Raw genomic sequence first — 288358 nt, 5'->3', positions numbered from 1 at the left:
ATCCAACAGACAACACACCTACACCTACATATATATTCCCACACTTACATCTCCCATGAACTAGAAGTGCATGGCCCATGTAAATACTCTAAAAACTTTGGTTGGTGACTAAAATAGATAGAAGACAATTTTTATTAAAAGCCTATCACAGCCTCACAGGGGAGTGAGGCAGGGGAGTTCCAAGATAGTCAAAAGACTTTGGCTCCAAGAGAGGATAAGATATGTCTTTAATGCAGAAGCGAGTAACATCCTAAATTTATATATAAGTTGCCTAATCACCTACCACACGTGTTGGAAGTGTCATTTTTAAAAAAATGTCTTTTCTGTCTTTAGAAACTAGTTTCCACAGGAGGAGAAAGCAGCCTAAGGTAAAACAGTCTTTCTCTTCCAGCAGAGCAATAAGTGAGTTAAGGTCAAAAGTGCTTATTCAAGTTAAAGTCTCACTTCAAAGAAGTGAATGGCTATGGGGAATTCACAGAGGCAATTTATGGGAAGTTGGAACTCTTTGATAATTTTAACAAATGCAAGTATTATTCCTTTTTAAAATTTTAAACAATTGCACATGGCAGCATAATTCACTAAAGAAAAACACAGTATAATAATATCGATCATAAAACCTGGTGTGGTGGCACACACCTGTAATTCCAGCCACTCAGGATGGGATGATCACAAGTTCCAAACCAGTCTGAATAACTTAGCAAGACACCATCTACAAAAAAAAAAAAAAAAAAAAAAGGAAGGAAAAAAAATAAAATAAAATAAAAAAGGACTGGGGGCTTAGATCAATGGTAGAGTGCCCCTGAGTTCAATCCCCAGTAATGCAAAAAAAAAAAAAAATTGACTTGTATCCATGGAAAACCTGTTTGGGTTTTGGGGGTGAGTTTACAATCACATTGCAATTCTTTCCTTTCCTACTCCTGTATTTTAAACTGAGGAGTGAAGAGAAGGTCTGTCGACATGACCACAGCCATATATTATCCTCTCTCCTATAGAGATGCCACACTAATTCTGTGAGGCAGGATTATGATAGCATCATAAATTCAGAAAAACATGGTGACAAAACTGAGCCTGAAAGATATTATACTAAACAAGATAAGAGACACAGAAAAACAAATGTCATATTTTCACCTATATGTGAAATCTAAAAAAAAAAAAAAAAAAAAAAAAAAAAAAAAAAAAAAATTTTAAAGTCCTAAAAGCAGAGTAGAATGGTACTTACTAGAAGTTCTGAGGTAAGAGGAATGGGAAGATGTTGGTCAAAGGGTACAAAGTTTCTGTTAGAATATATGACAAATATTTGAGGTGACGAATATGTTGAGTTAATCATTTCATGTTTTGTGTGTGCACAAGTACTTATATGATAAAATCAATTGTGTACTTGTATATTGATAACCCATAATGGTATATAAATATCAATTAATAAAAGAATAACTGGGAGGGTGGTGAAAGGCTCATAGAATCCATGGGAAGCTATGGAACCAGGGAAGATGGGCAGCAGGAACCCAATGTTATACCACAGGGACAGTCTTGTTAAGTCATCAACTTTAAATTGCTCAGGATTCAGACCTTGGGTGAAAACATAAATTGACCATACTGGGTCTTAGACTCCGTTTCTACCATGGAAACAAACAAACAACAAAAAAAAAAAAACAAAAACAAAAACAAAAACAAAAACCTGGGAGTCAGGGCACCAACATCTCTAAAGATTCTCACAACAAACTTCTCCAAAATAAGAAATTTTGAATGCTGGGCAGCTAAATGTATATTATAATACTATTAGCTGCAATTTTAAAGGGGTAAATTCAAAGAGGATATTAACTAACAAATGAGCAAGATAGTTGTGATTTTAACTTGGATCTTTCTTTTCTCTCTATACCACTTTCTTAAGGCTCTATTCTTTTAGTATTCCCTTGGATATCTGTGGTCTCCACCAACTTTCTCATCCATTCTCCTGAACCAATGGGGGTAAGAATGCTTGACCAGAGATTTGTAGGAACTGAAAGCCTGCTCCATTTCCCTGACTGTGACTGTGATGAGTCACTGGCTAATAAAACAAAACTGTTTCCAAACTCAACTTAAACACACTACGAGCCAAGTAAGCTTGAAAGAGCAGAAATCACCTCCAATTTACCATAAGAAGGAGCAGCTTCCAGATGTGCCCTCTCATGGAAGCCATGACAAAGTCTGAGATTGGTCACTGGGTCTGTCATTGCAATTGAGTGGATATCTCCTTGAAACCTAGACTTCCAGAGCGAAGTTGATCAATTCATGTGACTCTGAGGAAGTTGACCTCAGGAAGTAAAATTAATAGAAATGCATAAGTGAGATGGAAAACTACCTTAACTTTCAATATCATTTTATATTTTATAAAGCACTTTCATATACATTTCACAAACTTCTTATGGCATGATACATATTACTCCCTTTTTGTGGATGAGAAAATTTGAAGCTCAATTCAAATGATCAGTTTAAGAAGAATGAGCTCTCAAATCTAGGTCTCTTAATTCCAGTGAAAATCTGGACATGTTTAAAGACCAGGCTGCTCTTGTGCAGAGGTCTACATGTCACAGTGGTACCTTATTAGGATGGAACCCAGAGCTGCTTCTGGGTTAGGGGATGAGGCAGGGCACTGCCACTTGCTGAGCACCCCCGAAACCTCCACTTTGTTGCTGGGTGCCGTGGAAGTCGCAGTGAAAGCTGTGTCATACCAGGCAAGGCTGTTTGGCCTTAAGAAACAATTCTCACTGCATGTGCGAGTGCTTGTATAAAGGAAAAGCCATTGGATTTAGACTCAGAAGGGCCAGGTCATGCATGTATGTATCTGGCCCCTACCAGAGTGATTCTTAAAGAGGAGGAGAGGGACAAGCTCTTGGACAACTGGTTTCAAGTCTGCAGAGGCCCAGCTTCTCCTCCTGTCCTGGAAACCTGGGTCTTCAGAGCTACCTCAAGGTTGCCTTGAGCCCAGGTCAACCTGGCAACACCACTTCTCTAGAGCACAAGACTATTGGAGTAATTGCTCTCCTCTAAAAATAGAAAAAAAGAAACCCTGCACCTAATTATAGAAGACAAAGTAGGCCCGAATCTTCATCATGTTGGCTTAGGATCAGACTTCCTCAATAAGACTCCAAAAGCACAAGAAATCAAAGCAAGAATCAATAAATGGGATGGACTCAAACTAAAAAACTTTTTCTCAGCAAAGAATACAATCTAGAATGTAAAGAGAGAGCCTATAGAGTGGGAGAAAATCTTTTCCACATGCACTTCAGATAGAGCACTTATTTCCAAAATTTATAAAGAACGTACAAAACTTTACACCAAAAATACAAAGAACCCAATCAATAAACAGGCCAAGGAACTGGACAGACACTACAGAAGAAGACACACAGGCAATTAATAAATATATGAAAAAGTGTTCAACATCTCTAGTAATTAGAGAAATGCAAATTAAAACAACTCTAAGATTTCATCTTACTCCAATTAGAATGGCTTTTATCAAGAACACAAACAATAATAGATGTTGGCGTGGATGTGGGGAAAAAGGCACTCTTTTACATTGCTGGTGGAGTTGCAAATTGGTGCAGCCACTCTGGAAAGCAGTGTGCAGAATCCTCAGAAAACTTGGAATGGACCCACCTTTTGACTCAGTTATTCCACTCCTCGGTTTATACCCAAAAGACCTAAAATCAGCAAACTACAGTAACACAGCCACATCAATGTTTATAGCAGCTCAGTTCACAATAGCTAGATTGTGGAACCAACCTATATGTCCTTCAACAGATGAATGGATAAAGAAACTCTGGTATATATACACAATGGAATACTACTCAGCCATAAAGAATAATAATATTATGGCATTTGCAAATAAATGGATGGAATTGGAGAATATCATGCTAAGTGAAATAAGCCAAGCCCAAAAAACCTAAGGCCAATTGTTTTCCCTGATAAGTGGAGGATGATATATAATGTGGGTGGGGGTGGGGAATGAGAGAATAATGTGGGAACTTTAGAATATGTAGAAGAAAATGAGAGGGAGGGAGGTATGAAAAATGGTAGATTGAGACAGACATCATTACCCTATGTACATGTATAATTATATGAATGGTATGAATCTATATTGTATACAATCATAGAAACAATTATGTACCCCATTTGTGTACAATGAATCAAAATGTAGTCTGTAAAAAATTAAAAGCCAAAAAAAGAAAAAAAAACAATAAAAATTTGAGACTGGGCTGGGCAGGGATTCCCATGACACTTAAATCAGAATAAGCCATTTTATCAGCTTTCTTAGAACTAATGGGTTTCTTTTTTTAAAGCATCCCTCTGACTATCCAGTTAGATGGCAGTACAACCCACACAGGGCTCTGTGCTGGTGAATGCCATGACACAAAATAAAACACTTCACACCACAAATCCTAGGGGCTGCTGGCACTGGCAAGGGCCGATGGTGCTCACCTCTGTCCAATTCCACATCCGGTGACCTTGCTTTGGTAGTTTGAAATTGGTCATAGTAGGAGTATTCACATCATGGGAACAGGCAAATGCCACAAGTCAGAACTTTCTATTTTCCAGAAAGCCCATTGTAAAACATTTACCAGCACTTTAGGAGGTGGGGCAGCAAAACAAAATAGTTGAACACCTAGGCAGATGAAAGGTCTGTAGACCTGATTTCCTCATTTCTATTCACTTTTTGTTGTACAGGCAGCTGCTGGTTTTGAGTTCTCTACTAAGACCTCTCACATTTTGTAATTATGGAAACATGTAGTATTAGGAAATTTCAACCACTCTGAGACACCCTAAGTGAAAATAATCCTATTTTGTGTTTTAAACTCAGGACCAGAATGTGTTGAGTTTGGGAAGCCAAGGACATGCAACAAAGGTGCCAACTTTTCAGCTAACTTTTCACAGGGTGTGGATCACATCTTTTGTATACATTGCATAATGCCTGGCTTATAGCAAACACTCCAATGTTGGCTAATCTGAAGGCAAGAACAGAACAATGACCATGATTTATTTTACCTGTGGACACTAGAATTGAAGCATGGAGGAAGACTGAGGACATTTTTGTTTGTTCGTGACCCTTAGGAGAATGTAGTATTGAAGTATGAAAGCCTCAGACTTGGAACATAAATGCAGTCAAGTGGGTGTTCATATTCCACTTCTAGACCTTGGACCTGCTTGCCTGTAGAACCTTTTTCTCACGTGGGCAAAGAGCACCCTAGTGGCTCCTGGGAGACATGCAACCAGACTGTTGGAGATGAGGGCTTCAATCTCCTTGTCAAAATATGTCGCTGCTCTCCTGCTGGTGCCTTCTTTGAGGATGCTGTCACCCTGGCCTTTCTATTCTTTGCACTGTGCTGTTGTCCACAGGGCAGTTAGGAAGTGGGACAGAGAACAGGGGAAAGGACCATTCACCTAAGACAATGTCCCTGGGATCCAAATAAGAATGTCTGCATCCAGGCAGGTTATCACAGTGTCTTCAATTTGGTATTCAAATACATCTCTTCTGTGGTTTTCAACAGTATTTCACCTTAGGAATTGACTAATCCATGCTAGCCACTCTTTGAATCATGCAAATATTGAAACTTAATAAACAGATATATTTATTTAAATAACAGGAAGTGTCAAAGATTTTAGAATCTGAAAGATGCATCATGGGTACAGAGTGGGCAAGGGAGAGGCAGTATAATCTAGTTGGGAGTTAATGGGGGGAATTCTTTATTTTACACCAACAAGTTGGAGACTTCACCCTAAATGGATTCTACATAGGAGGAAGGTAGGCGTCAAAAACATCCATGTTCCATTTCTAGCCCAGCCATAGCATGCTGTTGTGGAAGTTAAATAGAAAGGAAACCCTAGTAGTAAAACTAGAAGAAAAAAAATATTATCTAGATGTGCCAAAGTATTCATTTGGAATGTAAAGTTGAAATCCTTGTGGAAGATGTTCAACCTGTGAACCTCAGACCACTAGTGGATTGCAGAGTCCTCAGATCTACCTGTGCACCAACATTATGGAAACTGGAGTGGAAAGGAAGGGAAAAGCAGGACAGGAAGTTGAGAACACCAGGATCTACCCAAGGACCTATCCAAAGACAATGGGAAGCCTTTGAAGCAGAGCAATGACACAAACATCTGGGTTTTGAGATGGTTCTGGTAGCAGGGTGGAAAATAGATTGGAGGGGCCACAGGAGAAGAGCAGTTAACATTACTACTGCAGTAGGTCAAACAGCAGACTATAATGCAATTGAAAGGATTTCATTGTTTTTATAGCTAAATAGCATTCCACTGTTAATATTTACCACCGTTTCTTAATCCGTTCATTCATCTATGGACATCTAGGTTGATTCCCCAGGTTGGCCATTGTAAATAGTGCTACAATAAACATGGAGTGAGACATCTCTTAGTATCCTGATTTCATTTCCTTTCAATATATGCTCAGAAATAAATTGTCCAGGTCATATGGAGGTTCTATTTCTAGTTTTTTGAAGAAATTCCATACTGATTTTTAGCACTGATTTATACTCCCATCAAAGTGGGTAAGAGTTTCTCTCCACATCCTTACCAGCATTGTAATCATTAGTCTTTTTGATAATAGCCATTTTTAACAAGTGTGAGAAACCTCATTTTTCAGAGGGATTTTAATGTTTCAGCACAAATTATTATTTCTGGTGATTTGTTAGTTATGCTGATTTGATCTTTATATACACATGTCAAAACGTCACTTTGTACCCTTTAAATTTGTATGATTATCATATGTCAATTTTTTTTAATAAAAATAAAGGTAGCTAGAAATAGGGGACAAACTGCAGAGAAATGAACACAAAGTGAAGATATTTCAAGATACAAATGCCTGCTCTTGGAGACCAAACAGACATGGGATTTAAAAGGGATGAAGGAATTAAAGATGACTTCCTGGTTTTCAAACACCTGGGTGAAAGATACCATCTACTAAGATCGGGAATACTAGGGGTAGAACAGATTTTAAGGAAATTAAGTGCAGTTTTGGAATATGTTTAATTGGGTGCATCTAAGAGGCCTCAATGAAGAAATGATCAGTATGAATAGATCCAATATAAGTGAAGGTACATGTGAATTTGAAGACCTGGGCAAAGATTAGTACACAATGAGAGAACGACTGGTTAGATGTGGAGGATAACAAAGGAATATGAGGCCCAGAAGATGAGCAGATACTAAGGGAACAGGGTGATATGCCAAAAACCTTCAAAATTAAATAGAGGTACACTTACTGGAAAATGGGACCATTGACTTTTTTTTTTTTAAACCCAGGACTGTCTTCATGGTTATGACCCAAAAATATGCAATGTGAAAAATTCAGATGGTGGCATAATATGTACATTATGGAGTCTGACTAGGAGAAACCAGATGAATATGTTATTGTTCACTGCACTATGCTTTAAAAGCATAAGCACAATTACTTGATCATCATTTTGACATTGGTATGTGGTAGCTTCACTGTTCTCAGAAAACTTTCTAATCACAGAAAGTTCAAGAACAACTTCTAGTGAGGTTCAATGTGATCCCACGCCAAAGAACTGATGTGCAATCTGATTTTGCAACTTCAGGGCCAAGAAGTTTGGATTTGGCCCAGAATTTGTTGGAGTATTTCAGAGTTTTAGGGGTTTTTCTACCAACCTAGTCAAAAGTATTATAATTCACAATTTGTAAAGCAATAAACCAAATCAAAAAAACAATTTGAATATGGAAATAATGTGCAATGCTCTTATCAGCACCCAAGAGCCTTTATGTGAAGACAGAATTATCTCCTTTCTGAAAACTGCTTTTGTAAGTAACGCTGCCACCTAGCAGTCTCCTGGGACATTACACTCTACTAGGTGATGGCTTTGACATTTTACTCAGTCTTTAGGCAAGCACCAATATTTCTGTGAGATTCACTGCATTTGAATTGAATTGGAATGATACTTGAAATATGGCTTTAATTACTTTTTAAAATGACTATTCCACAGGTAGAGTTCTGGAAACCATCGTGTGACAAATAATAGGCTGTTGAAAGCAGCTTGGTCCAGAGGAAAATAATGGCCAAAGTGCAGAGCTCTCATATGCCCCATCTCGTCCAGTGGTGCACATTCAGCATGTGCAGTTCTTTATACCTCAAATCTACTTCAATATAGCTGCTTTAAAATAACTAAAAGTAAGAAAATGATGACCAAAAAATAAAACGTCTCTTTGTAACACTGCAGTACCTTTGTAATAATACGAACCTCTGCAAGTCACTTCTGGGACAGTGAGTAAAAATAGAAAATAGAGTGGGTGATCAGTCTCAGAAGGGAACAGTTCTTTGGCCAGAGGACCAAGCAATCATGAATGTGTACAATGGAGACCTATGTGACATTTTTAATTTGTGTTAGGAATTCAACACACAAACTTAACCATAGGTGCTTCATGAATTTTAAATGTGTTTTTCCACAAAGTTAAAAATGTATCTCTTACTGAGTGTTTGATATTTGTCCAGGGACTGAATAAAGTACCTTCTAAGCACTGAAATGGAACCTACACAACTATTTGAGATGCTGTCACTGACACTAGTCCTGTGGTCTTTGTCACAATAGGAACTGTGATCAGGAAGGCAACAAGTCAAGTATTGGAAGCAGGTACAAGCCCAGACAAAATGACTGCAGGGCCTGAGCTCTCTGCACCAGCTTATAATGCTTTGCTGTTGTGCTGGAAGGTATGTGGAAGGAAGTAGGTATCAGATATTCAGCAGATAAAGCAGAAAGAGAAGAGAGAAAACAGAAACAGAAGAGGGTTGTTTCTGCTTTCCAGTTGAGCTGAGTGGCATAAGAGAAAATGTTCTCAATTTTTTCAGTGATATTTTTTCTTAGTATTTTACAAACTACTTAAGAAGTTTAAGGATTTTTCCCAGCATGGTGGTATATACCTATAATCCCAGCAACTCTGGCGTCTGAGGCAGGAGGATCCCCAAATCAGGTGGGGCTCAAAATTTCAGTGAGATTCCATCTCAAAATAATAAAATGAACAAGACTGGGGATACAGTTCAGAAGTAGAGTGCCCCTGGATTCAATCCCCAGTAACACAAAAACAGGATGTTATAAGGATTTTCTCTTTAATCATTTTAAAACTTTAGCATGGACTTTCTGTTCAACGTGTATTGGTTGCTATTATGGTTGGATATGAGGTATCCCCTAAGAGTTCAGAGATAAAACGATTGGATTGTAAGAGCTGTAACCAAATCAATCTGTCCTAGTGTGAATGAACTGGGTGGTAACTGAAGGCAGGTGGGGCACGGCTGCAGGAGGTAGGACACTGGGGGTGTGCTCTGAAAGAGTTCGTGTTCCCTGTGGTCCCTCCCCGCCTTCCTGATTGTCATGAATTGAGCATCCTCTGTCAGCCCCTTCTGCCCTGTTGTTCTGCCTCACCTCCAGGTCCAGAGCATTGGAGTAGGCCCAGCATGGACTGAACCTCTAAAACCGTGAGCCAAAATAAATAGATCCTTCTCTAAGTTGTCCTTGTCGGGTATTTTGGTCACAGGGATGAAAAGCTGGCTATCATAAACACCTAGACTGGAAGATACTTTGGCTGGCTGTGCCATCTCATTATTTTAGTGACATTTCATTTTTCATTTTCTTGAGAGAGTGCCTTCTTGTTGTCACTGCTCTGCATTTGGGTGTCAGGAAACACATCTGCCCTGTTTACTCTCACCGAGGTATCTGTGCATCAGATTCTGAGGAGTTGACTTAACCAGATGTGTATATGAAGATCACCTGAATATGCAAATGGGTCATAGATACTGGACAGCTTGTGGTCTGCAAGGACCATGCTTCTCAGACTTCAAGGTGCGTTCAGATCACCTGGAAACACCGCTAAATGGCAGGACCTGGGAGTCTGCCTTGTCAACTAGCTTTACTCAATGAAGCTGATGATGCCAGTCTTTGGACCACAGTTCAAGGTCCAAGGTACTAAACTAGTATTTTCCTTGAATCTGTAGAGAAAATCTGATTGTATTCCAAAGCCAAGGAAAAGGACCTTCCCATAATTTTCTCATTTCCCCCGTTTTCATCTGTTTTTGTTCCTAAACAAAGCTATCTATAAAAGCTATTTTTAAAGTAAAGTGCTTACATTTGGTCCTAAATATGTTGGTTCAAGCACTTTTTTCCTTTTTGACTTCGAAGTTTTTGAAATTCATATCTCTATTACAGATAGTATGGAGTTTCCCACTTGAAACTTTTAGAATCATCTGGTTAATAGAGAGCTGGCCAACCACCTGCCACAAAAGCATAAGACTTCTTTAATCAGAATAAGCCAAATACAGAATTCTGGACATTAAAGAGACTAAAAATCAGATTTTAGGATTTCTCTGGAATTAGTTCTTTGGCCTGATGGCCCTAAAACCAGTTAGGAATTTTCTCAATTTGTTCAGAGCTCTTTCAAGTACCTTCGTCCCTATTGTCTTCAGGTCATTATCAGCATCACTCATTTTTGATCTGACAGGGAGTAATTTTTCACTGATAAGAGACACAAATGTAAAGGCACCTACACTTGTATCCCAAGATCAAGTTGCACAAGAGTGACATAAATTAGACATTTCCAGAAACTTACCATTTTGAAAAGAAACATGTTTATTGCCTATCGTCTCAACATAAGTGATCAAAGCAATGTGATTTAGTCCAGGAATACATTAATAGAAGAATAGTGCCTAGGACAAAAGAGGTAATTAACCTCCTCTTCTTTTTACTGGCAAAGCCACACTTAAAGTAGTACAGCATTCAGGGATGTGTGTGTGTGGCTGTAAGTCAGAAAGGGTGATGGTCAGGCAAAAGGAAGGGTAGTCATGATTTATGAAAAACAATGAAAAAGATCATCAGCCTTCAAAAAGATAAACTAAAGTGCTGAAGGTGCATCAGAGAAATAGGAGTAATTATTGTTGAAGTGTGTACATATGAGCTTTCAAAATTCATAAAACCTAAATCTTGATGGATGAACAGATGGGTGGGTAGGTGGATGGGTGGGGGAATAGATGGATAGACAGGCTATCTATTGAGTACATTCCATGTGCCAAAACTGCCAAATACTCACGTTAGGTGATTTCATTCTCCAAACAAGCCTTTAAAATTAGTATTATCACCATGTGAAAACTGATAAGATGAGGGATAGAGAAATTAAGTGACCTGTCCAAAATCTTTGACCCCATACTTTTTGCTTTTAACCTCTGGTTTCTATCCCTGTGCAACAGCTAGAGGAGAGGCGCACTGCTCAGATCCCCACTAAATAACATGCTGGCCACTTGCAAGGAATACATTTAATTGATAGCCTCTCAATGGTAGCCCCCTCCGAACATGTTTCAGCTCCTCATGAGAGACCCTGCTATTCCTGAAGAGGTCTAAACAATGACAGAGCATGGCAGATGTCACAGGGTCTGGACATTTCTGACCATTACAGGACACCTGTAATAGATGGTCTTACCTCTGGAGCTCTCTAGTGAGTTGTCATAGAATTTGTCAAATGAGCGTTGCAATCGGAGACTGGCACTGCCTAATTCTGCCTCCTCCCCTCTTTGATCATCTCAGGAATCATTGTATAAATTTCTTTTACTCCACATCTCGGCATCTATTTCACAGAGAACCCACTGACACACCCTGATTTCAAGTATTTGGAGTGCTCTAAAGAGCATGTAGAATTGTTTCATGTGGTGATAAAAGGCTGAATTAGGACAAAGTGACAGACTACTAGAGAAGCAGCTTTCACATATATGTAAGGAGGAACTCTCTGATGACCAGACTGCCAAACAATGGCACAGGCTGCGTCAAGACTAAATTCTGTATCACTGCAGCCATTCAGGTCAGCTGCACAGCTGCTTGTTGTATGAAGGCGGTGTGGCATTGCACACCCCATACATACCAGGACACCTAGGTCACTAAACATCCTCAATGCTAATTGACCAGCAAAACCAAATTGTTCAGGACGTCACACCAGGAAACCTAACCTCTGATTTTTCAGTGGTTCCAGTGGGTCTGGTGTGATACATCCACACTTGTCCATTCCCAGGGCAGTTCAGTGATACTCTAGACCAGACTGGCCATTGTTCACATCCATTTTGGTTTTTTTAATCAAAGAACTTCTAACAAATGAGTTAAGGCTATGGGATGTTTGTCTCCATATGCCTTGTGGTAGGATCAAAACTAAACTTTACAAATGCTGAGGTTGAACAGTCTATAATGCAAGAATCAGCACCTACTAAGTTATTTTTTATTGGTGCTTTATAATTATACTTAATAGTAGGATTCTTGTAACATGTACACCTGCACATAACATAACTTGGTCCATTTAATTCCTCAGTGCTTCCCTTTCCCTCCCTTCTGCCCTCCCCTGGTCCATTCCTCTACTCTACTTGTCTCCCTTTTATTTTATGAGATTCCCCCATACCCTTCTTTCCATTTTCCTCTAGCTTCCAATGTGAGAGAAAATATATGGCCCTTGACTTTCTGAGTCTTGCCTATTTCACTTAATGCCTTCAAGTTCCACCTAGTGTAGTTCCAACACCACCTTGGTACGTGGTTCTCTCTTTTTTTTTTTTTTTTTTTTTTTTTTTTTGTGGTGCTGGGGATCGAACCCAGGGCCTTGTGCTTGCCAGGCAAGCACTCTACCAACTGAACTATCTCCCCAGCCCGGTACATGGTTCTCAACTCAATAATTTGCCCACTACAGCCAGAAAGAAGCTCTTTCTCAAAGTTCTTGTCTCTTTCCCTTCATTAAGACACAGGCACACCAAGGAGAGAACACACATTGTGCCCTTTCAAGATTTCCATGATGGTCAGATTACATATATCAATAATTACAATAATCATATATCAGAGAGTAGCATGAAGAGCCTGGGAAAGTTTGGCAGAAAAAAAGTCTGTAACATAATCAACAAAGGAATCTGTATATAAGGAAGCATTCATTATAAATAATTACTGAGTACCCACCAGGAATTAGGCTTTCTTGCAGGTGCTGGGGATAAAACAATATGATCGACTGAGTCCCAATGTTATAAAGATTACATTTAAATGCCATCGAGAACTTGACTGACCCTTCACTGAGGGGCAATTGTAGGATCGAAGCTACAATCGCCCACAGTGATCCCAAAGAGCATACCTTAGAGCCTTCGAATTGGTATCTTTTCTTCTCTGACCACCCTTAAAACTCAGGAGCATCCCTGGTGTGTTTAGTCTACATTTTCTGGAAATATTTTATTCTACTAAAAGGATTCTGAAGCAAACTCTTAAAGTTTGCAAAAGGAATTTTTTTTTTTTCTTTAAAAGCAAGCTCAGCAATATTTGGGGATTTTGAAAACTGATGATACAGCTGACCTACTGGAGACAAGGCAGTGGGAGGGTCCCTACTGGTATAAATAAATAGTAGGCTTCTGCTGCAAACCCACAGCTTGGACTCACAGCTGAAGTCTGAACTCCACCTCCAGGCAGGATGAGGCTCATCTCGGCAGCTCTGCTTCTGACGCTGCTGGTCAGCAGCCTCTCTCCAGTCCATGGTGAGAACTTTCACTTATGTTTTCACTATGCTTTGAACAGAAACGGTCTTCAGCCATTTGAGTCTTTTTTTTTTTCCCCCAATTAAAAACTGAGAGAACATCTGACTAAAGGGGAAAACTGCTTAGTTGCTTCTAGATTTATTAAAGTGCCTAATGACTTATCTGTTAGAAACTAGAAGCATTTATATTGTTGATTTTTATTTATAAAAGGACATACTGGAGTTCAGTGTTTGTGTGACTTATATTATTTGTATAGCCCTGGTCTTTGTCAGATAAGCTCCTGCTATCTTAATCCTTTTCTTTTTTTCTGCCTTTCAATGCTAACTTTTCTCACCAAACTCTTTCTAGGGTCTAAATGTTACTGATGCTAACTGGTCTCCTGCATTGAATATTCCCAATTCAATTCCATATGGTTAGCTTTGACACCAACCATTGTAAATACATCAGGGAGAATTCCAAATCTAACTGGGACTTCTATTTCTGTGTGAATAGGTAGCTATCCAGATGAAGTAGTGAGTTTTTATATGACTGAAGGAATGAATGCATATGCAGAAAGAAACACTGCTCAACTTTAATGGACATATTTTTATTTTTAAAATACAGAGGCGTGGGTTTTGCTCCATTTTTATTTTGTTACACATGTTATTTTCACTCATCAAAAATCTTATTTCTCTCCTCCTCCAGGAAGCTTTCCCATCGATCCTGGCAAAGTTAGCTATGACTTAAGTCCTCTGTTCCCAGAATGCTGTAGAGAGCTTAGGTATAAAACCACCTTGTGTGGGTGTTATGTACTTGTTTCCCCACTAACTTGTGAATGCCTGAAGGTTGGGCCCTTTTAAGTGTATGTTAAGCATGGTGGTGGGTACTCTGGATTAAGAGAATTTGATAAATTCTTTTTTTTTGAAAAAGCTTAGCTTTCACTAAAATGCATGATTTACTTGTAAAGATATCTAATACTTTTGTTGTTGAATAAAAATCTTATTTTTATTATTGACTTTGGTAATGATTTGCGATGGAGATAGAAGATGAACATATTAAATAAACAAAAAATCATCTTTTGTGACATCTTGGAGGCAGGGAGGGCGTGGGAGTATAATAAGAGGGAGAACTTTGTTATAGTATGTTATTGCTTCTGCAACTTCATAACTAGATCACATTCTGTTTTTGTGTTGGGAGTAAAAAAATCAGTTGATTTTATACAGCATTAAATATAACTCAGTTGTATGTCCCTACAGTGGCAGTACTCAAATTTTATTATATGGAGGATCACCTGAGTACCAATATAATGCTACCACAAATTAAATGTTGTGTTTTTTAAAAGCTAATCTTATTTTTATGGTTTTGGTGGAAAACATTTGAAAATAAGTCAAGACAGAGGTATATAAACTAAACACATACATGGGTGGAAGCACTGTCCTGAAATTTTTAAATCCTCAAATGCACAGTACGAAAGATTGGTGATTAAGTTATAGGTCTGCATTATGTGTCAAAGGAATTTCAATAGCCAATTCTGTGTTGACAGGTGTTCTGGAGGCCTATAACACAAACTTGAAGTGTAGCTGTGTCCAAGAGACCTCAGACTTTATCCACCCAGCCCAAATTGGTCGGCTTCAAATTGTACCTCCTGGGAATGGTTGTCCAAACAAACAAATCATGTAAGTTATATATATAGACATATATATTATATACATATATTTATATTTATATATAAATATAAAATCCCTTTCTCCTAATTAAAATCAGATCAAATGTTACTATACAACTAGAATCCTAAAAGAGATTTAGTTGAGTGTGGCTAAAAATTCTGAAATAATAAAATTTGGAAATATTTAGGTATTTTGCAGAAGCCCTGAACTAAGTTTTTTATACCCACCCATTTTATTCCTTCAACTACTTCATTCAGGCATGTCTATTACTGTCAACTCCTTTACAGATACAGAAACAGAGGTTTAGTAAAGTTAACTGCCTGCATGAGACACACCATTAAAGAGGGAAGGAGTCAGGACCACAACCACATTCACCCCCATCCAAAGTCTCTTCTTCACATCATCTTGAAGTATGCAGTAGAGATAAGATCATTCTCAGGATCTACCTGACATTTTATTGGTAGCTCTTCCCAAGGAGTTTCTTCAGGTCTTTGGAAGGTTTGTGAGCAGCTACTTTCTGTTTGTCCAGTTTAGTTATGTATACTTTGGGCCTGGAATCAGAGTTGTATCCAACTTGAATAAAAGAAATACAGGCCATCAAAAATGCACCATGGAGCCAGGCATGGTAGCAGACACCTGTAATCCTAGAGGCTTGGGAGACTGAGGCAGGAGGATCACGAGTTCAAAGCAGCCTCAGCAAAAGTGAGGCACTAAGCAACTCAGTGAGACCCTTTCTCTAAATAAAATACAAAATAGGTACAGAGATGTGGCTCGGTGGTCAAATGCCCCTGAGTTCAATTCCCAGTAATGCACAACAAACAAAAAATGCATCTGGAAATTTTTCAACAAAAAGGCTTTCCATTCCTGGTGCAATAGTGCATCCCTATACTATAGTGTATAGTCCCATACACTTGGTGGGCTGAGGCAGAAGGATCACTTGAGCTCAGGAATTTGAGGCCAGCCTAGGCAACATAGAGAAAGCCTGTGTCAAAACAAATAATTAAACAACAACGATAAAACCATTATGCTTTCATTAAAGTCTTCACCAATGAAAGTTTTCATTAAACCACAATTATTGCCCTCAAACTCAAAGATGTGAAATCTAGCCATGATGTATTTGGGGCAGTTCCCCAAGCTGCATGGAAAAATAGAACTCCTTGGTTTTTATTGTATGTCATCAGGCATGACTCAAGTCTCTCACCTTTCAACCAAAGGAAGTAATCACCCTAATTTTCTCTGCTTTAAGCTCAGTCATTTTGAAATGACAAATTTGCATGTCCGCTCATGAAAATCTGCATATCTGAATTTTAACCAGATATAGAAATAAAAATTGTAAATTATTATGAGAAACTCATACCAGTCAGGGGTGAAAATATAAGATGATTAAAAGTCTATTTTCCATCATGAACTCAGAAACCACATTGGAAGATGCTATCTGAGAACCCACCTGTTCCATGACTACTGACTTCCACAAGGTTCTCCTACAACAGTGGAGTTTCAGAGTTAGATGGATGGATCCTTGCTATATACGTTTATAGCTAAGACAATTGACACATCAAGAAGTTGTTTTACTTATTTTCTGTCTCCTGGGAGATCTCATTTTTCCATTACATGTAAAGCCTTTAACTTCGTCTTGTACTTGGTGACTATTCAAATCACGTTCATGGGAAGTAGTAGTTAAAAGTGTAGGCTCTGAAAATCAGATATTCTTCCTTCGAGTTTTGTTTAATCGTGTATTTGCTGTGCAATCTTGAACAAGATTATTTGAATTCTCTAAGCCTCAAAAATATCATCAGGTGAAGAAATAATATAATAATTCCTCGAGCATAATTTGTGGTTTTTGTTTGTTGTTGTTTTTTTGGATAATGGGGATTGAACTTGCAGGCACTCAACCACTGAGCCACATCTAGGCCCTATTTTGTATTTTATTTAGAGACAGGGTCTCACTGAGTTGCTTAGTGCCTCATGTTGCTGAGGCTGGTTTTGAACTCACAATCCTCCTTCCTCAGCCTCCCAAGCCGCTGGGATTGCAGGTGTGCACCACCAGGCTTGGCTAGCATAACGTTTTGTGAGATGAATTGAGATAACCCATGTTACCTGCTAAGCAGGTAATGTGTGGCACATTGTGAGTATATTATTTGATAATGTGAGTCATTAACTGTCATCACTGCTTTTGTCATTGCTTAATTTCTTAGAGCAAGGAAAGCCTAGTTAGCTGGCAAAACATCACTCAGAGCAAGTTGCTCTTTAACCTCACTTATGTTAAATTTTATTAAATTTTTTCAGATAAAAGGTCCTCAAGAGCGTTTTCTATAGCCTATATTGTTCTCCCCCATTCAATGAACAAGCACATTTTAAAGATACTGTGATATCACTTTAGAAGTGAGACAACCTTGGAGTCTATTTGGTCCTTCTCCAATTCAGGTAAAGGTTATCAACAAAACACTAACCTCTGACATGGGAGAGTCTGTCAGCTTTGGATTCAGCTCCACGAGCTCTCACATAGTGGTCTACAAATAGTTGTTTCTGATTCCTCAGGTCTCATGCCACAAATCACCTTTTCAGATCCAAAACCACCCAGCTAAGTGGTTCACCTATGAATAATTATTTTCATACCCAACTCTTCATTATTAAAAATGCATGATTGACTAAAATGTAACAGTCTTATTTTTATTTTTTATTTTCCCCCAGAATCCGGCTGAAGAATAAGTCAGTTGTATGTGTGAAGCCTCAAAGCAAATGGATCCAAAGAGTAATAAGACATTTACGGAAGTAAGTCATACATATCAAGGGTTTTCAGATTCCCATTTGTACTGAAATATCTCCCTTTCCCAGGCAGTCAAAATGAGGATGATTTTAAATTTGAAAAAAAACTTGCTTTTTTCTACTTCTACTTATCAGATAGAATAAACTCATCCCAGCAGTTCAGTAAACTAAATTAAAATCCAGTATGTATGATACTCCTTATTTGATATCTCCAGGGGAAAGCTGTCATTTCTGGTGTGTGTTTCTCTAAGCATGACTTTTTGGGTTTGTTTTTGCTTCACAGAAAAAATATGTTTTCAACTCCACCAGCTCCAGTGATGAAGACGACGGGCTGAGGCCAACATTCCCCCTCAGAATACCTGCATTCCTGGCTTATCCTTGCTCTAGATTTTAGTTTTGTTCTTGGTTGAAATTTTTCCAAAAACAAAAACAATTTCCCTATACAAACGAGTGTGAGACTCGGAAAAATAAACTGCAGAAGCTGATGGGGTAAACGCAAACCTCTTCACACCCAGAACCCTACATACTTTGTGATCTCATTTAGGGAGGAAAGGTTCTTTGAGGATAGTTATTTAGTAATAAATCGCATAGGATTCTTTTGATAATAAAGCTTGTTTAATGGTAATCTGTCCTAGAAGATATGGGAATGAGAATTTAAATTTCAAATATGAAAATGTAGATTGAATTAAGATGGAAATTATGGAATGTGTTTTAATCAGTTTATACCCTAAGAAAAGCAAATTTCCATGAGAGACTCAAAAAACTGCCTATAAAGTCAATACAGCTTCATCTTGACAGACTCAGAGGGCTTCACATAGTAGATACCCTCTAAAACCCAATTTCGGTGCTTGCCTAGCATATGCAAGGCCCTGGGTTTGATCTCCTTAATACCCCAAAAATAAATAAGTAAATAAAACCATTTTGAGGACAATGAGATCCTTCCTCTACTTTTACAAAGAGCCTTTATAGTATCTGTTTTCTCAGAATAAACTAATAACATTGAAATATGCCCAGACTGAAAATTCTAGAATATTCAGGAAAAGCATTTAAAAGAAATTGTGAACAGATATATTCTTTTATACATTGGTCTTGATAATGTTTTTATTCACATCTTTTGCACAGACAAAACCTGTCTCTGGTATCAAATTCTTTAATGTTTCTTTTAATGTTAATCTAACATCCTTCAATAAATATGAGCAAACATTTTTCTTAATTACGTGTAATTCATTCTCTTTTTTATTAGAGCTTTGTAGTTATACATGGTAGTTGGGTTCATCCTGATAAAATCATACATGCATAGAATGTGTGACCCCCACACACCTCCCCTCTCTTGTCCCTCCTATACTCCCTCCCCTCCCCTGTTCTCCTTCCTCTACTCTGCTAGACTTCCTTTCACTTGTCTATTTATTTACATTTGATGGGTTCTTTTTACATAATGGTGAAGTTTCCTGTGGTATATTTACATATGGACATAACATAACTTTTTAAGAATTCATTCTGCTTTACCTCCCCTGTCCCATCCTTTCACTCTGCCTATCTCCTACACTACTGATGGAAGATCTTTGATATCCTCTTCTCTCCTCCTCCTTTCCTTTCTTTTACTCTAGCTTCCACATATGAGAGGAAATATTCAACCTTTGAGTTTCTGAGTCTGTTTTATTTCACTTAGCATGATATTCTACATCTCCATCCATTTACTGGCAAATGCCATAATTTGATTAATTTTTATGACTGAGTAGCACTCCATTGTGTGTGTATACCACAATTTCTTCATCTGTTGATAGGTACCTGCATATATTCCATCATTTGGCTATTGTGAATTGTGCTGCTATAAATATTGAGGTGACTGTACTGCTATAGTATGCTGATTTTAGATCTTTTGGGAAAATATACAGAAGTAAAATAGCTGGGTTATATGTGGTTCCATCCCTAGTTTTTTGAGGAATCTCCATACTGCTTTCCAGAGTGGCTACACTAACTTGCAACCCCACCAGCAATGTATGAGTGTTCCTTTTTCACCACATCCTCGCCAACACCTGTTGTTGCTTGTACTCTTGATAATCGCCATTCTAGTTGGGGTGAGATGGAATCTTAGGGTAGTTTTGATTTGCATCTCTTATTACTAGAGATTTTGAACATTTTTTCATGTATCTGTTTATTGCTTGTAGATATTCTGTGAAGTGTCTGCTCATTTCCTTAGCCCATTTATTGATTGGATTATTTGTATTCTTGGTATAAATTTTGATTTCTTTATAGATTCTGGAGATTAGTGCTCTAAAGTGTGTGTGGCAAAGATTTTCTCTAACTCTGTAGGTTCTCTGATCACATTGTTGATTGTTTTCTTTGCTGAGAAAAAGCTTTTTAGTTTGAATCTATCCCAATTATTGATTCCTTGTGCTTTGGGAGTCATGTTAAGGAAGTCTGGTCCTATGCTGACATGATGAAGATTTGGACCTACTTTTTCTTCTGTTAGGTACAGGGTCTCTGATCTAATTCCAAGGTCCTAGATCCATTTTGAGTTGAGTTTTGTGCAGGGTGAAAGATAGGGTTTAGTTTCATTCTGCTGCATATGGATTTCCAGTTTTGCCAGCACCATTTGTTGAAGAGGCTTATCTTTTCTCTATTGTATGTTTTTGGCACCTTTGTCTAGTATGAGATAACTGTATTTATGTAGGTTTGTCTCTGTGTCCTCTATTCTGTACCATTGATCTACCCGTCTATTTTGGTGCCAATGTGTTTCTTCTTCTAAGAAGTTTCTGTTTAGTTCTATTGCCAATTTATTGATTGGGTTATTTGTAGGGCATTTTTGGTGTTAAGTTTGAGTTCTTTATATATTCTGGATGTTAATCTTCTATCAGGAGTAGCTGGCAAAGATTTTCTCCTATTCTGTAAGCTTTCTCTTCATGCTCTTAATCATTTCCTTGAGCAATTCATTCTTCTTGTTTTTGAGTGAACAAAGCAGATTTTAAAATTTTTATTGGTACTTTTTAGTTATACATGACAGTAGAATTCATTTTGATATAATTGTACAAGCATGATTGAGACATTCTTTAGTTCTTCATAAGGCAAAGTGAGGGTTCATCACTGTAATTTTTTTCTTGGCATATTGCAATATTTTACAGATGATCTAAAATTGTGTCAGCGGGTGAGTGAAGTTACTTAGTGGCAATGCCTGGCCATGACAGCCTCTTTCAAAACCTGACGTGCTAATCGTGATTTCCTCCAGACTTCAAACTCTTCACGATTATATTCTCGCTGTCTGACCATATTCATTCTTAATGTCTCCAGTGTTTCATTTGACAAGGTTTTGCATTGAGTTTGACAAACAGAAGAAGAAACTTAAACTCCTGTCCCTTCCTTCCCACCACTCAGCTCCACAATCTGCTCATACCTCCTGGATTTCCCCAGCCCAGATCCTAAGCTCTCTCTGGTTCCCTCTTTCTTTTTTGATTTATTTTTATTAAATCTCTTAGGAATAAAAAGTACCTATTAATGCCATATTTTCTGTTTCCTATAACTTAACACACTTATTATAAAAAATATCAAAATTGATCAAACTAGTGTTTTTTGGTCTTCAGTGTATAGAGATGAAGTATCATTTTCATGCTTGAATTTGATCTGGGTCCCCTTAGAGAACATAGTAAGACAAGTACTCGGGAACTTCAAGTGAGAGATGTCACCATTTCACATGAGGCAGCTACTATCATCACCCCCACTTCATAGCTGGAGAAGATGGGACACCATGTGGTGAAGGCTCAAGACCTCACAGCTACTAAATGACGAATCCAAATTAGAACCCAGGCAGTGCAGCACCAAGGTCCATCTCTAACCACCACACTGTGCTGACTCATAGGAGGCAGATAGCATCTGTGGGAGTCCACTTCCCTGCTCTAATTCACAGAAGTAGTAAGAGACAAACCAGAATTTGAATCCAGGGTGACCTGAATCCTAAGTGAATGTTCTTAATCATCTCATGAGACTGCTTCAAGTTTTTCCTAATTTACTGTAGCCCATTTGCCCACCCTCCTTTCCTAAGCCAATTAAAACCAGGGACTATTGCACAGTAGAGTGCAAAATATCCATGGTCCCCCATCAACATGTATAGTTCTTTTTTAAAAAAATATTATTTTTATCAGGTGCTGAGAATTGAACCCAGTGCCTCACGTGTGCTAGGTAAGTGCTCTACCACTGAGCCACAACCCCAGCAAATATGTGTAGTTCTTAGTTATCTAGTAGAGAGAGAAGCAGCCATGGGAAGAGCAGGAGCTCCTGCAGCTTCCAACCTCCCTGAGTTGGGGCGTTCTTCTGTGTAGGCCAATTCCAGGAGGATCTGGGTCACTAAGAGTGAGGCAGGAAAGCTGTGGGAAAATATCACAGTACAGTTAAGGATAGCCTGGTTTGGAACAGGAAGCGTACTTGATAGATGCAGGAAAATTTGTTGTACCAGTTAATGGAGCATCTGGGGAAAAGCCTGGAAGAGAAAAACTATGAAACAGGCAGAATTTAGGTAATTATGACTATGTACATCCATACATACACACACACACACACACACACACACACACACACGTACAAACTAATTAAAATACAAAGAAAATAGAGTTGGAGGACAAGTACAAGGTCATCTGACCAAAATGGAATGGTTGACTCTGGGAGGTTGGATGAAGGAGCTAGAAGGCCAAGCTGCACAATGATCTCCTAGCAACAGAATGCAAAAAACCAGAAACAAACCAAGTTGAGCCTCAATTATGCCTCTCACACTAAGCCCACCAGCAGAAACTCAGGAGCAAGAGACTCTGCTTTGCCAATCAAAGGGTGCAGCCCTGACCTCACCTTGAAATGACTTGTCCAGATGTCTGGGCTTCATTCTCTTGTCTTCTGTTTTCCATCAGCTTCCTTTCAACAAGACTTCCCTCCCATGAGATGTGCCACTTTACTCCTCCCAACCTGGGGTAAGAGTTGGTGCATGTTCCAGGATCTTCTGGCTCTGGTATAAAGTTTGGTGGTACTTTTAAACAGAATTAATATGCTACTCTACAAAAGAAACTCAATGGAACTGAAGAAGAGGATCCTAGGAAGTCAGAAGCGTGATATTTGAAAGAGAAATCATACCATTTTGTGACCCTCAAAGACAGGTTTCTCCATGTGTGGTCTCTCTGAAGGCCACATACCCTGGAAACTTGTTAAAATACATATTCTCCAGTCCCTCCCAGACTTATGGAATCAGAAACTCTGAGGAGGTGCTCAGCAATCTGTGTTTAACAAACAATGCTATTTTATCCTATATTTGGAGGACAGGGGTTTTGTCCCTTGTTCCTAGCCCAGAGTTCTTTAAACTCTTAGAATTTTTTGAGTGATAGAAGCATCTTTCATTATTCATAATGAGCCTCTTTCAACCATATCCAAGTTTAGTCTAAAGAGGTGAGTATTGACAAATCCCTGGATAGCTCCAGGTTGGGGGCTGGCAGGCAGAGGAACCAACCATATTTATATTTGGTCAGAACTTTCCACGTCCTTTTTCCCACCACCACTAAGGAAAGGAGGGGGCCTAGAGATTGAATTAAAAATGACCAAAAATTTAATCAGTCATGCCCAAATCAACATTAAAAATCCCAAAACTATGGGGTTCAGAAAGCTTCAGGTTGGTGAAGACATTGAAGTCCTGTGAGAGTGCAGTACCTGGAAAGGGCATGAAGTTCTGTGCCCTCTTCTCCTTCCTTGCCCTATGTATCTCTTCCATTTGGCTGTTCCTGGATTGTTTAATTTTTGATAAACCAATATAGTGAGTAAAAGGATTTCCCGAGTTCTGAGTCATTCTGTCAAGTTACCAGATCTGAGGTGGGTGTTATGGGAACCTCTGAATTTTTATTTAGCTGGGCAGAAATGTGGCTAGGCTGGGCACCCATCTGTAACTGGTATAGAATGTGGGCAGTCTTGTGGACTGAGTCTGTAATCTGTGGGGTCAGATAATTTCAGATTTGAATTATTGGACACCCAGTTGGTATCAGAATCAAAGAGTTAAAGAATTGGTTGGTGTCAATAAACACCTGAGAAAAATTATTTCACAAACACGCCAGGTGATTATGACGCTAAAAAAGTTTGAAAACTATTGTCAACCCTCAGAGTACATTTGAGCCATCTAGGGAGCTTGCTTTTTCTTACATTGGATTCATGAAGTTGTAATTAGTAAAATTCATGCTTTTTAAGGATTCAGTTCAGAGTTGTTTGGAATAGCCCAGCTCCTCCTCTGTTCCTATAGTTTTGCTTTTCCCAACATATTATATCAAAAAATGGCTACTTCCACTTAGCATAATGGTTTTGAGACTCATCTACTATTGACTATATCACTATTTTATTCCTTGTTGCTACTGTTATTCCCATGTGTGAATATATCACAACAGGGATATTCATTCACCAGTTGATAAACATTTGAGTTTTTTCAGTTTGGTACTCCTATGAATAAAACTGCTGTCAACATTTATTGTAAGCCTTTGTGCAAACATATGTTTTTGTTTCTCTCTGGTAAAGAAGAGAAACTTACTCTCTGGTAAATACCTAGAAATAGGATGGCTGGGTCATATGATAGATGTATGTTCAACTTTATAACAAGCTGTTAAACTGTTTTCCAAAACATATTCCTACCAGCAATATGATAATTCCAGTTACTTTAATCTGCCAGTACTCAGTATTGTTTTTTATTTTTAATTTTAGACAATTTAATAGGTGTTAATATCTTGTGGTCTTAACTCATATCTCCCTAATTACTAATGATGGTGAGCAGGTTTTTGTGTGTATATTTGAGATATATGTATCTACATTAGAAATCTACCTTATATGGAATCTTCTTTTTTCATTGAGTTAATGATAAAGTTGTCAAAAAGAAATTGGCCATATATCTATAAGTCTATTTCTGGACTATTACATTTCATTGATTTTTTTTTCTTTTTACAGATTGCATTTTGATTAATTGTACACAAATGGGGTACAACTTTTCATTTCTATGGTTGTACACAATGTAGATTCACACCATTTATGTAATCATACATCTACATAGGGTAATGATGTTTGTCTCAGTTCACTATCTTTCCTTCCCCCGCACCTTCTCCCCACATTTCCCACTACACAATCCAAAGTTCCTGCATTCTTCTCTTACCCCCCCCATTACGTTTCATCATCCACTTATCAGAGAAAACATTCAGTCTTTGATTTGGGGGGATTGGCTTATTTCACTTAGCATGATATTCCCCAATTTCATCCATTTACCTGCAAATGCCATAATTTTATTCTTTATGGCTGAATAATATTCTGTTGTGTATATATGCCACAGTTTCTTTATCCATTCATCTGTTGAAGGGCATCTAGGTTGGTTCTATATCTAGCTATTGTGAATTGAACTTCTGTAAACATTGATGTGGCTGTGTTACTGTAGTATGCTAATTTTAAGACCTTTGGGTATAAACCAAGGAGAGAGATAAGTGGGTCAAAAGGTAGGTCCATTCCAAGTTTTCTGAGGAATCTCCATACTGCTTTCCAGAGTGGCTGCACCAATTTGCAACTCCACCAGCAATGTACAAGTGTGCCTTTCCCGCCCACATCTACGTCAACACTTATTATTGCTTGTGTTCTTGATTCATTGATTTTTTAATGTCTATTTTTATTCCAATACCACATGGTCTTGATTAATATAGACTAATATAAGTCTTAAAATTCTGTAGCAAGAATCTTCAAAGTTTGTACTTTTTCAAAATTGTTTTGGCTCTTCTGAGTCCTTTCCTTTTCATCTAAATTTTAGAATTATCTTGTCAATCCCCTCCCTGCCCCCCAAAAAAAGAAAAAGAAAAAGAAAAAGAAAAAAAAACCACATAGATTTGGATTGCTTTGAATATATAGAATAATTTGGGGAGAATTGACATCTTAATAAAACTGAGTCTTCCAGTTCAAGAACATGGTATATCTTTCTAAATGAGAATTTTCTAATTCCATTCAGCAATGTTTTATAACTGTCCATATTCAGATCTAGCAGTCCCCCAAAAACAAACTATGAGCTGTTCCTTTTGAAGAATATGCATCTATAAGGGAAAGCAAACAGTTGGATTCATTATTTATCATTGATACCATTTGGGAGGCAGTCATATATGTCTTCTAATTTTTTTTTTTTTGGCAGTGCTGGGGATTGAATCCAGGGCCTTGTGCATGTGAGGCAAGCATGCTACCAACTGAGCTATATGCCCAGCCCCTTCTAGCCTAATTTTAATCAGGTGATATGACCCCCTCTCTCATAAAAAAGGAGTGACTTGCTTAAAGTGATTAGATGGAATACCCTCAAAATTTCCCCACCAGTTATTGTACTCAAATATCCTCTCATCCTTATTAATTCCCTCTTGCTAAAGTTGGTACCCTCCCCTTCAAGGCCAATCTGTCCAGTCACTTTAATCACGTCCCTTCTTACCATCTCAGACACCACATACCATCAACTACCCTTTGTTCTCCTTCCTCTCAATTACTTCTATTCCCATACCATTTAAACACAGTCTCTTGCAGCTCAAGAAAGCCTTTACCTGGTGGTTTTCTTACTGCCTCGCCTTCTCCTCCAAATTAGGCTTCCACCACATCACTGGCCCAAAATAACTGTCATAAGGTAAACAAAGGTCACTGTAAAGCAGTATAAATTAGCTATTTCCACCATAAACTGGTTAAGTTCAATGGTTAACAATAAAAGCATGTATATCTTGTCCACACGTCTTTGAGTCAATTGAGGTTCAGCTGACTCACTTGAATTTGATGGGGATTAACTTGGGCTATTTATCTGGTTCATATCTATCCCCATGTGTGTCTCACGTTGGAGGACTCAGATAGTATTCAGCGTATGTCTTTGACATGGCGATGACAGACACCCAGGAGAAGTAAACAGAATCAAGCTATGCCTCTTACCGTCTAGATTCAGAGCTATCAATCTCTTTCACTCACACTCTTCCCAGTTGACAAAAAATACATATCATTATACAGGTCTGGGGATGTGACTCAGTAGTAGAGCTCTTGTCTAGGAGGCCCTGGGTTCTATTCCCAGCATTGCTAAATAAATAAATAGAAAGTAAGCTAGTTATAGGGTACAATGTGCTGTTATAATACATATATATGTGTGTATATATATATATATATATGAAATGATTAAATCAAGTTAATTAAAGTATTCACCTTGCATACTTAACATTTCTTTGTGGTGAGAAACTTTAAAAATCTACTCTTTTGGTAATTTTGAAATATGCATTATTAACTATAGTCACCATGCTTGGCCAAAGCAAGTCATATGGCCAAACCCATATTAGTGTGTTTGGAAGTTTACTTCACCTCTAGTATAACCGTGAGACCATGTGGAAAGGGCATGGGTACAGAGAAGGGTAAAGAATTGGAAACAATAATAAATTTTCAACAGTTGCTCATATCATATAGCTTAATAGTATTCTTCAGAAAAGGAAAAATTCATCCACAGTTAAAGTCTCTCTCCTTGGCTCTTAGGATGGCACACTTCCCCTGGTTTCCTTCTACCTTTCTGACCTCAGACTTACTTTTAGGCTCACCCCTCTTTCTAGCTACTTAATAATAGATAAGATTCCTTGACTCTTCTGTTATCACCACATTCTTTCTTCCCAAGAAAGACCATCTAAGATCACAGTTTTCATTATCATGTAAACGCTTGGTACCTCCCCAGATACTTATCTCCACTTTTCTCCTAAGCTCTCTTCCATTCCATTCAAATGACTCTGCTATATGTCCACTTTGGATTTACAAAGGTACCTCAAACTCAATGTCAAAGACCAAAATCCATGCCCCAATACCTGACTGATCCAATTCCAGTCCTTCCTACGTCAGTAAAAGCTACACAACCTGTCTTATGCAATACAGAAAACTAGAACTCATTTCAAATTTTCTTTTCTATCAGTACCAGCTCCATACACAACCCATAACAAAAGTCTGCTGATCCATTTCTCTAAAGATCCCTAATCTGTCCACAGCTCTCCATCTTTACCATGATCCTATTGCAAGATGCCATCAAATTTCACCTAAAAAGTGTCTATCCTCCTCCATTCCCTCATTCCTCTATTATTCAGTTAGGGTCATCCTCACACAAAACAAATTTGATGTTTTACCTGCTTTACTTGCGAGCTCAATGGTTACTTCCTCAGAGCAGCCTTCTGTGCTTCTCAGACTAGGTCAGTTCTCCTTGTGATGTGCTTTCATCTAATGCTTTCTTTTCCTTGAGAGCACTTTCTTCAGTCACTAATAATACAGTTGTCAGTGTGACTATCAAGCTACCATCTCTCTTAGGTTATTAACTCCATGGAGGCCAGAACTGTGATTTTGCTCACCCTTATGATCTTAGCATCAATTATGGCCTGGCACAGAGTAGGAGTTCAACAAATACATATTGAATAAAAACATGAATGAATGAATGAATTCTTTATAACTGTTTCACTTATTAAGAAAGAACTTGCCACATGTTTGAATTTCCTTATAGGATTGTGAACTTCTTGGAGATAGTGAATCTTGTTTGTGTGTCCCACAGAGTCCCAGGTATTCAGTAAGTAACTCTTGTGCAAAATGAAAAACATCTCGAACAGCATGTAATTTGTTCAGAATATTAAACAATTTTTTTTCACTATATTACCTAGAACACATGACTAGGACACAGGAAGACCTAACCACAACTACCATGATGCACCTGAACATGCCAGTATACTTGTAACACTGATTCTCCAAGTTAAATTCCGATAAAACTATATCATGGCATCAGGGCACCAGGATATGTTACTAGAAAAAGCAAAATCAATATGAATCCATTCTTATCACAAGTTTAAGATAACTAATATTCATTAAATTCTTAAATGCCATATCATTTAGGGTCATAGGAAACAGAAGGCACCCTCAGCTGGGACTTTAAAGAACACAGTGAAGGAACTATTTCAGGGTATGGGCAGGGTTAGTGGGACAATCAAGGAAAGATGAGGCACACACTCTCTGAAGATGAAAGGGCAGGGAATGGTATTATGGAGGGTTGTTTAAAGGCTAGAGTGCTTGACAGGAAGTACAGTCATTGCAGGAACAGCCAGATCCAGAACCAAATGTGAATAGAAAGTGGAGGAAATAAATTCCTCTATCTCTGTTTCCTCCCATCTCCTATCTATTCTGTCTCTCCTCCTCCCATCACTAACCTGACCCATCCAAAAGGCAGATGAAGAAACTAAGGTTCAGAGTCACACAGCCAATGTCAGTTCTGGTATTTGAATCCCAACAGGCATAGTGCAAATATCCAGATCTCATTCTTTATTTTGCAAGTCCAGTGGATGACTGTCCCAAATAAAAATTGTTATGATTTATCCCTAAAAGTTACTGAAGTCTACAGATGTGTATTTTTACCATATATTTCACTATTGAAAGAATTCTACCATCCTTTACCCACAGAGGCAGGCTACAGAGAAGGATACAGATCCCAAATGATGGCTCTTTTGCCTGATTCTTTCAGCTCATCTCTTGGTGGTGTTCCCTGAAGGGCCTTCATCTCTTCCTGACATTACTATGGTCTCAGGACCTTTCCTTCCCTGCCAACACTGAGGCCAGCCCTAGACCAGCCCACAGGGGGCTCTTTGGTAAATCTTACAGGGCTCTGCTGCTCTTTCAAATGGATTATTTAGCTCCCTCTTGTGGCTGATCCAAGAAATACCATGTTCAAATGGAACAAGGTAAAAAGGGACGTGATGTTAACGCTGGGCACAGATTCCCCTCTTCCTTTCCCATTTAGTCAGACCTCTAACAGTGTCTCCCAGGGATTGCAGGCAAATAGATCCTGTGACAATGCCAAAACTCAGGACTGAAGGGTCTTTCCTCTCAAAGGAAGATCCTTCATCAAACAACATTTGGGAGTTAGAAATGCAAAATCTGAATCCAACCCTGCACTTCAGAAGACTCCCAGATGATTTACATGCAACTGACACTGAGAAGCTTTTATTCCCCATATTTTTTCTATCAAATTTCTCCCTCACTGCTCACTGAAAAGATACTACATGCAATCAAGTCCCAGAGTAAACCCTAATTTCCTCTGGTTAAGTCTGCAACCAGGCTCAGGAAAATGAAAAAAGTGGAAGTCAGAAGACCTTGAATCAAAATTTGATCCTGCTATGATTAACTAAAATATAATTAAATTTATAAGTCTCATTATTCTAATTTTTTTCAGATTAAAATAGCATCTACCCCTCAGGGACTAAGAAAAAAAAAATCAGCTTCATGTAATGTGGGTGGGTCCATTACTGGGACTTATAAATCCCAGGAAGTTGGGATTATTCTTCAGTTTCTAAGGTCATTCCACTGGTCTTCTAGAAATGGTCATGTTCCACCCTTTGAGTTTAAGCCACAGTCCTCTACTGGCATCCAGTGGTGAGTGGTATAATGTAGAAACATACACAACTCCACAAACAAGATAATGCAGTAATCCCTAGAACTGAACCAGGAAGATGGAGCCTAAAACCAGTATGTGACTCTGAAAGAGACAAAGAGGAATAGAAGAGATGTGCTTACAAGTTCACCCTCAACTGAATCCTGTAGCAGATATTTAATTGTTCCCAGCAAGATTTATACCAGTTTATTACCAGCTGCCAGGTGCCAAGTTAAAGAAATGTGTGCTGGATTTTCTTTTATGCATCATCTCAAATTAGATGTAAAATAATTACTAAGGGTTCAGGCGAGCTGAGACCCATTATTCAGTAGTAAAATTAACATTTCTAAAGCACTTTATAATAAATGGCAGGTTAGTTCATGCAGCTTCCTCACCCTAATCACGGGCTCCGCTTTGTGTCTTTCCATTTGCTTTATTTGCATATTCTGCCCTTTCTGCCTCCCACCTCTGCAAAATAAAAATGACAGTGAACAAAGAAAGCTACAGACTCTCGTTTTCTATAAAGGAGATATTCCAGGTTCAGTGGTCACTCCCCATCCATCAAGAATGATTGATGTCCCCAATAAGCAATCATGGTGTCCACAAATACAGAGAACATACATTTTGCTTGACATTTTGCCTAACTTTGGAAATTGTAGTGTGTTTAATTGAAACTTGCAGATTTCTTACATGGGAGCAACTTCAAAGAATTCCATTTTGGAAATATCCAGCATGCTATTTTTTTTTTAATTAAAGCACCTTCCCCATATTCTCCCACCTATGATAACCTGCTTTGTAGATATAGTTTTCACTGAAGTTAATAAAAGTCTGAAAACCTCAACTGCAATGAGGGTATAAACTGGGGTTAACAGGAATCACTTTACCACAATTAACCTAACCTGAATTCAAATCCTTGGAGTTATTCTTTTTTCCCTTCTTGTTAAAAACAAAATTCTTTTCAACCTCCTTATTTATGCCCCCTTTTTATTATCGCTCTACTGCTATAGAATTCAAGAAAGGGATTTGGTTTTTTTACTAATGACTTCTGAATGTGTGACCTGCCAATTCCCTGGGCAGCCCTCCTGGTTGCTTGGTAAGGGCGAGTGGGTCTTGTCCACCTCCAGTTGCAGAGCAGCTGTGTGAAAGGCAGGTAGGGGGTTTCCTCGTTCTATAAAGTCCTATAGCTTCTGGAAACTGGTCAGTTCTAAACCCTACTGACTGGTAAGGACCTTGAAGAGTCCTCTAAGTCTCTTTGGTAACGATGAGAAGAATGAGGAAGGTATTTTTTCTAGGAAAAGCTAAAATTCCAGGGAAGATTAAAATTGAGGAAGTCCCCTAACTCTCTTTGGACCCCCTCGATTGTCCACATGCTCTGGCTTTGCACTCTTAAGTTTCTTCAGAACAGAAATTCAAACTCAGTATTTTTCTCTTGCTAATAAGGTCATCCACCTACTTCCAAGTGACAAATTTGTGTAACTTTGGGGAAAATCTTGCCCAAAATCTGGGGTTGGGTTTTTGGTAATGCTCCAGACAACATAAATTAACAATAAAAAAGTTGCTTTGTGTCTGGTCACCTTGGGACAAGCTGTAAGATTGTGACATCTAGTATTTGTTCTCATATCCAACCTATGGAGTTGACGCTATTGCCACCATAGAAGAGCTGTTTCCTGAGGAGTTTCTTGGGCTGAGGGAGGCTCGGTCGTGTCCTTGATGTACATGACGAAAAAGAATTTCACCACATGTCACTAGACGCAGAGATTTATTCAGGAAAGTAAGAAATACACATTCAAGAGAGAACGAGGGATGTGAGAGATGTGATTTGGGAGGAAACTTGGTGAGGGCTGGGTATAGGAAAGTGTGTAGCAATGACATCAGTCTGCTTGTTCTCAAGATCCTTAGACTTACTTGGTCTCCATTATCCAAACCAATAGAGACTGGAAAGTCCCTTAAACTATAGGTTTCCTAAAATACTGTATTCTCTCTTTATTTAACCTTTTTTATTGGTGGGCTAGTTAATGGTGTATGAGGTAGACTTATCAATTTCCCAGAAATTTGGGCATAAGCTGGGAGAAAGACTGGCTTAGAGAATGACAAAACTGCAAAATTATGTGAAACTTTAAGATAATATTTTCCATCAGGCTCAGTGGTGCACACCTGTAATCCCTGCGGCTTGGGAGGCTGAGGCAGGAGGATGGCAGGTTCAAAGCCAGCCTCAGCAATTTAGCAAGGTCCTAAGCCACTTAGCAAGACCCTGTCTCTTAAAAAAAAATTTTTTTTTAAGTGCTGGCAGTGTGACTCAGTTGTTAAGCACCCTTGGGTTCAATCCCTGGTACAAAAAATATATACATTGCATTTCTTTATCCTTCCATATGTCTCCATTCTACCTATTCTTTAATTTTTCTATCCTACTTCAGTATGGTGTGGTACTGCTGTGATAGACAGCTTTGCATTGCTGTTACTAAAATACCTGACTAAAATACTGTGAACAACTTAGAGGAGGGAAAGTTTATTTGGGGCTCTTGGTTTCAGAGGTCTCAGTCCTTAGACGACCAACTCTATTGCTCTGGGCCCAAGGTGAGGCAGCACCTCATGGGGGAAAGGCCCAGCAGGAGAAAGATGTTCATTTCATAGTGTGATCATGAAGCAGAAAGAGAGAAGGAGCCCACAGCAAAGCTACACCTTTCCAGGACAGGCCCCAAGTGACCCAACCTCTTCCAGCCACGCCCCACCTGCCCACCCAGTCAACCCATTCAAATTAGGGTGGACATCTCTCACAATCCAGCATTTTACCTCTGAATATTCCAGCATTAACACAGGAGGTTTTGGCAGGACACCTCTTTTCCAAACTATAACAGGTGCAGTGTGGCATTTTACTAAACACAAAATGACAACTTGAATATTGTACACAGACCACACCGGTTTTTTTAAAGCATTGTTTTTTCCAAAGTCCTGGGCAGCACAGTTGCTCAGGCCAGTAATCCCAGTGACTCAAGAGGCTGAGGCAGGAGAATCACAAGTTCCAGGCCAGTCTCAAAATAAAAAGAGGCCCTTTCTCAAAAAATAAAAGGGCTAAGGATGCAGCTCAGTAATAAAGCATCCCTGGATTCAATCCCCACTTCCCCCCAAAAAAATCCTAGGGCTGGAGATGTGGCTCAGTGGTAGAATCTTTGCCTAGCATCTTCAAGGCCCAGGGTTCTGTCTCCAGCACAACAAAACAAAACAACCGAAGTCTTTATTTTGCAAGTGAAATCTTGGAAGCAGTTTTCCTGTCTGCTTTTCAGTGTTCCAGTACTGGCAAGCTGGGGAGAATGATTTCTAGCAGGATTCCACTTTACCCCGTCTGTTTTTTTAAGACAGAAATACTACATACAAGGAAGTGAACCTAGTAGAAATGTTTGTCACTTTCTAACTATGTAATATTATTAGAAAGGCTTACTTTTGTGAAAACTTCTTAGTGAAAAAGAAATTACACAATTTGAGTCTCAATTCCCTCACCTGGAGATGAAAGGCCGTGATTTAGCTGCTGAGTACCTTCCACTTACCCTCCCACATCCTTTCCTGCCCTGACATTTTCTATCCCAGTAAATTTTGGAATTAAACCAAACTCCAGTCTCATCCTTGATCCCTTTCTGTAACCTTCCTCTTTAAGTCATTCACTGAGAGCGATTTTTCCTACTTCCATAATATCTGTGCAATTCATCCACTTTATTTCCACAACTGCATTTTGCCATGTAATGAGCCCAAAATTAAGGTTAGAGATGAAGGAATAAATCAAATCCATAATCTTATAAAGTGTAAAAGAATCTTTCCTCTCAGAAAAAATGACTTCAGTTTGAAGTGCATAGCTAATTTAACTCTGATTTTAAGCTGAGAAGTGATTTACATAAATTCTAAGTATATCAAAATGTTTATGAAAATTCATCATGCAAAATTCATAATTTTATTATTTAATGTAATTTTCTTAATTATTCAGAAAGACTTGTTAAGGTTGTCATTTTCTCTTGCCAAGTATTTAAAATGTGTAAGAAAAAATGGAAATATATTAAATTAAGATATTCTAGGTAGAGTACAACTGTGAATTTACTAAAAATCATTGAATTATACACTTAAAACAGGTGAACTTTATGGTAAATAAGTTGTATATTTAAAAATCTGTTAAAAATAACAACATGAAATATGATTGCTTTAAGGTATATATTTTTAAAAATAAAAAATGTATATCCTAAACTCTCTAAAAAATTTATTCAATCCAGTTTGTAAATGAACCTGATTATTTAAGGAGTTTTTATTTTTTTATTAGTGCATCATAATTATACATAATAGTAGGACTCATCATACCATATTTGTGCATGCACAGAACATAATTTGCTCAATCTCATTCCCCAGTATTAAGGAAAGTTTTTTGGGGGAGAGGGGGTGCTGGAATTAAAAGTTGATTAAACATCAATTAATACTGATTAACATTTATATAAATATTTCAGTAAGATTTGTAGGTTGATCTTAATGAAAATATAAAATTTGAACATTTCAACTTTCAACATAATTTTAAATCCAAGCAAATTAATAGATCTTTCTGTACTCAGAATTCCTCTTCAGACATTAACTTTACTGGCAATGGTAAAGAGAGTTCTTTTTGTCATAGAGATGCTAATGTTCAGGGAGTTGATCTGGAACATCTTAATATGGGTCTTTTGTCTTTTTAAAATTTTTTTATTTTTACAGACTGCATTTTGATTCATTGTACACAAATGGGGTACAACTTTTCATTTCTATGGTTGTACATGATGCAGAGCCATACCATTCATGTAGTCATATATGTACTTAGGATAATGATGTCTGTCTCATTCCACCATCTTTCATACCCCCGCCCCCTCCCCCCTCTCATTTACCTCTATATAATCCAAAGTTCTTCCATTCTTCTCTTACTCCACACCCCCTCACCCCCATTATGTATCATTATTCACTTATCAGGGAAAACTTTCAGCCTTGGATTTTGGGGGATTGGCTTATTTCACTTAGCATGATATTCTCCAATTCCATCCATTTGCCTGCAAATGCCATAATTTCATTCTTCTTTATGGCTGAATAATATTCCATTGTGTATATATATACCACAGTTTCTTATCCATTCATCTGTTGAAGGGCATCTAGATTGATTCCATATCTAGCTATTGTGAATTGAGCTGCTATAAACATTGATGTGGCTGCGTTTCTGTAGTATGCTGATTTTAAAACCTTTGAGTATAAACCAAGGAGTGGGATAACTGGGTCAAAAGGTGGGTCCATTTCAAGTTTTCTGAGGAGTCTCCATACTGCTTTCCAGAGTTGCTGCACCAATTTGCAACTCCACCAGCAATGTACAAGTGTGCCTTTTTCCCCACATCCACGCCAATACCTAACCTCTATGTCTCACTCTGCACAAAACTCAACTCAAAATGGATCAAGGACTTGGGAATTAGACCAGAGACCCTGCATCAAATAGAAGAAAAAGTAGGCCTGAATCTTCATCATGTTGGCTTAGGACCAGACTTCTTTAACGAGACTCCTAAAGCACAAGAAATCAAAGCAAGAATCAATAAATGGGATGGACTCAAACTAAAAAGCTTTTTCTCAGCAAAGGATACAATCAATAATGTGAAAAGAGAGTCTAGAGAGTGGGAGAAAATCTTTTCCACACATGCTTCAGATAGAGTACTAATCTCCAAAACTTATAAAAACTTACAAAACTTTACACCAAAAATACAAAGAACCCAATCAATAAATGGGCCAAGGAATTGGACAGACACTTTACAGAAGAAGATATACAGGCAATTAAAAAATATATGAAAAAGTGTTCAACATCTCTAGTAATTAGAGAAATGCAAATTAAAACCACCCTGAGATTTCATCTCACTCCAATTAGAATGGTTATTATCAGGAACACAAGCAATAATAGGTGTTGGCGTGGATGTGGGGAAAAGGCACACTTGTACATTGCTGGTGGAGTTGCAGATTGGTGTAGCCACTCTGGAAAGCAGTTTTTTGTCTTTTAATAAAACACATGAGTTGAAAATCCACCAAGTTCTACCGTATTTCAAGTATTTTTATTCCAGTATAACTTCTTTGTGATTAAGGTAGAGAGGAGGCACATAGTATTTCTTAGGGTTCCACCAAAATGCTGAAGGCCAAGTGTGTTTCAGAAACAGAGAAAACGTCTTAGCAACTTGGTTTTCTCCAAACTATGATCTAAACATTACTAAAAACTTGTCATTTGCTCTACATAATAAAGCGGTTTCTTGGCCTCTTCTTTTATGTAGCTGTTACTAGATACATTATATTTCCTAAAACAACTTTTTGTTTTGCTTTGTTTTCAATACTGGGGATTGAACTCAGGGGCACTTAAACACTGAGCCACATCCCCAGCCCTTTTCATTTTTTATTTTGATACAGGGTCTTGCTTAGTTGCTTTAGGGCCTCACCAAATTGCCGAGGCTGGCCTCAAAATTGTAATCCTCTAGCCTCGGTCTCCCTAGTTGCTGGGATTACAGGTAGGCACAACAATGCCTAGCACAGCACAGCTTTTACAAATTGATAAAAATCTAACTATGAAGTAAAGTAACCCTTGAGAAGGATGCTCACAAGTTCTCAGCAACATATTTTCTCTACCCTCATTTGCTGACATTGCTGCTCTGACCATCAATGTTTATATCCTTCCTAATTAATGTGTTTTATTATTTTAAACTCAAAAGAAATAAACAATGAGAACTGAATAAAGGGTTCATCTACTTTACAGATTATCTCTTTGTTTGCCTTAAGAATTTTGGAAGAAATTCAACTTGCTACATTCTGACTCAGAGCCATGCATAACCTCATGGAATAGGGAAAGTTGTAGGACACACTTCAGAGCCAAGTCTTAACAATCTCCTATCGCGTTCCCTCTGCCCGCAGAGAGAGACACGACAAACGTCTGAAGCTTTGGAAGTTTATTGCGTACAGTCTTCCTTTCTTTCCTTCTTATCTATCCCTTTCTCTCGCTTTCTTTCCCTCTCCTGCACTTCACTCTTCTCCCGCTCGGCTCACGCCCGCTTGCACGCCTCTACTCCCAGCTTCTACTCCTACTCTCAGTTTCTTCTCTCTTTTCTTTCTCTTGCTCTCTTTTCCTCCGCTTAACTCTCGCCTGCTCCAGTCGTTCCGCTTCTCCGCTTCTACCCCTACTCTCAGCCTCTTTCTGCTTTTACTTTCTCTTGCTCTTTTTCCCTCTGCTTAACTCTCGCCTGCTCCGGTCGTTCCGCTTCTCCCGCTCGGCTCACGCCTGCCCACACTCTTCTTCCTCCCTTCTACCCCCCTCTCTCAGCTTCTTCTTCTCTGCTTCTTCTGCGACTCTACTCTCAGTTTCTTCCGCTACTCCACTCTCAGTTTCTTCCACTACTCCCCCACCCATCAAGCTTATATACACTTCAACCAATCAGGGGAGAGCACACGAGGTAAACGCGCGGACAGCTGCAGGCATAGAATAGGTACACGAGGGGGGCATGCTCTAATCACATCGTTAACTAGCCAATCATTGGAATTCGCTGGTTGTTTACTGTATAGCTGGCCGCTTTTGGCTCAGCGCCAGGCGTCATCTTGACCGTGCCCAAGGCTGGGGGTCCTGGAAACCCCGACAATCTCCTCTAACTATGTGCTGACCTGAATGTGAAAAATGCATGTTGTCCACATACATGGAAATTCACCATTTGGATTATTTCTATTCCTTTGCCCCCTCACACAACCTTCCCTCAACAGCTGATTGCATGTACCTATTTTTGCCAAAAGCTTGTCCCCAATGCCAATTCAATAATGAGGACACGGTTTTGAGACAAAGGAAAAAGAAGGTTTATTGCTTTGCTAGCAAAGGAGAAACACAGGGGATTCCTGTCCCAGAGGCTGTGATTCTGCCCATCAGCAGGAACCGGGGAGGGGGGAATTTAAAGAGGGGATTCAAAGGCCACATTCTATGTGTTCTCTGTTGGAGTTGTTGTAAGGAAATCCCACAAAACCACGCCGGACACAGGAAATCACATAAGGGAATTTATTAAGCAAAGAGTGTCTCCCTGCAGGGTAAGAGAAAATGAGAGGAAAAGAGAAAGGAAAGGGAAAGGGTGTGCGCTAGAGAGAGTGGAAAGCAAGGAGGAGGAAAAGCAAGTGTGTAGGAGAGAGAAGCAAGAGAGGAAAGATGGCAGTTGAATTCCGCCGGGCTAACAGGGGACCAATAATGGAGAAGGATACTTGCAAGCTGACTGATGAACCAATAGCTAGCTAGGATGTTCACAGATTGACAAGTGGTTGGGAGGCGGGGAAAATGACTGCACCCGAAAGGGCGGGGGAGCAGCTTTATACATTACAGTTGTAATTCACTTGTTAATTTGGGAGAGAGTCATTTCTGAGATCTTCTGATACCATCCCCAGAGTCTTCATTCCTATGGTGGGTGTGTGCTCAAGGACACATAACTCTGCCTAGGATGGGGAAGAAAGGTAATCCTGTTTCCCCTGAGATTAGGGACAGGAGAGATTAGGGAGGAGCAGGGAAAGAGGAAGAAAATAAACATGTCCATTTTAAAAATCAGTTGCAGTGTCAGAGCAGCAAGGGCTACATTCAAAGCATAAAATGAACCACTGTTATACTGGTTGTTAAATGCCAAGGCTCATTGGGAATTTACAGGGGCATTTTTGCTTATCACCAAACCCTGCCTGAAAGACCCACTGAATCTCAGTAGAGCAGGAAAGTAGTCCTTCACTGTTTTTAACCTTTAAACTCTGGGTAGGGGCCCAACTGTTGGCCCTGTCGGCTTTAACTGAATGTGTAGCCTTTTAAACAAATGAAGCAGCAAAGCGAATCTTTACAAACGTTTTCTACTCCCATCCTTTTACCAGTAGACACAGAGTCCAGAAGCAACGAGGGACAGGACCTTATATTGTGATAGATTTGAGCAGAAAAGGAGATCATAGATTATTTGACTTGGAAAGTATCTTAGTAATCATCTAGTCAAACACCCTCACTTTAGAAGTGAAGAGAGTGAGGCTGTGAATCATTACTCATAAAATACACTCCAACTGTTAGCTACCACTGTGATAATTAGTAATTATTACATTTACTACTCCAATACCTGCCTAAAAACTGCATAGCCTCCTGGAAGGCTAATTTTAATTCAGGGTTCTCTAGATACCAACCTGATCCAAGGATGTGCTTGGAAGAACTTTATTCTGGAGGTCATTCAGCCAGCTTAGTGAGGGCTGGGAAGTGATATGGGGTGATGGAGGCTGGGATGGGCCACCTGAACCACCTCAGAAATGAAGCACTCATTCCCCCAGCAGCGAGGCATGGGGCTGGCAGCAGCTGAGGGTCTCTGGAAATTGCCCTCCCAGGTCATACCACCTTCCTGGGAGTAGCCTGTCTTCAAGAAGTGTTTGATGCCAACATGCAAATGTCCTATCCCTCCCTCCCCAACCCCAGTGAAATCAGAACAGCCCTCCCAGTATCAAAGCCAAGCTTCTTGTGGGCTGAGGCCTCTTTTGCCTAATCCTACTTCCTTTCCTTCAACGAGTGTTAATTCTGAAAACATTATCCAGTTTGACTTTCTACTTGCTCATTTCCCTATGGCTATGCTGACCAAGGAATCTGACCTGCAAAGTGTGTAGCGGAAGTTGCCTGAGAAAGCAGACGCTACGAAGGAAATCTGAGCCGAATCACTTGCCAGCAGGTGAAAAGGGAGCTGAACTGCGGCCATGACAGGCTGCATTTAGTGCATGAAAGATTTCAGGCCTAGATTTCTATCGGGAACTAACAGAGATGATACCTAACATTCCAATCCATATAAGTCAATATGTTAAGCCAATATGTTAGGGTATGTTAATACCCTAAGCCAATGGAAACATGCCAAACCACCCATGCTGAAAGATCAGCCAATCGTGTACTTTGCTTTGTTCAAATTTCCTGCTGTACTGTGGAGCTCATAAAAATCCCGCTAAATCAAGACTCGGGGCTCTCAGCCAGTACCTACTGTAAGAAAACCCACGAAAACCACGCCGGACACAGGAAATCACATAAGGGAGTTTATTAAGCAAATAGAGTGTCTCCCTGCAGGGTAAGAGAGAAAATGAGAGGAAAAGAGAAAGAGTGCGCACAAGAAAGAGTGTGAAAAGTGAGGAGGAGAAAGAGAGTTGGGGAGAGAAAGCAAGAGAAAAGATGGCAGAGTAGCTACCCTTAAGCAGTTGAATTCCGCCGGGCTAACAGGGGACCAATAACAGAGAAGGATACTTGCAAGCTGATTGATGAACCCATAGCTAGCTAGGATGTTCACAGACTGACAGTAGTTGGGAGGAGGGGAAAATGGTTGCACTGGAAAGGGCGGGGAGAGCAGCTTTCAGACTGACAAGTTAGGTTGTGATGCAAAGGGCGGGGAGACCAGCTTTGACACCTGCTGCGTCAGTGAATGCTGTGAGTCCGAGCTTGAGCTTGCAATAAAAGCCCTTTTGCTTTTACATTGGAGATGACTCCCTGGTGGTCTTTGGGGATTCATGATCTGGGCACAACACAGGCATCGAGGACATTGCTGATCCTATAAGGAGTATGCACAGCCCCTGGCACCGGTAGTGGTGCGATTGATAATGCTTTCACCTGCCAGGGACTGGCATGGATGGTAAACTGGTGAAAGGAGAGACAGTAGCAGGTGCAATGCTTCAAGCTTTTGGAAATTGAGGCATAATAATTCTAAGAAAAATGGAATTGGATAGGTACGACTTGGAGGCATTAGGGATTTAGGGAAAATATAATAGGAGGCACAAAATGTTTATTCGTTAAAGAATAGGTGTGCCATGGTCAAGTGTGCTGCTGACACCCATTCATATTTTAAAATCCTAATCCCCAAGGTGATCATGTTAGGAGGTGGAGGACTCTGGGAATGATTAGGTCATGAGGGCAGAGCTCTTCTGAATGGGATTATTGCCCTAATAAGAGTCAAGTCATGGTGAGAAGTGGCATCTACAAGGAAGAAACCCTCACAAGACACTGGATGGGCCAGTGCCTCTGTCTTGGACTTCAATGCCTCCAACCTTCACTGCCTCCAGAATAGTGAGAACTGCACTTCTGTTGCTTATAAGTCACCCAGACTATGGTAGATTATTATTGCAGCCTAAATAAGGTGTGAAGTCAGAGTCTCTTTGGAGCACAATAGGAGAAACTCCTCTGGTAAAGAGCTGGGAAATATAAGGACAAGTCCAGGATTTAATCATAACCGTGGCAGAGCTCCAGAGAAGGTTGGACTCTCGTTCAACCCAGGTCTATAATAACTAGTCAGGAACCTGAATGGAAAAAAAAAATGGAACTCTGAAAATTGGGATAAGGTTCAATTATACATCTGGGTTTATGCGCTTGAAAATATTGAATCCATTGACTACTGGGCCCCTGACCCTGCGTAGATAGTACTATTGGAGGCAGTAACCCAGGCCTTGCAAGATAATACGTTCCTGTGAGCTCTTGACCACCTGATCACTGTGGGCCACAATGCAAGCACTGGACCTGCCAAGAGGGTAAGGAGACCATTCCCCCAAGGACCTACAGAACTGTCTCAACAGGTGCCAGCACAGTTGAACAGAGTACATGTGAAAGCTATTTTATTCGTTCTTTTCTTGTGGTACTAGGGATTTAACTCAGAAGAACTTTACCACTGTGCTAAACTCTCAGCCTGTTTTCAAATTTTATTTTGAGGCAAGCCTTGATAAATTGCTGAGGGTCTCACTAATTCACTCCCAGGAGGTCTAGCACCTAGAAGGGTTTGTGCACCCATTTAACCTACCTCTTCATTCTGCACCATAGGGAGGCCCACAATACCCAGCTCCTTCTGTTCCAATAGCCAGGTCCTATAAGGAATATGCACAGTCCCTGCTTGGGGACTACAGGAGTTGGGGTGTTTGGGGGTAAACAAGCTCTTTTTAGGAGGAGTTGGTGGACTTGGAGTTATCACTGTGAAGAGCCTAGAGAGAAGACTCCAGGAGGGTAGAGTGCTCAGTCAAACTGCCAGAGGTATACTATTTGCTGGCCCACTTATTTCCCTGATGCAGTTGGTAGGGTATGCTCACAAATTCTTTCAAGACAGAAACTAGGACTGTGAGTTTTAGCCCTTTATTTGCCCTCATTCCAGGAAATGAAGTTCTGAAAACACTTGTTTGCTCATCTAAAACTATTTTCTTCCTGGGTAGAAAGACACATATGCCCAACCCCTCCATTCCAAAATTGGTGAATTAAGAGCCAAACCAAGGAAAACCTTAGAGTTAGGGCGCCATATATGTGGTTCACACCCTCTCCCCTTGGGGAGAAACTAGCTGTTGGAGATTCCTTCCCTAATGTGTGGTGCAGTGTCCGGGTGGTGTCTGTGCCTGAGTTTGCTTCTGCTTTTCCTGCCTGTCCTATGTGGATATTTTCTTAGTTGCCAGTTGCACAGGAGTCCTTCAACTCACTTATAACTTTCTCTCAGATGGAATTGATCCATGAACAGAAGCATTATCCAGTGTCTCCATGGGTGGAGGGAGAGTCGGGAGCCTCCTATTTTCTGCCATATTACTGCTGTCACTCTCCAAGCTCCTAAATGAAGTAGAAATTCTGCTGTGGCACATAGTGAAAGAAGGGATAGAAAGGAACTTAAAAGGGGCTGGGGTTGTGGCTCAGTGGTAGAGCTCCTGCCTATCATGTGTGAAGCACTGAGTTTGATTCTCAGCACCGCATATAAATAAATAAATAAATAATAAAGGTCCATTGACAACTAAAAAAAAGGGGGGTTCTTAAAAGTAGGCAAGTTAGAGTAGAACTAATACAGGAAAATCCACCACACAATTATGTTCAGTGAGAATGCCTAGAAGATATTCGATTTGTCAAAACTAGGGAATGCTGCTGAGGTAACCCCTAACATCACTGATATGTTCTCTCTATAGATCAGGGTTCTTGGTAGGAGAGGTTGCTAGTACAAAAAGACTGAGCCAGAAGCAAATTTCATGAACCAACTCAGCTCTTTTATTCAGGAATGGGATTACATGCACGGAAATGGACCCACTTTCCTGATGGAAAATGAGCCCCTGTGGATCCACTTTCCTAGTGGAAAATGAGCCACAGGTAAAAGGAGGAGTTTGGGCTTATATAGGTTTTACTGAGAGGTGATTTAGTGAGCTTGTCAGTTAGGGTGTTTAGGAATTTGGGTTTGGGGGTTGGGGGCTGGTGGTCAGCACCTGGAGAGAATTTATCTTGGAAGAGATTAGTGTTTCCTAGAGACTGTCATTCTAGGTTTGATGAAACATTTTTTCCCCACCAGTGGCCAGCATCTGAAAAAGGACTTATCTTGAAAGAGATGAAAGCTATCAATGTATGACTTTCTTCTTCACTCCCTTTTCCCAGGTCACACTATCTTGGGGTTTTTCATTTTCCATATCCAACAGAGGCCATTACAGAACTTTGCTCCTTGGTTTAAAAAAAAATGGAAATGAGGAAGGGATCCAAGATGGAGGACTAGAGGGAGGCTGCATTCCTTGTCGCTCCGTAACTCCGGTTTCAAGCAGAGGATATCTGTTTCTCGGTGAGGCAGTTTTTGCTGCTTATCGATCCCCTGGTGTTTACCCATTTGTCTGCTGTGATCACCTGCAGTCTGCCAGCATATCAACACCTTTTTTGAGTGCAGATTGCTCACTGTCACACGCCTATCATCCACCATTTGCCTGCCTCTTGCCTGTCCATCCCCTGCCTTACACCAATCCATCACCCAACGCACGAGGTTCACCTCCCAATCGTCCAACAACAGTCAGCAAACTGATCGCCAACCGCCAGTGGAGCACCAGCTGCCTGCTGTTGCCTGGAAGTTCACTGTCAAAGTATCTGCAGGTTTGATTACAGGTGGCTACCGCCATTTTGAGAAAACAGCCAGGCCCCATAGGACTCCTGGCTGGACTGACTGAGCCTCGTCTCCAGGATACCTCAGCCCAACTGATCACTCCCTGCCTCTGGGGCCCTCAAATCAACTGACTGCTCCCTGCCACCAGGACCCCCAGATCAACTGACTGCACCCTTTCACTGGGACCCCAGACCGACTGATTGCACCTGGCCTCTAGGACCCCACAACCACACCAAACACACTGGAACTCCAGGACCCCTGCCGGACCAACCACATCCCGTCTCCAGGACCTCCAGCTGACCACGTCCACCCCTGAGCTGCAGCTCCCCATTTGCCAACACATTTGGAAGCCAGAGCGGCCATCTTGGATAATCCTGGAAGCCGGAGCTCCGATCTTTGGGTGGGGCAAATCCCATCATGCAATGCCTGCTGGAAGCTTGAAGCTCATTGTCAGGTACCTCTCATGCATCAGGCTACTGAACTCTGGGAGGTTTCATTAGTATATGACTGTTATATTGTAGATTTTCTTTTTTTCTCCTTATTGAAAAAATTTAAGTTTTTTTTTCTTGCTCTCTTTTCCTTTTGTTTACCTGTTCCCTCAGAGTCTCTTTCTCCCTTTTTTGCATGCTAACATTCAATTTCTTTTGATTACTCTCTCACACTTTCCATTATCTAGAACTTCTGTATATTCTTTTCTTATCCCATTAACAGCCACATTCTACATCCCTCTGCATCCTCTTTGTCCTCCATTTGAAACTGCAGACCTTATTGCAAATCTGTTTGTTTTACTGAAGATAATATTTGAACTCATTCTGTTTATTCTGACAATTTTGTTATTGTCCTCATAGGGGCTATTTGGTCTAGGATTGCACAGTGTCTGAATTGGGCACTGCTAATATTGATCTCCCCTTAAAGAAAGGGTTTTGGAAACCTATAGGGCCACTATAAGCCTATAGGGGGAAATCTGAAATACCCCAGATCTGCACTGCTAGTGGGGAAGATACATGAACAACATGAAAAAACAAGGGAAGAAAATGATCCAAACACTCTAGATTCTATATTAATAGAATCCAACAACAGTATGTTAGAAGAAATGTCAGAAAAGGACTTCAGATTATACATGATTAAGATGATTTGCGAAGCAAAGGATGAGATAAGAGAGCAAATGCAGACAATGAATGATAATACCAATAAGTTGAAAGAGCACCTGCAGGAAGCAAAAGATCATTTCAACAAAGAGATAGAGATTCTCAAAAAAAAAAAAAACAAACAGAAATCCTTGAAATGAAGGAGAGAAAAAAAACAAATTAAAAACTCAATGGAAAGCATCACCAAAAGACTAGACCATTTGGAAGACAGAACCTCAGACAATGAAGACAAAATAGTTAATCTTGAAAATGAAGTTGCGGAAACAGAGAAAATGGTAAGAAATCATGAACAGAATCTCCAAGAAATATGGAACATCATGAAAAGACCAAATTTAAGAATTATTGGGATTGAGGAAGGCACAGAGATACAAACCAAAGGAATGAACAACCTATTCAATGAAATAATATCAGAAAATTTCCCAAGCCTGAAGAATGAAATGGAAAATCAAATATAAGAGGCTTACAGAACACCAAATGCACAGAATCACAACAGATCTACACCAAGGCACATTATAATGAAAATGCCTAACATTCAAAGTAAAGATAGGATTTTGAAGCCTGTGAGAGAAAAGCATCAGATTACATATAGGGGGAAACCAATACGGATAGCAGCAGACTTCCCAACCCAGACTCCAAAAGCTAGAAGGGCCTGGAACAACATATTTCAAGCTCTGAAAGAACATGGTTGCCAACCAAGAATCCTATACCCAGCAAAACTAACCTTCAGATTTGAAGATGAAATAAAATCCTTCCATGATAAACAAAAGTTAAAAGAATTTACAAATAGAAAGTCTGCACTACAGAATGTTCTCAACAAAATATTCCATGAGGAGGAAATGAAAAACAACAATGGAGGTCAGCAAAAGGGGGAACTGCCTTAGAGAAAAATCACTCAAAGGAGAAACCAAGCCGACTTAAAAACCAAAAATAAGCAAAATGACTGGGAATACAAATCATATCTCAATAATAACCCTGAACGTTAATGGCCTAAACTCATCAATCAAAAGACATAGACTGCCAGAATGAATTAAAAAGAAAAACCCAACAATATGCTGCCTGCAAGAGACTCATCTCATAGAAAAAGACATCCACAGACTAAAGGTGAAAGGATGGGAAAAAAACCTACCATGCACATGGACTCAGTAAAAAAGTGGGAGTTTCCATCCTTATATCACATAAAGTGGACTTCAAGCCAAAGTTAGTCAGAAGGGATAAAGAAGGACATTTCAAACTGCTTAAGGGAACCATAAATCAGGAAGACATAACGATAGTAAATATTTATGCCCCAAACAACAGTGTATCCCTGTACATCAAACAAATCCTTTTTAATTTCAGGAATCATATAGACCACAACACAATAATTATGGGTGACTTTAATGCACCACTGTCACCACTAGATAGATCTTCCAAACAAAATCCAACCAAAGAAACCATAACACAATCAATAACACAATAAATAACCTAGACTTAATAGACATATATAGAATATTCCATTCATCAACGAGCGGATTCACTTTCTTCTCAGCAGCACATGGAACCTTCTCAAAAATAGACCATATGTTATGCCACAAAGCAGCCCTTAGGAAATGCAAAAAAACAGAGATACTGCCTTGTGTTCTATCAGATCATAATGGATTGAGAGTAGAAATCAATGACAAAATAAAAAACAGAAATTACTCCAACACCTAGAGACTAAATAATATGCTGTTGAATGAAACATGGATAACAAAAAACATCAGGGAGGAGATAAAAAAATTCTTAGAGGTCAATGAGAACGACGATACAACATATCAAAATCTCTGGAACACTATGAAAGCGGTACTAAGAGGAAAATTCATTGCATGGAGTGCATTCCAGAAAAGAATGAAAAGTCAACAACTAAATGACCTATCATTACAGCTCAAAGCCCTAGAAGAAGAAGAACAGAATAACAGAAAAAGTAGTAGAAGACAGGAAATAGTTAAAAATCAGAGCTGAAATCAATGAAATTGAAAGAAAAGAAACTATTCAAAAAATTGACAAAACAAAAAGTTGGTTCTTTGAGAAAGTAAACAAAATAGACAAACCCTTAGCCACACTAACAAAGAGAAGGAGAGAGAAGACTCAAATTACTAAAATACATGTTGCAAAAGGAAGTATCACTACAGACACCACTGAGATACAGAACATAATGAGAAGCTACTTTGAAAATCTGTATTCCAACAAAATAGAAACTACCAAAGACATTGACAAATTTCTAGAGACATATACTCCTCCCAAACTGAATCAGGAGGACATACACGATTTAAACAGATCAATATCAAGCAATGAAATAGAAGAAGCCATTAAAAATCTACCATCCAAGAAAAGCCCAGGACCAGACAGATTCTCAGCCAAGTTCTACGAGACCTTCAAAGAAGAACACATTCCAATACTTCTCAAAGTATTCCAGGAAATAGAAAAGGAGGGTACCCTACCAAACTCATTCTATGAAGCTAATATCACCCTCATACCCAAACCAGGCAAAGACACATCAAGGAAAGAAAATTTTAGACCAATATCCTTGATGAATATAGATGCAAAGATCCTTAACAAAATATTGGCAAACCATATCCAAAATCATATTAAGGAAGTTGTGCACCATGATCAAGTGGGGTTCATCCCTGGAATTCAAGGATGGTTTAACATTCATAAATCAATAAACGTAATCCATCATGTCAATAGACTTAAGGCATTTGACAAAATACAATACCCCTTCATGCTCAAAACACTAGAAAAAATAGGGATAGTAGGAACATACCTGAACATTGTAAAGGTTATTTATGCTAAGCCCATGGCCAACATCATTCTTAATGGAGAAAAACTGAAACCATTCCCTTTAAAAATGGGAAAAGACAGGGATGTCCTCTTTTACCACTTCTATTCAACATTGTCCTCGAAACTCTAGCCAGAGCAATTAGGCAGACCAAAGAAATTAAAGGGATATGAATAGGAAAAGAGGACCTTAAGCTGTCACTATTTGCTGATGACATGATTCTATATTTAGAGGATCCAAAAACCTCCTTCAGAAAACTTCTAGACCTCATCAATGAATTCAGCAAAATAGCAGGCTATAAAATCAACATGCATAAATCTAAAGCATTTTTATATGTAAGCAACGAAACAGCTGAAAGGGAATGAGGAAAACAACCCCATTTGCAATAGCCTCAAAAAAAATAAAATACTTGGGAATCAATCTAACCAAAGAGGTAAAAGATCTCTACAATGGAAACTACAAAACATTGAAGAAAGAAATGAAGGAAGACCTTAGAAGATGGAAAAATCTCCCATGTTCTTGGACAGGCAGAATTAATATTGTCAAAATGGCCATACTACCAAAAGTGCTATACAGATTCAATGCAAGTCCAATTAAAATCCAAATGATATACCTTACAGAAATAGAGCAAGCATTCATGAAATTCATCTGGAAGAATAAGAAACCCAGAATAGCTAAAGCAATCCTTAGCAGGAAGAATCAAACAGGGGGTATCACAATACCAGAACTTCAACTGTACTACAAAGCAATAGTAACAAAAACAGCATGGTATTGGCACCAGGTAGATCAATGTACAGAAGAGAGGACACAGACACAAACCCAAATAAATACAATTTTCTCAGACTAGACACAGGGGCCAAAAATATGCAATGGAGAAAAGACAGCCTCTTCAACAAATGGTGCTGGGAAAACTGGAAAACCATATGCAACAGAATGAAACTAAACCCCTATCTCTCACCCTACACAAAACTCAACTCAAAATGGATGAAGGACCTCGGAATCAGACCAGAGACTCTGCATCTTATAGAAGAAAAAGTAGGTCCAAACCTTCAACTTGTTGGCTTAGGATCATTCTTCCTTAACAGGACTCCCATAGCACAAGAAATAAAAGCAAGAATCAATAACTGGGATTGATTCAAACTAAAAAGCTTTCTCTCAGCAAAGGAAACTATCAGCAATGCGAAGAGAGAGCCTACAGAGTGGGAGAATATCTTTGCCACTCATACTTCAGATAGAGCACTAATTTCCAGAATATATAAAAAACTCCTAAAACTCTACACGAAGAATACAAATAACCCAATCAACAAATGGGCTAAGGATATGAACAGACACATCACAGAAGAAGATGTACAAGCAATCAACAAACACATAAAAAAAATGTTCACCATCATTAGTAATAAGAGAAATGCAAATCAAAACTGCACTAAGATTCCATATCACCCCAATTAAAATGGTGATTATCAAGAATACAAGCAACAATAGGTGTTGGTGAGGATGTGGGGGAAAAGGCACACTCATACATTGCTGGTGGGGCCATAAAGTAGTGCAGCCACTCTGGAAAGAAGTGTGGAGATTCCTTAGAAAACTTGGAATGGACCTACCATTTGACCCAGCTATCCCACTCCTCGGCCTATACCCAAAGGACTTAAAATCAGCATACTACAGAGATACAGCCACATCAATGTTCATAGCTGCTCAATTCACAATAGCCAGACTGTGGAACCAACCTAGATGCCCTTCAATTGATGAATGGATAAAGAAACTGTGGCATATATATAATGGAATATTACTCAGCTATAAAGAATAATAAAATTATGGCATTTGCAGGCAAATGGATGAAATTGGAGAATATCATGTTAAGTGAGATAAGCCAATCTCAAAAATCCAAAAGATGAATGATCTCACTGATAAGCAGATGATGACACATAATGGGGGCTGGGAGGGGGGCAAGAATGAAGGAAGGAGGGACTGCATAGAGGGAAAAGTGAGGTGGGAGGGGTGGGGGGGAAGGAAAAAATAATGGAATGAATCAAACATCTTTACTCTATGTAAATGTATGATTATGCAAATGGTATGCTGTTACTCCATGTACAAACAGAAACAACATGTATCCCATTTGTTTACAATAAAAATAAATTTTTAAAAAAATTCTATAATTTTTGAGCTGATAACATTCATTTTTTTGATCAGTCCTATTTTTATTCAACTGGATTTTTTTTTAATACCTGTTACATAACAATGGAAATTCACCTATAAACAGCTACAAGGCCTTTGCTTTTGTGTTGTTTATATAGTGTTGTCTATCTATTGTGTGTCTGGAAATCATGTACATGATATCATGACTTACCTCATAAGTCTCCAGATGGTCAAATTAATAAAATGTTAATTCACATTTTTTAAAAAATGGAAATGATATGCTCTGGAAATAATAGAAGTAAGACTGCAGAATTAACTACCCTAAGCAAGGAAAGCAGAGTTACAAAGAGCAACAAGAACGACATGGCAGCCAGGGAGAGAAGCTGAATCATAGGAGCTAGGGTAATGGTTAAGAGAACATATCATCCATGAGGCGAGACAGATGGGCTCTGAGCAGAGGTATTGCTTCAGCTATACTGCTGAAATAATCAAGGATGGATAGACAAGAGACTACTGTCACTGTCAGCCATCCAATAAAAATTGATGATCTCCTGCCCAGTTTTTGGACCTGAGGCTAATTTTGGTACCGAAATCATTGACAAGAAGGTCAGTTCCCCAGGAGAAAATACCCTGCAAAATCAAAGGAAATGCTTCTGAAAATGATTCACCCAGAATCTACTTCAATCATATCTAGAAGCACTAATTAATGAAACTGTGCCCACATAGTTAGAGAACTGTTGCATATAGGGACTGAACTGACAGTGATACCCAGGGCAGTGAAACATCATCAGAGCTCAGATATAGCTCACAGAGAGTCCACCGAGTTCACAGCAGTGCTTATTTTCCCAATCACTAAATGTATATTGAAATGTACAGACTTAGAAGTTGGCAAAATCCCACACTTTCTTGGCCTGTGTGATACGAACTATGATAAAGACCAAGTAGAATCCTCTGAATCTGCTTCCCCTCCCCAAACAGTAAATCAAAAACATGTACTACATAGAGGTGAAAATCCAAATAATCACACCATCCTTAAAGACCTAAAGGATGCAGTGGTGTTAGTCCCCATCATATGTTTATTTATTTCACCAATCTGACCTATCACAGAATGCAGAGGGATCCTGAAAGTAGCCTACTACAAGCTTAACCAAGTATTTGTGCAACATCTATTATGGTTTGGATGTGAGATGATCCCCAAAAACTCACATGTGAGACAATGCAAGAATGTTCAGAGGAGAAACGATTGGGTTGTGAGAGTCCTAACCCAATCAGTGAATGAATCCCCTGATAGGGATTAACTGAGTGATAATTGAAGTGGTAGGGTATGGCTGGAGGAGGTGAGAATTAGGACGTGGCTTTGGGGTATATATTGTACCTAGCAAGTGGAGACCTCTCTCTCTGCTGCCTCTTCATCATGTGAGCTACTTCCCTCTGACACTCTCCTGCCATGATGTTCGGCCTCACCTCCAGCCCCAGGGAATGGAGCTGGTCTTCTATGAACTAAGACCTCTGAAACCATGCACCCTCAACAAAATTTTCCTCCTCTATAGTTGCTCTGGTTGGGTACTTTAGTCACAGCAGTGAAAAAGCTGACTAAAACCACATCTTTTGCCAAGTACAGAATCTGATAGAGCAGATTAACAAATTCTCATCCATATGGTTTACAGTTACAAATCTGATAAGTATATTCTTTTCCAATTCCATCAAAAAGGTATATAGGAAACAATTCACATTCACTCGAGACTGACTATAGTATACTATAAATACTATATTTATAATGTTTCCCTGGGACTAGGCTTACTTTGTTGTCCTCAGACATAATTTGATGTTCCCTTAAAATTTCACAAAGATTCACTAAATTGACATCATGCTAATCTGACTAGATGAGCAACAATTGGCAAGTATGTTCTAGATGCTCCACAGAGATTAAAATAAAAGTTATGAAGATTCAGGAGTCATGATGAAATGACTGTTGATGAAATGATTGCTTTCTGTACTTCCTACTGTGAAGAAGGAAGCACAATGCCTAGTGGGTTTCTAAGTTTTCTGGAGAAAGCATATTTCTGCCTGGAAATACTGTTCTGATCAATACATTTGGTGAATGAAAGAATGTCAGATAAGCATGAGTCTGTTTAACAACAGGCACCAATAACATTGCAGGTTGCTCTGTTTCTTTGTTCATCTGCCCAACAGACCTTGTGGCATTTGAGATTCTGTGGTGGAAAAAGACAATGTGTGGAAGTTTGACAAGCCATAGGAGATTGTAATGTAGATCTTTAAGGTAGGGGATCCAGGCCATGCCATCTCCAGTGGAAAATTGTACTTTAAAAAAGTTTATATAATGCCACATGACCCTGGTTGCAATAGAGTCATAAGTTATCATGTGGCCAAATCTGCCATCATTAGTTAGATCTGTCAGACCCACAGGTTTTAAAATCAAGCAAGCTCAGTAGCAATCCATCATTAAGACAGAAGTTACATGTCCAAGATCAGGGATGAGTACAGCTGGGAGGAAAGAGGACACTGCATGATGGGGTGTCCCAGGCCCCTATGCGATCCACTGGTATTGCACCAATACCTCTCCCTCGATTAACACTCAGTTCACCCTCTGACTTTCCTTTTTTTAAGTTGACCTCTGGGAAAGAGCCCTTCCATAATTCTAGAGGAGCTTCTTCAGAATTTAAATGAAGTGACTTTGAATAGAGCAAGGAATGGACTATAGAGGATGTTTTGTTGTACTGCTCAAATCTCCTCTATGACCAGAAGGTTTATTCCTCCAAAACTGCTGAGAGTATTGAGGGATACTCCTAGTCATTGACCCTTTCCAAAAATTAACACCAGATGGAGAGAGTCACCTCACAAGGTTATTCCTGTTTCTAGAGACAGACCAAATCTGGAAATAACTTGTCAGCTCAGGGTCATTATGGCTTGGCCATTTATCCCAACTGAGACCACTTTGAAGAGCCCTCCGAGCTTCAGATCTTCCTATGAAGTCAGGTCAGCTGATGCTTCCTTTTTTTCTTTTTATTTTTTTAATCATACTTGAGATGAAACCCAGGGCCTTGTTCGTGCCCTGTAAGACTCAACCACTGACCTACATCCCCAGCTTCTATGGTATGAATCTATTGTGGGGGTGGGGAGAGAAGTTAAATTATTTTTTTAAAGATAATAGGAATTGGTTCAAGATGATTATTGAAATAAAGCAGCATAGATTGAAGGCTATTAGGAAGGAAGTGATTTAATGATTCTTTGTTATGTTTCTTCAATATGGAAAGTATGGAACAGCACTGGGAGAGTGGGGGTGGGAGAAAGACATCATGACCGTATTTTATACACTTATAAGCATTTCACTGGTTCTGTCTTCAAGGAGAGATAAAGCTCTTAAGGGAAGGATTAGCATACTCATTTCCGATGTGAAATTTTAGATCTAAGATCACTCCCTAGCAAGGCACTGTGATGGGTGTGACACAGAGAAATATGAAATACCGACTCTGCCATTCAACCTGTCTGTGGTCTTTGCTATTTATTGAAATGCTCTAAACCTCAATTTCCTCAATGATAAAATAGAGTAATTATACTACTTTGTGGGTCTTTTAAAAGGAATGTGAAATCACCTGGCACAACTCCTGGTACACGGCAGTGCCCAATAAATGCATCTCAAAAATGTTTTTGAGATAAAGAAAAGGTGCTATATAAACACAGTGGAGTTTTATTCAGCCATAAAAAAATGAAGTTATGTCATTTACAGGAAAAAATAAAATTATGTCATTTGCAGGAAAATAGATGAAACTAGAGACCATTATGTTAAGCGAAATAAATCTAACTCAGAAGGTCAAGGGATTTATGTTTTCTCTCATATATGCAAGCTGGAGAGGAAAAAGGAAAAGAAAGGTAGAAGTGGATCTCATAGAAATCAAAGGAGATCTGTAGAGGAAAGAGACCAAAGTGTAGGCAGTAAGAAGGGGGGAAAGTGTTGGAGAGAGATACTGACCAACTTATATTGTCCTATTGTATGCATGGATAAATATGCGACAACAAACCCCATCATCCTGTACAACTATAATGCACCAATAAAAATGAGGAAAAATGAATAAATTTTTTAAAAAATTAAAAATATTTGTGAGACAAGTTAATTAGACTTATCTGAAAAATTTAGTAATATTTCAGAAGTCCAAAAGTTGTCATGAAGAAGATCATGATTTTATGTTAGGAGCCAAATTCATGTTATGTGTTTTGATTACAGTGAAATTATTAGAGAAGGCTCTAAAGACTCCAACTTCTGGAGTATTTAAATTTGGTTACTGCAGGATGTTTGAATGGACACAAAGTGACAGCCACAATGGTGATTGATTATGTCACTTGGAATCTGTTTATTATTAGTGTCTTTAAAATGCCTTTTTGGACCAAGGCCACCCTACTCCACTTGATCATTTTATGGCAGTTTGAGATTTAAGAGTATGATCCATTTTTCTAGAGCTGTCTTTTTTTTAACTTTTAAAAAATATTGTATACAGAGTAGGAGAATAAAAAAACACTTAGTACTTAATCCCATTAATTTTTCCTTTTTTTGAATCCTGATGATTCTCATTCATTTTATGCGCTTGCTAAAATGTCGTAATTTGAAAAACAAATTACTAAAGGCTACTTGGGTGAAAGAGTTTCAGGGTCAGTTTTCAGGATTTCCATTCATCTTAAAGCTTCAAATCCTTGCAGCTGTTGGCTATACCACAAAACCCTGAATATCTCATCATCAGATTTGTTTGGAGAAGTTACAAAATGGCCTCATGTTTGAGGATGGAAAAGATAGTCTCCATTGAGGGAAGCCCTGAGGAAGTCAGGTACACCAGACAAAACAGAGCCAGTCATGGAAGGCTCTGAGGGAAAGTAAAGGTCATCTGCAGTGAGAATACACAGGGTAGGACTTGGGTTTTGTGATCTGCTAATTACTGTTTCAAATTAGTTCTCAATCAAAAGTGGGCCAAAGTCATTTCAATTTGTCTATGGTTGAGAAGCAAAATGGTAAAAATAATAGACTAATATTTACTGGCTACCTACTGTGCATTAAGTACTTCACTAGCATTTTTTAAAAATATATATTTTTAGTTGTAGATGGACACAATACCTTTATTTTATTCATTTTTATGTGGTGCTGAGGATCAAACCCAGGACCTCACATGTGCCAGGCAAGCACTCAACCACTGAGCTACAACCCCAGCCCTTTTACCAGCATTTTTCAATCCTTCTTCCTACTCAGTGAAGTTGGTTCTTCTATTATCCCCTTGTCAGATGGGGAAAAGCAAGGCTGCAGAGGTGGTTATCAATCAGGACTCTCTCATAGGGGGGGGAAAAATGAGCCCCTTAAAGGGTTTCAATAAAGTGTTTAATGAAGAATTCCTTTGGACTCCTTTATTCCAGTGTGGGCAATGATAAAAGGAACCAAGAAGGAAACCAGCAAGAACTGGTGCCAGGGGAGAATATTCACTGCCAAAATCATGGCCTAGCAGGGACAGATTGGGGACCAACTTTCTTCCCTCAGATCTCTTGCCAGTTCCTCCTATTTGCTAAAGCATCCAGTGACTAGAGGGAATGATATCCCAGTTGCTGCATTTGGTGGAAATAAGCCTCCTAGGGCACAGAGAAGGGCAAAGAAGGATGGAGAATGATCTGAAAAAACAAATGGAGAATAACCTGTTATGTGACATGTTCATGGTTACTTAATGAGACTGACCCAAAATCTCATACCGTGTGGCCAATGACATGTCTAAGGGAGAATTGTTTCTTTGCTGCTCCCAATATAGCTCCTCACAATGAAATAGAATACCTTACCCAACTGTATCTGTGACAAGTTTGTACTATTAACCCTGAACAGAAATATGAGACCAGAGGTGGACAGAACTAGCAGACTCCAGAGCTCTCTTAGAATAATGGTGAGAAATGGGGCAAACTGGCCTTCTTTATAGGTCATGATTATTATTTTTTTTTTTTTGTACTGGGGATTTAACCCAGGGGCACCTTACCACTGAGCTACATCCCCAGCCCTTTTTATTTTTATTTTATTTTTTTATTTTGAGACAGGGTCTCACTAAGGTGCTTAGTGTCTTGCTACGTTGCTGAGACTGCCCTCAAACTTGTGATCCTCCTGCCTCAGCCCCCTAAGCCACTAGATTACATGCATGCACCACCATACCCAGAATGGATTATAATCTTAAGGGCTAAAGAAACATTCTATATGAAACAAAAAGTATCTCCCTACATTCTCTCAAGGCAGTGATGCTCACTTTCAGTAGATAAGACAGAATTCATTGTATTAGTTTCACCAGCATTCTACTTTAAACATTGATCTCTCTTTTCTCTCTCAACAGGGTATTGAAGGTAAGGAGTACATAGCGCTAGAAGATCCTTCATACCTGGGAGGTATATTGTGATGATAATAACATTAATTTGGAAAGTATATTTCGATGACAGTATTGAAATTAATTTTATTTAAGCAATGACATATAACTTTTTTAGTTTATTTATGTCCATAATTATTAACTCAAGGAACTTTAAAAGTAATCCTGTGGCGTGGACACAGTACATGTTGTGAGCCTCATTTATAAGTGGCCCTTAAATGGCAGAGATGGAGTGAACTCTATTAAATAATAGAAAATGCTATGCTTCTAAAACTCATGAAATATTTGAAACCCATCTATTCTATCTCTCCCAAGTGGCTGCTAGCCTTTAGTTGAATACTCCAATGTTAGGAAACCCCTGTGAAACAGACAATAGAGACATAAAATGAAGACCTGATCTTTTAAAAAAAAATTATTATTTTTAGTTATATATGACAGTAGAATATATTTTGACATCAAACATTCATGGAGTATAACTTCCCATTTTTATGGTTGTACCTGATGTGCAGTTACACTGGTCATGTATTTATATATGAACATAGGAAAGTTATGTCTGATTCATTCTACTTTCTTATTCTCATCCTCTTTCCCTTCCCTTCATTCCCCTTTGTCTAATCCAGTGAACTTCTATTCTTCCTCCCCATCCCATCCCAGATTATTGTGAGTTAGCATCCACATTATCAGAGAGGACATTTGACCTTTGGTTCTTTGGGATTGACTTATTTCACTTAGCATGATGGTCTCCAGTTCCATCCATTTACCAGCAAATGCCATAATTTCATTCTTCTTTATGACTGAGGAATCTTACATTGGATATATGTACCACAATTTCTTTATCCATTCATCTGTTGAAGGGCACCAAAGTTGGTTCCATAGCTTAGCTATTGTGAATTGAGTTGTACAGATCTACTCTTAAAATACTGAAACTGTTTAAGTCATTTATACAGAGAAACAGAACCAATGATTTTATACACACACACACACACACACACACACACACACATAATCTCTTCATACGTGTGTGTGTGTATAATCTCTTCATATATATGTAAAAAGATTTATTTTGAGGAACCGGCCCACACAATTACGGAAGCTGAGAAGTCCCACTATTTTCCATCTGTAAGTCGAAGACAAAGAAAAGCTGGTGGTACAATTTCAATCCGAGTTCAAAGACCTGAGAACCAGGAGAGCCAAGGGTGTATAAACCAGTGTAAGGGCAGGAAAGACTCATGTCCCAGCCTAAGCAAGTAAACAGAAAGCAAAAGAGATGAATCTCTCCTCCTTCTGACTTTTGCTCTATTTAGTAACTCAATGAATGGACCCATATTGGGGAAGACAGTCTACTTTACTGAACCCATCACTGAAAATATTAATTTCATCCAGATATACCCTCATAGTTACACCCAGAAATAATGTCTCATTTGGGGTCCCCATGCACAGTCGTGTTGATGCATAAAGTTAGCCATCACAGAAGTCATCTCAACTTTAGAACTTCCCATGGGATCTCTGGGTTCTTGTTATTCACAGACTAAACTCTTCCACTACCCAATCCTAATTCCTTTCCCAAAATGTGTTGATCCCAAGAGCACTCCCGAGATACTCCCAGATAAGATTCCTATATGCTAGTCTTCATTTCAGAGTCTGCTTCTTAGGGAAGTTTGATAAGACAGGAAATACAAGGACAGAGCCAAGACAAACTCTAATGCTTTGTTTGGTGGAAGATGAGGAGGGAGAAAAATGAGAAAAGTGTGATGTCATCAAAATCAAGGAATGAAAGCATTTCATGAATGAACAGAACATAGAGGTGCACACCTGTAATTCCAGAAACTCAGGCTTAAGGAGGAGGATCACAAATTAGAGGTCAGTCTCAGCACTTTAATGAGACCCTTCCTCAAAATTAGAAGGAAAAAAAAAAAAAGGATTGGAAATGTAACTTAGTGATAGAGCATTGCTGGGTTCAATCCCTAATATAAGAAAAAAATTCACAAGAATTGATTGGTATTTGTATCAAATGCAGTGGCATCTCCCAAATACTGTACTCAATTGCTATCTCACTGGAAGGGTAGATTAGGGCAAAGTTAGGTCATAGTTTACATAAGAAGCATATTTTTGTTTTACTCAGATATACATTATATGGGGGTGACTTGAAAATTCACTGATATAAATTATGGGGGTGAAGCTGAAGCCTCCAAATCATCCACTGGATCAGCCCTGAACTACTGGTACAGAGAAGTGAAGAAAGATGAAAACGTCTATGTCCAATGGAAATGGTGCCATGGAATTGTAGCAGAATTCAACTGAGTCCCTAAAGATTATAATAACTTATACCTAATGTGCCATACTCTGAAGTAAAGTATTAGACTGTTTACACACTACTAGAAAATAATTAAAAACTTCTGTCACCCTGAGTTTCATTCAAGGATATCATTAGGAGTTGAGAGTGTGCTGTGAATCCCCATTTTGCCCCAATGGGGAGAAAGGAGTATAACTGTTAGTTTCATGGGTAAACTTGATGAGGTATAGTATCCAGCTGTTCAATAAACACTAATTTAGGCATCACTTGGAAGGTATTTCATAGGTATAGTTCACATCCACAATTAGACGACTTTAATCAAAATAAATTATCTTTAATAATCTGGGTAAGCCTAGATTAAATTCAATTCAGTGAAGAAGAGCTTCAAGAGCAAAATGGAGGTTTCCCTGAGGAACAAGAAATTCTGCCTGTTGACTATGATACCAGCTCCTTTCTGAAAGTTTCCAGTCTGCAGCCTGTCAATCTGCCTTACAGATATCAGACTTGCTAGCCCCCACAACTGCATAAGCCAACTCCTTGAAATAAATCTCTTCATATAATATACAGTTAGTCCTCTGTATCCATGGATTCTGCTTCTGTGGATTCAACCAACAGCAGATCAAAAATATTTGAAAAAAAATGCATCCATACTGCATACGTACAGATTTGTTTCCCATCATCATTCCCTAAACAATGCAGCACAACACCGATCTCCATAGCGTTTATATTATATCAGGTACTCTAATTCAGAGACAATTTCAAGTAAGTGAGAGATTATGCATAGATTTTATGAAAATTCTGTGTTATTTCATGTGAGGAACTTGAACATCCACAGAGTTCATTCCCCTACTGATACCAAGGGAAAACTGTGTGTGTGCGCGGGTGTGGATGTAAAATATTTTGAGTACTTGTGATTATGTATAATCTGAAGGTTGGACTTTATCCTCTCAAATGCAGAATATGTAGGTAACTTTCATAACCATCAATGTCAGATTATAACTACACTAGTCAAGTAAGAATTTCTGTGTACCATACAGTGTTTCCAAACTGGCAGCAGCAATGGGTGTGGATATCCCCAGCTGCACCAACTGTGGTGCCAAGAAGAAGCACTTTGAAGTGAAAAAGTGGCATGTAGTAGCCCCTGGACCTTGGATATTGTGATTGATGACTATACCATCTTCAAGAACCACATTATGGATCTTTGCTGAGAATGTTAAGCTAATCAGGCACCTGCAGCTTCTGAAGAGTACACTGTTGCGCAGTGAATCCATGACCATGCGCTCCACTTCTACTGCATCTCTTGCTGCCTCAGTACACTGCAGGTGTGCCCACTGGACAAGAGAAGGGGGAATGCCAACAGTATGAAAAGTCTAGAAAAAAGAGTCCTTCCATCAAGATTAAGTGTTTTGTTACACATTTAATGACTTGTCCTTCTGTTACTCCATTATAAATTTGACAGAACTGTCTTTTCTGCTTTGTCTTTCCAGTTTGCTCTTTCTGCAGCCATATATTCTGTGTCAAAGTCCAGTTGAATTCTAGAAAAATTTATTTATATATATGTGTGTGTGTGTGTGTGTGTGTGTGTATAATTTGTACACCAACTTTGAGGGAGCAGAGGAAGCCTGTTAGTAGGGAAACAGTCTTAGAAGGGAAACACTTCCTATGCTACCCAGGCCCCTTCCTCACTGAAGATACCCTCATTTAAGACAGGACAGTATGAGGTAGAAATTCAAATTTGGATTAGAGATCAAAATTTCAGTCCAATCTAATACAAAAATTTCAGTCATCTAAAAGATTAAATTCTTTATTAATGCCTGAAAATAACCAGAAAAGCTACATTTGTCCAAGATTTTCTTTAAGTCCTGAGATGCACAAGTGCTAACAAAGAATGAGTTGCTTTCTAATTGCCTCTAAAACGTTGTACTCAACCCACAAAGGGCGGCACTAAGGACAACAGTGACATGCGTGGGTATGATGGCAGAGCCAGACGGACTGGAAGGAGGAGTGAAGGAATGAGAAAATGGGAGCAGAGAGATCGAAAATTCCCCTTTGAGAAACTTTTTTATTCACTTTGGAGGAGCTTGGTTGTAAAGGTAAAAGGAAAGATTAGGGGTCACTGGAGATAAATGTGAGCACAATGAAGGAGGGGTTTTGTTTGTTTTTTGAGAGGAGAAAAAAATGGAAATGAATTTAAACACTATGTGAATGGCCTCATAAAGAGGCAAAGGTTGAAGGCAGAAGTTAAAAGAAATAAGACATAGCATAAAATTCCAAAAAGGAAGGAAGTAGGGTGGTCCCTGGCACTGGGGATGAGATTGGCCTTGGATGGGAAGGGAAGGAGGGCAGTTGCTCCATTCCAAGGAAATTAGGAAGGAAGAAAGGGGAGTTACAAATCCACCAGCAGAAAAGGGGGGTCTGACTCTGAGAAAGGAAGGTGTTTTTAAATTTTTATTTTTTAGAATAGTTGTGAGTTTCTTTGTGAAACCAGAAATAATAGTAGAAAATAAAAAATTAACCTATCTTCTCATTGATTCTGCCTTGTACACTAACTAGTTGCCAACAGATATTGGAGAATCCGATAATAGATAAATGTTGACATTCTTTGTCTTTTTGTAATCGTTGATTATGTTTTCATTTTTAGTAAAATTGAGGAAAAGGTTTTAAAAATTCCAAATGATTACTTCCAGCTAGCTTTTTGGGCCACCTATAAATAAATCATTTCACAGTTGCTAACGTGGAGCTTGGAAGTCCCCTACTCAAATGTAAACAGAACAATCTTGCCAATCTTTCTTTCTTTTTTTTTTAACCAGAGTCAGCTGGACACAAAATTTCATTTTTACTCAGTGTGAAAATTAGAGAGAAGCAATGACTTTGTGTAGTGTCCATAGACGAATGCTATTTTGCATTTATGATCTCTGATCTTGACTGAGCCTGTAACACATTTCTTTTGTTATTAAAAGAAGAAAATGTAAATGCAAAAGATACAGAGATTAATATAAAAAATTCCTATATATACCCACCACCAGAATCAACAAATTCTAACACTTGGTCATGTTTACTTCAATTTATTTACTTATTTATCCGTACTAGGAATTGAACCCAAGACTTCACACACACTGGACAAACTCAACCACTGAGCTATGTTCCAGTCCTCAAATAAATTTTTTTAAGTTTGTTTGCTTTTATTAAAAGATGTAAAACAGGGGTTGGGGTTATGGCTGTGTGATAGAGGGCTTGCCTGGCATGTGTGAGGCTCTGGGTTCCATCCTCAGCACCACATAAAAATAAATAAAAAATAAATAAAAATATAAAATGTAAACAGAAGTAAAGTTGGAGTTTCCTTGGATATGGAATGGGCAATAGAGATTGAAGATGCAGCAGAGTGAGGAGGTGATTCATTGTTCAAGTTCCCTGGAAGCTTATTGGTGGCCCATGGCAGTTTCAAAGAGAAAATGGTGGGTAGTACAGGAAAAAAGATCAGCCTAGGAGAAAAGGGAGGCTGCCTCCTCCCTTTAGCCAGGAGGGAAGGAAGAGGAAAGATTCAGAGTTGGTGGTTGAGAGTTTTCATCTTATTGTTTCTATTTTTTCTGTGAGATAGAAACCTCTTTAAACCCATCCACATGTAAAGCCTATAAAGGAAGTTGGTATGCTCAGGAGACTAGAGAAAATGGAGAATATCTGAAACAACCCTTGGATGCAGAAGGCAGACAGGAATTTGATGTAGTTCTAGTTCAGGAAATCGCTTCTTCTGAGGCTTCAATCAAATCTTATTTCTTCTGCCTCATTATCTTCTGAAAAAATGAAAGAATTCGAATGAGTAGTCTCTAAGGTCTTTACAGAATGCAAATCATAAGGCCTCTGCTCATGTTGACCCAAACCATTGGAAGGGTTTCCAATGGCTTCCAGAATTCTCAGGTCAAGAGTGTTCCCTGCAGGGTCAACTATTATAATGTAATTCTATTTCATGGATTGGGAAGCTTAACTGGCTGAAATTTTTCAGTGTGTTCTTTTTTCTTGTAAATTGTGACATGGACCTTGTTTCTAAAGATGCATTTTGCCAGCATTAGCTTCATTATTCATGGCAGTTTTGAGAATGAAATGGTAACAATCAGTCCAAAGTCTTGAGTGTTTTATGCCATGCCAAAATGTCATAAAATCATCAAGTATCACCACCGAAAAGGACTTGGCAATTGCTTCATTCAAATATTCACCCCAAAATAAAGGTCATATAGAACGTCACATGAATTGCATTGACCAATCTTTCCATCCTCCTGTTTTGTGGCATGGTATTATTTTCTTGTTCTAGGCCAAAAGAGAATATACTATAACAAGTGTAAGCTACAAGGAATGTTGAACAGTGCAGCTGCTACACAGTTGCCAGAGTGACAGCAGACAGACTGTCCATAGTGGTTAGATGCAACTCGGGATAGTCATTAATCCTCATGAACTTCCTTTAGCAGCCCCGACAGTAGGAAAAACAATTGCTTTGCTGGTGCTTTTCCCAGCTACCTCTTAATCAGCTGAAGTTTGTCCTCTTACTGGAGGTTTTGTAAGAAGTACCATTGGGAACATTCATTTATGAGTTCTCATATGACTAAAATGTCCTTTTGCCTTTATCTTTTGAATGGCATTTTGATTGGATTATCCCCACAGAAATGGTAGTCATTGGTTCCCTATCCTTTCCTCATTGCATCTTTTCTTGTTTTGAAGAAAGGTGGCATAACTAATTTTTCCTGAAATAGTAAGCAATATCCCTTGAAAGACTACGAAATTGTTAAAATAACATCCTGTGCAATTATGTTTTACACTCAGTATATTTATGCCTTTGGGGGAAAGCCATGTCTGTTCTCTGTGAACTGGTTATTAAAACAAGAACAAAATGGTCTTGAATGAGATGTGTTTGGAAATTACATTTCTAACTTATTTATTGTTTGAAGAACTAACACAAAATGTGAATCTTAAGATTTGATCACTATGTGTTTGGTTAGTGGTCGGTGGTAATTGTTAAAACTCCACTTCTAGTTGCCAGGGAGTATTGATTCTAGGTCCCTATGGAAAAATTAAACCACAAAAGTCCTCTCTTTGCCATGGAGGAATTTGCATGACAAAATAATATTGTTCTCTGTTATTGAGACTATGGTAACAAAACTCTCTAATCAACCAGAAGGGAATTTTTTTCTTTATGTTTCAACAAGAGCTAAGTGATCTGCTAACTCTGTTGGTTCAAGATAAAGATCTTTTTTACTGGAACCCTTGTATGGGGGAAAATACTGAAAGTCAACATACTCAATATACTTGGCGATACGTGACCTTCCAACACGCTCTTGCTTTAGGACTTGGCCTCACCCTCGTCCTGAAAAATGTTTCCCTCCCTTATTAACTTTTCTAATTAGAAACGAAATATATATAATCTTAGGCAAGGTGAAAAAAACACGATGGGACCATGGACTGTCAGAACAGACAGCAGAAGACATCTAACCAAATTCTCTAATGTTCCAGATGAGGAAAGAGTAATCCAAGTTGATTAATAGTCTCCCATGGTCCTATAACTAGGAGATGTTATAATAAAACCCAGGCCAAAATGGTGCAGGCTTCCTCTTCCAGAGTCCTTCTTGTTACTTGATCCTATTCTTAGTATAAAAAAACAAAGAGGAAAACACACAACTTCAAACCTAGAGCCCTTAACTGAATATGATTTTCAGAGTAAATCTGAATTGAGCACCAAAAATACATACTAATGAAACAATCCCCCACTCAAAGACATTCTTGGCTTCCTGTAGTTTTGGTCTATTTGAGATCTTTATCCCTGACCCTTCATACCATTCCAAAAGATTGGAGACTGATGATGTCAAGATTCCAAATATAAAACACAAAATGACAAATCAATTCTGTTTAATTTTCATACTTAAAAAGTTAATGAAATCCATGATTTCATCTACAGAAGCAAATGATTTCTTGGATGTGTCTCATGGAATAAAGGGAGTTTAGGAATCAAGTCTTGGTAGTGTCTCCATCATTTTTCTGCCCACTGAGAAGATGCTAATTACAAAAGTGTCGAGAGAGACATCTAAAAAGGGTGGTTCAAAAACAAATGGAGACATTACATAGTGAATCACATATCGCAAGCTTCTCAGGGAATCACAAAATTGTGTTGCATCCTATTTCACAGCTAAGAATTGAGACCTAAAGAAGCTAAGCCCCACAGAATATCTTTGGCACCATCATAAAGGAAAACCCCAACCTTTTCACTACTTGCCAACTATTCCATCTTAGGCATGTTCCTTAACCTTTTTGTATCTCAGCTTCCTAATCTGCAAAATGGATACGATAAAAGCACTGTCTCATAAAAACTAAGAAAGGGAAGATTCACAGTGTGCCATGTACACACACATACACCCAGCATGTGACACAGACTAAAAAGTGTTTGCTGTTATTCTTGCTATTAACCCATTATGTCCCATCATCCCACTTATGGAATGCCTAAAAAGCTTAAGTGGAACAATAACTATACTACATAGGATAATTTTCAATAAATATTTGTTTTTAGAGTCCTATTTTTTTGAGAAAAATGATAGGTGAATGATTAGTGATAATATTAATCATAATTATAAAATAAGCTCTAGATCGTGATTTCCAACCTATTCTAATGCATCTGTGTCAATTTCATTGAAACATTTGCAGAATTGGAAACTTGGAACTTAAAGAGTTAATGTATCTAAAAGGATCTCATCCAACTTAACTTATTTGGATGAATAAAAGCACAAATTAATGCTTATCAGAAAGAATCAGGAAAAAATTTCCCCTATAGTTCAGCATTGCACAATTGGAGTCTGAGAGTAGCAGGAGTAAAGAGTGCAAGAGCAGAGGGTGGTGTAGAGAGGTTTGAAGGCACAAACTTTGTCTCCTAAGATTAAACACCTCCCCAACTAGTGTCTCCAAGTGACACTATCACTATTTGCACAATGTTGACCAAGTTTCAACTGAAATTCTTTGGGTGCAAGCCTCCCAAGATACAAGTGAGTCCAGTGACCTTTTCCTTATCTGAATTCTGTGGCTTTAAGGGACTTGCCTGAGTCCACACAGCTAATGGGTGACAGAAGCAAGGTTGAAACTGCTCCCACTCCATTTTGCATCTTTTCCATTCTTTTTCCTGTTACACAATTGGTTTTTGTTTCTACTGAGTTACAGTGCTGTTTACAAAGTTGAATTTTGTTAAACTGGATCTTTGCTTTTCCCAAGAAAACCCCATGCATTCAATTTCAGGTACTTATCAATATTTGAGAGGCAACAGACTGGAAAAATACTGAGTTAAGAGTTATATCCAGGCTGGGATTGTGGCTCAGTGGTAGAGCATTTGCCTAGCATGTGTGAGGCACTGGGTTTGATCCCTAGTACCTCATAAAACTAAATAAATAAAGGTTTGGTGTTCATGTGTAACTAAAAATATTTTTTAAAAAAGAGTTATATCCAAATTCTAGTTGTCATTTAAAAACCATCTGATGCGGACTAATTATTTTTGTTCATTCTCAGTTTCTTTATCTAGAAAATGGAATAAATAAGACCCATCTCTGGGATTTGGGTGAGGACTAAGATGACATTTTTAGTGGAATTGACATTCTGCATCTCCTCCTCTATGCTAGTTGGTACTCTTAGTTCTAAATGTTAACACTTTCCTAGATTGGTACAAAAGGAATTTCACTGGTGGCATGTAACCAAAGGAGGGAGGTCAAGAGGTGCACGGTGCAAGTGGAAACAAGACCCTGTCAAATGGTACCGTGGGAGGTCAGCTGGCGGCCAAACACAACCAGAACCAGAGGCAGGTGAGGCTGAGAGGATCTGAAGCGGTGCTTGAGACGAGAGTGTGCCAGGTGGTTCCCCAGAGCGAGAGATGCTGTATAAATAGCACATGTCCGTGCTCCCCTCTACAGTCAGGCATTGTGACACTGGGCTGACCTGTTTCACAGTCAGCCTGCTGTTAATGCTTGACTTAAGCCAGATGTTCAGCAGCCAAGTTAATCCCAGTTACTAAAGTAGTATGAATTTCCAATATTCTACACTCAGTGCTCTTTATCCTAGATTTCTAATTGACCAGTCACAGTCTTCTCATTTCCAACTATTTTTCCCTTTGTCAATATTTTCTTTTTTTCTTGGTTGATATGGAATTCCACTTTGGTGATATAACTATCTGTTCTTATCTTCAAAGTTTTACTGGCCTACAAAGAATTTTCACATGTTCAGCTATAGTCACATATAAACTCTAGTAAATACTTGAAAACACGTCCAATCATTTCATTAGAACATATGAAAGTAGTTTTAAAAATTACATTGTTTCCAAGAACTTATTTACTTTCAGTTCAGAGTAGAAGACACATGTTGAATGTTGCTTGTGCCAAAAATGTTAAGTGTGAATTTTTAAAGATTAAATAGTGAGGCCCACATAGTAGCCAAACCTCAGGCAACGTATTTGAACCTTGCTGCATCTTCTCATGGCTTCTAATTCACCTTCCTCTTCTCTTTGTTCTTAGGACATTTACAAAAATATCTCCCCTTATCCTGCACTTGAGCATCTTCAAATCTTTATTTCTATCCTAAGTGGTTTATCAAGTAATATCTCCTGGGGGTTCCATCCTCAGCATCCACGATGTTGTGGGGCACAATTTTAAGAACAGATTGATCACCACTGAGAACTCCAAATCTGAGAATCTGTATTAGCCCACCTGCTGACTGTCTCACACAATGCCCAAGATGGCTATTGGGAGAACAGCCCTGACCATGGGGTTGCAGGGGTTTTTATACCATAATTCAGTACATTAATCATAAGTGTCTGTTGCTATGATTCAAAACTACAAACTAACATCATGAGATCTAAAATCATAAGCAGAAGGGGAAGTGGGTCAAAATGACCTGAGTTGGGTACAAGTTAAAGAAGTTTACTAACATCTAGACGATCGCTGTTGACATGGTACATTGTCTAAGAAAAATAGGAATCAAAAAGAGAACAATTTTACATTATATAAGAATTAATTTTATATTACATAGGAATATAATTTTACATTATATAAGAATTGCCATTTTGTATTGCCAAACATGCTATGGGTACAGAGGTTGGGGGGTACAGAGGTGGGGTATTCCCACGGGAGAAGCATTTCTTACATACCAGGGAGTCTCGGGTAAAATGGAGTCTTTTTAGTCTTTACCCATATAGCCTGGCCTATAACATTTCCATGGAGTCAAATATGTCAACCCGTCACAACAAAACAAGGAAGGAAGGAAGGAAATAGATCTTCTGAACCAAATAAAGTGCTCTCAATGAAAGAATCCATGTACTTTGTTTCATTTTATTTCAAAGCACGTTATAATCAACAGAAAAATAATGTTAAATGTGAAGTTCTATCTTCCAAGTATTGAATATTATTATTATTTTATTACCATTGGATAACAATTTAAAAATTGATCAAAGACATGGGAAGATTTTTAGAGGTCTCTAAAAAATCACACCATGGAGCAAGTAAATTCTGCCTTTATGTAATTATCTTAGTCCAGAATGTCCTCCTTAGTGATGATTTTTCTCAATGCAATAACAGCCTCAGAATCTTTTCCTGAATTTCAACCTAGGAGATGGTTACCAAATGAAGTCTTCCTAATATTGCAAAAGTACAATGGTGACTTGTGACTCTTTTGAATGTTTCCTGGGATCAGGATTGTAGATAAGACAATTTGATATAATAGAAACATATGATTTTTAAAACTATTAAATGATGTGACTGAAGTTTTTCAATAGTTGTACACAGAACAGCCCAACACAGCCTTAGCCACTCCTTCTATACTTCTTCCAATTTTTTAGCATCTGTTTCTTCCAGTATTTTGAAGGTATTATGCCCAAGAGTTTGAAGACATTCAACTCACCTTTTCTACCATTTTCCCCATTAATGTGTAGGTAGCCAATCTGACCTGCCTATTTGAGGCAGCTGAGGGCATGTCCAACAGAACAGAGAGAAAAGGCAAACCCCACTCACAGGTATAAATAATAGTTCCCTCCTTACACTCATAGTTTCATCTGAAATTGATGCCCTTGGAGATCCTGTCCAAGCCTTACTGAACTCCTACTTAAAGAACTGTAGGGAAACATAAGTTAATAAAACACAGTCCCTACTCATAAGTTGCTCCTCAATTATAACACCAGACAAAATGTAGTAAAAGCTGTGATAGCAACAGCAAGAAAGGAGGGCTTCACATTTATTCGGTGGACCAGGAAAAGGCTGCTGGGCTTTGAAGATACATAAAGTTCATGCTTGCAAATATAAAGGGAAGTGACATTTCACATAAAGTAAAAAGTCTAAAGGAAAAGTCATGGTGCATTATCACCCTATGTACATGTATGAATACACGAATGGTGTGAATCCACATTGTGCAAAACCATAGAAATGAAAAGTTGTACCCCATTGGTGTACAATGAATCAAAATGCAGTCTGTAAGAATTAAAAAAAAAAAAGGCATGGAGACTTATTGTGTGTCATGTGAAGGTGGAGCTCTGAGAAGAGGAAAGCTTGGACTAGTTTTTTCTATGGCAACTCTCATAGATAAAGTGTGTGGTAGAGTCACAGAATGGGCCTGGTCCCTGTTCATTTTCATCATACTACCCATCATAGTAGGTAACTTCATACTTGTCAATTTACTTAGTTAATTTCTTTGTAGATTGATGGATTTCTAACATGATTGTGTTCTTACAGAATTATGTATATATACACATGTAAATATATGTCATCTGCTACTTGTGTTGCTTTTCATTGCTATAACGGTTTTTTATTTGTCATTATTAAAATTTCAGTTATGTATTACACTTGCCAATTTTTCCATTTTTAATTTTGAAGCTGTTGTCTTGAGAATACCATTGTTCCCAATGAATCAATTCCCATGATCCCACTGAGACAGCTCACCTCTTTCAAGGTTTGAAGCCAGTGAGCAGGATCTCTTCCCACTGATCTTACTTATGCAGGGCCAGCATTGAATCCACTCTTATCTTTTTGTTCACAAGAGACAAAGGGAAGTGGTATTTTTGTTAGAAGTGGTGGAGCAGTAATAATTCAATCCTTGACTATACAAGACATTTACAAATTTTGATAAAAGACTTTTTTTTCAAATTCTTTCTAAAAATTCAAAAAGAATTTTTTATTTGACTTCAGAGATTGGATGACTCTGATTCAGTGGCTATACAATAGCTTTGCATTTGGGCTATTCAACCTTGGTTTAACCCTCCAAAATTGGAACATTTTGTTCCTATGTCTTTATCTGTATGATGAATTCTATAATGCTGAGCTCGTGGAAGAATGGTTTAATGACTTGAGTGAAATAAGGGCACCGATAAAGCATTTTGTACCCTGTCACCTGAACTGAAGAAACAAACTAACCATATTACAATGGGAAATTATCTCTGAAAGACCACTTACCTAAGAGAAGGTAAAATTATCACCTCAGACACCCAATATCCATCTGTCTGACACTATCTGAACTTCTTGGTATTAGAAATCAAAACACATCCTCATTGAATGACATAGGAACATTTAATAAATATGTGTTTGATTATATAATATTTGGGGGGGGAGGAAATTGTGGGTTGAACCCAGGGGCACTTAACCGCTGAGTCACATCCCAGCCCTTTTTATGTTTTATTTTGAGACAGGGACTTGCTAAGTAACTTAAGTTACTGGCTAAGTTGCCGAGGCTAGCTGTGAACTTACGATCCTCCTGCCTCAGTCTCCCAAGTCATTGGGATTATAGGCATGTGCCACCATGCCTGCCCTACAACATGTTCAAACAAACAACTTTATGTTGCTTCTAAATATTCAATTAGAAGTAAAATCTTTAGGAAACTATTGAATATGCCTATGTCCATGTGGCTTTTTGAAATTGAGTGTAAGTATGTAAGACTTGAAAATGCATAGTTTTTAGAAAAAGAAGACAGTGAACAAATATATTGTCCCATGGGAAATTGTTCTATGATATTAAGTGAGAAAGGGGATAGTCATAGAGTACAAAAAGAGTCTGATAGTCCCAGACATTTGAGTAACAGTGTAGGCAATCTGAAAGAAATGTGGATGGAGAAGTCAGACCAGTGGACACCTTTAGCCAAGAGAATGAGAAATCACATTCAGAGAGGAAAGTTCAGGCCAAGAGTAGATAGGCAAAGAGTCAAGTCAAGAAGATAAGCTGAGGCCAGGCTTAAGGACCTACACCAGAAACTCAGAACAAAGGCCCAAACTCAAAGGGTCTAAGTCACCAGGAGGTCAAGAGTCAGCCAAAGGCTCTGGTTAAAAGGCCTGGTTAGTAGAGCCCTGCCTACTGGATAGCAAAACATCTTGTTTCTACAGTCCTGATTCCACATTTTACCTCAAGCTCTGGACATCAGGCAGGTCTTTCTTGGTTGAAAAGTAGCCCCCCACTACACCCCCACTGTGTATAGCCCTGGTATATTCTCCTCGATAGTGAAATGTGAAGTAGAAAATCCTCTCAGTTCTCAGTCCTACAGCTCATGTACATGATCCATGATTACACACCTGACCACTCTTGACCAAGTCTGTGAATCTGAGGAGCGACACACAGATGAAAGAAATCTAGGGTTTACTCAGAGCAGTTGGGGTGGCATCTGACAAGGCAACAGTGAGTGTTGGCACAGTCCTGTAGCAGACATCTTCTGGCCAGTCTCCTCCTGGCCAGTCTTCTTGAGACAAGACTCTTGTACATCCCACTCTTTGTACCTACACAGTTTCTTTCTTCCAATTCTCATTCTCCACCTTGCTATGGATTGTGCAATGTCCTTTTTAGTAAATTCCTTATTGACTTAAGATAGACCCTGATTCTACTGCTGGCAGCCAAAAACTCCAACTATTATTCCTGATAAAAAATTTCTTCCAGATCTCAGGATAACACTGACTTCCTGTAACCAGTCAGTTATCTGGTCTTATAGAATCTGCCTCCTCAGTTTCTCATATCTGTTCCCGTTCTTCCATTTCTACTATAACTGCCACATCACTGTTCACCATGATGACTGTGAGGTGGCAAGAGATGCTGCCTGTCCAAGGCTCATAAATTCATCTTTCAAGTCACAACTAATTATGCCAGTAAGTTTGGCTTAGATCTCAGCAACCACTTTGGAAAGCAGTGTGGAGATTCCTAAGAAAACTTGGAATGGAACCACCATTTGACCCAGCTATTCCACTCCTCCATTTATACCCAAAGGACTTAAAATCAGCATACTACAGTGACACAGCCAAATCAATGTTCATAGCAACTCAATTCACAATAGCTAACCTATGGACTCAACCTAGATGCACATCCTGATACACAATGGAATATTACTCAACCTTAAAGAAGAATGAAATGATGGCATTTGCAGGTAAATGGATGAAAATGGAGAATATCATGCTAAGTGAAATAAGCCAATCCCCAAATCCCAAAGGCCAAATGTTTTCTCTGATAAACGGACGCTGATCCGTAGTGGGGGTAGGGAAGAATAAAGGAACTTTGAATTGTGCAGAGGGGAGTGATGGGAGAGGTGGGATGGAGGGAAGGGGATGGGAAGGATGGTAGAATGAGAATGAAATGTATGAAAACAATTTTTTTAAATTTTTATCATTGTCAAATAAAAGATACTGAAAAAAAATTTTCAATACCACATATTACTTTACTATAAGAAATATATATTAAAATTTAAAAAAATAAATAAACCCATCTAAGATGAGAACATCAGAACCTGACCTTTCTACTGAAATGAGGATATAAATTCCTGTTAGATACAAACTCAATTCCAATGTTGGTGTTTTCCATAAAACTAGCCCACTCATTCTTTAGAGTCCCAGAGTCCACCTTCAGAGGACACAGATATCCCTATGCTAAGCAAATCACCTCTTCTAAGAACTGCATGTGGTTTATCAAGAGCATGAGGGTAGTTGGGTCATTTTGCCCTCATTCATCCTTGATGACTGGCCTTTCTAAAATAACCAAGACTGTGTCACTCTCTGGCTTAAGATCTTTTGGCAACTCTTCATATTTTTCAAGACAAAGTCCAAAGTGCTTAGCTTAGTTTATGGCCCTACATGATGGGGTCCTTGACTTTGTCGTTTCCTATAACCTCCCTTCATATAATCTCAATTACAGTTGGGATATAGTTCTCTGGAGGAGTTAGAATATTTTATGCAAACCCCTTCTAATTGAGATAATATTTATTTTCAAATTTTAAAATATACATGGTTTAGAAAGATGAACTACTCCTTTAAGACTTAGATTTTTACTTATTTATTTATTTTGGTACCAGGGATTAAACCCAGAGGAGTTTAACCACTGAGAAACATCTCCAGTCCATTTTATTTTTTTACTTCAAGACAGGGTCTTGCTAAGTTTCTGAGGCTGGTTTTGAACCTGCAAACCTACTACCTCAGCCTCCCAAGTTGCTTGGATTATAGGCGTGCATCACCAATCCTGGAAAAAAAATAAAAACATTTTTATGAAGGAGTTTCTTGTATCATCCTTCTTGTTTCTGATTTCTACTTCCTAGAAACAAACAAAACTTACTTTCTACTCTGCCATTTCTTGTTTGGCACTACATCTTTAATGAAAAGCTTGTACCATTAATTCTTGACCTTTTTCAGATTTTGATATTATTTATTGACTTCCAACAATTTAAGATAGGGATTTAGCTTTCTTACACATTTCAGTTTCCTGATCCTCCTATTTAGTTAAAACATTTAGTTAGCTCAATATTTTGTTCTGATTGAAAATATTACTTCGCAATTACATTGACGACAATGCCTGTCCTATTTTATTTCTCTGGAGTTATTCATTGTGTCATTTTAATTTCACTTTCTTACTTTTCTGTGAACCTATCATTTATTCACCCCCAAACTCCCTAAAAACGGTGACTATTCTCCATTCAATAATTTCAAACTCATCTGATAATCACTTTCACTTCTCCCTGGATATTTCTCTTCTGCTACCTCTAGGGTCAGGCTGCACCCTGGACTGGTTCTGCCGAGCTCTCGTTGTAGGCCCTCCCTTCACTCCTTCCACATGGACCCCTCTGACCAGGCCCTCCTTTTGTAAGAGCACACCCTCAGTAGCTTCCTAAAACTGATGGGAAATTTTTTGAGATGTTGATATCTGAAACTGGCTTAATTATACCTTTGTGTTTAATCAATTGGACATCAAAGTATACAGGATGGTGTAACTTTCCCTGTGAGTTTAAAGACATTGTTCTTCCTTTCTTCTAGTGTTGGTATGATCAAAAATTGATCTGATCCCAACTGCTAATAATTTATATAGAACCCATTGTTTTCTCTCTGGAAGGCTTAAAGATCTCCTCTTGGACTCAGGGCTCTGAAATGTCATGATGATGTATCTTGATGCAGGTCCCTTTCACATCTATTGTGTGAGGCCATGTTCCTCTTCCTGGGTAGGGGGCGGCGTTCCTTTCACTTTCAAAAAGGATTCCACTTTAATCCACCAAGTGACCATTTGTCTTTTCATTAACTAGCTTTCTTTGTTTTTGCCTTTTAAAAATAAATAGCTTTAATGTCATTTTAGTGGGATTTAAAAATAGACCATTGATTAACCTCTTTGTGTTCAATCTATCATATATTACTCGAATCCTCTGTTTAGAATACTCCTCACATAGCTATTAGGTTAAAGCCTATTAAGTGATTAATAATGAACTGTTTATGAAGTATAAAAATGACAACTTCAAATAATTCAAGCCAAATAACTTCTACCTGACCTTTAACACTTAGCTCAGGTAGCCCTTCAATCAGGACTTTTTATCTGGCTTCTTTGATTTAAATCCTATTCTTTTCCTGTTGTACCCTGGGTATATCACTGCACAGTACTTACTTCACTATGATGGTATCCTGGGTTTACCTCTCTGTCTTTCCCATCAGACTGAAGGCGAGGAACCATATTTTATTTAAGTTTGAATATACTTCCTATAACTCAGTGACTGCTAAACAGTGGGTACTAAAGAAGTGCTTATGTAAATGAGGACATAAAAGAGAACAACTAGCAGGACAGTGAGTATGGGTGCCATAATCCAGTCTTCTCACCTAAATTAGGTCCAGGTATGCATGAGGCTTGGGTACAACTCTTCTCTATTAATACATCTGGGAAACTGAGGAAACAGTAGTTATCCACCTCCCATGCATTCAACATATAGTGATGGTACAGGTACAGGGTAATTTCTATAGATATTCCTAATCAACGAATGGGGAACAAAGGAGTCAGGGAATAATTTGCTGTGTCTCAGTTCTACTCTCCAGGCTCTTGGTTCCATACCTTCTGAGTCATCCTTCCTTTGTCATGAAAGGTAGAGCATGTTTGTACCTGAATAATTTCTCAGTCCTCTCCCTGCCAGTAGAATTTTGGAAACTCAAAGCTTTCTTTTCATTTTTTTCTGCCTCTGTTCCTTTCAGTCCAAGCCAGCCAGTGTTCATTGATAGAATTTTCTCAAAAAAAAAAAAAACTTTATGACATCTCTATGAAGTTCTCTGGAGTTCACACCATTAGACAAATGCCATACCCATAAAGCTCTCCTAGATAAAGCTCAAATCTACCATGGCTTCTGCTGAAAAAGCAAGAGAACATTCAAAGTTTTCCAAGGACTTATTGTTTGAGAAGATCTCTGAGATACATCCTTAATTTTAAGAAAAGAAAGAAAGAAAGAAAAACCTTTGTGGGATGAATAATAACCTGGTCCTTTACTCTTTCTGAGGTCTTAACAAAATGTTGTATAGTCACGTGCCTTTATCCTTAACTACCCATTGTTGACAGTACTCAGAGACACTTGCTAACTTTATCTTTTTGTTGTTATCTGGAGAAGATGAGAATTTTCAAAACCATCAAGTCCTGGCTCCTTTTTGTTTAATAGTTCTTCCCTCAATTTACCTCTCTACTCTTGAATTTTTATAAGCATCCAGAGAAAACCAGGCTAAACTTTTCAAAACTTGTCCTAGAACTACCTTTAGTGCTGCCAGGTGCAGGGGCACATGCCTATAATCCCAGCAGCTTGGATAGCTGAGGCAGAGGAGGATTCCAAGTTCACAACCAGCCTCAGCAATTTAGTGAAGCCCTCAGCAATTTACTGAAACCCTGTCTCAAAATAAAAAAATAAAATGGCTGGGGATGTGACTCAGTGGTTAAGCACCCTGGGTTTAATCCCCAGTTCCAAGAAAAGGAAAAAGAAATCTCTTTAGTGCCAAACTTGATGACACACAACTATAATCCCAACAACTCAGAGCTAAGTCACTTCCAACAACTTAGCAAAAACCCATCCCAAAATTTAAAAAGATTAGGAATGCAGTTCACTGGTAAAGTACCTCTGGGTTCAATCCCCGGTGGGAAGGGAGGCAGGACGAAAATAAATTTCTTTAGCTACATTACAAAGTTTAGTAGGCACATTTTCTGCTTGGAAGAAGGTTCTGCCCTATTCAAGTCTTGAGATGATTGAATTCCCTTCTGACACTGAATGAAGCTTATAAGAGACCCTGATCGAGAGGACCCAGCTAAGTTACACCTAGATTCTTGATTTCTGGTTGTTGACAGAATTCAGTTCCTTTCAGGCTGTTGTTCTGGGGAAGAGGGGGTGGTCCTCAGGTGTTCATTGCCTATTGATCAGAGGATCCCACAGTTCTTTTGCTACATGGCCCTCACAATATGGGAGCTTATTTTATCAGAGTGAAAAAGTAAAAAAAAGGTCAGAGAATTCAAGCAAGAGAAAAGTCACAGTCTGGGGATTGAACCCAAGGGCACTTAACCCCTAAGCAACATCACCAGGCTTTTTTATTTTTTAATTTTGGGTCTCACTGAGTTGATAGAGTTGGCTTTGAACTTGTGATCCTCCTGCCTCAGCCTCCTGAGTCACTGGGATTATAGGTGTGTGCCCCTGTGCCCAGTCCTATTACCCTTTTCATAGACTATTAATTAAGCAAACTTCTTGGTCCAATTCTCATTAAAGGGACTAGAGTAGGAAAATTACCACAGTCTACTGATACATAACAAAGATGCTCTTTCCTCCCATTTCCCTTTCTTTTATAGAAAATTGTGGTAAAATACACATATCATAAAATTACCATCATGTCCATAACACTTTCCATCTTGTAAACTGAAACTCACTCATTAGATCTCATTCTCCCCTCCACACAATCCACAATAGCCACCATTCCACTTTTTGTTCTCTATGATTCTTTTTATTCTAAATACCTCATCTAAGAGGAATTGCACAACATTTTTCTTTTCTTCCTTGAGCATAATGCCCTCAAGTACATCCATGTTGTAGCATGTCAGAATTTCATTTCTTTTTAAGGCTAATATTTCATTGTATGTATATACCACATTTTGCTTATCCATTCATCTGTTGATGGACATTTGGGTTGCTTCCATGTTTTAGCTATTGTGGGTAATGTTATTATGAACATGAGAGAACAAATATCACTTCAAAACCCTGCTTTCAATTCTTTATATACACAGTCTCACTTTTCAGTTCTCAAACATAGTATCCTCAAGATCCAGATTTCTACTAACAATTTTTTCAAGTCAATTTAAGCTTTTTTTTTTTGGTACTGGGGATTGAACTAAGGGGCACTCAACCACTGAGCCACATCCCCAGCCCTATTTTGTATTTTATTTAGAGACAGGGTCTCACTGAGTTGCTTAGTGCCTCATTATTGCTGAGGCTGGCTTTGAACTCCCAATCCTTCTGTCTCAGCCTCCCAGGCTGCTGGGATTACAGGTATGTGTCATGGCACCCGACCATTTTAAGCTTTCTTTATCATGTTCCTCAAAAATTTTCCATCTTTGTCCCATATCCCAAATCAACTTCAATATTTTTAGGTATTTATTATATTAGCACTTCACATCTGGTACCAAAATATGTATTATTTATATATTACTGCATAAAATTATTCAAAACTTAGTGTTGTGCTTTCTGTGGATCAGGAATCCAGGTGCAACTTGGGTGGGTCCTGTGGCTCAGGGTCTCTCAGCACCAGTGTCCGAAGGGGCTGCAGTCATCTCAAGGCTTAAATAAGGAAGTCCTCTTCCAAATTTGTTGTTGGAACAATTCAGGTCTCAAGTCTTCTTTGCCTGTTGGCCAAAGGATACCCACAATTCTTTGCTATATGACCCTCTCAATAGAGCAGCTCACCACGTGGGAAACTTGCTTTCTCAGAGTGAAAGAAGAATCAGAGAAAATTCAAGCAAGAGAGAAGTCACCATCTTTCATACACTAATCTCAGAAATAATATCTTATTACCTTTTAAATAGGCTATTAATGATAAGAAAGCCTCTTGGTCCAATTCACACTAAAGGGACTGGAATTACACAAGGGTATGAACATAAGGAGAGGCAGCGATCACTGGGACTCATTTTAGAATCTGCTTACCGCTTCATAAAAATACATGAGTGTGCACTTATTATTTTCAAGTTAATATTTGACAAAGTTTATTAATGTGTCAGTCACTCTTCTAAGTGAGTTGCTTGCATTAATTCATTTGATTCTCCTAACAGTCCTAAAAGGAAAGTACTGTTGTCACTTTTCTTTTACATATGAGTAATCTTAGAATTTAAACTTATTTGAAATTAAAAATTTTAAATAATTTGCTAAGATCTTACAGCAAGTAAACAGTTAAACCAGTATTTAAACACAGGCAGTCTGTTTTGGAGTCTGAATTCTTAACCACCACAACATATATTTTCTTATAAAAAATATAGAACATGAGGGAGGAATAGGTTTGTAGTTGAATCTGGACATCATGAAGTGCCCATTAAGTAGAAAATTTTAGAGCAATTCCCTTCTGAACTTTTCATGGTGATATTATAAAAGAGACAGGATATAAATATCTCTCTGTTAACTTTAAATTTTTATAAACATTCTTTTCATGGGAAAAGTTATAATTGGAGAGATTTGAGTGACATGCTCTAAGTCAATAGACTGCTACTGTTTTTCATTTTATCTCATAAATGTTATCTCATATGATCATTTTCAAAAAACACAATGCATATTCTTCTTGAACTTTAATTCAGCACACATATCACATTACTTCATTGACTATGGTACCTTAAAAGATTATTTTAATTCTTAAATAAGAAATCACAAGATCAGAAATAAGAGAAAATGAGATCAGAACCAAGGCATCAACTTCCTCAGAAAGACTACTAAAACTCAGGAAATAAAACCAAGAATTAATAAGTGGGATAACAGCAGGTTAAAAAGTTTTTGCACAATAAAGGAAACAATGGTGTGAAAAGAGAGTCTACAAAATGGGGAAAAATCTTTGTCAACTACTCTTCTGACAGAGGATTAATATCCAGAATATATAAAGAATTCAAAAACAACACCAAAAAAGCAAATAACCCAATCAGTAAATGGGCAAATGAACTAAATGGACATTTCTCAAAAGAAGAAATACAGATGGCCAAAAAACATATGAAAAAAATGTTTAACATCCTTAATGATCAGGAAAATGCAAATCAAAACATCACTGAGATTTCATCTCACTCAAGTTAGAATGGCAATCATTAAGAGTACAAATAATAAAAACACCAGCAAGGATGTGGGGGGAAAAAGAATGTTTATATACTGTTAGTAGGACTGTGAACTAGTACAACCACTATGGAAATGAGTATTGAGATTCCTCAAAACACTAAGAATGAAACCACCATATGACCCAACTATTCCACTCCTCAGTATTTATCCAAAAGAACTAAAGTCAGCATACTATTGCAATACATGCATACCCAGGTTTATGGTAACACAATTCACAACAGCCAAATTATGGAACCAGCCCAGATACCCATCAATGGATGAAGGGATCAATAAAATGTAGTATATATACATAGTGGAGTTTTTCTCAGTCATAAAGAACAAAATTATGTCATTTGCAGGAAAATGGATAGAACTGGAGAACATCATACTAAGTAAAATAAGCCAGACTTGGAAAGTCATGTTTTCTCTTATGTGTGGAAGAAAGAGAGAAAAGGGGGGAGGGAAAAAATTTTCATGAAAAAAGAAGGAAAATAAGTAGATAGAGGATGGGAATCTGGGGTGTGGGGCAAGAAAAAGGAAGTCATGGGTAAGAAATTAGCCTAATTTTGTTTTGAATATATCACAATGAATCCCACTCTCTTGTGTAATTACAATGTACTGAGAAAGACAGAAAGAATGAATCTTTGAGGAATTCTGTTAAAGTGGGATTAAAATAGATTCTATAGCACTGATTATTGTTTTTAAAGATTTTAGAAAAACAAATATTTTAACAACACTAATAGTATAATCTTCTTAAGATTTATTCATATTTTGACATAGATTCACAGTGGAGTTCTTTTTTTTTGTTCTTGATTAGTATTTAATTAGATGTAAAAACCACAATTTGTATATCTAGTCACTTGTATACAGACATGTGTTCCTAGTTATTGGCTATTAGCAGTAATACTGCTATTAACATTACATACAAATCTTTTTTGTGGGCATAGTTTTCATTGCCCCTTATTTAATGAAATCTAGAGTGGAATTTATAGGTCATATGATATAAGGAGTTCTTCCCCCTAGGCTAGGTCATGAACCCAGGACCTCACACATGCTAGGCAAGCACTCTGCCACTAAGCCACAACCCACTACTCAAATGGGAAATGTTTATTTATCCTTGTAGGAAACTGCCAAACTGTTTTTCCAAAATTTTTGTACCATTTACATCTCCACCAGCAGTATTTGAGAGTTCTAGTTACTCTACATCCTCACTAGCACTTGGGTTTATCAGTCTTCTTAGTGTTAGTCATTTTTATGCATATGTAGTGATATTCCAATGTGATTTTAACTTGCATTTCTCTCATAACAAATGATATTAAGCAATTATTTTGCATGAAAGTTGACCATTGTACATGTTTTTACAAAGGGTTTTTTTTTTTTTTTTTTTTTTTTTTGAGGGATTTCCAAAGACTTGTTATGGTTTGGATATGAGGTGTCCCCCAAAAGCTCACGTGTGAGACAATGCAAGAAGGTTCGGAAGACAAATGATTGGGTTGTAAGAGTCTTAACCCAATCAGCAATTTAATCCCCTGATAGGGATTAACTGAGTGGTAACTGAAAAGGTAGGGTGTGCCTGGAGGGGATTGGAATTCTAACGGTTTTGGGATACATATTCTGTATCTCAAGAGTGGAGACTCTGCTTTCTGATAACCATGTGAGCAGTTTCCCTCTGCCACACTCTACTACTGTGATGTTCAACCTCACCTCAAACCCTGAGGAAAGGAGCCGGCCTTCTATGGTCTAAGACCTCTGAAACCGTGAGCCCTCAAATAAACTTCCTCCTATATAATTGTGCTGGTCAGATCATTTAGTCACAGCAGCAAAGAAGTTGAATAAAACACTTCCAAAACCTCAGTACCCTTCCTACTAAACACTTCAGGATGCATAAAATTAATTAGTTCAATATTTGTTAATATTTATTTTTGTTGGAGGATTGCTAGATGGTAGATATGAGGTAAAGCAAATACATTAAAATGTTACTATTAGTATCAACATGGTAAACCTATAAATGCAAGTCCAGAGGTAGTCACTTAATCAGCCTAAATGATTCTCAGAAATTCAGACTTCTTCCAGCTTCTTCCTTGCCATCACTGAACTGTCATCCTCTTTCTCATAATCTATTATGGGGACAGATTCTAGACATGTCCATGTTCCCAGAATCAGGATGGAAGCAGGAAAAAAAAGTACTTAAGTACCTTTCAGATGACTTACCAAAAATTCCGCACGGCATCTCTATTTGTATATCACAGGTCCAATTTTAGTCAGTTCAAAACTCGCTACAAATGATTGTTTTAGATAACTGGTAGATGATTGACTGAAGTTGGGGCTCCATAGAGAAGGGATGAATGGCTATCGGAAGTACTTTATACTCTCTTCAATGATACACAACATTGTGAGTTTTTTTTTCAAGTGTCTAACCCATTATAACATGTCATCCAGAAATAGTTCAGCATATGACACCAACAGTTAAGGATACTTTTCAACATAACCATGAGGACTGATAAATCACTACCCCAAGACTAACATGTCCTTAACATACAGGTCATGTTCAATTTTCCAAGATTGCCTCCAAAAGTGTTATTTTGTAGCTCAGTTGTCAAAATCAATATCCAACACATTGTATTTGGTTGATATGTCTAGAAACATTTTCAGTTTTAAGATAATCACCCCTCATGCTGAGGATTGACATTTCTACTAGGTTCTCTCATCATTAATTAAAATATGCTCCCTCTGAGAATACTAGACTCAGAGATAGAAGAGACATAACAACCAAACTAATGTGTGGTTCTGGTTTAGAACCTAGTTCAAATAGACCAAGTTAAAAAAAAAAAAAAAAGCCTTAAGCTGGGTATGGTGGTGCATACCTGTAATCCCAGTGTCTTGGGAGGCCAAGACAGGAGGATGCATGTCCAACTCAGCAACTTAATGAGACCCTAAGCAACTTAGTGAGATCCTGTCTCAAAATGAAAGAAAAGGACTGGGGATATAAGCACCCCTGGGTTCAATCCTCAGCACCAAAAAAAAAAAAAAAAAAGACACTTAGGGAAACTTGACTGTGGTCTAAACAAGGAATTGCTCATTTCACTAGGTGATGATGGCATTGGGTAATATAAAATGTCCTCTGTTCAGAAATATAGAGTGAAATAAGGAAAAATACACTGGCCTCAGGTCTGGAATTTGTTTTAAAATACTTCATCCAAGTGGAAAAAACACAGATGACACAAATGTGACAAAATGTTGATAATTGTTGAATCTGGGTGATAAGTTTGGGGGTAGGTGTTGAACTACTCTCTTCTTATGTAAATGTTTACATTTTTTTCATAATAAAACTTTTGTAAACAAAGAAATGCCTAACCATTCAACTTCATACCAAATAGTCTATAAACTTTTTTCATGGGAAAAAATTTACATTTGTTTTTCTTTAATTTTCAATGAATTTTTTCTGTATTTTGGCATGACTTCTCTTTCCTCAGCCTATTAGAAGAAGCTTTAGGAAAAACTGCCAACTGAACAGCCCTGCACAGAGAAAGGCTGTTTAATACAAACAAAGCACAAAGCCATACAAATGTCTAATAATAGAGAAATAGTAGTATAGTATATTAGAATTAGTTATTGAGAAAAATTGTTAAAAGAAAAATAACCCTAACAACTTAGGAATTGTTACATTAATCGAAAAAAATCAGAAAATGAAAATATGATTAGAAAGATAAACTGCAACTAATGGCAGAGCTTCCTTGGAAAAACTGACACAATGGATAAAATTGTATGCAGAAGTCTCCTTAAAATGTCTCTCAGAGGGGCTAGGGTTGTGGCTCAGTTGTAGAGTACTTGCCTAGCACGTGTTGAGGCACTGGATTCAAGACTCGACACCACATGAAAATAAATAAAGTACTGTGTCCATCTATAACTAAAAAAAAATAAAATTAAAAAAAAGTGTCTCTCAGAAAACTATGAAGGTATCCAAATTTGTGTATTCACTGAGTATGGTGGAGATGGAAAATGGGATTGTCCCTGCTGAACTTAAATCCACATTGAGACTTATTTGGATATGTTTCTTTTCCTTCCCTCCTCTTAAGTTTGTATTATAAGTTGGCAGTTTACAATTGTACATATTTATGGGGTAGAAAGTGATAAGATTTATAAATACAAGGCAGAATAACTAAATAAAGCTAATTAACATATCCATCTCAAATACTTGTTTTTTGTGGTAAGAACAGTTGAAAGGTACTCAACATTTTTTTTAAAAGTACAAGACACTATTAACTATATTTACCACACTGTGGTCTTATTCCTTCTAACATATCTTGTCACCTTTGACTGACACCTTCCCACCACCCCAACCTGTGTAATCACCACCCTGCCCTCTGCTTCTATGAATCCAAATGGTTTTAGATTCCACTCTGGGAGGTTTCAAGATGGTGGACCAGAGGGTGACTGCATCTCCTGGCGCTCCAGAACTCAGGATTCAAGAAGGGGAGGTATTGAGAGACTTGGACGAATTCAGAGACTCTGGGTGAGTCACTCCCACCGGGTGAAGCTCAGCCCGAGCAGCAGGCTGGGACAGTAGGCAGCTTCTCGGAGCAGGACAGGTCGGCGAGAGGCTTTCCCCAGCAGCCCAGCTCCATCCAGCGGCAGTCCAGTTCCATGGCCAGCTTCTTGAGCAGGCCCGCCTAGTGAGAGGCTTTCTGAGCACATCCATCCCCCAATCCCGCACCCAGCAGCTGGCCAGGGGCAGCTTTCTTCGGAAGCACTGCATTATCAAGTTCCTCCGAGAGTTTAGGCTACTGAAGGTTAGGAGGTGATATGCTGGAAATCTACAGGGACACTATAAGCCAATAGAGGAAATCTGCAGTATCTCAGAGTCCCACTGACATCTGACCAATATGAGAAAACAAGGGAAGAAAATGTCCCAAACAAACCTAGATGCTATATCAATAAAACCCAATGACAGCACAGCAGAAGAAATGTCAGAAAGGGAGTTCAGAATGTACATAATTAAAACAATCAGAGAAACAAATGAGGAGATGAAAGATCAAATGCAGGCATTGAAGGATGAGATGAAAGAGCATATGCAGGCATTAAATGATCGCACCAATCAGCAGTTAAAAGAGAAAATACGGGAAGCAAGAGATCATTTCAATAAAGAGTTAGAGATACTGAAAAAAAAAAAAAAAACAGAAATCCTTGAAATGAAGGAAACAATAAACCAAGTTAAAAACTCCATAGAAAGCATAACCAATAGGTTAGAACACCTGGAAGACAGAACCTCAGACATTGAAGACAAAATATTTAATCTTGAAAACAAAGTTGACCAAACAGAGAAGATAGTAAGAAATCATGAACAGAATCTACAAGAATTATGGGATATCATGAAAAGGCCAAATTTGAGAATTATTGGGACAGAGAAAGGCTTAGAGAAACAAACCAAAGGAATGAATAATCTATTCAATGAAATAATATCAGAAAAATTCCCAAATCTGTAGATTCCACTCTGAAGTGAGAACAAGAGACATTTGTCTTTTTTGAACTCCTTTTTTAATTTTTATTAACATGTATAAGTTATTAATATTAATGGGGTTCAGCATATTTTCACATATGCATATAGCCTGTACTAATTAAATCCAGCCTCCCTTTATCCACCTTCCTCCCCACTTCTCAGTCTCTAGCAATCACTGTTTTCCTTCCAGGTTGACAATTTTTAGTGTCCACCTGGAAGAACATATTTCTGTGTCTGGTTTATTTGACTTAATATTTCCATTCATTTTGCAGCAACAGACAGAATTTCATTCTTCTTTTTGGCTTAGTAATATTCCACTGTGTATCGCTACTACATTTTTTTTTATCCCTTCACTAGTTAATGGGCACACGGGCTGATTTCATATCTTAGTTATAGTGAATAGTACTACAATAACCACAAGCATGCAAGTATCTTTTTGGTGTGCTATTTTATTTTTTGTCTTTAAAAAGCATCATTTAAAAATCACATCCTTTAATACACAAGAAATATACAAGACAAAAAGAAAATCTAATAAAGTTCTAAGACCCAGAGTTGGTAGTTTAGGAGGAATCAAAGAAAACAATCCTTTCCTTAGTCTCCTTGGGAAAGAAGCGGTGACAGAAAACAGAACATGACCAGGCCCTGGGTGAATCCAATGTAGAGGCCACATAGGGGCTAGCTCTCTACCAAAGCAAGGTGCTGATTTTCCTTGTCATGGTCCTGGCCTTGCTCCCATGCTCATCTTCCAGTTTTCAGTAGTCGTCCAGTTCCAAGTATGGCTCCTTCCTTTAATTCCCTAACATTTCACTTAGGGGAGAAGGTTGCTTACCCTGTCATGGTTTCAGGGTCCCAGGGGAGTTGTCATCCTGCAGGGTGGGGGGGGGGTGGATCTCCCTAGGACCTTGTTGTTTGGTTTCCATCTATTGTCTTAGAACCTGAAGATCGGGGACTCTCAGGATCTTTTGAGGGATTGTCTGAACTCTGGCTGGCCACAGGGGTTTCTGCCGGATTTCTTGCATCTTCCTGGGAAGATACCTGTTTGGAAGGGAGCTCAGGGTCGTTCCAACGTAGCATCTGGTCCTCAAGTGATAACTGAGTATCCAAAGGCAAATTCAGCTCAGAAGATGAAGGTAGTCCCAGGGGCAGAAACGATTCTGAAGGAAGATTTGATTTGGAGGCTTCAGTCTCAAATACTTCACTCAGTTCTTTCACCAGTGGACTCTGAGGGTCCGCACTGCTAGTCTTCATAGGTGTCCATGCAATACCAAGGGTAGGAGAGCGGAGATCCGAGTCCTGGGCCTGTTTTGGACCTTTCAGCTATTCTCCTGCTGGTAGGTTTGACTGTGGAAAGCTCTCCACATGGATGGGAGTGCTTTGAATGCCAGCACTAGGTGAACGAGGGTCTGCTACTTGAGCCAGATGCTTGTGTGGTGGAGCCCGCACTGGAGTGACTGGGATGCTCTTGGCTGAGCCCATCTTCAGTAGGGATGGGGGCAGGGTCCGGCAAGGGTAGAAGAGAGGATGCAGAGCCCCAACTTGACTTTTGGGTGCACACCAGCTCCAGAATCAACTCCCCTGGTGTGCTATTTTGTCTCCTTTAGATATATGCCCAGAAGTGAGATAGTAAAATCATATATTAGAATTGTTTAGTCTTTTGAGGAACCTCCATACACTATTCTCCATAATGGTAATGCTAATTTACCTTTTTTTCTGCATCCTTGCCAGCATTTGTTATTGTTTATTTGTTTTGTTTTGTTTTTGATAGGCTGGTTTGTTGAAGGGTTGGTCCCCCCTACCATGCTGCAAAGTTCAGAGCTGGGAATATGTATTTCTATGGTATCAGTTGTGGTCTCTTTTTTCTTTTTCCTTGGATGTCTCTTTTTCCTTCTCTGATTTTATTTATTTGTGTATTTGCTCTTTTCCTTGTTAGTCTAGCTAAAGGTTTGTTGATTTTATTTTCCTTTTTAAAAAACAATTTTTTGTTTCATTGCTCTCTTGTAGTTTTTTTTAGTCTCTATTTTGTTCATTTCTGCTCTAATCTCCATTATTTCCTTCCTGCTACTAATTTGGGGTTTAACTTATTCTTTTCTAAATCCTCAAGATGCATTGTTATGTTGTTTAATTGAAATCTTTCCATTCTTTTTCATGTAGGCACTTATTCCCGTAACTTCCTTTTTAGTTCTGCTTTTCTGTTTCCCATAAGTTTGGGTATCTTGTGTTTCCATTTTCATTTGTTTCAAGAAATTCTTTTTTTTTTTTTTTTTTTTTTTTTTTTTTTTGCGGTACTGAGATTGAACCCAGGACCTTGTGCTTGCGAGGCAAACACTCTACCAACTGAGCTATATCCCCAGCCCTCAAGAAATTCTTTAATTTCCCTTTTGATTTCTTTTTATTGGTTCTTTTTAGTTACACATAACATTGGGATTCATCTTGACATAATTAAAAAGCATGGAATATAATTTGTTCTAATTCAGTCCCCAGTATTTCTCCTTTCTTTCTCTTCCTCCTTCCCCATTCTCTCTTCCCTCTACTGATTTGCTGTTTACTTTGAAACCGGGGGGAGGTACCCCATCAAAATAGCAGGAAGATGTGTGGACTAGATGAAGAGGACTGGAGGGGATGGAGAAGGCACAGAATAGGGAAAAACAGCAGAATGAATCTGACCTGACTTTCCTACATACATAAATGAACATACCACAGTGAATCCTTCCATCATGTGTACCCCTAAGACACTAACTGTACAAAAAAACTCCTGATCTTTTCAATGACCCATTGTTCATTCAAAAATGTGTTCCATTTCCATGTATTTTTATGATTTCTAAATTTATTTTGTTGACTTCTAGTTTTACTTCATTGTTGGGACTAATGACACGTTAACTAACTCAGGCTGACTCCTTACTCCCTGGCAAATGAGCAAGATCAAGGCTCAAAGGCGGTTTCAAAAGTTAATGACGATAAATCGGGCCACCATTAGGGATTTGTTAACAACAATTCCACAAATGTGATCAGCTCCTGCTTGCCATATAGTCCTATGGGACTCTCACCTGCGTGAATCCCCCGTGCCTTGCTGACCTTTAAGCTGGTTGGTTCCTCCCTAGCCCCCACCCTACATAAAAGCTGTGTGATTTCCTCAATAAACGAGTTCCTGCTGTGACTGGTCTCCCTGATGCGTCTGATTGTCCTCCACCCAGAGAGCTGGGAGCGGGCGGTCAGTGGGCCCCACCTATCCCAGTCTGACCTTGTTGGGGAGTGTCCCCTTCCTTGTTGCTGGTCGCGAAGAGCAAGGGAGCTTAAGACCTTGACACTCCATTGTGATCAGAAAGATATAGAATATGATTTCAATATTTTTACTTTGTTAAGACTTGTTTTGTGACCTAACATATGGTCGACTTCTAGGAGAAAGTCCCTTGCACTGATGAAAAGAATGTGTATTCTGCAGCTGCTGTATGGAATGTTCTATAAATGTCTGTTAAATCCATTTGATATAGTGTGGTTTAACTCTGATGTTCTTTGCTGTTTTTTTTGTCTGGGTGATCTGTCCATTGATGAAAGCAAGGTGTTAAATAAAGTCCCCCACTTTTATTATGTTGGAGTCTATTGTTCCCTTTAGGTCAAATAATGTTTGCTTTATAAAATTGAGTGATCTAACATAATATGTATGTGAATTTCAATCATTATATCTTCTTGTTGAGTCCATCCCTTGTTCATAACGTGGTAACCTTCTTTGTCTTTTCTTATAGTTTTTGTCTCAAAGTCTATTTTGTCAGATACATGTACTCCTGTTTGCTTTAGGTTTCTGTTTGCTTGGAATGTTATTTTCCATCCCTTTACTTTCAGCATGTGTGTGTGTGTGTGTGTGTGTGTGTGTGTGTGTGTGTCTTTACTGGTGAGTTGAGTCTAATAAACAGCATATTGTTGGGCTTTCTTTTTCAACCAGTCTGTATCTTTTAATTGGAAAATTTAGTGTGTTTACATTCAACGTTGTTGCTGTTAGATAGACTCCCTGTCATTTTGTTGATTTTCTTCCAGTCAGAATATTCCTTGTTCTTGCCTTCCTTTCTTATTCATCATTGTGAATTGATGGTTTACTAACTCTCTCTCTCTTTTTTTCTGGTACTAGGGGTTGAACTTGGGGGCACTTGACCTCTAAGCCACATCCCCAGCCCTATTTTGAATTTTATTTAGAGATAGGGTCTCACTGAGTTCTTAGTGCCTTGCTTTTTCTGAGGTTGACTTTGAACTTGTGATCCTCCTGCCTCAACCCCCTGAGCCGCTGGGACTACAGGCTGCACCACCACACCTAACCGGTTTACTGTCTTGATTATGTTTGATTCTTTTATTTTTCTCTTTCATTTATCTACTCTTTTAGTGGGATTTATATTTTCGTGTGCTTTCCAAACAGAAGTTGTCTTTCTTTCACTTCTGAATGTAAGACTCCCTTGAGTATCTTTTGTAAGGTTGGTTTGGTGGTCATGAATTCCCTCAGTTTTCACTTGTCCCAGAAAGCCTTTATTTCTTTTTCACTTCTGAAGGGTAGCCTTACTGGGTATATTATTCTAGGTTGGTGGTTGTTTTGTTGTAGGACTTGAATATATCATACCATTCCCTCCTGACCTGTAGGGCTTCTGCTGAGAAATATGCTATAGTTTAATGCAGACACTCTTTAAGTGTGGCTTACGAGCTGGGTGCATTTGTACATGCCTATAAATCTCAGCAACTTGCGATTCTGATGCAGGAGGATTGCAAGTTCAAAGCCAGCCTCAACAATTTATCAAGGCCCTAAGGAATTTAGTGAAACTCTGTCTGAAAATAAAAAATAAGAAAGACTGGGGATGTAACTCAGTAGTAGAGTGCCCCAGATTCAATCCCCAGTACAAAAAAATAATATATATGGCTTAGAACATTTTTATTACGTATGTTCTTTGTCTTATAATTTTGACAGTTTGACCATAATATGCCATGGTAGAGCTCTTCTCTGGTCAGGTCTATTTGGGGTCCTATGAGCCTCCTCTACATGGATATCCGCATCTTTTTCCAAGATTAGGGAATTTTCTGTGATTATTTCATTATACATGTTTTCTATGCCATTAACTATTTTTTCTCTGAGCTTTGGCTATTCCAAAAATGCATATATTTGCTCATTTAATGTCCCAAGAATCTTGAATGAAATCCTTAATGCTCACTTCATTAGTTCTTTTTTATTTATTTTTATTTTTTATTTTTACTCATTCATTTGTTTGCCTGACTGGGACTTTTCAAAAGACCTATCTTCAAGTTCAGCTGTTCTTCCACTTGATCGAATCTATTTGCTAAGACTTTCAGTTGTATTTTTCATTTGGCTTTTTGAGCTCTTCATTTTTAAGATTTCTCTTTGGTTCTTTTTCACAATCTTTCTTTACTGAACTTCCCATTTGTATCCTGTATTGTCTTCCTAATTCCATTTCACTGTTTATCTATATTCTCTGGGGTTTTTTTTTTTAGTTTTCTTGTATCATTCTTATGAATTCTTTATCAGTTTTTTCATCCATATGGATTTCTTCAGGATCTGTTGCTAAAGAATTATGATGCTCTTTTGGAGGCATCATTTAACTTTTTTTTTTCCTTCATAATTCTTGTGCTCCTACATTGAGATTTATGCATCTGGCAGATGAGGTATCTCTACCATATATATGGTGGCCTTCTTAGTAAGTGGCTTTCTCCTGAAGATGTCTCTTAGGATGGCAATTGTTTCACAATGCTGGCTTTATTTCCAGCTGGGCACCACAATGTACTCTCCCTTCTTTAGCTGTAATTAATTATTTTGGGTGCAGTGCATACCATAGTGGAGTCAGAGAGACCCAATGTTTGTAGACCATGCAAGAGTGGGGACACTCTTGCAGTTCAGGTAGGTGTGGTGCAGACAGCAGTGAGTGTGAGGTGCTCACTGTACGGCTACTTCTACAATAGGAGTAGTAGCCCCTATTAGGCCACTGGGCTTTCCTTCAGCACTATGGATACTAACTCTGCTACTAACAAGAGCCTCTGGAACTGGCAGCCCCAGCAGTGGTGAGGGATATAAAGCACTTGTTCTCAGACCACTCAATGGTGCAGGCCCAGATGCTACATGAGGAAAGGCAGTGGCAGAAGCCATGATTACCCCTCCTTGGCATTCATACCCCGTCTTGACAGCAGTGTATGGTCATACAGCATGCAAGGATGAGTGACAGCAGAAACCTTGCAGACAGGCTGGCAACAAGAATAATGATGTTCCTCTCTTCCAATGGTAGTACATGCCCAAGTGGGACTGTGGCTGGTTAGTGGGGAAGTTCCTCTCAGTCATCTTTGGCTGTATGTGCACAGAAACAGGGCAATGACTGGAGCTGGAGCTCTTCTCCTCATGCCACATTCCTTCAGTTGTAGCACACACCCAGGGGCAGGGCAACAGCTAGAGCTGCAGAGTTGCTCAAGGACCCCCCCGCAAGTGTGCCCTTGTGGGTGGGATGGCAGTAGGACCCTCCCTGCTCTATCAGTAACAGGTAACTGAATGGGATGCAGCGGGGAAGGCAGTGAGAACCCTGTGGTGTCTGCCTTCAGTCCTGGCACTGGCTTGAATCTACACACAGCTCACCAAACCCTTGGGTCTCAGAGGGCAAGTGCCTGATCTCCTGATTCAGGAGGGTAGCACCCTCTGTTCCCCTGTGCCATAACACTCCTCCCCTACAGTTCAGGACACCAAACAGGCTTAATTCACGCTCTTTCTGCTGGATCAGTTTGGTTTCACAAGGTAGCTAATCCCCATTCTAGTGCAGTGAAATATCTGAGACTATTCAGGGGTTTCTGACCCTTAGAACATTCCAAACTCAGAAAATGTCTCCCTTCTCAAGATGACTCTGGTTGTAGCACCCTGGATGTTTACTGAGAGATAGTGTGAGATCCTTTTCATGCAAGGCTACTATACAGATTTCAGGTTGTTTATTTAAGTGGGCTGCAAGTCTATGAGTACTGTGAAATTTCCAGGAGCTAGGACTGCCAGCATCTACACTAATAGGGTTTGCTGGGACTCTCTTTCACCCTTACTCCTGCAAAGGAGAGGTCCCTCTCCCCCCACATGTGGATCTAGGGTGGGAGATGCTGAAGTATATTTTGTCTCTTACTATGCTGTTGTCCCAGGTCTCTGACTCTTACAAGGTTCCATTCTCTTCTTACTGATTTCCAGTGTTCTCCCACAGTCACTTACCTAAAAATGCAGCTATACACGGGTTACTCTGGTTCTTCTTTGAGGAGGTGGTGTGTGCTGGGGGCCTCTATTCAGCTATCTTGCATCCCTTGGTATTTGTCTTTTTATGCCTGGCTTGTTTCACCTAACATTATGTGCTTCATTTCCAACCATGTTGTCACAAATGACAGAATGTCCTTCTTTTTAAGTCTGAATAATATTCCATTATACATATGTAAAACATTTTCTGTATGCAGTTTGAGGATTGAACCCTGGGCTTTTCACATTCGAGGCAAGTGCTCTACCACTGAGCTAAACCCCCAGCTCCTGTGATACATTTTCTTTTCATTTATTGGTGGACACTTAGGTTGATCCCACATCTTGGCTATTGAAAGTAATGCTACAATAAATATGGGAGAGCGGATACCTCTTTGACCAGATATATGTTTACTACCCACCAAAGGAGCTTCTGGGAAAGAGCCCATTTTAAAGAAAGAGAGAATAAAATCACAAATTTTATCCAACTATAATATATCACTTTTGTGCATGAAAGTGGACTGTCTGAGTATTTGAATTTATTCTCATGTCCATATTTGACAGCTGTTATAAACATGTTTTATATTGCATATATAAAACATGTTTATATGTTTATAAAACATGGAGTTGTGGCTCAGTGGTAGAGTACTTGCCTGGCATGTGTGAGGCCCTGGATTCATTACTCAACACCACATATAAATAAATAAAAGATCCATTGACAACTAAAAATATATAAATTTTTCTTTAAAAAAAAAAAAAAAGCATAAGACCATGCTACTTAGAGATCTGAGCAAGACTGTGACAGATGTACAGATGTGGGGGTCAGGTGTCCACCTGGCTTCAGTAGAGGACAGTACTGACCCAGGACAGCTAAGAGCCAGGGCATAACAAAAGATAGCCAGTACCAAAAGCACAGCAATGGTGTTGGTATGGGTCAACCTCTGGAGGCAGCAGCAAGGCCTTATGTGATAGACACAGAATGATCTTGGGTATGTCTGTGACTTAGAGTGCTCCAGCTAATTGAGTAGCCATGGGAGGCAGCTTAAGAGCAAAGGGTAAGTGCTGTGGATGGTACTCTTATGTAGCTTTGAGGCAACAGTATCCTCCAAGGTCAGTAGAGGGTATGATAATGTATTCATGAGTATCTATGAGTGAGTGGTACTCTGGAAACTCAGAAAGGAGGGCAGAAGACTTTCCATAAGTTACAGAGACTCTACAGAGGAAAGCAAGAGACATCACACAAATTGGGAGCCATGGAAACGTTGTTGCTATGGTAACCTCCATTTTAGGCCCAGACTGTGTACCTTAGAACAAGAGCATTTTCAAAATGATGGGCGATTTAACAAAAGAAACGTGGTAAATGTAGAAATGGACCAATGAGAGTTGGGAAGGTAGCATTTCCTAGCATTTATCCTTGCAACATTATCCACAGGAGGGGCATCTGAATCTGGCTTTAGATGACTGAAGAAATGTTCATCAGACCTACACAGAACCTCCCTCTAGGAAATCTCTTTGCTCTGATTCTGAACTCAGCAAATAACCTCAAAAGAGCCATTCAGATATCCCAGGTTCTCTGATCCTTGGAAAATGCTGCTTGTGCATCTTTAATCAATGAACTTATCCATTGGTGTGGGGAGTGAATGATCAGTGATAGTACAAAGTGCATGGTCCCCTCATAATCATTAAAAAAAAAAAAAAGACACACTGGTTGTTAGGTCAGGATCTTGGCTGGGAAAAAAAGCTTTCCCTCAAGAAACTGATTAATCTTGAGTGACATGAATAAGATTATTTTGAAAGGACAAAGTTCAGACTCAGGACTGTGGTGATTTCAAAGTAATGGAAACTTGAGAGATCTTATCACAAATACAGAAATATATATGAACAAAGGAAAACAAAGGCAAGAATGTACAGGACTTTTTCTTCAGATTTAATCCCCACCCTTTACACACCATTCAGTGCCCTGGATAGATGACTTCTCCTTACCCTGATGCTTTATGGAAGAGTTTCATGATTTGATCTCCTGGATCATTATTTGTTCCTCAATTGTGTGTATTTTAGAATTCATCTCCATTATTGATTTTTTATTTAATCATTTCATTTGTATATACATTATATAAAATCATATTTAATAGGCATAAGTCTATCTAAAGAAATAAAGCTACCTTTAGGAACATTCAATGCAATTAGGAGGTTGTCTTTGATAGATTTGGAAAACCAAACCCAACTCCACTATATAACTTCATCAGAAAATTTTGAGAGTAGAAGCGAAGAGATTCCCCTTACATCCCTCCATGGAGAGCAAAAGTACAAGAGAATGAAGTTCCTGGGTTTTACAGCTACCCCACGCGGAGTAGTATAGTTTTAGCAAGTGGCAGCTGAAGTCTTGGCAATTGATGTTAGGTTGGAATTTGGGCGACTATATGAGGGAGAGTGGAGCAACTGAGGCACAGGGCAGCGTGCCACACAGCAACCAATCAAACAGGCAGGAAAACTCCACTGACCCTTACCTCCACCTATCACTCAGCAGGACCCCCCCCCCCCAATTCCGGCCTATAAAGACCCTGGGCAGCCGGAGCCCCGTGCAATTTTCTCTGGCTTCCTACCCTGACCACCCCAGGAGGCTGGGAATTTCGCCCGAGAGCCAAATTCCAAAAAAGCTTGCTTCCACCGCTTTCTGTCCGATTTTATTTGGCCACTAGCCATGCCCCCGAGCTTACATTTGATGCTGAAACCTGGGAGGATTTTCGGGCATCCCGGATCGGAGTTGAGGCCCACACCCTCCCTCATATGAAGCAGGAGATTCCGTTCCGCTCCATCCCATTTCCCTTTATCTGGCATCAGACATGGTAAGTTCCCTGGGGTTTTTCCCATTTGCCTTTCCAATCTTTACCCTCCTATCCCCAAGGGGTCTGTCCATTGCGCGTGCAACAGATCCCCCACCTCGCTGGCCGTTCCATTTGGGCTCTGGTCACTGCAGAGACTTCCCAACCTTCAGTTAGCCCCCTGTTTATTCTGCTCTGGACCCCCAAAAGTCAAAAGACATATTGGCTTTTGGCCCCTCCACCATTTTTCCGATGTACACAAGCTAGAATTGAGATGAATTTTTCTGCTGTTGTACATCCATCTGGGTAAAGTTGGACAGCTAATGGGAAATACCAGTAGCTCATTGGACCCCAAAACTCCGTTGGGCTGTCTCTACCATAATTTTACTAAACTGAGACTCCCCCAAGACTTAAGCCATAAACGGCTACTTTTTTATTTGACCATGGCCTTGCCTCAGTATGTTTTAGATAATGGCTCAAGATGGCCACCAAAGGGCACTCATGACCATTTGCAAGTTTTTCCATTTGGAATTTGGTGCTCGCCCTGCCCTTTCTTCTACCTGTTTCACCACCCAAGTTCTCCTCCCCGGGGCTGGTCCCAAAACCCACCTTTCCATGCTCTGGCCAGAATTTCCCCTCCTCTTCCTGTCCTCCTCCTGCAAACTGCCCCCTCCTCCTACAGATGCAGCTCCTCCTCCTCTTCCTCCTCAGAGCCCTCCCACCGCCTAACCCAGAGCTTCTTTCTCCTCTGGAGGTGGCTGGTGCAGAGGGCATTGTGCGAATCCAAGTTCCATTCTCACTCTAGGATCTTTCCCAGATTGAGAAACGTTTAGGGTCTTTCTCTGCTGACTCCTCTACTTGTATTAAGGAATTTAGATATTTTTCCCAGACTTATGATCTCACTTAGCATGTCTTTCTTCTGCTCTCACCCCAGACTAACAACCCTGCATCCAACAGGCACCACAAGAATACTGTTCAATATACCTATCTGATATCTTGGTTTTTTTTACTGTAAAATAAGGATTTAACATGTGTGGGATTACTCAAATGTGTTTCTTGGAAACATCGAATTAATTTACAGGGTGTTGCCACTGGCCTCCTTGAGCAACCAACCAGACCTTCCCACACACTGGTGGCTTGTCTCTCCAGGCAGCTTGATTCTGCCGCTCGTGGGTGGCTACTATGTCTCTGAGCACTGGCTGCAGCAGCTGAATTAACTAAGGAAGCTCTAAAACTCTCCCTACTCCAACCAATAACTGTATTTTCCACCCATCAACTACAGGACCTCTTAAGCCATAAATCCCTTCCACTCCCACAGGTGCTAGAGGCCCTACGTTCACCTTGTGAAGACCTCTTCAATTACCCACTCCCCTCCCCTGACCTAACCATTTTTGTAGATGGCAGTTCTGTGCTGGGTACAGATGGACGGCCTAGAGTCATTTACACAGTGGTCACTACTGCCTCAGTTCTGGAAGCCAGTTGCCTTCCAGAAGGGACCACTTCCCAAAAGGCCAAACTCTTTGCTCTGATTAGGGCTCTAATTCTATCCAAAGGTAAACAGGTTAATATCTACACAGATTCTAAATATGCCTTCTTGATTACTCACTCACATTTGGCTATTCGGAAGGAGCATGGATTTTTCACCACAAAGGAGTCACCAGATAGGAAAGAAGAACAGATGTTTCTAAGTATGGGAATGTATTCAGTAGAAGGGAAAGAAAATGTTTCTGGGTAAGAAACTTTGTATGATAAAATACATGAGGATTTAAGTAAGTCCTTAAGAAAGTCTGTGTGTAAGTAAAGGGCAAATTTCAACAAGTTTGCATGTAACTAAGTTGGTTTTATATACATGAGGCAATCAGTTAAAGCTACTTAAGGCTTTCCTAAGGTCATATAATAATATACTGATATAAACCAAAGTTTAATTTATATGTTAAAATGACAAGGATTCCTTCAAAAACACTATTTTACCCTTGACATTGTGTCTGTTAAGTTTTATTCTTTATAAAAAAACAGTGACTGAGATTGAGGTCTCTGATGACCTCATGGCTGTGGCCATACCTGGTGCCTGGGTGGTTTCTGTGCAGGAGCACAAGATGCCTAACTGCTGTGGCAGGACCCTCCCTGGGGAGGCTCTGTGCAGGAGTCCTGTCAGCTCTGACATTGACGTCAGGCACACAGTTCTTGGGCAGGAAGGAATTCTTTTGCTAGATAACCAGGTTTCATCAGCACCCTTCTCTGATTCCTTCCTGCCTTACAGTAACTTTGGACAGTGGACTTTCTTAAGAGCCACACAGAGCTCCTAACATTGCACTTTGCAGCTGTGAAAAAGTTATGTAGATGTCCTAGTCTCTGTAACTTTCCTGAAAACAAAGAATAATGCTTACATAGTCTTTAACCTGATAATAAGACATATATAAATAAAGTTTGCTGATGTAACTCTTTAGATCTGCATTTCCATCAGAGAATAGGGCTCCATCTGTTCTCAGCTTAATCCTCAAAATCTGTGTTTATAAATCTTTATTTTCTAATCATCCTTTGCCCCTCACTGAACTTGAGAATCTGGTCATGCTGGTTGTGGCAAAAGAGGCAAAACTCAGCTCCAGAATTATAACATTTTACCTAAGATTTGTGAAGAGCCCCATCTTACCTGAGATAAGACTCTGCCTCACCCTGCTGCATGTTAGAATGGCTCCAAAGTAAGCCAGACTTTAACTCATTTAAAGTTGTGTTCAAAAGTTTGATGTTTGTTATAAAGATTACTATGATCTGAAACAGGGGATATAATGAAACTCAATCAAAATTCAAGATAGCTATTGCACAAACTGAATGTTTTACTGTTGGTGATTCCATTTTGTATTTTCCTTGTAAACTCTATAACTGTTGCCTGATTAATATTTTGCAGGAGTACTATTCCAAGAGCAAACACCGTAAATTAACTTGAAATAGTAAGCCATCACCTATAGGACAGATAATGTAGACCCCAATTAGATAAAAGGGGGTAAATAACTGTAAAGTCATAGACATTGAAATTAAAGCCCAGTACTCTTACTTTTATGACTGGTGAGACTATCCTGTTGGCTGTTTAAGATCAAACTTAAAGATTGAGATTAAATACAGAGGCCAAGAAAAGCCAGTATATAGTATATGGCTCTTGCCCCAAGAGTCAGCCTGAATCCAGGGAACAAGAGAACTTCTCTAAGGAGCTTTGCAACTCTAGGCCACACAACCTCCCAATCAGGGAAATTGATGAGACAACTGGAGGATGAAAAGCCAATCAGTGCACCTGCTGCAGAGAAGGGTCATTGGAAAAGGGAGACATCCCTGATGCTTCCAAGGGAAGCCACTTCATCAAGGAGACCCTGCCTAACAGACAGCACTAACAGAGTTAAGAAGCTGCTCTTAAGTTCCCTACAAGTGACCCTGTGGGAACTCAGCCGACTCTTAACAGACAGGAACAGGTCAATTTGACCAGCTTGGTCTTAAACACCTAGCAAAACAGTTACAACTGAAATATAGCCATTCTTGGGCATTTAAAAAAAACAATAGTAAAATGCAACCTAAGATGCACACTTGTGTTAACTCCCTAGAATAAATATAGACTGATAACTATCAAGAGAAACTGCCAAAGGTCAGGCGTTTTTTAGCCAGTATAAGGCCTACAGATCCTCCTAAACTACATAGGTAGGCTTAATCTATGCTTGCTAGTTTGATTATCTAGCCCTAAGTCACAGAAATATAGAGATCTTACTAAACACAGGTTATTCCAACAAGAGGACTTGGTTATGCAGTCACTGCCACCCAAAAGCTAGAACAGCAACTCCAGAAGGCAGTAGAGGCATCTACTGCCCCCCACACACACCCTGACATCCCTGCAAAGATGAATAACATTTATTGCTCAAGTTTCTTTGCAGAACCGTCGAGCACTAGATCTGATGACAAAGGGGGAACATGCCTCTTCCTAAGAGAAGAATGTTGTTGCTGCATCAAGGAAACCAGTCTAATAGAAGCAACGTTGAAACTCTCAAATGTCTAAATGAAAGACTGAAGCAAGAAGCATCAAATGACCCCTGGACAGGATGGCTGAACTCCACTCTTGTCACCTGGCTGACTGCTACCCTTACTCCCCTATTTGTGAATGATTGCTCCCTGTCTTCTCAGGTTTGCTCGGAACTGCATGAGTGAGGTTGCCAGGGTGACATACAACCAGACGCTCCTACACTCTTATAGCCGCCTCCCCACCGACCTAGAACTAGAACCTTTTTCTCCCCACGACACCCCCTAACATGGAGGAAGGAGCCAAATGAACTCCAGCGCCCTTTATCACCAAAAAGGTTGGGATATTAGGTCAGAATTTAGGCGACTATATGAGGGAGAGCAGAGCAACTGAGGCACAGGGCAGCGTGCAACACAGCAACCAATCAAAGAAGCAGGAAAACTCCACTGACCCTTACCTCCACCTGTCACTCAGCAGGCCCCCCACCCATTCTGGTCTATAAAGACCCTGGGCAGCCCGAGCCCCGTGCGATTTTCTCTGGCTGTACACCAGAGGGGCTGGGAATTTCGCCCAAGAGTCAAACTCCAATAAATCTTGCCTGGGCCATTTTCTGTCCGATTTTATTTGGCCACTAGCTATGCCCCCGAGCTTACAATCACTACTGAAAAGTGGGTCAAAGAGAGGGTGAAGAAAGAAGCAGATAAATTTGGAGAACAAGATGGCAAGAGAAACACACATGAAACAGAGCAGAAGAGATATCAGAGCAGAAGAGATATTTTCAAGGATTGGACGAATGGAAAGAATATTTAGAGCAAATCATTGGGAAGACCTCCATATGGTATGCTGGGTAAAATTCACAATAATAATCTTTATTATTCCTCAAAGCACCCAAAGTCATATTTGTGCTTCATTTCCTATAACTTTGTGAAGGAGTTGGACCACTAGAGCCTTGGCTTGTATTCAAAATGTTGGTAAATAAACCCTTTGTCCAGGTGCAAGTTTGTTTTACTCTGTCTTTCCACGTCATCCGTTCCTAAATGTCTTATGTGTTTAGCACGGTGTTTGTCAAAGAGGAATTATAAGCCAAAGGTGTTCTGTAGTCAAATATACTTGGAATATGTGGGGTTGTATAATTTCAACATGAGTCCTCAGTGCAGGATTTCTTGGAGCCATTAATGTGTAAATGTGCACTATGATTGCCCAAGAAGGAGACATGGCACGCCACATTACTCGAAAGTGACCACAAAATTCTTTTTCTCAAGGTTTCTCACCATTCATGGAACACACTCTAGGAATGTTCTGGATTGCCTAGCTTTGTTGTTTGAGTTAGAAAGGGTGCTTAACAGACACAGTCAAAGGCAATTTTTTGTGGTTGTTATCAAATAGCATCTTGTAAGATCATATTACAGTCTAGAAGAAATTGACTCAACCATGAAGCTGTTATCTGTCCTGTCAATATGCATGATCATATTCAATTAAGTAATGTATTCCAAAGCCTCTTGTATTATTTTCTCTGTGCACTTCATGTGGTTAGTCTTATTTTTCTAAGAGCATGTATACTCCATAAGAGTAGGAATCAGGCCTTTATCTTTACTGAATCAGGCACAATGCATGTCTATATCTTGACTGAGTCATGCATAGCATACATGCATGCATCATGGTGCAAAATCAAGATTCAATAAGTATACCTTACAGGAAAAATACAGCAGAAGCAAACTTAATAAGCCTCCCTTTATATTTGAAGGTGTTTATTACATGATATGAAAGATTTTTTTCAACTTTAATTGTCAGCCCCACCCACCTCCACACCTTTTTTTTTTTCTTCCTTTTTCAACACTATTCCTTGGAAGGAAAATGGGGACAATAAATCTGAGCAAAGCAGCCCTAAAAGTCTTTTTACTATTTGTTCCAATTTAAAGGATACATCATGGCTAACAACAGAGAACCAAGCCAACTAGTTTTTTGCTTGATTCCTACAGTTTATCTATTAATGGACCAAAATTTTTTAAAATATTTTTTAAAGTTTTTGATGGACCTTTATTTTACTTATTTATTTATATGCGGTGCTGAGACTCAAACCCAGTGTCTCACACATGCTAGGCAAGTGCTCTACCACTGAGCCACAAACCCAGCCCTTGACCAACATTTTCGCTCAAACTTTTTCATGCTGTGTTTTTCTTAAATGCAAAATACAGTATCTTTCTGATTTCTTTACAAGTCAGGAAAAATTTCCCTACCATCTCATTCCAAAAGCACTTGGAAGGTAAAGTCTGTTTTTATATTCTCGTATACGAAGGTCCTTAGCTTAGTCTAATGGTGTTTTGCCAAGTAAACAATTTTCAGTCTATTATTTCCACTGGAAAGTCCCTTTTTCAAATTAAAGAAATTTTCAATAAAAAAGCTTCTGATCATAGAAATTCCAGGTTCTTCCTAGCATGGTACTTGAGGTTTGTGACTTAATAATGAGGTTGTTATTCATATGACCAGGTTAATGATACCAGTACATCAAATTTACAAAGGAAAATTCAGGACAAAGTGGTTCTATCAACAGCTCCATTGTTCCCACTTCCCTGTATGCCTGCTCCTTCCTCTGTCTTCTTCATCTCTAAAATCATCAGTCCCTCTGCGCACGCAGGCTTCTCCAGGTCCTGCCCCAGTGTCCGCTCAAACTTATTCATGCTCCGCAACTTGTTGCTTCTGCTGCTGCTTCTTATCAACTCTGTTTGCTGACTTCTTTCACTGTTTCTTTTTAAATGGTTTTAACCATTCACATACTTTCTCTTTCTCCTCAATTAATAGACTTCCCTTCTCCCATCACAACTCAACACCAAGAGATGTGGTTGACATACTTCTCAGTGAAACTTCCAGGCCTGAGCTCCAAAATATATCAATAACCCCATTTTTTTCTGCTCCCATAGAATTCTCCCAGTATTTCTCTGGTTGTCCTTCATCAGCCCCCAGAGCCATCCCTTACCTTCCTAGAGGTAAAACTCATTGTTTTCATTCAGGCCACATCCCCTACCACCGTATTGATGGAACACAGTATCAAACTTGACCTTGCGGCCACCATCCTGGCCTCTGAGCTTCTCAAAACTTTCCTTTTCTGTGACCTTCTAATCCAGTTCCCTGGGTTGCATTCCCACACATAGATAGATACATACACAGACAAAGAAGTTTATATTGAGTGTTGAGCATGTCTGAGATCTTGTAATAGCCAAACAAGCTAGACTTAGGAGTGACATTACAAACTAGCTTAATGCTTATTTTCACATAACTACCTTTGATTCCATTGAGCTTGTTCGGTCTTTCCCATCCCTGGATGAAATTTCAGGAAGATTTCATGGTTTCTCTAGTTACAGGTGTTAATAACATCATCTTGGATTTACTAAATAGTTCAGTTCAATATAAATAAAAACTTCACTTTCTTGGCCCATTCAATGTTTTCCTTTGCCTACATTTGAGCTGTTTCCCTGCATTCCCTCCTCCTATTACTGAATAATTAGCCAATATGCTGGCTTCTACGGAAGGTGGAGGTAGGGGGCAAAAGAAAAAAAAATCAAGGAAAGGTAGAAGTCATGTGGCAGTGAAGCCAATTAAATCTCTGTGCTGTCTGCCCAGACCCTAACACTTTTTTTCTTTAGTACTTTTGAGAATTTTTAGACCAATCTATACTCCTGTAACTAGGGATGTTTCCTTCTGAGGGCCACATGTGACACAGCTCTTAGTCTCCGACTCTCGTGTCCTCTCTCTGTTTGACCTTCTTACCCTTTGCAGCAGAAGAAAGACACTTTAAGACAACTCGAGAATAGTGACCGTAACTCAACAATTTAAAGATGATCCAATTAAAAAGTGGAAAAAAAGTATTTTGGATAACTTCCTCCAAAGAAGATATACAAATGTTCCATAAGCACCTGAAAAGATGTTGAACATCCATATCACTAAATCAAAACTACAAATACTACTTCTTACCTACTACAATGGCTATAATAAAAAGGATGAACAATAACGAGTATTGACAGAGGGAGAAATTGGAACACTCACATGCTGCATCCCCATTATTGCTGGGAATGTACAAATAATACAGTAACTTTGAAAATAGTCTGGAAGTTCTTCAAAAGGATGAGCATAGGGTTTCATGTAACTGTGTTACATTGACTCCTAGATATTCAACTCCCAGTTACATACCCCAAAGAAGTGAAAACAGATAGTCAAACTGAAACCTGTAATTCAAGTAGTCAGAGCAGCATTGTTTAAAACAGCCAAAAAGTACAGACAACCCAAATACATCCCAACTGGATAATCAAAATGTGGTACATCCATACAATGGTATAGCCACTAAAATGGAATGTTGTTCAGCCATAAAAAGTAATGAAGCACTGATTCACACTATAACATGGATGAACTTTGATGATATTATACTAAGTAAAAGAAACCAGACCAAAAAAGATAGTTTATTTTATAACCCTATTTACATAAAATGCTCATAATAGGCAAATGCATAGAAGTAGAAAGTAGACTAGTGGTTAACTAGAGTTGAAGGTTTGGGAAAAAGTAGGGATATAGGGTTTCTTTATGGGGAGATTAATATGTTCTACTAGATAATGATTGCACAATTCTGTGAGTATACTAAAATCCACCAAATTGTACACTTTCAAAATGTGAATTTTGGGGCTGGGGTTGTGGCTCAGTGGTACAGTGCTTGCCTAGCATGTGTGAGGCACTGGGTTCAATTTTCAGCACCGCATACGAATAAATAAAGGTTCAACAACTAATAAAAAATGTGAATTTTATGGTATGTGAGTTATGTCTCAATAAAACTGAAAAACGAGAGGGAGGAAGATGAAGAGGTTAGTATATGAGGTCCATATCACTGCCACCACAGCCCTGTCTCTTTAAGCAGTCAATCTGTAATGAGGTTTTATTTCTTCAGGAACAACTCAGGAACCAGTCCCCGTGCCATTCAAATTTCAGGAAGCACATGTTAAGTTCTCAAAGTGATTATTTTCAAATCTCCTTCACCTGGCTTCAGCTTGGGAATGGGGTTGGGCACGTATTCCCCACTTTCCCCCACAGAGATGTAGCACACTAACTCTCCAAAGAAATCTTGACCGCGTCTGAAAAATCATGGGTTCCTAGCTTCCTCTTCCTCTTTAAAGACTGGTTAGGGGCTAAAAGTAGGAGAATCAGACTGAAAGTCCTTCACAGACAGTGCTTGGCTAAACCAGGGATCAGCAAACTTTTTGCGTAAAGAGGCAGACAGTGAAGATTTTAAGCTTCACGTTTCTGTGGCAACTACTCAACTCTGCCATCTCAGTGTGAAAGCACTCATGCACAAAACAAACGAATGAGCACAGCTGTGTTCCAATAAAAATTTAATTATAAAAACAAATGGTGACTGGATTTGGTCCACGGGCTTTTCAGTTTGCTCTAGTCACTTGGAGAAGTTTAGACAGGGAAGGGAGGTACTTGGCACCTTTTCTTTCAACTACAAGAGCCCATTTATTGCACTGTCACAGTATCAGATAATAAAAATCCTCTCTCCAGCTAAACTGTCCTGTCTACCACTCCCAAGCCTCTCCCTAACTCTGAGCAGGCAGTTTGGCCTGCAGAACCTCCACTCTTTTCACCCCTCCCTATTCACCTGATGGGTTAGGTAACCCCTCATTCAGTCACTTCCTTACACCCTTGTCCACAATCTCAGCTTGCCATATCTTTATCCTAGGTTCACTGACCTCAGCCTTCTCAAGGTTTCCCAAGTCTCAGAAAATTCAACAATATGGGATTTTTCTTGCATGGGGACTGCCAAGAGGTACCAGGGCCATCTAACATCTGTGGTGGGGTGGGTAAGTTGCTTAACTTCGTCATGGAAATCCTGTCATGAACCAGCAGGCTATTCTCATCCAGCACCAACTTCTTAGCCCACTTTCACCAGCTGAGATCTTTTCCTATCTATTTAAGCCTCCAATTACTGTACTCTTAACCAATATTCTCGATCTCTGTTTTGCAGAAATGACAGGGACCACCTTTTTGATCTCTCTAACTTAAAAATGCTCTGTATCTTAACCTATACCTACATTCTCCAATATGGTGGACACTAGCTACACATGGCACTGAAGAACCTGAAAATGTCTAGCATTAATAAGGAACCAAATTTTAAAATTTTATCTTATTTCTCTTAAATGTAAAAACTGAAGCAGTGTAAAATACTTTCTGCAAACCCAACAATTTTAGTTTGATTGCTTCAATTAATCATTGAAATTTAGCATCTCCATTAAGATGTACAGCAAGAGTAAAATATACACTGAATTTCAAAGACTTCAAGAAAAAAAACATGTAAAATATTTCATTATTATTCTTTTTTTAATTGTAAACAAATGGTATACATGTTGTTTCTCTGTTTGTACATAGAGTAAAGGCATACCATTTGTGTAATCATAAATTTACATAGGGTAATGTTGGTTGATTCATTCTGTTATTTTTCCCTTCCCCCCACCCCTCCCATCCCTCTTTTCCCTCTATACAGCCCCTCCTTCCCCCATTCTTGCCCCCTTCACTAACCCTCACTCTAATCCTAAAACTAACCCCTCCCACGCCCCATTATGTATCATCATCCACCTATCAGCGAGATCATTCTTCCTTTGGTTTTTTGAGATTGGCTTATCTCACTTAGCATGATATTCTCCAATTTCATCCATTTGCCTGCAAATGCCATAATTTTATCATTCTTTATGGCTGAGTAATATTCCATTGTATATATATGCCACAGTTTCTTTATCCATTCATCAGCTGAAGGGCATCTAGGTTGGTTCCACAATCTGGCTATGGTGAATTGAGCAGCAATGAACATTGATGTGGCTGTATCTCTGTAATATGCTGATTGTAAGTCCTTTGGGAATAGGCCAAGGAGTGGGATAGCTGGGTCAAATGGTAGTTCCATTCCAAGTTTTCTAAGGAATCTCCATACTGCTTTCCAGAGTGGCTGCACTAATTTGCAACCCCACCAGCAATGTATGAGTGTACCTTTTTCCCCACATCCTCGCCAACACCTATTGTTGCTTGTATTCTTGATAATCGCCATTCTAATTGGGGTGAGATGGAATCTTAGGGTGGTTTTGATTTGCATTTCTCTTATTACTAGAGATGTTGAACATTTTTCCATATGTTTGTTGATTGTTTGTAGGTCTTCTTCTGTGAAGTGTCTGTTCATTTCCTTAGACCATTTGTCGATTGGGTTATTGTAGTCTTGGTGTTGAGTTTTTGAGTTCTTTATAGATTCTGGAAATTAGTGCTCTATCTGAAGTATGATTGGCAAAGATTTTCTCCCACTCTGTAGGCTCTTTCTTTGCATTGCTGATAGTTTCCTTTGCTGAGAGAAAGCTTTTTAGTTTGAATCTATCCCAGTTATTAATTCTTGTTTTTATTTCTTGTGCTATGGGAGTCCTGTTGAGGAAGTCTGGTCCTAAGCCGACATGTTGAAGATCTGGACCTACATTTTCTTCTATAAGATGCAGGGTCTCTGGTCTGATTCCGAGGTCCTTAATCCATTTTGAGTTTAGTTTCGTGCACGGTGAGAGATAGGGGTTTAGTTTCATTCTGTTGCATATGGATTTCCAGTTTTCCCAGCACCATTTGTTGAAGAGGCTATCTTTTCTCCATTGCATATTTTTGGCCCCTTTGTCTAGTATGAAAAATTATATTTATTTGGGTTTGTGTCCGTGTCCTCTATTCTGTACCATTGGTCTACCTGTCTATTTTGGTACCAATACCATGCCGTTTTTGTTACTATTGCTTTGTAGTACAGTTGAAGTTCTGGTATTGCAATACCCCCTGCTTCATTTTTCCTGCGAAGGATTGCTTTAGTAATTCTGGGTTTCTTATTCTTCCAGATGAATTTCATGATTGCTTGTTCTATTTCTGTAAGGTACATCGTTGGGATTTTAATTGGAATTGCATTGAATCTGTATAGCACTTTTGGTAGTATGGCCATTTTGACAATATTAATTCTGCCTATCCAGGAACATGGGAGATCTTTCCATCTTCTAAGGTGTTCTTTAATTTCCTGCTTTAGTGTTCTGTAGTTCTCATTGTAGAGGTCTTTCACCTCTTTTGTGAGATTGATTCCCAAGTATTTTATTTTTTTCGAGGCTATTGTGAATGGGGTAGTTTTCCTAACTTCTCTTTCTGAAGATTCATCACTTATGTATAAAAATGCCTTAGATTTATGAGCATTGATCTTATATCCCGCTACTTTACTAAATTCACTTATGAGTTCTAAGAGTTTTCTGGTGGAATTTCCTGGTTCCTCTAAGTATATAATCATATCATCAGCAAATAGGGATAGTTTGAGTTCTTCTTTTCCTATTCGAATCCCTTTAATTTCTTTGGTCTGTCTAACTGCTCTGGCTAGAGTTTCAAGGACGATATTGAATAGGAGTGGTGAGAGAGGGCATCCCTGCCTTGTTCCAGATTTTAGGGGGAATGCTTTAAGTTTTTCACCATTTAGAATGATATTAGCCATGGGCTTAGTGTAGATGGCCTTTACAATGTTAAGGAACGTTCCCACTATCCCTATTTTTTCTAGTGTTTTGAGCATGAAGGGGTGCTGTATTTTATCAAATGCTTTTTCTGCATCTATTGAAATAATCATGTGATTCTTGACTTTAAGTCTGTTGATATGGTGAGTTACATTTATTGATTTCCTGATTTTGACCCAACCTTGCATCCCTGGGATGAAACCCACTTGATCATGGTGCACTATCTTTTTAATATGTTTTTGTATGCGATTTGCTAAAATTTTGTTCAGAATTTTTGCATCGATGTTCATTAAGGATTTTGGTCTAAGATTTTCTTTCCTCGATGTGTCTCTGTCTAGTTTAGGTATCAGGGTGATATTGGCTTCATAGAATGAGTTTGGGAGAGTTCCCTCCTCTTCTATTTCATGGAATACTTTGAAAAGTATTGGAATGAGCTCTTCTTTAAAGGTTTTGTAGAACTCGGCTGAGAAACCATCAGGTCCTGGACTTTTCTTTGTTGGTAGGCTTTTGATGACTTCTTCTATTTCATTACTTGAAATTGGTCTATTTAAATTGTGTATGTCCTCCTCGTTTAGTTTAGGCAATTCATACGTCTCTAGAAACTTGTTGATATCTTTGAAATTTTCTATTTTGTTGGAAAATAGATTTTCAAAATAGCTTCTAATTATGTTTTGTATTTCAATCATGTCTGTTGTGATATTTCCTTGTTCATTCCAAATTTTGGTGATTTGAGTTTTCTCTCGTCTTCTCTTTGTTAGTGTGGCTAAAGGTTTATCAATTTTGTTTATTTTTTTGAAGAACCAACTATTTATTTTGTCAATTTTATGTATTGTTTCTTTTGTTTCAATTTCATTGATTTCAGCTCTGAGTTTAACTATTTCCTGTCTTCTACTACTTTTGGTGTTGGTCTGTTCTTCTTTTTCTAGGGCTTTGAGCTGTAGTGTTAGGTCGTTTATTTGTTGAGTTTTACTTCTTTTATTGAATGCACTCCATGAAATAAATTTTCCTCTAAGTACTGCTTTCATAGTGTCCCAGAGATTTTGATATGATGTTTCTTTGTTCTCATTTACCTCTAAGAATTTTTTAATTTCCTTCCTAATATCTTCTGTTATCCATTCATCATATAATAGCATATTGTTTAATCTCCAGGTGTTGGAGTAATTTCTGTTTTTTACTCTTTCATTTATTTCTAATTTCAATCCATTATGATCTGATAAAATACAAGGAAGTGTCTCTATCTTCTTGTATTTGCTAACATTAGCTTTGTGGCATAATATATGGTCTATTTTAGAGAAGGATCCATGTGCTGCTGAGAAGAAAGTGTATTCACTCTTGGTTGAATGGTATATTCTATAAATTTCTGTTAAGTCTAAATTATTGATTGTGTTATTGAGTTCTACGGTTTCTTTGTTCAATTTTTGTTTGGAAGATCTGTCCAGTGGTGAGAGAGGTGTGTTAAAATCACCTAGTATTATTGTATTATGGTCGATTTGGTTTCTGAGATTGAGAAAGATTTGTTTGACATACATGGGTGAGCCACTGTTTGGGGCATAGATATTTATGATTGTTATGTCTTGCTGATTTATGGTTCCCTTAAGCAGTATGAAATGTCCTTCTTTATCCCTTCTGACTAACTTTGGCTTGAAGTCCACATTATCTGAAATGAGGATGGATACCCCCGCTTTTTTGCTGGGTCCATGTGCATGGTATGTTTTTTCCCATCCTTTCACCTTTAGTCTATGGGTATCTCTTTCTATGAGATGAGTCTCTTGCAGGCAACATATTGTTGGATCTTTCTTTTTTATCCAATCTGCCAGTTTATGTCTTTTGATTGATGAATTCAAGCCATTAATATTCAGGGTTATTATTGAGATATGATTTGTATTCCCGGTCATTTGACTCATTTTATTCATTTATTTGTTTATTTTTGACACAACTTGGTTCCTCTTTATTTGAGAGTTCCTTTAGGATAGCTCCTCCCGTTGCTGATTTGCTTCTTTGTTTTTCATCTCTTCCTCATGAAATATTTTGCTGAGAATGTTCTGTAATGCTGGCTTTCTTTTTGTATATTCTTTTAGCTTTTGTTTATCATGGAAGGATTTTATTTCATCGTCAAATTTGAAGGTAAGTTTTGTTGGGTATAAGATTCTTGGTTGGCATCCATTTTCTTTTAGGGCTTGAAAAATGTTATTCCAGGCCCTTCTAGCTTTTAAGGTCTGGATTGAAAAATCTGCTGATATCCGTATTGGTTTCCCCCTGAATGTAATTTGGTTCTTTTCTCTCACAGCCTTTAAGATTCTGTCTTTATTTTGTATGTTAGGTATTTTCATTATAATGTGCCTTGGTGTGGGTCTGTTGTAATTTTGTGTATTTGGAGTCAATCTAGAGTCCCTAATGAGCTTCTGGAGAAGATCTTGTTCACAACTTAGATTTTGAATGTGAGAAACTTCTGAATAGAACTTTCTGGGTCTCTTTGTATAGAGAGAGTGATAAAGAGTTGTACGTGAACATTTATGCATGTGTTCTTATTTATGCATGACACTGGTACAGAAAGCAATGCCAGATTGAAACTGAAACTTCAGAGCAATCTGAATTGTTCTCAAAAGTGGGTGAATGAGTCAAGCATGATGACACACACCTGTAACCCCAGCAACTCTGGCAGCTGAGGCAGAAGGATTGTAAGTTCAAGGTCAGCCTCAGCAACTTAGAGAGACCCTGTAAAAAAATAAAAAATAAAAAGGACTGCAGATGTAGCTCAGTGGTAAGGTACCCCTGAATTAAATTCTCAGTACCAAAAACCAATGTAATGAGAGGGAAAGAGAGAAAGACAGAGAGACAGTGTGTGTGGATATGACTTGCTTCCTGACAGTTTAATAGGAAGAGGAAGAGAAATAGGAACTTCACAGTGGAGAAAATTAATAAACACTATCTCATACAGGTGGTCAAGGTCAACATAAACTGTGATAAGTCAGGTTTATAGTAAGCAGTTCTTACCTCTGTCACCTCCCAGAAATCCAGTTCAGGCATGAAAAGTTTCCAAATGAGAGATATTCTACAAAGTACTTAACTAGTACTGCTCCAAATGAGACATTCTACAAAATACTTAAAACAGGGCTCCTAAAAACTGCCATGCATGTATGATTACATAAAACTGAACCCCAATAAAAAATAAATTGTCAGGATAATAAAAACAAAGAATGTTTGGCAAGGGGAACCTAAGCAGATATGACAACTAAATGTAATGTATTTTTAAAGAGATCCTGGAAAAGAAAAAGAGTGTTCAGTAAATAAGTAAGGAAATTTGAATAAATTATGGACTTAATCTAATACTAATACATCAATTTGGGTTCATTAATTGTGGAAAAAAACTGTACTAATGTAAGACGTTAATTATAGGGAAACAGGTATGTGGGGTAAAGAACCCTCTGCCCCCATATTAGCCTAAAGTAAATTTGTTTATTTATATATTTATTTATTTATTATAGTACTGGGGTTGAACCCAGAGGTGCTCTACCACTGAGCTACGTATCCAGCCCTTTTAAAATTTATTTTGAGACAGGGTCTCTGTAAGTTTCCTAGACTGGCCTCAGCCTCCTAAGCAGCTGGGATTAAAAGTTACGTGTGTCATCACACTGGCTAAAATAAGTTTGTTTAATATAAATAGAATGGTTGCTTGTTTCCTCTAGTGTAGGCCCTTACTACTTTATTTTTTTTTAATGTAATAATGTCCTTGAGTCCATGCCATGGACCTACTTTATAAGTAAGATTATTTTAGGATATTTCTTTTTTTTAATTTTTAAAATTTGTTTTAATTAGTTTTACATGACGGTATAATGCACTTTGATACATCATGTATAATGGAGTCTAATTTCTCATTTTTCTGGTTATACATGATGTAGAATCTCACTAGTCATATAGTTTTATACGTACATAGGGTAATAATGTCTGATTTATTCTATCATCCTTCCTATTCCCGTGTCCCCTTCCCTCCATTCAATCCCCTCTACCTAATCTAAAGGAATTCTATTCTTCCTTAGCTACCCCACCACTTTGTGAATTGGCATCCACATATGCACTTTAAAAGAACTCTTGTTAAGGAAGTCAGATCCTCGATTTTTGGTTTCTTAGGATTGGTATATTTTGCTTAGCATAATATCCTCCAACTCCATCTATTTACCCTCAAATGCAGTCATTCATTCTTCTTTAAGGCTGAGTAATTTTGCATCATATATATATATATATATAAATATATGTGTGTGTGTGTGTGTGTGTGTGTGTGTATATATATATATATATATATATATCACATTTTTTTTATCCATTTATCTATTGAAGGGCACCTAGGTTGGTTCCATAGTTTAGCTATTGTGAATTGAGCTGCTATAAACATTGATGTGACTGCATCACTGTAATATGCTGATTTTAAGTCCTTTGGGACCAAGAAGTGGGATAGCTGTGTCAAATGGTGGTTCCATTCCAAGTTCTCTGAGGAATCTCCACACTGCTTTCCATAATGGTTGCACCAATTTTTGCATTCCTACCAGCAGTGTATGAGGGTACCTTTTTCCCCACATCCTCGCCAGCATTTTTTGTTGTTTGTATTCTTCAAAACTCTATTCTGACTGGAGTGAGATGAAATCTTAGAGTAGTTGTGGTTTGCATTTCTCTAATTACTAAAGATATTGAACATTTTTTTCTTATACTTGTTGAACAATTGTATTTCTTCTTCTGTGAAGTGTTCAATTCCTTAACCCATTTATTGATTGGGTTATTGGTTTTTTTGGTGTTAAGTTTTTTGAGTTCTTTATATATCCTGGAGATTATTGCTCTATCTGTGGTGCATGTGGTAAAGATTTTCTCCCATTCTGTGGGCTCTCTCTTCACATTATTGTTTCCTTTGCTGAGAAGAAACGTTTTAGTTTGAATCCATCCTATTTATTGATTCTTAAATTTACTTATTGCACGTTAGGACTCTTGTGAAGGAAGTCAGATCCTAGGCCAATATGGTGAAGATTTGGGTCTACTTTTTCTTCTGTTGGGCACAGAGTCTCTCTGTGTTTTGGTGCCTAAGTCTTTGATTCACTTTGAATTGAGTTTCATGCAGAGTGAGAGGGGTTTAATTTCATTTTGTTACATGCAGATTTCCAATTTTCCCAGCACCATTTATTGAATAGGCTATCTTTTCTCCTGTGAATGTTTTTTGGTGCCTTTGTCTAGTATGAGATAATTGTATTTATGTGAGTTTGTCTCTGTGTCTTCTATTTTGTACCATTGGCCTCTGTGTCTGTTTTGGTGTCAATACCATGTGGTTTTTGTAACTAAAGCTCTGTAGTGTAGCTTGAAGTCTGGTATTGTGATGCCTCCTGCTAAGGATTGCTTTGGCTATTCTGGATTTTTTAATTTTTCCAAATGAATTTCATGATTGCTTTTCTAGTTCTATGAAGAATGTTGTTAGTATTTTAATTGGAATTGCATTAAATCTGTATAATGCTTTTGGTAATATGGCCATTTTGACAATAAAGAGAAATTAGGATAAGTTTCTTTTGATATCTTAGTAATTAAATACCTCAAAAAGTTTCCTTCTACCATACCCAAACAAGGTAGGTGAACCATAGGTTCACACTGAACTTGAATTGATAATAGCTTCATCCTGACCTCTTGGATTGCCCAGTCTACTACTGACCAAAAACTGTGATTATTTAATGCCACTAATTCTTGAATTTTCCTGGGGGAAAATATTTCTCCATATAATAAATGTATCACTAAACTTCAAACCCTGGGTGGCAATAGTTAACTCACTAATAACATGATATGCCCCAGTTACAGAGAGGACCCATTTGGAAATAAACTTGTGGACAAAATGTTTATTTAAAATGCTAACCATATTTTTCCATTCTTTTTTGCCCTCAATTTTGATAAGTTAAAATTATAAATTGACTAATACTAGTTTCCCAATATGAAAGTAGAATCTGCAATTTTTGCTTCAATTACTTTTTTTATTCTAGAATGCCAAGCTAGAATTTTTTCAAAAAATTTTGCAGATTGAATAATATCATATTATGCTTTCACAGATGATTGCCTTCAGAGAGAGTTTAATTATCATTAGGAGAGTGTGCAATTTTTTTATTTAGGACACAAAAATGTAGCGAAGAGAAAAGCAGATCATTCATGTTACTCATTCAACAAATACTGAGCCAGCATCTGCTATGTCCCAGGCCCTATACTGAGCACTGGGAATATAGTGGGGGGCGTGGTGCAAAACAGATGTATCTCTGTTCTCTTGATGCAGAATGGCATTAATCAAGTGAATTTGTGTCAGATTATATAACCAACTTGACTGAACAGTCTCAACAATTTAGGTATAAACATAGAACTGTTTCATTTTTCCAGTAAATGTTTTCAACTCTGCTCTGTTAATTCTCCTTTTTACTAGTTAACAGGACCCCTGATATGAACTTAGTCCTAGTCCATAATTTGCTGTCCTTTTCAATTATTAAGACAGAATTTGTTTGTTTAAAACTTAGTTCTGTTTACCTTAAATTTTCAATCACTTACTTGATCAAGACTCCCCTTTTCTCCCGTGTAACTGGACTTACAGCTCAGGGGAGAATCAATGAGATGTGGTTGGTTCTCTCACACCCACACCTACTTTTCTGCAGTTTCACTCCCTTGAGTTTGAATTCAGAACCGTGAGAGACAAAGAAGTCTGGATGTGGGACAACCTATGCAATGCTAATGTCCCCTTTCTCTTGGTAAAGCTATCATGCTGAAGCTATCATGGATACCATGATACATGTACTGTAGGGAGCCGGTTTCCCAACAAGCTTATAGATGAGTTTATTCCAAGTATTGTTCCAGCTTTGATGGTCTCATAAGAGACTTGACCACATTTTCCATCTGGCAGCCTTGTACCATATTCCTCTGATACACATACCTCACCCACATTGCAACAGCAAGATTGCACCATAAATCTTGACTATGCTCCATGATTCCAAATCTGGAGTGTGTGGGGATGCGCCACATCCATTTTTTGTACCCATGTGGAAACACGCATTTCCTACCTGACCTAGTCTTATCCACACTATGTCTTCTAAGACATCTTTCCTGGTCTTTCCCCATTTAAAACAGAAGCAGTTCATTAATCCCAGAAGCAGAGAGTACATCCTACCAGGAAAGGAGACGTCAGTCTCCAGACACTCTCATAATTATCAGAACTGTCTTGGTCTCTACATCCCACTTTTTGAGCTTCAGGAAGTACTAATCAAGTTCCTCTCTCCCTTACAAAGAAATAATAGGAGGGAAGTATTTCATGTCATTGTCCTCAGTGGCCACTTGGTGTGTCAGCTAATTAAGCAATGGTCCTTTTACCAACCTGCCAGTTGCCTAAAGCTAGGATATCTCCAGGTAGGAGGTATGGGAAATTACAGGTGAAAAGTGTGTAGATAAAGATAGAGCCTAAAAATCTAAAAGCAGAGCACCTATTTTGCAATATCTACTAAAGCAACTCTACTCCTAGGCATATATTCAATATAAACAAGTACATATGCACCCAAAAATGTGTTCATAAAACAGTACTTTTCATATAGCCCCAATCTCGAAATAAATAGTAGAAATGTAGTACAAGAGCTACATAGGTTGTAGCATTCACACAAAGGAACACTTTGCAGTAAAGAAACAAAACTCCTGCTTTATGTAACATGGAAAAATGTTACGGATATAATATTAGGGAAAAGGAACTAGAAGTAAAAATGCATAATATATGAAAGTAGGGGGATGGTGCGTGGTGTCAAGGTAATGATTGCTCTGGGGGCCACATGCATCTAATGTTCTGTTTTTGTGTTCATTGAGCTCTACACTTATAATCTGTGCTGTTTCCTATAAGGGAAACATTCAACAGAATGTTTACAATAAAAGGGAAAAGATAACGTACTTTCTTCTTTAAAAAAATTATTATAGAAAGGCTATACCCAAAGAAGCCAATTTAATATGTGCATCTTCTGAAGTTAGTGCTAATATATCCCCCCGTGAAGCATGCCTTTTTATTTAGAGCAAACTTCTAAATTATTTTTCACATTTTCAATTCCAAGTGTCTTTTGCATGTACAAAAATGAAGTGAGAATGGTCAATGTGTTAACTCCATTAGCAGAAGAACTTCTTAAAGTGTTAAATCCTGTCAGTTCCAAATCAAAGTCTTCAGATACTTCAAAGAGAGAGCCATTTAGTTAAGCCCAATAATAGCTCATTGTTTTCATCTGTGGGGAATCAAGGTTGAAAGTTCATTCTGACAAAAGTGAAATAGCTGTCATTTACAGAAAATGCTATCGTAAATTCAGTTTGAAATACCAACACTGTAGACAAATTTTCTTGGTTTTTGTAGATAGATATGGTATTTTTATTTAATTTACATAAGTCTTTAATGTACATAATTTTGTTCGAAGTAGTTTTTATTTTTTTAAATTTTTTTAGATGTTGATAGACCTTTATTTTATTCATTTATTTTTATGTGGTGCTGAGAATAGAACCCAGTGTCTCACACATGCGCTCTACCACTGAGCCACAACCCCAGCTCATAAGTAGTTTTTAAATAGAGTTGTTTTATTGGTCTGCCAATAGAACAGAACCAATATTTTATATGTTAACAAAAAATTTTGTAATTTTGATGTTTTTAACCTCCCCCTCTCAAAAGTGTTTCAGTCTTATGTTAAATGTAAGTTATATGAAGTTATACTGCCTTCTATCCTGACTAATAGTTGCATCCTCTGACTAACCCTTCCTTTCTGAGGCAAGCCATTCCCAGTTCTCCTCCCTGCCTTCTCCAAACACAATCCATCACTCAGAGCTGTCCATTATGGTGAATCTGCCTGAGATGAGGGTGGTGGAAAGAACATTCAGATTGCCGTGGTTCTGCTTATGCTCTTCCCCATTTGAAAAGCACAGGTCCTATTTGGGCAACTGGTCCTCCTGGTTGGCTGGATAACAAAGGGTGAAGGGACAGGAAGAAGGTAGGAGTGGAAAGCTCTAGGGTATAGGAAATCCATCAAAAATCTACCTCAACCAAAAAGTGGGATGTGTATCCTCTAGTCAATGGAAAACCCCTAAAACACTTCCACAGACAGGACTGACAAGATCCATTTATGCTTTTAGGAAAAGAATTCTGACAATTGTGAAGGATGGATCCTGAGGGCAAAGACCAGAAGTAAGGAGATCAGTGGTTTCACTCAGCAGGTGTCATCTGAAATTTTGCAGAACCTTCTTAAGGGATGAAATTTTTTTCTTTTTTTTTTTTCTCTTTTTTTTTTGCAGTGCTGGGGATTGAACCCAGGGTCTTGTAGCTTACGAGGCAAGCACTCTACCAACTGAGCTATAGCCCCAATCCTTAAGGGTTGAATTTAAGAAATGTTTTGAGGTAGAATTAAGAGGATTTGGTGACTGATGGGCAATGGGTTAATTTAAATGTATTTGAAAGGCAGATGTAATTCATCTAAGCTTAAGAGCTATCACGTAGTGGACATCCAGTTATTGTCCATTTCTCTACCTCTTATGGTACATATGCTTTACAACTAGTGCTTCTCCTATTACTTGATTGCTGGAAGAGCTATGGGTCATCTTTTCCATCTTAATTAACTAAAATATTTTATCTGAGGAGAAATTTGTAAATGCAGTAGAAATTGGAACAATCATTTTGGAAATTTTGTGTGTGTGTGGTACTGGGCATTGAGCCCAGTGGGTGCTCTACCACTGAGCTACATCCCTGGCCCTTTTTATATTTTATTTTGAGAATGGGTCTCACTAAGTTTCCAGGGCTGTCCTCAAACTTGCTGTTCTCCTGCCTCAGTCTCCAGAGTTCCTGGGAGTACAGGCACGTACCAACATGCTTTGTCATGGAAAACAATCGGTTATATTGGACAAAATTTGGTGTTGTTGAATAACAAATACATTTAGACTCTAAAACCCTGTAAACCCACTTGTAGTTATGACCCCTAATAACTAGTTAATACATAGGAGAAGAGGCTGTGCACAGGAGGGGTGCACCAGAGGTCTTATTTATATTTATGACATTTAATTTCTTTGAAAAAAATTAAAGTTAAGGATAAAGAGATTAAATAATTTGCAAATGACAAGACAGGAATTTTAACCTATATATGTCTGTCACTCTAACTCCAAAACCCATGCATGGTCTTTACCAGACCCAGGACTCTTGCTAGGTCTAATCCATACTATTAAAGAATATCCTTCCTAACGTTCTGAATAGGGTGACCATATAACTTACCCTGTAAACCCAGGCACTTAGAAAGCCAAAAGGGGGCATTATTGATTACTCCAGGACCACAGGCATAAAGGATTGCCTGAGGCACACATGAGGTCAGCATAGTTCAGATTCTCTAGCAAACAAATTCCAGCAACCTTTTCATAAATATCATGAGGAAAGTAGTTTTCCAGTATTAAACAAGCAGCTTCATTCAGATTCCAAGTCTAAGATCCTATTTCTATTAGCACCAAGAAGTCCTCCCAGTCCTGCTGGCAGAAATAGGTTGCTTAACTGGTGCCTTCTGGTGGCATCTTCATACACAGCTGCTGCCCACAGAGCACAGACACAACAGCTGCTCCGGAGTTCTTCCAGGGCTTATCCCTTATTGCCCTCTTCACCTTCTGGAACACAGAGTTTCTATGTACTCCCTTGCTGAAGCATTTTAAAAATTCTGCCTACAATGAACAGGATTCAACTCCTGAAAGTCTTTGATATGAGAATGGAATAATGTTGCCCTCTGGTGTTACCAAGGAGGCAGTGAGCAGCTGCACAGAATTGGTCAGGGCAAGGGTGAAGGCAAGGAAAACTAGAAGGGCAGCCCTTATCAAGCAAATGTATTTAACACATCTTCCTATGTATTTATTCCTGACAACAACATTGCAAAGTCCATTTTTATGTTTCTCAATTCTCTTGATAAGAAAAGTACTCAGAGAGATTGAATCATTTATTCAAGGTCATACAGCTAGGAAATGGATTGAAATTTAACCCAAATCTAACTAGCATTAAAAGCCCATGGTCATTCTGTAGGCTTTATAAAATCTGAGTTTTCAAATATTCAAAATATATTTATTGAACAACCATTTATGCCAGAAATTGAACATGAGGATAAGTTGACTTATTTCATGCAGACCTCACAGTACTTTAAAATGAAGTACGAGCACCCATACGTCGGGGAGTGGGGCTGGGGGGACATGCATCTCTTGATACATATGATTATGTGATTTCTTTCATTAGCAATGACCTTGTATATCCTAAATCCTTCATAAAAAATCACTCTCTACTAATCCTTATTTCTCTCTTGCTTTTGATTTTCCTACCACTTACTCTATGCTCATTTTCTTAGTCACCTTGTGTTGCAGTCTCTTTGTTTTTTAAATTTCCAACCTTTGCAACACTTCTCTCAGTGTTCCACCAAGAATAGACCCTCCAGGCATTTGCAGAATTTGGACTGCAATAGATTTCAGCCACTGTTCTTGATGAGATTGTAATTATAAGAGGTTAGTATCTTCTTCCAACTTGGTAACATCCCACTGTGTCCTCTTACAGTATCAACTAGCCATGGTAGATGTCTAATTGCCTGGCAGGATAGCGGGGAGCTCTCCACCTCACATCCACATACTGTTGAAAGCATGACAACCAGTCTTGCAGCTGGGAAGAGGCTTGAGGTATGGTCTCTCCATATCTAAGAATGGAGGCTGCAGGGCGGTGTTCTGCCACGTTTGTTCTGTCTTCTTTCATTCCCCTTCCTCCTTCTCTGTATTTGGTGGTTCATCTGTTCTACTCTAGTACCATCTACCCTCTCATTCAATTGCTGCCTTAAATAGAAACTTTCTGCTTTTTCCTGTCCCTAAATGGCTTTCACTGATACTGATTCTGGCCTGTCCTCTGTTTTCAGGAAAATGTGGCTAACCTCCTCACCTCTAATTCTGCTACAGCCCAGCTGTCTTCCCACGGGCCATATATTAACCCTATTTAAGCTACTCTTTAAATTCCTGTCATGCCCAGTCAGCAGCATCATTAGCCGCCGCACCATCTGCTAGGAGTTTAACCCCTGGCTCTCTGGAATTTAATGGTGGAAGCAGATTAGAAACCCAAACTTTCACATGTAGGTCGGTGTAAGTCGCATAACATCTGAAAGCTCCTCTGTAATTCTCCTCATTTGACGTGTTAGCAAAATAAGTTTTGATATTGAAAAGCAAAAATTCTAGTACACTTCTGTTAATTTCAGTATACAACAGCAAAATTTAATATTTGATAAGTGTAAAATTCAGTCAAGAGCACAACCAAAACATTTTGAATTACTTCATAACATTCTGTAGTTTTAAAATATGCTTATTAACCTGGGGAAATCTTTATGCTAAGCAAGGGAAAAAAACAGGATATGAAAATGAACTTAAAAGTAGTAACCATTTTGATGTTACAAACTTTTTTTCCTATACATATTTTTAAACAGGAAGAGAACTGCTATTAGTTTTAAAAGCATGTTTGTATATTAATAATAGTAACAAGTCAATGCGGACATTATAGCTCTGCCCAAGCATATTAATGACATAAACCCCAAGCCAACAGAAGGCATAAGCCATTTTATTGCTTCTACCAGTTCCTGGAACTCTTTCTTCTTATTTCTAATTCTTCAATACTACCACCATAAAAAAAAAATAAAGTAAAAAAAAATAAACTCTTTCATTTCTCACCTTCCTACCCTTTCTTCCAAAAGTCATGCCCTGTCCTCTTCTTGGCAACTCTCTGAGTCACAGATAAGGAGAGTGGGATTGCAGAACAGAATAAACACTTCTCCCATTTCCTCTCATCACCAAGATGCTCACTAGAGAAAACCCGGTGGCCCACAAGGGCACCGTTCAACTGGAAGGAGACAATCCCACTACTCTGGTTTCAGACAGGCAGGATCAGAACTGTGTATAGTAATTGTCTAATTCTGGAAAATGGGTAGAATCCTAGAATTGCTTTTAAAAACTATAATGTAAGGCATTCTCGGTCCTTTGGCTTATGTGCTGAAAGCCTTTCTTGTTTCTCTCTCTGGCATTTGTTTTCAGGATATGGCAAGAGTTCTGATAGCCCACATGACATGACACTTGTCCCTCCGGACAGCTGAGTATTTCCACAGATAGACAATGGCATCTACTTGGAGGAACTTCTTTAATGTGTATTTAGAGAGCAGGTGTTCAAAACACAGTTCAGTCCCACTGAAGAGCCATTTCTAATCATTCCATTAGGATTCAGAATGGAATCAGATTAAGGAAGAGAGAAAATAAGAGGGTCATCATAGGTCCATAATTAAGAACCCACTTTGGCTTGGATTTGGGAAGGAGGTATATAGAGAAGTATAGATTCAATTAATTCCTTGATAAGTTTTCCAATTTTATGAATTCTTACACTTGATTACATATGATTTCCCTGATTCTATTATGGGGAACACATACATATATCATCTCCCAACTGTAGATTAAGTTCCTGAATATCCATAAGATGGAAGAAGTTGAATTTGAGAAACTTAAAAACCTAAGTATAAACAGGATTGAAAAACTAAGTTTAATAATTAAACTTACAGAAGTTCCTTATAAATAAATAAACAGCACAGAAGACAATTGATGATCTTTTGTACAACTGAATTATCAATAGTGGATCTGTACTTAATAGAATGGAGAGGAGAAAGGTGTGAATCATTGAGTCCAACTTGTCTGTAATATATCTGACTGATGTCTTTCTTCGCAGAGCTATTAAAACTTTGATTAATCTTAATTGGGGACTGGGGTATGTAGCTCAGTGGTAGAGTGCTTTCCTATCATGAGTAAAACCCAGAGTTTGATCCCCAGCACTTCCCAAAACAAAAAGGTAAATAAGAAATCTTAACTTGAATCTTTTACTCATGCTAGCTAAGAAACAAGAGTTAGAACAGGGCTAATGATGGAAAGATCCATTTAATTTCAAACATAGTATAATTAGGTTTGCCCAAGAATTTTCAAAGGGGCAGTTAGAAATAGAGGACTAAAAAAGAGATTAGGGATGGCAATACACATTGAGTCATCTGAATAGGAATGATGAGTGGAATGAGGAAAAGGAAAGGAAACAATTAGGCCTGATGCTTGGAAAACTTCAAGTAGAGGGAGAAAGGTAAGGAACAAGCCAGATAAGGAAGAAATTATTTTTCCCAAGTTATCTTCAATTCTTCTGAAGGTTCACAGAAGCCAAGAGAATGGAAATTTTTCAAAAGAAGGGAATGTTTGTCAGGGTTGAATATTGCAGAAAGATAGAGGAAAATGAGAACCAAGATCATTAATTTGATGCCTGGGAGTTGACCACCTTTGCTTTCTGGATTCATTACTCTGCCTGCATGCTTCTCTCCAAGTCCAGAGGATTTAAAGAGTGTGAAGGAAACAAAGAACAATAGAGATTCCTCCCTTTCCTTCACTATCAAACTTACTATTTCCCATCATCTTTTCAAGATGAGAGGGTAATAGATTCAAGTCAACTTTATACAAACTGAAAAAGGTTTAGTTACATTGAGTTGAGCTGTTTTCATTATGCCAAATAAATTAGCCATTACATTTCCCCCAGACCCAGTTTACATTAAACATATATAATTATACACATATTTGATATAATTTCTGTTAATGACATATTGTGACCATCTTTCCCTGTCCATAAACTCAGATTATGTCTTCATAGGTTTTCCAACATACAGGTATACCTCAACCTCTTAAAAGAACACTGGAAACTCTTAGTTGTATTTTAATTCTTTGCATACTTTAAAGGTATTTTCTCTCTCTTTCTCTCCCTTATGATGCTGGGGATTAAACCCAGGGCTGCTCTACCACTGAGCCACATCCCTACCCCTATTTATTTTGAGACAGGGTCTCGTTGAGGCAATCCTTCTGCCTCAACCTCCCAAGTGACTGGGGATGCAGGTATGTATCACTGTGTCTGCTATTTTTTTTTTTATAAATGAATATGAAAACTGAGGTATACAAATGAGAATGAAATCTGAAAATGCTATAATTCTAAATGGCAGAGCTGGACAGCCAATTAGTGGTCATTAGCCTGATCATTTACAAAAACCATATTTTCTCCTCTGGTATATTCAGAAGTAATAGGAAGGAAGCCTCCAAGTGGTCAACTTTTAAACAGTTCTAGTAAGTTGGGATCTTTCCTGAGTACTTTTGTGATGTTAAGGGAAAGAAAGTTAAAGGCAGCTATTTTAGAAAGACAAATTTCATTCCTCTCCCATATAACTGTTCTCAAATATTTGAAAGGCTGGGGTATTTCTAAAGTTTTCTTTAATGAATTCAATTAATAAACATTTATTGAGAACACTATACAAAGATGAAAGAAAAAACTGTCCCAACTTTTGTTGCAAAAAGCATCTGGACTTTGGTATCCATTCACCTCCCTAACTTACCCTGTGCATTTCCTAATGGCTTTATGCATGTCCCCCACCTTGTTTATAATCGAAAAAATATGCAGGGACTAGCCCGCATCAGGAAAGTAGAATGTTCATGTTTTGTCTTCTTCATATTGAATCTAGCATTCAACATTACATAGTTTATAAGTGGTAAGTTTTTAAAGGCAGATGTTTATGGAGATCAACCAAAGCTGTTCTCCCTGGTTTCTGATGAAAGGAAGTACCATGTAAGATGGAAAAAATGGTCATGTGGATAACATCCAATACGCTTCAGAAACAACTGCTCAGTCAGTTGTGTTGGGGAGAAACCCAATCTGGAAGACTGAGAAGTAGTGCATTCTTATGTTGTCAGTCCCTCCAGCAAATCTTTCTTTCTTCCTTCCACTGGGGAAAAAAGTTCAAAAGACATTCCACAGATCATTAGGTTAATGCCTGAATCTAACATCCTGATCACAGGGTACAGAATTCACATAACAGAATACAAAATCCTTTCTTTTTTAAAAAAAGGTTGATACAGAAGAAGTTTGATAAAGTATCTAAATCCAAACTTTCTGAATTTATCTTTTTTATGAATCATTATTTTCCAATGATTAAGGGCATAAGCAAAAACTTTGGTAAGATTATTTTTAGCTTAAAAAAGACTCTTACCTCCTGCCCTGACACAGAATATTTATAGATGTGAAAATACTAAAATTAAAGATAAAGGTTCTAACAGAGATAAACTGGAAGCAGAATTCATACTGCGCCCTCATTTAGAACCTGATTTTCACACTTTGTTTGCAGTCTACTAAATGTAGACAAGTCATTTTAGCTATGTAGTTGCAAATTAGTCAAGAAAACCAAGCTTATAGTAGGGGAAATGTGCACTTTTCTTTGGATTTCAGAATAAGGAAGTATTCAGGTAGAATTCCATTTAAAAACTTATTGTTGTAAGTAATTTCATGCCTCTTATAACATGATATTTATAATGATTTCTTCCATGTATAAAATATGGGTAGGCTTATCAGAAATAATTCTAAGATTAGGGGCTGGAGTTGTAACTCAGTGGTAGAGTGATTGCCTAGCACGTGAGGCACTGGGTTAGATCCTCATAAAAAAAATTAAAGATTAAAAAAAAAGAAATACTACTAGAATTACACAAGATCTAGTATTCATGCTGTTACTACTGACATACATACATTTAATAAATATATTTACAAGCTTTTCTGAAGCAAGACAGTACCACTAAATATCTTTGGTCTGCAATCCTCAGAGTAATTTTTGTTTTTCTCAATCGCTCCTTTCTGATAGAACTCTTGGTTGCACACAACATGAAACTCTAAAATTGTGTTGCTAGCTCTGAATATACAGTAATGACCTTCTTATAGGCAAGAAATAGGACAGTGAAAATGCAGTGGTATCTTTAAGTAAACTGTAAACTGCGGTTTCTTGAGACAGTTCAAGTTGAAAGCAAGGCTTTGGCCATGTAACTGTTACATTTGACCAATATGATAGTAATTTTGATTAATAAGGATTAATGATTACATAAGATGGATACTTCTGCCTGCTCTGAAGAGTATACACAAAGAAAAAGATAAGCCTAACATCTTCAACTTTTGCCAAATCAATTCATGTAGCTATATTCCATAGCTCTGTAGCCAAGTCAGACAAGGTTAACAAGCAGGCTCAGGACTTGATAAGAGATTGCAAAGTCGCAAGTTCAGTTAAGTGAGTAGTCCTAGTGAGTATTTTATGCTGAGGTAAGCACTCTGGTTAGATAGGAATGTTGCACTGCGAATTTGAAAAGTAACATAAGGCACTCAGAGATGAGGCTCTGAACTCCCAACTCCCCAAACCTTCCTTACTAGCAAAGGCAGCTCTCCTTTTGTCAATTAAAACACCACCTATGGCACTATCCTTCATTTGCATAAAAACCTTTGCATGATTTCACCTGTAGCAGTTGCCTTAGAAGTTGTTTCTGTCATTGTCCCTAGTCATAACACAAGTTTGATCCCAATGTAGCCCAGATGGAAAAGTGCATGACTTGATCTGGTACAAGACAGCAAAACGCTAGAGGAGTTGCAGAATTTTGTCAATTTGTATTGAAAGGAATTTGGGAAACACATATGGGAATATATTCTAAGACTCTTCAGAAGGATGACATGGATTGCATCAGGCTGAATTTATGGACATGGGTACACTTATCTGAAGTTTAATGTGTTGACTCAAACACCAGGAGTGGTATTAGTTACCTGACAATTTAGTAACATAAGGCCAGAAAAATCAGTAGAGTCAGCAGAACTCACTTGGCACACTGTGCTGTCACAAATACAACATGAGCTACATATGTAATTTCAGATTTCCTAGTGGACATTTTTTTCTTTATGAGGTACATTATGGTAATTTGATACATGTATATAATGTGTAATAATCAAGTCAGGATAATAAATATTTCCAAGCTCTTCAAACATCAATCATTTTTGGGTTGGGAATTTCATATTCATCTAATCATTTTGAAATATGTCAGATTGTGAGCTGTCATAGTAGCTCAGTGGTGGAGCACTTGCCTAGCCCGTGTGAGGCACTGGGTTTGATCCTCAGCACCACATAAAAATAAATAAAATAAAGGGATTGTGTCCATCTACAACTAAATTTTTAAAAAATATGTCAGATTTTATTAACCAATAGTTGCCCTACTATGCTATGGAAAAAATCATAATTATTAATTAATAACTATTCTTTCCTCCTCTGTTTTAAACTTATTGAACTTTTTTTCTATTCCATCCTCTCCACCATCCTTCCCAGGCTCTAGTGATCACTATTCCATTTCATTCTTCTACAAGATTCACTTATTAGCTTCCACAAATGAATAAGAACCAAGGTATCTGTCTTCTGCGTCTGGCTTATTTCATTTAACATAATGACCTCCAGTTACAGCTATGTTGCTGTAAATGACGAGACTTCATTCTTCATTTTGGCTAAATAATATTCCATTATGTGTATATCACATTTTCTTTATCCATTCATCCACTGATGGCATCTCAGTTAAATACATATTTCAATGTGAAAAATGCTGCAATAAACATGGAAATGTAAGTATCTTTTGAGTATAAAAATTTCATCTCTTTTGGATATATACTCAGTAGTGGGATGCTGGGAGTTCTATTTGCAGTTTTTAAAAGAATCTCCATACCGATAATGGCTGTGCTAATTTATGTTCCCACAACAATGTACAGGAGTTCCACATCCTCATGAGCATTTTTATTTCCTTTTTAATGACAACCTTTGTAACTAGAGTAAGATGATAGATATTTTAGTGTGGTTTGGCATTTCCCTGATAATCAGTTAGATTGTGCATTTCTTCATATTTAGTCATTTGTATGTCTTTTGAGAAGTGCCTAGTTCTTTAGCTCATTTTTTAATTCTTTTGTGTGTGTTTGGCTTTTTTAGTTTCTTATATATTCTGGATTCTAATCCTTTGTTGGATATACAGTTTGCAAATATTTTCTCCCAATCTATATGTTGTATCTTAATTCTGTTGATTATGTCCTGTGCTGTGCAGAAATTTGATATTAATTAATTCCATAATCTATTTTTACTCTTGTTGTCTGTGCCTTTGGGATCCTATCTAAAAACATCAGTGCTTACACCAATGTCTTGGGACGTTTTCCCTGTCTGAAATTATCTTCAGTACTCATAGTCACATTGATTAGTGACTGCTGTACTGAATAGCACAGCACAGGCAAAGGAGTCTAGAGAATCTTAGAAATAGGAATTTGGAATAAACTTGTAACTGCTTAGCTACTCCCAGTCATACTCTTCCCTCTAGGAAATGGAGGATATAATTTTCACCAAAGTGCAGTCATGCACCACATAATTATATTTCATTCAACAACAGATTATATTGCCTGATAATCTCATAGTTGTTTTAGTGTGAGTACATTCTATGAAGGTCATATGACAAATTCACCTAATGACACATTTCTCAGAAAGTATCTCCATTGTTAAGCAACATGTGACTGTATTAAGGAATGAACAGGTGAGATGAGCACATTCATATATAGTTGCATCCTGTTACATAATGAGATTAGGTTGTGGTTGTATTTAAGTTAAAATTGATAGAAGTATGAGACCTGATGCTGAGTAGTTAAAACAGTAGTTGTGCTAGTCATTTGCTTGCTTGCTCTTATGTGCATTACCCATTGTTCCTCTATACTGAATGGATCAAGGAAGCAACATTTTCCAAGCTTCTTTATCAATCACTTATGATTATGTTCAGTCAATGAGAGATACAGTAGAAACCTGGAGGAAGAGGAAAAGCTAGGGAGTTTCTCTTCTTATTGCTTTGGGTATCTTTCCCATCAGTCTTCTAACAGAATCTTCTCTGTGATCCCAGCACCTCCTTTGGGCAGCCCCCTGCCATGGTATTGTCTCCTGATAGGTAAACTCAGTTCCTTGGATCTGGTAACTCCATCTTCCCAATATCCATGTCTTAAAAGTTGTAGTGGCTTTTGGGTGATGCTAATCTCTGGTCTGCCTTGTCATTTACTGTTTGACTTCATCATTTCCTCACCCACTTAACTGATTCCCTGTATTATGTTTATCTTGATTGAAATAGGGTAGCTTCTGTTTTTTCTAAGACATGACTAATGCAATCCCGTACAATAGTCACTTTTAAACTTAATACACATAGACCACAAATCCTTATAAATTGTTCTGTATTTACCTTTTGGATAAGGTCCACATGTCTTTTCCTGTTTTGCATAGTTTTAAGTATTCGGTATATTCTTATGAATGATACACACACACAATTTATCTTACCTACCAAGTATTTAGAGTTTTCTATAGATTTTTCCATAATCCAGGAGCACTAGTATAATTACCCGCCATGTGAAACCTGTTTCTCCTAGTCACAGAATGGTGTCCCAGAAAACAGATTTTGAGATGGAGACTGGTATTTCAAAAGTTTTTATTAGCGTGCTCAAGATCAAATCTGTGAAGGAAGTCACAACCAAGGCCTTTGCCATTCATATGGGGAGCTTTGGAACTGGCAAGTCCCTTCAGAACTACCTACATACTGATAATAGGGGGTTAAGCCTTAATACCACCCACCTTCACCAGTCATTGGTTGCAGGTCACCCGAACCCCCACCCAAAAGAATGGATGACCTAGGGCAAGGAAGCTGTCCTTCTTCGGGGAGGGTTTTAGCAGAAAGCTTTCAGCTTCCTACACTCCTCAGAGATGAGAAAATGAGTAAAACTTGAAGAAGGTAATAAAGACAATACACCACAGCATCACTTCAGTCTATTCACTCAACTGATTTGTATGATACATTCTGAAAGCATCTCCTTCCCTCTTTCCAACCCCCAGGGACATGTATAAGGAAAAGGCCAGTAAGATAACCTACAGCCTTTTCTGTTGGGCTGTTTTGAGGCTAAAATTGATACTCATCATCTCTCTCCTCCAACACCCACAACTTCTTCTCTTCCTCAGCTAGTACCTCTGCTTGTCTTGATGGTTGACCTAGTGAGGTGACCCAGAACTTGGTTACTGTACCATTTATGAGCCTATTCTTACATTTGTCAATGTAACATCATTACAGGGCCAGGGAATACCAAGAGTTGCCTATGTAGACTCTAAGTATCAAAAAACAACTGCCCCCACTGTATTAAAGCATTGTATAATAGCAGCTGAACTTCTTAACAGTGTAGGTCTGCAAGGGTTCCATTGCCCAATGGGAAGGGTCACATTCACTATAGCCTGGACATGCTGCATAGGCCTTTCCTGTTTCCTGTACTAACCTGGGCCCAACTTGGGCCACAACTGTTGAACTATCAAACTTTCTGGGCCTCAGTTACATCTGGAAAAATATAGCATGTCTCTTACTGGTTTGTGAGGATTAAATGAATTATGTATACAAAGCATACAAACAATGCCTGGCATGTAATAACCCCTTCAACAGTAAATTTTTATATAAATTTACCTATCTGCCATGATCTACAAACAAGGTTACAAGTTTATATAACATGCTCAGAAAACACAGGGCTATGCTTAAATTAATTTCAGTTAGAACTTTATCATTTGCACCAGACATGGTGGTACATATCACTACTCCCAGCAACTTAGGAGGCTTAGGCAGGAGGATACCAACTTTAAGGCCAGCTTGGGCAATTTAGCAAGACGCTCAGCAATTAAGTGAGACCCTGCCTCAAAATAAAATAAAAAAAGGGCTAGGGATATAGCTCAGTGGTAAAGCACCACTGGGTTCCATCCCCAGTACCAAATAAACAAATAATAAAAAACTGAGAACTGTTATCATATGCTATTATAATTAAGTATATTTCCTTGATTTGCTGCAACAGAATTGCAAAATCCCTTACCATGTCATATTTAAAGAAAAACTAAACCTGGATTTGCAAGGAAGTTAAAACCTAAGTAAGTGAACTTTGTTTAATGGAGTGCAAGGGCCATTGGATAAATATTATCTTCTACTCTTCAGGTGGATATCCTGAGGTGCATTTTACATGGTTTCTCAGAAAATTCCTGGTAGGATCGAGCCTCACTTACCTGCATAAGTGATTAGCTCAGTAACTCAGCATTGAACTGGCTTTTCCTCCTTCCCTATATGATTCTTCCTAGTCCCCACTCTTGTTTCTTAAGATCACAACCCAAAATATATTACCTGTAAGGAAGATCTCAGGTTCTGTCCTTTGTGGGAACTTAAGCTAACAAGTACCAGAAGTGGCCCAAGAAAACAAGAGCTCAAAATTGCCTGGACTTGAGTCACTTTCCAGTTATCCCACAACTAGATGATGACCCCTGGTATGCTTTCATTGATGATGGATCTGAAATGGAAGTGGAAGGGAAGCACTGGCTTGTGTGTAAAGTAATAGCATTTAAACAGTATGGGAAATGGTAAATATAAAGATCATGAGGACATCTGCTTTCCAAAGCTGACTTCAGGTACCTTAAAATAATAAAATGTTGAGCTCAAATTAGCCAACCATAATTGAAGACGTACTATGAAAGTCACAATGCATCCAAGACTATTTAAGAGACCATTATTCCAGGGCAAAATGTATTAAAGCTTAGGATTTTCACTACAGAAACAGAGCCCCCCATAACACAAGCATGGTTCTCAACCCTGTGTATTCAAAGCAAAAGCCCAAGATCTGGATGGTAACATTCAAACCTGCAAATTGGAGAAGCTTGAATCTCCAGATATCCTTAACCCTCTCCCTTGCTAGTAGGAAGAAACCTCTATTTGCCTGGATAGAAGGCAAATCTCACCTGGAGCAGATGCCTCACAAAATGCTTGTCTTCCTTTAGCTCTACCCCCACCCTTCTGTCATTGACTTGAGACCAACAACTATAGTCACATCACAGCACAGCCTGAGCAAAGGACTACAGTACCTACACCACCCAAAGAATTCCAAGATCAGGGCTAACATTGTAACTAGGAACTGGAGAAACAAGGGAAAATGGATCTTCAAGGTGTGGGCTAGGGGACCCAAGTAAGAGTGTACTGATGCAGTGGTACTCTAGTGTGTCAAGATTTAGTCTTAGCAAGCAGTCCTGGAAGTAGTCCTAATGTACTGTTAGCAAGACTCCTTAAAACTTGGTGTTATAAGACACCAGGCATGGTGGTGTAACATATAATCCCAGGGACTTGGGAGGCTGAGGCAGGAGCATCACAAGTTCAAGGACAGTTTTGGCAACTTAGCGAGACCCTGTCTCAAAAAATAACAAGGGCTAGGCAAAGCACCCCTGGACCCAATCCCCAGTACTGCAAAACTTGGTTCCCTGGGAAGCAGATTCTAAGATGATTAGTGGGCAGGAAACACTCAGTGAATACCCTTGGAATCAAAACCTGAAAGGGAAGGAAAGGAATTGGGATTGGACTGAGAGAGAATATGAGCAGGACAAGTAGTCTCAACAAAAGTACCCTGGGAACTGTGAAGATGAATGGCTCATAACAGTTGTTAAGGTGGGCTAAGACCCGAACTCTGTAACCACACATGCCCAGGCATTGGACATAGGCTGCTCCCAGGAAGGAGGCTTATGCTGTTGTACAAGCAAAGACTTCTAATACTGGCATAGAAAAGCAGAATTGCTACTACCTGATGGAAGGCAGGAAGAAGCATGTCTGGAATCCAGGGGATTCACTGGGCATCTCTTCATGCCTGTGAAAGAAACTATGACCTAACAAGTGCAAAATATGTTGTGGGATGAAGGTCTGGCATCCAACCTCAGGGACATATTAGAAAGTCACTGCTGAGAAATTCTGGAATGCACAACAGAAAAGGGAAGATGACGTACTGAGCACAGCCTGAGAACTAGCTGTAGCAATGGATTACTTCGGTTCCACAACTACTAGTTTATTTTTTGTTGAGATACAGCCCATCACAACCTAGAAGGCTGTGATAAAACAGGCCCAAACAGATCTTGAAGGTGCAAAAGGTAGTGTATCAGACTCATTCTCTGCCTCCCTCCTTCTCAGCTCATTCCCTGTTCTCACCATTGCCAACCAGATGTACACAGGTGTAACTGACAGCACTTTACCTTAACCACATCAAATGTTTCTCGCTTTCTACACCCCCAATACCATTTCTCCACTATCACTCTCTGGGACACCTGCAGAAACTTGCTAAGTGAATTTGATATATGCACAAATGTGGGTGGGAAAAGGAATTAACACTGAAGGAAGTAACCCTTGCTTCATGGGAAAAGACCACAAATAAATTCCTTTTCCATCCCTCATGAAGACAATGGAAAGGAACACTCTATTCAGCTCCTCAGAGGGTCCTTGACAGGTTTATGTCCTTTTTAAACAGAGCTGATTAGCTCAATAGTGTACCATTGGCTTTGCTTTCTCTCCTTCCTGATTTCATTCTTCCTAGGATCACTTACCCAAATAAACCTCTGTGCAAGCCCCTATTTTGTCTCTGCTTTTTGAGAAGTATATCACAAGATTTAGGTTCTAATCTCCATTCTACCAATGAGCATGTGTTTTGCTCGGGGTCACACAGTGAATGCAAGGACACTTTGTGATGTTAATGCCCTCTTCAGAAGTACCTTATCTTGAAACCTGGACTTCAATATTCACTTTGCAGGTGACTCTGCTTTTGAAGGCTTCTTGAAGGTCAGCAACATAAAGGCTCCCATGAAGATAAGGTTTTAAGATCAGTGATAGGATCATATTGAATCCTTAGCTAAAAGGCCAGTCACTAGGCACTAAGGTTTCAGTCTCCAGATTTCTACTGATACGTCAAAATAATCTGTTCTTGTGTTCCCAGGCTTTTATTAAGATGGTTAGCTCAGCTGTTTCGCTCTCTACAAGATTAATGTCTGAATCACAAAACTTAAAATCATTTTTCACTTGAACATTCTCATAGCTGGATTTCTAATTATTTCACCATGACCTCTCACTCCTCCCCACCCACTTTCCAAGATCCTAAGATTTAAAGAGTATCTTTACTCTAAAGCACTTCAGCATATTGTGTGATATAAGAGTATTTAGAAGTAATCTGTGGAGGTCAGGGAGCCTGTCTTTCATCTTTATATCCCCTACAGCATTTCATTCATAGAATATATCTAAATGTTTGTTGAATGAATTTATTCTAGGTCTTGGAGGGCCTAAGCTGCTGAGTTTGGTCAATACTGGTAACTCAGATGATGTGATGGTTGTCTATCACTCAAGATAGGTCAAAGTTATGCCCTCATAACAAACTTTTATCATAGTATACACTGAGACCATTATTTCTTACTCATACTACACGTTCAAAGGTCAGCAGGGAGTTCTGTTCAGTCATGGATGAAAAGGTCAAACTCAACATATGCTCTTATGATCAATAATGCACAAGAAAACGCAATACTACAAATTACATACTACCTATCCAAGTTCCACTCATGACATGTCCCTTTGCTTGGATTTCCTTTGGCAAAGCAAGTCACATAACTTCAAAATCTATTCTAAACAAAGTATATATATAATTTTCACCAGAAAAAGTACCATCATTTTCATCATGTCTAAATTCCTTTGGCTCCCTAGTTTATAAGAGAAGTACCAAACTAAGAACAGAAACTTACACTGCACAAATAATCAAAAACCAAGACAAAAGTATGCAGTTGCAAAATGGCCATTTATTGCCTACAGGGGAAGGAAAGGGAGGGAGAGAAGGGGAAGTACACAGGTGCAAGGAAACAAGCATATATTTAGCCCTATACATCATGTGTGAGCAGTACCCAATCTCCAAAATGGAAAAAAGTATTTTGTCATCTGACATAGTAGTTAAGATTCTTAAGCACCTCCCTTCTGAGCTGCCACAAGATTTAAAAGGCAGGACTGCTTTGTTAAGTCAATGTTCACATTAATGAAAAAATACTACCACCCAACTGTGTTCTTTTGCACGCACATTTTGTACAGCATCTATTGTGAAAAAACATCTCAGCTGAGCAGTTTGGTCAGGATTCAGACCTCATCAACTGTTTAATAAATAGAAAAATAAAGCAGCTGGTGATTTGTCAGAGAGAATGTGTTCAATAAGAGTAGAACCACTTTCTCCAGGGATGACAGAGTGTTAAATGTTTAGAACACCACAGAATCAGTCTATTAAACATTAAACACTAGCAAACTACAATTACATGGCACTTCATTAAATCCTCTAATTAAAAAAAAAAAACTTAGATTTTAAACTCATTATTGGAACACAATAACAAGTTGATTTAGTGCTTGGCTTTTTCTCAGGACGAAGAAAATACATAAGCTGAAATGATTTGTTTTAGAATATTATTAATAGAAACTAATAAGTATTCAGGGGAAAAAAAAATACCCAAACACCTTGCTCAGTTTTAAAATCATGTGCTTTGCTTTCTGACCATTAGAATTTGTTACAAAAACACTATAGGCCACGGAATGACTCAAATGTACGCAAAACAATGAATTAGTTAGTTTCAGGTCATGAAAATAAATGAACCCCTCCCTACTCAAATGGTAAATTGAGTAGAAGAGTAAATAGTCCCATGAACAATTAGTTGGCACTTATTATATGGTTGAAATAAATCACAATAGAAGATATAAATTAAAAAAAAATAGATGATATAAATTAATCCATGGTGGACTTGACCAAACACCCTGAACCTTTCAAAGAGAAAAGGTTAACACATTCGTTTTAAAAAATAACAAAGAAAAAAAAAAACCAAAAACCCACCTCTGTTATTACCCCACTTCAGAGACAACAAAATTGAAAAATTCATCTTCCTTGAAACATTCCAAGTACTCCTACCTAACTCTAGACCTCAGCTACTCCTAGGTGAGAGCATTGTTTGCTTTTGGACAACTGTACGAATGCCCATAGTGCACTTCTCAGTGCTGCTGGTGTTTAAGAAATTTGCCACTCACAACACTGAACAACTCCAGATCCAGTGTGCCATCCAAACCCCTCCCCACAAAAGTTGGCAGAGCACCGCTCAGGAATTTCACAGGAAAGGGAATACATTTTTAGTAAGTTGAGCACAGAGAAAGGACACTACAGTTTCTAAATAAATAGAAACCCAGATACTGCATCACTTACTGCATCAAAATTAAAACAAGTAGCAGGAGATACTATGTTCAGTAAGAAGCAAAGCCATGGTTTGACACATTAACACCAAGCCCATTTTCTAAGTTCAGATAACTATAGGCAAATTAAATGATACACATGACAACTAATAGTTTAAAGAAAATGTATCAGTACTTAGAAGTTAACACAAAACTGAAATAAGCAAAAAAGGACCATTTCTGAGAGGGTTACCATGATTCTTATGTTTTCAAGTTAAAACTGACACACAGTGAAATTATCTAAATTCAGGGAGACTGTTACAATCAAAATAACTGTAAGAGGCGGCAAATTATGCCTTCTGATTCTGAAAGCTAAATGTACCATGCCAAGAGTCATATCACTTAGCATTTATTTGCATACCCTGTCACATTGTGATTTATTTCTGATGACACTTCTAATCTCAGTTAAACACTATTGTTTATACAATGTGCCATTAAAAATTAACATTTAATAGACATGTCCTCAATTCATAACGCTTTAAAACTAAAAGCTATTTAACTTAGAAATGCTCCATGTCATGTTTATTGAATAAAAACCTCAACATGCTTGTTTTCCTTTGGTTCCAAGAATAATCCAAGTCTAATCAAACTTATGCCAAAAGAAATTATTAACTAGGTTAATAAAGTTTGTTTTTCCTGCTTTTTTTCTTCCTACAGGCCTTTTGATTTAAAAGAGAAATTTTCATAAATAAGTGATTTGGTTAAAATAAGAAATATGCATGCTTCTCCTTAATACCTTCCTCAAAACTGCCCATCCTTGTTCAGTGGTTCTTGTTCAGAACATCCTGCAGTATGGATATAAGGGCTTTTTACCCTTAGCTGCTGGGTGACAATTCTCAATGATGCTCTAAGCATCCTGTTAAACAGATTACAACTTTGGTAAATACGCCAGGTTAAAGATGCATTAGGTAACTATATTTGAAATTAAATCTGATGATCATGATATTATTATAAAATTAAAATCCCAAAGCAATCATAAGCATAAAAGTTCCCATCTGTGTACAAATTCAACTTTAGTTGAAGTTCCTGGCTTAGAAAAATAATTCTAACTTCTTTAGTTAACTTGCTACCTATAATTCAGATTTCTATAAACATGATACAATTCAAAAGGAAAGGGGGTAAACAAATCAACACATTAGAAAGGTGTTTTCTTTTTTAAAAGGTAAGGGTAGATATGAGAAAGAGAAAACCTTACAAATGTGAGAATTCACATTTATGTCAAAATATATGTATGAGTTATTTGGAAAACGTGCCATAAAGCTTTTGCTTGCCATGAAACCATTCTGTAGCAAAAACTGATCATGATTTCTGTGACTGAACCTACTATCAGTCAACATATTTTGCAAAGCTATTAAAATATCTCAAATTCAGAATATAAAAGCTAAGAATCAAATAAGTATTGGGACAAAGGCAATTTTTAACTATAGAAAATCTAGCCTTGTATTAGGAATGACAAACTATATGCCTCTGGTTCCTTCAAAGAACATATACCTCCATGTGCTTTCTCTACTCTTTGCTATTTGATACTGAAAGAATAGATCACATCAGTGATTTCAGAAATTCTTGGAAATGCAGACTTAAATTTTCAACCATTTAACAATATATACTTAGGAGACAATTTTTAAGTAGATGTTTGCCCATGTTCCAGTTTAAATGTGCCATGCCCTGAATTCTAATGTAATCTGCTATATAATCAAGTGATATGAGCCTTAGATATCTTTCAACCTTCACCTTGCTTCTCTGTAATTTAAGATTTAACTCTAAGACACAAAAGTAAGAGCAAATAAGGAACAGAGTTTTATATTTCTGCAAACTACAACACTAAAACACAGTGGCTTTTTTTTTTAAATACATTCACACAGGATGCTTATTAGTAAAATTAAGTATCTGCCTATGACTATCAGAAAAGTAATTTGAAAAGAAAGAGCTTGGAACAAGGCAAATGGGAGGGGGAAAAAGCTGGTCTCAGAACCCATTGTGCCATACCTGACTTTAACATGTGATATTCAAACGAACGTTCACACGCCTTACATCAAAGAAATGAAACAAAATATTCAGCTATGTTGTACAAAATTTTTTTTTTACATAAAACATCATAAATCTTGAACAGATTTACTATATCTGAATTCTAAAAAGTTGCCTATAGAATGGTGCTGGGATTCTGTTCTCTGCTTGCTTTTAGGCAGTGCTGTTGCTTAAAAGTTGACACCAGGCACAATATTTTAAAACAAAGTCAACAAGCAAGGAGCAGTAAGTGGATTTGAGCCTTTTCCAGATGTCAGTCCTGAGGATGCTGCAATATTCCCCATCAAAATGTGTAAAGCTATGAGGCGGATACTGATGCCTGAGAGAGTGGGTGACCTGACATGCACTTGTACGACTGTTATAATGGCAAACAGTGCAGTTTTCCCTTCCTCCAACACTGTTTTAATAAATTTAAAGAACACTCCAGTTCTTAGATAAATATCAGAAATCATATTTAACAATTTACAAAGAAATATATCACAATCTAAAAATGCCCAAATTTTCTTTTATCTTCAGATAAAATATGCAGCAGCTCAATGGCATAAAGCTTAACTTATTCTGAAAACTAGAAAGTATATGAGCATATATATTTAGCTTTCATTGAATATAAACCATATGTCATTCACCTCTTCCTTTTGGCTTCTCACTGCCAAAGTTCCAAATGGCATGCGTTTTAACAAGACAATGCTGAGGATAGCAGCATTTCTGATCATCTGAATTGGCAGCTCAAAACAGATACCACTCCTTTTACAAAGGGAACAAAGGGTGAAGGGTGTGTGAAATTTGGGCAGTGGGCTTAAGGGAAACCGTGCACATGAAATTTGGGTCACCATGCCCCAAGTGTGTGTACCACCCAAAACAAAACACAATTACCTACTTCAACAGAGCTATTACCAACATTTACTAAAACCACATTAAAAATACACAGGATAATGAATGGTTTGAAAGAGTGCATTTGGAAGCAGAGAGAACCCAATTACACACCTTCCTGCAACAGAGTGCCTCAATCATACACAAAATAAACTTAAGCTGTTTACAATGTTTCCCAATTTTTTTATTTTTCCCTCTACATTTAACTATTAAAAAAGGGGTTTATTTTATTAATAAATGGGCTCCTCTGTGGTTCATATACAATCATAAGTGAACTTTAAATTCCATTTTATACAAACATCTCAAAAAATATTGGGAGTGAAGTATGGTAGGAAATATTGCTCACATTGCTAATAAACATGCGTATAATGAAAGGAGGAAAATGTTTTGTTAGTGCATATACCTCCAGAGCAGAAAATCCACCCAAAACAAAAGATCTAAAATAAAACATACAGTAGCTGATTACAAAAAAAGGTAATGTCCACAAAATTAAGTTTTTCATGCTATTCTACTTTCCAGTACTATGCTTCAGGTAATCAATTTGCATGGCTAGATGTTGGATGCTTGAGGTATATAAGAAGGGATACCTGCACATTGAGGAAAATCTGTCATCTTAAGGGTTGTTTCTTTTTGTTTATTCTGGTACTTTAACATTTTTAAAAGAATATTTACATCAAACTTCACTGAACTACAATGACATTCCAATTATAATAGATGACAAACAACGCCTCTAATCACTAGGCACTTTTAAAAGGGAGTTTAGGCTTTACAGAACCCTTCTGGTGCAATCCCATATATGATATTACATCATCCCACCACCCTTGTCCCACTAAAATTACCCCTCAGGGGATATATTATCTCATATAGCCTGATTAATTTACTATGGAAGAAATTAGTATAAAATGACCAAAGGAAATGCATCATTTAAGAATAAAACAGCCTAAGATGTCAGGTTTGAAAGAGGAGACAAATTGTATATATTTAAAACTAATTAAATAATTTAAATTTGACTTGTACTTTATATATTAGTGAGACACAAATATAGGCTATTTTCTTTTAAAATTTCATTCACATAATGGAAAATTTCTTGTTTATTAAAAATATCACATTTTGAGACTAGAAACAGTAAAGTGCATGAAAAGTTTAAAATATAAATTTCAGAAAACTCTTATAGCAGCAAAAAAGCAGAATAAAGAAAAACTTAAAAACACAGACACAACCTTTTCCTGTTACTGTGCCATAATTAACATCAAGTAGCCAACCAATTTTCCCCCTCAGAAAATGATATTACGTTCACTGCCTCTTGAGTCACAGATTTTCAACTGGCTCCTCCTGGGCAAAAAAAAAAAAAAAAAAAAGAGGATTCCAACATATCTGAAGGCATCAACAGTTGGGAATAAACCAGTAGCTTTTTAATTCAACCCTGACAGACAATGGAAACAAAGATTAAAAGCATATGATGGCCATTTGGCAGCTAGAGTCAGGAAAAAAATGATCCAAGGTTTTCAACTACTGCCCCAAATCTGTTCTCTCTCCCTCAAATCCTTTCTATTGTTAACCTCAATCAAACCCAAAAGCCATTTAACCTACTTTAGGAAACACATGAAATATTTGTATGGCTTTCCCCTTCTGAAACTTTGATCAGGGCCTTTTTTCCTCAGAAGTTTGTTTTATAAATATTTGATTGTAAAGGCAAAATGATGTATCTCTTTTTCCAGTATAACCAGACAGAAAACAAGGCTAAATAAGAATAATGAAAAAATACTGGACACCAATTTTGTGGGCATCCTAAACATACCAAATCCTATTTTCAAGATGTATGGCAGTATAAATTACCTGCTGTTGCCCTATAAATAAACTAGAGAGACAGGCTTAAAATACTCATAAACAGATTATAACTAATATTAGGGACAAAAATAACATAGTGATTTCCCAAAAAACCAAAACAAAACAACCAGTGTTTAGCCAACAAACTGTCATGTACTGTTAAATGCTTGATTAAGAAAGCATATTGTGCAATCATCTTTTAATTTCTCAAATGTTCTTACTACAACTAGAGGTTATACCATAGTTTATGTACAGATCAAGCAAATTTAAGTGCTTTGTTAATGTGCAAATGACTTGGGGAGTCAAAAATTGGTTTGATATAAAGGAAAACAAATTCAAGAAAGTTTTCCCTGGAAGGCATGCCATCATCATTCAATTTAAAATCTTATATTTATAGTTTTAAAAAACTGCCTTTTACCAAAAAATCAACTGGCTCATTTGAAACCATTCAAAAGAATGTATTCATTTTTCTAAAACAAATACATTGCTGTTTGGCCTCAAATAGGTGATTAATCAATTATGAATGCTGACTCCTAATATAATATGAAGAAAATCCAATTTTAAAACACATTAAATTAAAATTTTGGAAAGACAATAATACTTTGGTTCCAGCCCTAGTGCCAAATGATATCAATATGCACAAAAATGTACAAAGTCTTACAGCAAACACATAATGAAAGGAACCTGAAGAAGCAGCTTAAGGATGGCCATACTTCACTCCTACATACTTTGATTTACAACTGTACAGGTCCATAGCAACAGATCCCCGTCTTTGCGGGGCAGTACTCCACTACCTCCGATTAGGCAAGTGAACACCATTGACAAGAGGCAGGAGTGGAGGGTGGAGTTCAAGTTGTGTTAACAGTGAGAAGTGGTCTGAAGGGATGTGAGGGTGTGGACACCCAGTGATGTTGTTCTCAACCAGCCATTGAGGATCTAAAGGCCCCAGGACACCAAGCACGTTCATATGAGTCTTGGAATAGAAAATGTAGTCAATCACGCCCTGGAAAGAGATTGGAGGTTGGGAGGTAGAGGGGAGAAAAAAATATATGTTTAGATAAAAGAAAAACTAGAGAACAAGTTATAATTTATAAAAAACTAGAGAGCAATTTATAATTTATAAAAGCAAAATAACTAAGTAACCTTTATTTCTGGGACCTAGTATCTTTATGACAGCATCAAATAAGGTTCAAATCTTCAGGGGTATTATGTGAAACATTAGCATCTTATTGAATCATAAAAACTTGCATGTGTGCATAAGTGATAAACTGAGAAGCTACAATACACACCAAATTATGTCTAGGCATTTTTAGAATTGGCCTGCTTGGTTCAGGGAAATCTAATATTTATCAGTATAAATGATACTTAGTGTTACAGTAAGTAGAAAATAAGGACACTTATAACAACATATAGCTAACATACAGTTAACTATTCTAATTTCCACAAATCCTGATACACAATGATTTCTATTTCCTTGCTATAAAAATATCTAAACAAAAATAATTTAGCAGAGACCCAAATATAGCAGTTGTATCTCCCCAAGCTAGATGATTTCTGATCAGTAAGTCTCAAAGGTAGCTTGCCTTGATTGTCCCATGATGTACATGCAACATAATAAATTCAAATTTTTTTCTATATGGTTCCTGTCTAAATCAAGAGAATACAAACCTAATTAGGGATAAATATTTCTACAGTTGAAATATCTATTTACAAATACTATTCATAATAATGCCATCACAATGAAATGAGTTACTAAGAGCTTCTAGAAACCATGACTTCAGTTTGCCAATTTTCATATAACCAAGACCAAAATGCCAAAACAATTCTTTTGAGAGAAAAGACCTTATCCAACCTTACTTTACCATAAATTAAGGAATCTAGTTGGGTGCAAGGGATGACTTCTGTCATTAATACTTCCAAGTCCAAACAGTCTGAAAATTATTTAATCAAAAGGTATTATTCCCTCATTTTGCTTAATGCCTAGTTTTATAGATATATTTTATAAAAAGAGTTAACAAGGGCCAGGGTGGCTAAACCTCCCCTTTGAGTTCACCCTTTGCTTCAAACAAACAAACAAAATGCTCTCAAAAAATTAAATCATATATAAAATACTGTTAAATTACATATTCTGACTAAAACCACCCATATCAGTTTCTTTGGAGTGCCATCATGCACACCAGCTGGTAGTAACAGAATTCTTGATAAATGTAGGTCCCAAGAAATATGCTAAATGCTCCAGAAAAATGTATCTAACTGGAGATGTCAACTGTTAATAACTATTTTCTTGATTTGAAACATCCAGAATAAAGGCACTTATCAAAATCCTTAGCAATACTCCCAGTGGCTTGGGAGTCTGAGGCAGGAGGATCAGGAGCTGAAAGACAGCTTCAGCAACTCAAGATACTAAGCAACTCAGTGAGACTTGTCTCTAAATAAAATATAAAATAGAGCTGGGATGTGGCTCAGAGGTTGACTGTCCCTAAGTTCAATCGCTGGTACCAAAAAAAAAAAAATCTTAAGCAAAATCATGTCTATGAACTTTCTGTGCATATGCATGTGGTGGGGAGGAGACTCTGATCATATTCACAAAGGAAGTTATGGAAGTAATGATTCTTGGTCTTTTCTGATTCAAACAGTTTCTTTAAAAAAAAAAGAATACAAAATTATCTTTTGTATAAGACTACATTGTAGAAGTCTCTAAAACTTGAGAAAAATGTGAAAACAGTTTCTGAGCTAGTAATATGCTAAGCTTTGTGTTTTAAAAGTATATGAAAAATTATAAATTTCATAACTTAACAAAGAAAGATATATTACTTGACATTAATAAATGTCAAGGAAAACATAAATGTTAAGGAAGACTGCTTCATCTTTTCATTAAATTTATACATTGTTTTGATTTGGAGATGTCCCCCAAAAGCTCCTATTGATGCAGGAATATTCAGAGGTAAAATGATTAGATCATGAGAGCTGTTAACCTAGTAAGTCCATCCTAGGTTGAATGAACTAAGTTGGTGATAACTACAGGCAAATAGGGCATGGCTGATGGAGGTAGGTCACTGGAATCATGCCCTAAAAGGGTGCATCTTCCCTGGGGACCCCTTCCTTTCTTCTTTTCCTGACCCTGCCAAGAACCAAGCAGCTTTCCTCTTCTGGGCCCTTCCCCCATGATTGCTATCTCAACTGGGGTCCAGAGCAATAAAACTGGCATCAAGATTGAGACCTCTGGAACCATGAACCCCAAATAAACTATTCCTCCCTCTAAGTCGCTATTGGCAGATATTTTGGTCACAGTGATGAAAAAGCTGACTAAAAATGCCTTTAGACTGGGGATATAGGAGAGCAGTGAGAACGGCAGCTGGTTTGAGTTAAATTGTTTATTAAACTTACTTGGTCTGCATTATTATGTTGAGAAAGGTGTAATTCTCCTAACAGCTACACTTCATTCACTCCAAACCAGTTCTAGGTTAAATGACTGAATTCTAAATACTTATTCAGTAACTAAGAAAGTAAACAAATGCTAAGGCAAGTAAACAAAATTAAATAACATCTCAGTGAGGCAATGTCAGCACACTATTGTGGAATCTGTATTTAATATTGAACACTGGAGACTTTATATTTGGTGTTAACTATCCTTTTTTATTGACTTTCTTCAATATTGGAATAGAATTACATAAAATACTTCATATAAACCTGCAAAGTTTATTGTTATTCTCTCTAGTCAGCCCTTACTTCATTCTCTAACCATCCTTCCTTTTATCCCATCCTACCCTCTTGTCCCATTCATGTATTCTGTCAGTCTACTTATCCACTCATATATATGCCTCTTTTCCACTAATTTCTAGCTCTGTTATATTTCATCACTGAGTCAAGCACTTCTGGTTTTTTAACTGTGTTCATTTAGCCAGTCTGAATGTTGATTTGATTATTAAGACACGTAATATATTTTGAAAAAATGTTAACAAAGAATTTTAGACCAATTCAGATGATTGAGGAAGACAGCTTAGATTGATAGGCCAAATTTTGTTTCTCTGATTTTTGCTTTATGGACAAGGAAGAAGTAACCTTTAAAAAAGCAAGGAAGGAATAATATCTATTTTCTTTTACCTATACGCATACCAAAACAATAATAGTTGTAGAATTATTGAACACTTCTTTTACAGAAATTTTATTACAGGATTTCTGGGTTATACCAGCAGATTTATTAACACAGTTAAAAGGACAGGATTTAACCTATAGTAAACTGATTAAATGTAGAGGTGTTTCTTTAAGCTCACACAAAACACTGCTGTGCTTGAAGCCCAGCTAGTACCAACTTTATTAGCATACCTTCCCAGCACTGCATTCAAAGGTATCATGCTGGGAGCTTGGAATATGGTTTAGGAAGCACTTAAAAAACAGAAATCAGCAAACTACAAATTAGGGCTTCTTTTTCCAAAAAATATTTACCAGCATATCGCTGTATATGAGTGATTAAAACAAAATGAACTATCACTGGTTAGAACTATCTAATAGCAAAAATACCAAATTAGGTTCAACTTCTAAGAAGTTTTTTTCTTCACTTCCTGATTACAAAAGCTGATAAATAACATCAACACATAGATGGCCTTTTCTCCTCTTACTGTTTGTTTTCGGGAACAAACATTAAAAATGAAAAAAAAAAAAAGATTAATGGAATTGTAAAAGAGCCCATTTCATAAATTTCCTTTGGTATTGTATTAAATTCTCTCATGGCTGCTTATACCAAACCACTTTCTAATATCTTTATTTCTTCAGGATAGTATACAGTATAGATGCCTGAAATACCTCAAAGTAGAAGAGGGGCAAAATAAGAGCTAAAGGCAGACAAAGTGATCAGAAAACAGGCAATAAAAAAGGGATTAACTACAGAATAAGCCACAATGATCAATCTCTTTAAAGAGCTGGTCCTGTAAAACAATCCTTCAATTTCTTTTCTTATTTTGCAAAAACTGTCCTTTTCCTTTTTAATGCTGGAGTGTTCCACTTATGAGAATATATTAGTATGACTAAATGGGTATGAGGCAGATGTATATGACCTACAACCCCATCTTTAAAAGAAACCTAGAAATTTTAAAGATAAATGGAAAGTACTAAGAAATTTTTTATTAAATATCATATAAATTCATTCAAGGTCAATTTAGCCCAAGTATGTTAAACGTGTTTGAAGCATAGTAAGAATTTCAGAAGTATTTGTTATCATCGGTATTATCTAAAATTTGAAAACAATGAAGGTTCAAAAAAAACTGTCAAGACAATAACAACCACAAATCTAACAAAATTCCTTATGTTTAGGTATAGACTTAGACTAGACATTTTGAGAATCTAAAAAATTAAAGATTATATCATTAATTTTAAGTACAGAAATTACACTTTTCTTGTCACATGTTTACATTTGAAATGTCTACACTAGCACACAGCTTGCTACTCACTTTGAAATCAAAGGTGTAATTGGTGTAAGGCATCAAGTTATTTTCATAGGCGCTCTTAAGTTGGAAGCCATGTGTAATTCTCCCTTCTGAGCTTCCATTTTTTCCATTGCAGCTGAAGTTCATAAGACACTCATTGTACCTTAGTTCCTTGAAATCTTTATGGTTGTCAGCTACTCCTCCATTGCTTAAATATTCCACAACACCTAGCAGAGTAAAGAAAGGAACAGTACGATTTAGCATTTAGTCCTTACACAAGGCTATAATAGTTAAGACCTGCTGCTAGGTACATACACCAGGTTCAGAGTGGTTTTATTAGGTTGAGTCATATGAAACTGCCTTCTTTATTGTTAAAAAAATTTTTTTAAATCAAATGTCAGATTTTTTTGAAGAGTATTTGCTTATTTCAGATTATCCAGGAATAGCCTGTTTCTCAATAGTTCCTTCAGTTTTAAATGATTTCAAGGACCTAAGCAACATTCACCAGAATGATCCTGACCTTAAGTGTTTGGGGAATATTATTCTAAACCTATCTCTTGAATATTTTTCTATTCTACACAACCAATAACTTTGGAAACATAAATATAGCACATATAATAAAAAATCATTTACAACAAAAACATTTCACATCTTCAACATTTCAATGTCTAGTGTCAGCTAGACAATGTCATTATTTTGAGCAAGCATGAGATTTCTCAGCCTGACACTACAAGGAACATTGTATGCCCAAGATAAATTACGTGACCAAATTATTAGATGTATCTAAAGAGTTAAAGAGAATAGCAACATTCAGAAAGTAGTTTCCAATGAATCAGCAGACAAGAAAAAATTATCACAATTCTTATGATGATTATCAAACACTAAGAGTCCTCTCTATTTGTGAACAGGATAGCAAGATATAATAAAGAAGTAATTAATGTATATCAGTACTGTAAACAGCTCAAATTATCATTTACCTACCATTTATTATATAACTATCTAAGTGCCTTACAAACTTAAATCTCATGAACAACTCTACAAGGAAGATAAAATGATTATTCTCTTATTTAAAAATGAGGAACGTGATCACAGAACACAGATGTTAAGTGGCAGAACTAGGATTCAAACCTGAAAGTCTCCCTCCAGAGTCAGCTCACTATGCTATGATGACAAATGACAGCTAACTGGCTTAAAGAAATCAAATTAAATAGGAGAACACTTGTAATTCAGAGCAATTGAACTCAAAGGATTAAAAGGAGAGTGTGGTTAGGGTGCCAGGGTATCAACTAGCCAAAGGTCATAAAACATTTGTAAACAAAGATTTCAACATTCTTTTTCTAAAAGAAAAAGGTGTTTAGTTTAGTGACTTTTTTAATATTCCAATTTTATAGACATTTGTTATATTTATATTTATTGTTGAATGATTTTAATAGCCTAATGATAATATACAAAATTTAGAATATGCTGTGATAATAACAAAAAAGTAATACCTTAATGTTTTATGTTAGAAATTTAGCATGTAAAATAGAAAACTGAAGCCCGACATCATGGTGCATGCCTATAATCCCAGTGACTCGAGAGGCTGAGGCAGGAGGATCCGAAGTTTAAGGTCAACCTCAGCAACTTAGCAAGATCGTGCCTCAAAATAAAAAAAATAAAAATAATAAAAATTACCTACTGCCCTATTCCTGGAATTCTCACTGATACACTTTCTAATTTAGAAGAGAAATTCTCTACTCAAAAAGTAGGAGCTATAAGGCTTTCAACTCAAACTAAAATCAAATTGAGAACAAAAAGGAAATTATGTATAAATACCTGAATCTGGCAATGAGTTAAGATCTGCACATAGCACCAGCGGGATGGAATTAGGATCTGCAGTTGGGCTGCCAGGCCTACTTGAGGCTTTCTCCAGAATGTTTTTAACCTCTGAGACAAACATCATGGTCTGGATAAGTTTCACATCAGAATACTCTGGGTCCCAATGCATGTGGGCATTTGCCACTATAAGCAGCTGTTTGTCTGCAGCATGAATAGGCTTCATACCTAAGTTTAAACATTATAAAAAAAGAAGATAAAAGTTATGTTTTATGTTTCAAGACAAGTGGTATCTTAAAGTTTTCTCAAAAAGATCCATAGCAATTTCTTTACTCTTCTCCAGAAATTTATGTCTTCTTTTTATTTCTAACTGGTTCTCAGAAGTCAAGGGGCTAAGCTTCTGGTAATCCTAATATGGGAATTAACTCTTGTAGATCAAGTTGACAAATGGGAGCCTGTGGGCTAAACCTGGCCTCACCATACATTTCTGTATAGCCTGTGTAAGCTAAGCATGCTTTTATATTTTTAAGGGGAAGGAAGAAAGGATGGGGGTGAGGAAGTCTGTGATTAAGACTGTATGTAGCCTATAGAACCTAAAAGATTCACAGAAAAACTTTGCTGGCCCCTGCTCTACTTGCCCAAGTTAGAAATTATATCATGATATAATCAATACTTTATTATAATGCCTTGCATTTACTGAGTTCTTAGTTTAAATAAGTACTTTGAAATATCTGTCATTTAAATTGTACAATAACAATTGTAGAGAGGCAGGTTTTCAGTTACTTAAGTCACTTAAACTTTAAATTCTTCCCACTAGTACTCATTCATCTTGTATTTCCTGAATCTTTCTTTTCTTTTTTTTTTTTTTTTTGGCGATGCTGGGGATTGAACCCAGGGACTTGTGCTAGCAATGCAAGCACTCTACCAACTGAGCTATCCCCCAGCCCTTGTATTTCCTGAATCTAACAGTGATAGATCAGTTGTAAAAAGACCACATGATATTAAGCTATACAAAGTAAGTCAATTTTCTACCTAAACAAATTCCTAACACACGCTTAGATAAATGAGAATTGTGTACTTTCAAAGGTCACTTGTGTTTCAGATCAGGCTTTATTACTAATTATTTTGTGTGGTCTTGAACCAGTCAGTTACTTAACCTTTTTGGTATTCAGGTTCATTTGGAAAATGAGAATTCAACTAAGGTTCTTTTTTCACCCCTAAAATCCTATGTTTTTTAATTCTGCCAAAATAAACCCTAACATAGTTACTTTCAAAATGGTGGACAGGATAATATATTAAAAATTATAAAAGTTAAAATTTTAATATGCCATCAGAAAAATGTCCATAAATATTCAAGGTATAAAGTTCTGTGTGCATGGTATGATACCACTTAAATAAAACTATTTACATAAATTCTATACATTGTGACCTGTATAGAGAAATTAAAGAGCTATTCCTTGAATGTGACTGAGATGAGAGGGTCTCCAAGTTCTATATTTTTGGGCTATTGGAATATCAGTGAACATTGAAATTTATTTTTTCTATTAAAATTAACTGAAGTAATCTTCTATGTGTGATACAAGGAATCATTTTTAATGTAATCTGATAAGATAAATACTTCCTGCCAAAATCTTCTAAGGTGTCTTCTCTTCCTATAAGTTTTGTGGTGTTACTTTGGGCTGCAGATTAATGTTTAATATATAAAGTATTAAAAATGTGCCCTTTGCTTATGGCAAAGAAGCCATAAGTACTTTCTATATTATTAAATTCCTCTTCTAGGAATACAAAAGATACATATTTCAGGTACTTCAGTGAAAGTACCCACTGTATAGTTTGGAATTACTCTTCTTCAAGTTAAAAGGGGAGTAAAACTCCAAAAGAAACTCAATTATTATTATACCTGAACAAAAGTACCAAGGGAAAAAGGGGTAGGAATGAGATAAAATAGATAAAATTCATAAACATGGATAACAAGGAGAGGTTCAAAAAGAAAAAAATTCAAAATCTCACATCAAAGACTATCTTTGATGAAGAAAATACTGAAGAATGATGGAGGTTATGACACATATGCAGGGTCTGAATAATTCAAATCAATACTCAAGGTGAAAAAAAAAAACCTTTTCTCTGCAAAAAGGTACAGGGAAAAAGAAAGTACTGACCTGGCCTTACTTCCTTCTTTTTCCTTAAAACAAACTAGTAAACAATGTAACACTCAAAGGCAGGCAATAGGAAGGGTAAAAAGAGGTCTAGATAACACAAAGTACATAACGAATTTCTGATTCTGAAGGAAGCTATAAATAAGCTAAAAAGCTGAAGAACAATCCTGCAATAGATAAAAATCCCTCTTTTACCCTAGCAATGACTGAGAGGTAACAAAAAAGAAAAAAAAAAATTAAAGAAAATGTGCCAAGTATTTAACCTTAAAGACAAAGGGTTCACATACAAGAAACTAAAAATATGGCTCAAAAGAGGATCAAGTCATTATAATTTCTAAATTCAGGCTAATCAAAACACTCCCTATTTCCAAGTTTTAGAATTAATGGCATATTCAAAGACCTTACACAGATTACCTGATAGGTAAAAAAGACTAACAGAGATCACAGAATAACTCAAAAACTTCTAAGAAACACATAATGTTTTATACAATAAGTTTTCCTGACCATCTTTCTCAGTTTTCCTCAAAAGACAAGAAAACAACTTTGCAATAAGTAAAAACAAGATCTCTTCACTTGCTTTAAGAGAACTTGGGAAGGCATTTATTAACAACTATTTTAAATTGCACTCACCTGCTCCAAATAGTTCTTTGTGGACCTCTAATACCACAGCAACACCAATGTTATCTTTCGTCATCACTCTGTTCAGCATAGCTTCGGATCCATCTGAATTAGCCATTGCCACTTGGTTAAATTCCACTGTATGCTTCTGCACCAATGTAATCTAAAAGGCACAATGCAAATTTGTGATTTAGGTACTCAGACCATCACACGAAAAGAAACTAAGTGAAGGGGGCATGAGACACCGATACCATTTGGCATCTCTGTCATTTTCTAACTTCAAGTGGTCACGAGATACAGTTCTGACCAATGAGACCTAAGAAATCTGGTTTCTATAGAAATTTTCTTGGAGGCCTCACCCAGGAAAGATGGTATGTATTCCTTCACCCTTTTATATCTCTGCATTTTCCAGCTAGTTTCATGAACAATCAGCTGAACCCGTTCTGGTCTGCCTATTTCTAGACTTCTTGTATGAGAAAATTATTCTTTCCTCATTTGCTTAACTTACTCTTTAGATTTTTTTGATATTACACACAATCTTAACTGAGTCAGTACATTGATGAGAAAGAACAGAATAAAATCTGTCTGCCCTATTTGCAGTTTTATTCCAATCACATCAAGAGATTAGTCAAGAAATTCAGTGACACAACCTGTATCTCAGTTAACAAGTTATAAATTTTTCTATCTGGTTTTTACTAAAAGGCTGTGTCAGAGAAACAGATTCTATAATATGAAGAAATGGCTCTCCCTATGATCATAGCTTCTGCACTAACAGTATTTTCTTTCCTTAGTACTAAATAATTCAGTATGAAGTTGTAGGATTTGACAGAATTAGTCTTGTGCTTACATTTAATAGCACTGAACTTGATCAAACCTGACCTCTTTTAGCCCAATTTTATTACAGTTGTGAAATTACAAAGAGCTCAAACCACAAACATGCTACTTTTTCACTAGGTAATAAGATAAGACATCTATGCTCTCCCTAACAGCTTACTCCCCACCTTCCTCTTAGCTTGAATCAGAGCCCCACACACATCCCTTCAAAAATAGTAACTAAAAGCTTACTATGGCACAGGATGCTGTGATTGATGGAAACAATGTTCCCATTTCCTGCTCCAATACCAGGGCCTTAAATATGCTTAGAAGTGTAAAGGGTCCAATCATGTGCCTTTTCTAACCCACAGTCAAAAGGAGTACATTTTCCACTCTCTAAAGAAGTGATCTTTAAGTTCAAATATGAAGGATGAAGAGTTATCAAGGTGAAGAATGGGATTAGGAACATTCTCAATAGAAGGAAGGAGTAAAAGGCTCTGAGATAGCATACAGCTTTGTAATTTTATGGTGTCAGAAAGAATGAAAGGGTAAGAAATGATGTTGAGGTGAGAGGGACAAAAACAACTAAAAACTCTAAACAAAGACATTTTAAGATCACAATAGTTGCTTTGTGGACAACAGATTATTGGAGCCAAAATGGAAATTTGGAATTAGGAAACCAACTGCAAAGGTTTTGAGGTTGTTTTGATGAAATACAATGGCTTGGACCAAGGCAAGAGAAATAAAGAGCAGTGAGCAGATTCAAAAACCATTTAAGCTGGGTAAGGTGGAGCATGCATGTAATCCCAGAGGCTCAGGAGGCTGAGGCAGGAGGACTGCAACTTTAAATCCAGTCTCAGCAACTTGGTGAGGCCCTCAGCAACTCAGTAAGACCCTGTTTATCTAGATGAAATCTAAAAAAGGGCTGGCATGTGGCTCAGTGGCCTGGGTTCAATCCCCAGAACAAAACAAAACAAAACAAAAAAGATAGCTAGGATTGACCATCCTCCAAATCAGACTTCTTAATTTTTAAACAATTTAGTGTGATTCCAATACACAAAACAGATTAAAGCAATATTATGTTGGAGTAAATCAATCACTGAAAACAATCACCCAGTTTTGATGACTAGAAAAACTTGAAATTAGAGGGTATAGATGATAATTATAGTCTTATATCTGTCTCAGTATCCAAATGCTTTCTGTATTTTGTTTTGGTTACAAAGTAGTAATAAAAATTCTAATTGACATACACAGATTCAGAGTAAATAACTTGTCCTGCACACAGAAAACATGATCAACTTTTATGACTGCATTATCGCTTGCACCAAATAATTCAAGTAAGCAGCACATCAGGAACATGTCAATGATTTCCAAAGTGTTAATATGTGGTATCTGAAATATATGAGTGAAAATTTTAAAATTCCAGTGCAATTAATTAACTTTAGAAATTCACAGAACTTTTAAGGCTTATTTTAGGAACCTAGAGTTCTGCAAGAATGTCTTAAAATCCTGCTTAATAGTAATATTTTTATTATTGGAATAATTTTACTTATATCAAAGTCAGATCATTCTTTCAGGGAAGGAAAGGGAGTATCAGAACTCTTATTTTCAGACAGGTCTTCATTAAAGTTTACTTCCCTGTATATTTCTTCCTTTTTCTCCTTTACACATAGATTGAGATCTTCTCTTCTAAAGATATATAAAATAAACCTAATTTCTCTTTCATGTGACACCACTTTAAGTATATGACAAACATGTCAATGCTCTCCTACCCTCAAATTCTTTCCAGAAAAGATCAGTTCTTTACAGAATAAATAGTGTTAAAACAGTTTTTCATTTGAACAAAAGTTTAAAAGCACATGCTATGGTTTGGATGCAGTTTGTCCCCCAAGGGTTCACATGTTGGAAGCTTCATCTCCAGTGTAGTGAAGTGAGAGCTGTTGGAACCTTTAAGAGGTAGAACCTAGTAAAAGGTGAGGGGGGGCGGGGCATTGTTCTCAACAGAGATTAAGGTATTTCTTGTGGGACCTAGGTTAGTTATCATGAAGAAGCAATCCTGGCTGCTCCCATCTCTGGATATCTGTCTCACCAGATGATTTCTTCTTTCAGGCACTCTATCCACCATGAAGCCTTCATCAGAACCAAGCTGTTGGCAATGCTATGTCCTTAAGCCTTCAAAACTGAAAGCTAAATAAATATCTTGTTTATAAAGTATCTAGCCTCAGAAGGTAATAGAAAACTGACTAACACAGAGGGGTACCTAGACAAGGCATAAATGAACTAGTCATCTTCATTTTTTATTGTATTTTTGTTAAAGACTAAAATTGCACCTTGGAGACAGCCATATACTTCCAAATCAATTTTTATGACTAGAGTCCCCTACACAGATTCACCATAAACTAGACTGGGTGCAGTGGTGCACACCTGCTGTCCCAGCTACACGGGAGACTGATATGAGCCCAGGATTTCAAGGCCTATCTAGGCAACACAGCAAGACCCTCTTTCTTTAAATAAACAGATTATTTAACTACTTTGTGTTGAACACCTAAATTATTCTGATAAAAGCCAATGATGTAATGTTTGCACATATTCTTCTGTATTCCCAGGTGATTTTCAATTCCTCCTTTTCTTCTATTAAAAATCTAAGAGAAGCAAATTATTTCTGTTAAGTACCATTTTATGAGCATTCACTGATTAGTTTACCCATTCATATTATATCAGGAGCATTTTGAAACTTCATTCTATTTTTCTAAAAGTTTAAATACTCTTACCAGCTTTTGGGCATTTGTAAATGTGATGTGTATGCATTCTATTGTCCCTCAAATAATTAAAGTTCTCAACAGGGCAGAAAAAAATAACAATAAATAAAAGCTACCCGTTATTGAGGATCTACTTGTATGAAAATGAAAATCTGTACTAAGTACTTTATAATGTTAGTCCTAAAATTTGCACTTGGAGATTGACTGCCCAGATTCATCTACCCTTCAAGGATTTTGTCAGTTGTATGCCCTCAAGGTCATGTACTCTGAGCACAAACATCCAACTGCAGATCAAAAGCAAAAAAAAAAAGGTCTTTACAATTTTAGCGCCCCGCCCCCCCACCCACCCAATTCTCATAGGCCATATTAGCTCCAAAGCTCCCTGAGGAACCATTTCTACACCTCTTGATGTTGAATTCTGCTTCCTCCCCTTTCCCACAAATGTTGATTCCTAATATACCCCAGAATGGCAAATTATCTCAGTCTTCTTTCTGGAAACTCAAATTGCAATAGGAGGCATTACTATTCCCATTACAAAGATGAGGAAAATCGAGGCAGGCCATATAGCCCATCTCGTAGAGTGCCTGCCTCTCATGCTGGAGTCCCCAGTTCGAGTCCCCAGCACTCTGTGATTGTAGAAATTACAAACAAACGAAACCAAGATGAGGAAAATCGAGGATGGGCAAATCTTTTTGCAGAATAAGATGTTAAACTATCTCCAAAATCCTAGAACTTTTCCTATATTCAGATATTCATAACAGATTCCCCATGCCAGTTTTCTAGTCACATTTTTACAAGACCTTTAATATCTTGGATATACTTATTTTCACTTAGAAATGTAACCAGTTAAAGCAGTTTAATGACTCAGTTTACCAATCTTACCTTTTTGGTTTGCCAATCTCCTCTTCACCTATCTTAATGCTTCTACTTTGAAGATAATGCTCCTTCAATAAGATCATAAAAGCAAAATAGGGACTCTGGTTTTTTCTTTTCTTTTTTTTTTTTTAAAGGGGAGCAGCTTTGTGTCTTTGACAATGGAGAACTAGTTCTCATACATACTAACTGACTAAATTTTTGAAAGTTATGAGAGGGACATGGTTTACCAAAGCAGAGTGTGTTTGGTGAATCTTTATCCTCATTACGTTTTCTGGACAACCACACGTGGGTATGATATGGGACATTCCCATTCCTTTTGCTCAGACAGCTTTATTGGGCCTGTTATCAATGTATATATCTTAAGTTCCCATCTCCTTCATGGCAAACTTCCTGATCTCTCTGATGTCCAAGTAGCATGCTTCTTGAAGCCCACTCCATAGACATGCTTGTGAATGCTGACGTACTCTTGAATCAACCCCTCATGTGGCAGAAGGGTCATGGTTCTTGCCACCATTTTTCTTTGCAGGTTCCATCTTGCTGGGCCCAGGTTGGAAAGGAAGAGCAGTTGTTTTTTCTTGTTCAAACAGTATTTACACAATCACAGTGGGTCTATCCCTTCCTTGTTATTTATACAACATTCTGAAACTTAAAATTCCCTCCTCGTTGACTGTTTTCCTCAGCACTTCTACCAAGTCTTTGGTTTTTCTTAATTTTCTTGGCAATGACCATAGCTTCTTAAAACTTTTTCTTTTAAATATGCTTTTCTTCATTTAGAAAACAATTCTTTTTAAATGAATCCTGAATATGATATTTGGCTTATTAGATGCTTCCAGCTTTCTTCATTGGTACAATTTATGACAGTATTGCCCTACTTTTAACTTTTAAAAGCACCCAGTCTTCTTGAGGTTATCTTCTTTTTATTGTCTTTGGTTTCAAAAAGTGCAGATAAATAAAACTAGCTTTCCTAAACAGAGTACATGTCATTATAACTAACACTCCCTTCTCTGACACTGAGAAACACTAAAGGAGAGTGTCTCTCGAATCTTATCACTAGTTTCAGCTTCTGTTCTCAGATAGTTGAGAAGTTAAGAACCAAAGAAAGTTCCCTTTTTCTAGAGAAAATTAAGTAAGAATTATATATGCTACTTGAACCTTAAGAATTTCTCATAACTTAAGAATAGCTATTATCTTACACAATACCTTGTTTCTGTTTATTTTATAAAGGAATCATTTTGAAATATACAGGTCTTCATTGCTTCTATTAGATATTTCTTTTAAATAAGATATATTGGTTTATAGTTATTTTTCTAGTCATTAATTCAAGACACCAAGCATTGGTAATGTGGAAAATCTTAAACTTGTCTTTTAGTACTTAAATTCATTTATTATTTGTACTCTGTGACTGGTATACAGATGCTATAAGCATTATAACTGACACTTTTTTTTTCTAAGAATTATTCTGCTTTTTAGAAAAATCTAAACAAAAGTCACATGGGTATAAGAAAGAATACATAAAGTGAAGATCGATATGACCAAAAAACAAAGGAAAAAAAACCTCACATGAAAAAGATCATTCATCTGAATATTCACATGCAGGAAGAACTTGTCCAAAACAAGCCTTCAGACAAAGAAATAACTTCATTTCTTACCAACCTGTGGTTTAAAAGCAATTTGATTGGCTGTCATGTGACTAATGCTAGACAGAGGGCAGTGAATACCAATTACCAGCAACTAAACAATCTATAAGCCGGGTGAGGTGGCACAGGACTATAATCCCAGCTAAGGCTGAGGCAGGAGGATCACAAGTTCAAAGACAGCCTCAGCAGATTAATGAAGCACTTAGCAACTCAGCAAGTCCCTGTCTCTAAAATGTAAAAAAAGGGCTGGGGATATGGCTAAGTGGTGAAGCAACCTTGGGTTCAATTCCTGGTACTTCAAAAGAGAGAGAGAGAGAGAGAGAGAGAGAGAGAGAGAGAGAGAGAGAGAGAGAGAGAGAGAGAGAGAGAGAGAGAGAGAAAGGAAAAGTAATCTTCCCTACCCATAAAAGAGAACAATGTAGTACATAGTAAAGAAAGAAGGCAGTATAATTTTCCATGAGATAGCTCAAACACTCCTTTTCTGGATCACATCTATTTAATCTTAAACAAACCAGATTTTACTGTATATTCAGTATAAAATACTATAGAAAATGTTCTTGGGTCACTTTATATATATATTAGTATTTATAATAATACTAATTATTATAAGTATTATATTTAAGTCATTATAATTATACTCTTACAATTACTTTTCTACTAAGTAGAAAAGGCAATTTAGAGACAAGAATAAATATGAAAGAAAAGTGAATAAGTACAATCCTATGGTTGTACAACACTTCTAACTATTGAAAACTGTTCACATTCTTTACCACTGTTCCATAAAAACTCTCTGGAATTAAGTGTAAAGTTATCATTAACCATATTTGAAGAGAAGGGAAATGGGCATGAAGTCATAATTTTATGTTCCATCCTGAATTCATGGGAAGTTAACGTTAGAAATCAGAAATCAAGATCTCACGTTTTAAAGTCACACAGACAAGTTCTAAATACAAGCACCACTTAAGCCAGAGAAACTTAATAACCAAGAGACGAATGAGGAGTATTATAACACTCATTTTGGAATGACACTGTAACTTCTGAATGCCCTCTTCCCAAGCACAAAACTGCTTGTAGTAGTATGAAAAGAAAAATCAAGGACTTGGCCTTATGTGATACCTATGAGACTAGAAGCAGGTTAGAAAATGAGGCAATACAGCAAGGACTAAGTACCATAACAACTTAAGTTCCCACTCCTATGACAAGAGGTTGCTTCTTCACAGTGCAGTGGCCACACTGTTATAAACTACAGTTCTCATCTTTCCCTTTCTCACTGATTTAAAGTATGATCAGATGATCTGAACAGCTAACCTCAGGAACAGCAGGCAATTCTAACAACTAGGTCTAGTTTCATCTCCATCCTTTCCCATTTTGGATTTCTTCAAGTTGTGTACCTGGTTAAAAAAAACCCATTCCTACTAATAGTTAATCCTATAGAATAAAACATGGGAAAAAGAATTTCAATTCTGAATCTAAAATAATCTGTCTATAACTGTTCTCTCACACACATATAATACATCTATGCACATACAAACATTTTTTAATAAAATGCTTTGGACTGTAGATAACACGAGAAAAAGCAAAAGCTGATTTCTGACATTTTAACAAAATTCTATTTTCTAATGTCTCTATATATTTAACTATTAAAAATGATGTTCATAATAAGAAGCAAAAGATGCTGCCAGAATTACCTACTGAATCCCCCAAATTAACTAAAACTAGATGGAATGTAGTTCAGTGGTAGAATATGTGCTTAGGATGTGCAAGGCCCTGGGTTTCATCTCCAGTGACAAGTAAAACTAAACTACTATATTACATTCTAATTCTCTGAATATTTGTAATCTAAGTCCTAGCCTGTACTAGGTAATATTCTGTCATTTCATCATGCTGAGGATGTATTTTGCTAAAAATAGTAATTAACTTTAGTTTCCATTTATCATTACTTACTTTGTATCACTGTTTTCCAGGGAGGCTTAAACAGTCATCAGTGAAGACTGGAAATTATCAGATACTCTGATCTGACTCAAAGAATGAATTTTTCAAAAGCATATAGAGTCAATGTACTCTTCTAAAGTTATCTTCTGACTTTGTTAATTTCATAAACAATATTAAAAAATGATCTTATGAACAAGAATATATAAATGAAAAAAACAGATTCAGAAAGGGTAAGTGGCTCATTCAAGATCATATAGCTAAAATAGAGAAACAACATGTATCGCATTTGTTTACAATAAAAAAAAAAGATCACATAGCTAAATAAACAGGAGAAACATCTGGCTTTATACACTTTTCTTTGCACTGTTATCTCTCCGATCTGAAGAAAGAATAAAGGCAAGTAATGAACTTTGTGTTAAATTCCAAATCGTTTGGCATTGGATAGTTGGCTAATATGACAAAAATAAATATTTGGTACTGAGACAGAAGGTGCTTTTATTTTATTGTAATAGTACAATCCTGACATTCCAGGGAAATTCACAAGAGGTACAATAAAATAACGTATCACAGTCTTCATTTGTTGTGGAGTCCCTCTTACTATTTAGGAAAAAAAGTTAAAGAGGAAGGGAAGAAAAATAGATACAGCTAAGTTTTTCCTATGTACTCATTTCCTAATTCACAGCATTTCAGAATAAAACATAGCAAAAAGAATTTAAATTCTGAGTCAAAAAAAATCTAAAACCCAGTCTACATACAAACACCATATATACATATATGTACACACACACTTGTGTATTTTACAAAATGCTTTTGAACTGCAGATAGTGTTTATGATAAAGAATAAAGAGCAAAAGTTGTTTTGGGTAAATGAATTTTTGCAGTACAGGGAATTGAACCCAGAGGTATTCTGCCACTGAACTACATCCCCAGCCCTTTTTTATAATTTGTTTTTTAAATTTTGAAACCAGGTCTCACTAAGTTGCCCAGGTGGGCCTTGATCTTGTGATCTTCCCCTCAGCCTCTCAGATAGCTAGGATTATAGGCTTGTGCCACTGAATTGGGATCTTGTTCAGTTTTAATAACTTAAGAATCAATTTACAGAAATACCCAATGTTTGTAAAGTTCCCTAGATAACAATTATACTTGTTATTTCAAATTCTTAATCACCTCTAGCAAATTATCAAGGAATTTTAAATTTTTCCTTTCAAAACTGAGAGAAATGATTAAAAGAAAATCTTTCATATTTTCTTAAAAGAAATAATGGAAAGTGGAAAAAGAAATAATTGGCATGTCTCAATGTTATCAGTATATTTTTAAAAGCAATGGTGTTTCAGAGAAATCTCTATATGAACATAGGTAACAAATGTCAAATTTAAGGCGAGTTTCCCAAATGAGGTTACCTTGAAAGAGATACAAATAATAATGGAAGTGCAAACAAAATTTTGAAAGAATTCATTTATTATAGTGGTAAAAAGCATGGACTATAAAGTCAGACTGTGGTGTAACCTTGGGCAAGATGCTGAACATGGGCATGCCCTGCTTTCCTCATCTATTAAACAAAAACAAAAACCAGGAAATAGTTCTTGCCTACTTCTGAGGATTGCTTGCTTTAAAAATTAAATAAGACAATTCATATAAATAACTAGAAAAGACCTGACATGTTGTAAACACCATGGAAATAGTAGTAACTCTTACTCTAAAATTCATAAAAAAGTACAGAATTCAGTATAGTCTGACCTCAGATATAGAGCCAGCACTAAATATAAACCAAAATGAGATTATCTCTACTAAAAATTCATGGAAAAGACAGGAAATTATGCACAAATAAATGAAAAGTAGAAAAAAAAGGGAAAAACAACAAATAAAAGTGTACCAAGTATCTTTCAAATTCACTGAATGTATTTACCTAAAATAATATAGTCATACTAGTAAGATACTATGTCAACAAAAGTAATGACTGGCTTTGTTATAATAGAGATTAAAAAGGGAAGTACTGGAAAATAGTTACAAGCATATATATGTTTATTTTATAAGTAGATAAATCCCTATCTAATACATCAACTCCCAATTAACCATGGGATTCAACCTTTATCAGACTTTATGCATTTTCCATTGCCCTGTCTCAATCTATTCTTTTAATTTCCCACTTCCATAAGCTCAGTGCCTCTCCTCTATCCTGCCTTACTGATCTATTCTCTCTCTTATGCATATTATAATTGTCTTCTATGCCAATCTCTTCCTACTAGATTTGTGCTCTCAGTGAAATCAGAAACTATGTCTTGTCTATCTTTTTGTCTATCATGCCTAGTATGAGAGACCTAGCACAAACAAATGCTCAGCAAATATTTAGTGAAAAATAATTACATAAATGTATTAAATGTTAACTGAAATGATGAAAATGTTGATAAAATGAATGATTCTGAGAAAAGCCAACTACAAAAAAAAAAAAAAAGAAAAGAAACCTAGATGACTTATTGCTAATCTTAAAAGGCAACAATTTCACTTTTCACAAAAACTTTTACTTTATGAAAATATATTTTGAAAAACTGTAAAACCATATTCAAAACTACTTCTAAAACTTTTTGTGTAATTTGGCAATAAAAGCGTAAAGAATAACACAATAAACATCCCCATTTCCAATATACAGTCTTTTTAAAAAAAAGTATTACCAAGTTTTAAGTTCTGTAACACTTGTTTTTAACTTTTTTTGGGGGGTCAAACCAAAGCCAATTTAAATGGGTGATAATTAAATAAATTTACACTGTTTTGCTGTTTCCTTAACTTACTTTTCTGTTTTGAAGAATATTGCACAACCGTCCACATGCTTTCTCTCCTGCTCAGACATGATTTTGGCACGTGACTTTGGAGAAAAAAATCCATCATATCCACGCTCCTTCAATGCTGGCAGAAAGAGAGTGAAGTATTGCTCTGTTTCCACTTCCTGAGATAAAGAAAATTGTTATCTATATGACACAGGGAAACACTGATTAAGACATAAAAATATTTGACATTATGAGTAAGGTATGATTAAGTTCAAACAGTTCACATAATGAATATTATCTGTCTTACCCTATTGTTAACAGCTGCCAAGCTATCATTTAGCAATGGTAGTTTTTTAAACATGAAAGAATCAGAAAGGTGACATGATTTTCTTATGTTCACACAGTTGGTTAGTAATAGGAGTAGGATTATACATCCCAAGTCTCTAGACTTCCAATTTAGAGTTTATTCAAATATAATTCACTTCCTCAAGACCAGTAATAATTAAATGAAGTAAGTTGGGCATATGATATAGGTTAAGGTGATAGGTAATAGTACATTTTATATATAGAGAGGTAATTTTTTAAAGTATTTATTCTTCTGAACTATGGCGTAAAAGACTGATACCCAAGATTGAGAAACAGAAAATCAACAAAAAAAAATCTATGTTTTATAAATGTTTAGGTACCTGAATACCAGTCATCCAAAGGTCTCTCTTAATAATTTAATTATTTTACTTTGATCAACATTTTTAATAAATCTTTCCAAATAAAATAATCAAATACGAAGATGATTTATGTATGAGGATGCTGTTAACAGCATGATTTTATAATAGCAAGAAGTTATAAACGACTAAATGCCCAATAGAAGGGAAAAATTAACTCAAATAATATATGTTGATATAATTAACTGAATTTGAAGAATATTGGTAACATGGAAAATACATTAAGTACAATAAACCAGAAACAAAATATGCTAACAGTCAGTTTTATTTTGAAAATATGTAGGTAAATACAAGTTGGTAAGTGAATAAAAAGGAAATGTGCAGAAGAGAAATAGAAGTTTTAGCATAGCAACTATCTTTGGGGATATGGGAACATGGTCTTCTTTCAACACATCTTATATTTTTTCAGAATTTTCAACTTTTCTAGAAGGAGCACTGTCATACAGTTGTTATAATAAGATAAAGTTTTCTTAAATTATGATGAATTATCTTTCAAACTATACATTATTTAGAAGGGTGTGAGGCTGTTATTACTATAAATAACCAAAAGGTGGACAGTTCAATAACTAAAATAGCCTAATTTTATTTGTTTCCTCCTCCCTCCAATTGTCACTCAATGTTTACAAGAAAATTTAAGTTTTGAAACTTTATTTTATTTCCCAGTCAACATTAAAAAATCAAGATACTCTATTACCAAAAAAAATACTTCAAAGTAGCAGGGTGGGGGTTGGGGGGCTGTGATTCAGTGAGAGCACTTGCCTGGCATGTGTGAGGCCCTGGGTTTGATCCTCAGCACCACATATAAATAAAATAAATAAAATAAAGATCCACTGACAACTAAAAAAAAATTTTTTTAAATAAAAATAAAAATAAAAGTAGCAGGCATGGTGGTACAGGGCTGTAATCCCAGCTACTCAGGAGATTCAAGCAGGAGGATCACAAATTCAGGATCAGCCTAGGCAACTCAACAACACCCTGCTCCACATAAAATTTAAAAAGGGATAGGGATACAGCTCAGTACTAGAGTGCTTGCTTAGCATGTACAAGGTCCTGGGTTTAATCCCCAGTAATAACCCTCACATACACACACAAAAAAATATATACACATATGCATGTATTTATTAACAAATAATCATTTTTAATTAGTGGGTGATACAATACAAATTTTTAAAGCACCTTTAATAAATGGTATTTGAGGTGACAGATAAGTTACTTTGCCTGATTTGATCATTCCACAATAGAAATATCCCACTGTATCCCATTAAAATACACAATTATTATCAATTAAAATGTTAAATACATCTTCAAGCACTTAACATGCTTTGAAAGTTGCTGAGAAAAAAATTACTAATATCTACTCAAATGTTTTTGGTTAATCATCAGTTAAGTATTGAGAAGTGGTAAAACATATTTCATTAAAACACATTTCTTCATTTAAATGATAATATACATTTCTTCATTTATAATGATAATAATGAGGTGTTACTGATCAGAAGACTCTAAGGTCTCCCTCTCAATTCTCCCTCTCCGACTTCTACTATTGGGCCCATTATGAGTCAGTACCTTCATCAGCATTTTACACCTTGGAGACCTGAGGCCTTAAAGGATCTTTAAATGAGGAAGCAAGAATTTTTTAAATTATGTTCATTGTTTCAAAAAGTCCAGCAGACACTGGACATTTTCTAGACTCTATTATAAATTAAATTTATATTCCCCAAAGACTGGCAATCTTCTGTAGATTTGTTCATGAGGTGAATTGCTAACATGGATAATGGGTAAGAGTTCAGAAAATAATAAATGAATACGAGTGCATAGCTGTATTCAGCAAAATAGTTTCACTGTGGAAATCTTTTAAATGCTTATTAAAATTAACCTTTTTATGTTAAGACACGGAGAGAAAATAATTCCTGTTGAGTTTTGCTTGAACACAGAATCTCTCCCAGAGAAGAATCTTCTATTGTTTTGAGTTCGCCTTAAAGTTAAAGACAACTTAATTTCTAGTGTTACCTGAAGACTAATGATATCTGCGTCACAGTTAACAATTTCTTCCATAATTCCCTTTTTCCTGTATTCCCAGTTTAATGCCCAGGATGGGCAATAGCCATATAGCTGCCGGGTAGCGTATTTATCACATAACACATTATAACACATAACTGTGAATGATGCTAAGAAGGGGGAGAAAAAAACAGACAAAAGGGAGAAGATTAGGCAACTTCTTTTAAGCCTGTATCATGTACACAACTGAATAATCACACACACATACCCGAAATATCATCATTGTAAAATGCCCAGAGGAGGAATAAGATTTTGTTAAACTCTACTTCCGAAAACTTCATTGGAATCCATTCCACCAAAGTCCATTTATTCATCTTGAATTAGATTATTGATGTTATAATTGAGATTGAGAAACTTTAAATTTAAAAAAAAATTTAAATCAATATTGATTTTTTGCATGTAATTTGCTTAGAAATTTTTTGTAGAACAAAACTAAATTTTGGTTTCATTCTAATTACATCTCTAATTTCATTACTTCATATTACCAAAATATCCATATTTAATAATTTTTCTGGCCCTCAATGTTCTCTCAGTCAGAAAAGTGTAGACCAATGAAGTTTACTTATAAGAATAACCTTTTTACCAAATGTTCATTTCTGAAACAAAAGTCTCATTTTTAAAATGTCCTTAAACTATAAAAAGACTGTAAGTGGCCAGACACATAGTGCATGCCTATAATACCAGCAGCTTGGGAGGATAAGGCAGAAGGAAAGTGGATAGTGAGTTCAAAGCCAGACTCAGCAACTTACTGAGGTCCAAAGCTATTCAGTGAGACCCTATCTCTAAATAAAAGGGAAGTGGATCAGTGATTAAGTGCTCCTGGGTTCAATCCCTGGAGGGAAGGGGAGGGGAGGGGAGGGAAGGGAAGGGGAGGGAAAGAAAAGAAAAAAGAAAAGAAAAGAAAAGAAAAGAAAAGAAAAGAAAAGAAAAGAAAAGAAAAGAAAAGAAAAGAAAAGAAAAGAAAAAGAAAGAAAGAAAGAAAGAAAAGAAAGAAAGAAAGAAAGAAAGACTGTAAAGAAACTAACAGCCTGTAGAAGATGGTTTGTATACTTGTTACTCAAAATTGTGCTCTAAGTTCCTGCAGCATCAGTGATTACCTGGAACCTCAGAAATGCAGAATCTCTGACCCCACAAATAACCTGTTTAACAAAATCCCCAGTAGATCCATATGCACATGCATGTTAAAATCTTAACAGTCCTAATTTAATAATTTTCTATACTAGATACCCATTAGAATTATGAGCTTTAAAGAGGAGAAAAAAGCTGATACCAACAGTATGATTCCAGACTAAGTCACAATATTAGGTTCCTGATATTTATATCTTTAAAAGTCATACCAGGTGATTATAATGAGCAGATATGGTTGAGAATCCAAGATAAAGTAACACTTAATTGAAGTTGGTTCCATTTCAGATGATGGAAAAGGTATGAAGAGAAATTCAGTTAAATGTTCCCCTGGGTATCTATCTGATGGTCATTTTGTATACTGAGGGCTAAATTTCAGTTTGACTTATTTGTCAAACTTATTCTCTGATCATTTATCTTTGAAATGACCAGAACCATTTCCAAACTACTACACATTGTAAAGTGAGCACTCTGAGTTTACCTTACTCTGCTTCTCTGGATTTGAAATGTCCTTTGGAAACAGGACAAAAGAAGCAAGCTAGTCTTTTATTTGCTTCACTCATATTATCTCTAAGACTTATGAAACGAGATTTTACAGAAAGAGTCATAAACTTTAATTACTGATATATCCAAAATTCTTTATATTAGTATCATGCCTGTAATTTTTAAGCAGAACTGAAAATTAGTTAAGGTGCTATTATCACTACTCTTTTACACTTCATTTCTATCTGGTACCCTTTTCACAACTTTGGCTTAGTTTATCATACTAAATCACAATTAACTGTCATCAGTTATTACTCACATCCCCTTATGCATCAGTAGTTAAAGGCTAGAACTGTTGGTGTCTTTTGTAAGCACTTAAGTCTACTCAAGGAAACACCATAAACACCCAGTCCCTGCCAAATTCCATACTAATTTTTCAATAAAGAAAATCCCAAGAATACATTATTTTGAGAATTCAGCAACTAGTGAAAACTTATTTCTGCTGTTCTTTTTCTTAATAGAACTATAGCCGTGTGATATTAGGAAGGCATTTCTTCAAGGTCACATCCACTCATGTTCAAAGAGGAATTACTCTTTAGAACTAGAAAATGGTGTTTTTAGTATCAGAAAGGAAATAATTAATCACACACTAGGGAAGACCAAGTATAAAATAATGCACCTAATTTAAGGCTTTGTAGAAAGCCTTGGTGTTCTTTTTACTTATACCACCAACGTGCATCCCGATAACAAGTATTATTCATGATAACAATGACACAGAACCTCTTCTAATAGATTGATACTATGGTTCTAGTGTTTGGTGGTTTTAAAAGTTTTACCCTAGGCAGATATAAAACTGTACTGTGTATTATATTTCTCAGTTATTAAAATGCAAATAAAAAAATGGTTACACTTCCCACATTTCCCAATACTAAACCAAATGTTTTGTTCTGAATCCCCTTAACTTAAAAAAAAGTCAAAAATTCATAAGCAGAAGGGTTTTTATATTGTTAAAAATGTACATAATACATTTTAACTGTGATTTATCCTTTAAAAACTATTAAAGTGGCAGTAGCAGTATTCAATGACTGGTTTAACCTTATATTGAAACAGTTGAAATCTTCAATTTTAAGTTGAAATTAATATGAAAATTATTACTCATAATGAAAAAGTCATTGGAAGAAGCCATAATTCATAATTTATTTCAAGCAGAACTCCCAACCTGGAATGTCTAATCTGTCATATAAACATCCTACAAATGAAGTTCTATAAATATCAAACTGCTATTGGTCCCTTCAAAGAGACAAAGTTTCTATTTTCTATATTACTACTGTTCTAGACATGATAGATTATACCCTTAAATTGATCAAATACTCAACCATGTACTATTTCTACAACCCTGAACTGGTATATTTTGTTATCAGTCCCATTAGGTGAATTTATCATCAGTCTACCTCTCAAGGAGGTGCATCACTTTGGAAGATACAAGATAACCTGTACATAAGCCTATCTTAATATGGATTTTAATTATATCCATCAGTATTCTTATAGTCATCTAACCATGGAAGGTAAAATGAAGGCGTGTTAATTATAGATCATGATGCACAAATTTTAAGTATTTTAAATATCTCTGAAAAGAGTCAAGTAAGAATGAGAAACTACCTGATGGCAGAATTTGGTCTCGTTCTTTTAATGTAATCCATGGCCTCGGAGGAAGCTGCTCTGGATGAACTGGGGTGGAGGGGGGAAGAGTAAACATAAGTTAATTTCATGTGTTTCTAAAATCAGCATCACTTAGTTTATAAGGTAAAATCAACCTGGTTTCCATTCAACTGTAAAGGCCCACAAAACTGACTTAAAAATCCAATGCTGAAATTTAATGAGGATTTAGAAACCAAAGGAAATTTAAGAAGAGCTAAGAAGAGAACATAAAACATATTAGAAAAGGACATTAGGAAACTCATTAATGGTATTTTCACTTACATGGTATTTATGAAAGGTACCTACTTAAAGCCTTAAGTAAAATCTAATGTCTTAGTTACAAATGTAAATGTGTTGAGTCAGCCTTGTTTCCTTCCAGGAAATCAAAGCTATGTAAAATTATAACAGGCTGATGAATTAAAATATTCAAACATCTTTAAAACAGAAAAAAAAAAAAAAAACCATTTGAATGTGTAATAAAAATTGAATTTTCTAGTTGGTCTTTTATTTCCTGCTCTTACTTTCTCTCCTTTATAATGTCAGTGCAAAGCAAAAGATAAGAATAGAACTACAATGTTTAAAAAAAAAAAAAAAAAAAAAGGAAGGCACTAGTTAAACATTAAATTGCTCAGTTATGGGTTATCAATACCATGAACTAAAAGCTAGTCAATTACCACATGAAAGAAAATTCACTAAGATTTAACAAACTCTTGTTCTTTCTTTTGAAAATCTTTGCAATTACATAAAATCATTAAAGTCTGCAGATTTGTCCAAGCTATTAGTAGCTGAGAAATGTATTCCTTTAAAACAAAAACACTTCATTTTCATTCAGCTCTGTAAATTTTGACCAAAGTAGCCCAGACCTTTAAGAGTGCCATTTTACTAATCATTCTGGTGCTCCAAACGTCTATTTAAAGTATACTCCTCTGTTTTAGCAACCACACTTTTTAGAGTGGAATGAACATTATTTCACATATTTCACATTTTGGCAGAAAGAAATGAAAGTTATCTAACATGACAAACAAATCATCCAGCTAGTTCAATATATTCAATCCTAGAAAATAATGGTGCCTAATGGGAGTGCCATTCCAGAACCACAGCAACTTGCCTCAAAATTGTATCCTATAAATAGAATAAGAATAAACGAAGAACATTCTAGCAGTTGAAATCCTTATTAGCAAAATCTACCTAAGCTGGTGTGGGTAAAAATTTTTAAAAAATCAAGCTTCTCAAAATAAAACATGTAATTAATGTCAACATTTTGGTGCTTCCCAAATCTTAATTAAAACTATATATCAGCCTAAGTAAAACACATAGTACTTATCAACAACATTGAGACAATATTCAATCTCACTAGTAACCAGGAAAATTTAAAAGATAAGGCAGCATATGTCTACCCAAACTGACATAAAATTTTCAAATTTAATAGTATCCAGGGTTTGTGATGATGTAATAGCTACTTGCATATTTAGCTGGTAGGAATATAAACTAGAACACCTATCTATAGAACAAATTGGCATCAGCTTCTAAAACTTAAAACATTCGTGTTCCTATAAACTAAAAATTTTATTTTCCTGGAATCAGTCCTATCTGCTTAAAGAAGCATTCAAAAAAATATGAATTACCCTATTGTTTATAATAACAAAAACAGAGGTAAACAGCTACATAATATTCATTTTAAGAAAATCTGCTACCTGTTAGAAGAAAAACATAGATACATATTTGTTAAAGTAGAAAGACATCCAAGGAATACTACTAAGAAAAAAAGAAGTAGACAAATATTTAAGGAATAAATGTGATAATTAGAAAATTTAAACCATACACTAAAAAGTTACAGTACAAAATTCCTACTAATATAATTTTTATATGTAAATGACTGCCAGAAAAGTACCAGGAAACACACACAACTTTTAAATGTGATAACCTACACAGAGGAACTGGAATTACAAGTAGAAACCAAAGGAAATTTTAGCTTTAACAGGAATTTTAACATATCTTACAAGGAGCATCAGATACTTGTGTCAGATATATTTAAAGTCAATTGTTTAAAGGCAAAACTGCATGGTCAATGATATGACAAAAGAAAGGAACAGAGAGATATATGGGCTACTATCACATAAAATAAATAAATCTACTGGTGACCTAGTATGCCAAAGACAACACCCCCAGCAAAACCTGACTACCACCTCATCCCACCCACACCGCACAGTGGCTGGCAGCAGTAGATCTGGATCTGTCCATGGTGAGGATGTCAACTGAGCCTGGAAAGGACAAGAGAACTTACATGCAAAACCTAAATAGGCAATTTGTGTGTTAAAACTCCAGCTTCAGAAAGAATCAAGAGCCTCTCAACAATTTTTACAAGTAATTACAAATTCCCTTGAAACAAATGAAAACACAGTGAACCCCAGGCAAAGAAGTTATTGGATAGGGGGGGGATCAAATAGAATTCATCAAACTGAAAAATAACCAAAATTTTAAACATCTTGGAAGGGAGCAAACACAGAGATAACAAAAGATAACCAGTGACTGTGAATAAATTAACAGAACTTAATCAGAACAAAAAGAAAAAAAGGCTTTAAAAAAAGAGAACAGAGGGGCTGGGGAGATAGCTCAGTCGGTAGAGTGCTTGCCTTGTAAGCACAAGGCCATGGGTTCGATCCCCAGCACCCAAAAAAAAAAAAGAGAACAGAGCCTGAAGGAACTATGGAACTATATACCAAAGACCTATATTCATATCATCAGAGTTCTAGAAAAAGAAAAAGAATGTGTTGGTGAAGAGAGTATTCTAAGAGGTAAAGAAAAAAGATTTCCAGATTTGTGATAGAAACAAACCTAAAAATCCAAAAAGGTGAACAAACTTTAAGTGTAATAAACTCAAAGAAATCCATACCAAAATGGACTACAAATAAATTTCTGCAAACCAAAGAAATAATTTCAGAAACATGAGATAAATGACACATTACCTAAAGGAGAACACCAATAAGAATCACACTGGTATCTAAGGAAATAGCATGTTAAAGGCTGAAAAGAACTGTCAACTGCAAATTCTATAACCAGCAAAACTATCATTTAGGAGTCAAAGGAAATAAAGATTTTAGCAGACAAAGGAAAATTAAGAGACTTTGATCACTTACAGAACCACCCATAAAGAATAACTAAAGGAAGCTCTCTAAACAGGAAGAAAAATACAGCAGAAGAAACAAAACATAAAAAAGGAAAAAATGGAATGGCTAAAATTAGGGATAAATACAATAGACTATCCCTTTCCCTAACAGCTTCTTAAATATATTCTATGTAATGGCTAAAGCAAAAAATTATAATCATACCTATTCTAGTGCTCAGTGCAGGTATCTAGTATTTACTAAAAATGAAAAGTAAAAGTAAAATCTTAGTTGATTGAGTAAAAAACATGACAATTATATACTGATTACAAAAAAATCTCAAATACAACAAAAGAAAGTTGGAAATAAGAGAATGGAAAAAGATACACTAAAACACAACATTGATTTTTAAAAACCAGAAATGGCTATATAATATGTTTCAGAACAAATAAAATACTAGAAACACAAAAGGTCATTTATTACATATTGATAAAATTACCAATCCACTAAGATATAGCAATCCTAAATATGTATGTTTTAATCAACAGCTTCAAAATATCTGAAACAAAAAAATGACCAAGTTGAGAAGAGAAAAAACAAATCCATTATTGTAATGAGTGATTTTTTTTTAAGCTATCGATGGACATTTATTTATTAATATGTGGTACTGAGAATCGAACCCACTGCCTCGCACATGCTAGGCAAGTGCTCTACCACTGAGTCACAAACCCAGTCCCTATAATGGGCAATTTAACATCCCCAAATCACCATTTGAAAGGACTAGATAGGAAATTAGAAATTAGAAGAATCGACCACCATCACCAAGACAATCTTAACTTTTATTTATAGACAATTCCACTCAATCACTGTAGAATATTTAAGTTTTTCAAGAGTCTGTGGAGGGGCTGGGATTGTAGCTCAGTGGTAGAGCACTTGCCTAGCATGCATTGAGGCACTGGGTTCACTTCTCAGCACCACATATAAATAAATATAATAAAGGTCAATTGACAACTAAAAAAATTAAAAAAATAAAAAGTCTGTGGAATATTCAGCAAGATGGACGGTATCCTGGATTACAATACAAACTTCAACATATCAGAGAACTGAAATAATTTTTCAACTGATCACAAGCTGGAATAAAAATAATAATCAACTGAAAGACAACAGGAATACCTTTTTTAAACACTTGTAAATTAAATAACACATTTCCAAACAACTTCTCAATCAAAGAGGAAGTCTCAAAGGAAATTAACAAAATACAATGAATTGAATGACAATGAAACTATACTGTATACCAAAATTTGTAGGGTGCAGATAAAAGTAGTTCTAAGAGGGTAATTCACAGTGCTACATGCTTAAGTTAAAAAAGAGGAAAGATTTCAAATCATAATAGAAATTTCTACCTCAAACTAGAAAAATAATAAACCCAAAACAAGCAGAGGAAAAAGGTTAAGATACAGAAAGGTTAAATAAACAAAAACATACAATGCAAATATGAAGCAAAGGAGAACACAGGTATTTTTTCATGTAGTTATATTGGTATCAAAATGAATTTTAAAAAGAACAGCACAATGAAAAAAGATTTAAATAACTAGGAATATGAAACATAAAAATTAACCCTTATTATATATCATTAAAAAGCTAAAAGAATAGGAATACACAGTAGAATGGATCTGACAACTTCCCTATGCACATATACCAGAACACCACAGTGAATCACCACATCATGTACAACCACAAGACTGTGATCCCAATTAGAATAAGATGTACTCCATGTTTATATAAATACGTCAAAATACACCCTTCTGTCATGTATATGTAAAAAGAACAAAGAAAAACAGAGGAATCTACAATCAAAAAGGAGGATTTTAACAGCTCTTCCAAAAATCAATGAGACCAAAGAAATCACTAAATATATGTAAAACATGTTCAAACCATACAATTAACAAATCTAACCCAGTATATATACAATTTTGTAATAAACACAAAAGGCATATTCTTTCCACGCATACATTTAACATTTGTCTTTTCGGGGCTACTGGGGAGGTGGGTACTGGGGATCAAACCCAGTGGTGTTTTACTATTGAACTGCACACATTCCCAACCCTTTTTATTTTGAGACAGGTTTTCATTAAGTTCCTGAGGCTGGCCTCAAACTTGCAATCCTCCTGCCTCCTGCAAGTAGCTGGGAATACAGGCATGTACTGCAATGCCTGGCTTGACATTTAACATTTATAAAAATTAAGAATGAGCTGGTTAATAAATTACAAATTCTTTTAACTTTAAATCAGTTAGAATAAGTTCTCTGACCACGAAAGAACAAAGAAAACTAGAACTCCTTTAAAAACACAGAAATAAGATTCTAAATGACTAATAGGTCAAAGAAGATATGATTGAGGGATATTAGAAATTGTGCTGAAAAAAAAAGTAGGCCGAACTGAATGATAATGAAAACGATGCAAACTAAAACGTGTGAGATGCAGCTAAAAGTGATGTTTAAAGAGAGACTTATAAATGAATATTTTGTAGGGGAAGAAAGAACAAAAAGTTAATGACAGATTTCATCTTAAGTTAGAAAAAGAATAGCAAATGAAACCCAAAGAAAGCTAAAGAAAGTAATGATACTAAAACATAATAAAGAGAACCAAATGAAGTCAGAAAATAGTTCTTTTTTTTTTCCCCCCAAAAGAAAATATTCTATGAAGTAAAACAAAGGCAATAAACTACCATCTCAATTGGAAAAGATATCACCATCTTTTGGACGTTAACACACTGTAAAAAGGAATTTTGAACCACTCTATGTCAATAAAGATTTAGATAAAATATTCAAATTTACAGAGAACACAACATTTAGAAAATGAAGGAAAAACAGAAACCCAAATAGGACCATAGTTATTAAATTAAATCAGTAATTCCAAACTTCCTACAAAGAAACCTCAGAACCAGATATGTTTTGCCAAATATCTAGGATTAAAAAAATATATCAATCTCAAACTCTTTCAAACAATAAGAATTCTCCACAAAGTTTAGAGAGTCAATATAACTTTCATATTAAAACCTGATAAAAACAATGAAGAAAGAAAATTACTGGCCAATAAGATTCAAACACAGATACAAACAAGTCTAAGTAAAATAGTAAACTGAGCCTGGGGATAATATGTTGAAATAATTATAATATACCACAACATATTTGGATTTACTCCAGGAATACAAAGGTAGTGTAACATACAAAAAATAATCAATATAGTTATTATACTAATAGAATGAAGGTTAAAAATCATCTTATTCTCTCAACAGAGAACAAGCATATGGCAAAATTCATTTTAAAACTCTCCTGGCTGGATACAATGGCACTTGCCTATAACTCCAGCTATTTCACCAGACACAAAGATGGTGAGTTCAAGGAAGGCCTGGGGAAAATGACAAGACCCCATCTCAAAAAACCAAACAAACAAAATGTTCACTGGTAAAGCTTATCTATATAAAAACCACTGTGAGTATCACATTTAATTATAAATTATTAGAAGTTAATAAATTGTGAAATTTGACAAGGATGTTCACTATCACCACTTTCAATTAGCAGCTTCACTAGTGGTCCTAGCAAGTGCAATAGGTAAGGAAAATAAATAAATAAAATACATAAGGATTACGACTGTGGATGCAATTCTGTAGTAGAGCACTTGCCCAACAAGCATAGGCCCTAGGTTCAATCCCCAGTACCATGAAAGAGAGAAAGAAAGGAAGAGAAAAATAAATAAATAAATAAATAAATAAAATAAAATAAAATATATATATATATATTAGAAAGAAAATAGTTCTTAAAAAGGGTTTCTGGGTTTTCTGCAGGTTTGCGTTGTGAAGATATTTAACTTTTGCTTGTCTACTTTTGGTTTTAGAAAAGTTAAAGCACTGTTTACCCCCTTTGTCTACTGTGATCACCTGCAGTCTGCCAGCATATCAACGCCTTTTTCGAGTGCAGATCGCTCACTGTCAGGCACCTATCATCTGCCATTTGACTGCCTCTTGCCTGTCCATCGCCTGCCTTTCACCTACCCATCACCCACCACCCAAGGTTCACCTCCCGATTGGCCAACAGCTGCCAGCACACTGACGGCAGACCGCCAGTGGAGTGCCAGCTGCCAGTTGTTGCCTGGAAGTTCTCTGTCACAGTACCTGTAGGTTTGGTTACACGTGACTACCGCCATTTTGAGACAACAGCCAGGCCCCGTAGAACCCCTGGCTGGACTGACTGAGCCCCATCTCCAGGATCCCTCAGCCCAACCGATCGCTCCCTGCCTCCAGGGCCCTCTCATTGACTGACTGCTCCCTGCCACCAGGAACCCCAAGACCAACGGACTGCGTTCTATCACCAGGATCCCAGACCGACTGATTACACCCGGCCTCCAGGATCCTGCAACCACACCAAACACACCCGACCTCCAGGACCCCTGCCTGACCAACCACACCCCACCTCCAGGACCTCCAGAGACCATGTCCACACCCCAAGCTGCAGCTCCCCATTTGCCAACACATTTGGAAGCCAGAACAGCCATCCTGGATAATCCTGGAAGCCGTAGCTCCAATCTTTAGGTGGGGCAAATCCCATCCTGAGATGCCTGCTGGAGACTTGAAGCTCATTGTCAGGTACCTCTCATGCATCAGGCTACTGAAGACCTGAAGGTTTTGAATACTATATGACTGATATACTGTAGATTTTCTTTTTTCTCCTTATTGAAAAATCTTAAGTTTTTATTTCTTTACTTTTTTTGGCTCTCTTTTTTCTTTTGTTTACCTGTTCTCTCAGAGTCTCTTTCTCCCTTTTTGCATGCTAACATCCAATTTCTTTTGATTACACTCTCACCCTTTCTATTATCTAGAACTTCTGTATATTCTTTTCTTATACCATTAACAGCCACATTCTACATCCCTCTGCATCCTCTTTGTCCTCCATTAGAAACTGCAGACCTTATTACAAATCTGTTTGTTATACTGAAGATAAATCTTGAACTAATTGTGTTTATTTTAACAATCTTGTTATTGTCCTCATAGGGACTATTTGGTCTAGGATTGCATTGTGTCTGAATTGGGCACTGCTAATATTGATCTCCCCTTAAAGAAAAGGTTTTGGAAACCTATAGGGCCACTATAAGCCTATAGGGGGAAATCTGCAATACCCCAGATCTGCACTGCTAGAGGGGAAGATAAATGAACAACATGAAATAACAAGGGAAGAAAATGATCCAAACATAACTAGATTCTATATTAATAGAATCCAATGACAGTATGGTAGAAGAAATGTCAGAAAAGGACTTCAGATTATACATGATTAAGATGATTCACGAAGCAAAGGATGAGATAAGAGAGCAAATGCAGACAATGAATGATAATACCAATAAGCAATTGAAAGAGCAACTGCAAGAAGCAAAAGATCATTTCAACAAAGAGATAGGGATTCTCAAAAGAAACTAAACGAAAATCCTTAAAATGAAGGAAATAATAACCAAAAAAAAACTCAATGGAAAGCATCACCAAAAGACTAGACCATTTGGAAGACAGAACCTCAGACAATGAAGACAAATATTTAATCTTGAAATAAAGTTGCCCAAACAGAGAGGATGGTAAGAAATCATGAACAGAATCTCCAAGAACTATGGGACATCATGAAAAGACCAAATTTAAGAATTATTGGGACTGAGGAAGGCACAGAGATGCAAAACCAAAGGAATGAACAACCTATTCAATGAAATAATATCAGAAAATTTCCCAAGCCTGAAGAATGAAATGGAAAATCAAATATAAGAGGCTTACAGAACACCAAACGCACAAAATCACAACAGGTCCACACCAAGGTACATTACAATGAAAATGCCTAACATTCAAAATAAAGATAGGATTTTGAAGGCCGCGAGAGAAAGGCATCAGATTACACATAGGAGGAAACCAATACGAACAGCAGCAGACTCCTCAACCCAGACTCTAAAAGCTAGGAGGGCCTGGAACAACATATTTCAAGCTCTGAAAGAACATGGTTGCCAACCAAGAATCCTATATCCAGCAAAACTAACCTTCAGATTTGAAGATCAAATAAAATCCTTCCATGATAAACAAAAGTTAAAAGAATTTACAAATAGAAAGCCTGCGCTACAGAATGTTCTCAACAAAATATTCTATGAGGAGGAAATGAAATACAACAATGTAGGTCAGCAAAGGGAGGAACTACCTTAGAGAAAACCACTCAAAGGAGAAACCAAGCCAACTTAAAAACCAAAAATAAGCCCAAATGACTGGGAATACGAATCATATCTCAATAATAACCCTGAATGTTAATGGCCTAAACTCATCAATCAAAAGACATAGACTGGCAGAATGAATTAAATAGAAAGAACCAACAATATGCTGCCTGCAAGAGACTCATCTCATAGAAAAAGACACCCACAAACTAAAAGTGAAAGGATGGGAAAAAATCTACCACACACATCAACTCAGTAAAAAAGCGGGAGTTTCCATCCTTATATCACATAAAGTGGACTTCAAGCCAAAGTTAGTCAGAAGGGATAAAGAAGGATATTTCATACTGCTTAAGGGAACCATAAATCAGGAAGACATAACGATAGTAAATATTTATGCCCCAAACAATGGTGCATCCCTGTACATCAAACAAATCCTTCTCAATTTCAGGAATCACATACACCACAACACAATAATTCTGGGGGACTTTAACACACCACTGTCACCACTAGATAGATCTTCCAAACAAAATCCAACCAAAAAAACCACAGAACTCAATAACACAATCAATAACGTAGACTTAATAGACATATATAGAATATTCCATCCATCAACGAGCGGATTCACTTTCTTCTCAGCAGCACATGGAACTTTCTCAAAAACAGACCATATGTTATGCCACAAAGCAGTCCTTAGGAAATGCAAAAAAATAGAGATACTGCCTGTGTTCTATCAGATCATAATGGACTGAGAGTAGAAAAAAATGACAAAATAAAAAGCAGAAATCACTCCAACACCTGGAGACTAAATAATATGCTATGGACTGAAACATGGATAACAGAAAAAAACAGGGAGGAGATAAAAAAATTCTTAGAGGTCAATGAGAATGACGATACAACGTATCAAAATCTCTGGGACGCTATGAAAGTGGTACTAAGAGGAAAATTCATTGCATGGAACGCATTGCAGAAAAGAATGACAACTCAACTAAATGACCTAACATTACAGCTCAAAGCCCTAGAAAAAGAGGAACAGAATAACAGCAAAAGTAGAAGACTGAAAATAATTAAAATCAGAGCTGAAATCAACGAAATTGAAACAAAAGAAACAATTCAAAAATTGACAAAACAAAAAGTTGGTTCTTTGAAAAAGTAAACAAAATAGACAAACCCTTAGCCACACTAACAAAGAGAAGGAGAAAATTCAAATTACTAAAATTAGTGATGAAAAAGGAAATATCACAACAGACACCACCGAGATGCATAACATAATGAGAAGCTACTTTGAAAATCTGTATTCCAACAAAATAGAAACTACCAAAGACATTGACAAATTTCTAGAGACATATACTCCTCCCAAACTGAACCAGGAGGACATACACAATTTAAATAGATCAATATCAAGCAATGAAATAGAAGAAGCCATCAAACACCTACCATCCAAGTAAAGCCCAGGACCAGACGGATTCTCAGCTGAGTTCTACAAGACCTTCAAAGAAGAACTCATTCCAATACTTCTCAAAGTATTCCAGAAAATAGAAAAGGAGGGAACCCTATCAAATTCAGTCTACGAAGCTAATATTACCCTCATGCCCAAACCAGGCAAAGACAGATCAAGGAAAGAAAATTTTAGACCAATATCCTTGATGAATATAGATGCAAAGATCCTTAACAAAATATTGGCAAACTGTATCCAAAAACATATTAAGAAAATTGTGCACCACCATCAAGGGAGTTCATCCCTGGAACGCAAGGATGGTTTAACATCCGGAAATCAATAACGTAGTCCATCATGTCAATCGATTTAAGGATAAGAATCATGATTATTTCGATCGACGCAGAAAAAGTGTTCAACAAAATACAACACCTCTTCATGGTCAAAACATTAGAAAAAATAGGCATAGTAGGAACATACCTGAACATTGTAAAGGCTATTTGTGCTAAGCCCAAGGCCAACATCATTCTTAATGGAGAAAAACTGAAAGCATTCCCTTTAAAAATGGGAACAAGACAGTGATGTCCTCTTTCACCACTTCTATTCAACATTGTCCTCGAAACTCTAGCCATAGCAATTAGATAGACTAAAAAAATTAAAGGGATACGGATAGGAAAAGAGGAACTTAAGCTGTCACTATTTGCTGATGACATGATTCTATATTGAGAGGATCCAAAAAACTCCTCCAGAAAACTTCTAGACCTCATCAATGAATTCAGCAAACTAGCAGGCTATAAAATCAACATGCATAAATCTAAAGCATTTTTATACGCAAGCGATGAAACATCTGAAAGGGAAATGAGGAGAACAACTCCATTTTCAATAGCCTCAAAAAAAATAAATAAATAAAATACTTGGGAATCAATCTAACCAAAGACGTAAAAGATCTCTACAATGAAAACTAAAAAACACTGAAGAAAGAAATTGAGGAAGACCTTTGAAGATGGAAAGACCTCCCATGTTCTTGGATAGGCAGAATTAATATTGTCAAAATGGCCATACGACCAAAGTGCTATACAGATTCAATGCAATTCCAATTAAAATCCCAATGATGTACCTTACAGAAATAGAGCAATCAATCATGAAATTCATCTGGAAGAATAAGAAACCCAGAATAGCTAAAGCAATCCTTAGTAGGAAGAATGAAACAGGGGGTATTGCAATACCAGAACTTCAACTATACTACAAAGCAATAGTAACAAAACAGCATGGTATTGGCACCAAGATAGACAGGTAGATCAATGGTACAGAATAGAGGACACGGACACAAACCCAAATGAATACAATTTTTTCAGACTAGACAAAGGGGCCAAAAATATGCAATGGAGAAAAGACAGCCTCTTCAACAAATGGTGCTGGGGAAAACTGGAAATCCATATGCAACAGAATGAAACTAAACCCCTATCTCTCACCCTGCACAAAAATCAACTCACAATGGATCAAGGACCTTGAAATCAGACCAGAGACCCTGCATCTTATAGAAGAAAATGTAGGTCCAGATCTTCAACATGTCGGCTTAGGACCAGACTTCCTCAACAGGACTCCCATAGCACAAGAAATAAAACAAGAATTAATAACTGGGATAGATTCAAACTAAAAGCTTTCTCTCAGCAAAGGAAACTATCAGCAATGCAAAGAAAGAGCCTACAGAGTGGGAGAAAATCTTTGCCACTCATACTTCAGATAGAGCACTAATTTCCAGAATATATAAAGAACTCAAAAAACTCTACACTAAGAATACAAATAAGCCAATCAACAAATGGGCTAAGGAAATGAACAGACACTTCACAGAAGAAGATCTACAAGCAATCAACAGATACATGAAAAAATGTTCAACATCTCTAGTAATAAGAGAAATGCAAACCAAAACTACACTAAGATTCCATCTCACCCCAATTAGAATGGTGATCATCAAGAATACAAGCAACAATAGGTGTTGGTGAGGATGTGGGGAAAAAGGTACACTCATACATGGCTGGTGGGGTTGCAAATTAGTGCAGCCACTCTGGAAAGCAGTGTGGAGATTCCTTAGAAAACTTGGAATGGACCTACCATTTGACCCAGCTATCCCACTCCTTGGCCTATACCCAAAGAACCTAAAATCAGCATACTACAGAGATACAGCCACATCAATGTTCATAGCTGCTCAACTCACAATAGCCAGACTGTGGAATCAACCTAGATGTCCTTCAATTGATGAATGGATAAAGAAACTGTAGTATATATACACAATGGAATATTACTCAGCTATAAAGAATAAAATTATGGCATTTGCAGGCAAATGGATGAAACTGGAGAATATCATGCTAAGTGAAATAAGCCAATCTCAAAAACCAAAGGACAAATGATCTTGCTGATAAGTGGATGTTGACACATAATGGGGGGTGGGAGGGGGGCAAGAATAGAGGAAGGAGGGACGTATAGAGGGAAAAGGGATGGGAGGGGTGGGGGGGAAATAACAGATTGAGACAAACATCATTACCCTATGTAAATGTATGATTACATATGGTATGCCTTTACTTCATGTACAAACAGAAACAACATGTATCCCATTTGATTACAATAAAAATAAATTTAAAAAAGAAAGTAATAAAACTGTCATTATTTGCAGATGATAAGAGTGTACAAATTGAAATGAAAAATGTATAGGATTAAGAATAGTTTAGCAAAGTGTTTGAAACATTTTAGCAAGGTATTTAGCAAGTGTTTAGCAAAGTAGCTCTGTATCATAAATATACAAAACTCATATTCCTCAAATCAGTAACTATCTTATGTTCAAAAGATTTTATAAGAGCATCTAAAGTCAATACTTAGAATATAAAATGTGCAAAACAAACATCAAACTCAATAGAGAAATTATAGAAGCCATGGATAAATGGAAGAATAAGATCCACTGTCATAAATATTATCAATTATCCCAAGGCAATCTATAGATTAAATATAATCCCAAATAATATCCTTATATTTTTAGAGAAGGGAGAAAAATGGAAAACTTGCTTCCAAAACTTTTAATAAAAATGTAAGGTAAAAGCACCACATGGCCAAAGCTAGTCAAGTTTTGTCACAATCATATAAAGAGGGAAAAGTTACCCTACTTTTCATTAAAGCTATCATTATTAAAGACATTGTTACACTGCTATAAAGATTAATGGAGGGCTAAGGTTGAAGCTCAGTGGCAGAGTGCTTGCCTAGTACGTGAGGCACTGGGTTCTATCCTTAGCACCATATAAAAATAAACAAAATAAAGGCATGCTGTCCATCTACAACTACAAAAAAATTTTTAAAAAAGGACCAATGGAACACAAAGTGACATCGAAATCCACGCACGTATGAGTTTGTCAAGATAAACCCAACCACTATGTATAATTATAAATCTCTTAAAAAGGAAAAGAGAACCAAGAGACCAGTTAGGAATTATCCTAGTGAGAAGGTAAGATCTGAGGGATTAAAAAAAAAAAAAAAAAAAAAATACATATATATATATATAAATCTCTAATAGAAAGACCAACGTACCAACAAAAGAGAACAAAGAATCCAAAAACAAACTCATACATACACTGACACTTGATTTATTACAAAGATAGCACTAAATTTAAAAAAAAAAAAAAAAAAAAAAAAAACCCAGAATGAAAAGGGCAGTCTCATCAGTAAGTGCTTCATGGTCAATATAATACACATCTGGAAAAAGCATGAAATTTAATTCCTACCTTATACAAACATTAATTCCAGGAAGGTTACATCTCTTAAGTATAACAAATAAAAAATATGAGTGTCTAAATAACACAGAACATGCTCATGATCATGTGGTAGCAAAAAATTCTTAAAGAGCACACAAACATTACTATATCAGGAAAACTCAGTAAACTGGAGTATGTTAAAGTAGTTCTGTTCTATAAAAGACAAACCAAGCATAGGAAAAGGTATTTACAACATACATACATCAAACAGCTTATATCTAAAACAAATGAAGAATTCCTTAAAAATTACATTAAACATCAATTACTGAGTTAACTGACTATATCTAAACAGACGACAGTAAGGTAGAAACAGCACAAATGATGTGCATAGCTTAAAATTTTCACATATTTCTAGTCCTTAATGAAAAGATCTCTTATGAACATGCTAATTTATCTTCCATCAATCAAGTCTTTTTAACCAAAATATTTTAAATGATATTAATTGTTTTTCCCCTATTATAAACCCCTACTTTTTGTTTATGGGAGGGAAGGTATCTTTCTTGATAGAATTAAAAAAGAATAAAGCCAAAATATTGTGATAAGGGCTTCTATATAGAAACATCTGATTTCTCAAGCTGTTTCAGAATTCTGTATTTTAGAAAGATATTATTCCAAGAAAACTATATGAATTCAAAGTACTTACATACTTTTACCTGCATTTTGAAAACTGGCAAAAGAAAAAAATTTTAAGAAAAACCCTTACCAGCCTTCTTATGGATGGAATACAACCATTTCAGTCCCATGACTCTAATGTTAATTTTAAAACCTGGTGCATACCTGAAATTCCAGCAACTAAGAAAGCTGAGAAAGGAGGATTCCAAGTTTGAAACCAGTCTCAACAATTTAGCAAAACACTCAACAAGTTAGTAAGACCCTGTCTTAAAATAAAAGATATAAAAGAGTTGGGGATGGAGCATAGGGGCAAAGGACCCCCAGGTTCAATTCCCAGTACCAAAAATAAAAACAAAAAAAAAAAATTAAAAAGGTTGCTTGTAAAATTTCCACAAATATATAATAAATCAAACCATAAAAGTTCCTTGATTTACGATGGGATTAAATACCAATTAAGTTTATTATGTTGAAAATATCCTAAGCCAAAAATGTATTTAATACAACTAACTTACCAAACATCATCACTTAGCCTACCCTATCTTAAACATGCTCAGAATACTTACATTAGCCTACAGTTGAGCAAAATCACCTAACATAAAGCCTACTTTATAATAAAGTGTTGAGTATCTCATATAATTTTCTGAATACTGAAAATTTTGAACAATATATATATGGGTATGCTTTCACACATAAAGTTTAAAAATCTTAAATTGAACCATCTTAAGTCTTAGGATCATCTGTAGTCACTTTATTCATTTTAAAAAATGTATAAAATGTATGGGTTCCAAGTAATGTGCACCAAATTAAGACAACTAAGAATTATATTTATTAATAAAAGCAAGACACATCTTGGTTTGATAACTCAGGCATTAATCAGCTGTATGCAAATGAACAGTTATCTGAATCAGTGAATTTGCAACTATAAAATGAGTTAAAAATTCCTTCCACCTAGGTTCTTATAAAATTAAAATTATGTAACTAAAGTTCCTAAAACACTGCTTTATAAACAGAAGGCACTCAGTATATGAAAGGAATAATGTTCTACTATCATCAGATATACTAAAGATAGAAACTCCAAACCTATAAGCAGTTATAAAAGCAACCTCTGATGTCTAAACTAGTAATAATATCTGCTTTGTTATTAATAGTTACCTGCAAGATTGTCAAGCATGAAGTTCAGTAGCTTTCGTGTTCCATCTGGGTCCTGGTATAAGTTGAGAATATCCTGTGATAAAGGATTGCCTAAAGCAGAAAAAAATAAATAAAACCTATAAGATTTAGAATTGCAAGACAAGACAAAAAATGCACACTGTGAAACAAAAAACTAACTTTCTAAACTGAATTCTACTGTATTTAATGTTAGACATTTAAAGAAATTTAGGAATTTAAAGAAATATGCTTTTTGAGATTATCATAACTTGAATTATTTCTTTTCCGATTTCACTGTTTATATTATGAACCTAACATTTGGACTTATTAAAAACATATGGACACATACATATACATTTTTAAACATGATAAACTTACATGGGATTTAACCCTATAAGTTCACATTTATTTTTGATGACAGACTTCAAACTGAAAGACAAATAGCCCCATGAGACAGAATAAGTGATATCATAAAGAAGTCATTTTAATTAGAATATTTATATTATTTATAGAGAAAAGAAAAATATTTCAAGTGAGAAGAATTATATGCCCATAAATTCAAGAACTTAAAACAAAAGGACAAATTTCTTGAAAGATAAAACAAAGTTCACTCAATAACAAATATTTTTTTAAAAAAATCAGCCAAAGTTGGAGTAAGGACCTCCAAACATTTGACATTTCAGAAAAGTAAAAGCAAACAAACAAAAAAACAGTAAAAACTATAAAAATCAGGGCTGGGGAGATAGCTCAGTTGGTAGAGTGCTTGCCTTGTAAGCACAAGGCCCTGGGTTCAATCCCCAGCACCCAAAAAAAAAAAAAAAAAAAAAAAAAACTATAAAATCATCTTATCCATGTGTAGCACAATGATAATTCAACAACAACAAACACATATGGAAACCATTATATGAGTATAATAGAACTGGAAAATTCCTATCACCTACTAACAACAATGCCTTCATACCAACATAATACACCACATTATTCAGGCATTTACATCAGCTGATGCTGCCAGCTATAAAAAAGTATAGCACATACAATCATGTACAGTGCATAAAATTTGATAATAACAAACATCTGTTAATGGTTAATGTATTTGCTATCTAATACTTTTTATCATCATCATAGGACATACTACTTCAATTTAAAAAAAAAGTTTATTAAAAACAGTATACCCTGTTACAGCAGTAGCTTTATACATCTTGGGCTTACCCAATCTCTTGATTGCATCAAGAGGCCATGTGAATGATAGACTTGTACCATCTAGCTTTCCGAAAGTACATTCTATGATGTTCACATAATGAAACTGTCTAACAATAAATTTCTCATGATATTTTCCCATCTTTAAGTAATGTATGACTGGGTCATCATCTTCAGAGGTATCCCATATGATCAGTATCTACTGTATGTCCTTATCTTACTTTCTATGAATTCCTGTATGCTCTTCTGAGCAACGTGCTTTAAATTCTTCCTGTGAGATCACAAGAAGCAGTCAATGCAAGCCCCGCCATCACTTCACTCCATGAATTGGTCTCCTCTGGAACATTCTGGTGTTTCTGCCCGTTAAGCCTTTTCTGAACTTTTCATTCTACATCTTGGATTCTTGGTGACTGGAGGGATTTCTTGAGGCAACTGAAAGTCTTTGGCCAGAACATTCCTCCAATGGAACAAAAAGGCCACAACTGAAATCCAGTCCTTCAGGGTAAGATGCTGGAACATTCTTTTTAGTCTTTTTGGAGGGCAGGTCTTACCCACGGACAAACTGAAGGTTCCTGGCCAGAGTGACACCTTGGCAAAGACTGAGTCAGTTACAATAGGATTTCTGAAAGTCTGAGCCACTATATTTAAAAAAAAAAACAAAAAACAAAAAACAAAACCAACAACAGAAAACCTCTTACCTTCCTCTTACCCTTTCACCTCTATCTATAGATCAACAGAATATAATGGGACCTCACTCAAGGCTCAAATCGGTGGAAGCTCTAATATATGTCTAAGTATGATCCCTACCACATGTATGCCTTGTCCAACTGACATTATGAAACCTTATACCTGTACCTCTTTTTCCTGACATTTACCATGGACCCTGATGCTGAATACCTTTAAATGTCCATGCCCCACCTGACAGAAAGCAAGGACATTGATCAGCTTCCCACCTATCACTGCCCTCTCTGAGAAGGAGCAATCAGAATAGGTTGATGCCCAATTAACCTAAAAGAAGTTAGGGGCCCAAGTCCTTGAGGGGGTAATATTAGGCAAACAGGTAGCCAAGGACTTACAGAGAGGACACCGGACATATATCAAAAAGGAATTCTAGGTCGCGGGACCAGGAATCACAGGGAGAATTACTTACCAAAGAGACAAGCATCTGGAATGGGAACTGATATGTTAAGCTTCCCCCAGGCATAGTTAATTACACCCTATTAAGAGAACTATTATTTCAAGATCATGTAACACCCACCCCTTGTGACTATATCTTTACAATCCTCACAAAGAAAATTTTCTGAGCACTAAACAAAGGGGTAATAAACCACTTAAAGAGGTATGACAATGTGACAAGAACAAAGAAAGCCAAGAACCCCAGTTTTTAGGAACCCTGAGCCCCTAAACTCTACAAGATACACAGTCGTGTCCAGAGGCATCCTGTACAGTGCCTACTGTACCTTCTTATCTTACTTTCTAATAAACTCCTGTCAACTCTGGAAGAAAAAAAAAAAAAAAAAAAAGCAATGCATGACTGTATTTGAGATCAACCCCCAGGAAGCATTCATTTAAGAAACATTAGATCTGTTTAAGAATAATGATATGTAGTTTTTAATTATTTTGATTCCACAATGTCAGGGCAGACACACTAGAGCAACCAAAGCAAATCAAAGCTGAACTCTTTCAAAGCTCCATTTCCAAAGAATAGTCATTATCTGACCTGTATGGTAATTATCTGACTCTTGTCCAGTGCTGAGGATTTCTCCCAGAAGAGGACTGAGTGCTTGAAAAAATCATTACAGGAAGTGTTTTAACTATGACTGTGTGAGTGATGGTAACAACTGAGACAAACAACAGACTAACAAAAAAAACTTAATACGAGAAGCTTGGGAAAGGGATGTCCATAGGGCTTTGAAAAGTTCTTACATATTCCTGGGAACTTAAGACCATACATGTGCAAAAGACTATGAATGTGCTCAGAAAAGACCTAAAAATACCCAAATCTCTCACCTCCGTAAGATCTTTTTTTATTTATTCTTTTCAGATACACATGACAATAGAGTTTATTTTGACATATTATACACACATGGAGTATAAACTTCCCATCTTGTGGTTATACATGATGTGAAGTTATACTGGTCCTGTATTCATATACGAACATAGGAAAGTTATGTCTGACACATTCTACTGCCTTTTCTATTTCCACCCCCCACCCTTCCCTTCATTCCCCTTGTCTAATCCAATGAACTTCTATTCTTCCCTACTCCCAGATCCTTATTGTGTGTTAATATCTGCCTATCAGAGAGAACATTTGGCCTCTGGATTTTGGGGACTGCTTATTTCACTTAGCACGATGTTCTCCAGCTCCATCTATTTACCAGCAAATACCATAATTTCATTCTTCTTTAAAGTTGAGTAATATAACATCAAATACCACATTTTCTTTATCCATTCATCTGTTGAAGAGCACCTAGTTTGGTTACATAGCTTAGTTATTGTGCACTGAGCTGCTATAAACACTGATGTGGCCACAATACTATAGTATGTTGATTTTAACTCCTGTGGGTATAAACCAAGAAGTGGGATACCTGGGTCAAATGGTGGTTCCATTCCAAGTTCTCTGAGGAATATTCATACTGCTTTCCATAATGGTTGCGCCAATGTGCATTCCCACCAGCAATGAATGTATAAGTATACCTTTTTCTCCACATCCTCGTCAACATTTATTATTGTTTGTATTCTTGATAATGTCATTCTGACTGGGGTGAGATGAAATCTTACAGTAGTTCTGATTTGCATTTCTCTAATTGCTAAAGATGTTGAACATTTTTTTTTTATACTTGTTGATCAACTGTATTTCTTCTTCTGTGAAATGTCTGTTCAGTTCCTTAGCCCATTTATTGATTGGGTTATTTGGTGTTAAGTTTTTGAGTTCTTTATTCTGGAGATTAACATTCTATCTGAGGTACAGGTGGCAAAATTTTCTCCCATTCTGTAGGCTGTCTCTTCATGTTATTGTTTTCTTTGCTGTGAAGAAACTTTTTAGTTTGATACTATCCCATTTATTGATTTTTGTTTTTACTTCTTGCACTTTAGGAGTCTTGTTAAAGAATTTGGTCCCTAAGTCAATATGTTGAAGATTTGGGACTACTTTTTCTTCCATTAGGTACGAGGTCTCTGTTCTAGTGCCTAAGTCTTTGATCCACTTTGACTTGTGTTTTGTGCAGGGTGAGAGATAGGGATTTAATTTCATTTTATTACATATGGATTTCCAATTTTCCCAGTACCATTTGTTGAAGAGGCTATATTTTCTCCAGTGAATGTTTTTGGTGTCTTTATCTAGTATGAGATAACTGTATTTATGTGGGTTTGTCTCTGTGTCTTCTGTTCCGTACCACTGGTCTTTGTGTCTGTTTTGATCTTAAGGCTATGTCCAAACAGCAAATGAATGCTAAAGAGAAAGTTGTAATCTTCCTGGCTTAGCAGTGAAGTTGTGCCCCAAACATAGAGCCACTCTGGAATAGTGGGAGATTTAATGGTTCCAGACATTTAAGGAAATCTTTGTCTAATCCTTAGCTAACCACTAAACACAGTAGAAATTTCAGTGGCCACACATGACAAAGAACACAGAATTAGTACAAAAGTCACTAAAGTAATGAACAAAAACTATGAAGAACAACAAGCAACCATAGGATGGTGAGAGATTCTGAATTCAGAATTGTCACCTTTACTTAAAATGTCCAGCTCTCAACAAAAAAGGTATGAAACAGAAAAAGAAATAAGCAAGTTATGTGCCGTATAAATGGGACACGTAGGTGGAAAGGCAATCAATAAAAATTGATCCTAAGGACAGACGCTGGACTTACCACAAAGACTTTAAATCAGCTATCTAAAAATAGAAATAGTCCCTGGCTTTGGATTATTTGACTTATAATTACTCCACTTTATGATGGCTTAAAAGGAATGTACATTCAGTAGAAACCATACTCCAAATGTTGATCTTCTACCAGGCTAACAACATGTGGCTCGATACTTTTTTGTGATGCTGGACAGTGATATCAAGCTGCAAGTTCCAGAAAGCAAATAAGACCATAAAGGTGAACAACTGATACTCTACAGTGTACTATGCTGCTAAGCTCAAATGTGCAAAAGGTTAGGTGCTAAATGTACTTTCAAATTAAAACAAATTTATCAGAATGTAAACCTGCTGTAAGTAGAGAAGCACTGTATGCTCAAAGAGTTTTATTTAAATAAAAAATTGTTACCAGTTGTGGTGATGCATGTCTATAATCCTAGTAACTTGGGAGGCTGAGGCAAGAGGACTGCAAGTTCAAAGTCCACCTCAGCAACTTAGTGAGATCCTGTCTCCAAAAAATAAAAAGGTCTGGATATGTAGCTCAGTATAAAGGTGTTCCTGGGTTCAATCATTACTCCTCACTACTCCCAAAAAAAGGTGCCTAAAGAATTAACGTATGAGAATGACTTCTCACCAAAGGGAGAGTATCAAAAAAGAAAGTATAAAAAGGAATCAAACAGAAATTATGAAGTAGAAAACTACAATAAACAACAAAAATCTCTGGTAGAGCTCAATAGCAATTTAAGTAGGAAAGAAGAAAGGACCAATGACCTTGAGAACACCTCAGCTGGGTTTATACAGTCTGAACAACAGAGGAAAAAAACAATGAAAAAAGATGGTTAGTCTTGGTGATTACTGGCTACCACCAAGGATACCAACATATGCATAACAGGAGTCCCAAAAGTTAAGAACAGGAAAGAATATAAAAAAAGAATGAACAAAAAATCTGTAATTTGATGGAAATCATTTATATACATATGCAAGAAGCTTAACGAACTCTAAGTAGACAAGAAATGTATACCCTCAACAAATTCTAATAAAACTGTAGGAAGTCAAAGACAAAGACAGAACCTTAAAAGTGGCAGTAGAAGTAATAAACCATGTACAGATTCTCAGATTAACACAGCTGAGATGTCTAAAAGAAACTTACCAGTGAAGACATGCAAAGACTGAAACTTTAAAAAAAGATAGTTCATTGAAAATGTAAACCAAAAGTAAGCAGGAGTAGCTATACTCATATAAAACCCACTTTTATGTCAAAAACTGTAAAAGGAGACATAAAATATAAAGATAAAAAGCTCAATTCAGGAAGAGGATAACAATTATAAATATATACACACCCAACACCAGACCCTGCAAATATTATATATTCCTTTATTAGGAAATATTAAATCTAAAGGAAGAGAGAAACTCCAATATAATAATAGTAAGGAACTTCAATACCACATATTCATTAATGGACTGATCATCCAGGAAAAAAAATCCAACAAACACCTAATTTAATCTATACTACTGACCAATGGACGTAACAGACATTTACAGAACACTTTATCCAATAGCTGCAGAATATGTACTTATCACTACATGAAACATTCTCTAGCATGGATCATATGTTAGACCACAAAACAAGTCAACAAATTGACAAAAAATCAAAATTATGTCTTTTCTGACCACAAAGGAATAAAAAAAAAATTATAACAGAACTACAGAAATTGCACAAATACATGGAAATTAAACATCACCCTCCCGTACAACCTTAAGAAATTGAGAAAACTATAACTTTCTTCAATCAAATGAAAATGAAAACAGAACATACCAAAACTTAGCAATATAGCAAAAGCAGTACTAAAAGGGAAGTATCCATCAGTAAGAACCTATATCAAAAAATTAGAAAGACTTTAAATATTCTATTGATGCAACCACATGAACTAGGAAAGAAACTACTGCACCAAATTATTAGACAAAAAGAAATAATACAGATCAGAGCAGAAATAAATGAAGACTAAAAACAGTAAAAAGATCAACAAATGTTTTAAAAATAAAAAATAAATATAGCTAAGATTAAGAAAAGAGAAGACCTAAATAACTAAAAACAGAACTTAAGTTGATATAACAGGTACCACAAAAATACAAAAGATCATGAAGGTCTATTACAAACAACCTCATGACAAAAAAATATGGAAATCCTGGAAGAAATTAATAAATTCCTTCGCACATACAACATACTAATAACAGACTAATAATAAGTAATTAACTTGAATCAGTAGTAAAATAAAGTCAACAAAGAAAAGCCAGGTCTGGAGGATTTCACTGCTGAATTCTACAAAACTTTTAAAGAAGAACCAGTATCAATTCTTCTCAATATTCCAAAAAGCTGAAAAGAAGAAAATCCTTCCAAACTCATTCTTTATAACAAGCAGTACCCTGATACCAAAAACAGACAACACACAACAAAAACACAGGCTACAGATCAATATTCCTGTAAAGAAAAGACAGGAAAATTCTCAACAAATGACTAGTAAACTGAATCCAACAACACATTTAAAAGATTATAAAAACCATATTCAAGTGGATTTTATCCCAGGAATGTAAGGATGGCTCAATATATGTAAATCAACAAACATGGTATACCACACCAACAAAATGTAAGAAACCACATGATTATCTCATTGGAAGTAGAAAAAGCATTCAATAAAATTCAACATTCCTTCATGGTAAAAACTTACAATGAATTGAATATATAACAAACAAACTTCAAAACAATTAAGTCTATACATGATGAAATCAAAGCTAACATCATGCCCAACAGGGAAAAACCGGCATTCCTATAATAACCCCAGTTACCAGGTTAGAGGGGGAAGCTGAGGCAGGAGCATTCCAAGTCTGAGGTCAGCCTTGGTAACTTAGTGAGACTGTCTTAAATAATGCTAAAGATGGATGCAGCTCAATGATAAGAGTTCTCATGGGTTCAATGATAGAGTTCAGTACGGGGGTGGGCATGGGGGTGTGGTCAGGGAAAACCAAAGTGTTTTTCCCAAGATCTGGAACAAAAATTTGGGAAACCTGAAAATCAAGGATATCCTCATTCACCATGCTTATTCAACACAGTCCTAGAAATCACAACCAGAACTATCAGGCAAAAAAAGAAAGAAAGGTCATCCAAATTGGAAAGGAGGAAGTCAAATTATCACTGTTCCTAGAAGAAAAAAATCTGAAGAATCTACTAAAAAATTGTTAAAACTGACAAATTCAGGAAAACTGTAGAATAAAGGATCAACATAAAAAAAATCAGTACCATTTCTACTCAATATTAACAAACTATTTGAAAAAAAAAAAAAAAGAAAGCAATCCCATTTACAACAGAATAAAATAACACATCTATGAATAAATTTAACCAAGGTAAAAGAACTATATAATCAACTCTAAAATACGATGATGAAAGTGAAGATACAATAAAAAAGACATCCCACATTCATAAACAGGAAGAATGTTATAAAAATGTCCAAACTATTCAGAGATTCAATATAATCCCTATCAAAACAAAAATGACATTCTTCAGAGAGAAAAAACACTCCTAAATTCATGTAGTATAACAGATATACAACTAGCCAAAGCAATCCTGACCAAAAAGAACAAAGCTGGAGGCATTACATTATCTGATTTCAAAATACATAATGCTATAGAAACCAAAAGAGCATAGTGCAGCACAAAAAAAAGACAAAACAGATCACTGAAACACAATAAAAGACCCAGAAATAAATCCATGTATTTACAGTCAACTGATTTTTTTGACAAAGGCACCAACAACATACACTGGAGAAAATGTTGCCACTTTAATAAAAATGGGAAAACCTAATATCCACAGGCAGAAGAATGAAACTAGATCCTTATCTCTCACCATAGGAAAAAAATCAATTCAGAACAGATAAAGAACTTAAATATAAGACCCCAAACTATGACATTACCAGAAGAAAACATGGGCAAACGCCTTGTTCAAGACACTGGTCTGGGCAAAGACTTTTTTGGTTATGACCCAAAAAAACAGCTAATAGTAGCACAAAGAAAGAAAGGGAATTATATCACACTAAAAAGCTGCTGCAGAGTAAAGTGAAGAGCAGAATAAAGAGACAACCTATAAAATGGGAGAAAACATTTGCACTGAATAGTTGATTCATCTAACGTAAGATTAATATCTAGAATATATAGGAAACTCAATAGAAAAAAAACTACAAATAATCAGATTTAAAAATGGATAAATAATCTGAATAGATATTTCTCAAAACAAGATATACAAATGGCCAACAGATAAATGAAAAAATGGTCAATATCACAATCAGAAAATACAAACTAAAACCACAATGGGATTTCACTTCATTAGAATGGCCATTATCAAAAAGACACATGCTGACAATGACAAGGATGTGGAAAAAGGAGAACTCATATACTATAGGTGGGAATGTAAATTAGTACTGCCAATAATATGGCAGTATTAAACTGGAACTAATATGGAAGTTTCTTAAAAAACTACAAAAATAACTAACCATGTGATCCAGCAATCTACTCCGGGTGTATTTCCAAAGGAAATGGTATTAGTATGCTAAAGAACCATCTGCATTTGCATGTTTACTGCAGCATTATTCACAACTGCCAAGACCTAAAATCAACCTAGGTTTCCATCTACAGATGAATATAGACAGATATTATTCTGTCATAAAAACGGATGAAATTCTGTCATTTGCAGCAACATGGATAGGACTAGAAGACACAGTGTTAAGTGAAAAAAGTCTCTCAGGAAGACAAGTATCAAATGATCTCATTCATTCATAGAAACCAAAAAAACTGATCTCAAGAGGTAGAGCAGAAGTTACCAGAGGACGGGAAGAACAGGGAAAAGATGGAGATAGAAAGAGGATGGTTAATAAGTATCAGAATACAGTTGAATAAGAAGAATAATTTCTAATGTTTTACAACACAGAAGGGTAGCCATACTGTACAATTAATTGTGTATTTCAGAAGAGCCAGGACAGAGGAGTTTGAATGTTCCTAACATACAGAAATGATAAACGTTTGAAGTGATAGACCAATAACCCTGATCTGATCATGATATATCATATACCTGGATTGAAATATCGCAATGTAGCCCATAATATGTACAATTATGTTAATCAAAATTTTAAAAACATTTTTTAAAGATTAAAAACCAACTTCTCATCAGACACCATGGAATGACATATTCCAAGTACTGAAAGAAAAACACTATCAACTAAGACGTTATATAGAAAATACACCTTTCAAAATGAAGAGAAATTAAGACACTCCTAGATAAACAAAAGTTGAATGAGTCTATCACTAGCAGACCAATCTTAAAAGAAACACTGAAGAAAGTCTCATCCAGGCTGAAATGAAAGGACACTGGATAATTACTCAAATCCATAGGAAAAATGTAATCCACAGCTCTCACAGGACCAAGTTAGTTCTCAAAACAGCATGCTGTCATAAACAAAAACTACCAGTAAAGGTAACTACATATAAATGTATTTTCAAACTTTTTCTCATACCTGATATGAAATATAATTAGGTAAAGCAATAATCATAAATCTATGTTGATGGGCATATAATATATAAAGATGATGTTTGTTAATACTGTTGAAATTAAGTTGATACTAAACCAAATTAGACTGCAATAAATTGAGATGTTAATTGTAATCCCAGATTAACCACTAAGAGAATAACTCAAAATCGCACAGCAAAAGAAATGAAAAAATAATTAAATTGGTACACTAGAAAATATGCATTTAATGCAAAAGACATTGAGAAATGAACAAGGACACAAGACATAGAAAATTAACAGCAAAATGGCAAACATAAATCATACTTCATGAGTAGTTATATCAAATGTAAATGGATTAAACTGTCTAATTAAAAAGCTAAGTGCTTTGGTTTGAATATGGTTTGTCCCCCAAAGGTCCATGGGCTACAAGTGGAACCCACAATGTGGCAGAATCGAGGTGCTACAATCTACAAAAGGTGGAAGCAAGAAGAAGGTAATTAGATCCTAAGAAAACCACCTTCAGAAGAGATTAATGCAGCTCTCACAGGACCAAGTTAGTTCTCAAAACAGCAAGCTGTTAAAAAGCAAGGCTACCCAACATGCTTGGTCCCTTCTGCACATGACCAATTCCCCTGGTTGTTTCTCTACCATGTTCACCCTGGCCCTTGCCAGGATACCAGTACCTTGCTGTTTCATCTCTCTAGTCACCAGAATCATAAACCAAATAAACCTCTTTACTTCACAAGTTACCCAGACTCAGGCATTTTTTTTTTTTTTTTTTTTTTTTTTTTACATCAACACTAAGGCAAGAAAAGAGAAAAATCTCAAGAGTGGAATCAAAAGATAGGATAGCAATAACACAATAATATCAGTAATTCACCTAGGTAAAACAAGTGGTCTGAACACACATATTAAAAATTATAATGATAGACTGGATTAAAAACAAACTCTAGCTATATATTACTCATAAGAGACAAACCTGAACATAAGTACACAAAAGGCTGAAAGTAAACAGAGGAGAAAAGATACTAAACAAACATTAAGCTGAAAAGAACTAAAATAGCTATATTAGACAAAATAGACTATAAGACAAAACCCTAGTGAGAAAGAAAAGGAATCACTACCTAGTATAAAGTTCAATTCATCAGAAAATACAGCAATATTAAGATGGCATAACCTTGTAAAATAATCTCAATATATATAAGAACAAAAACTTATATAAGTACATGGGGAAACCATGTACTTATGGTACAAATCATGATTTTAAAATGAACATCTTAAACAGTTAGAATATAACAACACAATTTATAAATTTGATCTGACAAATGTATAGCCCAAAACCTAACAATAAGAGAAACTTTTTTTCGATACAAGTAAAACCTAAGAAATAATCACATACTAGGCGATAAAGACAGAATCAACAAAAAATCAAAGAACCAGTTCATACTGGCTACCTCATCTGCCTATACACATTACTTTGAAAGTGCATTAAAATTTTCAATACTATTTTAAATAACTGATGATACATAGAAATATGACAACCCACATTAAAACAGATCAAAACCATAACAAAATATTTCCTATCATGCTGGGCACAGTGACATGCCTATAGTCCTAGCTACTTTGAGGCTGAGGCAGGAGGAACACTTGACCTCATGAGTTGGAGGACAGTCTGGGCAACACAGCAAGTCGTGCCTCAAAAAACTTTAAAAAATTCCATCTCAAATTGTGGATGCAGTAAAATGCAGCCAAACATGCCAATTTATAGCCTTAAGTGCTTATATTTGAAGATAATTAAATCTAAATGTGAATAATCATATCCAACTTAAAATTAGAAAAACAATTAAGGGAAGGAAGAATAAATAGTATTAAAAATGAAGAAGGGTAGAGCTGAAGATGTAGCTCAGTGGTATAGCACTTGACTACCATGCATGAAGCTCTGGGTTCAATCCTCAGTACCAAAAAAAAAAAAAAAAAGGCAGGGAGTAAAACAGAATGGAATCTAAAACTTTAGAGTCTAAAACCATACCAAGAAAATATTACAAAAACTTTCATGCAAGCAAATTTAAAAGTTGATAAATACCAACGGTACTGATAAAATCCCTCCAAAATTGACTCGTTAACCATTCAAAATCCTCAATAGTTCTTGGAACTACAAATATATTAAGAAAATATTTTCCAGAGAACAAACCATGTAATGATGGTTTTACAGAACTGTTCTATCAAAATTCCAAAACACAAATTCATTCAAAATTATACTACTTCTTTCAGAGAGCTAAAAATACAGAATTTGCCCTCTATTTTTTTTTTACAGACAATATTAAATTTCACATACAACTGAATAAAAATAATGAAAAACATAGATCTATTTTATTCCTGAACATATACCTGAAAATCCTTAAAACTTATTGTCAGGAAAGGGAGTACACCACAGGCCTTGTGCTTCTTTCTGCATTCTTGGTGTGATTGATTCAAAGGCTTATTTGTCTCCTGACACTGAGAAGGTTCTGTAACTACTTACACAGGCAACTAAATAGGTCTAAGCAACCACAGCATAACTACCATGTTAACTATTTCCCTGGAGAAGCAGGGTTAGCTTTTTTTTTTTTTTTTTTTTTTTTTTGCTATATGCCTCAAAAGTGCTAAACCCTTGAACCCAGAATACTCAATTACAATGCAAACTCACAATGTATACAGCATGCACTTTACATAATAATGTTCCTTGTCTCTAATCCAACCCAAGAGCCTCATGTTGTCTCTGCCATTATTAATGAAACAGTAACTGGTTAATTAGCTTATAAGTAGAGTAAAATCCCACAGTCTTCAGAATTCTTGACAGCTGTATCAAATGAAAACTAACGATATATAAAAGCATATAATAACACAAGCATTTTGGGTTTAGCAAAGGAAATTTAGGCCCTTATGCCTAAAATAATCCATCAAATACAAATAAATAGATGAGCAAAAGTGGATTAGAGGAAGGAGAACAGGGAAAAGAAAACAGGATCAGGAACTGAAATTGAACTCCACAAATGTATGACTTCCTTGGCCTGAACCCAACTACTATGAATAACTATAAAACTTAAAAAAAAAGTGCTAGAACAGTGTGCAGCAAGTGTATAACATTTTATTCAAAGGCATCATATACAATCTAAATAAATGGAAAAGGGGATGCCAATTTGTCCTCAAGTAATCCAGAGGGTCAACACAACTCCAAAGTTCATTAATGACTAATATTAATGATTCTAGTCAACACTATTTGAAATATCCTAGGCAGTGCTTTAAAACAAGAAAAAAAAATTAACTACATAAGAATTTGAAAAGAGAAACTGTCACAGAAGATGAAGTGATTATCTACATAAAAACCCAAATTTATTCAGTTATTCAAAACTTGACAAGTCCTTTTTTATGCATAAGAGAGAGCTGAAAGGCCCAATCAAGACGTTGCTGCAGAAAAATGTGAGAGGACTTCACAAATGAGATATCAAGTCTTAATATAAAGTCATAATAATAATAATAATAAGAAGAAGAAGAATAACAAAGATAACATAGTAACTGGTATAAGGTTAGACGAATTGACCACTGGAATACAACAGAGATCACAAAAGTAGGCTAGACATTGCAAATATATAAGAAGGGTGACTTTGCTGACTAGTGAGAAAAGGAATATTTATTCAGTAAATGACACTGAAACAACTGGTTACTCATAGAACATAAACATGATTAGATCCCTCTCCATATTAGACCCTTTATACCATATTTAAAAATCAATTCCAAATAAACTAAAGAAAAAGAGCAAAATTTTACAACTTTTAGAATGTTAGTATTTCTAACAGGGGCAAAGGGTTTCTTTAACAAGATACAAAATACACTAATTATAAAAAAGATTTTAAAATCCAACTACTGATTGTATCTACTCATTAAAAGATACTAGAAAGGAAAAAGAAAAGAAAGATCACATTGTGGGAAAAGACATTTACAACATGAAATAGACAAAACTTAAGAACTACTACAAATCAGTAAGAGACAATCAAATTGAAAATAGCTGAGATATCAACAGAATATTTAAAGAAGAAATAGTAATAGCCAATAAATACGCTCAATCTTATTAGCAATTAGGAAAATTACAATTAAAAATATAATTAGAAACTATTTCATATTCAATAACTGGCAAAACTTAAAAAAAAAATCTGACAATACCAACTACTGGAAAGAAGACTGAAAGATAGAAACTATACTATTTTGGAAGTACAGTTTTATACAACTACTTTGTTAAAATTAGCGTTACCTAATAGAGCTAAGGATGCACAGACTTCTAAAATCCAACAATACCATTCCATTCCTATGACCTTTATCAGCTACACTGCTTATAATAGCCAAAAAAGAAAAAAAATCTAAGTATCTACAGTATAATGAACAAATTATACCATATTCATTATCTGAATACAACAAAGCAGTGAAACAAATGAAGTACAATTACATATATGCATCTACATGGCTGAATCAAAAACAATGTTGAATCAGCAAGACACAGGAAATTATATTCAGGATTTCATTTATATAACAATTAAGACACCTTTAACAAATACAACATCCCAATCTCTAAATTCAGGACAAGAGTAACCTTTGGAAGAGAACAGGAAGATGTAATCATGAAAGAACACATAAGAAACTTAAAATGTATAAGGGAAGCCAGATGCAATGGTGGTACATGCCTATAATCCCAACAACATGGGAAGCTGAGGTAGGAAGATTATAAATTCCAAGCATGCCTCAGTAACTTATGGAGATCATATCTACAAATAAAAAACAAAAAAGGACTGGGGTCCTTTTTGCTAAAAGGCCCCCCCTGGCTTCAATCCCCAGTGCCACCAAAAAAAAAAAAAAAAAAGTGTATGGGATCTACAATTATGCCTATAAACCTATATATCTCCCTATAAATCTCACCAATAAAACTATTCTATTAAATTTTTTAATTATCCAAATCAGAAAGGTAAAAAACGGTAACTAAGAATTGTTAGAATCTGCATTATTAGAATCATTTTTATACCCTCATATGAACTTCAGGATATAATATCATAGAATAAAGCTTTTTCTTTTTGACTTCCAGAAGTTCACATAAGCACAGTAATAATGCTTTGCCTCCTAAACTTGTAATATAATTACATTTTTCGAGTGTTTTGTTGTTTCTTTTTTGGTCCTGATTATTAAACCCAGGGGTGCTTAACCACTGAACCACATCCCCAGCCCTTTTGAATATTTTATTTAGAGACAGGGTCTTGCCAAGTTACTTAGGGCCTTGCTAAATTACTGAGGCTGACTTTGAACTCGCCATCCTACTGCCTCAGCCTCCCAAGCTGCTGGGATTACAGGCATGCGCCCCCCATGCCTGGCTTCCTAGTGTTGAATGTAAGCTTTTACTGACTTATATTTCATGAATAAATCAAATTTACACAATAAAAGAAAGTCATTCACTGACATGGTCTATTTTATTTTAAGGGAGATAAGCTAGAAATTTTAAAAACTATTGAGGTCCCACATATTTTTCTAATTTGGGACCACAATATTAAATGCCCAAGGACATCCCACTGACCCATACATCTGAGAAAATATTGCCCTGAATTTCAGGACATGAATTCTAAAATTATAACAACCGTATGAGAATTGCTTTTACTTATTCTTTTCCCGTCAAATTAACACATTTAGACTTTTATTGAAATGACTTGAAGAAAACACGTCCAACTTACTGGATTATCATTCGTATCTGAATTGCTCAAACAACCTACCCACTACCCACTCCTCAGTTCTCAAAATATAATTTATTTTTTTTGGTGCTGGGGATCGAACCCAGGGCCTTGTGCTTACAATGCAAGCACTCTACCGAATGAGCTATCTCCCCAGTCCCTCAAAATATAATTTCTAAAAATTAGTTTGTTGAGCCAGGATGATCCAAATCATTAATAAAAGTTCAGTATCTGTATTTCTAAGGAAGAAAAGAAAATAGAGAAAACACATCCCTGGAAATTTCAATACAAAAAGACAATGGACAATCGCAGAGGCAATTCATTCTCATTGTTTCTTTTAAGGATATCACAGTGCTATTTTAAATGATACATTTGCTTTTCCTTTTTTTTTTTTTTTTTGCTAATAAGTACCACAATGTGACTATTAAGTTTGATTTAGAAATTATTTCAAGTTTTACCTTCCTAAGTATATAAAGCTGTAATTCATTACAAACATTTCTTCAATCACTTCACTGGGACATTCTTGTTTTCGTCAACTTTTTTTTTTTTTTTTTTTTTTTGTACTAAGGATTGAACCCAGGAGTGCCTTACCACTGAGCCACATTCCCAGTCCATTCTAAATTCTGAGACAGGGTCTTGCTAAGTTAGGGCCTCACTAAGTTGCTGTGGCTGATCTCAAATGTTATCCTCCTACCTCAACCTCCCAAGTCACTTGGATTATAGGCGTGCACCCCTAGTGCTTGGCTATTATCTTAAAATTTTTTAAAAGGCAGGAAGATTTGTTTGTTTTTTTGTTTTCTGAACATACATTTCTCTTTCATAGTGGATCACCTGAATACGAAGTGGCACTGACTGAAAACTACACAAATTCTCAAAGAAAAGGGCTGAATATAAGTCAGGTTGAGTATTCCTAATACGAAAATCACAAATTGATAATACTACAAAATCCAAAATGTTTCAACACTGACATGATGCCACAAGTGGAAAGTTCCACAACTGACATCATGTGATGGATACAGTAAAAATAAGGTGCAATAAAAATACCATATAAAGCCAGGCACAGTGGCACAGGTCAATAATCCCAACCACTCAAGAAGCTGAGGCAGAAGGATCACAAGTTCCAGGCCAGCCATGGCAACTTAGCAAGAGTCTGTCTCAAAAATAAAATTAAATAGTTTGGGATATAGCTCAGTGGTACAGTACCCTGGGTTCAATTTCCACTACTTCTCCCAAAAAAGAAACACACACACACACACACACACAATCTTATTCAGACTATGTGTATAAGATGTGTATAAATGTAAGTGACTTACGGTAGACTTGGGTCTTAGTCCCAAGATATTTCACTACATATAAATACATACTTCAAACCCACCCCTCAAATCCAAAACCTGAAACACTACTCAATCTACATATACCACAGAACGAATGGAGGTTTAATGAAAAGGCATGAACAAAGTTCAGCTACACTTGGTGAAGCAGAGATGGTGTGTGACATACAGAGCAGATGTCTAAGAGACTTTAAGAAAAAAAAAAAAATAGCTCTTCTGATTAATGTGAAAACAAATAAGGGTTACTAAAGACAAAGAATTATAATTTATTATAATCAACAGGAAGCTGTGAATTTCATATTTCATGATCTAACATTATTTTTAAAAACCCATTTCAAAATTTCTTTATAAAGAGGAACACACTTGCCCCATTCCACTTCTTGCTGCACAATACTCTTTTATATAAGATTTAAAGTATTGGAAATAACAGAAAATGTCCCAACCACTAAATTTCAAATGTCCTGGATTAATCCTCAGAAAATATTTTTGATAAAGTATTTCCCCTCTCTACTTCAACATTACAAAAAATTAGTAAAATCCTATGGAGAAACTTATGAAAAGCATGATATTCAAGTCATTCATTTAATTATCTAATTTATGAAAATATATGAGGAAGCCTACATTTTAGCCAATAATATCAGTATTCTTTCCATTCTCAAACATTAGTAATGCTACAATAGAGAATATAGGAAAATACAAACATCATTTTCAAGGAGACTCAATCTTTGAGAAAGGGAAACAAAATCTAAGAGTAAACACTTCATAAAACTTTGATGTTCATTCCTCACAAGCACAGAATAAAATGTTTAATACAGTGCATTTATGTTTAGTCCTCTGTTAAACCGTTTTTCATATGCTTTAGCATAAAAGAAAATTATGCAAATTTCATTATTTATATGAATTGAGGATAACTTTCATCCCCAACTAAGCAAAATACAAGCTCTCAGGAGCATAAATTTTTGATTAATATACTTTATTTAAAATAATTACACTAATCAGATACAGCTAATCCTTACTATTATGTTTTCCCTCATGTAATCAAACAATGTGTCATTATTTTACCTACTGTATTAAAAGCTAAACATGGGACATTTGGACTAAGGTTTACTCTACTATAAAGTCATTCTTTAAAAAAAAAAAAATGGGAACAACTACAGTGTTAATTTAAAATATCTCCATACAGTGATACTCCAATCTCTACAATTAATATGTGGTAAGAGTTATAACAATAATATAAAGAAAAAATATCTTCTCTAAATAATTTTATAGCTTTATACAAAATTAAAGATAGATAAAGTACATAAACAAAACAAAAAATTTTTCCCGGCAAGTTTAAGACGATGACACTACACTGTTTAATCTTGAAGCTAAATTTTATACTCAAAAAATACTTTTCTTAAAATGATACTACCTAAATATACAGTAACCTAAAAAATACAATAATCAAAATGGTCATTAAGGGCTCAGAACACCTTACTACTGAGTGTTAAAACTATCTTTAAAAAACAAACAACAACAACAAAACCACTCACCTTTCAAACCTAGAGTTTGTAGCTGGAAGAGCCGACCAAGTTCATAAGGCAAAACCCGTAACAGATTGTTATTTAAAAGCAATTCCCTGTTTCAAGAAAAAAAAAATTGTTTCAGTTTAATATACCAGGCTTTATTAGTTTCCACATTTGCCATTCTTAACTTTCTAACATACCAGTGATATTTACATTCAAGGCATTTGCCTATACAAATCCAAAACTGCTGTGCAATATTAAAGCACTACAAAATGTGCAACTCCCACAATTAACTGTTTCTGTGATTTCCTCATTTCCCAGCATGGATTAAAGTTGGAAGTGTAGGAATTGTACATCATTCTCATACTAAATTCACCCTCTCTTTTCTCACCCAAAATGATATCATTAGTTTCTAATAGATATCATTAGTTTCCAACATGAACCTAGTGTAATTTAAAGGAAAAAAACTAAAATTTTTTGTACAAACTTTAGCAATAAACCACAGTAGCCAATAACCTGCATGATTTTTTATAACTGATTACAATACTATGTGAACATACTATGAAAAATAAAGAAAGAACAAGCTAGTGTATCATTGAAATAAAAGATAATTAAAGAGAAAACATGAAAAGACAAGTACTCTGATAAACGACCACTGACAAAACAAACATTAAATCACAGGATGGAACATAATAAGATATAGATAAGATCTAGGTTCATGATTCTGAATTCTGAGATGACTATAGAGAAAATAAAGAGTACTATCTTTAGTAGATGACCAAAAAAACTAAAAGACGAAACCAATAAATTAGTAAGGGGATGGTGAAGAACAAAGTTTGTTTAATTTTTAACACATCACAGCAATTTTTAAAATTATTACTTCAGCAGATAAGGTAGAAACATTTATATAAGTTCTTAAGATTCCTGTAAATTTTTCTATGAAGAAATAAACCCATTTTACCAGGTTTTACAGTTCCTTTAAGGAGTTGTAATATGAAATATAAACATACTATCTTGTATAATAGAGTTATGTTCCTAAAAATTTTGTTTATAAGTAAATCATTTTTCCTAATTATTTCTGATTAGTCATATCAGATTTGAGCCTAAGTGAGACTTAACTATTTTAATCTCACCCCACTTCAAATCTGTCAAAAGAAACTTTCAATAAGGACCTTTAAAAACAAAGGAAGAAAAAGACACGTCCAATGGAGACCAACTCAAGCACTGCACTTAGTTTATATACTTCGATCTTCACAAAGATGTAGAAATTCCACTATAAGATAAGTAACATTCCCTGCCGGGTGAGGTTTTCCCACAGGGACGGTAAAATCAGAGACACAGGCACAAACAGGCCTTGCCTCAGCCCGCAGCCTGGTTCCCCGTTGGATGACCATTGGTCAACAAGTGGAGGCACCTCTGCCCACTAGCAGGGAATATACCACACCTGAGGGTCACCACCCCTAGAGAGGCAGCTTCTTCGTGGAGCTACGCATTATCAACTTCCTCCAAGACTTCAGGCTATTGAAGGATAAGAGGGGATATACTAGCAATCTTCAGGGACATTATAAGTCGATAGAGGAAATCTGCAATATCTTAATGACCCACTGATTCCTGAACAATATGAGAAAACAAGGGAAGAAAATGCCCCAAACAAATCTAGATGTTACATCAATAAAATCCAACGACAGCATGGCAGAAGAAATGACAGAAAGAGAGTTCAGAATGTACATAATTAAAATGATCAGAGAAGCAAACGATGAGATGAAAGAGCAAACGCAGGCATTGAATGATGAGATGAAAGAGCAAATGCAGGCACTGAATGATCGCACCAATCGACAGTTAACAGAGCAAATTCAGGAAGCAAAAGATCACTTCAATAAAGAGTTAGAGATATTGAAAAAAAACCAAACAGAAATCCTTGAAATGAAGGAAACAATAAACCAAATTAAGAACTCCATAGAAAGCATAACCAATAGGATAGAACACCTGGAAGACAGAACTTCAGATATTGAAGACAAAATATTTAACCTCGAAAACAAAGTTGAACAAACAGAGAAGATAGTAAGAAACCATGAACAGAATCTGCAAGAACTATGGGATATAATGAAAAGGCCAAATTTGAGAATTATTGGAATTGAGGAAGGCTTAGAGAAACAAACCAAAGGAATGAACAATCTATTCAATGAAACAATATCAGAAAATTTCCCAAATCTGAAGAATGAAATGGAAAATCAAGTCCAAGAGGCTTATAGGACTCCAAATACACAAAATTACAACAGACCCACACCAAGGCACATTATAATGAAAATACCTAACATACAAAATAAAGACAGAATTTTAAAGGCTGTGAGAGAAAAGAACCAAATTACATTCAGGGGGAAACCAATACGGATATCAGCAGATTTTTCAATCCAGACCCTAAAAGCTAGAAGGGCCTGGAACAACATTTTTCAAGCTCTGAAAGAAAATGGATGCCAACCAAGAATCTTATACCCAGCAAAACTTACCTTCAAATTTGACGATGAAATAAAATCATTCCATGATAAACAAAAGCTAAATGAATTTACAAAAAGAAAGCCAGCATTACAGAACATTCTCAGCAAAATATTTCATGAGGAAGAGATAAAAAACAAAGAAGCAAATCAGCAAAGGGAGGAATTATCCTAAAGGAACTGTCAAATAAAGGAGGAACCAAGATGTGTCAATAAATAAATAAATAAATAAATAAATAAATAAAATTTTAAATATGAACCAAATGACGGGGAATACAAATCATATCTCAATAATAACCCTGAATGTTAATGGCCTGAATTCATCAATCAAAAGACATAGACTGGCAGATTGGATTCAAAAGAAAGATCCAACAATATGTTGCCTGCAAGAGACTCACCTCATAGAAAGAGATACCCATAGACTAAAGGTGAAAGGATAGGGAAAAACATACCATGCACATCGACTCAGCAAAAAAGCTGGAGTATCCATCCTCATTTCAGATAATGTGGACTTCAAGCCAATGTTAGTCAGAAGGGATAAAAAAGGACATTTCATACTGTTTAAGGGAAGCATAAATCAGCAAGATATAACAATCATAAACATCTATGCCCCAAACAGTGGCTCATCCATGTATGTTAAACAAATCCTTCTCAATTTTAGAAACCAAATAGACCATAACACAAGAATACTAGGTGATTTTAACACGCCTCTCTCTCCAATAGACAGATCTTCCAAACAAAAATTGAACAAAGATACCATAGATCTCAATAACACAATCAATAATTTAGACTTAACAGACATTTATAGAATATACCATCCAACCAAGAGTGAATACACTTTCTTCTCAGCAGCACATGGATCCTTCTCTAAAATAGACAATATATTATGCCACAAAGCTAATGTTAGCAAATACAAGAAGATAGAGACACTACCTTGTATTCTATCAGATCATAATGGATTGAAGTTAGAAATAAATGAAAGAGGAAAAAATAGAAACTACTCAAACACCTGGAGATTAAACAACATGCTATTATATGATGAATGGATAACAGAAGATATTAGGAAGGAAATTAAAAAATTCTTAGAGGTAAATGAGAACAAAGAAACATCATATCAAAATCTCTGGGATGCTATGAAAGCAGTACTTAGAGGAAAATTTATTTCATGGAGCGCATTTAATAAAAGAAGTAAAACTCAACAAATAAACGACCTAACACTACAGCTCAAAGCCCTAGAAAAAGAAGAACAGACCAACACCAAAAGTAGTAGAAGACAGGAAATAGTTAAACTCAGAGCTGAAATCAACGAAATTGATACAAAAGAAACAATACCAAAAATTGACAAAATAAATAGTTGGTTCTTCGAAAAAATAAACAAAATTGATAAACCTTTAGCCACACTAACAAAGAGAAGACGAGAGAAAACCCAAATCACTAAAATTCGGAATGAACAAGGAAATATCACAACAGACACGACTGAAATACAAAACATAATTAGAAGCTATTTTGAAAATCTATACTCCAACAAAATAGAAAATATTGAAGACATCAACAGGTTCCTAGAGACATATGAATTGCCTAAACTGAACGAGGAGGACATACACAATTTAAATAGACCAATTTCAAGTAATGAAATAGAAGAAGTCATCAAAAGCCTACCAACAAAGAAAAGTCCAGGACCAGATGGGTTCTCAGCTGAGTTCTACAAAACCTTTAAAGAAGAGCTCATTCCAATACTTCTCAAAGTATTCCATAAAATAGAAGAGGAGGGAACCCTCCCAAACTCATTCTATGAAGCCAATATTACCCTGATTCCTAAACCAGACAGAGACACATCGAGGAAAAAAAATTTCAGACCAATATCCTTAATGAACATCGACGGAAAAATTCTCAACAAAATTTTAGCAAATCGCATACAAAAACATATTAAAAAGATAGTGCACCATGATCAAGTGGGTTTCATCCCAGGGATGCAAGGTTGGGTCAAAATCAGGAAATCAATAAATGTAACTCACCATATCAACAGACTTAAAGTCAAGAATCACATGATTATTTCAATAGATGCAGAAAAAGCATTTGATAAAATACAGCACCCCTTCATGCTCAAAACACTAGAAAAAATAGGGATAGTGGGAACATTCCTTAACATTGTAAAGGCCATCTATGCTAAGCCCATGGCTAATATCATTCTAAATGGTGAAAAACTGAAAGCATTCCCCCTAAAAACTGGAACAAGGCAGGGATGCCCTCTTTCACCACTTCTTTTCAATATCGTCCTTGAAACTCTATCCAGAGCAATTAGACAAGACCAAAGAAATTAAAGGGATACAAATAGGAAAAGAAGAACTCAAACTATCCCTGTTTGCTGATGATATGATTGTATACTTAGAGGAACCAGGAAATTCCACCAGAAAACTTTTAGATCTCATTAGTGAATTCAGTAAAGTAGCGGGATATAAGATCAATGCACATAAATCTAATGCATTTTTATACATAAGTGATGAATCTTCAGAAAGAGAAATTAGGAAAACTACCCCATTCACAATAGCTTCGAAAAAAATAAAATACTTGGGAATCAATCTCACAAAAGAGGTGAAAGACCTCTACAATGAGAACTACAGAACACTAAAGAAAGAAATTCAAGAAAACCTTAGAAGATGGAAAGATCTCCCATGTTCCTGGATAGGCAGAATTAATATTGTCAAAATGGCCATACTACCAAAATTTCTATACAGATTCAATGCAATTCCAATTAAAATCCCAATGATGTACCTTACAGAAATAGAGCAAGCAATTATGAAATTCATCTGGAAGAATAAAAAACCCAGAATAGCTAAAGCAATCCTTGGCAGAAAGAGTGAAGCAGGGGGTATCGCAATACCAGATCTTCAACTCTACTACAAAGCAATAGTAACAAAAACGGCATGGTATTGGTACCAAAATAGAAAGGTGGATCAATGGTACAGAATAGAGGACACGGATACAAACCCAAATAAATACAATTTTCTCATACTAGACAAAGGGGCCAAAAATATGCAGTGGAGAAAAGATAGCCTCTTCAACAAATGGTGCTGGGAGAATTGGAAATCCATACGCAACAGAATGAAACTAAACCCATATCTCTCACCATGCACAAAACTAAACTCAAAATGGATTAAGGACCTCGGAATCAGACCAGAGACCTTGCATCTTATAGAAGAAAAAGTAGGTCCAGAGCTTCAACATGTCGGCTTAGGACCAGACTTCCTCAACAGGACTCCCATAGCACAAGAAATAAAAGCAAGAATTAATAACTGGGACAGATTCAAACTAAAAAGCTTTCTCTCAGCAAAGGAAACTATCAGCAATGCGAAGAAAGAGCCTACAGAGTGGGAGAAAATCTTTGCCAATCATACTTCAGATAGAGCACTAATCTCCAGAATCTACAAAGAACTCAAAAAACTCTACACCAAGAATGCAAGTAATCCAATCGACAAATGGGCTAAGGAAATGAATAGACACTTCACAGAAGATCTACAAGCAATCAACAAACATATGCAAAAATGTTCAACATCTCTAGTAATAAGAGAAATGCAAATCAAAACCACCCTAAGATTCCACCTCACCCCAATTAGAATGGTGATTATCAAGAATACAAGCAACAACAGGTGTTGGCAAGGATGTGGGGAAAAAGGTACACTCATACATTGCTGGTGGGGCTGCAAATTAGTGCAGCCACTCTGGAAAGCAGTGTGGAGATTCCTTAGAAAACTTGGAATGGAACCACCATTTGACCCAGCTGTCCCACTCCTTGGCCTATACCCAAAGGACTTAAAATCAGCATATTACAGAGATACAGCCACATCAATGTTCATAGCTGCTCAGTTCACAATAGCCAGATTGTGGAACCAACCTAGATGTCCTTCAATTGATGAATGGATAAAGAAAATGTGGTATATATATATACAATGGAATATTACTCAGCCATAAAGAATGATAAAATTATGGCATTTGCAGGCAAATGGATGAAACTGGAGAATATCATGCTAAGTGAGATAAGCCAATCTCAAAAAACCAAAGGATGAATGATATCGCTAATAAGTAGATGATGACACATAATGGGGGGTGGGAGGCATTAGTGTTAGGGTTAGAGTTAGGGTTAGGGAGGGGGGCAAGAATGGAGGAAGGAAGAACTGTATAGAGGGAAAAGAGGGGTCTGAGGGGTGGGGGGGAAGGGAAAAAATAACAGAATGAATCAAACAACATTGCCCTATATAAATTTATGATTACACAAATGGTATGCCTTTACGCCATGTACAAACAAGAGAAACATGTATCCCATTTGTTTACAATAATAAAAAAAAAGTTAAAAAAAAAAAAGATGAGTAACATATTCAATTTTATTTAGTAAATTTAGAATTTTATATAATAAGTCACATCTGTAAGCATTTCCTCACCTGAGAGACACCATGTTTCCTAGTTCTGCTGGTAAACTTCTGAGTTTATTGGATGACAGATCCAGGTAAACCAGATTATGAAGCTTGGCAATATCAGGTGGAATGCGACTAAGGAAATTGTCATTTAGGTGCAGTGCTGTCAAGTGTGTCAATGACCAAAGTGATGTACTTAAGCTCCGCACTCTACCTGAAAGGCAAAATATTGAAGCATAAAACTCCAGGCCCAAGACACAGGTTGAATCTCAAGGACTAAAAAGTTGATAGCAGGGGCTGGAGCTGTAGCCCTGTGGCAGAGCACTTACCTAGCACACGTGAGGCACTGGGTTCAACCCCTAGCACCACATAAAAATAAAAAAGGCCTACTGTCCATCTACAACTACAAAAAAAAATTTTTTTATTAATTTTTTTTAAAGTGGCAGCAGCAGCTACCCACACAGATATTTTATCTTTGACATTTTAATTTTGTGTTTTATGTCAAATATCTGCTTCCAAACACACCCAACCATACTTTAATTTCATGCCACTTTCACCCAACAATCCCTCTTTCCCATAGACCTTCTGTGTATTCAATGAGTTGTGGCAAGATGTTGGAGTAAGATCTCATGGCTAAAACAAAGGTGAACTGAGCTTTTGTGGTAGAAGAGTCTTGACTTTTTTTTTTTTTTTTCCTCAAGTCTGACTCCTTACTAAAGTACTTCTCACATATTCCATGAAAATTTTTACTGCAAGGTTTATCCATATCAAAAGCCTAGGTTAGTCTTCAGAATTTAAAACAAGAATAAACTATCATTTAGAACCAGCCTTAGATCAGCCATCAGGAAAACCACTGAATCCCCAAAGGAATCTTCTTCCCCAGCTTCTGATCTTGCAATTAGAAATTAAGAACTCCAGTTTAAGATTTTTTGCATTGAGTGCAACATACTGGAGAAAACAGTTCCACATCTAGCTCTACCAATCAGCAATTGATACCTAGAGTGGAACATGCACTAGATCACAAAACCTGGCTCATAGTTCTGATTTTTATCATTTATTAGCTACATAAGTCCAGACAAATCATCTAACCTCAGTTTATATAAGATGAGATGCTGTCTTACCTGTAATACCTACAATAAGTATTAATTATACAAAATAATTTACTTGAAGACTCTTAATACTTTTACAAAAGTAAAGAGACATTTTAATTATATATCATTTTTCATTATCATTGTAGAAGGCACAAATCTCAAAGAGGAAATATTGTTTTCATATAGCTATTGAAGAGTAGACTCACTTTTTAACTTCTGTCCAGGTTCTTTCCAGCTATTTATAATCAAATGTATAATGTCAACTAAAATTTTGCATTTTAATAAGAAATGAAGTTTTCAAGTAAAGAGACTCTAGATAAAAAAGAAACTTATTTAAATTTTACCCAGGGTTTAAGCCAAGTGGTTTAAATAAGGCAATTCTGCTCCCCAGGGGACTATGACAATGTCTGGAGACATTTGTGGTTTTCCTAACTAAGAGTACTACTAGTTTCTAATGGGTAGAGGTCAGAGATGCTACTAAGCATCCTACAATGCATACAACAATCCTCCACCACAAGCAATTATCTGGTCCAATGGGTCAATATGCCACAGTTAACAAACCCTGGATTTACGCAATAGGATTTGCTCATATTCACTCTTTTGATTGCCAATCTGTCATCCACCCAGTTACCTTTTAGCTACTTGTAGAAGTAATCCTTGCCATTCTTGCCACTGACATTACAATGTGGGTTTAACTCTGCCAAACAAAAACCTACTGGGAAAAATCACATTCTATATAATCTGCACCGATGCAGTTTATAAAAGAAAAACAGTTCTTATAACCTATTTTTTTAAACTTAATTTTGTAATAGTTTTAGATTTATATAAAAATTACCAAAATAATACAGAGAGCTATATTTCTTAGTCCTCATTTTTTAATCTTACATTATATGGTGAACTTGGCAAAACCAGGAAACCAACATTGGTACATTACTGTTAACTAAACTCTAGATTTTATTTGGATTTCAACAGTTTTTTATACCTTTTTGTTCCAGGATTCAACTCCAGCTACTATTTTGCATTTAGTCATCATATCTCCTTAAGTCTCCTCTGGTTTATAAGAGTTTTTCAGTCTTTCCTTGTTTTTCATGGTCTTAATAATTTTGAGGCTTAGTAGTGGGTATTTTGTAGAATGTACTTCAGTTTGATGTTTTTATCATGAGTTTTTAGGGATCATATTCTATTTTAACAAATTCCAAACATTTATTGAAGTCCTATAACACATATCATGTACTTGTTAGGATAGCTACTATTCTAGATTTATTTCTTTGCAAACACTTAAATGACAGGAAGATGGAGAAGATTTTAATTTGCAAAAATTACTTTGAAAGAATCAAAACAAAATCTATCACAGAACCTGATTTTTACTTAGAATCTTAACTCTCGATATCCTCATTTCTACATGGTAACTCTTGCTCAATGTAATTTATCTCAAAGAGAAGGTAGGAACTAAGACATTTAGTAACATTTAAAAAAATAATAATACCCTGGCATTCTTGTATATTTTCAGTTAGTTCATCTAATTAAAAATATACAATAAAGAAATCAAAATAGCAATACCCTTATTCATTTATACTAGTATATCCCAAATAAAATGCTTCAGATTCTACTCACCCGAGATCTCTAATTCTGCCCAGTGAGATTTTTTCCCATTGGCTACCTCCTCTGCTGACATGATGGTATAAATTCTGCGAGGATCTGGAGGATCATATTTTTCCTTTGGCATCCCTATTAGTCTGTGAAAAAAAGATCATCAATAATTATTATAGTCTTCTAAAGAAAATGAGATGGTAAGTTTCCCACTACCAGGCTAAGTCATTTATACTACAAATTCTCACTTGAAGGAAAACTTATCATCTGCAGTATGTTAGGCTCTTGTAGGAACTCATTAACAGATACCTAAGGGAAAATGCAAACAAACAAAGACTAAACTTCACAGAGAACATTACAGTTGTTTTCCTAACTCCTTCCCCTTCATTTAGATGCACTGTTTTCCTAGAAAGGCTGACCATACAACCAGTTTCCTAAATATACTAATTAGTCTAAGAGAATCAGGCAATTCTGTCTTTTTTCTTGCAGTGATATTCAGATATCCCCAGATCAGTACATGACATCTCCCTTGACACAGAGATTAGTTCAAATGCATTCTCTGTTTATGAGAAAAGCAGACTTCTCTCTCCTCCTTATCATAAAAAAGAATAGAGCTAGGACTACTGAGGACAATCATTCAACAACTACAAGGAACACCAGCCACAGAACAATTTTAGAAAACAGAGAAAGCCAATATCTACTTCCCTTACTAAGGTAATTTGAGTTGTTTTCAGATACTTTCCATCAAAAGCATTCTAGTTTGGATGACTACATATCTTGGTTTGCCTGGGACAGTCTTGATTTACATCTGTTGTTCTAAGATAATTATTAATAATTCTTTCTTTCAAAAGCTTCCAACTTGGTAAGTTACATGACTACTTTTTTTTTTTTTAACATGGCTACCTTGATCAAAATTAATATTATGCAGTCTTTTTCATAATCACAACACAATCATCAATGATGCCCAAGTACTTCACTACTCAAATGTGATATATATGAAGCAGATGACAAATGGTCCTAAAAGTAACCTATTCAAGAGGTCCAATATAAGAATTACTGCTTTGGTAAAAGGAAGAAAATAAATTCACTTCAGTTCTAACAAAGAATAGCAAATGACACAGTTCTCTGCCTAAACTCCTGCTTATACCCTGCAATTGCCATGTATTTGTAGTTGGTTCCTTCCTTTTATTTTCACATATATAACCCAAAACCAAGTGTCTGAATTCAGACTATTTCTAAGTAAAATTCAGATTTAATATTCTGAATTGAAGATTTACATTCAGGTGGCCTAAAATTTGTTACATGTAGAGAATACAGAAAAGAGAATTACATCATGAATTTTAGCACTTTTTTCTAGTTCTGTGAAGAATGACAATGCTATTTTGAGGAGGATTTTTAGTGAATCAGTATATCGCTTTTGGTTATGATCATTTAACAATATTAATTCTACCTACCCATGAACATATAAAGTCATTTCATTTTCTAAAGTCTTTTTCCATGTCTTTTTTCAGTGTTCTACAATTTTCATTGTAGAGGTCTTTCATTTCTTTGGTTACATTTATTCCTAGATATTTTTTTTTTAGGCTCTTGTGAATATGATTGTTTTCCTGATTTCTTTTTCAGCAAATCCATTATTGGTATGTGGGAAAGCTATTGATTTTTGTATGTTGAGTTTGTATTTTGCTACTTTTCTGAATTTATTAGTTCTGACAGACTTAAGGTAGAGTTTTTTGTATACTCCAAATGTAGGGTCAAATAAAATTCACTGATAGTAATAATTTGACTTTTTCCTTCCCTGTCAATATCCTTTCCTATTTGTATTTCCTTCCCTTGCCGAATTACCCTAGCTAGAATTTCTAGTACTATACTGAATAGGCATGGGTGAGGGGGCATCCTGGTCTTGCTCCTGATTTTAGAGCATTCACCATGATGCTGGTTTTTGGTTTGTCACATGTAGACATTCTGATGTTGAGTTAAGTGCCTTCCATTCCTAGTTTCTTTCATATTTTTATCATATTGAATGTTGTTGAAGGCTTTTGCTGCATCTGCTGAAATGGAAATGTGATGGTTTTTGTCCTTAATTCTATTCATGTGGTGCATTATATTCATTGACATGTATGTTAAACCATCCTTGCCTCCCTGAAATGAAACCAATTTGGTCACAATGTATAATCTTCTTAATATGTTTCTGAATATGACTGGCTAATATTTTATTAATGATTTTTACATCTAAAGTGTTATGGTTTGGATGTGAGGTTGTCCCTCAAAAGCTCACGTGAGACATGCAGGAAGGGTCAGAGGAGAAATTTGGGGTTTTAAGAGTCTTAACCCAATCAGTGAATTAATCCCTGATGGAATTAACTGCCAGGGTACAGTGTGGCTGGCAGAGGTGAGAATTGGGGTATGGCTATGGGGTATATATTTTGTATCTGAGTGGAATCTCTCTCTTTGCTTCCTGATGATATGAGCTGCTTCCCTCTGCCATGCTCTTCTGCCATGATGTTCTGCCTCACTGCAAGCCCCGAGGAATGGAGCCGGCCTTCTATGGACTAAGACCTCTGAAACCATGAGCCCTCAAATAAACCTTTTCTCCTCTACAATTGTGCTGGTCAGATTCTTTTAGTCAAAACAGTGAAACAGCTGACTTAAAACATAATGCTTGTGGGGATACTGATCTGTAGTTTAACTTCCTTAATGTGTCCTTATCTTGTTTAGTATCAGAGTGAGACTGGCTGCACAAAAGGAATTTGAAAGTGTTCCACCCCTTTTGTGGAATAAATTGAAGAGCACTGACACTAGTTCTTCCTTAAAAGTCTGGGTAGAATTCAGCTGAATAGTCATCTGATTCCAGGTTTTTCTTTGTTAGAAGGTTTTTTATTGCTACTTCAATCTCATTGCTTGTTACTGACCTCTTTAGGTTTTCTATATTCTCTTGGTTTAATTTTGGTAGGTTATATGTCTAGGAATATATGCATTTCTTCTAGATTTTCCAATTTATTGGAGCAGAAACTTTCGGAGTAATCCCTAATGATCCTCTGGATTCTAATATCTGTGGTGATATCTCCTTTTTCATCTCTAACTTTATTAATTTGAGTCTATCCTCTTTTTCTTTTGGTTAGTTTGGCTAAGGATTTATCCAATTGTTTATTTTATCAAAGAACCAACTCTGTTTCGCCGTTCTTTTTATTTTTTTTATTCTCTATTTCATTTCAGCTCTGGTCTTATTTCCTTCCTTCTACTGGTTTTAGAATTGGTTAGTTCTTGTTTTTCTAGAGTATTGCGATGCATCAATTGGTTATTTAGGGTCCATCTGACTTTCTTATGTAGGCACTCAGGGCTATAAACTTTCCTCTTAGAACAGCTTTAATAGTGTCCACAGGTTCTGGTATGTTGTGTCACTATTCTGGTTTGATTTCAAAATCTTTTAAATTTCTCCCCCCACTACTTCTATGACTCATTCATCAATCAAAAGTATATTGTTCAATCGCCATGTTGCCTATATAGTTTCTGTAGTTTTTCTTAGTGTTGACTGATAATTCCATTCCATTATGATCTGATAAGATGCAAGGAATTATATTAGCTTTTTATATTTGCTAAGAGTTGCTTTGTGGCTTAATATGGTCTGTTTTGGATGAGGAAAATATGATCTGTTTTGAAGAAGGTTCCATGAGCAGCTGAGAAGAAAATAAATTCAGCTTTTGCTGGATGAAATAGTCAACAGGTATCTATTAAATCCATTTAACTAATATTTTGGAGGTCTGAGGAGTATTTACAGAGTTTATGTCGACACGACAGTAACTATATACTAGTGAGAGGTGTACTGAAATACTCAGCATTATTATATTGGGGTCTGAGTCCACAAGTCAAATATGGTCTAAAAACCAAAATAATATTAATAAGGACATATTTGGAATCAGATATCTCTCTTAGATTTGATTAAAATGCCAACAGAAACACAAGCCTTAATCATTTAAACCGAATTTATGTAAGTTAAGACATTTTTCATTTGGGTTAATTTAGTAATTTAGGAGAGATGATAGTTCTGTAGTTTTGATGATCACTATTGCCCCAAACATCAGGTTTTCAATTGTGGTATTAAAAATTAGAGAACTCAAATGCAGGGAATTAACAGAATTGAATCTTTGTGTTGATCTTTATTTTTCCATCTGGTCCACAGCATCAACATTTCACCTTGTAAACATATTACAAAACCCTATTTCAAAATAACTTAAAATGTGTCATTTAAATGATAAACAATAATTCAAATGCAATTTAAATGTAACACTTATAGTATGATTTCTAATAACCTCATATAAGCCAGTCCAAGATATAAATACTGAATAATGAACATTTTTTTGTTGAAGAAGCAAATGCTTTATTTTGGAAAACCTAGAAGCTAATTTTTTTCCTTATCTTTTTTTCAAACTGATTATGAGACATATCATACCATGGATAGATAAGATAGTAGGTAAATAGATACATATAGATACTGATACATGACTTTTACAGTATTTTACAGTACTGGGGATCAAACACAGAGCTTCACCCAGAGTACTTTAGGCGAGTACTCTACCACTAAACTATACCCCTCAGCCCTTAAGGCAAGTGTTGGGATTAGTTTTGCCAAGTTTCCAATTTCTAAAACATCTTACATACATTCCCAAAGAATCATCCCATTACATCAACCTGATTTATACTGGGAATTCTAATTACATAACAAAGCAAACTAAAAGTCCCTTAGCAACACCTGTTCAACTTCTCAGTATTCAACCCCATATCGACACTTTGCAAAATACTTCTCATAGTTCCCCAAATACTCATAAGCTGTTTTGAACCTGCCAGGCACTCTCTGTTCCTTAGTGTACCATCTATGCAGCCCTTGGACACTCCACTGTAAAATTTCTGAGACGAACCATCAGTCTTCTTTGCCAAGGAACCTCATTATCTCCTACTTCTTGGTCCCTATATAAACTCTTCTTAAAGTAAATAATTTTAATCTCCATCACTGATGGCTAACACTGCCACAAAGTGAAGAGTCATAAATTTACCTATCAGATAGTCTTTGTTGACTAAACAAAACCTTCAGATAAACCTGTAAAATACTTACTTCCTGGAAAATTTATTTCAATTATTTTAAAATTGCAAGCAATATTATACATAACACCAGCATTACCAAAGAAAATTTTAAATTCAAGTTTCCAAAACTGCAAAATAAATGATACCTATACAATATGCTATTCCACTGAACAGAATATTGCAAAATGCATTTGAAATCCACCCAAATATTGTTATAAAGAATCCAAAACCTGATTTCACTAAAATTAAAGGGAGATCAGTAGAGGAAAGGGACCAAAGGAGCTAGGGAGGAAGCAGGGGAAGTGCTAGGGAGTGACAGTGGTCAAATTATAATGTTATATATTGTGTGTGTATGTGACTATGCAACCACAAATCCCACCATTATGTACAACTATAATAAACCAATAAAAAAATGCAAAGGGAAAAAAAAGATCCCAAACCTCAGTTTTATATAGCAGGATTTGGAAAATAAGACTGAATAACTCCTGCCTGAAAAAATAATCTGAGTCAAATGAGAGCAAATTTTCAAAAGCAAAAACCAAACTTCTACATATAAAGTAACTTATAAAATACACGGCCTCTAGAGCATATGTGAAGATTTAAGCCTTGTGTTACTAAACCACTGCTTCTTACCACACTAACTTTAAGGTCATTTTATCTCAGTGTGTAGTTTACATAATTAATATTATCTCCCTTGGTTTTAGACTGAGAAAGAATGTCGAAACCACCAAAAAAGAATTCCATGATGAATCAGAGACCTCTAATTCAATTAATTCAACCCTAAAATGTGTATCATTAAACATGTGCTTTTTCCATAGAAATATTAAGTGATCATATCAACAGTAGTTTGCAAAAGTAATCTTGGGCAAAGATGCAGATGCTAGCACAGTATCTAAAGTTGGAAGAACACCAAATTAAGCTTCCATTAGGTATTTCTGCTCAATGACTTCACATTCCGAACACATTTTCAAATAATTCTACCTTATATTGGCATTTATTTCCAAAAGTTGTGGAAGGGAAAACACATTAATTCTCATTTTTTTGAATACTCACCATGACAAAACATTCATATTTCCTATCTGGTCTTAACCACTAGGAACTTCCTGAGAAAATGTATCTTAAGTTTACCTTAATCAAAGAACACCTGCAGTACAACATTTCTGAAGTTTGTACATACTCATCAGTATCTGTTTTTAGCAGGGCATCCTAGAGCTTGCCTGTAATTCCAGCGAGGCAGGAGAATTACAACTTCCAGACCAGTGTGGGCAATATAGTGAGACCCTATCTCAAAATTAAAAAGGGCTGAGGGGGATGTAACTCAGCAGGAAAGAGCTTGCCTACGATGCACAAGGCCCTGAGTTCAATTACCAGTGGGAAAACTATTTTTAACATTACGGTACAAATTATGAATCATAACAACTGTCATACAAAATGTACCTTACCTATACTTTCACTACTGGCTCAACAGTTGAGTCTTAAAAAATAGTACCGAACAAATCACACTGCATATTGTAGATTCATATTGACAAAATAAAAGATTTAGCCAGGTGTGTCACACCTGTAATCACAGTAACTTGGGAGGCTGAGGGAGGAGGACTGCAAGTTTGAGGCCAACCTCAGCAACTCAGTAAGGCCCTAAGCAACTTAGCAAGACTCTGTCTCAAAAAAAAAAATAAAAAGGGTTAGAGATGTAGCTCAGAGGGTTCAATCATCAGTACCCATAATTTAAAAAGATTAAAAATTGATAGAAATTCCAAAAGTTTAGTATACACACTGAGATAAAGAATAATTTCATTATCAAATTCCATTCCACTTCAAGGGGCTCTGAATGGGATTGGTCTCTCATTACCTATTTAGCTAAAGTCCACAGATGATAAATAAATGCAAACATCCAGAAAGAACTTCAAGTTTTCTTAACATCTGCAGCTCTGTGACTATAAAACCTGTATTTTATGATGGTAAAGTCACTCCATCATTAAGAAGAAAACAGCCCCCAGACTTTTGGAGTCTCATATTTCTGACCAGTTTAACATTTATTCAAGAAATATTTCTTGCATAACTACCACCATCATTTACTATATTGATCAGTTGGGCTTCAAAGTGAACAAGATGGACAATCATAGTCCTCAGGAAGCATATGCCATTTTCATGGCATTACTTGAAAAAGAAAGTTACAGCATATTTTACTTTTAAATAATTTTATTAGGGATTTGATATTTCTTTTTTGATATTATTTTCCCCTTCTTTAGTCAGACAGCTGCATTGTTCTCTTATCATTATTACTATATCAAATGAGAACAACAAAAGGGAAAATAAAACATTCTTATCAAAAAGGATAAGATTGATGAATAATAGATAACATGTAGAATACTCAAAGACCGGTATAAAGAGTAGAGTTCCCAGGATAGTAACAAGTATTAAATGGTCTACATTGGGGAATGGGACTAAGATAACTAAATAAAACACATACCAGTATATTTAACTTAAGGTGACAGCAACTGATTTACTAACCCAGTGATCATATTTTTTTCCTATGATCCTTATTAGCAAACCAAATATTAGATAAAAGCAGTAACAAGACCTTTAGATCTTTAGAAACAATTAGACTCAATGTCTTATTTCTAGTTAGTTTATTTTTAGGGATATACTTCATATTCCAAATGAAATCATGTATGTATCCAAACAAAATGCAAATGTATATGTGATGATAGAGTCTCTAAATGAAGATGTTACTGGTTGTTATATAACGTTTAAAAAGTAATCCCTAAGTAATCTTATGTCAACCCTGAGATAATTGTTAGTGTGAAGGTGTAGTTGACTTGTCAGGGAAGAGGAAAGGAGAAAGAATTAAAGTGTATCTCCCTTGCTGCATAGCTGAAAACTTTCTCTTGTATTTAGACACCATAAAACAGCAGCAGTGGTAATAATAAATACAACACACACACACACACACACACAATATATATTAGTTAAAATAAAAAATGGAAATCAGACGAGAGTATAAATCTACCAACACTTCAAAAATTTTTTAAATGCTACTATTAGACAAGTTTCATTTTACTTTATTAACAATTTCAACACCCAAAGCTCGTGATTTTCTATAATTCCAAATTGTTAGTGTTGGTCCCCTCCTATTACTCTGCTATAATACCTCCCACTACCTAATTATCCTACAGAAAACAGGGAAAGTAATAAAATTTTCAGCATCAATTCTTCTAGGAGAACTATGACTTCTTATCCTGACACTCCCTTTCTTTTTACCTTTCTCCTCTAACATGTTTTCTATTTCCTTTGACATATTCATTTTCCATTCTTTCAGTGAGTATTAAGTATTTATCAGTTTAAATCATCTGTTTACTTCTTCAGTATATGTCCCATACAGAAGTCAACAAGTTGATTCTAAAACATATACTGAAAGAAAGATGTAGAATAGTCAAACTATTTCTTCACACATTTTTGTTACTTTTGAAAAAGAGATAAAAACTCAGATCTTCACATTAATTATCCAATTTCAAAAATTTTCCTAAAAACTACAGTAATCCAGACAATTTGGAACTGATCAAATATAATTTGACAGAACAGAATGTAGCAACAAGAACAAATTCACATACCACATATACAGCCAATAGATTTTCAACAAAGGTGGAAAGGTAATTCAATAGAGAAAGGATAGTTTTTCACAAATGGTGCTGGAACAATGGGATATCCATATCTTAAACTAAATAAATAAACATTGATTCATATGTATCATCACAAAGTAAACTTACAAAAATTATGAACTTAAATGTAAAGTCAAAAAGTATAAAAGTTCTACAAGGAAATGAGAAAAATGACCTTGCACTAGGCAAAGATTTCTTCAAGTGTAACTAAAAGCATGATCTATAAAACTATTCAAAACCTACATTTCATGAACATCTAAAACTTTCATCATCTACTGAAAGATGAATGAGAAGGCATAATATTGAGAATAAACATATCCAAAACGCATCTGAAAAAGCACATAAGATATATAAAAAACTTGCCCAAAAAAAGGCAAGGAACTGGGGCTATAGCTTAGTGTTAAAGCCCTTGGCTAGTGTGTGCAAGGCCTTGCATTTTTATCCCCAGGGATAAAAATTCACAAAAGATTTGAAAAAGACACTTCATCAAATAAGACACACAGGTAGCAAATACGCACATGGAATAACATTCAAACATTAGGCATCAGGGAAATGCAACTCAAAACCACAAAGAGATACCATCGCACAACTATTACAACTGACAAGCCAAGGACAATATTACATGCCTATAATCCCCAACATCCAGTGCTGATAAAGATTTGGCACATGCACACTGAGCTGAGTCCTAAAGAATGAAAAGGAATTGGCATTTCCCTCGTGAAAAGATGAGTGAGGTAGAGACAGACAAGACAAAAACAAAGGCACCAAGATAATATACAACATAAGAAGAACATGTGCAGTATTTACATGCAGTTCATGATTGCTAAAAAGTATCACTTGAGCCAGAGAGATGGTACTGTATTGGTAAGCAAAGCACAGACATAGAAAGCACAGATACAGAAAGTTTAGACCTTCCTGGTTCTTTGCTGTAGATCATTTTATTAACATGAAGAATTGTCACTCACAGAAGTTTAATAATAAACATAATACTTCTGATCTAGATCTCATCTTCCTTCATTTCCTTTTACTTCTGCTCAACAGTGTTTCTTATAGAGAACATCAAAATGGGCCTATATCCTCTACTGCTTCAGTTGTCACATTCTTTTAAAGAAATTACAGCTGGACAGTGTAGCACAGACCTGTAATTTCAGGGACTCCAGATGTTAGGGCAGGAGGTACCCAAGTTTGAGGCCAGCCTGGGCAATTGAGCAAGACTATCTCGAAAATTTAATTAAAAAAAAAATTTAAACTTGGAACATATTAAAGTTTGATTTAATTTATTAACATTTCCTCCCCCTTTTTTGGCGGGGGGAGGGTGGGTTTGCTGGGGATTGAACCCAGGGGCACTTTACCACTGAGCTATATCCCCAGCTCTTTTTATTTTTTATTTTGAGACAGGGTCTCACTAAGTTGCTTAGGGCCTCACTAAGTTGCTAAGGCTAGTCTCAAACTTGTTATTCTCTTGCCTCAGCCTTGTTAGTTGCTGGGATTGCAAGTATGCACCACCTGGCCTTCTCTTATTACTTTCTTAAATTTAGAAAACCAACATATTAAATCTGGAGCATTCACCTATTTTTTGTGGTGCAAATACTCCCACCTGCATTTGTGACTTGTGGACTAGTGGTGGAGCCCAGTGGTAGAATGCTTGTCTAAAAGATTCAAGGCCCTAAGTCTGATCCCCACTACAAAGGGGAAAAAAAAGAAAAAAAAAATTGTCCCACATGAATGGCAGTTTGACCTTTCCTACATATCTTTATGGTTTGATAGCTCATGGCAGATTTCAAGCTACTAAGGAAATATCAATGAGTAAGAAGCTACAAAGAAATAGCCAAGCAGCCTGACATTACACTGTATTTCAAATGTAAATAATCCAAAGAGCACAGATAATAAATAAAATAACCAAGCAATGAAACTTTGTTTCTAATATTTACTTTCATTTATATAATTTTAACTAATTTTAATTTTTAATAGATTGTTGAATAACTAGCTTATAAAATTCCTGAAAATGACCAGTACAAACCAACTCAAGCACATGACTATAAGTAGATGAAATCCTGCTTTTCCCCCTCATAGATTCTAAATCTCATGAAGTCAAATCTGCTTCACTGAAAAAGAAAACACTGACTTGTTCTGTGCTACAGCTATTTTGTTTACTCATTCACTACACTCCAAGGATATTCACTTTTTTTTTTTTTTTTTTTTTTAGTTCTTAATGGACCTTTATTTTTTTTATATGCAGTGCTGAGAATTGAACCCAGTGCCTCACACATGCTAGGCAAGTGCTCTACTACTGAGCCACAACCCCATGCCAAGGGTGTTTATTTATTAATAAGACCTAGAGGTTGTTTATAAAAATGTACATATCTATCATATGAGGACAGAATTAAAATTTTACAAATAGAAGGAAAGAGATCATATGGTCCAAGTTTCCAAACCCTTGGTTATAGCTTACAGAAGAAACAATATCAGTTCTACATAAACTCTTCCATGAAGTTAAAGTCTTACCCTAATACCAAAACCAGATCAATACTGTATAAGAAAACTACATACTTCATAAAAACAGATGCAAAAATAGTTTTAGAAATTTTGGCAAATCAAATCTAGCAATACTTTTAAAAAATGACACATCATACCAAATGATAATTATCCCAGGAATGCAAGGTTGATTTGCCATTTTAAAAAAATCAATGTAATTCAGCTGTCAACAGACCTTAAAAAAAAAATGTGATCATCTCAGTATATCATGAAAAGCATTTGGCAAATCTAATAATCATTCCTATTTTAAAAGAAAAACTTCCTAGATGGTGGCACATACCTGTAAGTACAGAGGAGGATTCTGAGTTCAAAATCAGAATGGGCAACTTAGTGAGATCCCATTTCAAAAATGGAGGGGGGATGGTGTGATGGAGGGAATGTAACTCAGTGATTGAGCACTTGCATAGCTCGCTAGAGGCCCTGGGTTCAATCCCAGGCAAGGCAAAAAGAAAAAGAAAGAAAATTCTCATTTAGAAAAATAAAGGTGGGACTAGGGCTGCAGCTGAGTGATAAAGTGCTTACCTAGCACTGGGATCGATCCCCAGCACCACATAAAAACAAATAAATAAAATAAAGGTATTGTACCCATCCACAACTAAAAATATTTTTTAAATAAATAAATAAAGGTAATATACTTATCCTCATAAATGGCATTAATGAAAAATCTAACATTACACTTAATGCTAGAATTTTGAATGCTTTCCTCCTAAGATGAAAAAAAAAGCAAGCATGTCCACTTTAACTTTTTTGAACCTTGTACAAGAAGTCCTGGCCCATTAAATCAAGCAAGAAAAAAATGATAAAAGATGCTGTAAGTAGAAAGAATTAAATCCATATTTATTGACAGACAACACATTACCTATATATACAAAATCTACAAAAAAAGCTACCAGAATAAATAAGTTTAACAAGGTTTCAGAATACATAATAAATACACTCCTTCTCCTTAAAAAAAAATTAACTATTGAAGTAACAAATCAGAAACTTAACTTTTTAAACACAGCTTCCAACAGCATCAAAAATTATACTTAGAAATTATATGAAAAATATGCACAAGCCTGTATACTGAAAACTATTTCATACTAGGAAAAAATCATAGACCAAATGAAGACATGTACTATATTTGTGGATCAGAGACTCAAAATTGTTAAGATGTTTATTCTCAAACTGATCTAAAGATAAAAACAATTCCAATGAAATCCCAGGAAGTAGTTTCTGGGACAAGTTTATTATAAAAAAAATTGGGGGTGGGGGGTACCTGGGATTGAACCCAGGAGCACTTAATCACTGAGCCACATCCCCGGCCCTTTTTTAAAAATACATATATTTATTAAGAAATAATATATTATATATATATTAATATATTAAATAATTAATAATAAATATATTAAATAATATATTAATATATTATATATAGAAATATATATTTCTATATAATATAATATATAATATTTTCACTGAGTTGCTTAGGGCCTCGCTAAGTTGCTGGGGCTGACTCTGAACTTGATATTCTCCTGCCTCAGCCTCCTGAGCTGCTGGGATTGTAGATGTACACCACCAAGTTAGGCTTATAAAATTTATATGGAAATAAAAAGGGGCTAGAGAGCTCACTTGAAACAACTTTGAAAAGGAAACAAAATTGGAAGAGCTGGACTACTTAATTTCAAGTTATTACAAAGCTACAGTTATGGCAATAAAGTACTGGCATAGACAAAGAGATCAAGAAATCAGAAAGCCTAGAAGTAGCCCTGTACATACATAGTTAACTCATTTTCAACAAAAAAATGCCAAAACAATTCAATGGGAAAATGAGAAAGAATCTTTAGTGCTAGAGCAATTAGATTACCACATTCAAACAAATAAACCTCAATCTTTACCTCATACCACATACAAAAAAAAAAAAAAAAAAATACTTCAAATAGATCAAAGACCTAATTAAATGAGATAACATTGTGAAGTATCTAGAAAAAAAAGCAGGATAATCAAAGGTCATTTTAAAATGACTACTGCAATTTCTCCTTTGAATTCCTCTTTTTCAACTAAAGTTAAAGGGGAGTGAAAAATCAGAAGAGTAGTCTATTTACAAGGTTGCCCAGACTTTAAAAATAAAAAGTTCACTATAAGTTCTCCCCCTGAAACTATTAATTAGTGACAAGTACTGCTGGACTTGGTGGCACACACCTATAATTCCAACAGCTCAGGAAGCTGACAGGAGCATGGCAAGTTCAAAGCCAGCCTCAGCAACTTAGCAAGACTCTGTCTCCAAATAAAATACAAAAAAGGTGAGGGATTTGGTTAAGTGGTTAAGCAGTCCTGGGTTCAATCCCCGGTCTGGATGGATGGGTGGATAGATGGATAGATAGATAGATAGATAGATAGATAGATAGATAGATAACAACTATAGATAGATAGATAGATAAATAAATAAATAAATAAATAAATAAATAACAACTACCAGCCAGAGAAAAGTATTCTCCTACATCAACTGGCGGGCTGAGGTTGTAGCTCAGTGGTAGAGCGCTCGCCTAGCATGTGTGAGGCACTGGATTAGATTCTCAGCACCGTATATAAATAAGTAAAATAAAGGTCCATTGAAAACTATAAAAATAAAAAAATTTAAAAAATAAAGGGAGATCCAAGATGGCAGACCAGAGGGAGGCTGCTGTTCCTTGTAGCTCTGTAACTCGGGTTTCAAGCAGAGGATATCTGTTTCTTCGTGAGGCAGTTTTTGCTGCTTATTGATCCCCTGTTGTTTACCCCATATGTCTACTGCGATCACCTGCAGTCTGCCAGCATACCGACTACTTTTTGAGTGCAGATTGCTCACTGCAGATTGGTGCCTATCATCCACCATTTGACTTATTCTTGCCTGTGGATCGCCTGCCTTTCACCTACACATCACCCACCACCGGAGGTTCACCTGCCGATTGTCCAATTGTCCAACAGCATCCAGCAGACTGATCACAGATGGCCAGTGGAGCACCAGCTGCCTGCTATTGCCTGGAAGTTCAATAAATCAACTGGAAATACAATATGAGAAGTCTCCCTGCCCCTTTTTTTTCAGTGCTAGGAATCAAACCCGGCTCTCACTCACACTACATTAGTACTCTATCACTGAACTATACCCTCAGCCCTGGCTATACAAGCTGAAAGACTCATAAACAACAATCCCATAGCACAGACTTTCTTCAAACCCACCAGAAATGAAAACATCTTTGCTGCTATAAACAAAGTCAAAAATAAATTATGTTCAGACATAAACTGAAACAAGCTGCAAGGACACCTATAAAAAGATCACATATCATCTAAATAAGTCACATTATAAAAAAAAAGCAAGCATATCAAGAATATGAGAGTTCTTTCACTCAAAGCAACAATTCACTAGATAAATTAAATTCAGTCCAACATGTTTAAATGGGGGGGGGGGAGCTTGAAGTAACAGTGTGACTGTAACTCTTCATATAAACTATTTTTTTTTTCCTTTTCCAAGCTTCCAATTTCAGGGCCTGCTCTAAAGTGATATGTAATAATCAATAATTTAATATTTCATAAATAAAATATTTGTTTGTTTAAGCAATCATCTGTATATTAAGAAAGTTAAACTACATCCAAAAAGTAAACATTAATTCAAGATAGTTTCATTTTAATTACTAGAAAACTAAAACTTTGATAGTATCTAAAAATAAAGGTTTAATTAACTCTTTTCAAAACGAATAACTTCTCGAATTACTTTAACTTCTCTTTGAAGAAAAATAGTTTACGTTAAAATCTAAACACAAAATTTTGAAAATAAGAATGTCAAAAATATCCATCCTATACTTTTGACCTGAGCCAAATAACACATGCTCCAGTGATAGATGAACATACCAAAATATACACATGAAGAGGTGTTAAAAGTAATATAATTGTTCTGAGAACCAAGATTTAAAGATAAGGAAAAGCCCTATCTAAATCTACAAATCTCAACCAGATGTAGTGATATACACCCATAATCTCAGCTACTCAGGAGGCTGAGGTAGGAGGATCACAAGTTCAAAGCCATCCTCAGCAACTTTGTGAGGCCTTAGGCAACTTGGGAGATACCTGTCTCAAATTAAAAAGGGTTGGGGATGTGGATCAGAGGTTAAGTACCAATCCCTAGTACCAAAACCAATCAATTTCTCAAGCTCCATTAAAAATGGCAGAATAAAACAGAAAAAGTTTATAGTAACCAAATTGCCCAGGGTAAAAAAAATAAAATAAAATAAGCACAGAAAAAAGCTCTATCAAGGAAAGTCTTCCAAAGAATATCATTTTTTTAAAGTTGTCGATAGACTGAGAATCAAACCCAGTGCCTCAAACATGCTAGGCAAGCACTCTACCACTCAGCTAAAAGCCCAGCCCTGTCAACATCTTACTTATGAAAGAATTCAAAAGAAAGATAGGTCCAATGCTGACTCACATTGATCCCAAACAGATAGTATTAAACAAAGCACTAACCATTAATTTTTTGGCATGAATAAATGCCTACTGAAAAATATCCACTCTATTCATACAAATGACTGCCAAGAAGGTAATGCTTTGTACTAGCGGAAAAGGTTTAAAGGAAGGGGTGTCAACTTTAAAATAGTTCCTAAAATAGTTCTTTAAAAAAGGATAAAGAACATGAGAACTTACAAAGGCTTTGAGTCAAGCTTGGTTCCAGGAAAAGGATAGTTTGGCCCTTAAGTGAAAGCAAAAACCAGTCACTGAAAAATAGATACTCAGATTTTGTCAGCCAAAGAAGAGTATTGTTCATCACTTCCCACAAAGGTAGCAGTCTTTCACTTGGATTTTTGTTTTCCTGGCAGGTAGATATTCTGCAAAAGCAACAAAGCATACTAAATATACTTGTCTTTCAAATTTCAGTCCTACAGTCAAAATGCCAACTTCACAAACTCATCAAAGATCACTGAGGACCAAAATTTCCTGTTTTGTTCCTTAAAACTCATTATGTTCCTCCAAACCCAACTAATACAGAATTTCCTTCTTCATGTTTTGAAGCCAACAATGATGATGGTATATACACAACACACTAGGAATAAAAGGTGGTTACAGAGAGTTGAGGAACAGAATTTGACATCTGGTTTTGAAACCTAATTACACATAATCTATGTCCATTATTACAACACTTGGGAAAAAGCTTCATTTTTTTTTCTTAATTAAAAAGAATTATTTTGAAGTTACTTTATCAAAAGACAAAAGGGGGGGAACTTAATGCTTTTAAAAATGTTTATCCAAAACTTATGATAGAGCCTGGCATGTTTGAGGTCCAGGGTTCGATTCCCATCACTGCAGAAAAAAAAGAAAGTACTTCAAAACCTATGATAGAATTGTTTTCCCTTCCCTATAAATTTAGGAAATGTGGAAAAATGTAAACAGTGATTTTCATAAATATTTATTCCCCACCTCTTTCCAAAATGCATTTAAAATTACTTTACACAAAGAAAATATAACACTGTTTACGAATCACTGTAATTTAATGAATGTATGTAAATTTCATAGAACCATTAAAAAGAACAAAATTTGAATGAAGCAATTCTTAACCAGGCTGACGATTAACTGTTGTGTTACAAATACTGTAATTTGTAACTAATAATAAAAATAATCTAAATTTGTGTACAATTTATATACATAATATAAATACACTATGTGTTAGTATATTATTCCTGTCCTCTAACATTCTAACAATGAGGAAAAAGTTACAGCTATTTGAGATAAAATAAATAATGGTAGATACATGTAACACAAGTACATATCCTTTATGTATGTTGTATATATTTATTTAGTGCTTATCCTATTAAAATATGACTCTTATGCTACTGAAAAATATTATTAAATATAAATGGCTTCCTAATTACTAAGTGAAGTTTTAACCTCCTTTTCGGTCATAATTCATCCTATACAGCTTATCCAGTTTTGAAAACTGAGGACTACACTCCCATTTCTTGAAACTTTCCAAGTCCCTTATCTTCTGGACCAGATTTTAAGTAAGGAAGACACTTTATGAGTGGGAGAGAGAAGAAAACAAGACATTCACTGAATGCCCACCATGTGCCCAGATAATGAGCTAAGTAATTTGCATATTTAATTTCACTAAAATGAACATATTAACTATCATTTCACAAATGAGGAAGTTGGGATACACAAAAGTTTGTGAAACATCCAATACCTGACAGCTAATAAGTGATCAGACTGGAATTTGAACACAGGTCAATTCCAACTACAAAATGTATACTTCCACTAAGCTGGGCAAAGACTAATTTTAGACCTTTCTAAAAGAAACTGCAGAAAAATAATTTTACAGTCTTGGAGTACAGATAACTCTTCTAAGCAAGGCAAAGACCACAAAGGCAGATTAAATAAGAAAAAATGTAATATCTATAAGGCAAAAAGTGAAGTCACAAATGAAATCAAAAGATAACAGAACTGGAACAAAAAGTCTCTGCAATATTCATAATACACAATAAGGTAAGGTTTTTAAAATATAAATAGTTCTTACAAATCAACAAGAAGAAACTATAAACGCTCTAAATAGAAAAATTTGGAGTAAAGGTCATGATCACATAGTTCACAAAGGTATAAATCTGTGGGGAAAAGAATTCCACCATTAGCAAAAAAAAAAAATTGCAAATTTTATATGAGTTTTATTATCAGAATGGCAAAGATTAATACTGTGGTTTTGGGGAAATAGGCATCTATTACACAACTGATGCCAGTATAATTTTATATAACATTTCTAAAGGGAAATCTGACAAGATGTACCAGAATTTTAATAAATGTATACTTATTTTAATCTAACAAGTCCACTTCTAGAAATGTATTTTTTTAAAGTGTGCAAAAAGTCTATAACATAATGGATAGATAGCTCAGTTGGTAGAGTGCTCACCCTGCAAGCACAAAGCCCTGGGTTCAATTCCCAGCACCGCAAAAAAAAAAAAAAAAAAAAAAGTTGCACATATTTGTAATTCCTGGGCAACTTAGGGAGACCCTGTCTCGAAATAAAAATTATAATTTTAAAAAAGGGGGGAGGGTGTAAGGGCTTGACCATGTATCTCAGTGGTATGGCAATTGCCTAGCATGTGCAAAACACTGGGTTCAATCCCTATTATCTTCCAAAACAATATACAAAAGTATATATACAAATATTTTTTTCACTTCATTAGTGTTAGTAACCAAAAATATGGAAATTAATTATCAATCAGGGGTCTGAATGATGGCACATTAATAAAGTAGTAGATTGCTATGAAGTCATTAAAAATCATAGAGTATAGAAATGTAAAACAATGCAGCTTCTGTGGCAAAGTATGTCAATTCCTAAAAAAGTTAGAGAATTACCGTATCATACAGCAATTCCACTCCTACATACATTCAAGAAAAACTGGAAACATGTCCACAAAAAGCATGTATGTAAATGTTCACAGCAAAATTACCTACAATAACCAAAAATATGCACATGCATATGCACACACTGGTATTTTATTCAGCCATAAAAGGGAATTAAGTACTACTACATGCTACAACATGGATTAATCTTGAAAATATTATGCTAATTTAAAGAAGTCAGACATTACTTTTTTTTTTTTTTTTTTTGGTACTAGGGATTAAACGCAGGGGTACTTTGCTACTGAATCATATCCCAAACCCTTTTTATTTTGAGACAGCATCTTGCTAAGTTGCTGAGGACCTCAGTAAATTGCTGAGGCTAGCCTGGAACTTGCAATTCTCCTGTCTCAGCCTCCTGAGTCACTGGAATTACAGACATGCACCACCACAAACAGTTTGTATCTCATAGGAACAAAAACTAGTTGGTAGCTGCCCAGTAGAGAGGGGGATTGAAACTAATATTAGACATGAGGTTTCTTTGGAGAGTGGTGGAAATGTTCTGGAATTTGCTAGTAGTAGTGTTCACAATACCATGCTAAAAATCACTGAAGTATATACTTTAAAATAGTTAATTTTATGTTTTGTAATGTGTGTCATGATTTTTTTTTTCAGTACTGGCAACTCAACCCAGGGCCTCATGCATGATATGCAAGAACTCTACCACTAAGCTACATCTACTGCCCTTTTTCTATTTTATTTTGAGACAGAGTTTAAGTTACCTCAGCTGGCCTGAAACTTGGGAACTTCCTGCCTCAGCCCCCATTTGTCTGGGATTACAGGTGTGCACCACCATTTTCAGTTTCAAATTTTTTTAATTCTATACATTTTTTAAAACATGAAGTACACTTATTAATGGGAAAAATTATTATAAGTTTTAATGAAAAAAGCAAGTAAAAAACATTATACATAGTATGATTCTATCTATACTATGCTTATGTGGCTCTTTAAGTACATATAGCTCAAAAATAGGTAGCAGTACTACATATTACATTTCTATCATGATCACCATGAGGTAGAATAGCCAGAAAAGTATGCTCTTCAGTATCATTTTAATTTTTTTTTTTTTAACTAAGAGCACACATTACTTCCAAAGTCAGACACGGAGCAATAAAAATCAAAGTACATTACTACAACAAATATACACAAAATAGAGAAAAATAAGGAGACAATACAAGCAAAGATTATGAAGCTGGTATGCATAAATATCTCAGAGTACCTGTGGTTCTGCACAGGAAGAAAATTACATCACTCTTTTTGCTAACTTCTAATTAAAATGTAGTACCTCTTTCACACAGATCTGGAAACCTACCATAGTAGTATTAGCCACCTGTGATTTTTGTCACTAACAATTACATTTTCATTTCACATTATAATTGTTACAGAAATCTCAAAATAGCATCTACATGCATCATTACTTCAAATTAGGGTAATTCATTAGACTCACTGCTAGATCTTATTACTTAAGTGCTTTGGTTTTTTTTTTTTTTTTAAAAAGCACATATCACTATCAAAAATTCATTTTTATGTATTTTGGTATCTCAATATTGAGGTTCCATCTCAATTTATTTTTTCACTCACTTATTCTAGAAAGGATCCACAGCCTTCTCTCAGACTGTCCATGGGATTCACAGGAAGAAGGTTTAGAACTCATGAATGAGAGGCAGGAAGGGAAGCTAATTATGAAGATATTCAAATTAAGCATAAATTAAGAAGAACCTAAATTCAGGTAAAAATAAAAATCACTCCGAGAAAAATCACACCAAATTGTCTAACACAATATTCATGTTTTTTTTACCTAAACTGCCTCTTTCTTCTGTTATCTCATTTATTTTATGTCTTCATACAGAATCATCAACGTCACTTAAAAGTTTTCTTTTCCATTCCAACCAACATAAATCTATTCATTACTTTTAACTGTTTAAAAAAAAGTCCTCCCTCCTTCTATTCCTAGCTCCCCAACTGATTCTGATATCTCAACCAGATTAATCTTCTTAAACAAAATAATAAATTGCAGGAACTGGAGATAGAGCTCAGTGATTGTCTAGAATGTGCAAACCCCTGTTCAAGCCCTACCACTAACAGTAAATAGATTTCAAACAGTCACCAACTGGTTCATAATAATCATTCAATGGTTCCCAATGTCTTTTTTTTTTTTTTTTTTTTTTTTTGGTTCCCAATGTCTTTAACAGTATTGATAATTATGAGATTTCAGAGCCCCATTCTCAAGTATCCACTAATAAAAACAAATATTAATGAATTAGTGAATTGACGAATGTCTTATAAAATATATAAAGCAAAATATTACAACATAAAGGTAGGATATAAATAAGGAACCCCAGTTTAAGAATTTCAAGAATATACAGAAGATTTCATAGAGTTGCAATCTTTCTATCAATGATGGAAGGACAAAATTAACATTCCTAAGAATTCAAACCCCTCCATAATCATGCTTTGATTTGCCTTATATTAGTCTCATATTTAAACTCAAGCACTGAAAGTTTGCCAGAAATTTACTTTCCCACTCACCTTGAATCCGAATTAACCTTTCTGTTAACTATATTTCTTGATCTAATTTTCATTTTACATGCCATTTGATTGTTCACTTAATTTTACTAAGTCCCTACTATATGTCAAACATTTATATTAAGCTCCTACTACATGTCAAACATTTGAGCTATTTGTAACCTTAAAAATCTCAGTCTAATTGGACACAGTGGCATACACCTGTAATCCCAACTACATAGAAGGCTGAGGCAGGTAGATCACAAGTTAGAGGAAGCCCTGGGCAACTCTGTGAGGCCCTGTCTCAAAATACCATTAATAAAATAAAAAATAAAAAAGTGGGTAGGGAATACAGCTCAGTGGTAGCATGTTTGCCTAGCAAGATCAAAACCCAGGGTTCAATCTCCAGTACTGAAAATTTTTAAAAACCTCACAGTCTAATAGAAAAGTCAAGGTATAAACCAGGTAAATATAAGACAATGTGGTAAATTTTAAAAAAGAGGAATGAACAGGATGCTAAAGGAGCACAAAGAAAAATGATAAAGCAAAAATTGGAAATGTCAGATAAGGTTTCCTAGAATAGGAAGCGCCTGAGGTGAATTATTGAAGAAGTCAGTGACCTCATAAAGTACAAGGTATCACCAGGTGTGGTGGTGCACACCTGTAAACCCAGCAGTTGGGGAGGCTGAGACAGGACGATCACAAGTTCAAAGTCAGCCTCACATCTTAGCAAAGCCCTAAACAACCCAGCAAGACCCTGTCTCAAAAGAAAATATAAAAAGGGCTGGGGATGACACAGTGGTTAAATGCCCCTGGATTCAATTCCCCATACCAAAATAAATAAATAAAGTACAAGATATTGTAGGCACATATAAAGCATAGACCAGGCTATAAATGATTTGCTATGGCTAAGCTAGGGAATATGTGAGAGGGAAGAGTTTTATGTTAAAAAATTACTTCTTTTATTTATAAGTAATTATAAAGTTATTTATAACAAAACTGAAGAGGTGCTGGGTGCAGTGGCACTTGCCTGTAATCCCAGCAGCTTAGGAGGCTGAGGCAGGAGGATCATGAGTTTAAACAAGTCTCAGCAAAAGCGAGGTACTAATAAGCAACTGAGTGATCAAGTGCCCCTGAGTTCAATCCCTGGTACCCCCAAAATTTAAAAAAAAAAAAACAAACTGAAGAGGTAAGTAAAAACAATATCATGACAGGCCTTATTTATAATGCTATGAAATCTGCATCTTATTCTAAAAAAGCAGTAGGAAGCAACAGGATATCCTGGAAAGTACACAGTTTAAGAATTACAATGACCTAATTCTGAATCTGTCACTTGCTATTTGACCTTCATCATATTTGCTAAATGTTCTCAACTGTAAAATAAGGATCATTAATATCAAGTTTACTAGGATTTTAACAAAAAGAAACCAGTTATTTCATGTAAATCTCCTAGCACAGGGATTAGCAAACTGTTTATAATCTCATTTAACAGCAATTCATGATTTTCACATTTTCAAATGATTGTTAAAAAAGAAAAAAAAAATCACAACAACAACAACAAAATTGCAACAAAGACCTTTTGGTGGGTGAGGGTAAACTGGAGATCTAACCCAGGGATGATGCTTAACCACTGAGTTACACCCCCAGTCCTTTTTATTTTATTTTTAATTTTGAGACAGGGTCTCACTAAGTTGCTGAAGCTGGCTTTGAACTTGCGACCCTACTACCCAAGCCTCCCAAGTTGCTAGGATGATAGGCATGCATCACCATGCCCAGCACAACAAAGATGTGACCCAAAAAGCCAAAATATTTGCTACATCTGTTTCTTTACAGAAAGTTTACTAACTTCGAACCTAGCACATAATATATAACCAGAAAATAATTATCATTACTACTGAAGTATTTTAAATAGGGAATTTAAGTAATATGCAATAAATTTTACAAGTATTTTTCTGGTGATGTGTACAAAGAAACAATAATGGAAATTGGTAGACCAGGAAGATGTGGCAGTAATTGATTAACATCTTCCCTTTCATTTTATCACAAAGACACTTGAAACTTCTAACTTCTCTCTAATCTATACTTATAGATTAAAACCCATATGTGGGTTGGGGTTGTGGCTCAGTGGTAAAGCACTTGCCTAGCAGGTGTGAGGCCCTAGTTCGATCCTCAGCACCACATAAAAAGATAAATAAAGGTATTCTGTCCATCTACAATTTAAAAATATATTTTTAAAAAACCCACATGTACTCTATATGTTACAGCACTTAATATTACGTTGTCACTTAGTATATTTTGCCTTCACTTGTTTTGCTATAACCAGACTTAAGTACCCTAGTAAGTATAAAAGTAAGTGTTTTGGAATCAAAAAGATTCCACTGTAATCTTGGGCGTTTTAACTTGTATGTTTCTTAAAAATAAGAAACAGTAATAGCTAACATATATTGAGTTTGGGGTTTATAATTAATGGCTATTGCTAGCCCCTGTTCTAAGTACTTTATAGTTATCACATTATTTAATTACACAACTCTACAAAATAGAGAACTATTACCATCCTCCCATTACAGATAAGGAAACTGAGGCATGGAGAAATTAAATGAGTTTCCCAAGAGCTAGAAAGTGGAGAATCTAAGGCTCACATTTCTTAAACCACTACAAACTGAAAATTATACCACCTATCTCACAGGATTTTCATGATGACTAATTTTATATATTTAAAGAGAGGGGCAGTGGCTTTTCACAGTCCTTAGTATTAAGTAGTCCAGTATTATTCTATTTCCTAGTACAGACTATATCCTAGGGGCCAGGAATATAGCTCAGGGATAGAGTGTGTACCCAAGACCCTGTATTCAATCCCCAGTGACACGGACAGAGACAGAGACAGACACAGACACAGACACACACCTAAATTTCTCTATATATCCCAGAACAATGAATAGTTTGTAGCCAGTAGAAACAATAAATATGTGCAAATAGATTAGATATACTTTTCATGAATCAAATTCTTAGTGTTTCAAAGTCATCATTCTGTATGTAATTCATATTACACTTTTTCATAAATTTATATGTAGATGTTACAGAAGCTTGTGCTAAATATGAACCCATAATAGACATATCCTATAGTTATTGGGGGGTTTTATTTTGTTTAAATATAATAATTATTATCAGAAAGCAGTAGGTATATATGTACAGATCCCAAAAGTCTTAAATAGAGTGATGTCAAGGTTAGTATAACCTAAATTTAGTTCTATTATTTTAGCAGAATTTGTAACTTGTATTATATAATTCTAATCTATGTTACTCATTTAGGAAATCTATTTAAATAATATGTGAAAAAAAATTAAAACATTTAAACTTTAAATTACAGAGGGAGATCCTCTCAGTAAAAGATGAATATAAGGAAGATAAAGTATTTTAATCTCTTTTTCATGTCACCATTTCACAGTTAATAAATGAAAACAATATCTGAAAGCCCAAAATTAGGCATCTATTCAGCATGAATAATGAGTTACTCACCAAAGTGAACTACTTCTTTCAATAAAAAAAAAAATTTATCTGTAACAAAATTTTAAAGTGGACTGAAAAAAATTAATAAGAACTAATAATCCAATCCTACCATGAAAAAGAATACTACAAAACAAAACTTCTACTACCAATTTGTAATTTTGCCTTAGGAACAAAGATTCTTAGTTAAACTCAAAGTTGTTTTAACTTCTAAGACCTACAGATGAAGGACAAAAATATTTTTTTTACCCTGGGGCACTGAAAGATGAACCTAGGAGCACTTTACCACTGAGCTACATTCCCAGCCTTTTTATTTTTTGAGACAGGATCTCACTAAGTTGCTTAGGGCCTCATGCTAACCCTCAAATGTGCGATCCTTCTGCCTCAGCCTCCAGAGTTGCAGGGAATACAGGTATGCATCACCACACCAGGCCAAAACCAAAATTCTTTAAAAATATTCTTGACAATATAAAAGTTGGGGGACTTATAATTCTCACTAAGCTACAATAGTCAAGATAGTGCTGGCCTAAGGATAAACATATGGATCAGTGGAATACAGAATATCCAAAAATAAACTCTTCACATTTATAGTTAAATGATTTTTGACAAGAGTGACAATTCAAAAGGTAAAAATAAATGGACAAATGGTACCAAAAGCAAATGGATATCCACATGCAAAGGAATATTAGACTCCTACATTAGCCCATAAACAGAAATTAAGTTCAAAACAGATCAAGGACCTAAATGTAAGAGTTAAAACCATAAAACTTAGGACCTTAGGCAATAGTTTCTTAACTGTTTAACACTAAAGCACAAGGAACAAAAAAGAAATTTGACTTCATAGAGACTGTAAATGTACCTCAGTAGAACACTAAGCTTGAGGCCCTGGATTCAATTCCCAACACAAAAAATACATACATATATTCATACACAGAAGTGTGCATGCACACACACACACGCAGTTTCATCAAGCTAAAAACTTTTGTGCTTCAAAGGACACCACTGGGAAGGTAAAGAGACTCGGAATGTGGGGAAATAGCTATAAATTGTATATATGATAAGAGACATCTATAATATTCAAAGAACATTTTCAACTCAACAAAAAATAAACTCAATATAAAAATGGGCAAAGAATTTGAATCTTTTCACATACATCTCTCCCAAGAATACATATGAATGACCAATAAACACATAAAAAGATGCTCGGCACTCAGTATCATCTTGCGTCATGAAAATGCAAATCAAAACAAAGAGATAATCACCTCACATCCAATAAGATAATATTTTAAAAATTATTACAATTGTTAGCATGAATGTAGAGAAACAAGCACCATTATACACTGCCAGTAGAAATGTAAAATAGTGCTGCTACTATGGAAAACTATCTACAAGTTCCTCAAAAGTTTAAGGAGGTACCACCTGATATAGCCACTTCACTTGTAAGGTATATGGTCAATATACTGAAAACATATATCCCAAAACTTGTACATGAACAATGCAGCATGATTTGTGATAGCCAAAAAATGCAAACAACTCAAGTGTCCATCAGCTGATCAATGAACAAACTGTGGAATAGCCATAAAATGGCAAACTATTAAGCCATAAAAGAATGAAGTATTATTACTTGCCACAACATGGGTGAACCTTCAAAGTATGGTCAGTGAAAGAAGCCCATCTTAAAAGACCACATATTATATTAACATTCCATTCATTTCATATATGTCTAGAATAGACAAATCTATAGAAAGTTCTCTAACAGTGGAAAGAACTAGAGGCATGAGAGAATGAAGGATATAGGATTATATACAAAGGACAAGGGATTATATCTCAGGAGACAAAAATGTTCTAAAATTGATTTGTGGTAATGGTTATACAACTGTGAATATACTAAAAATTATAGAGATGTACACTTTAAATGGGTTTCTTCTAAAGTATGTGATTTATATCTCAAAGCTGTTTTAAAAAATAAGCAGGGTTGAAGATGTAGTTCAGTGGTAGAACACTTTTCTAGCATGCAGAAGACCGTGGGTTCGATTCCAGGCAACCTTTTCATTAAATGTTCTCTGACCCAATCAGATTTTGTTGCTCCCTCCCAGAATGTCTATATTCAGTTTATATGCTATGTTGGCTTATACATATTTGTTTGTTTTGGAATAACTAAATTACATACTTTACCTTAAGTTTTCCGAAGGTCTCTTTTACATCTTTCATACTTCTCTTCAGAACAAGGTATAATGGGTACAGAGAAGGTTCCCCCAACAAAAAAATTAATTGTGCCAGGCATGGTGACACATACCTATAGTCCCAGCAACTCAGGAGGCTGAGGTAGGAGGACTGCAAGTTCAAGCCACTCTCAGCAAATATTAATGAGACTCTGTCTCAAAATAAAAAATAAAAAGGGTTGGGCATGTAGTTCAGTGGTAGAGCACCTCTGAGTTCAATCCCCAATACCCCCACACACAAAAAAAATTGATTCAACTAGTTGTACAGAATTAAATCTATATAGTATATTCAATGTCTAATGTTAATGCAGTTAGTAAAAGAAAGTTGTAGTATTTTCATCACAAAGTATAACCACAAGTTAATAATTAAACCTTTGTGGTCTATGTGATGATTTTGTTGTTTTTTAATTAAGGCTCACAAATTAGTTTTAATGACTTTAGAATTACAAAAAGAGCCAACAGCACACAACACATAAGGTTCACCCAAATGATATTCTGTCACAGTACAAAGTAATAATAATACTCTATCTCCCCCAACAAAGAAAAATGTTTTTAAAAAGTGTTTACTTTAATTTTTTTTAAATGTTTACAGAGTGCATTGTGATTCATTGTTTACTTTTATATTTTACTCAATCTATTTTGTCATTGAGTTTCAGGCATTACATTAAAAGATGTGTGTATTTCGAGATTATTAATAAAGAAATACATATTTTTTTTAAAAAGTGCTTCCTATGACACTATAGCCCAAAAACTGAAATTCAAGAATTTTGGCCTACTGATCTCAACTGATTCCAAAGTTACAAAGAGAAGTAACTCAAATAGTCAAAACCCATTAAAACACTGACAACCAGTAACTGGATAGTAAAGAGGCCCATCAAATATAACAGAATCCAAATGTAATGTTCTCCATAAAACTATGTCTTGACTTAATTTATTTATTTTGGTACCAGGGATTGAACCCAGGGGTGCTCAACCACTGAGCTTAAAACTATATCTTTAAGTAGCTGCTGAATTTAACTTGTCATTCAAGTCCCTCACCTTTAAGAACTCTAATTTCTTCTCCTCCTCAAGGCTCATATCCTTTTTCTTCCCTTCCCTTTTTTATTGCTCCCTTCCCCATATGCACAATTTTTACTTTTAGAAGATGGAAAGCAATCCTTAAGTATTTTAATTGATTTTTTTGGTATAACTTTATAAATACGTTACCATCTAAAATATCATGAAATGTCCCTTGTAGCAGAAACTGCCAAGGTGTTCACTATCTAGGAACTACATCTCCCATCCTCCTTGCACTCAAATAAAGCTCTGTGACAAACCCTGTCAATGAGATTTAGGGAGATGTTTGTCACTTTCAGTCTGGGGGTTTTTAAGAAATAGGAAGGAGGACTCCAAGACTTAGGAACTGTGGAGTCACTGAATGTACAGAGTCCTGGTCTCTAAATTACCACATAGGTGAAAAGCCACAAGCCTGATAACCAGGTGCACCTGCACTGGACTGCCACGTAGCAAAAAATAAACTACTATTATTTGCGGTATATTTATTACCCTCATTGACGTTACCCAAAATAATACATGCAGAAATTTCTAAATATTCCAATTCCCTCTAATTAAAGATAGTTAAAATATTTTGGAAAGACTGTTAAAAAATTCCTTCAAATAACATTAAATTTTAAAACCTAAACAACTAAATAGACCATCTCTCATTTCAAGATCATGTTTTCATGATTACAGAGTAATGCTTTCCCCAATTATCCCAAATTTAAACAAAGAAAAGTTGGTTTTTAAATACAACAATGCATAATGTCTAATGGAAAATAACAGACTAAGGCAAAATTCATTTCTATTTTTTAAAGTATTAAAAATTTTACTCCCGATTTTTAAAAGAATTATTCCTTTAAATATAACATATGGCAGATAATTCTATTCACTATACATATACACACATCCACAACACACTTTTTTTTGTTTTTGTTTTTGTTTTTGTTTTTTTGGCTACTAGGGATTGAACCTAGGGGTTCTTAACTACTGAGCCACATCCCCAGCCCATTTTTTTATTTTGAGGAAGGGTCTCACTAAGGGCCTCGGCTATTGCAGAAACTGGCTTTGAATTTGTGATCCTCCTGCCTTAGCCTTCAGAGCTGCTGGAATTACTGGGCACACACCACCACACCAGGCCACAATATACATTTTAAGGGAACTTAACATTTTATATTCTAATAAAATTGTCCCAACTGTCTCAGAAATTCTTATATATAAAAACTTTTCTAGAAGTGTTGGAATTTTAATTTTAGAAAAGTCCAGTAAGATTTAAGTTTACAATTGTTGATATAATTATAATGCCTAATTAGGAAACTTGTCATTTGTAAACAGAGACATTACAAACTTAAACCAATATAACTCCTCCCACACTCTTTGCCCTACCTTCCCAAAAACAAAACAAAACAAAACAAAAAAAAATCCTTTAATCTTATGTTGGCTTTACGTTATTGTTCAGACCATTATGTTTTCCACAATAGTTAAAATTTAATGAATACATTTATTACTCCACACAAAACAATAAAAATGGGAAATTACTGGAAGTTGATAGAGACTTTTGCTTCCAATCAGAAAAATCTTCCAAGAGGTCTTGTTTACCAAATCAGGCAAAGTGAATTGAAAACTATATGGCATTTTTTTATGGCACTATTCTTTATGGATCTATATAGACAAACTGGTTCCTTAATCATTTTTAATGCTTGATTATATTGAAGCATGTATGTAATATACAGATATTTAAGTTTTTTCCCCCCAGGGCTACATAGCAAAATCTAATAAAAAGTAATGAAACTGAGAGGTGGGCTATTCAAAATTATGAAACTACTCTCTACATAATGTATTAGGCTATATTATGACAATTTTATTCTTAGAAAAAGAATTTCTTATGTAATTATAAGATGTTTACATATATATTTATGTATATCAAAGGATTCCAGAATATTCCACTGTCTTTTCTTGTTTTGTGCTGGGGATGGAATCCTATGCCTCACAAATGCTAGGCAAGTGTTCTACCACTGAACTACATACCCTGCTCAGTGTCTTGATTTTTAATTCAATATAATATTGCTGTAAGTAATTAATATTTGTACTTATAAATGCTTTCAATACTCACAGGACTACCGGAGGCAGAACTAAAATTAACTAAGCATCTACTATGTGCCAAACACGTTTTCTTTATTTTCACAACCTTACTAAAAAGGTATTATCTCCCTATTAGGAATAAAGAAACAGGTTTATAAATACTAGATACTTTGCTTAAGGCAAAACAGTTAAGAAAAAAATGGCATAGCTGGAATTCCCACCAAGGTCTATTGAAAACAAACCTTTTTTCCACGAAAGTATAAGTGCTAAATGTTTTTCAAAGTAATGGTTATAGAAAACATTCTCCTTCATCTCCCCCCATTTCCCACTGAACAGCATACACTATTTCTTTGTGAAACCAGGTAATCTCTGGTCATTATGCAGAGCATGGCCTAAAAGCATCAAGCTTGTATTAAGACTTTATCTATAGTAGGGTTCTAGCTAGATGAGCTAACTAGATACAAATGTAAAGGGAGGAAAGTAAATCTGCAAATAATTACCCAAATGCCATTTATATTTGGTTTTGAAATTCGCTGTGTGCCTATTGGCAGCAGGCTTATTTTTATTACCGCGTTTTGCTTATACTATTCTCAGAATAGCTTTCCAGGAGCATATACTGAGTAGAACACAGAGGATGCTCGATGTAGGTTCTTGAGACTGTGAGGAAAATGTTTGTTGAACATGACTATCTTGACAATTAGAAGCTATAAGACAGTATTTCCTAAATGTGGTACTGTGCTTCCAACATATACGAACAGTTCAGCTAAACTCCCTGAATAAAATCCTTCTGAACAGCCTAAGCTAAAGGGCTGGCCCAGTTAAGGAAGATGACAGCTCCAGTAACTTCCTCTTCCTCACAGACCTCCACAGCCGCCGAGTGTGTACTCGCCTTTCCCCCTAGGAGGCAGGATAAAACCATTTCAAAAGCACAAAATCCATCCAATCCCACCAACTCCATAGGCAAGGGAAGTCAGTTTCCCTTTCTTCCCCCGCCCCTCCAAGGAAATCTCTTACAAACAAAAAAAAAAAAAAATTTTACCAACGAGAAAGTATTTGCAACAAAAAACGAAAATATTTACTCAGTCCCTCCACACACAGCCTTAAGGGAATGGTGAAAAGAAGGGATCTGAGCAACGCGTATTCCGAGATTTACAGCTTTGATTCACTTTCCCTCGGGTCCCACCGCCGGAGGAGGAAGGCTTGCAGTTCGAACACCAAAATAAGCCTTCCTAGCTCCTCAGGAGACGCGGAGGCGGCCAAGGCGATGGCGATCAGCGTCCCGCCCCCGACCCTCACCTGCCCAGGCCCGAGGCAGCGCCTGGGCCCGCGCGAGCTCGGCGTCCCAGGAGGGTCCCGGAGGCCGGCTGGAGGCGGGCGGGCGCCGAGGCGGTTAGGCCGCGCTGCAGGCCAGCGCGCTTCCTGCCGCGGCCGCGGTCCCCGCCACCGGAACGGCTGCCCCGGGAACCGCGGCGCGGCGTCGACCCACAGCTCTCGAAGCCCAGTCGCCGAGTGTCTACCGCACTCACCCCACCTCCGCCGGCCCCCGCCGAGCGGCTCCCACCTGCGAGGCTCCCGAGCCCGGCCACAAAAGGGGAGGGACACGCCGCTCGGGGGTCCCGGACACACGCAAGCCGCCCCCAGAGTCCCGGCCTCAGCGCGGACCCCCTCCCAACGCACACACACCCCGGAACCCTAGCCCCCTCCGAGGAGACGCGGGGCGGCCCGCCGCCCCCTCCAGTCACCCGCCACACACCCACTCGCCGTGGGTCCTCAGGCGGTCTCCCGCCAGCCCAAGTCCCAAGTCGCACACCCACACGCACATTTGTCCCTCTCCCACCTCATTTCCCCGGGGACGCTCTCCTCTTCCCAACACTCTCGATCCTACCCAGAGGCACAAAAACACTCTACCTCATTCTTCTCCCCTGGCCCAGAAGGATCAACAGCAGCCATTTCCCCGCGGCAGGGGAAACACACACAAACACGCGCGCGCGCGCGCACCAGGCCCCCACAGATGCTTCCCCTCCAGAGCCGCGGCCGCAGACGCAAACACAAACACCCACGCCCGCCCGCCCCGAGGGGAAGCCGCGGCGGCAGACAGGGCCCGGACTCGGAGCTCGCGGGTCGGCGGGCGCGCCGGGCCCCAGGTCGCCGAGGGCCTGCGCCCCCTCCTCACCTGCATTCAGCGCGCCAGGGTCCGGGCGGCGGCGGCGGCGGCGGCGGCGGGGCGGCTGCTGCTGGGGCTGCGGCGGCGGGGGAGGCGGCGGCGGCGGTGGCGGCGGGGCTGAGGGCAGCAAAGACATGCAGGCAGCCCGCCGGGGGGAGAGGCACCGGCCGGAGGGGACGCGGGGCGGGCGGGCCGGGCCGCCTGAGGAACGGCAGGGGCGGCGGCGCGGAGGGCGGCTGAAGGGAGAAGGAAGGAGACGGATCGGGGGGCGGGGAGGGGGACGAAGGCCGCGCCGCCGGACTTCGAGGACGGTGACCCTGGGCGCGCAGTAAAGGCGCCGCAGTCGCTGACGTGAAGGCCCCAGCCAGAAGAAGCTGCGCCCCCGCAGCCGCGGCTATTGCTACGAGAGCCTCACAGAGCCTGGCCTTGGCCTTGGCCTCCTGGCGCTGGGGCTGCCGCCGCTGCGGGGGTTGCTGCTGTGCCGAATGCTGCTGGGGCCAAGACCGAGCAAAAACGCCAGCTTTCGGTGCCTTCGCGCTCGCTCACACACGTTCACACCCCCGAAGGCTGGGGGAGAGGCGTCCGGGCGATATCGGTATTGAGATTAATAACAAGGTGCGGAGAGTGCGAGAAGGAGGAGGGTTGATTGACGTGGAGGGGCTGGCGGGAGTCAGTCACTCCCCGGCGCTGAGAGGTGGGGTGAGGGGAAGGAGGCGGAGCACCAGCAGGGCGGAGCTCCAGCGCCGCGCCCTGGCCCCGCCCCTCGCGCCCCGCGCTACGTCGTGATGCGCGTGCGCAAGCGGCGGCCAGGACGTTCTTACTCATTTTCTCCTTTGCTTTTGCTGCCTTCTGTTTCCTTGAGCGAAGAGCAGAACTTAGAAGACTTGTAGGATATTAAAAATCCCAAGTTTGCTGAGCCATTGGAGAAAAGACTAGCGAAGCCCCTCACTCAAGTTCTTGTGTTGACTCGGCGCGGTTCACTGCAAGCTTGTCCAAGGTGAACCGAGCGAAGCCCTGGACTGGTCTAGATGGTTAATTAGATGCCAGGTGAGGTGAAGTGACCGAAGTAAATGTTTCCTGACATCTTCGGTGGTTTTTTAAAAGGATAACATCTGTAAGTTGTATGGTAAAAGGTAAATAAAAGAATCTGTGACGCTCTGCTGTAGCCCAGTCCTATTTTCTAATTCCCCCCTTCTCGCGATAAAATTACATGTGGCAGTTTGTGCCACCTACAGAGTGAAAACATTCAAAGTTAAACTAGAAATGTTGTTTACTGTGCGAATGTGTCCTTGATATCTTAAGTTTCTGGGGTTTAATTTTGTTTTTACGGTCAGGCTGGCAGATTTTACCGCCCGCAGTCCAAAAAGCAAATTACACGGACTCTAGGGGCAGAGTACTGCTGTTGCAGTTTTGCACCATTTCAATCTCTTTCACAGTACATGCCCCGGGCTGTGTATTTACCAGAATTGGTTAAGGATATATTAGCACAGTTCAGTATGTTTTCCCCACAGAAGTGTGTATTGTTCAGCACACGAAGCACGTTGTGTTGGTTTCAATTCATCTTGGGCCCTATTGTTGAATATAAAATGCCTTTATTCCTTGGGTAAAAAGGTACGGTGAACATGCAAATCATCATTTAGCCAGCTATCAGAAGAGTCCACCATTGCAGAAGAAGCACTGCACCACTTTTGTCACCAGGAAGTGTGAATAACTGAAGAGGCTGCTCAGGACCAAAGAGACTGTGGGTTACTTTGTTTTTTCACCTGGGTTAAGTTTCCATTTCCCTTCCGAGCAACACCACCACCACACCACTTTCTATAAAATATGTCAAAATAACCTTAGTCCTAGAAGTCTTCATTCCCAACTGTTTATATCTAGACTAACATGTAATGAATAATTAACTTTTGTCAGTAACAAAGCCAACCAAGTCATTTCAGGATCCTAGAACAGTGAGTCTACCTTCATGGCATCTTACCACAGCATTTCTCCTTGAGGCACAAACACTGCTAACAAATGTTGGAGATAAATACTTTAAAAGATGTAAGTCAGATAATGTTATATCCTCACAGATTTAAAATTCTTCAAATACCTGTAGGTAGAGTTATAGCTTTTCATTCATATAAAATAAGCAAACAAATATGAAGGGTATACTATATTCCGTACACTATCTAGCACTGGAGATACAGTCAAGCTTGTGGTCTCTGTGCTTATGTAGTTCACAGTTGTTGTAGGGGAAGCTGACACATAAACAGGAAATTCTCACAGGACAAACCAGAAATGAAAGTATGAAAGGTGACACAAAAGAGTTATAACAATGTATAGGATAGACTGACAGCACTGGCATTTTTACCAAAAATATTTGATATATGCCCACTCTCACAAATGGCACAATAGCAGAACTGGGATGGGAAGAAGGGAGAGAGTCATTGTAGATGTTGAAGAAACACTAGTAAATGATGAGACTTCCTGGTGCTGAATATCAAATTTATATATGGTATGATCATTTTTGTCCTCTAAATTTTAAATAGTAAATGCATCGTAACCCATTGGGGGAAAAGATGATTGTGACATTTAGAATTAAGAATAGTAGGTTTTATTATTAAAAGATCAATGGATTTCAGATTAAGTTTAAATAATCTCTACTACCAGAGCTGTTTTATTTGTACCTGTTTTAGTCAGCTTTTTCTCTGCTGTGACTAAATGATATGACCAGCACACTTATAGAGGAGGAAAGGTTTATTTGAAGGCTCATGGTTTCAGAGGTCTTAGTCCATTCCTGGGTGTTGAAGCAAGGTTGAACATCATGGCAGAAGAGTGTGGCAGAGAGAAGCATCTCACATCATCAGGAAGTCAGGAAAGGGGTGGGAGGAGAGAGGGGCGAGGGTGAGGGGGAGTGGGGGAAAGAGAGACTCCACTCTCCAGATACAAAATATATACCCCAAAGCCACGCCCCAATTCCAATCTCCTCCAGCCACACCCTACCACTTCAATTAATTCCATCAAGGATTAATTCACTGATTGGGTTAAGATTCTTAACAACCCAATCATTTCTCCTCTGAAACTTCCTGCATTGTCTTACAATGCAGGGGGACACTTCACATCCAAACCATAACAGTACCATACAAATGGACTGACTCACTAAAAACAAGAAAACAATACTTTCATATGATATAGTTTAATTATATCATCCAAAAAATTGAATGGAATATAATACACTTCATATTTGTTTGCTTATTGTATATGAATGAAAAGGTAGAAATCTATCTACCTTTAGGTATTTGCAATCAGATGGACATTAAAGAAATAATCATTTTCAAGTAGTGGGCACTGAACAAATGCAGAAAAATTAATAATATTAAAAAAAAAACTTCCTCACAAGATTCCAATTCAAAAGACATTCCAAAATAAGAAAGTAATAGCACTTAGCTAGTTTTTGTTGATTTTTTTTCTTTTTTCAGTGTTAGAGATCAAACCCAGAACCTGACATGTTCACCATGCACTCTGACTGACCTACATTCCTGCCCTATCCATTTTTAAAAAACAAGTTTATAGTAAAAAAAAAAAAAAAAAAAAAAAAAAAAAAAAAAAAAAGTTTGCAACAGAATAGTAACCTGCCTTGATATCTCATTTATGGGAAATTTTCATGTTTGTCAGATAGTGCAATTTTTTATTTATAAATTAGAATGCAATAGAAAATCTCTTGGCTATTGTGAATAGTCTGCAAAAAACATGGGAGTGCAGCTCTATCTTTGATATACTGATTTTATTTCTTTTGGATATATAGCCAGTAGTTGGATTGCTAGATCATGTGGTATTTCTAATTTTTTTTTTTTTTGAGGAACCTCCTTACTGGTTTCCATAATGGCTATACTAATTTACATTTCCGCCAACAGTGTGTAGACTCCCTTGTCTCCTCATCCTTACCAATGTTTGTTATCATTTGTCTTTTTAATAATGACTGTTTTGACTGGAATGTGGTGGTATCTCAGGTGGTTTTTTTGTTTTTGTTTTTGTTTTGTTTTTTTTGAGGGGGTAGTGCTGGAGATGCAAACAGGGTTTCATACTCTAGGCAAACTTTCTACCATGAGCTACACCCCCAGCCCTCATTGTGGTTTTAATTTGCATTTTCCCATGACTAGTGATGTTTATGGTGATAAATATGCTAATTACCCAGAATTGATCATTATACAATGTATACAAAATATGAGAATATATTGTATCCCTTAAATATGTACACTTATGTATCAATCTAAAATAAAATTTAAAAAGAAAAATCTCTTTTTTAAAGAAGCTATTTGAAGTTTCTGGCTTAAGAAAGGCCTTTTTGACCAAATTGGTTTAATAGCAGTGTGTTAGGTACAATTTGTTCTGAAACATGTTTGCTTATCTGTATTATTGCAGAATTGATTCTTTCTTTCTCAATTAAAAAGTACTTGATGTTCTAGAGACTACCTGTGTCTTTTCTGAATTAGCAATTAATATTTGATCTGAATAAATCTTATCTCTCCATGTTTTTATTGGTAGCACAGGTGGCTGGTCTTGTAAGATCCCTTGTAACTATGTTCCTTTGTCTCTTTTCTCAAATTCTATTGAGCAGCTTGCTCAAAAGGCAGAGATTTCAATATTTTACTTAAGAAAATTATTATCATTTGATAAATAATTGCTTAAATTTGATTTTACTGATTCCAATACATTTATACTAATAGCTACATAACTTTTCAAGAAAATGTCATATTTAAATGTTTTCAGTAAAACATAATTAGTAAAATACATAATTAATTGATAATCATTAATATAAAATAACACTAATTTTAAAATAAATATTAAGATAATATTTAATTTTTACCTTCTAGACCTCCTGACAGGGCCTCCAAACTATATTACTATGACATAGTTTACCTTTTACTGAACTACACTCTTCTCTATCTTCCCATCTTTTTCTCCTCTCCCTCTTTCCCTCCTTTTCTTTTTCCCTCTCCCTCTCTCCCTCTCTACCTTCCTCCCTCCCTCTATTTGTTTCTTATATTTCTTTGAGGTACCATCTACAATAGGTATGGTCATCAAAGAGAGATGGCTTTATTCATTGCTTCTACCTCTCTCTAGGCCTATCAACTCTCTTTCCGTATCCCTTCCCTTTGTCCCTTTCTCCAGAATGCTGTGTATGATACCAAGGATCATAACACTGTCTTACCCAAAGATAAACATGTTTCACCATTATTAATAGTATGCTATATGATGTATCGGTTCTCCATGATAAGTAAGCAAAATTCATCTTAATGTTCTCCTGCTTCCCACCTCTTTCTACACTTCTTATCTCAAGTCCTCTGATTCCTGAATGTTGAGGTTCTCTTCCCAACCCCATTAACACCAGCACCACTCTTCCTAGTATTTCTGTATTGCAGAAATTTTCTACTAAGCAAGCATCATCACCACTAACAAATATCTACCTTCCTAGTACCTCAGTTTGTCAAGGATTTGGGCAACACTGGCATGCTATGCAATCAAAAAAATAATTTTAATGCTGTACTCTAAGAATCCTCATGGGGTTTATTTATTGTTGGTTGGTTTTTGTTTTGTTTGTTGTTTTGGTACTGGGTGTGAATCTAGGGATGCTTTACTACTGAGCTACATCCCCAGCCCTTTTTAATATCAATACAGGGCCCTGCTAAATTGCTGAGGCTAGCCTCAAACTTACTATCCTCCTGCCCCAGCCTCCTGAACAACTGGGATTACAGGCATGCACCATTCTGCCTAGCTTCATGGGATTTTTCACAAAGTATTTTTCAGAAGCCACCTAGAATACACAGAGGGAACCAGATAAATAGGACCTAAACTAAAAAGTCTCTTCTTATCTGTCTTGTATATTGACCATCTGTTTGCCCAGTAATCTTTCTCTTCAAGCAATGTTTCTTTCCTTTGGAGAAACTATTCCTGCCTGTAATATAAACAGATAATTATACTGGCAGCTGCTGCTCAAGAGAATCCCCCTAATTCTTGGCTACAAGTGTGGGCATATAACTCAAGCCAAAGGAAGAATTCTTCTCCAGAATATTTTAAGGTGGAACTAGGAAAAGGGGACATTCCACCACAATGGATAATGAAAGTCTGATAATGGCCAGAGGCACCATACTGTATTGTACAGAATGAACCATCACACAGATGAGAAGAGTAGAGAGCAATTCCTGGTTCCAGTCATCTTTGGGGTCCCAGCTGCACACTTTCACATGATATAGCTAAATGAATTAGTATACTCTCTTCTACGTCCAAACTAGGCCTCTACAACCAAACATACTAATATATTATGTTTCTGCATGAGAATTTTCTTAAAGGCTTACTGCTGCTCCATAAGTTTGAAAATCACTGAACTAAGCTACAACAAATCATTATTATTTGTCAAATCATAGTCTACCAAACATTGAAAATCACCTGGCCCTACTTCTTCATTTTCCGCATGAGGAACCTAAAGCAAAATGACTTGTTGAGCATTAACCAAGGAAGTCAGTGGCAGGTAGTGTTAGAAACTGATCTCTAGATACCAAATTTATTTGTTCTTTTCATTGCATTACTCTTTAATTCCCTCCAAAGGTGTTTTTAAGAGGCAAGTATTTAGAAATACAACCTTAACCTAAAAGAATACATCTCAACAACAGCAATTTCAGAAGATATTTGGTGGCATAGAGGCCATAATGGAACGCTTTTCCTCTTTGAGTTCCTCAAATGCTTTTCAGTATTGGACTCAAACAAACTCTGAGTCTTAGTCACATCAACAAGTTTTAACTACTATCTCTATTCTTATGACCCTCAAATCTACATCTACAAGAATTTACCCCTCATTTAGATCTATTTTGTCAATTTCTTCCTGGATATTTCCACCCAATCAGAACATATTTCAAGATCACTGTGTCCAAAACTGAGCTCATTGCCTCCTCCAAAATCTATTCCTGATCTTTCATGACTCTCTCTCATTAAAAATGTGACTATCATGCTAAAGATCATATAATCATCATGAATTGTCATCCTTAACATTCCTCTCAGCCTCACCAAGAGTTACCAATTGTACCTATATTATAAATATTTAAATAAATTATTGTAGTTATGTATTTATATAAATATATTATATAACATATAAGTATGTTATATAAATATAATATTTAAATAAACAATATATTATAAATTTATATTATAAATATAAATATTCTCTTTATCCCCTTCATTCTAATGAACAGGCAATATCATAAAATAGCCTGTGACCTTTTACATGAGGTTTTGCATTTTATCTATTAATGTTGCAACCAGGTATAATCCCAACATACTCTGCTCTTTAAATGACTCCCACAATTTATAAAATAAATCCTCTTTTGAAAGCAAGAGTCCCTTAATGATCTGCCTCTTTTTCACCACTACCACCTGCAACCACTTAACCACCATCCTCTCTCACCCTTGATTTTAATGAACTATTTGTCATTTCTGAAACAGGACATACTCTTTTAGAAATCTTTGTATATACTATTTCCTCAGCATAGTATGCTTTTTCCCATTTTGTTCTCTTCTCGAAATCATTCTTCAAGATTTACCTCAAGCCTTCATTCATTTCCTTTGTGAAGCTTTCTTTAAAAATCCTATGATCTGGGCTGGGGAGATAGCTCAGTCGGTAGAGTGCTTGCCTTATAAGCACAAGGCCCTGGGTTTGATCCCCAGCACCACAAAAAAAAAAAAAAAAAAAAAAAAAAAAAAAAAAAAAAAAAAAGTCCTATGATCTCCCTTAGGACTCTCTGCCCACCACAGTTCAGTAGTGATTAAATTAATAAGTATACTCTTTTCTGTGATATAATTCAAATTTTGACCTCTGCAACTAAAACATCCAGAATATTTCTGTATGACCACATATTCTTTCAAAGAAGTCTGTTAAAATAATTTGGAAATCACTGAAGTAAATGACAATAAAGCATTATTATTGGTTGATCACAGTCTTTAAAAAGAGGCACCCCATTTGTGGAGATGAATTCAGAAAGGTTCCCCCCTGGGTAGATATGATCTGTCAAAGCACAGCCCCCACTCACCCTTTGACCTGCTGTCTCTCTGTCATAAAGAACATGACAATATAGCTGTAATTACCTATGTATGTATACATCTGTTTTTTACATCCTAGACTATAAATTCTGTCTTTAGCACACCATAGAATGTCTGACACATAATTCTCATGGAATATTTATTTTATTAATGTTAGTGCTTCTCAAATCATACCACTTAGTCTTACCATACTAGCAATTAGTTGCTAGTAAAATAAATAAAAAATAGTAATTACTTAAAATAAAATTTACTCTTCTCTCAGAAATCTGAAAGTAGTCAATTCAGGGCTGATATGGTACCTTTATTGTCAACAGGGACCCATTTCCTTCTCTCTTTGAACATGCCTTCATTTCCTGCTTCATAGTCCAATAGAGTTATCAGGTTATGCAACCTGAAATGGTTGCATACTTTGTTTAATGCAAAGGCACCTGACAAAGAAGCGAGTGGGGACTGTATCCTCTGAGGGATTGCATATTCAGTGGAGGAACTTTTTCTATTGCATCTGTAAGGATGGGTGCTTTTATTCATTCTCTTCAAAGGAACCAAATACAGTAACAGAGATATAGCTATTGGAATTCTAGTTATCTAGTTCATTTCTCTCTCAGGGCAAAAATTATTCCCACCCTTAAGCACTTTCCTGGAAGGTCCATCCAAAAAAATATTTGCTTAGATTTCACTAGCCAAAAACTTCTTGAAAGATCATAACTAGCTGAAAAGGAAGCTAGAAATCAGTGTTTCAGTTCAACACACTGCCACCATAAACACACTACTGGGCAGCCTCCAAAAAAGTGCAGCATAGATACAAACCATCACTTAACCTTGAATGGTTGGTGAGTCCAGAAAAATAGGTAAGTCATTGTATTGAGTTTCACAGCCAAAAGTTTCAACTCTAGCAGAGTAAACATGTGATTGTGTTGATCTAAATTAAAGCAAGGCACTTTCAACAAAATTTTCATGGTCTGTTTTTAGAAGCCGATGACTAATATCTCTCTCTCTCTGTCTCTCTCTCTCTCTCTCTCTCTGTCTCTCTCTCTCCCCCTACCCCCATCCCACTCCCCCCACCAAAGATCAGTAGAGTTCATTTGGGGTATCCCAAAGAACATCTATATTTAAAATCAAAAACAAGCAAACAAAATAAAGAACATCTATATTTAAATTCTGAGTTGTCAAGCAGAAGGATTCCCTTACTCTATAAATTTAAAAAAGAAAAAAAGTATTCTCATGATGAGAACATCCTTTTCTTCTCCCAGGTACCACTGCAAGTTTAGGGTTTGTGTGTTTTATGTTCATACCTGTTTCTAAGCCAGGGGTAAGTAATAAAGGCTCCCCACTGCCTTTCATTCAAGAATCTTTTATAACTGGGAGTCAAACATTTATGAACTTAGCACATTTCTCCTTCACACACCCTAGGTTCTATCCAAACTTGTTCCCTATACCTGTCCTGACTCCTATTCTGTTCCTTTGTTCATGTTGTTCTCAATTGCCAGTTTTAAACCATATATTTCCACATGATGAAATAAACACATCTTTCAAGCCCCTGCTCCAATGCTCCTTCTTGCAGCCTTTCTTGATGCCCCAACAATCAAATATATATTCCCCCCAATTTGAACACCCAAGCATTTTAAGGGAAGGGACTCTGATATGTATACTTTTGTGGGTTAGAAACCATGTGAGTTTTGAAGTAAGAAAGATCTGGATATAAATCTAAATATAAATTATATTTATTTATATTATATATAATATAAATATATAAATTATATATATTTATATAATTTAAATATATAAATTATATATATTTATATTATAAATATAAATATAAATATAAATTCTAGCTCTGCCACTTATAATCCCAGGAAAATTGCTTAACTTCATCTGACACATAAGTATAGAATCTACTTGCAGAGTAAGCATGAAAACAAAGGAAATAGTAAAAGTTAAGTCTGACAATAGTAGGCAATAATATCTCTTGACTAAGTTAATAAATGTAGTATATGGGCTTGTACTGAGCTATATTTAATATTGTGAATTTTTAAAAATATGTCTTCATGGGGCCAGGGGCAGTGGTGCATGACTGTAATCCCAACTACTTGGGAGGCTAAAGCAGAATGATAACAATTTCAAGACCAGCCTCAGCAATATAGTAGACCCTGTCTCAAAATAAAATTTTTAAAAGACAGGGGTGCAACTCAGTGATAGAGCACTCCTGCATTCAATCCCTAATACTAAAAAAAAAAAAAAAAAAAAAAAAAGTTTTCAAAGAGTAGCTACTGTACTTGCTTTCATATTACCAGAAGTTTAAAAAAAGTTGTAAAAACATGTTGATGTAATTAGAAAGCATAACCATAAGTAAAAAATACTTAAAGCACATTTTATTTTTAAAAATCTCTTCACAAATAATATCCAAGTAACCATAACCTGAAAAATTGCAGAAATATGCAGGTCTATTTGTTCCACTTCTAATTTGTCATTAAAAAGTTTTGCTACTTTTGGCAATTTACCATGATTTTTACTTCTCAGTTCTCATCTATCAAGAATATTGAAAAAAAAAATACTGCATACCCTAAACAACTTGAAGGTGAGTATAAACAAGTAAAAAAATTATGAGAAAGCATAGTTATAAAAAATTCCACATATTTTTATAAGTCTTATAATTTTGTTATTTAAATAAGACAGACTAAAGGTCTGGGGTTGTAGCTCATGGCTAGAACAGTTCTTTGATTCCCAGCACTGGAAAAAATAATTATGTCTTTTTTGGCTCTCTTCCTGCCTTGGATGTCTTTATTATCAACTTTGGTACCTTGTTCTATGATAGCACACCCTCATTAGTTCTGAGTCAACCTACCTTTACTTTTCTCTTTTCTTCCTTTCTTTACTAGTGCAGCATTTACAGTTGTCTGACAACTTAAGTTAATATTTTTACCTAACTATTAACTAACTCTGGTTGATAGAAGATTAGATGCTAATGAATGGGTTGACCCACATAACTACTTAACAAAAAATCCCAAAGGTCACTGTGCTCTCATGCTAAAAGCATCAAAGAAGGATGTGCTCTTCTGGTTTTTTGGTTTGTTTTGTTTTGTCTTTTGTTCTTGTTTTTTTCAGGGCAATCTTCAATTCTGTATAGCAAGCCTGATTTAGAGCTTGAAATCACAGAAAGATTATATGACATCAACCTAGGTCTCACACTGATATGTGAATCTGTTAATAAAATTATAGTCAGTTGCTATAGAGATGATTTTTCAGATGAGAACTTTCCATTAAATTCCAAGTGTACATGTTAACCTTCAGATTTGTTTTTATTTTATGGTTTTTAAAAAAAATTTAGTTATAGGTAGATACAATATCTTTATTTTATTTTTATGTGGTGCTGAGGATCAAACCCAGGGCCTCATGCATGCTAGGTGAACACTACCACTGAGCCACAACCCTAGTCCCATATTATATGGTTTTTAATTTAAGTATCAGCACATTCAGTAGAGAAGTGGAAGAAGTATTTAAAGAAACAAAGAGATGGAAAGATATTGGAGATTTTATCAAATTTCATTACCTGAAATTATTATTCTTAAAGCACCACATAGTACACAATTCTCCTAAAATATTGTGAGAAATGATTATTTTGTATGCTCTATATTTTTTTACTTGAAGCATTTTAATATTTCTTTCAAAAACCAAGTACATTTTCCTGGGAATTTTTCTGTCAACAAAGGATATTTAATATAGCTTCTAAATAATAATGTGCTGAAAAAAAATGAACTAACTACACCATTGGCCTGAGGCCAAAGTGGGGGATTCCTCCCCAGGGTAATGAAGAGAACTGGGTTGTCTGACTTATTGTGTGTGAGAGGCTGGAAAAGCAAGAGAGATTTGTGGGCAGGCAGCTAAGTAGCAATAGAGAGAATGGCAGGCCTTGTCCTGAGGCGGGAGGAGCTGAGGTTTTGTCCAGATGTGCTAACACAGTGGAGCTGGAAGCACAGTCCAGCTGATGTGCAAAAGAAAGTGCAGAGTTGCATGTTAAGCCCAGCAACCTTATCCACCAAAATATGCTCTAGTGAATGTCAAGGTCTAGCGCTTGTGTTTTCTGCCCCTCCTTTTTTGGGGTACTAGTGAATAAGGAACCCAGCAGAAAAAGGTTCCAACTAATATTTCTTAGAATGAGGAGAGGAGTGAAATCATTTTCTCTGTGTGTCCTTAGGAGACAAGAAGAAGAGTTTATGCCTAACAACTTGTGAAAAATTTCCAGAAATCTTTGACTCATAGAGGAATGGGAGGATAAGAACAGAGGGGACGGAAGCATTTTAAAAGCATTCACTTGAAGAATCAAGATCCAGCAAAATTTGGCTTCTGTCATATTCACTTACAAATACACAGCCTGATAAGTCAGGGAAATCTGTCATTTCTTTGAGGCTTATACATATTCTTTTGTTGTTGTTTATAGCCTTTTATTAATGGATTTCCATTATAAAGCATTAGAAAATACAGATAAGAAAAATTAAAACTAGCCAGGCACAGTAGTATGTACCTATGGTCCATCAGAGCTACTCAAAAGGCTGAGGTGGGAGGATCACTTGAGCCCAGATGTATAAGGCCAGCCTGACCAACATAATAAGAACCCATCTAAAAAAAATTTACATTTTTATTATACTTAACACTTTACTGATATATATCTTTTCTGTTGTCTATTTTTTTAAATTTAATGAACTCGTACCATGTATGCTGTTTTGTAACCTTTTATCAAAAAATGATGTCCACCAATTTCTTTCAGTAAGTTTTTGTATTATCTAATATCTAATCTCTAATATACATTATATATATAATATATACACATACATATGTGACACAAATGTGTAACACAAAATGTCCTTTAGAGATACTTTGTTCTAACCAGTCTCCATCCCATGATCACACACTGTATCCGGTTAATATGGTTAAGTCTCCCTTCATCTAACACTGACCCTTTTTACAACCTTGACTTATTGAGGGAACCAGGACAATTGTTCTGAAGAATGTCATACTAAAAAAAAAAAAAAAAAAAAAGAAAAGAATGTCATACTTTCTGATTTATCTAATTAGACAAATGTGTCATCATTTGACTTATTGCACTATCCTCAGTGTTTTCTATTAATTAGATGTTATAGATAAAGGTATAATAGGTTCAAATTAAACATTTTTTAACTAGAATTTATCACGGTACATTCTATACTTCATATTGTATCCCATCAGAACATAAATAATAACTGATTCACCCACAATAAATGAATTTCAATCGTGATTAAGGTGATGATAGTTTTCCCCCAAGGAATCAACCTCAATGACTTGTTCATATACAGACTTAATAGATTAGTAAAATATAGAATTAAATTTTGTTATTGTCCTGAAGGATTTTATATATTATTTTAAAATGCCCTGGATTGAGGGAGTAGCTCAGTGGTAGAGCACAGGTTTACTGTACACAAGGCCCTGAGTTCAATCCCTAAGACCAATTTTTTAACAAGAAAAATGGAAAGAAAGAAAGAAAAGAAGGGAAAGAAATCTTTATTTGATTTTAGAATCCATTATCTCATGATTTGGTTTTGTTTGTATTTTGATGGTAGATTTACCTTCATGATTAAGTTTTCCTTGGTATGTTTTTTTTAATTAATTTTTTTATTTGTTCTAATTTATTGTACATGACAGTAGGATGCATTTCTACATTTTGATAGATTATACATAAATGGAGCATAATCTCATTTTTCTGATTATATATATTGTAGAATCACATCAGTCATGCAGTCATATATGTACATGAGGTAATAATGTCTATTTCACTCTACTATCATTCCTACCCCTATGCCTCTTCCCCTCCCTTCACTTCCCTCTATCTGATGTGAAGTAACTCTATTCTTCCCTAACCCCCTCACCTTATTGTGAATTAGCATCTGCATATCAGAGAAAACATTCGGCCTTTGGTTTTTTGGTTTTGGCTTATTTCACTTAGCATGATATCTCTAACTCCATTCATTTACCAACAAATGCCATAATTTTATTCTTCTTTAAAGCTGAGTAATATTCAATCATGTATATTTACTACATTTTTTTATCCATTCATCTGTTGAAGGGTGCCTAGGTGGGTTTCATAGTTTAGCTATTGTGAGTTGAGTTACTATAAATATTAATGTGCCTATGTCACTGTAGTATGTTGATTTTAAGTCCTTTGGGTATAAACTGAGGAGTGGGATAATTGGGTCAAATGGTGGTTCCATTCCAAGTTTTCTGAGGACTCTCCATTAGAATTAGTTTTCAAGTATGCTGGAAACTATGGCCCAGAAGCACATAGTATGACAGGACAAATAACTAGATGTTAGAATTTGGCAACAGATATTCCACCCATTAAATAATTTACATTTTGAAATTTGATACATATAATCTGGAATAACTCTTTAAGTACCAAACATTAAGTTTTGTTTTTTTGTTTTAAACTAATACTAAATGCTGATACATGACCTACATAAAACAAATTCAATGAACTTCCACTAGCAGACCTTTAAAATAATCATTACCTAAAGAAATTGTGCTCTTTTCTGCAATAGGTATTGTGTGTGTGTGTGTGTGTGTGTGTGTGTGCGCACACTTTACTCAGATTGATCTCTAGGCCTTACATATGCTAGGTAATCACTCCACCACTGAGCTACATCCCTAGCCCTGTGTATTTTTTTATTATGAGACAGGTTCTGGCTAAATTGTCCAGCTTAGTCTTGAATTTATAATCCTCCTGCCTCAGCCTACCTAGTAGCTACGATTACAGGCTTCCACCATCACACCCAACAACAGGGATAATCTTGTTCTTGTGTTCTTTCCTGAATTATATTATATTTATCTCATCTATGATGGTAGACCAATCGCCAAAAATAGCCTGTAAAAAATATTTCTAATATTTTAAATCTTCTAACTTCTTCCTGTTTATTTTCCATATGTAATAGTATATTCTTTCAATATCTATATTGTCTTGTTTTCTACAAAAAAAAAAAACTTTCCAATTTAACTGTTTTAACTGAACAGGCCAACCAAGTCTATTATTTTTCCACTGAATTTATGAAATAGAGAAAATCTTTTGATGTGAACATGCAACCTCTATTTCACTCTTTAGTTCTAAAATGACTCATGTTCATCACACGTTTTAATTTGTGTTCCTAGGTTAACTTTTTCAGTTCCTCCTTTTTGTCAACCTGAACTTGCAAGTTAAGATTCATCATATTATGTAATTTAAGAGAATTACTACACAAAATTATTTTCCCTGTTACATGTTATGATGCCTAAAAATTCACCATGGGATTCATTCATTTGAAAATAAAAACTTCTAAAATACTCACATCATCTTAAAATAGTGAGTCACAGCATCTGCTATGCAAAACACTATTTTCCATGAGATTCTCAGAATATAGGGAGAGGGGAGATTCTGTGCTCAAATAAAAACAGGAAAATACTATACTTTTTTTTGGTACCAGGGATTGAACCCAAGGGGCACTTAACCACTGAGTTGCATCCCCAGCCCTTTTTTGTATCTTATTTAAAAACAGGGTCTTGCTAAGTTGCTGAAGCTGGCTTTGAACTTGCAATTCTCCTGCCTCAGCCTCCCGAGCCCTTGGTATTACACGTGTGCACCACTGTGCCTGCCACACATTGTATTTTTTTTTTCTCTTGGAAACTCAATACTCTTAAGTTGAACATGGAAATTAAGAAGTCTTAACTAAAAACCATGTTTAACTTTGTTTAACCCAGTGTTTTCTCAAATATATGGACCATAGAAACCTACTAACTTCATACCCATAAATGTCCTATCATACCAGTGTTCTGTAGAGCATACTTCAGAAAATACTGACTCAACCTGTAATCAGCAAAACCTTGATTTAGAATAATGGAATCACAAAGCAAGAAATTTTTTTCATTGATAATATAGCTTAAGTCTTAGGTTTTTCAGATTTAAAAAAAAAACCTATAAAGTTAAATGACTTGGCACACTGTTTGGGCCCACCCTACACTAAAACTCAGAGTCAAGATGCCTGAGGAAGTGCACCATGGAGAGGAGGAGGTGCAGACCTTTGCCTTTCAGTCAGAAATTGCCCAATTCATGTTTCTCATCATCAATATCTTCTATTCCAATAAGGAAATTTTCCTTCGGGAATTCATTTCTAATGCTTCCGATGCCTTGAACAAGATTTGCTGTGAGAGCCTGACAAACCCTGCCAAGTTGGACAGTGGTAAAGAGCTGAAAATTGACATCATCCCCAACCCTCAGGAAAGGACCCTGACTTTGGTGGACACAGGCATTGGCATGACCAAGGCTGATCTCATAAACAACTGGGAACAATTGCCAAGTCTGGAACTAAAGCATTTATGGAGGCTCGTCAGGCTAGAGCAGACATATCCACGATTGGGCAATTTGGTGTTGGATTTTATTCTGCCTACCTGGTGGCAGAGAACGGGGTTGCGATCACAAGGCACAATGATGATGAACAGTATGCCTGGGAGTCTTCTACCCAGGGGATCCTTCACTGTATGGATTGATCATGGCAATTCCATTGGCCAGGTATTAAAGTCATTCTCTACCTCAAAGAGCAGACAGAGTACTTGGAGGAGAAGTGGGTCAAAGAACTGGTAAAGAAGCACTTGAAGTTCATAGGCTATCCAATCACCCTTTATTTAGAGAAGGAATGAGAGAAGGAAATCAGTGATGATGAGGCAGAGTAAGATAAAGGTGAGAAAGAAAAAGAAGATAAGGATGAGGAGGAGAAACCCAGGATTGAAGATGTGGGCTCAGATGAGGAGGATGACACTGGTAAGGATAAGAAAAAGAAAACGAAGAAGATTAAGGAGAAATATATTGATCATGAAGAACTGAACAAGATCATGCCCATTTGGAGCAGAAACCCTGATGGCATCACTCAGGAAGAATATGGAGAATTCTACAAGAGCCTCACCAATGACTGGGAAGACCACCTGGAAGTCAAGCACTTCTCTGTAGAAGATCAGTTGGAATTCAGGGCACTGCCGTTCACCCCTCGGTGGGCTCCTTTTGACTTCTTGAGAACAAGAAGAAGAACAACAATAGCAAACTCTACATCTGTTGTGTGTTCATCATGGACAGCTGTGATGAGCTAATACCAAAGTATCTCAACTTTATTCATGGTGTTGTTGACTCTGCGGACCTGCTCCTGAATATCTCCAGAGAAATGCTCCAGCAGAGCAAAATCTTGAAAGTTATCCATAAAAACATTGTGAAAAAGTGCCTTGAGCTCTTTTCTGATATGGAAGAAGACAAGGAGAACTACAAAAAATTCTATGAGGCATTCTCTAAAAATCTTAAGCTTGGAATCCATGAAGATTTTATTTTGGCAGCGCCTTTATGAGCTGCTGCACTATCACACCTCTCAGTCTGGAGATGAGATGACTTCTCTGTCAGAGTATGTCTCTCACATGAAGGAGACAAAGAAGTCCATTTATTACGTTACTAGTGAAAGCAAAGAGCAGGTGGTCAACTCTTGTTTTTGTGAAGCATGTGTGGAAGCAGGGCTTTGAGTTGGTATACATGACTGAGGCTATTGATGAGTACTGCATGCAGCAACTCAAGGAGTTTGATGGGAAGAGCCTGGTCTCTGTGACCAAGGAAGACCAGGAGCTACCTGAGGACGAGGAGGAAAAAAAAGAAATTGGAAGAGAGGAAGGCAAAATCTGAGAACCTTTGCAAGCTCATGAAGGAAATCTTGGATAAAAAGGTTGAGAAGGTCACAATCTCCAATAGGCTTCTGTCTTCACCCTGCTGCTTTGTTACCAGCACCTATGGCTGGAAAGTCAACATGGAGCAGATTATGAAGGTCCAGGCACTTTGAGACAACACTACAGTGGGCTATATGATAGCCAAAAAGTGCTGACCCTGACCACTCCATTGTGGAGACACTGTGGCAAAAGGCAGAGGCAGACAAAAATAACAAGGCTGTCAAGGACCTGGTGGTGCTATTTGAAACTGCACTGCTCTCTTCTGGCTTCTCCCCTGAGAACCCCCAGACCCGCTCCGATTTCATCTACCCCATAATAAAGCTAGGCCTAGGCACTGATGAAGATGAAGCGACAGTGGAGGAACCCAGCAATGCTGTTTCTGGTGAGATATCCCCTCTCAAGGATGATAAGAATGCATCTTGAATAAAAGAAGTAGATTAGGAGTTGCCACTGAGAACTCTACCCTCTATATAGTTTCCCCGTGGCTCCTACAGTAGCCTTGAATGACCCTTTCCCATCTGGCTTCCTCTGCTGATTGATGGTCTAGTGGTTTTCTCCTGTCTTTGGTGTCTTAAAGGAGGAAACAAGGTCCTCAAGCCCCCATCCCCTACCTAGTTTGATAGCAGGGTTGGATGTTGTATTGTGGTTTTTCTTGTTTTATTTTGTTCCAAAATTCAAGTATGCAAAAAAATTTTTTTAAAAGTTAAACTTTAATAACATGGCCAGAATTAGAACCTGCATTTTGTTTTCCATCTGATTCCTAGAAATCCAAACAATACATGACCATACTTTTCCAATTGAAATGAATGAAGTACATGAATTAGTTGATGGAAATGCCACAGAACTGTCATGTACATAAGAGACCTCTGGAGTTACTAGCTCTCTTGTCTTTGTGATCCTATCTTACAGGTGAAGGAGTATGGGTTTTTGTGGTGTTTGTAAAAATGGAACCAAACCCACCTTTTTTTCCCACTCAGTCTTATATTGCTAACAATCTCCTTGCCATTAGACATAATACTAGAGTGTAACTCTTAACCCCAGTAGACCCAACATTCCCTTTTAATAGCAAATATTTTGTAATGCCTTCTTTATTATCCTGACCTGACATGTATAAATAATATATTTTACATATATTAATAATTTATTTAAAAAGTAATATAATGCTTTATCTATAATATATAAGATAATTAAAAGCAAAGTTAGATGCTCATACCTACATGTAACTTTAATATCAATCCCATGACCGTAAGAGCAACAGATGTGTTGATTATCATAGGGATGACACCAAGGGCCACGGATATATCTTAGCAGGAGAGTGCTTCCCTAATACACATAAGTCCCAGGGTTCAATCCATGGCAAAATGGTAAAATTCCAAATACAACAAACTACATTCTTCTTTTCATTTATATTATAGCCACATTTTAAAAAACTTCCCTATCAACTCTCAAAATGCCCCACCCATAAGTGAGAACAAACCAGTTAAGAACCAGTATTATAAAATATACTATAAAGTTTGCCTAACATTCCTTTAAATTATACGACACCAATAGATTAACACCAGTAGATTAGCCAATTATTCACTAAATTCAAGAATACAATTTCTTCAGCTCACTGAATAATCACAGTTGGAACCAGCTAATTAAGAATGCCAGCTGGGGTTGTGGCTCAGTGGTAGAGTGCTTGCCTAGCATGTGTGAGGCACTGGGTTTGATTCTCAGCACGGCATATAAGTAAATGAACAAAAGAAAAGGTCCATCAACAACTAAAAATATACATAAACATTTTTAAAGGAATGCATAATACCCCAGGCATTTTATTCACATTTGCCTCTTTAACCTTTACAACCACCACATAAGGTTTTATTATTTTCTCCCATTACACAGATGAGAAACCTGAGGTTCGAAGATGCCAAGTAACTTTATTCAGGGGAGCCAGGATCCAAACCTGGTTCTTTTTGAGGTTTAAATTTATGTACTTAGCCACTAGTATATATATTGCCAAATAGTTTTTATTGCTTCTCAGGTTGTTGGATTCTTTCTGTTCATATATTTGCTAGCTTCTAATGCAGCTTCTCTTTGTAAATGCCTTCACTTTTTGATCTTTGTGGAACAATTCTTTTCTGGACTCATAAAAGGCTGTTCCCCATTGTTCCCCATTCCCTCCTTCCCTTCCTGGTAAAGCAGAGATCTGTGCTAGATCTGGATCTGCTACAATTGGTTCTAATTAATGTCCCTACCCTAAGGCTGTCTCTGAATGAATGACTCAATGTTAACTAAGCAAATTCAATTTTTAAAAGAACTTGAGAATTTTCAACCTGAGTCAACATGTCTTGGGAGTACACCGTTTTATATGCAGTGCTTCTTTTCCCTCACACTCTGTATTCATTTTTAAGTTACTGGATGGTTGCTTCTACCCTCTCTATTGTCATATGAAAGTACAATTTCCATGGTTATGAATGACCTCCTCATTAGTGGAGTGGATTTTTTAATCTCCATTACTAGAGTGGAAGTAATTTGAAGACAGAGAATGTATAACACTTTGTTTCTTCTATGATACATTTATAATGCTTACACATTGTAAATTCATAGTAAACTGTCTGTCGAGTGATTTACATTAAGCTGAATCCAATCCAATCACAACAAGTATAAGCTAACAAACAGATTTTGCTATACTTTGAATCTGAAATGTCTCAAAGATCTGTGGTAAAGTTTTGATTCCCAGCATGGCAATACTGAGAAGTGGTGGAAACTTAAAGAGGTGGGACCTAGTGGGAGGTCTGCAGGCCATTGGGGTATGTTCTTGAAGGGGATTATGTGGAACTAGAGGTGTAGTTCAGTGGTAGAGTGTGTGCTTAGCATGCATAAGGCCCTGGGTTCAATCCCCAAAACACAAAAATATACAAAAAAAAAAAAACCAAAGCAACAAAGGGAACCAGAGACTCCAGTCTCTTCCTCTCTCTCTTTCACTTCCCAGCCATGACATGAGTTTTTTGCTCGGCCACATTTCATGCCATGATATGTTACCACAGGCCCAACACAAGTAAAGCAGCCAACTAATCATGGACTGAGATGTCTAAAATCAGCTGAAACAAACCTTTTCTCTTTATAAGTTGATTATCTCAGGTATTATTTGTTGGAGCAATGGAAAGCTGATTCGCACAGATTTTTTCACTTAGACACTTTGTGTTTTGTTTTCCACACCTGTAAAAGGGGCATGATAACTTCTAATTTATGGGGTTGTTTGTGAAGACTCAATGAGATTGCCCTGTGAGCATTGCTAGAATTATATCAGCACACTGGCTGCATTTTAAAAAGCAGCTTCTCTCTTCTACCCTTTCCACACAATCCTCTTCCATTCATGAGTGCTGTTGTGGTTTGAATATGGTTTCCCTCCCTCACCTGTGAACTCATGGAGAAATTTAATGACCCCAATTTTGTGTTCATGGTATTAAGAAGGTAGAAACATGATCCAACTATGGTGTTTAGAGGTCAGGCCTTTGGGAAGTGATGAAATCAGATTAGGGCGGGGCCCTCATGTTTGAATATGGATGGCTTTGTAAGGAAAGGGAAAGAGACCACACAGAGACAGTTTCTGCCATGATGTGACACAGCCAAAGGACACAAATTACCACAGCCTGAACAATGCTGTTTGAACTTCCAGTCTCCAAAACTACGAGTTAAATAAACTTCTTTTCTTTATAAAGTTGGCCTGCCTCAGGTATTTTTTTAATAGCAATGAAAACCTGGCTGATACAAGTGCTTTGAGAAGAAGTGTGGGAACTGGGTTTTGAACATTTGTACATACAATTTGTTGTCTTTCTGGACTACATACACATGGACTTTGGATATTTGGACATAAAATCTCAAAAATTTTAAGCCTTTTATATAACTATGATATTTTTAAATAAATAGAGTCCATTTCTCTAATTAGAAATGAAAGTGGAAACTGGAGAAAAGTGCCTTCATGGTGAGGAACTAATTTTCCCACTCATACTATTTATGACTGTATGTGTGTATCTCTCAGAGAAACATCAGCCCACTGTGTCATGATGCAATCTCCTGAAGAGTTCATGACATAAAGTCTCAGACCTGCAAGTAGAGTCTTGTCTGAAGGACTATGTCTTTTTTGTTGACAATTGCCAAAGAGGCTAGTTCTGAGACAAGAAAGTTACTGCGTAAGTGAAGCCAAAATTGATATGACATAAGATTTACTCTTCAAAGGTCAAGAAATTAGAATGTTTGGAAATGTATTGTATTCTTTTTTTTTTTTTTTTTGGTACTAGGGATTGAACCAAGGAATGCTTTACCACTGAACTACACGCGTAGTTCTTTTTCATTATGAAACAGGTCTTGCTAAATTGCTGAGGGTGGCCTCAAACTTTTGGTCCTCCTCCCTTTGCCTCCTGAGTTGCTGGGATTGCAGGCATGAACCATTACTCCCAGCTGGAAGTGTATTCTTAAGAAACTACCTCGATCCTAATTAAAGTAAGTTATATTCCATGTATGTATAATATGTCAAAGTATACTCTACTGTCATATATGTCTTAAAAGAGTAAATAAAAAATAAAAAGAAAGAACTGGAACTTAGATAATATCTGTTTTTTAATTGTCTTTCCCCCACGCTCCATGGTAGTGCATGAGCTGTAGAGAATTGCATAACTTCAACCCAGATTATGGAAATTCCTGCTTTTTTTTTTTTTTAAGTTTATTGCTTTTTTTTTTTTTTTCCTTTGGGGTCAGGGTCTCACTGTTGTCCAGGCTGGTCTTGAACTCCTAGATTCAAGCAATCCTCCTGCCTCAGCCTCCTGAGTATTCCAAGTAGCTGAGACTACTGGTGAATACCACCACAACTGGCTATTTTCCTTCATCTTTTTTTTTTTTTTTTTTTTTTTTTGGCAGTACTGAGGATGGAACTCAGGGCATTGTGCATGCTAGGCAAGTGCTTTACAAATGAGCTACATTCGCAGCTCCATCAATCTTTCAAAAACTATTTTAACTGTACTTCAGGAAATCAGGAGATTATTTGTCCATTATTTGTGTAAGATGCCAAAAGTGAGATATGCATCCCCCAGAATGTTTATTTTTTTGGCAATCAGTTTGGAGATCTCAATAGCAAGGGAAAACCAGGGGAAATATACAGGACCCTAGGGTCCAACTGTCTTCTGATCACCTAGAAATTCTCTTTCTGATGCTTAACTTAGAAGAGCTGGGTTATATTTTTGTAAATAAAAACAGAATCCTAACACATATGATTCATTGCTAGATCCTTCCTAGCACTTGATGCTAAGAATTTGTAGAATGGATAGATAAACAAGTAAAAATTTATGAAGTTTTGTCTTTCTTTGTCTCTTTCACTGTGTTTCAGAGCCAGCATATAAACTTCAGTACAGGTAACTTTTATTCTTGTTCAACTTAACACCGATGGAGCACCTTCTATCTGATAGAACTGAATAACTGCATCGGGGATACAAGAATGAATACAGTCCAGCACCTTGCTTTAAGGAGCTAAAAATCTAGTGGCAGACAGACATGAACATAAATAACCCTCTCTTTAAAATGTAACCTCAGGGATGTCTGAAGTTTCTTAGCTTATTACATTTCTCTCTTTGTAAGCAGTTTTCAATTTCTCTCTCCCTTAAGAACACTTGTGCTTTTGTGTCTCATCTTCCTTGCCTGATTCATTCCCTTGACACCATTCTTATATTCTTTCATATCAACTATTCTTATTACTCTAATAGCTCTTTTTGCTCTCTTTTAAATAAGCTTTGAGTACATCCTTCTTGACTGGAGAAAAGACTTCCCTGGAGGCTTTTTTTGATTACCTTTCAAGTTTTTTTTTTTTTTTTTCTCATTTTCTTTCAAGTTTCTCTGTACTTCAAGTTGCTGTCCTTAACTCTTACTAAAATAACCGTCTCTCGATTTTTCTCAGAAGATATTTATCCTGCACATTTTTTTTCTTTCTTTCTCTCTCTCTTTTTCTCTCTCTCTCTTTTTTTTTTTTTTTTGTTACTGGGGATTGAACACATGCTAAGCACCAGCTCTCTCACTGAGCTACATCCCCAGCCTCACTCCAAAGATATTTAGTAAATACTTCATAAGTAAGGTGGAAAGTTTGTGCTTAATATGAGGGAGTTGTTTTCTTTAACACATACTGTATTACAGAAGCTGGTTAAAATTCTTAAAAATTGTATAATTCTTAATATATTTTCTCATTAAAATTGAATGAGAGGGATGGGAATATAGCTCAGTTGGTAGAGTGCTTGTGTCACATGTACAAGGCCCTGGGTTCAATCCCCGGCACCAAAAAAAAAAAAAAAAAAAAACCTGAATGAGAGCAGGGCAGCCCTGTGGCTCTTGCCTGTAATCCCAGCGGCTCTGGAGGCTGAGGCCAGAGGACAGTAAGTTCAAAGTCAGCATTAGCAAAAGCGAGGTACTGAGCAAATCAATGAGACCCTGTCTCTAAATAAAATACAAAACAGGGCTGGGGATGTGGCATAGTGGCCGAGTGCCACTGAGTTTAATCCCCAGTACAGGGGAAAAAGAAAAAAAAAAAAAAAAAAACTGAAGGAGAGAATAAGTATAATTACCGGGACCCTAAGTATAATGAAATTCCAGTAAAATAAATTAAGGCAAAAGCATAATGTCATCTAAAACCTCTCCAGTTTTGATAGGGAAAAAAGTGAATAAATGAAATATTACTTTGCATTTTTAACAAATATTTTACTACTATAATTCTTATTCTGTATAGTACTTTTTATGTACAATCAATTCATTTGATCATCCCAACAATGTTGCCATGAAGAAATCAGAGTCTTATAACTGTCATTTTGGTAGATAGGCTATCTTAAAGGGGCCCAGGAGTGGAACTCAGTTGATACAGCCAATTCATAGCAAGTATGAGGCCCTGGGTTAAATCCTTAGCACCAAAAAGAAAAATGAAGACTTAGAAATGCCAAATGAGGCCTCATAAAATTTGTTTGTGTGTGGCAGATCTAGGTCTCAAATACAGGCATTCTTACATTGAAGACATTAACCTTTTGCTTCTTCATGTTATGTAATTTCATCAGACCATTAATATTTACATTTAAATGTTCTTTCACTTATTTGAATTTTGTGAACCATAATTTCTATTGTAGAATTATCTTTAATAAACCTTTGTATAGAAAATTAATATAGAGTATTTCTATGGTTTTCATAAATGTTTCATCATATAGAATCTAACCCTTGGCAACTACCAATGCAGTTAGTGCTACTTGAAGCATCGGAGCTGAAGAAACCCAAGAAATGACCTCTAAATCCAAATAATTGTATTGGATCCAAAGTGAGTTCTCTAATGTGCTGTTTCAAGGACTACATCAGTGAGTACTTACCAAATTGTCTCAGTCAAATTACTTAACACTAAATATCAAAATATTGGTGAGTATAACAATGATTTGACTCTGTTCAAATTAAGTATTAAGGGTATTTGTCTCAGTGCAACAATATAGGACTGCTTGACAATTTTTCTCCTCCCCCCAACCCCCTGCCCTTTTTTTTTTTTTTTTTTTAGTGCTGGAAATCAAACCCTGAATCTCACACATGCTAGGCAAGTTCTCTACATTGAATTAAATCCCAGCCCCAACAATTTCTTAAAGTGAAAGTAAATGAATAGAAATCATTAGTTTTCTAATAGAAGGATTATATGGAAATGCCAAACTAAAAGTGACATAAAAATGATTTTGTGATGCATTATCTCCAAAAGTCTTCACTATTTGTACATGTCTATTACATAAGACTATGTCTCACAATGCACTTAGTTACCTTTTATGTTGATAGGCAAACTGTAAATTAGCCAACAGTAAAGAAAAATATTAAAATCTTTCTTTTCTCTAACTTGCACTTAAGACCAGACTCTAACAACAGCAACAAAAAAATGTTTCCAAAAATTTATTTTTAAGATAGTTGTCTAACAGCTCATTTTTATCCTGGGTATTTTCAAATTGGGTGTTTGTCATTCAGAGAATATGATAGTGTCAAAATCAGGTTTAAAAAATCAGAAAGGTCACTTGAGATACGGATCAAAGTCTTCATGGGATCTTTATTTCTATCATAATTTATTTCTAAGATTTTACAGTTACAGACTAAGATGTGCCATAAAGCAAGGAGTATCTGAATAGAGATGACAGCATCCTTTCACTGAATAAGTCCTAATCCAAGATACTTAATAAGTGCAACAGATTCTTGTACTCCTAGATTGTTGTACTGGGTTTCTTCTGGCTGTTGGAAAGTCTTTTGATTTAAAACCTCTTATAAGAGGTACATATGAGGAATGTAGAGTGTTTTTCTCAGAAAGGAGATAAAATTGTGGACCTTGCCTTTGAAGTTTCTTGTATATTGCTTTATTTTTCTGCTCTCAGTAGTAATTTCTTGGAAGTTATAAAGAATTGTTAAACATCTAATCACGCTATATTTTGTATATTTATCCAAAATGTCTTTTTTTCCCCCAGTTTTGTTTTATTTTCCTGGGGCAATTACATTTTTCCTGGAATTTTTCCCGGAATTTTTCCCCCTACTATATTGCCTTAACCTGGATACAGACCCAGGTCCTAAATTGACTCTGCTTAAACCACCAGGAAAAGTCTCTTTTCCTTTCAAAACTCAATTTTCTTATTGGTAAAGGGGAAGTTTAGCTTTGACGTCCTCGCCATTTGTTCTTAATATTGATTGACATAAAACAAGTGCTGAAAATTACTCATCGAAGGAATAAATATATAAACCTGTTGTTTATGTGCATGTTAGGACAGAATTATAAGGTTCTCTGTGACAGCCAAATGAAACAACTGACTGGGAATGGGGACATGTTAAAGGTCTTCCTGTTGGAAATATCTAACATGTGGTGTCATGAAGCCTGAGTCTGGGAATCATTAACAGGATATAAAACCCTATGAGAAGGGTGGTGACCAAACTTGGATTCTGAGACTATTTTCAACTCTTATAGACAGCAACGAGACTAAGAAAGGATTGAAGAGATGTATGTGTTCTCTATCCCTGTTACTCATACACTAGTGTGGCAAGGAAGCACAACAGACCTCTTTTCCCTGTCTGGGAAAGGCAGACATGGTTGGCAATCTTTGGGTAACTTAAGATTCTCTTAGGCTTTCATCAATTATAAAAGAGGGTTGAGTCAAATTTGCCGGTGCTTTGGAAATTTCTACTTTCTTGGATCTTCTATTACAATTTAATGCATAGAAAAAAAAAGTCTGAACAAATAAACATGGTAAGAGTAGTTATTCCTGGGCAGTGGGATTACGGGGGAGAGACTTCCATTTTTACTTTACACTCTTTGGAATTACTCATTATATTTGTTATAAAAAGAATAATTTCTCAGGAGGCCGAGGCAGGAGGATCACGAGTTCAAAGCCAGCCTCAGCAAAAGTGAAGCACTAAGCAACTCAGTGAGACCCTGTCTCTAAATAAAATACAAAATAGGGCTGGGGATGTGGCTCAATGGTTGAGTGCCCCTGAGTTCAATCCCAGGTTCCACAAAAAAAAAAAAAAAAAAAAGAATAATTTTAGTGTACTATATTAAATGTCATCCAGACAATTTAGGTAATGACTCTGATTTTCTTTCTTTTTTTTTTTTTTTTGCGGTGCTGTGGATCGAACCCAGGGCTCTGTGCTTGCAAGGCAAGCACTTTACCAACTGAGCTATCTCCCCAGCCCCGACTCTGATTTTCAAACTGAACAAAAAGAAGATTCTTGGGGATGAGAAGCATCACTCAGTGGCAGAGTGCATGTTAACATGCACAAGTTTCCATCCCCAGCACCACACACACACACGGAATTATTCTCTACTTTCTAAAGTAGATTTTATCAATATGGCTTAAGTTTATAGGCACTTGGGAGAAAATTATTTTCATTCATTTCTCTTCTTTCATGAGTATTTAATTATTGTATTCAGAGAATTTGTTTTGTTTTGTTTTGGTAGTTGGGATTGAACCCAAGGGTGCTTTAGCACTGAGCTGCATCCCCAGATCATGTTTTTCTTTTTTTTAGGGAGGTGAACCCAGACGTACTTAACCACTGACATTCCCATCCCCTTTTATTTTTTATTTAAAGACAGAGTTTCAAAGAGTTGCTTAGGGCCTTATTAAGTTTCTGAGGCTAGTCTCGAACCTGTGATCCTCCTGCCTCAGCCTCCCAAACTGGGATTACAAGCATGCACCACTGTGCCTGGCTTCCCAGACCCTTTTTTGGTTTTATCTTGAGACAGGTTCTCACTAAGTTGCCGAGGGTTTCACTTAATTGCTAAGACTGCCTCCAACTTGTGATCCTTCAGCCTTCCAAGTCTCTGGGATTACAGGCATGCACCACCATGAACCAGAGATTTTTGTGTCCCCACTTTTTTTGAGGAATAATGTATATTCATGATACATGGTAGTTGATCAATAAATATTTGTTGAGTGAAAGCACTGAATAAACAGAAGTCTTTTATCTGGAAACCACAATAACTTCTAAGAGAGAAGGATACCAATTTGGGCTCTGAGACAGGTTTTCCTCTAGTAACCTATAAGATTTTATAATATTTCTAAAAGGTATCTTAACAAAATTCCTTGCTTATTTTCAGGGATTAGTTTATATAATAAAACTCAGAGTAAACAAGTAATTTTGTATATAATATTTCAGTTTCTAAAGGAATTATTAAACAAAGCATTTTATGTTGACAAAGTTCTATGACATTGTTCAGCTATTCCTCACACCTGCTCCTCTGGTGCTATTATCTGAGTTCAAAGGGAATGGTTAAACAATGAGTAGATGAGGGAATAAATGCTCTGCTGGAGATCCCAAAGGCAAGGAATGGCAAAGAAAAGTTGAGTATTCATGACTTTGTCTCTCTGGACTGCTGTTTGTGCTTCCCCACCACCCCAGCCCTGTTGTCTACCCAGAACAAAGAGGTTGTTTTTATCTTGAGACAGGTTCTCACTAAGTTGCCGAGGGTTTTTTGTTTTCTTTTCTTTCTTATGGCAGTAAGTAAGTGGGTCGCTTATTCTAGTAAATGCTTGACAGGAAAAGATGAAAGACTAAGTTAGATAAGAAATGTCCGCTTACTGCAGGTATGGGTTAGTATCTCAGTTTATGACCTGTCTATAATAATGCTCTGATGACTATAAATAAGGCATTTCAGTCTTTAAATGTACAAATTAACATTTCTTCTCCAATCCCGAAAGATAATTTCCCCCTGTTCTGTGCTTGCCAAAAGATAGAGGAAAAGGAGACACTGAAAGACAGACAGAGACAGAGAGAGAGAGAGAGAGAGACTATAAGCATAGTTTAAATGGATCTGAAATACTTAGATTTCTTAACTTATTTTACTGAATTTCACATTTTAAAATTGATAGAACTGGAACTGGGCTGGGGTTGTGGCTCAGTGGTAGAGTGATTGCCTGGCACGTATGAAGCACTGGGTTTGATCCTCAGCACCACATAAAAATAAAAGTATTGTGTCCATCTACAACTAAAACAAAAAATCTTAAAATATTTTTAAAAATTGATATAACTGACAATTTTTCTTACTAAAGAGTGTCGAGAGGTTGAGGTTGTGACTCAGTGGTAGAGCGCTTGCCTAGCATGTGTGAAGCACTGGGTTTGATTCAGAGCACCACATATAAATAAGTGAGTAAAATAAAGGTCTATCAATATCTTAAAAAACCCTATTCTTAAAAAAGTGTTGGTAGCTATACTTTGAATAAAGAAAGGGAAAGCTTATACTAAATATGTTTTCCTTCTCTCATGTCATTTTTCTTGAGTTTCACCCGCTAGTTTTTGCTTGTTTATTTGTTTTGTCTTGTTTTCAGAATTAGCTATTTGCTTTAGAGGAAGCTTGTTTGTATGCAGAAATGAGTCTCTCCCCACCCCTGACCCCACACACTTCATTTGATGTTTACTTGAATTTTTATCAAATTTGTTTGGCTTTGGATATTTACTTCTCTGGTGTTCTGTACAGCATTTTCCCTACTACCTATTGTTCAAATGAATTAGTCATTCACAGCTGCATTTACAAACTGTTCTGGAAACTACAAGTTTCCTTTGTGGCTCAAGATTCTTAGAACACAATCTACCCTTAGTGAGTGTCAGTTATAACTGCTACCTCTCCCAGTCTAAGCACCTAGTACAGATGGCTGGCTGACATCATGATAAATTATGGGGTTTTGATTCAAAGGCACAAAATCTCTCTTTTCATAGTTGTATTTAGAACATGTATATTCTCTAAACTATTTCTGTTTTTTTTTTTTTTTAATTTCTATTCTAAACTTCTTTTCTTAGCTTTATCTGCCTCTTTGTACTGAAGTATTTACTAGCACTATGTCATTGTTCCATCACTGATAATGTATAGTAAAATTCTGGTTTTAATTCTCTACTAAATTATATGTGAGGTATTATTAATAGTGTTCTTTTGATTCTTTTTTAAAATGTTTTTTTAGTTGTTGATGGCCCTACCTTTATATTATTTATTTATATGCAGTGCTGAGAATCAAACCCAGTGCCTCACACATGCTAGGCGAGCGCTCTATCACTGAGCCACAACCCCAGCCCTCTTGATTCTTAATATGGAACACATTCTGCTTGGATAACATTATATAAGCCAGTGACTTGATTTACTGAAAGTAAACCTAAGTAATGAAAATTGCTATCCCTTGGGCTTGTGTATGATCTTATTTTAATTAATTAATTAATTAATTAATTAATTTTGTAGTATTGGGGATTGACCCAGGGGAGCTCTATTAAGTCTGGTTTATATATTATTTTATATGTCAAAATCTGCCTAGAAAAAAACCGTATTTCCTTCCCAGATAGTTAGAACCAGAAATGGGAGAAAAAATTTAAATGTTTTTATTTAAATATTGCAACAGCATTAAGCTTGGTACAGTGATGCACCCCTGTAACCCCAGCTTCTTGGGAGACTGAGGCAAGGAAGATCAAAATTTCCAGGCAAGGAAAAAAGGAGCTGGGGATGTAGCTCAGTGGAAGAGCACCCCTGGGTTCCATCCTCAGTACAGGGAGAGGGAATTGTGACAGCATTAAATAACTTTGTGTTGTGTTTCTAATATAAAATGCCTATAAAAGTGCCTTTGTACCAAAGATGGAGCCCATTTCTGGGCTTTTGTCTGGGAAAAGATTATTTAGAAATAATCGCTTTTAGTTCTGTTGCACTATTAAGTTGTAGTTTTCTCATTGTTTAAAGAATATAGCAGACATAACTAACTTTTATGGGTGTCAAAGGAGCATTCTAGTTAAATTATTACTGTTTCTACCTGTTTTGATTAAAATCCTTCAATTCCTAAAGACTGCAGTGATATGTCAAGCTCCTCACCCTCACAGGAAAGGGCTATTTTTCCTGCTGGTACTCCCATGAGTCTTTTTGTTTCCAAACACCCTAAACCACATACTTTCCTAGGACTGTTCTGACAGTCTCTGCTTTTATAAATGCTAAACTCCACCCAGAATCCCCTCCCTCCTTGGCTTTCCATTACAAACTCAGTTGTGAAGGCCTCCCAAATACTAACCAACTTCCCAGTTAGCTTGCAATTCCTCCAGGGCATTGTTTCTCTAAGTGTGGTCCCCTGCAGGCATCATCAGCATTGGGAAACTTAATAGAACTGGAAATTCTCTGATCAAACCTCAGACCTAGTGAATTAGAAAGTTTGGGATGGGGCCTATTAATGTGAGTTTAACAAGCCCTTTGGGTGATTCCAATTCTCACCCTTGACCCTCTTACCCTCTTGTCCTAGCTCTAAAACAGAGATAATATACCCATCCATTTCAGTAGCCTCAGACTCACTTGTTTTTATAATAATTGCTCAACACTGTTTTCATCTGAAACTAATGCTTTTATACAAACAAAACCAAAAATATTTCCCTCAAATAAGTTAGTCTGAGGTCAATTTGCCCAAAGTTTTACTTAATGATCATTGCTTCAATTGTCCAATGTATCTAAAATTCAGCTTCCTTTGAGTGTTTCTTATATATATATATATTTTTTTCAGTTTCCACATCTCCACATTCCTCAAGCCACTAATGAAATCTCAACTCTCATTGGAAACTTGAAATACTCTTTATCATTACCTCTTAATTTTTTTCATAGTGAATTAGCTATAGGTTTTTCTCCTAATATTATGAGTTTTTTATGAGCACAAGTTTCCTAATGTTTTCTTATATGATACCCTCTGAGTAGCATGTACTTGACAAATGCTTGTTGATTTCAGTGGCAGCATAATACTGTGATAATTGAGGGCACAGCCTGAAGTCAAACCTGTGTTTAAATTCCACCTTCTCTACTTACTAGCTGTGTGATTTGGGGCAGATTTTTTTAAGGTGTCAATCTCCTTATCTGTAAAATGAGCATAATATTATAATACTCTTCTTATAATGTTATCATAGTATAAAATGCATACATGTGTGAAGAACCCTGAAACAGTCAAGTTATATACTAAGTACCATACATGTAATTGTTAGTTATTACTATTTTTCTTTATTTTCTTAATGACATTTCTGCTGTCAACTGTTTATGTATCTTCATTTCTTTTTCAATGTTCCTTCTTACTTTACTCCCTCTGCCTAATTTGGATTTAATTTTATTTATTTAATTTAATTAATTAACTGATTAATTTTTTGGTACTAGGGATTAAACTTAGGGCACTTTACCACTGAGCTGTATCCCCAGTCCTTTTTTTACTCTTTATTTTGACATAGGATCTTGCTATATTGCCCAGGCTGGCCTAGAACTTGAGATCCTCCTGTGTCAGCCCCCTGGGTCACTGGTATTACAGGCAGGCATGTGCCTGGCCTTCATTTGGATTTAACGGATGATAATTATTTTATGATAATTAATTTTATAATAAAAATAAAATATTGCCACTTTTTTTGCGGGGGTGAGGGATACCAGGAATTGAACTCAGGGGCACTCAACCATTGAGTCACATTCCCAGTCCTATTTTGTATTTTATTTAGAGTCAAGGTCTCACTGAGTTGCTTAGCACCTCGCTTTTGCTGAGGCTGGCTTTGAACCTGAGATCCTCCTGCCTCAGCCTCCCGAGCCACTGGGATTACAGGTAGGCACCACCACACCTGGCTACATTGCCACTTTTTAAAAGTTAAGATCCTTTAAGTAGTTTATATTCTCTTAAAAGTATCCTTTAAGTAGTTTATATTCTCTTAGTAAATGTCCTTCTGGAACTCCAATTTATTTTTTAATGGCCAAAACTTAGCAAAAACTTATATATAAAAGTATTCATTTTAGTATTATTAACAGTAATGAAGGTTTTTACAAATTCTGTATACAAGTCTTTTAGCAGATATGTGATTTGCAAATATTTCCCCCAGGAGGTAACTTGTCTTTCATTCTCTCAACAGAATGTTTGTTCCATTTTTCAAAAAACAATTTTTTAAAATTTTAAAATTTTAATAAAGTCCAACTGATCAATTTTTTCTTTCATAGATTGTGCCTTTGGTGTTATATCTAATATCTAAATGCTATTCCCAAAGGTACCTAGATTTTCTCCTATATTTTCTTCTATAGTTTTGTATTATACAATAGGTCTGTGATCCTTGTTTTCTCCTGGGATGCAAGTGCTCTACCACTGAGCTACATTCCTGGCTCTTTCTGTGATCCATTTTGAATTATTTTGTGTAAGATATGAGGTATATGTTAAGGTACATTTTCTGCATATAGATGTTCAATTAATTATTCCAGCATCATTTGTTGAAAAGACTAATGCGTTGCTTTTAATGTTAAATGTATCCTTTTTCCTATGAGAAAACACTCATTTTTTTAGAGGATGACTCAATGTTGTACTTCTTTTGAGGGAAGAAAAGTTCTTATTTAACTCAATTAGAATCAATTTGGTTTGTTAGCTAATCACAAAAAATGGAAACTACATACCTTATTTTATTTTCACTTAAATGTATAAAACCTTATTCATTGGTTAAGCCCTTGTTTGAAAATGGGCCTGTTGGTTGGAGTTCTGAATTGTCACTTTTTTTTTATACAACACACCCATATAACACATTGCCTATGAGAGTCAATGTTTTCATCTGGAAATTGGACTTCAGGTTTAAAACAGGTCCAACCAAGTAATTATTTAGAGAATCTTAACTAATGTTTCTAAGCTTTAATTTCCTCATCTGAAAAATTAGAGTAAAAATATTGTCTACCTCTTAGGATAATAAAATGAGCTAACTTACGTTAAGCACTTAGAACATTTGTCTGGCTCATAGTAAATGCAATAAGTATTTGTATTAAACTGAAATGAGGTCTTGTGAAGCAATTTGAAGGATAACTCCTAGAAAAGTTACTTTTTTTGCTTTTTGTGGGGTGGACAATGATGGGGCTGAAACCCCAGGCCTTGTACATGTTGGGCAAGTGCTCAACCACTGAGTTACCTTCACAGCCCTGTTCCATATTTTTACAATTGCCTTGTTTGACTATGGCCCCCTGCCCAAATTTGGTAGTGATAACTTTTAGCAGCTCTTTTAGCAGTTTGTCTTCATCATGTCTTTCCAAAGCACTTAACTCAGTTTTTATATTTAAAAAAAAATAACGTTTTTTTCTTGTACACATATTTCATGAACAATCATAAACAGATTTGGGAAAACAATGAATTCTTAAGTATAAAACTCTATACTATTGAGGAAAATGTTGATAGGCTACAGAAAGATTACCAGCCAAGTTTAAGGTACTGAGAGAATCAGTTGATATGTTTCCAGAGACACTGGAAAGGATCAATGAATATGGTTAATTGGTTACAGGGAAATTGGTTCGTAGGGTGGGTGATACATTACAACAAGCCACTGTTTTCTTTATTTTGTTTTTATTTCTGGTACCAGGATTGAACCCATGGTGTCTAACCATTGAACCACATCCCAGGCTCTTTTATTTTTTATTTTGAGGCAGGGTCTCATTAAGTTGTTTAGGGCCTCTTTAACTTGCTGAGACTGGCCTCAAACTTGTGATATTCCTGCCTCGTGTCCTGAGTAGCTGGGATCACAAGAGTGCACCCAGCTCTCTTTATCATTATTTTTAAGTCAGTGGTGATTAGAACATGACTTTTTAAATGGGCACTGTCTTAAAAGTTTTAGAGCTTTCAAAATAAAGGATTTTTTTTCAACAGTGGAGGTTCCATTTAAAAAATTAGAACCTCAGTACAAAACCAATTTAATAAAATAAGTAAAGGGTTACATTACATTTGTTTTTTTATTTAAGAGGTCAAGTTTAAATAATGCATAGGGATGGTAGTAGATAGGCTTTAAACAAGAATTCTGGAAAGTAGACGAAAGTCTCAGAACTACATTACATTCTGTAGCATGTAAAACTAACTCTAACTGAATCAAACACTCCAGGATTCAAATGAAGAAATATTAATAATGCATTCAATAGAAAGTGTGAATTGAGTGAGCTCACACTAACTTACTGAAAGCTAATTTACCTAAAGCAGTTTGACTAAGAGTTTCTCATATGTTCGAAGTATATAAAACAGAAAAAGTCACTATCAGGATTCCAAACATCCCCCCACTTACAAAAAAAAAGAAGATTGTATAAATAATTATTAAACATACAAGATTCTAATGGAAAGCCTGGTTATGGTTAGGATATGGATGGGGTGTCCCCCAAAGTTCCTGTGTTAATACAGGAATATTTAGAGGTGAAATTATAAGATTGTGAGAGCTATAACCTAATCAGTCCATTCTAGTTTAAAGGAAATAACTAGATGGTAACTCTAGGCAGGTGGGGCATGACTGGAGGAGGTTAGATCACTTCCAGGGTGCTCCCTTCTTCTCCCCATCAATCTGCTTCTGCCCCTGCCACAAACTGAGCAACCCTGGCTTTCAACCGTTGTTTTACCTCACTGTGGGCTGAGAGCAATGGATTCAGCCTACCATAGACTGAACCGCTAAAAACAGTGAGCCCCAAATAAACATTTTCTCCTCTAAGTTATTTGGTCAGGTATTTCCATCATGACCACCCAAAGGTGACTAAAACAGAACCCTGGATGAATTGCTTAAAGTATGAAAGGCAAATGGACCTTATCTAAGAATTTAGTTAAACCCTTACAAGTGGTAATTTCAAAGCTATGACCTGGCATTTTTGGGAGATGAAACAACCATTATTCTTTCAGCAATCAGCTGTTACTTATTCTTATAGACTCACATAATTTCAAAAAAACTATAAACTCAAGTGTCTTCAGGATCTAGGTAGATATTGTGAATGAGTGAGTGCATAGAGAGGCAATTCAGTATAATGAAGAATGTGGTCAGTGAGGAATTGATGTCCCATCTAAAAAGTGTAATGTCCACTTAGCTCCAGTGGATCATGACCTTGAAGAAATGTGGGTCCAGTATGACTTGGTCTTCTGATTATTTTCAAAAGGACTCATAAATCTAGATTTTCAGGTTAATTTGCTTTCAGTTCCATTAAAAAAATTTGTGGGATAATACCATATTAACAAAATATACTTTCTCTGAAAATGCATATTTCTCTTTAGGAGGGAAATCAGGTTTATTGAAGGACTGGCACCCTGAGAAGATGGAAGGATTATCATCCTCCCCCCCCCCCAAAAAAAAAAAACATTTCAGGGAACTTAGGTATGTGAAAGGAACTTTTATAGGGAGGCAGAGGAGGCACAAGGGCAGTGGTCTGGGTGGAGTCTTCATCATTCAGGGCATGTGTCTTAGAATTTAGAATTCAGGCCAAAGGGAAGGGAAGCAAAAGTAACTTTGTCAAGGACAGCTCCCAAAAGGGCAGTCATTGTCACTGTTACATTTGAAGAATGCTAATGGACATAAAGAACTGTCCTGTCAGGAGTGGTGGCACACGACTGTAATCTCATCTACTCAGGATGCTGAGGCAGGAGGATTGTAAGCTTGAGTCCAGTCTGGGCAATTTAGTGAGACTGTCTCCAAATAATAAATGGAAATAAATAATCAAGTAAGAAACTGTCTTTTTAAATCTCCCAAGGATTAGTCTTGATCAACCAACTCCAAATATTGAATATGTACTGTGCTGGAAGGGATAAAAATCATGGGATAAGGCCATTCTTTCTATGTGGGGGAATGGTTTTCAGCAAAAAGACTGGTATAGCATTGCACATTGGAAATAAGATGACAGTGGCATTCTTAAAAAAGACACAGACCTCAGCAGAGATTTCAGAACTGAAGTCAATTATAAAAGAACCTACTAAAAACGATTTGACTTCTTGCCTGCATTTCCTTTGGACTATGGAAATTATTATTATTAGCATAGTATTAAAATAATAAGAATACTAAGAATTATTATTATTATTGTTTAAAAATTTTTTTTGGTACCAGGGATTGAATGTAGGGGTACTTAAATGTAGGGGTACTTAAACACTGAGCCACATCCTCAGTACTTTTTTGTATTTTATCAGAGTTAGGGTCTTGCTAATTGCTGAGGGCCTTGATAAGTTGCTGAGGCTGACTTTGAATTCACAATCCTCCTGCCTCAGCCTCCTGAGCTGCTAGAATTATAGGTGTGTGCCACCGTGCCAGCTAGAAAGAATATACCACTGTGCCTGGCTCCTTATAATGTTTTTTAAAATGAGAAATTATCTGTAATTGCCACACATGGTGGCAGACACCTGTAATTCCAGTGGTTCAGGAGGCTGAGGCAGGAGGATCTCGAGTTCAAAGCCAGCCTCAGCAAAAGCAAGATTCTAAGCAACTCAGTGAGACTCTGTCTCTAAATTAAAAAAAAAAAAAAAAAAAATAGGGACTGGGGATATAGCTCAGTTGGTAAAGTGCTTGCCTCACATGTACAAGGCCCTGGGTTCAATCCCTAGTACCACAAAAAAATAAAATGAAATAAAATACAAAATAGGACTGGGGATCTGGCTCAGTGGTTGAGTGCCCCTGAGTTAAATCCTTGGAAAAAAAATAGAGAGGAATTACCAGTAATTTACTAGAATATATAAAAAGGAAAAATATCTTAGTAACCAAGGAATAACGAAGTCAGTGAATTTATGGCAAAATGGTAAGGACAGAAGAGTCTTATAAAAAAATTGTTGCCTCTAACCTATTATTTAAAAGAGGCACCATGAATGACAAAGGAGGGTTATTCTGTTAATATAATTCATTTGAATTTTACAATGAATCCTGATAATGCTTCCTTGTAGGTTTTGAAAGAAACTAGATTCTCATCCGGTGCGATCGTACATACATAACCCCAGCTACACCTCAGCTATCAGGAAGCAGAGGCTGAGGCAGTAGGATTGCAAGTTGGAGGCCAACCTAGGTAGCTTAGGGAGATCCTGTGTTAAAAAAAAAAAAAAAAAAAAAAAAAAGAAGGACTGCCAACGTAGCTCAGAGTTAAAGTGACAAGTGCCCCCGAGTTCAATCCCCAGTACCAAGAAAAAAAAAAGTAAGATACTTAATATGTAATAAAGAATAAGGTAAAAAGTTATGTATAACTAGACATGATTTAGCAAAGTGTATTATATTAATTCAGTTAACAAGTTAAGGTATGGGAGTATAGTGTGTCACATTTTAATTCATAACTGAGAAATAAATATTTTATAAAAAGGTGCAAAGAAATAAAGCCCTGCTGATCCTTATTAAAGAAAATATAAAGAAATTAAACATTGAATAAGACCTATCACACTTCACAATTACAATAAAAATCATCCTTGCTTATATTACTTTCAGATGGTTTTTCCCATGTCTCTGATGATTCCCAAATCAAGAGTAACTAGGGTTCTGTATTTCTCTGCCTTTGGGACCCCACCAGTAATTATTGGCTCTACACCTCACCTTCAAAGTCTTCCTAGCTCTGGATGAATGTACTAAGGGAGTGGGTCTTAAATGTTCCCAAATGCATTTGCTAACGCACATTAGCCCTTTTTTTGTCCTCTGCTGTTTTTTGTTACTTTCTTTCTGTAGGAAAGGTGCCAAAATCATGGAAGCTGTCACTGTGCCAAGGATATCCCAGGCTGCACCACTTGCTCTCAAGAAATTCTCTCATGTCCTCCTTGTTACCTTGGTTCCCATAAACAAGAAGTCCTGTGTTCACAAACCCTTCACAATTTTCAGAGAAATGACTGTTTTACATATTCTTCTATTGCTTCCCCTTCCCAGGTTCTAACACTCATCCTTGGAAGGCACAGGGCAGAAGTATCATATTCAGTATTGCTTTCCCTCTCTTCCTGTTCCTGTTCTCTTCAAAATCTCTCACTTTCTTTAGGATGAACTGTTCCTCAGAGCCATGCAAAGACCCCTTGAGGATGTCAGGACACACTGTGACTAACATATATCTGAATCTCAGGGTGCACATGGCTTGCATTCATTGGAGCCCTCCTATTACATAGCCACTACTTCCTGAATTCGTTCTGGGTGCTGTATATATGATGAGCTGTGGTAATCCTGCAAAAATCCCCATCCTCCCTGTCAGCCACAGGCATCTGGTCTCTTCCTATAGCAGAGCCTTGAGAACCAGAGCATTTATCTTACTCTCTTTAGACTTCTTTCACCTTCCTTCTAGGATGGGTTCAGGAGCTCGATGCATTCTTTTGTTTTCTTTATGAATTACATTTTATGATGGTACAATCTAAGAAAAGATAAGAAGTTAGTAATACGTATAGGGCCTAGATTATTACAGTAAAAAGCATTTTATTTAGTGACTCTTCTACTTATATACCTACTCTAATCCTTATTTTCCTTTGGAGAAACTTTTTTTTTTCTTTCTAAATACAATCTATTTTCCCTGCTGATTCAGGATGCTAATTATTTCCCCTCCATGGACCCCATTGTATCCCTTTGGTCTGCTTTTTGTTTGTTTGTTTGTTTGTTTGTTTGTTTTGTTTTGTTTTGTTTGCTTGGGTATAGAGCTCTGTCATCATTCCCAGAGGAGCCAGAAAATCATCTTTATTTATTTGTTACATATTAATCCTTAAAAAATATCTCCAGTTATTTAGAATAAATTCTCAAGATGTCACTGAAACCGAGGAACTGCCACGGAGAATCATATGCCACAAAAATACCATCCCTATTATCAGATGGAAAAATTGAAGCACTGAGCAAGGACATAACCTGCTGGAGTTGATCATGCCAGAAACATTTGGTTTGAACCTCTAGCTTTCCGATTATTAAAGGCCCAACCACCGAAAGTCTCTTTTCTCCCTGTCCCTCAATTTCCTCTATTACAAATCTACCTCTACTACTTAATAACTACAACAAGAAGAAAAATGCTAACCAAGCAGGAACAAAAAAATTGGTAAATGGAATAAAATAATTTTGACAAAGATACAGTGCTACTGTTCACAGATGAATAATGGAATACTTGAGCTCAATATTTTTCAGATAAAAATAATAAAAAAATAATTCCCAAGTTTCCCTAAACCCGGAGCTCATTTCCTGAAGCAGTAAAAAGGAGATGCCTAAAGATAGAGAAAGAGCTTATTAACCCCTAAGGCTGGAACTTGGCAAGGAACTCAGCCTCAGATCCACCTAATCTAAAAGAGAGACCTGAAAGGAGTACAACAACAAAATGTCAAGTTCACTTCTAAGTCTACAAAACAACAAAGTCCCACACTATAAAAGGGAGGAAGAGTGTCATATCCTTCCAATTACTTACAGCCTCCTCTTGTGAGTTAGGCAGTCTCTGCTATAAAAATAAGATGTCCTTCCGAGAATTGCTTTGTTGATATTGTTACTTTTCTCAGGTGTGTGAATTTTTTAAAAATGTATTTCCATATTCTAGATAAATACTTCAAACAAGTTTTACCTTCTCATGCATGAGATAAAAAGTTAACTCTAATTAGTGTTTTGTTGGTGCTTGTGATTTATATGCTTAGCTTTGAAGATCAAAAAGTAGTGTACATGTGCTTACATGTTGCTTATTTTCTCCCACACACTCTGATGTTATCTGGTTATTCTCTAAAACATCAGCATCAAAAATATTGAGTCATGGGTGGAAAAATGTATAAACATGAGAGTTTGGGGGTAGCAGTGAAGCAGGAGGAGGTTTAGAGGTCAGATACACTGGCTCTGATGTAAGATCTAATACTAGCTTCTGACCTTGGGCAAGAAACATACTTCTTGGGGCCTTGGTTTCTTTATCTATAAAATGGGAACTAAGCACAATACAATATATGAAGTACTTAGCATGGTATTCAGCATGACATGTGTATGTGACATATATAAAAAGTGGTTAAGTACATAGACTCTGGAGATTGGTATCCTGGGTTCAAATCCTAACTTAACTAGTTGGGCAAGTTACTTAACTTCTCAGTGACTGTTTCTTAATCATAAAATGAGAATAATTGCAATGCTTATTTCATAGGGTTGTTGTTAAGATTTAAAGAGGTTAACTATATAAATGCCTTAGAAAAGTGCCTGGTATGCAGATAAGAGTTCAATAAGCATTAACTGTTATCATTATTAAAAAATTGTGCTCTCCATTAAGATAGCCACATGTGGATGCTGAACATTTGAAATGTTGTTAGTTTTAATTGTGATGTGCTCCAAGTGTAAAATACATGTCAAATTTCAAATACTTAATATTAAAAAGAATGTAAAATATCTCAATAATTTTTGTATTAATTACACATTGAACTGATAGTATGAATATATTGAACTCAAGTTATTTAAATTAATTTTACTTTTTTTAACTCTTTAAATTCAGGCACTAGAAATTAAAAAGTACATATGTGACTTGTTTTATATGTGTGTTGACGGTGCTATTCTAGAATACAGAAATATTAAAGCAAAAAGTTGATAAAAAAAAAACTTATCTTTTAGTTTAGTCCAAAATTTCGGATATTTGTGGTATATTTTTTGTCATAAGTAACAAAGTATTGAGGAAAAGTAAGGAAATTACAAAGTACTAAGCAAAGCCATTAGAACAGTCAAATAAGTTAATGCAATTTTAGGTTACTTTAATTTTTCTAGAACTACTGTTTCTTTCTCCTCTAGAGAGTTTTGTTCAGTTTGTGATTACATTTTAAAAGAGAGATAGGAAAACTAGAGTGCATACTTGTTAAGGCTCTGAGGAAGATGAGAATTTCTCATCTCTTTGCCACAGAAGGGAGGAACTGTGGGTGTTTAAGGACAGGAACATATTTATTCAAGTGAGAGGACGATTTGAAGGAAGGCATGATAGCTAAATTCACAAATTCCAGAAAATTTGCCATGTGGAAATGGAATTGACCTGAAGGGTAAAATTAGTTCCAAGTTACAGAAATTTTAGCTTTAATATATGCAACAACCTTTTAACAATTACAGTTGGTCAAATGTGGAATGAACTACCTTATAGAATATTCAAGACTTTGTCACCAGAAATTAATCAGAGAACTATAGAGAGGTAGATAGATAGAAGATATCCAAAAGCTTTTCTAAATCTTAGATTTCTTGATTAAGGCTTTGCTACTAATTCTGGAATAGAACTGTCAATTCACGTATTATGACCAGAATAACTAGAGTCCTACAATTTTAATTAGTTTTTTTAAAAGAAGATATAGAAATTCACTGGTGCTGCCTCAAGAAAACAGAAGTTATGGTAGCAATACATATGGTAGCAGGAATCTCACAAGAAGTCAAGGGGAGGGACAGTGATACAGCAGGCTCAACAAACTTTAACAGGAACTGAGGCAGCATTTGCTCTCTTCCTCTCAAAGGCCATTCTCTTCTTTTCTCATGTTATCTCTGCTTTGCTCAGCACTTCATTCCATTCTTGCAACAAACTTATTCATGAAACTACTCAGTCTTTCTGTTCCCTGGTACTTTCGACCTGTCTTTCAAGGCTTCTGTAGCTTGAAATCTACTTTGTGACTTTACAAGCTTGAATCCTCTCACCTATATTTTTCAGTCTATCATTTTTCCAATTTCAGTTTCATGAGATGAATGACTGGTTCAGTTTTTCTTTCTGAGCCACCATTACTGGCCACAGTATAGGAGGACAAATCCTTCCTTGAACAATGGTGTCTTCGTTTATTTTCTGTTGCTATAACAGAATACTAGAGACATGGTGATTTAGAAAGAGTAGAAATTTATTTTGCTCACAGTTCTAGGCACTGAGAAGTCCAAGAACATGCCCCTGGCATCTGCTTGGCTTTTGGCAGAAGGGCAAATGGGATCTTAAAAAAGAGAGAAAGGGAAGAGAAGGCATGCAGTGAGAGAGAAAGGGGGGTTAAATTCCTGCAATAAGGCAAATGGATGAAATTGGAGAATATCATGCTAAGTGAGATAAGCCAATCTCAAAAAAGAAAAGGATGGATGATCTCGCTGATAAGCGGATGATGACACATAATGGGGGATGGGAGGGGGGCAAGAATGGAGGAAGGAGAGACTATATAGAGGGAAAAGAGGGGTGGGAGGGGTGGGGGGGATGGGAAAAACAACAGAATGAATCAAACATCATTACCCTATGTAAATGTATGATTCCACAAATAGTATACTGTTACTCCACTTACAAACAGAAACAACATGTATTCCATTTGTTTACAATAAAAATAAATTAAAATAAAAAATAATAAAAATTAAAAAAAATAAATAAGAGTTAAGATTAAAAAAAAAAAAATTCCTGCAATAGCTAACCCACCCTGAAAAGGAAAAGCATTAATTCATTCATGAGAGCTCTGCCCTCATGATCCAAGTACTTCCCACTAGGCCCTACCTTCCAATACTGTAGCATTGAGGAATTAAGCCTCATCATGATTTTGGTGGGGACAAGACATATACAAATCATAGAAAATGATTTACACAGATCCAAATAACTGGAGCCACAGATTTTATTTATGTGAGTTTCTAATAGAAGCAATTGTGAGTGGGGCATGAAGTTATTGATATTTCTATTATCTATAATTAAAGATGAAGGTCCCATAACAGTTTATACTCAGAAATTCAAGAATTGACTTAAGCTTATTTCCTATTAAAAGAGAGAATCTATTCCAAAGAATCGGATTTGGGACTACTGATGAAACTGTAGATTTTGCTCTTTGATGTACTCTAGGACTTTGCTACTTATATTCCATTGACCAGTAACATTTATGTCCCCTAGAAGCCTGTTGGAAATAAGAATCTTAGGCCCCATTCAAGACCTATTACATGAGAATCTGCATTTAAATAAGATGTCCAGGTCATTTGTTTTCACATTAAATCTTGAGAAGTATGAATCTAGGAGGTTTTAGTTTGGTTTATGGAAGGTTTTCAGTAGGAAAGTTCCAGCAGTATATTATAGTCATATGAGAAACAAGTGATAAATTGTCAGGGATTGTGTGAGCTGGTTGATTTTATGTTTGGTTGCTTGATGTCAGTTATTTTGAAGTGTTTACAGCATAGAAATTGGTGACCGCTACAATTTTATTTATTTTATACTGGAAAACCCATAGTTAAGCTTTTATCAGCATACCACTGGACAGTTCTCATCACTTAATTCAATTTGGAATTAAACTAGTCTCCTGGGGAGATTGAGAAGCTCCTACACATGTGGGATAAGATGAAATGAGTTTCAATCTGTCACAGAACTTTCAACCTTAAGACTAAGAAACTATTATTTTATATAGTTATTTCTTTATGAAAAAGAATCTGAAATAAGCACATAGGGCAGAGGAGGGATTCTAAGAGTTGGTAATACTTTAAATACAGATAGGTAGGTAGATAGGCATCAGAACTCCTGGTTGACAGTGAACATTTTTTGAAGGTGAGACCTTAACAGGAATAGCAATTTCTGTGTAAAGTTGAAGCAGATAAGACTGAGTAGATTTTGGTCCTAGATGGGGAAATTTTATACCCTGTATTATATTGGGCATAAAGTTATTAAATGAAACAATTTATCCTCAAGTTAATGTTAGATATGGATGTAAATATTTCATGATATTGAATAATTAGAAGTTTTCCAAGTATAGTCACTAGGCCAATATGTCAGTATCACCTGAGAATCTATTATGAATGAAAATTCACAGGTTATTGCTCCAGAGCAACCGGATCAGAAATCCT

General features: G+C 36.5%; 2 protein-coding genes and 2 pseudogenes across 2 annotated transcripts; 2 read left to right on the top strand and 2 right to left on the bottom strand.

Annotated features, from left to right (window-relative positions):
- Positions 1-13424: 13424 nt before the first annotated feature.
- On the top strand, positions 13425-19128 carry Cxcl13 (C-X-C motif chemokine ligand 13). The gene is made up of 4 exons (XM_047567344.1): positions 13425-13525; positions 15048-15180; positions 17863-17943; positions 18221-19128. The coding sequence occupies exons 1-4, from the start codon at positions 13462-13464 to the stop codon at positions 18270-18272; spliced, it is 330 nt and encodes a 109-aa protein (XP_047423300.1). The 5' UTR covers positions 13425-13461; the 3' UTR covers positions 18273-19128.
- A 66626-nt stretch (positions 19129-85754) lies between these two features.
- On the bottom strand, positions 85755-86555 carry LOC124994063 (cell division cycle-associated protein 3-like; annotated as a pseudogene).
- Positions 86556-133214: 46659 nt separating this feature from the next.
- Cnot6l (CCR4-NOT transcription complex subunit 6 like) lies at positions 133215-243392 on the bottom strand. Its single transcript, XM_047566020.1, has 13 exons — positions 243304-243392; positions 211401-211522; positions 208723-208909; positions 201822-201907; positions 182614-182703; positions 166248-166316; positions 162933-163090; positions 160228-160382; positions 153262-153280; positions 149437-149587; positions 146651-146878; positions 144860-145062; positions 133215-140415 (listed from the first exon to the last, which is right to left on the bottom strand). The coding sequence occupies exons 1-13, from the start codon at positions 243306-243308 to the stop codon at positions 140203-140205; spliced, it is 1686 nt and encodes a 561-aa protein (XP_047421976.1). The 5' UTR covers positions 243309-243392; the 3' UTR covers positions 133215-140202.
- Positions 243393-259661: 16269 nt separating this feature from the next.
- Positions 259662-261820, top strand: LOC124995070 (heat shock protein HSP 90-beta-like; annotated as a pseudogene).
- Positions 261821-288358: the final 26538 nt, after the last annotated feature.

This window comes from Sciurus carolinensis, chromosome 10, assembly GCF_902686445.1.
Source record: "Sciurus carolinensis chromosome 10, mSciCar1.2, whole genome shotgun sequence".
Classification (NCBI taxonomy): domain Eukaryota; kingdom Metazoa; phylum Chordata; class Mammalia; order Rodentia; family Sciuridae; genus Sciurus; species Sciurus carolinensis.
The sequence above is the reverse complement of the archived record's forward strand: the minus strand, read 5'-3'. Positions and strand labels throughout refer to the sequence as shown.

Coding starts and splice junctions, on each gene's coding strand:
- Cnot6l (XM_047566020.1), bottom strand. Junction 163,091..166,247: donor AGACCAAATTCTGCCATCAG/GTAGTTTCTCAT, acceptor CCCCCTTCTTAG/CATCATTCACAGTTATGTGT. Junction 145,063..146,650: donor TAACTCATTGCCAGATTCAG/GTATTTATACAT, acceptor TTACTCTGCTAG/GTGTTGTGGAATATTTAAGC.
- Cxcl13 (XM_047567344.1), top strand. CDS start 13,462: ATGAGGCTCATCTCGGCAGCTCTGCTTCTGACGCTGCTGGTCAGCAGC. Junction 13,526..15,047: donor CAGCCTCTCTCCAGTCCATG/GTGAGAACTTTC, acceptor CTGTGTTGACAG/GTGTTCTGGAGGCCTATAAC. Junction 15,181..17,862: donor TGTCCAAACAAACAAATCAT/GTAAGTTATATA, acceptor ATTTTCCCCCAG/AATCCGGCTGAAGAATAAGT.